Raw genomic sequence first — 288,358 nt, 5'->3', positions numbered from 1 at the left:
TCTATCAGGACTGCTAATTTAAAGGAAGCAATATCAAACCATGAGTGGTGGTATGACCCTGTTTCTCACCATGTGGATTGGAGAGCAGAGAAGTCAGGAGAGGGAGGGTAGGAGGAGAAAGAGAGAGAGAGAGAAAGAGAGAGAGAGAGAGAAACAAACTAAGATACAGAGAGAAAGGAACGAGGACGACTCATACAGACCTGTAGAGATGAGAAATGGACAGAGTATAGATGGTTTCCTAGGCCGTCATCCTAACCCGTTCCCAGGGCCACTGGGGTCCATGTTATTGTATCTTAATAATAAATGATGGCTTTTTGCTTATACTTGGTTGGGTCCACTTGAATTCATTTCTGTTATATGTAAGTAAAGGAGTCCTAAGTAGGACTAAAGCCTTCTCTGAACCACTGTCTAATGCTAACCCTCAGCTTGTATCAGAATCCTTACAGAAAAGACGTCTGCATTTGTATAGAACCATGGTTGAAACAGACCCCTTTGCCTTGCTAGTTGGGTGAAAAATATAATTACGTAGACTTATATCTTACTTGTATGTGTGTGCTTCTGTGTACTTACGATGTTATATTTTTGCTGCAAAAATGCTTATCCCTCTTGAAGAACATAGTCATCTGACAAATATTTGAGTACCTAGTATGTGCCAAGCCCAGGTTAGAGAAATGACAGGTGCCTTCTATCAGGTGGTGAGCATTTTATCATCTGTCCTTTCCTGGGCATGATAATCTGATTAACATCCATGTTAATTGCATGCTTCAAAATTTAAATATGTTATATTAATTAGAATACATAATCAAAAATACTTATTATGATTGCTGATTCTATGGTAGCAAATAACTGGAGGGATAGCAGAGTTTGGACTTCAGAGTCAGCTGCTCTGAGACTGTAATGTTGTTTCCTAATTATCTTGTTTCTCTACAATGTTATAATGTTTCCTTGATTATCTCGCCTGCTGGGAAACTCTCAGCTAAATTTGCACATCAGTCATGGTAACTATTTCATTTCATTATTTTATTCCTTTTCTACTAGAGTCCCATTTTCTTTTTATGATACCTGACCACCATTTAAATTTCTTTTAATGAGACTGTGTTCTCAAGTCTACGCATTTTCATTTTTAAGTTGACTCCAATATATTTTTGAGAAGGCGGGGCACAGTTTATTTGGAACTATGACCAGTCAAGTTTGGTCCCATCTGGGTTGCTCCTTGGGATGGAGACCATATTAACTCAGGAGTAAAGTTATGATGTAGCCAGGTTTCCTGTCACATGGACCAGGGAAGAGAGAAGAGAGTCAAGATGGAGAGAAAGGGGGAGAGAGGATGCAGGAGAGGGAGCAAGCCAGAGTGAGAGAAGATACAAGTAGGCATGCAGAAAAACAGAGAGGCAAAGTGGAGACTATAATGCTAAACTGGGCTTTCAACACTCACATTCATGCTTTAATTTATTCCCCAGAGATGTACTGGGGACTTTGAAGGAAGTGTGCTGAGTCCTGAATATGAGGGCTGGAGTTGGCTCTCAGTTTTCACATCATTACTACAGGATCATTATTTAAAGCCTTCTTTAGCTGAATCATATTTAGTATTGTGGACCCAGGATGTTTTTTTTTTGTTGTTGTTGTTGTTGTTTTGATTCCAGATTAGTTTTTGATGGGACTTCTGGCTTTATTTCTGATCTATGTTGCTGGATTCCACTTTTCACCTTCTGGCCTAATTAATGCCCAAGCAGCCTCTCTCAGCTTTCATAAGCCCTTGGTATTTACTGCACATGCCAAAGTCAGCGTAACTCAGTATTAGGCCCATACTCCATGATTCTTCTCACCAAGGTCAACGGCAAGTCATGAGCTAGGGATGAGCACTAGATATGGACAGCTGGCACTGCATACGTGCTGGCAATTTGGAGTGAAAATCCAGCTGCCTATCCCTTAAGCTCTTTCACATTTTAACAATGGAATGTTTACTGGCAGGGGAAGTGAGGCCTGAACAGAAAGAAAGCATGGAAGATAGGAAAGAAAACCACCCAATCTTCATTACTAAAATTATAGCGTTATTACTTCTCTCTGCTAGATGCTCTAATAAGTCAATTATGTGCTGATCTGGAGAGATGTTTCTTCACTTTGTGGCTGTAAATGTATTTCAAGAGTTCCAAAAAGTATGCATATCAGTTCAGAGTCCAAAGAGTGATTACCATGTATGGCATTTAAGCAACATACAAACACACACACACACCCTCTCTGTTGTGAAATTTTCTTCCACTTCAATAACCTTTTCTCCTATTTATAAGTTTGCATTTTATACCCTCTCAAATCTAAGAATACATTGTAAATATTGTTTTGGAAAGCTGAAAGGAAAAAATTGACTAAATGCTTCTATTGTATAGAATTGAATACAATTAAAATGCTTACACATATACAATAGCAAGTAAAGACTAACCATTTGGCTCAATTATATAGTCCACATTTTGAAAATGTGCTTTAACTCCAAATTTGTATTATAAAAACTGAGAATAAACATCATATGGTACTGATTAGAATACCAGAATTCAAAGAAGCCTTTCTTAATGCTCAGTAAACACAATAGATTAATTTAGATACGAATGCCCAGGGAATCACTTATCAGAATTCAGCCTGGTTACAGTAGGTGCTACACTGGAAGAAGGCATATGTTCAATGACTTAGGTGAAGTATTCCATTTACAGGGAATATGATCACTCTGTTTCTTTCATCTCCAGAGAGGCTCTGATCCATTCACAAGATTGTTTGGAATCATGTTCTTCAAATTCAAATGCTTAAGCAATGGTGGCAAGGAGTAGGGGGCAGGGTGGGGTAACTTTCATCGAAGCGAAACTTTTTTTTTCCCAACTGTGCTCAATTCCACCTGGTCACCAGGCTGTTGATAACATTTTTCTCTCAAAGGCATATAAACAACAGAGAAATGGCAAAGATAAGGCATGTTTAAGTAGGTAATGCACCACAGAAGAGCTCATTGGCATATACATTTTTTTCTAATCATAAATATTATATTCATCATTACAAAATATAGATCATCTTGGCTTGTCCTCCTAAAAGTGAATGTCCTACAACTGATCATGGTAACAGCAGGGAGGGTTTTTAATCCTCCTCCTCCTCCTCCTCCTCCTGCTCCTGCTCCTCTTTGTCATTATCATCCTTACCATCCATATCACAGTCATCAAGTTTTTTATGTGCCAGCCAAAAATTTAAGATTTTACTTTCAGCAGCTCATTTAATCCTCACACAGACCTATAAGGTAGATATCATTTTTATTATTCCCCTTTTACAGGTGAACAGACTAAGTCTCAGAACTGCTAAACACATACCACTAAAGTTCAAATTCTGCTGGTTATTTGCTATTATAGAATTAGCAATTACAAGTGTTCTTGATTTGATATTCTTCTTAATGTAACACATTTAAGATTTGAATCATGCAATAAATATTTGTTAGACTGAAGGGTAACCCTCTTCCAATGTGGAACATGAAAGAGATATCCTAATGTGATTTTTTTCTTTATTAGAGAAGTTGTGGGTTTACAGAACAGTCATGCACAAAATCATGTACAGTATTCCTAATGAGATTTTATAGATCCTCATACCCTTACCTGGCTAGTCACATAGCAGCTATCTTTATATCATCATGACTCCAGCTTTACAAATTTTTAAAAGTGGTACAAAGAAACCAGAGCAGAAGATTAAAAGGCTTCTCTTATTGCCCAAACTTTGTTACTATGGTAAGTGGTAGAGCCAATCTTCCCACCAACACATCAGAAAGGCAGAATGATGCAAAGGTTGAGATGTGGATTCTGGAGTCAGGCTTTCCAGACTCTTCCAGACTCTAGCTGCCCCACTTGCTGCCCGTATGCAACCTGTATATTTGCCACCTGTATACTTGGTGTGCTGGTCTATCCTTGCATTCATTTTACAAATTTCAAAAGCTGGAGCCATGATTATATAAAATTAGCTATGGTACTTGACTAATGATGCAGATGGAAATGAATCTTCAAAGTGCAGTAGGGCATCTCTTACAGGCTTTCCATTCCCTTGAAGGAAGTTTTTCACTTCAACCTAGTCAATGTTTACTGTTGGTTGATACCCTGAGTTTTCTTTGGTATCTGGAAAAAATGCCAACTCAAGAACACTTAAAGTTGCTAAACCTGTATTAGCAATTGACCCAACTGGGTGGGTAGTAGAATTTGGGCATAATTTATGAGTCCTTAGGGACAAAAGTGATGTCAGGTAGAGAGGGAGTAAAACTGGCATGGAGGGATGCAAAGCCTTTTGGTTAACTATCCATTGTAAATCCAAGAAAGGAGAAAGCATGACTTTCATAGCAACCACGAAGATCAATTTGGTGTGGATCATGTTAACCTGAAAACCAAGTACCTGGTACTGGCTTCACAAACTGAGATTATGGGGAGGCGCTATGTCATGTTGGTGACGGGGTCTGTCATCTCCAAATGGCAAAGAGTTAATAAGGTCATACCAAGCCACCCATCTTAAGGATTGCTGCAATTGGAACAGCATTTGGAAAGCATTTACTGCTTAGCAGCAGCAGTGGCAGAGAATAATGGCCATCTTGGTAAATGCCCAAGCTTTTCTTCCAAGGGACTCAAATATTCTATTTATACATAGATAACACACAGATCTCAAATCTCTCTACTGTAAACATTCACCCTTAGGCTTGTGTTAAAATAACACTTGGTCTTTTAAAAAAATGTTCCCTTAGAAGCCACATTGTCACAGCTACTCACGTTTCCTCTGATTATATCCCGTGTTGGGCATTCCTGTTAGTATAGTTGCTTAAGAATCAAGGCTGTAGACATCACACTCCCACACTCCCACATGCCTCCTTCCATCTCTACTCCATTGTCAGGTAAGTGTAACCTGAGATTACCACTTGAGTATGGGGCATCTTTAATTTTAAGGAACTATGGGATACTAAAGACTGAACTAGGTTGTGATTTATATTCATACCCCAAGAAGGAGGGAAAGGGATTATTACTAAGTACATACCATGTTCCAAGGCCTATACCAGGCATTGTGTATGTGTGTGTACTTTACATATATTCCATATACATTCATGATATATAGATATATATATATATATTCTTTGTTTATCCCATATAGTCCATCCTTACAATTGCTCAGCCAATAACCTTGTGTCATTCTTGATGCCTAGCCTTCTCTCACACCCCACATTGGACTCATCGGCAAAAGCCTTACCTTCATAATATACCTGGAATCTGACCACATGTCATGACCTCTGCAACCACTACTCTGGTCCAACCATCACCTTCTCTCACCTGGATTGGTGCACTGGCCTCATAATTGATCTTTCTGCTTCCACTCTTGATTCACAAAGTTCTATTCTAAAGAAAGCTTCCAGATGGATGCTTTGAAAACATAAGTTAAGTCATGTTGCTTTTGTACTGAAAACCTTCCAGGGGCTTCCATCTTAATCCATGATCTGTGCCTCCTTACCCCTTTCCCTCCATCCCCATTACCTCTCTGACTTCATCACCTGCTCTTCTCCCTGCCTTCTAGAAGAAGATGTGAGCATTCTGTTTTTGAATCTTATGTATATGGAAGAATAGATTAGGTAGTCTTTTGTGTCTGACTCCATTCTTTCAACATTATAGTAATTAAGACAATGTGTTACTGGCTTGGGATTAGATAAGTAGATCAATAGAACAAAAGTGAAGGCCTGGAATTGGGCCCGCATGTACATGGAAACTTGATATACGAAAGAATTGGCCTGGGAGATCAATGAGGAAATGGGCCATCTATTCAATAACTGATACTGGGATGAAAAGCTCCCCAGGAAAAAAGGACTCAAAGGCAAAGGAAAACTAAAACTTTGAGGAGGAATTATAGGAGAATAGCTCTACAATCTCTGGGTAGGGGGGATTCTTTAAACAAGATGAGAAATGTACGAACATTAAAGGAAAGAACAATAAATGTAAACATATTAAAAGTAAGTATGTCTGTTCAATTAATAGACCATTACAAGTAAAAGACAAGCCTCAAATAAGGAGGAGATATTCACAGTACATGTAACTGGCAAAGGATTAATATCCAGAATATAGACAAATATCCTACAAATCAACAAGAAAGAAAAAGCAGGCATTTCACAGGAAGAGCTATACGAGTGAAAAGACCCTTAACCCCACTAATAATCTGGGGATGCTAATTAAGGATCCGAGATGGCATGTTATGCCTACCAGATAAATAAAAATCAAAATGTCTGACAAAGCCAATTACTGCTAGAATGAATGTGGAGAACCAAACGCTTCTTGAAGCAAGAATATAAAACAGCATGGTAACCCATTGACTGGAGAATGGATGAGAAAATTATAGTATATTAATAAATTAGGGTCAGGCATAAATGCTATCTTCCTAATCAATGCTTCTATTTAAATAAAGTATGGTAATACAGTATATTAATAAGAGCAGTGAAAATGAATGAAGTACCGATATAAGTGTCAACAATGAGTGACTCTGCTAAACATAATATTGAGTAAAAATGCAAGTCACCAAAGAATGCATACAGTATAATCCTACTTATATAATGTCTAAAAACATGTAAAATGTTGTTTAATAATGGATGCAAGATTTAGTAAAAATGTACAACAAAGTAAGGGAATGATGAACACAAAATTCAGGATAGTAGTTCTCTCTGGGTATGGGGTAGGGTTCCAAGGAATCAGGCACAGACACTTGGGGAACCTTAGAGGTTTGAGTAATATTCTGTTTCTTAAACTGGGTTGGAGCTACATGGAAATATTTTATTGTTCTTCAAGCTGTGTACATTATATGTCTATGATGTCCTACTATTACTGCGCTGTCCAATATGGTAGTCACTAGACATATGTGGCTATTTAAATTAAAATTATTTAAAATAAAATTGGAAAAGTCAATTCCTTATCATACTGCTCAATAACCATTTGTAGCTATTGGCTACTACACTGGACAGTACAGATATTGTACAGCACAGTTCTAGATAATTTTATCTCCTTAGAGTTGAGATATTGTTTTATTTGCTTTCTACGAAGATCAAGGAATTTAATAGTTTACTGCAAAAAAAGTTTCATAATTCTAAAAAACAGTTTCATAATTCTGTCAGTAACAGCAGTGGTAGATGAGGCAGCTTTATTTCTGATAGATTTTGTTGATCCTCTTGGTTAAAGGAAATGCCGTTAACAAATTTGTCAGGCTTAATACTTTCAGTTCACTTAATTCAACAAGTGCCAGCATGAGCTTGGTTAGGCTTTGGCTTAAGGAGGTCAAAGACTGAATGCATATATGCTCAGCCTTTGCTGCCAACAAGGGTGCAAACAAAATTCCATCTACCAAAAACATTCATTCTATGAAGATTTCCAAAACTATATGTCCTCCAAAGTGGGGATTGATCTTCTAGAATGAGACCCATGGTATTACAGAGGCAGAAGGTCTTTGCCTGCTGCCCACCTACTTTCTAGGTCCTCCCCCAAAGCAGGTGTTGTTAGAGAAGATTGGATTCTAGTACTCTAGTGTGTGTTTGATCCTGTGTAACAGAGCGTCAGATACATTGGTGTTCTTCTCTGTTTCTCTTGCCTCCGTGGAGCAGAAGCTGGCACTGGGGTCTGGTTCCCTTCCTTTCTCTTCTATCACACATGCACTTGGAGGTTCTAAACTGTAGACTCGATTCCTAATGCAGCTGCCATAAGGGTGCTAAAAGTTTGAAAGTGGGGGCTCATTTTAGGGACAGGATGAGCCTTCCCTTCCACCCTTGAGTCTAAGCCATGGTCTCCTGACCATTTATATTGAAGTTGCAGGCACAGGTTCATTAAAAATTAATGATGCCTTTTATCCCTTGCTATTGTCCATTGTGGACATAGTGCCTGTGGGGATTTTAAGGGGGAAGTATGGGGCTGAGCAAAGATAAGATTCAGGTGATGCTTTTTCCTTTAGTCAAAATTCCATTTAATGGAACTCAAAGACCCATCATTATCCCCAACAGATACTAGGAGGGGATTCACCATTCAGAGTTGAACAGGGAGTTAGAGAAGTAGCAACTGTAAGCCTGCTTTTAGCGGTAGGATGGCTCTACTAAGAGCCAACATCCATCGTTCAACAGGGTGTTTCCTTACTGATTGGTGGTCATCATCCAATCAACATCACGGGTGGCTTGGCAGGAAGTATCAACTTACTTTTGATCTTCATTCAGGGCACTTTGAACATGCCTTTCCATCCTGGCGATGTTAAGTCTCAAAGCCACGAGTGCTTTCCATGGTCTACACTCTTGAATTTGGAGAAGAACTCATCTTTAAAAACACAATTTTAACACCTAACATTTACTTCTGAAGAAGACTTGTTTCATTTGATTGCTCTAATAACATGGTTTGTTGTCGTAAAAGTAATGAGGGCCCCTAAATTCATCATAGATGTTCATGGCACTTGCAAGATTTATTGCAAAATAATTTTTCATTTACCAACCAAAGTAATTATAATTCCAGCCTCAACAAAAAGGTCTGCCTTCCTACATTTTACTAATGAGTCTCGGTTTGGGTTTTATTTAGTCATTCATTCATTTATCAAGTCATTCATTTGGGAGTGTTCATTGTGAACTCATTGGTTTCAAATCTGTGCATTATGGACACTCTGGAACCCTAAGTGCTATTGCAAAAGAGTCCTTTAATCCCTCTGCTCACCAAACATTGGCTGCATGCAGAATCAATAATATGTTTCCCATGTACATGGATGGCTACTTTCAAATGTCTGCAGATGTGATTAATAAAATACTAGGTCATTTTTAAATGTTTTAGAGACTAAAGTTATTTTTGTCCTAGGGAAAATATTTTCTCACTCAACAAATCATAGACACGTAAGTCAAATTATATGGTGGGTTGGAGGGTTTTCTGATCGCACAAAGGGTTTCTGAAATACATAAGGGTTGGGAAATCCTGGTCTGAGTCATGCAGAGTTGGGTCCCCTTACATTGTGAATCAATGTCCTTAAGAGGAGTGTTCAAATGATGGAGCCACAGGAGCCACAGCTGAGCAGTGAAAATATTGGGATATTGCTAAAGTAGAACCTGGAACTGATAACTAGGTTGTTAACAGAGGAAAACAAACAAAGCATTTTCCTAGCCAAAGAAAAATCGCTTTGCTAATTGAAAGTGATCGTCTCCTTCTTTCTAAAACAAAACCACTAATACCACAATCGCCTCCCAAACATGAGGAAATAAAAGCCCCCAGAGGGGGCATGATGGGAAGTCACAGGATCCCAGGTCTCTCACCCACACATTCCTTGTCCTGCTGTGGACGTCCCTAGGTGTCTCTGGGTGGGAGCAGTGCCCAGCTAACCCACCACTCGGCATCCTTCAAATAATCCTTCACCTCAGCTTAGGCCACTCATCTGCCTGGGATTCAAGCTGTAGGAAGATGGGCAGTCACCTACAATGCTTCCAGGGGCTGAGTGTGCAATGTGCCAAATATCTCCGCAGTCCAGTGAAACAGCCAACATTATCTGTTCTTCTACAGTAAACTGCAATTGACGTCGGGGAGAAGGGGGCAGGGGAGGCTAAAATTGGAGAAGCACCCAGGCTTCAGTCCTAAGAACTAGAAATAAGATACAACCACTAGTTCACTTCTAATGATTTTTTTTCATAGAGAAATTGAAAAAGCAGTTAAGACTATTATCTGACACATCTTTTGCTTAAAGTTTTACAGCAGGGACAGATGATTTTCCAGAAAAAAAAATAAATTTCTTCTGTAAAGTAAGTTTCTTTAGCTCAGTCCCACATCCACAGTTTGCATCTCAAATTTCAGCACATCCATTTGCAAAATGCAAGTTCTTAGTAATAGCTGGGAAAGAGGAGGGTGAATCAGAGTATCTTCGTGGCTGGGTAAGTCAAAGAGACAATGAAAATCTGTGCTTAATCAGCAGGATCAGCTTTCTGTGTAAGAAAACACACCTTGATGAGTGGTGGAAGATTGGAGAGAAGCGGCAGGAGAGTACGGGGGAAAGACTAAAAATACAGTACCTTCTATTGTCTACCTGAGTTTAGATGGACATTTTATATGGCTAGCTTATCATGCTTCCAAATCAGTTAAATCATGGCCAGCTTCAGCTCCCAGCCTACAATCCACACATGAGAAGTACCCAATAAATATTTACTAACAGCATCTGACCAATTCAAGACCAATTTAGACGACTTCTGTCTGTTTGCCAGTCTACTTCTACTTGATTTCTGCTCTATGAACGTCTCTGGTTAGGCTAAAGACCGAGATTATAGTCAGAGTTCCTCTAAAACTTGCTCAATTGGCTCTGGTATTATGGTCCGAAAATAGTATTTTTCTAAAGGGAAATGTACCACAAAGAGTTGTGTATGTGTGTGTTTTCCTCATATCTCATATAAAAGCATTAAGAAAAATAAGTTGTGTTCATTTTAAAATTCCTTTATTGTATGCATTTGCTCTAAAGTAGTAAAAAAATAGGGTTGTATTTTTTACCTATGCCTCATAATAATATTTTACTGCCTATGATTGCAAAAGGAGGTCTACAAAAGGCTGCTGCGGTGCAGACCGCAAATGTGTGCGCGCACGGAGTTCCCAGCCAAAAGCCCACGTGGCCTATCTGCATCACTTCACATGGGTCCGGGCCATGTTTTCCGAGCTTGCCAAAACCTGTATCCTCCGCATCAGCTGGGATTAGCTGAACTTCATCCTTTCAGACAAGGTGAATGGAGGGGTGAGCATGTGGTGTGAACTGGAACAGGAGAACAAGTTCAGTGAATTTCAAATGGAAGGTGTCTCAGCAGGAAACAATGAAATTTATTTAGAACTGACATCAGAAAACTTATGTTGAGCCTTGGAAAGTGCCCGGTATGCTAGCGCTCTGAAAACCCAGCTCCAGTTGACAGAGGAGCACTTCTCCTGCCTCACCGTCTCTGTATCAAGCACTCGTTGCATTGTGACCCATGACATTCCCATAAAGGTTATTTCAGGAAACTGCGGAAGGATTTACAAGAACCTACAATCTGTACTTATTTACCAGTGTTGAAGGCTGTGAAGAGGGTTATGGAGAAAATGAAAAACATCAGCCATAGCCTTATTGTTGAAGCGAACCTAAGTGGAGAACTGAACTTGAAAATAGAAATGGAATTGGAGTGGGTTACAACTCATTTTAAAGATCTTGGAAATCTTCCATTAGCCTCTGAAAATGCCTCCCAAGGTAGAACCCCAGAACAAATGACATATTAGGAAGCTCCTATAGTTTCTTGCTGGACAAAAGTAAATGCTACAAAGGCCCTGTGCAATATTGTGATTCCAGTTTGATTTGCTTCATGAAGATGTTTCCCTTCAGTTTTTCATTCTGGCATTGTCATAACACTACCTTACCGGATTTGGAAGCTCAAACATCTTGGTTCTAGTGGGAAGAGACACATGTTCCACGTTAGTGGTCTATGGCCTCTGAGTAGCACAAGTCATGCACACTTTACTTATTTCTTCCTTTATATTTTAACTAGAAATTGAATTACTGAAATACAGTTGGATCAACAATATTACTTCTTTTTTCTCACATCTGCTGTGTTTTGCCTTTAATACACTGAAAAAAGCTAGGCCTTCTTTATGCAGACTTCAAATTTCAGTTTCTCATTGAAGTTGTGCAAATCTCAGTAATTGAGAACTGGTGGGGTAATCAGAATTTTTAAGTCTGAGGAGCAGGGGACACCAACTGAGTGTGTTGTTGTAGCACACAGTTTTGCTCCAGAAGGTGTGGCCCCTTCCCTTGTGCTGATCCCATAACAAAAAGGACGGCCCTGCGTGTGGATGCATTTTGAGCTCCCTTCTACTGCTCCTCTGTTTCACCCTGGGACCAGCTTTGGTCTTAGGTAATAATTCCTGCTCTCCCTGTGTACTGGATCTGTCATTCTGGAAAAAGTAGCAGCATATTTTTCTTTAGAGACACCACTTAGCACAGAAAAACAAAACTTCTAAGCTGGCATCCACATTAACAATGAAACCATATTTCTGTGTAGTTATCAAAGCAGGTTCAGGTACCAATGAATATGAATTCACATTCTTTCTATATCATGTTCTACCATCTTTCCTCTTACAATTAAATCTTACATGTCTAATAGAGGTGGATCTTATAAACATTATTTTAACTCCACATTACAAACTTGAGACTTGAAAGCACTTGCTTGGGATACGATGCAGAAATGGGATCAGCAAAAGTGAAAAACTCCTTTATGGCTTATTCATGCTATTTGGAAAACCAGTGACTCGTCTGTGGTTTAATTATGTTAGTTTAAATGGGGTGTAATATTTCATTAAATTAACATTTTTAAAGAGGATATAATTTTATTTATTTAAAGCCTCTTTCCCCTCTTCAGCTTGTAACAAAATTTATTCCAGCTGCAGATATAAAACTTGAAAATCATGATGCAAAATGAAACGGCATCTGAAAATCATATTATAAAACATATTTCCTGTTAAACCCATGACCTGTACCAATCTGGTAAACTGATTATTTCTGATTATTTAAATGGGGATTTTAGATGTATAAAGAAGATAAAATATTGATTTTCCTGGAAGTTAATAGTAAAGCAGCATACTTGCTCATCTGTATTACAGAGTGTCCTTTGGTTTCCTTTCTTCAGGAATTTAGCATGAACACTTGTGGTTCCGTTATTGGCATGTCAGCTTTCATGGAGTGTTCCCAGGAGGGCAGGCTTGGGCAGGGCCTGTCTGGACCAGAACGTCACAACATTCCCAGATTATGCAGTCTGGTGCGTTACTATGTAGATTAGATTAAGTAACTTGCCTAGGGTCACACTGTGGCAGGGGTGGGATCAGAACTACAGAATTCTGCCTCTGATATAGAATCCTTTTCCTTTTCCCTCACACTTCCCTCTGCTGAGTGACCCTAATTAATCTTTTGAATGAGAAATGAATAATAGATTTCAAAGTTGGCATTCACCAATCATTTTATGAGTTGAGAAAGAGTATCTTACTTTTTTAATCTGCTATGGTAAAGTAGATTTAAATGCAATTTTTTAAATGTCATGAAACCAGATGTAATTTCCCCTAGCTCTTTAGAGAATGTACGATGATTCGATTTTGATGATTTTATGGCTCTCTCAAGATTTTCTCTCTGAGTAGAGTGTGACTAGTTAAAACAGCCTTATCTGGGAGCTAAGAAGCTGAATCTGTTTCCAACTGGTCACCAACTTACTGTTGAGTGTTGACAGGTCCTCTACCTCTCTGCATCTCAGAGGTCCGTAAAATGAGGGTCATTCTTACCTCCCATGATGGAGGGAGCAAATAGAAAACTGAAAACTTACAGCTACACACAGTGCCATTTTACTGAACAATATACCCAAGTAAAATTGTGTTAGGCCAAAGAGTAGCAATTTATTCCATTTAGAGGAACAGATATAATTTGAAAATTTCAAGACTAACATTCTCAAAGTATTTAGATCTCTTTTAAATAGCTTTCTGGATTTTAGAGAAAACTTGTGCTGGCTGTGATCACTTAATCTGGTGAGCACTGTGGTGTGTGGTGTTCCCTCCTACGTGCCGGGGCACATAAAATATACAATGGCCAGCCGGGCTTTTGCCCCGTGCCCATGTGTTTCTTTGGTATTCACGTCTTAAGATAAACTTTGGAACCAATCCTGGATTGAGGCAGGGAGGATTAAGAATTCCTAATCCAGGAGTTTGGTGGCCTTGTCATCCTCCTACCCACCATTCCTTGGTCTAGCCAGGGACTGATCACCTGCCACTTCCTCCCAGCTGAGTTTACGGTGGTGCCCCCCCTGTGTTTGCACTGGTATTCTCGGGGGTTTGGAGTTTGGTCTCCGCATTAGTGTCTGGGGCTGGGTTTCTGGTACCCTCTGCCAGGCAGTGAAGACATCTGATCACATCCACGCCCCTAATATATATCGCCAAATTGGCAGTGCATTGTGTTTGAAGGGCTGCAATTCTGTACTTCTTCTGTGAAGTCTGATGGAGTGGTGTAAAAGGAAACTTGGGAGTCTGTGGATTTTCAGAGCTTCTAAGAACAGTTGCTGAACTAGTAGATAAGAATCATTTGTAATAACTGGTGTTACCTCAAGATTATTGGAGAAATAAATTAACCCACTTAGACAGTGCTGGTGGGAGTGTAGACTGATGTTACTTTTCTGGAGTACAGTGTGGTATTCTATATGGACAGCCTTAAAAATGTGTGTGCCCTTTGACCTAGTACATCTGCTTATAGGAAGTTACTCAAAGATGTAAAGTATTCTAGCACTGTTATCCTGAAAGGCTAAAAGTACCCTTACTGAATACATAGGGGATTGGTTAGGTAATGTATGTGTGGTTTGAAGCAATATTTTATACTCTAAAATTAATGTTACACACAAAATATGTTCTGGTATGATAAAATGTTTGTAATTTATAGTTAAGTGGGAAAAGCAGGCTAGAGAATGGTATGTACAGTATGATCTGATCTAGGGGAGTAATAATGTATATGTATATGTCCGATAGAAAAAGATTGGGAGGATAGACACCAACATTTAAACCTGAGTACTTCTTGATGGATTTTATTTCAACTTTTGTACATTTAAGTATTTCCTAAAAAATCTTATAATGAGCTTTGTTAAAAAATTATTTTTAAAGGAAAAAAATGGTCTATATATTCTCCTAGAAGCTGGCAGTCTTGTTTACTTCTATTACTGAAGCCATCTTAATTCTTCCCATTATAGATCATTCCCATAATAGATCAACACATAACAGAAATCTGAAAATTTTGGGAGAGGCATCTTATTTCCTCCTCCTAACTTTTAAATTCAGCTTTGTGATATGTAAGTACAAATTATAAACGGTGGTTCTCAAACGTCAGAATGTATAAGAATCACTTGGAAAGGTTATTAAAACATAGATTCTTTTGCCCACCCAGAGATCAGACTCAGAAAGGGTCGCCTGAGCGTTGGGATTTCTAACAAGTTCTCAGGTGATGCTGCTGCTACTGGTCTGCAGACAACACCTTGAGTTGCCCTGCTCCAAGGGCCTGGATGAGTTAATGGGGCCACCCAAAACACCTGATATGCTCCTAGAGGATTGCACATGGGATTAAGTAATCCTTTCTAGTGAGGATGGATGTCAGGCTTTAGGCTTCTTAAGCTTTCAGCTCTAGCTGTACCAGAAATAGTATGTTCTGAGATCAGCTCCAGGTTGACAAGTGTGTTGTCATGGCTGATAACCCAACCCTACCAAATCTATTGTTAAGGCAGCCTAACTGAGAAGTATGTGTACTTTCCCTAACCTTGAGAGTTACTAGGTCAGAATCAAACTTGGAAGTATTCTAGTAGCCCTGTGCAAAAAGGAGAAAGCATTCAAATAGATCCAGTTACTTCGTACTATGGCAGCTTGAAATGCCACTATTTTATTTCACCATAACCCAAGGAGAATGGGTGAACGGGTCCCCTTGGGAAGCAAGATGGATTGAAAGTCAGATACCAGTCATGGAGTGAATTTCCAATGAACCCACATAAGTTCTTTTGCCCAACTGAGTTTTGTAGGAGCTCAACTTATGGAGCAAGCTTTCCACAAACCAAGAGACATGACTCAAAGGAAAAGAGGTAACATCTACACAGTGTGTCATTAAGATACATTCATGTCATCTGGAGTCCCCATGCTTTCAGTGCTCCATTTATTTGCTGCTCTGTCTAGAAGGCCAACTGAAATCACATTTAGAGGAATATACTACAATTCAATTAAAAATGTATTATGGACCTCTGGATCTGTCTGAGATGAAGTAAGCACACTCAGCCTATGTCTCCCACAGATTACAAATAAAAACCATGGACAGTACAATGGTGGCTAGGTGGCAGAATTCTCACCTGCCATGCCAGAGACCCAGGTTTGATTTCCAGAGCCTACCCACATGAAAAACAAGCAAACAAATAAACAAAAAACCCATGGACAGACCACATAAAGTCACTACCTGAGGATGGCAAAAAAAGTACATGAAAAGATGCTCAACATCATTAGTCATTTAAATGTGAATTAAAACCGTAATAGGATATTACTACACACCTATCAGAATGGCTTATTCAAAAAAACTGAACAGGGCAGGCCACAGTAGCTCGGCAGGCAGAGTTCTCGCCTGCCATGCCAGAGACATGGCTTTGTTTCCCAGTGCCTGCTCATGTAAACAAACAAACAAACAAACAAACAACTGAACAGTTCAAATTGCTGGTGAGGATGCAAGAATGCAGAGCACCTGGAACTCTCAGACATTACTGATGGGAATGCAAAATGGCACAGTTACTCTGGAAAACAGTTTTGCAGTTTCTTATCAAGTTAAACAGACTTCCAGGAAGATGGAAGAATAGGATAGGCTGAGTTCACCCCTGCTCCACAGAACAAGAGAAATGACAGAAAAATAACCTGGACAACAGTTCGAGGGTGTGAGTGACCAGAGAGGGTCTTCTACACTATATAGAGAGGGCCTGGATGGAAAAGCAGAGAAATTGGGATTGAGGCAGTGTGCAGGAATGTGCCTGCCATCAAAGCTAGCTTGGGAGATCAGCTCCCTCAGCTATTCAGACAGGAGCTCCTGTGGGGAACCTGGGAACCAACAGACTTGCTTTCCCTGTGCACAGAAACCATCCAGCTAATCCACAGGGCATACCGCTCCCCTTTCCATATGGAGGGCCTAAGCCCTGGGAGTGCATAGATAGAAAGGCGGGGACAAGGAAGGCAGCTGCATTGTGCCCCGTGCCCCACAACTGCATCATACCACACATCATATCCCACCCACATGCCCCTGAACCCCACCCAACCCACTCCCCCATGCTCCACCCTGCTTCCCAAGACTGTGCCCCATGCCCCTGTATGCCACCCTGTGCCCCCACACCACCAGCACCCCACTTCATGCCCCATCCTGCACCCTCACACCTAGCCCTGTGCCCAACAGAAAATCAGAAAGCATATGAAAAGGCAGGCATATATGGCCCAGTCAAATGACCAAATTAAGACACCAGAGGAGATACAGACTTTGGAACTTGTAATCATGTTCATACTTGTCTCCTAAATAAATTCAATGGGTTGGCTAATGACATAAAGGATATCAAAAAGACACTAGAAGAGCATAAAGAATGTGAAAGAATAAATAGAAAAACAGCAGATCTCACGGAGATGAAAGGTATTCTAGACCAAATTAAAAATATAACTAGAGACACCCACAGCAGATTTGAAGAGGCAGAAGAAAGAAAAAGTGAACTAGAGGGCAGGACAATTGAATTAATGTGTTGCTAGATTCGATTTGCTAGTATTTTGTTGAGAATTTTTGCATCTATATTCATTATGGAGATTGGCCTGTAGTTTTCCTTTCTTGTAGCATCTTTATCCAGTTTTGGTATTAGAGTGATTTTGCTTCATAAAATGAATGAATCTGAATGTACAAAAAAAACAACTGGACAAAAGATGGAAAAATTTGAATCAAATCTCAGGGAAATGATGGACAACATGTAGACCACAAATATAAGAATCTATACCATAAAAAAGCGGGATTTATAGCAGGCATGCATAGGTGGTTCAACATAAGAAAATCAATCACTGTAATATAGCACATTAAAAAATAGAAAGGGAAAAATCACATGATCATCTCAATTGGTGCTGAAAAAACATTCGACAAAATTAAGCATCCTTTTCTGATAAAAACACTTCAAAACATAGGAATTGAAGGAAATCTACTCAATATCACAAGAGGCATATATGAAAAGCCCATATGCAGCCTTGTCATCCGTGTCCCAGAAGGAGAAGCGTAATGGTTCTAGCAATGACCTAACTGAGGAGACAATTAAGGAAAACTGTCTAAAATTGAGTGTTGGTGATTGTACAACTAAGTGTGGATAGGAACTTTAAATGCAGTTAAGATGACAATTTTACCCAAATTGACTACAGATTTAACACAGTACCAATCAAAATTCTAAGGACTTGGAAAAGCTAGTTACCAAATTCATTGGATGGGAAAGAGACACCAAATAGCTTAAAGCATCCTAAAAAGAACAAAATGAGAGGATTAACATGTCCTGATTTTAAAACTTATTAGAAAGCTACAGTGGTCAAAAGAGCAGAGTACTGATTAAAAGACAGAAGTATTGAGCAATGGAATCTAATCAAAAGTGTGGAGATAGACCACCAAATCTGTGGTCAACTGATTTTCGACAAGGCCCCCAAATCCACTGAAATGGGAAAGGGAATACATAGAAGTGAAGGCACATCATTAGTAGGTTTATAACTAATATTGCTATATTGAAGGAGAACATGATTGAAAGGGGTTGTATAGAGCCATATAACCCCACTGATTAATACTAGAATTATAAATAAATTCTTGCATGAACTATTTCAAAGGTATGAATCTTGTACAAAGAGCCAAAAAATAGACCAGTACAAGGGGGAAACTACTATTGCATGCTATGACATATGGTTAACAGGAAGATTTCAATAGTATCACTGCAATACCAGGGGTAAATAATTGTGGGGGAGAAACAAGAGATAAAGAGAGGTTTGGATTTTCTATTTGATGAAGGTTTATCTGTTGTTTCTATCTTTGGAGCAATGAAAATTGTCTAAAATTGAGTGTTGATGATTGTACAACTAAGTGTGGATAATGTAAGACATGGATTATTTACTTTGGACATCATCCCTGATGCCCAATGGATAGAGGTGGTTGAAGGATACACTGACCAACAAGCAGAATGGCAAACTGTGGCATATACATATGATGGAAAATTTTGTGGCTACAGAAAGGAACAAAGTTGTGAGGCCTGCCTTGAGGTGAATGAACTTCAGGGACATTATATGGTGCAAAATAAGCCAGCAACAAAAGAACAAATATTGGATGGTCTCTCTTAGAAAATACTTATAAGAAAATTGGGGTCTACATTGTAAGATCTTAAAGCAGTTTCATTTAATCTGGAGCTGTAAATGTTACTTCTGGATTCTTAGAGGCTGTGCTATATATGTATAACCTGGTATTTCCCTGGAACTTTGGGTACCTGTGTGACACCTAAGACTCAGATTGGAGTTCTGAAGCTCTGAAAGTCAGCATTGCCACATATAACAACTGTTAAAGAAACTGAAAAAGAGGTCAGGCTTCAACTAAAGATAAAAATGAAGTAAAAAAAAAAAAGCTGATCTGGTTGGGATTAAGGTAAATCAGAATACAGGTTAAAGGATGATATTGTCTGTATTTTAGAACTTCACCTACTGTACGAGATCAAAGGAAGAGAGGTTTTTTTTTTCTTCCCCCAGATACCTAAATTTTATGTAGCACATAACCTAACAACATGTCTGGATAGTTCACTTAAACAACCCAAACACATGGTGCCCAGAATAGGAATGAGGGTTTGTAATTCTGTATAGCTTAAGGTAATACCTGGATACATCTCAGAATATGTTGGACAGTTAATTAAAACATACTGACAAAGTCCCTTGAAGGACTAGAGAAAAAACATGGAACTATTAAACTTTCTCACCAGGGAAACCCCTGATACTATCTCAAACATTAGGGACTCCCAAGTCAATAGGCCAAGCCTCAATCCTGAGCCTTGCTCTTATGAAACTTATTTCTGTAGCAGAGAAGCTAAGCCTACCTGTAGTTATGCCTAATAGTAACTTATGGAAAACCTCTTTTGTTGCTCAGATGTGGCCTGTTTTTCTCTAAGCCCAACTCTGCAAGTAAAATCATTACCCTCCCCCCTACATGGGACATGACATACAGGGGTGAAAGTGTCCCTGGCACCATGGGATTAACAATGAGTTCCTGACCATAAGAGGGAAAAGAAATGTACCAAAATAAGATATCAGTGGCTAAGAGAGCTCAAATAGAGTTGAGAGGCTATTCTGGAGGCTACTCTTATGCAAGCTTCAGCTAGATATTGCTAATTACCATGGTTTGCCAACCCCCAACCAACACCATTACTGTTAACCCTAAAGCACACCTAGAGCTCTATCTGAGAGTCTATAAAAGTTTCATGCACTAAGACTTTCCAGAAACCTACAACCTCCAGTGGGGTTCCTAGCTCAGATAAGTCCTGAAACCCAAAGGGCCCAGCCTCTCCAAGAATATCAACTAGTTCCATCCCGCTATCCTATACTGTCAACTCCCCTTTCCAACATGAAAAGGTTAGAAAGGGCATAGGCCATATACCTCTAAAGAGTGGGAGAGGATCAAAGGAGAAGGAGGAGTTATAACAGAGAAGGTAGGAGTTAACAAATGCATATGACTGCTGAGTCATTATATTGATATTTATTTTAGTCTCCAGTGTCTTGGGGCTGCTAGAAGGAAAAACCTGTAACTCATACCAAACTTTGAAATCTGTTCTATAACTAATTGTTACAATGTGCTTTGAAATTTATTGCTTTTTGTATATATGTTATATTTTACAACAAAAAATGTTTAAAAAGTTACACTTACCAAATGAACCAACAATCCTATTCACAAGGGCCAAAAAGTGGACACAACTCAAATGTCTTCCAATAGCTGAATAAATTAACAAACGATGATACAACCACACAATGGAATACTACTCAGCCATAAAAAAGAAAAACTAAGGATATGTAAACAACCTGAGTGACTTTCAAAAGAAAGCACTGTGCTCAGTGAAAAAAGCCAGTCTAAAAAGAGGCTACATACTGCATAATTCCATTTTTTTTGTATGCTGTATGGCAGGGGTCACGTTTCATTCTTTTTCCATGTGAGTATCCCGTTATTGCATCACTGTTTGTTGAATTTTTGTTTGTTTGGTTCTTTGTTGGCTTTCTTGTCTGTTTGTTTTGGGGAAGTGCATGGACCAGCAATCAAACCTGGGTCTCTCTCATGGCAGGTGAATATTCTACCACTGAACTACCCTTGTACCTCCTACATCCTATATAATCCCATTTTTACGACATTCTGAGAAAATCAAAACTATGTATATAGAGAACAGATCAGTGGTTGCCAGGGGAGAGGATAAAAAGGTGCTGAATAAGGGAAATCTGGGGGTTGAGGAAACTGTTTTTGTATCCTGACTATGATGGTGGTTACATGACTCCATTCACTTGTTAAAACTCACAAAAATTTACACTAAAAAAAAGTGAATTTTACTGTTTATAAATTAAAAATAAATAAAAACCAGTATACACTAAAGCTGAACATATGTATAGCTTAGGACCCAGCAGTTACACTCCTTAAGTTATATCCAATAGATATGCATACATCTGTTCAGTAAAAAAATGCATGAAAATAGTGATACTATTCCCCAACAGCCCAAATCCAAAAACTACCCAAGTGTCTATCAGCAATAGAATGGGTAAATAAAATTTGGTATAGTCATACAATGGAATGCACATGGGAATTAATGAACTGCAGCCACATACAACAACAACATGGACTAATTTCACAAACATAATGTTGAATTTAAGAACCCAAACACAAGTGCACATGATATATGATTTCATTGATGTGAAATTCAAAAGCAGGCAAAATCAATCTAAAGGGTTAGAAGTTGGAGTAGCATTTAATCTTGGTGGAACTGGAAGGGAAAGGGGGTCCTACTGGGGTGCTACTAATGCTGTATTTCTTGATCTGGGTGCTGTTGATATGGATGTGTTCAGTTTGTGAAAAAGCGTCAAGCTATAACCTTTTGATTAGTATACTTGCTTCCTGTATGTTATAATTCAATATAATGTCAACAGGCATAGATTTTTCTGCGAAGAGTTTCCACAGCTTTAATCGGTTTTGCAAAGGGGTTCCTGCCTCCCAAATAATTATGACCATTGAGTTAGAGAAGAAAAATCAGATCTTGGGTGGTGTTAGGATTGTGATTTGAGATGTCCTGTCCTATTTAGAAAAGTTGGTTGTCATCTGACATTCCCTACTCCTGACTATATATATATATATAAGAAGCCTGCTCTGGGTTTATGCAGGACAGAAGGGTTTCTCAGGACAAGGAACTTTCAGTGCCCACACCAATAAAATCCTAAGCAAACCAGAATGAGTTGTCACGCTAAGTAGAAGAGACACCTGCCCTGCTCTTTATAGAAAGGAGAAAATCCCCAAAGTCCTGTGTCAGAGTTTTGGGCCTACCCCTAGAGAAGTACCCGTCTGGGTTTGTGGGGGCAATGGGGTGGTATGCCATCAGTTTCTGTATCTGAAGAAAGCTGATGCAGGTCAGGGTAGCACTTAGAATGTCCCTGGTGTTCTGAGGGTGAGGGCGGCCATGGCCCCTGGCCTTTAATCAGCCTCCTTTCATCCTCCACGCTAAGTGCAGGAACTGCCTTTCCTGGGCCACTTCATCCAGCTGCAATTTCAGCAGCAGCTCCAGGACAAGGGATGAAATGAATGTCTTTCAGAGTCTTTGCTGATGGACCAGGTTCAGCCAAGACAATCCGTGTCTTTGAACCACGAGTTTTTAATACCCAGAGAGGAGGCACAAATGGCTCTCTACAGCCCTTGAGTGTTTCCAGTGTACAGTGGCTTTTCTTTCCAGGATTATGACTTTTGGTACAGATTGTTTATTGAGCAACGAGCACTTATGAGATTTCAGATCCACTATGCACACACACACAACCTCAATGAATCTTCTTAACAACCCTTGAATGTATCATCTGTTTTGTAGATGAGAATCTAAGATTGAGGGAGATGAAGTAAACATGCACAGAGAGTAAGTGGAGTCAAGATTTGAACAAAGTTCTTCCTGATGCCAGAATATAACTCAGATTTTATGACCAGTGTGGCCTTGGGAAATAAAATGTTCCATATTACAAAGATGGACTTGAGCTGGGCTTTTCAGTATAGTTTTTTTTTTCAGATCATTTGAGCAAAATATTCCCAAACACTGTTAAAATATATATATATATATATTTTAAAGGCAGAAGCTTGTGAGCCAGTGTTTGCAGTTGTGAAGAGTTCAATGTGTTTTCGGGGAAGAGGATATAAACCAGCCTGGGGGAAATACAAGGTAATGGTAAGAAAGACAAATGGAGCAGGAGGTCAGGCCCAGATTATGGGGGTGGGAAGAGGGGCTTGACCCCCAGATAAGGCATGTTGGCTTGAGGAGCCCTAAATTCCACTTAGGCATCAAGAGAGATGAAACCCAGATGAAATCACTTTTATCTTGATTTTCATTCTGCTGATGGAATGACTAAGCCTGTGCATCAGTGAATACACCAAGCGAATAGTCTCACCATGTATGTTGAGCTTCAACCCCTGGAATTGATAGACTTCTCTAGAAAGATTTGCCAAATTAGTGCTACGTAAATTCCCCCATATGTGGATTGACCTCGGACATCAGAACTTGGATTGTTTTTGTTGTTGTTGTTGGGGGGAGATGGATTGTTTTATAATACCATAATATGTTTTTCCTCAGTTCTCGATGTGTTTATCACCACTTTCTGTCCTTGAGGTAATTATAGAAACACAGTTATCTCGGCTACAATGCGAGCCGGCAGCTGATTTTATTACTGTATTTGCCTTTAATCTTGGAAATCAGCAATTTAGCTGATCCTTTCCAACATCATCTTCATGCTAGCCCCAAATTCTTAGAAATCCAACATATTTCTCAAGTGCTTTCATTCTAAAGGGCTCAGGCTGTTTTCTGGATTATTAATCCTCACAATATGTGCCAGAGGTACCCACTGTTAAATGTCAGTCCCATTTTATAGATGGAGGATTTGGGCAGCTTAACAAAAGACGTGTCAGCCTCAGCTTCAAAGAAGTAAAGATCCAGCCAGCCCGTGACCCTACACCTGCTGGTCCCCTGCAGCTGCTCTCTTTATTAAGGAATGTACTTTCTCTTGGTTCCACTCTGGTACTGGTTCTTCAGCTGGTTACTAGGCAACTTGAGCTCTCGTAGCCTGGCTGGTTCAAAATATCGAAGCATCAAAGTCCCAGAAAAATGAGTCAAAATCCTTTCATTGTACACATGTTAAATTTAGTTTAGTACCATGCCATTCCAGCTAGGATCAGCCAGGGGAAAACAAGAGGCTTTGAAGGGCTACCAAACACTGTGCATCTGATAGATTAAGTTTGGACTGATGATTCTTACAGGTGTCTCGGGGCACAGAAGGGGGTAAGTAAGAGGAAAAGAACAGGTTGTTTGCTCTACAGAGTTTAGAGCCCAAGGAATTCTATAATAAATACTTGTATCACATGGAAAGATGACATAAAAGGGATGATGAGGGGTCAGGATAGTGGAGAGAAATCATCTCATAGCCAAGGTCACTTGATGTTAGCTCTTCTGGGCCTTCCTGGTTTCAAAATGGGAAGGCAGAGAGGTGAAGGCAGAGGGAGCAAATTTCCCAACTTCCTATTTCCAAAGCATCAGAAGGAATTCCTCGTGAGAGTCAGTGAAGGAAAACAAGCTCTGTGCAGTCTCAATGTGTGGATCCACACTAACTTGGTTATTGTGAAGTGGGCTTTGTCCTTGAGAACGGAGGAGGATGCAAAAAGTGGTCCTTGGCTTTGCAAACAACAGCTGAGTCACAAACTGACAGCACTGTCCTTGGAGACTCTATTGAGAGACTTGGAAGATTAAGCCTGACCTTCCCATCCACGCACGACGGGTCTCAGGGAGCATTTTTACTCCACTGTGTTTAATGGGAGTCAGATGGGGAGGGGCATTCTGACCAGACCTAAAAAAGTGGAAAGGTCGCACCTTCCTAGTTTGTAAAAATTTCACCACTGTTCCTAAAGATGTATGGGACAATCGACCTCTGAGATGTATTTACCGCACAGCGCCCCCTCACCCCCTTCAGCCTCAGTGCCAGGCCAAACGACTTTGTCAAAATGAGTCCCTTAAACATGCTCTGCTTCCACGTGGCTCTGCTCAGGGTGGGCATACTAGCCAAGAGATATCATCCTGAAGTTGGTCAGCCAGCCCAAGGACTTGTGCATCACACCCAAAGTACCTGTGCTCACAAATGCCACTCTTTAGGTAGTGTGGACATTGGTAAATAGCTTCTGTTCTCTCAAGGAAGGGATGCTATCTTATTTTCATCTCTTAGGAGGTCTATACACCTTAAAAACTAAAGAAGTTTTGTAAACATTTGAAGAGAGTCATATCCTGATTCACAAACTGTATGATGGTTTCCTAGAAAACCTAACATGCTGAATGAAAAGTGTATTATCAGAACCAATAAGATAATTTAGTAAGGTGCTGGGTACCAGGAAAATATTTTAGAATTTAATTGATTTACTAGTAGAAATCAGATAGAAATGAAAGCGGAAACTCACACACATCCATTAACAATAGAGACAAATATTACAATACACATAAGAAAATAAATTAATATGGAAAGTACAAGACTTGTTTGAGAGAGATATGCATTATATTGAGGGACAAAGAACAAACCTGAATAAATGGAGAGATATACCATGTCCCTGAATGGAAATTAATATAATAAAAATACTAGTCATTTTCAAATAAATATGTAAATTTAATGCAATTTCAATTAGAAACCCAACCAAGCAGGGTTTCTTTAAAATCTATAAAATTATTTTTAACTGTATGTAAGAAAAGAATGCAAAAGGTGCCTAGAATGTTTTTGAAAAGACTGAAAATAAAGAGGTTATCCTACCAGCTATTAAAATTAAAGACTAATATATTCTAGAACCTTCTTTTCAGGGTCTGCCTCTGGGGAAGAACACAACTTTATGCAGTTATGATCAACCTGTAACTCAACAATATTTAGATGGAGACATTAGAAATTAGTTTCAGCACTGAGTGTTTATCCAAATAAAGGAATGTAAGAGAGGAGTGGGTTTAAGCTTTTTAAAGCTACAAATTATGGCTGATTCGGTTTTGGACAGGTTATGAATCCAGAAAGCAGTCCTGATGATCCATTTCCCATTGTCTTACACCTTTGGGCTTTGCTTTGAACACATTTGCCATTGTGACCTGGTCCTCCTCCTTGGCTGGATCGTTTGGCTTGGTTTTCATCCAGCACAACTCGTCCCTGTTCTGCTTGGCACTCCTCCCAGGGCTTTTTTTCTGGCTGGGCCACCTTTATGCTCCACTTGGCTTTGGCCCAAGACCCAGCACTTTTTCTCACTTGTTCCATCCTTGCAGGTAGCTCCAGAAATCCAGATTTAGTCATAGCCTCATTTCCAACTGAACTGCTCCCTCCCTGGAGAAGACTGTCTCTAATGTAGTATGACAAATGGCTACACTGTGGAGGCCGGGAACATGTCTTATTTATCAGCCACTCATCATGCTTTGAAGTCAAGCTGTCTGGGTCCCAATGCATGCTATACACTTTCTAGCCAAGTGACCTTGGGCAAGTTACTTTGTTTCTTTATGCCTCAGCTACCTTCTCCCTGCAGTGAAGAAGATAAGTACTCGCCTCATAGGACTGTTGTGAGGATAAAATAAAATAAAATATGTAAAATACCTGATTCATAATTGCCTGTCAATAAATATTAACCATAATTGGTTAACTATAACTATAACTATATAATATAACTATAACTATAACAATTAACTATAATTGATACAGAGTTTGTGCTCTGATAATAACACAGAGCCCAATACAAGTACAAGTAAATACACCCATGTAAAAATATCTGTGAAGAGTGAAAACAGAATGATTGTATACAAATGTGGGGTTCAGTCATTCAGTTGCTCATTTGCTTAACAAGCATTTACTAAACACTATAAATGTTAGGAACTGGATTAGGTTCTAGGGACAGTGAAGGACAAGGCTGTTTCTTCAATGATGCTTACTGTGCAGCAGGGTAAAGAGTGGTAGTAGGATGGCAAAAGAGGGACTTAATGAGCAACCTGTTGATGTTGACTTAAGGAATTGGCAAAATGTCCTGACTCCTTGAAGCCTTGGTCAGGAAGAGGATTCTAGCATCTGTCTCCTAAAGGAGCTCTGCTGTCATTCTGTTTGCTGAGTGATTAGTTTTTCTGTTCAGAAAGTACCACACTTGGGGAAGAAATAACCTGAAATCCAGCCTCAGCCATCTACTTTTGTAGCATATACTTGTGTGCCCCCACCCACTGGAAAACTTGAACTTTGAATGAGATGGGATGATCATTCTCTCTCTTAGCTGCCTGCCATGAATTCAACATGAACTGGCTGTAACACTGTCCCTCCCCAGGCTGTCTGTGACTCACCTCTCAGCACCCTGTGGATACCAACAGCCAGCGTTCTCCAAGGTGGTAGCATGGGGGCTGTGCTGGTTTGAAAGGATGTACATACCCTAGAAAAGCCATGTTTGAATCCTAATCCCATTTTGTAAAGACAGCTATTTCCTCTAATCCCTATTCAGTACTGTATGTTTGAAACTATAATTAGATCATCTCCCTGGAGTTGTGACTCAATCAAGAGTGGTTGTTAAGCTGAGTTAGGTGGAAATATGTCTCCACCCATTCGGGTGGGTCTTAATTAGTTTAGTGGAATCCTATAAAAGAGGAAACATTTGGAGAAAAGGAGATTTAGAGAGTAGAGAATGACATAGCTACAAGAAGCAGAGAGTCCACCAGCCAGTGACCTTCGGAGATGAAGAAGGAAAATGCTTCCCAGGGAGCTTCATGAAACAGGAAGCCAGGAGAGAAAGCTAGCAGATGACACCTTGCTCACTAGGTGCCCTTCCAGCTGAGAGAGAAGCCCTGACTGTGTTTGCCATGTGCTTTTCCACTTGAGAGAGAAAACCTGAACTTCATCAGCCTTCTTGAGTCAAGGTATCTTTCCCTGGATGCCTTAGATTGGACATTTCTGTAGACTTGCTTTAATTGGGACATTCCCATGGCCTAAAAACTGTTAACTTACAACTTATTAAATGCCCCTTTTTAAAAGCTGTTCTGTTTCTGGTATATTGCATTCCAGCAGCCAGCAAACTAAAACAGGGGCAAAGACACACCTCTGCTTTTGGACTTAAATGGTTTTCTTCTACTGCTTGCTTTGCCAGTGAGCTTTAAACCATGGATTCTGAATCACAGTGGCCCATGAGAACCACCTAGGAGGGCTTTAAAAAACCCATCAATTTTCCCCCTATGTGGGACATGACTCCTGGGGGTATAAATCACCCTGACAATGTGGGACAAGGCTCCCAGGGATGAGCCTGGCCCTGGCATTGTGGGAGTGAGAAAGTCTTCTTGACCAAAAGGGGAAAGAGAAAGGAAACAAAAGAAAGTTTCAGTAGCTGAGAGATTTCAAATAGAGCTGAGAGGTCATTCTGGAGGTTATTCTTGTCCTCATTATATAAGTATCTGTTCTAGTTTGCTAGCTTCTGGAGTGCAATATACCAGAAATGGAATGGCCTTTTAAAAAGGGGAATTTAATAGGTTACAAGTTTACAGTTCTAAGGCCATGAAATTGTCCCAGTTAAAGCAAGTCTATAGAAATGTCCAATCTAAGGCATCCAGGGAAAGATACCTTGATTCAAGAAGGCCAATGAAGTTCAGGGTTTCTCTCTCCAGTGGAAAGGCACATGGTGAACATGGTCATCTGCTAGTTTCCTCTCCTGGCCCCTTGCTTCATGAAGCACCACTAGAGGCATTCTCCTTCATCTCCAAATGTTGCTGGCTGGTGGACTCTGCTGCACGGCTCTCATCATTCTGTCATCCTTCTCTACTCTCTCAGAATCTCCAACTTTCTCCAAAATGTTTCCTCTTTTATAAGATTCCAGTAAACTAATCAAGACACCTGAATGGGTGGAGACACGTCTCCTTCTAATCAAGTTTAATACCCGCAACTGATTGAGCAACGTCTTCGTAGAGATAACCTAATCAAGTTTCCAGCCTACAGTACTGAATAGGGATTAAGAGAAACATTTGCTTCCACAAGATTGATTAGGATTAAAACATGGCTTTTCTAGGGTACATAAATCCTTCCAAACTGGCACAGTATCCCCTTTTTAGTTTTTAGTAGATTAGAAAAGCTAGAAGGAAATACCTGAAACTGTTGCAATGTAATCTGGTAGCCATGATTCTTGAAGACAATTGTATAAGAATATAGTTTTTACAGTGTGACCATGTGATTGTGAAAACTTGTGGCTGACACTCCCTTTAACCAGTGTATGGGCAGATGAGAAAAAACAGAAGGACAATAAATAAATAAATAATAGGAGGAAGATAAGGGGCATGGGATGTTTTGGGTGTTCTTTTTCATTTTTATTTTTATATGTATTTTCTGGAGTAATGAAAACATTCAAAAAGTGATTGTGGTGATGAATGCACAGCTATATGATGATACCGTGAGCTGCTGATGGTATATTTTGGACAATTACAGGGTATGTGCCTATATCTCGGTAAAATTGCATTAAAAAAAAAATCAATGCCAGGCTCCAGCCCTGGACCAGGTCAGATCAGCTCTGGGGTTGGGGCCCAGGCAGCCCTAATTTTAAAATCTCCCCAGATGGATTTAACGAGTAGAGCACCATTGCTTTGATCTCTCTCTGTCTCAATTCTCCTCATCTGTAGAAAAAGATGTTGGTATCTGATGAGTCCTGAGGTTCCTTGCTCTCTAACCTGCTAAAGAACTATAATCCTAAATTCTATTTCAAAAACTACCAGGCATATTGCCTTCCAGACTTTCTTCCATTGATGTAACTACTATAGGAAATATGTTAATTAACATATTTTCTTCCCTGTGGCATGTTTATAAAATCCCTGATGTCCGTCCCCCCCCCATTCACAAGTTTGGAAAGAAGTAAAGTGATTTTTTTTCCCTCCCTCTAAAGAAATTTTAAAAAGCCAAAAGAGGCAAAAAAAAAAAAATGATATAACTCAATGTTTACTGAATGGGAACAAAAGCACAATGGTCTTTCACATAATAGCTGAACTTGTATGCTCCACGGCATGAATTTCAATGCAATTCTGGCGTATAATCGCATCCCTTGAGCACTTACGTCTGAGTGTCATCACTTTAACTGGAGAGAGCAGGAGAGCCAGAGAGTTGAGCCAAACAGGTTGTTTTTGAAAAAGAACACTCCTGGGACTCTGAGAAATAGTGTACATCAGAATCCATGAAGTAAGCCTAGAATAGATTTGAGTGGGCAGATGAGCAAAGCAAAGGCCAGAAGGCTTTCCCCACAGGCCAGATGTGGAGGAGAGGAGGATCTGGGCATGGTTATCATCAAATGAGATGCTAAAATTCCCTGCTCGGTTTACTAAACAAAACCTTCGTTGGATGATATGCAGTAAATCTCCTTAGGGTAAAACTAAGTTGTGAGAATAATTTAGATTCACTGATCAGCAGTGGCCAAAGGGACTCTACTTGGTAAACACAGTTGAAAACTCTGCTAATCGAATAGGTCAGGGAACTCAGTTCATGGACTGCATGGGACATAAACTATATTGCTGACCTCCAGCAGCCAAGATATGATGTTTTCCAAAGCTGTCAGAAGAGAAGAAAAAAGATGATGGAATTAAGGTCTGCCAAAAGTCTGAGTTCATTGCTAAGATCAGATCCCAGAGGGGAAAAAGTCAAGGCTGGATAGAGGGTGCTATCCATGACAGAGAGAAGTAAGCAGATAGAGTGGGTCTACTCAGGTATGAATCAGAAGCCATGGGACAGAAAGCAACAATTAGGAAGCCAGACAAGAAGATTGGGCTTCAAATGTTGAAGGACTTATGAGACTATAAAGTGAGACAAAAACTTGCTCAGCATTCCAGCAACAAAAATGGAGTTTTTAGGAGAGATTTGAGAACCAGGGGCTTCTTGCTGGGGTCCTGGTTTGTCTGAGACATTCCTGATTTTTTAGAACTTTCAATTCTGCACCTGGGGAACTTCCCAGTTCCAGGAAAACTGGAAAGATTGGTCAACCTATTCCTGTATATTCCTGAGTCAAAAGAAGATGTTTTCTGAGTAAGAGGAATCCTGTTCAGGATATAAAAGGATCCGACTGACTCAAGGGGCATCCCAGAGAACTGCTAGGAAATCAAGAGAGCACCCTATAGCTACCATACCTGGTCATGGGTTCTTCAGCATAACCCTTCAATACTTGGGACTTCAGCTCCTCACAGCGAAATGATTGCTTGGAATCAGAGCAAGGATTTTCAAGCTTTCTCACCTTCCTCTTTTAAAAGCAGCATAACCCTTTCCTCAAGTGAAACCTTAACACAGAATGGAACGTACAAACCAGTTAAAGCAGAGTTTTTGGAATGAAACCAGGATGGGGGGGGGGCTATAAAACTGACCATATGGCTGGACACCAAACCATTCTGCACCCAGACAGCCCCTGAGGCATCTGGGTCAAACCTACGTTGCACTGAAGAACCCAATTTTAAAACCACCGAACTGGATGATCTTCTGGTTCTCTCTGGGTCTAAAATCCCATGATGCCCTGGCTATCTTCAACATCACTGCTGTTTTGTTTTTATTTTTTGGAACTGGACTAGATGTCCCTATTTTCAGAGCTCCTACCTCAATATATCTTGCCTCTGCCTCCAGCACACATACTACTCAGAACACAGTCTTGGGGACAAGCTTGGTTGTGTTTTGCTCCCTCTAAAAGTCAAACACTGTATAGAAAACATATTGAAGTGATTGTTTCTGGGTGGTGAGAATATGGTGACTTTTGCCATCTTGTGTGTGTATGTGTGCTTTTCTGTATTTTCTACAATTAAATGTATTACTTATTTGATCTTGTGCCAAACCCTAGGGCTTGGACATGCTTTGCCTTTGCCTACTACAATAGACCTCCTTCCTACCTCCCCCTACTTAGAGACTCCTTGTTTCTTGGGTCCTCCCTTTTGCCTTGCATTCCTGCTTTGACAATGCACATCTTCAGTTTCTCCTATTTTATTTTTCTACTCGGCATTTCTTCCCCCTACTTTGGCTCCCAATGTAAGTTTCATTATTAATGCGAATGTCCCTTGCTCCTAGGGAACTGATGCTTCCCTAAGACTCCACACTTTGTTTCCAGTGGGTCTCCCTCAAGAGCTAATTCTCTAACAGAAGTCATCTTCTCCCACTGCATATAGTTTAGCAATCTGCCTGTGCCTGCCCTCCACCCCAGCCTTAGGGGTCTATCTACTCCCAGTTCTGTTGGCCTCACAGGATGCATTTTCCTGTGAAGAGGATATTCTGATAAAGAGGAGCCTAGTTTTCAATTTTGATACCCTGGATGGTATACCCTTTGGTCTCCACGAGGGTGAAGACATTCCAACTGAGCCTCAAACCTTGCCAAGGGAAACATCCCTCCCTTTGCCATTTGCAATAAAGCTTTATGAGTACATATTGATCACCCCATGACCTTAAAAGGATCAGGACCACTCAGGAGGCATAATGAACCCTAGAAGAATCAGGTGATGGCTGCTAATAGGAATATCTTTGGTTGCTTTAAGGAGAAAGGATGCTTTTAACAAAAGCAAATCCTTTGCTGGGGTAGAAGCTCCCAAGGAACACTCCATGGTTCCATGGTCAAGCCAGTTTCAGCCATTCTTATCTTCAATCACCTAGTTTCTGAGTCATGCCTGACCTGTCTCTCCTGGCCTTTAGCTTCCAGAATTAACTTGTGACCTTGAATCATCGGATCTGATTCTGCCTTATGTCATTCTTCTGTTGCACTTCAAACTATCCAAACTTGCTATGTGCTGAGTCTTAAGAAAAGGTAGTGGTGGATATATTTGAGTCAGTATCATGTGACTTTCGACAAATTACCTAAATTCTCTAAACCTCACTTTTTCATCTGTAAAACAGGAGAGAAGACTTGCCTCCTAGGACTGTGGAGAAAATTAAATTATGATATTCATAAAACGTTTGATATGCTATCTGCCCCTTAAAGGATGATGATTATTATTTATAGAAAGTAGCATCGTTCACAAATCAGTCCTGGTTATTTGTCATTGGTCTGTGATGAAAAACTTAGGGTAATTGAACATTAGCATTTAGAAAATTTGTAGCAATCTGATATGCTATGACATCCAAATGGCATTTTTATTGTATTTTACAAAAAGATTAGTCTGCAACAGATTGGAAAACTTCTAAAAACTGGTCCTTTCCCCACAGGTCCTTTAAGGAGCACTGATACAGATGGGTCTGCTATAAGTCTGTTGAGTACCTTAGCATGTGTCTCCTGGAATGGCATTCTCAAGGTATTCAATGGCTTCTCTGTTTTCTGCTGACTGATTATCTTCATGGTATTGTTAATCTTGGAAAATCCTGCCATCATAGCATCACATTCATAAGGACCTCTCTCCCTTTTTTGCTTATCTGTTGATGTCTGTTAAGGAAACACAAATTAACATTAACATTTGTTCAAAACATAACTCAGAAAATCTGTTTCAAAAGCACGTGGGATGCATTCCAAAGCCAACTGGCATTTCTGATTTGTGTTACCCATGCCATTTCCCAAAGCTGTCAACGGATAATTAAAAGACAGAGGGGAAGATTTCATTCTTCCCATGTTAAGGTATAGTGGTTACAGCAGAAAGAGAGTGTGAACATTTTCAAAGGAGGAGAGGAGTACTTGATTAAATCTAAAGAAAACAATCAGTTCTAGATATATGCTGTGATCACTTTATCTACTAACTTCAGGACAAGAATGGCATTTGGAGCATAGTCTTTTTAAGGCATTGGCACTGGGCCATTCCTGAATTACACAGTCTTTATGGAGAGATTTAATGAGTGTATTTCTCATGCTTGCCTATGGACACAGGAGGGGCAATAATGCTAACTAGCCCCTTGAAGGTAGGTCGATGGCTGGAGAGAATGTCAGGCTGCAAAGTAATGGTAAATCCCATGAGGTTAGGGATCTCATATTATTTATAATTTTAATATGCCCCATGCCTAGAACAGGGCTTGGGGCAAACAATCAAATATTTGTTGAATGAATGAATGAATTTTAAAGTCGTTAAATCTAGAATCCCTCTGGAAACATGCTTCCATGCTTGATTCAGTCCAGGACACCCAGTCCTAAATAAAGGACAGAACAACAATTCAAATGCACAGCTATCTGACTCCAGAGTTCATGCTTGCTCTACACAGCATGCTGCAGAGATGACATCAGAAGCAAATGCCACACCCTTCACAATTGGGCTGGCCCTGGAATGTCCACTCTGGGCCACCCACTGCCTGAATCTCACCGGGGCTATGATAAGCCTCACTGTTCTACTCCTCTCTGAAGAGTGACATAGAATGGTGCTTCTTCAACTCATTACCAGGGAGATAAAATCGGACCCTTGGAATGTGGGTAAAGCAGGCCTCCTTCTCTCTCTATTAACCTCTAGGGAATGTATTCTGGCCTCATCTCGAAAAACCCAAGATGGCCCTTGGAGGTGCGAAAGGGGACATTACTTTAACAGATTGAAGTAGAAAGCCAAAGTGGAATCTGATTCTAAATATCCATTCTGGTCTCGTCTTTGTTTATTCTCCCTGCTCCAAAAGCCTTGTGGACTAAACTACCCTTGAGCATCCTTCACCTGAAATTCTGAATACATAAAAGAACTAACAACAGTAGTTAGTTTAAGTTAGCATGATAGAATTTTCTAAATAGGTTGACCTCCTTTCTTTAATCAGGCAAAAACATTTTTTAGATGAGCTCTGTATTGTGCCCTAAAGGGTCAAAGATTCAGATTTTGTAATATTGAGGGAGCAAACAACTCTCAGACTCATAAACTCAGAGTCCTCTGGTTTGTCATCAATAATTTAACTTGGTGGCTTTATAAAGGGGGACTTGGGACTTGAAGGGTTGTAAACATTGTGGCCAGGAGAAAAATAGGGATGGAGAATGGATTACAGTTGAAGGAAAATAAGAAGAAAGAAAGAATTGCATTTTCAGATCCATCTTCTACTAAGTGCTTCTCCCTGGACTAAGAGCTATGAGAGGTATGAAGAATGAATTTCCGTGTCTTCTTTAGGCAAAATTATGTCTTAAACCTAAGTAAATAATTAGATGTGAGTGTAAAATCAAGTGTAAAACCATTATAATCAGAGCAGGGAAAATGTGCTAGAGGTGATAGAGAAGAGGAGAAAGTGATGCTGACTACGCAGCTTGTAAAAAGGAAAGTGAAGACTTGCAAAGAGGGTTGAAAGTCAGAAGGAAGAGTTTGGATATGATCTAATGGACAATGGTGGGCTTGTATGAGAAAGAGTTCTGGCTGGGAGCAGAGGACATACTCAAATTAGGTCATTGAAGAGGGCTTACTTAAACGGACAATTTACATGTGTGGGCTGAGTTAAAGGAAGCCAACTAGGGATGGTGAAACAACCAGGGGCCAGCAATAGCAGGGAGCTGTCACCATCCATCCTAAGGCTGAAGGCACAAGATTTGAAAGCCATTACTGGACACTGGAAAGCTATAGTTCTAGGGAGAGTTACTCTGTAGGAACTGTGGCCTTCAATAGAAGAACAAAGCTACTACCAAATTTCTATTCAGCTGGGAGGGTCCTGGTGCAATAAATACCACAACTTCTCTCTCCTTCCCTATTCTGATCTGCTGTTGCCTCCACGGGCTCAGCAGTGGGAGCAACTCAAGTGGAAGCCAGATGTCAATGAAGCCTAATAGATGCAGTCTATCCGGATTAACCTCCAAAAACACAGAGGAGAAGGAAGGGTGGAGAGGGGATCTAGGGGACAAATTTGGAAAATTGAGAGCCAAGGGCCTTATGGATTCTTGATGAGAAGATGCTGGGAAGGAAATGAATTGCCAGACAGAACTGGAAAGTAGAAGGAGTGTGCCATCCTGGTGCAAGAGCAGGGATTAGATTATGAAAAGCCATATTCCTGGAGATTATGGACCTATTCAACATTACATAATCAAGGGCTCTGAAGTCTACAGTAAGATTGTTTTCAAAGTTCTTATGTAACAAAAGATTAATCATAGCATCCTTTTAAGTTTTAAGTGGAAATTATTTGTCATTCATTATTCACATTTCATTTTTCAGTCTTATCCTGTATCAATGCTACTTTGTAGCCATGACATTGAGAATTTCATTGATCTTCTTTGTGGTGCCCTATAACTAATTAGAAAAGCTTATTTTCTAATAATTTAACAGGAGCCTGTACAACTAGATTTGGCTAGTATTAAGTTAACAAATGACTTGATTTTGGTATATAATTTGGTCTTATCTTCAAGGCATTGCAAACTATAACAAAAATGGCTTTCCTTAAAATGCAAAAGATGAATGGTTACTCAATTGTTTCAGTCTCTTTAGTTGATTACATTTCTTGATGTCCTGGTAAAAAAGCAAACTAAACACAATGTTTTCCAAAGAGTCAATCTTATGATTACATTAAATTATCTCAGTTCCCTTTAAAAATTTTTCTCTGACAAGAGGACCTTTCCTTTGTGTTAATTGAATTCTCCCCTCTTCATATATAGCAATTTATTTAAGTTAGTTGACATGACTATTAAATATACTTAGATCTTGGGAATATAAAAATTGAATTAGATTTTCTTTCCAGAGGCACATATAGTAATTGCCCATCTGAAAAATAATAAGATCTTGTTTTCTTCATCCACATATATTTTGAATGTACTATTCATCATAATTGAAAAATGCATCTCTCTTTTTCCCTGTTCTCCTAAATTAATGTGAAATGTTGAATACAAATTATGATCATCTCCTTAGAATTAAAGGAGTTATTAAGAAGGCTATTACATAAATAGTTTCATGTGATTGTGACAATGAAAGCATTTACTCAAGAATAAAAAGAATTGACATTTATTTGCATCCTTGACATTTACACAGCCCTTTTATCCATGTCACTGGATACTTGCTACAACCAGGGAAGATAGACAAGGAAGGTGGTATTATCACCTATTTTACTGAAGGGAAAACTGGAGCTCAGAGAATTAGAGTAATTTGTCTAAGATTGCAGCGCTAGTAAGTGGGAGAGCTAGAACTTGAATATACATCTTCTAAATGTTAAATTAATATTGTGTCCCATAGATGCACAAGCCTGGAGATGAGCAAATGGGTTTATGATAGACCCACAAGCTCTGCTGATGGAGATTCCACGCATTTCTTCTCTGCCTGGTCCAGTATTTAGTCATTTGGCAAGAAGTCCCACCATTTCAGTATCCTAGATGCCTACCTGGCTGTCATGAAAGGAGATGGAAATAAACTAGTTTGGCATGTTTTAGAAAATAGAATTTATATTATTGAAGGAAACATTTAAATCCTATAAAGTAAAATAATCCTAACATTTTGGTCTTTGCAGACCTGTTCCTCTCTCTCTCTCTCCCTATTAGGTCACATGTTTTTAAAGTGGTGGGGAACATTGGAGTTGGATCAATACCAGAAAGCCTGGAGTTAATGAGAGAGAGAGGTAAAGACTTTTGGTTCTCTAGTTGGAAATATTAATCCTGTTCAACCCTTTTTTTTTTTTTTTAGCATTTCAAACTTCTCAGGATGCCCTTCTGGCTTTCTACTGCCTTTACTTTCCCCTTTGCTCATTTTCCTTGATTTTTCGTTCTCCTCTATTCCAATGTGGTATCCTGATATAGATTTAATCAGATTGATTTGGGTACAATTCCTGGAACTTCCTAGTAGGTTTTTTTTTTTTTTTTTTTGCCTTAAAATCTATTTTGCCTGAAAGTAATGCATACTGTTACTATTTATTTACACCCTCATTTGTGGAGCAATTTGTATGTTCACTGCTCTTTCTTGCATCTTATACCTTCCTTCTGGGGGTTATTTTCGTTCTTCGAGTACTATTCTTTCATTCTTTAGAAATTTTATTTTTCTCTTAATTCTTTTTTGAGGTCCCACTGTTAGTAAAAATTTTCAGTTCTATCTAGAAATATAGTTATTTCAATCTTGTTTTCTTCAGAACTTTACATATTTATGATTCTAGATTGACAACTTTATTCTTTCGGGTTTTTTTGAATAAGTCATTTCATTGTCTTCTTGTCCCATTATTATTGCTGAGAATTCAGCTGTCCATCTAATTGTTGTCACTCAGCTGAGCTCTCATCCAACAGTAAGTTATCAATAACAGTCATGTAAACAAGCCAACTTGGAAGTCTGGCACTGCTGATACTTCAGAAGGCCCAAGCCTCAGCTTCTACGTGAAACATTGAAGGATCACAAATGAGGATGTCTGGCTGAACCCACTCAAACTATCAAACCATGAGTGATATTAATAAGTTATAAGCAGTTGCTGACTATTTATTTCTATTTATCTATTTCAAGGACTTCCTTTGTCTTTAGTATTTATTTTCCTCTTTTTTGCATGGGCAGGCACTGGGAATCAAACCCGGGTCTCTGGCATGGTAGGCGAGAACTCTGCTACTGAGCCACCAGTGCACTGCTCTGTCTTTAGTGTTTTATAGTTTCGTTTTCACTCAAATGTATTTAGGTGCAGTCATCTTTTCATTTATTCTGCTTGAATTTCATTGAAATTTCTACTTCTGATGATTCACGTTTTTCATCAATTCTGATAAATCCTAGCCATTGCCTCTTTAAAATTTGTCTCTCCTGAAATCTGTTATTTATTTGAAACTCCTACTTGACACGTGTCAGTCTTCTCCCTCTATCCACCATGCTTCTTAACCTCTCTTTCATATTTTCAGATTCTTTGTCACTATATGTCAATATGTGCTATATTCTGGGTAATACTTCAAGTTCAGTAGTTACCTCATAGCATATCTACTATGATATTTAAATAGTTCACTGACTTCTAAATGTTAATTATTATACTAGTTACCAACTAGAAAATCTAGTTGGTTCTTTTTATGCCATTTATCTCTTACTCATTCTCTGTCTCTGCAATTGTTAGACATAATTAATGCATTTATTATAGGTCTGATAATTCTAATTCCTGAAGTGTTTGAGTATTTTATTCTTTTACTTATTGTCTTCCCTGCATCTTACTCATGGGGCCTTATTCTGTCATATCCTCTGTCATTTGTGTTTCTGATTTCCTATCCATTAGAACTTTAACTGAAGGAAAACCTTGAAGAAATTTTCTTTGACTAAGTGGATTAGCATGGTTGCCGTCATGGATACCTGGAGTCACCAACTTAGGGCCACTTTAAATAAATTTTTGGCTTGAGATTTTGGGACAATAGAGTGATTACTAATCAGGATCACAAGCCTACATGTGCTTTCCTTTGGTTACAATTTTGAGATTTTTTTTAGTTCTACTTAGTTGAGTTTTGGTAGGTATGTTCTCTTGTGTTCTCTCTCCTTTCATATGGCAGGCACACTGTGTGCCTTATATATAAGTTCTCCAAATATACCACCCACTTTTCTTAGGCTCTTGTTCTCCCCTCTTCCCAAGCTGCCATTATGAGTAAAGTTAAGAAACAAAAAAATGAAAGTTATAATCTCTGGGGATCAGAAGATGCCCTAGGGTAGTTGCTCTGTTTACCACTTAAATTTTACCCTGGATTCATGCCTTCTTGCAATGTGTCTCTGGGAATTTCTCTTAATTCATGGCCAGTTCAACTTTGCTTTTAACAGCATATATTTTAGCCATAAATTTTAGCTTTTTTGTAGTGAAAGGTTTTCAGCCTATTTCATCTTCTTTATTGCTTGAATTAGAAGGTGACACAATACCATCTACAAATATTAAGACTGGAAATCCTTCAATGTGGCTATTGTAGCAAATCTCCAAAGATAACTGCCAAATGAACCATTTATTTTGGAATTAACACCTTAGAGAAGTTCCCTCCCATCTCGAAATTGAGCTGGTCATGTGTAACCAGTAAAATGCAGCAGAAAAGAGACTGCAAGGCTGCTGAGGTTAGATCATACAAAGCCCTGTAGCTTCTTCCTTGTTCTCTATTGCTCATTGTTGGGACACATCGTCTCAGAACCCAGCTGCCATTCTGGAAGAAGCCCAAGACCCAGGGAAAGGCCATATGTAAGTTCTCTGGTTGACTATCCCAGCTGGGCTCCCATGCAACAGCTAGTATCCAGTTAGCAAGCCATTTTGGAAGGCTGGCTCAGTTGATCCTTCAAATTACTCAAGCCTAAGCATCCACATTAAGAGATCCCAGATAAGAATGGCTGGCTGAACCTACTGGACCATAAGAGATATTAATAAGTTGTCATTTTGAATAGGAAGTTTTTGTATTGCTTATTGCATAGCCATATAGTACCAGAACACAGCCAAGTCTGTTTGGATTGGGAGACATTTTATTTCTTTGAAGTGACTTTGCAAATCTATGCTTTGATATGCTATGATGATATTATAGGGCACTTTAATTTCTAAATTCCTAAAAGTGGAGCATCTAATTCTTATATGTATATATGATCTACACATATGAATTAACAATTCTGATGCAGGACCATCACAGAGATAATTAAATTAGACAATATTCACTCAAGATATTGATTATTTAAATGTGAATGAAATTTTTAAAAGATGATTATCTTAGAAGATAATATAGGAAAACATCTTCATGATCTTAGTATCAAGAAGTATTTATATAACAATCCAAAAATATAAAAAACTGTCAGAGGAAAGATTACTAAATTTTACTATATTAAAAACATGTGAAAGAAAGTGAAAAGTCACAAACGGAGAAAAGATCTTTGTGAAACATAACTGGCAAAGGATTTTTATAAAATAGTTTTGACACTACAATAAGGAAAAGGAAGCAATCTAATTGAACAGTGGTCAAAAAATGAACAGGTATTTCACAGATAAAACACAGTCAGTAAACATTTCAAAATACTTTTCAACCCCATTAGTAATCAGATAAATGCCAATAAAGTCAGGATGAGATGCTATTTAATATCCTCCAGCATGATAAAAATTAAGAAGTCTAAAAATGCCAAGTGTCGGTGAGGATATAAAGCACTAGGGACTGTTCTACATTGTGGTGACAGTGTAAATTGTTACAACACTTTAGGAAACAAATTGGCATTATTTAATATAACTGAAGTTGTGCATACCTTAGGACTCCATAAACTTTCTCTAAATATGCATCCTTGAGAAGCTTTTGCACATGTTGACCAGAAGAAATGTACAAGAATATTCTAGCAACAGCATTACTTATTGTAGCAAGAAAAATACCTGGAAACAACCCCAAAACACATTAGCAGTGGGATGGGATACATAAATTGCAGAATGCTCATAGAATGTAGCAATACAGCATGAAAGTGGATGAATTCTTACCAAGTGCAATAATATAACATTGACCAAACGAAGCAAAGCACAGAAGAATGCCAACAATTTCCTTCAATTTTTGTACAATGTGAAACATGAAAAACTAAACAATATTTGTGAGTGTATTTGTGTGTGTATGTGTATATGTTCCAAAAGCAAAACAAGAAAATGATAAGATAATCAGGACAGAAGTTAATTTGGAGGATGGAATAATGAATTAGTATTCAGGGGGCTAGGGAGGTGTTGGTGATTTTCTATGGATACATAGATATTTGCTTTATTATTATGTGTACCTTACATATATTCCACATCTGTATATTTTATAAATATATAAGATGTTATAATATGCAGTTTTCTAAAAGCATTGAATATATTGATGAACAGTAGAGGTGATCAGAAATAAAGCATAAGAAAGAAACTCTGAGAAATAAATCAAATCCTGATCTAGGGAATGAGTAACAGGAGCAAATGATGTAAAATATTCAGTGTCCGAATGAAGTTGGGGATGGCTCCATCAGTCTTTTAGAGTTGGATTTCATTCACCTTTCTCACATTGCAACCATACAGTCAGATTCCATTATTCACGTTTACCATGAAACCTTCCCAGGCAGCATGCAACCAGAAAGCTTATATACCGCTCAGGACAGCATGGGTTGCTTGGCTGTCAATAACTCCATTTTCATTCTAGTTTATACGTCAGTCTATTAGGTATTATAGAGCTAGTATGCCACATCCCTGATTAGTAATATATTTGGGGCACCGACAAGGTTAATTTTGTGAGCCTGCCAGCTAAGAACCAGAATTTAGACTGTGAAGAATACATAGGTGAATGCCAAAATTTTGAAACTTCTTGGGAGTCAGTAAGCTGATTTTCTCAGGTAGCACAATGACCTGGAACCCCACTTTTATGATATTACCTTTTCTTATCTTTATGTACAGATCATAAGTCTCTTAAGGGCAGAAATAATACCTTATATTCCTTTGTCTCATCCTTGGGGAAATACAGAGTCCTTTGCATATAGTAAATGTTCAATCAATATTTGCTGATTGGTTGACTGGCAGGACTGTGGCTTATGCATGTGCTATTCTGGTAACACTCATTTTATGCTTTACAACACGAAGAACAATGTCATCATAGAATAAAATGGATGGAATGCCACTACAACCATGAAGAGCTGGCTTACTTGCAAATGTAAAACTATTGCCAGGTTCAAGTTCAAATAATTCACTCTTTCCAAAATCAGCTTCTTTTTAGCCTTCTGAGAAACCAGGGCAACCTTCAAGAGACATTTCATAGGAAGGTAAACATGAATGAAGTCAGTGATAGAAGTTTTAAATCTGAGAATAGCCCTCCCCCACCACCACCCCCCGCCACTCCTCCAAAATAAATTTTCAGCAAGAGAATCATGGGAATGAAGGTGGCGTACAGGTAGTTTTCATGTCACTGACAGAACCAAATATAGGAGATTCTAAGGCAAGTGGTGCTGCAACAATCAATCATTGTTATTCATTATTGCCAACTTTACGATTGCAGCAAAGGAGTACCTTTCTAATATATTCAGGAGTGATTGCATTTGATTTATCATCCAAATTATTGTTTGATCACTTGATGTTTATGAAAAGAAATCCTACATTTCTCACATTAGCCAACAGGAAAGCAATCACTTGCTATGAATCATCACTGGAAATTAAAATTGATGGTGTCAAGCACTGTACACATTTGTGGTTTGTGAACATTGAACACAAATAACCAGAAGAGTTCCAGTCCTAAAAGGATTTTTCTGACTTCTGGAAATTTATTCACTAAATGCTCTCTGGACAGACATGTCTAGTTGTCTGCATGAACCTGGGAGGAAGAGTGATTTCACATTTAGACTACATGGCCTTAATATGAAGGGAGGGAGTTTGCAAAGCTTGCCTCTGCATGCTGGCATCTTTATGCATTTTATAAGATAAATAGAAGAGAAGCAAACTGGGTTTCTAGAAATGAGTGAGAATAAATACAGGGTGACATCAGCACTTTAGGAATCCTTGCTCTGTGGCCAAAGATGCCATCAAAAACAACTTTAAACTCATCAGTACTGCTGCTTGTAGTAGCCTGCACAAATCAACATGCAGGAGCTATGCTCTACTCCTTACCTCCCTTCTTTTCATTTCTGTCCCCCTAGAAATCTACCCAATCCAACAGAGTCAGCCCTATAATATGCCTTTCATTTCTGATACAACCACTGCAAGGAAATAAAGGACATTTGGGCTAGGGAGTCACCATTGAAGTAGAGAGCTACTGTGTACTTTGTAGTAGCAGCTCAGAGGTTGCAGATTTGAGACAGACTCTCTGCCTTATCCCTGAGGTATTATAAAAATTGGTATTATGGGTTGAACTGTGCCCCCACAAAAGATATGTTGAAGTCCTAACCCCTGGTACCTGCGAATATAACCTTAATTGGAAATAAGGTCTTTGCAGATATATTCAAGTCAAGATGACTTCATATTGAATTAGGGTGGGTCCAAATCCAATATGACTGGTGTCCTTTTAAGAAGAGGAAGATTCAGGGAGAAGAAGGCCGTGTGAAAATAGAGACAGAGTTTGGAATGATTCATCTACAAGGCAAGAAATGTTAAGGATTGCTGGCAAACACCAAAAGCTAGAAGAGGCAAGGAATTCCCCTAGAAGATTCTGAGGGAGCATGGCCCTGCCAACATTTTGATTTCAGACTTCTAGCCTCTAGAACTGTGAGACAATAATTTATATTCTTTAAAGCCATGCAGTTTGTGGTACTTTGTTACAGCACTCCTAGGAATGTAATAAACACAGAAATCACTAACCATTGATCTCAGGCCACATGCTTTAGTCAATGCCATAATGACCAAGCATCCTCATGTCAGAAGGACGTTCTCACCCTAAAACCGATTCTAACCTAGGCATTATAGGGACAAGAGGGTTTGTTTAAGGGAGTTGTCTCTCTCCTAAAATTCAGGAGGAACATTTTATAAAGTTGAAATAGGCTTTATTGATCTCTATGAGGAAGTATTCTCCAGCAACTAAATGTTTGGTAAAACAAGTTCTTGTCCTGTCTAATTAATTTCCCTCAAACTTCTACTTTGTGGTGGGTGTCCCTTCTTGAGTCCTGCTTGATCTTTTCCACTGGATGGAAGAGTGCCCATATTTGAGGAGGATCATTTCTCTGCAGCTAGACCCATATGCATTGACAAGGAGGGCTGATGCAGGTTATCAGTATACAAGACATCTTTCAACTCTTTCTTTGAGGAAATTGACTTTGAAACTCTTAATATGGGCTTTCCATTTGCCATTTTTTAATGCAGTACTCAATAGAATGGTGAGCAAACTGCCATTAAGAAAGAGGCATTTACTGCAATAAAATCAGAAACATAGTTATTGAAAATAGTTGTTATATAATAGGCTTTGAGTGACTTGAAAAATAACATCAATCACACATTTGATGAGGAAGAAGTCTGTTCCCTTGGGTAGTAAATATAGAAGGTATGACTTTCTCACTTAATAATCATGTGGCCTTGAGAATGTTGACTAACTTACATGAAGTTCAGATTCCTCACTGGAAAAAAATATGGATATTAATCATTGCTCTGCCTACCACATAGAGTAGTTATTTTGAAAACTGTAAAGCATTATGTATATGTTAGAGGTTGTTAGGCCTTATTGACATCAGTAAATGAGACTGACATTCATAAGGAATGTCTCTGTTTATATCTATTGAGAATTTTCTAACGTGTGTCGATGCTCATAACATGATAGGATCAGTCAGAATCTCCTCACTTCTCTGAAAATAAGAGTACAAAATGAGGGTGTCACAAGGCTTGATCAGTTGTAACCTGGTGAATTAGAAGCATTAGACTTCAGGATTCCATTGCATTGCAAACAAGACCTCTTCAAAGCTTGTGATGATGTCCTTGAATGTGGAATTGTCCAAGAAACAAAGACACAACATGAATTTTAACAGTCAATGGATGCTAAGAACTGAGATTACAGAGACTCAAACATGACCACAGCTATGATTTCATATGATTTTTAAGAGTATTCTATATAGAAGTATTTTACATAGCAGTACTATCATCTGTGTTTTACATATTAGGAAAATGAGGCTCAGAGGAATTAAATGACTTGCCCAAGGTCATATAACTGTTAAGTGTCAAAGGAGGAACTTGAATCAAGGATATCAGATTCACTGTTTCCTACTTTTGTTTCTATTGCATGCTATAGACTACTGAGACATTGAATGCGGTTTCCTTTTAAACAATCACAGTTCTTAATTTACTAAATCCCTAGCAAGTAATTTTTGACAGATCTTTTTTGTTAACTACATATATTGAAGCATATTTTTCTGCTTAGGCAGCTCTTCTGGATGCATGTTTAAAATTGCATGTAATCACCACCAGTGCTATTATGCTCATCATTATCACTGAATGTATGGGTATACAATGGTAGACAAAAGCAGATGCTCTCCCTGTCCTTTGCAACTCTCATTATCTAAGCAAGTAACCATACACAATGGTGATAAGTTCTGTGAATCAGCATTGCTGAGTGCTAAGAGAACCTATAATAGGAATAATTGATAAGAGTCATGGAGGTCAGGGAAGATCTTCTTAAGGAAATAACACTTGAGCAGAAATTTGAAAAATAAGCCAGTGTTGAACAGGCAAAGAAGATGTAGCATGACCACTCCATGGGATTAAGCTACATGGAAAGCAGAAGGGAATAAAAAAAGGCCAATATGGCTAGAGGGGAAGGAATGAGATGAGCATGGGATGAGAAGAGGGACAATATAGGCAGAAGCTAGACCATATGGAATCTTTAGGTCATGCTAAACAGTTTTCTTGTTCTACCCTGAGATTATTGGAAAGCCACAGTGTTAATCAGGGGGCTTGGACATAATCAGATTTTGATATTCAAATATCATGTTTGGCTGCCACGTAGAGTATGAGCTAGAGGAGGGCCAAGTGTATGTCTAGGTATTCTAGTTAAAGTGACTATTACAGCAGTCCAGGCAAGAGATAAGGATAGCTCAGCCAGGAGTAGTGGTTGACATGAAGAAAAGTGGATATATCTTGGAAATATTTGGGAGAGAAAATCCATAGGGCTTGGTGAGATAGTGGATATGGTGGGAGATGGACAGGGACTTTCAGAAATGATGCCTTGGCTCTTGGATGACACCACCAAAATAGGCATAGTAGACTAGGATCAGGATTTGGAAGAAGTATCACAAGCTTGCTTTCGATATGTGCACTTTGAGACATCCAACAGGAATGGCTTAGGAAGCAGCTGTATATATAGGTCTGGATAGAAATATAAATTTGCATGTCATCTGCATAAAAGGATAATGGAAGACATGGATGTGCATAATATTTTCTAAAAAAGTGTAGTGCAAGGAGAGAGGGCCTAGAACACAGCCTTAAGGAAATTCAACTTTTATAGGCCACGTAGAGGGGAATATGCCGCCGAACAGAAGAGAGGCAGATCAGGAGTATACTGTGTCACAGAGTCAGGGAGAAAAAGTGCTTCAAGAAGGAAGATGAGGCCAAGGACATTAAGTGCCATGGAAATGTCAAGTAAGATAAGGACAGGAAAATATCTTTTGGTTCTAGTTACAAGGAATTCATTGGCAGTCTTAGGGAGAGCTGTTTCTGTGGATCTACAGGGCTTGAATCCAAATTGAAGAGAGCTGAGAAGTAAAATGAGGCAAGACTAGATCCTTTCTAAATGCCCTCCAGCTTGAAAATAATAAAATCCTGTGATTTCATGCTGCTGTCCAGGTTCTCCTTTTGTCATAGGTTTCCCTACTCACCCTACTCCTGGTTGATAACATGACTGTTGTTGAAAAAGACTATTACTTTCAGCATCATTACAACCTCATAAACAAGTTTGGGACAACTCATTTTTTTCTATTTCTACATATATGTTTACTCTTGGAAAGAAGCTTGAACACAGAAAGGCATGTATGTTTTTTCCATATAGCACCAATTAAAGAAATATAATTCCAGGAATTGATTTTATTTTTGGGTCAGGACTGTGGGGGATAAAATCAGGTCTAGAGCTTCCATGTAAATGAATTTGGAAGTGAACAGAGTCAAAGCTGCAATCTAGAGATGTCTCAAACTATACCATATTGTTTTCTTTTAAATTGAATCCCTTGTTCTAGGCTTGGAGAGGTAAATAAACACATCCAAAGAACTGATTCTGTATGTAAGCAGAATGTTTGGGTGCTGTTGTATTTAATCTAAAGAGAGGTTCCTACACTCATCACTATTTGAAATAAATGTCTTAGTAGAATAGAGTTCTAATAAGAGCGTATAGACCTTTGCCACTCAAAGTGTGATCCGGGACCAGCAGCCTCAACCTCAGCTTGGAACTTGTTAGAAATGCAGAATCTCGGGCCCCACCCCAGATCTACTGGATAAGAATCAGCTTTCCAACCACCTCAGGTCATTTACATTTACATTAAAAGGTGAAAAGAACTTGCAATTTCTTTCTCAGAATCTACTTTTTTAAGAACATAGAATTCTTCCTTACTCTGCTATGATATTTAAGCTGATCCAAGGGCAGGTTAGTCATTTATGGACTAAAAATGAATCGTATTTTTCAGTTTTAGAATTAAGATCTGCCAAAGTGAATAACAAGGTATATTCCACTTACAAAAAACTAGTCTACTCACCCAGCTCATGGTAGGACATGCATTTTTAATTTCTCCTTACCAATAGCTGCTAATTGCTTGCATTGAACTCTCTACCTTTCCTCTTATTAAAAGAAACTAAGAAGAAGATTTGTAAATTTGATTTGAAACAGCAGGGTTGCCGGTTATGCTTTCATACTGGATTTATAAACTTTCACTATGTTCAGTCTCTATCACCAATTTCAGATGTGAACATCGACAATTTATTACATGACCCTTCCTGGTGATTAACAGCTGGAATGGGTAGATGAAACTCAACACCCAGTCTCACCCTTCCTTGCTCCATTTCTAACATGGATTCCTGTTCTAACCTTTAACCAGGGCAAAAAAAGATTGCTACTGCCCCCTGCTGGCCCCTTGTCTTTCTTCCTTCTCTAGAAATCTGCCTTGAAGAGGCTGTCCAAGGATTTTGAGCCCCTGAAGAAAGCTCAGTGGAAGGGGCTTTCCCTAGTAGAGAAGTAGAGCGATCCTTCGGGAACAGGCAGCTAAAATCAAACAAAAACGCTCAGGAAATGAGGAAGGCATAAAGCACTTATAAATTAAATTAGCGGTCCTCATGAACCTTTTACTGCACACGGGCTTCTCTATGCCAAGGAAATGTTCCCTCTTCTTCAGTACAAGACGACTCTTTTGCCTCCGGCTTCCACCGACAATGAGTGGACTACCTGCCCCCCTATTAAAATTTCAGCATTCCGGACCCAGTTCTCTATTCTAAATGCCCCCGATTTCCGTCTCCCATGCTTAGACCATATTTCCTTCTCTATCTGCTTCAAACTCCCGTCCCACCCTCCCACCGACAGACTCACATTTCCAGGAGCTCAAACCCCAGCCTGCCTCGCCCTCTCCGTCCCCCCGACCTCTGCTTTCTCTTTGTCGTCATCGCACCCCCTTCAGCACACCTTCTCTGAGGGGCAAGTCACTCTTTGCCTTGGACTAAACAACAGGCACGTCCCCTCCGCATGCCTCTCCCCGACCCCCGCCCCAGCCGACTGAAAAAGGAAACATGCGCACTTCAGAGCTAGAGCTGTCCGAGTGCTGAAATTTATAGGCTGGGTAAGATCACGTCTCCGTCTCTTTCTCTAACCCTCATTCCAGCACAGGATCTCAGCAATTTTCCCTTCTCCCCTCCACCCACTCCAGAGCGCAGAGTCCTTTCTTCTGCCTCATTTACAACTTCTTTTAAAAAGAGAACATTTTCTAGAGGAAAGGGCTTTGCCAAACAGAAAGGACATAAAACAAAAGCCACAGCACCTCGACTTCCAGCACGGCATTATTGCCAGCCCCCTTTGCATGGTGAAGCGATTAAGGTGGCAATATTTTTATTATTCAGGAAAAGCATCTGGGGGATTCATCAGTTCTGAGGCTTTGTCTTTCCTGGGTTAACTGATGGTCCCGAGTCTCAGTCTGACCTGACCATGATGCCCAGGACTGGCACTTTTTGTTTTTTCTTGGCAAACTGTACAAACCCAAACCTCTTTTTGATTTTCAAGGAAATTAGATTCCTGCCAGATTTTGAATCTGGACAATAGATAGATACTTTGTCCTAGCTTCTGTCTGGAATTATTTCTGGGATCTTTTCCACAAGCATCACAGGAACAGGAATGAACCGGCAGCTAGTGAACATTTTGACAGCCTTGTTTGCATTTTTCTTAGAGACAAACCACTTCAGGTAGGTGAAACGACTTCGCATGTTGATATTTTCCACATGAAAACTGTTTGAAAGAAAGCGTGTCGTGCAATTGTTATCCATTTTTTTTTCTATGCTTTGGACCACATTATTTTAATTTTATAGAGGAGAGGTAGATTTCCTTTGTTCATTTAAAAAAAAACTTAATTGTGGTGGGAGGGTGGTAAATTTTCACAAAAGCAAGTTTTATGATGCATATCCTCACTCTGTGCATTTTCAACACACATTTTCACAGCCAATGTGATATTAAGATAGTCTGATGAGTTGCATGCTCTTTACATTTCTATATAAGGGTGATTTTTTTTCTTTCAAATTCTTCTGGAAGTAATTTACAGGGATTACTGGCTGTAATGTTTTGTGTGTGGTGGGAGTGCTTGAAGTAATTTTCCAGGAGTTTGTTCATTTTATATAAAATATTTTTAGAAACCTGATTCTCAGCCAACTTGGGGAGATATTTCAGTAGCTGGAAGCGTACTATGAGGAATATGATCCAGGAATTTTCTTGAAACATCAAAAAAAATTAAATCTTTTTTACAACTGCATTAAACTTTTCAGTATATTTGGAAATTTATTGCCTACCAAAATTTAATTAATATGATATCTTTGTGTGTATGACTGAGAAATGGAGTATGCATAATTAAAACGAGTGAGAATTCATTATTTGCATGCCTGCATTTTCTACATAATTTAAAAATGATCAAATCAATTGATAGCTCAACACATCAGATTACTACAAGTGAAATAGACAAATTAATGACAGATGTTCTAAGACAGGATACAGACAGGAGATGCTCATACAACAAAGTGTGGGACTCTTCATTTAATTTTCACCAAATGTTATGGTGTTTTTTTCACAGAACCAAGAGAAATGGAACATATAGCAATAATGCTATGAGTACTGGGAAAACCCACTATTTTTCTTTTAGCTTCACACCACCTACCATGATTAAGAAAAATTGTAGGCTGGGTTTTATTAGAATCATAATCACCATCATCATCATCATCATCACCACCACCACCACCACTGCCACTATCATAATCAAATAATACTTGACCAATCAGATGAATCTGCATATGGAATGTGAGTATTTCTGGATAATAGTATCGATTTCTAACTCCTATCAAGTGTTTATAACATCTTTACACTTATTATTTAATGTCACTTATTTTAAAAACTAGCAAGAATGTGGTATTTTCTTTGTGATAGAATTTACAAGATTAAACAAACTACTGAAAACAAAGCTTGTAAAATGTATATTCTAGGGAAGAAATCAGGATTCAATCAACCACTATGTACTGTGAAACAATTTATTTTGCTACAAACCAAACATGTTCATTTTATAAGCCCTTTGTTATTTTTAATCGGAAAATAAGAATCTGAGACATTTTCCATCAACTTTCAGTGTTTTTTGATCATGCAAAGCACAAAATGATTTAGAAATGCTTTTTCATGAATATTTATTAGAGAGCTGGCAGTTTGAATGTTCATATGTAAAGAACAAATGATAAAATCATAGAAGCAACAGACATGCTCATTGTTGACCTATTTTAGAATAAAGTTAAATTTCTAAGTAAAGATGGTCTTTTAGACACCACATTGGAAATTATTAACAAGTGATAGCTGGAACTGATTCTAGCAGGTGAGAAAATAAGCAATGGAATAATTACAGTGTTTGTTTTGTTCTGTCCATTTTGTTACATATTTCTTATCAAAAGTAGAGGTCTTTTATTTAGGGCTGGAACAATTTTTTAAAATCATGGGAAAATGATTTTAAGACAACCACATATATTTTTATATCACTTCCCTGAAGACTCCAGAAAGAAATAGTTTTAATAATATATTCGTAAACTCTACAACCTAAAATTGTACACATTGTATCACCTTAAACATCTTATGGCTGAAGTTTAGAAACTGAGGAAACATGACTCACGATTTAAACTTCTCATCACTTAAAGTTTACATTAGACCATGTGTAAGTTCAAAAGCTGAACAAAGAGTTTAGATTGTCCTATTTTTCTTTTTACCAACATCAGATATATTTACCAAAATTAGATGTTAAATATTCTGTGAGCATTAATTCTCAGGACGACGAGAATGGACTTGTTACTAAAAGAGTTAATGATGTGTGTAGGACGGCCCTCTGCAAGGACCATGACTCCAGGTCTGGAAAACAACCTTCGCAGACCCTGTCTCCTTCAGACTTCTTGGACAAATTAATGGGACGGACATCAGGATACGATGCAAGAATCAGACCAAATTTTAAAGGTAGGTTCCACTTAAACTGATGTTAGGTCTTTTGGAAATCTAGATGTTTGAACAGTTTACTCTGAAAAACGTTTTCAGGGCTTTTTACTATAAAATGGAAATGACAAGTAGAGTATTCATTTCGTTTTGACATTCTTTTGGACTAGTCAGATTTAAATAGGTTAAATCTTACTTGTTGCTTGACACGTTTGAAAACTTTCCTTGATGTGTTCTATTCCACAAAGAAAACTAGCGCCAGCAGTTACAGCCACAGTCCCTAGTTTTTTTCTTAAGTGGCTTGGGGGCTGGGAATGAATACAAGGGCAAACAGTGGACTTGACTTGCAAGTATGTCTACCAGGACTCACTCAAAATTCAATGGCTACCTCCAAATCTCTAATTTTGGCTTTAAATAACTACATCCTAAGTGAAGTTTAAATCTCAACATAAAACATGCCATTTTACTTACTTTCAGGCCTCCCTCATTTTTAAGTTTGGTAAAAAGAGGCTCTAATTTGAAACAGCAGAACTTTTTTCATTTCCTCTTGTTTAAATGTTCTAATTATTTATTGAAATCATTAGCAAAGAAGATCATAGCACTATAAAGTATATTGACAAACATGGTAGATACTTTCCTTGTTCAATTAGAAGCAAACCAGAGTGTGGTGTTTTTCTTTATTTACCATTACAAAGATAAATTAATAGTCTATGGAAAGTATTTTTTATCTATTTGGTTTATTTTGATTCCGAAGGTTGTTCAGTAGAAAAAATTGTAATAGGAACCAATTATTAATGATTGGATTATTTTATGATGTTTTAATTTTTAAACATATTTTAAATGAAAATTACCTTTTATCTTCTAATTAAATTTAACAATGCACTATCAAGGGTTTGTAATATTTTATAAAAAGAGAAATCTGTAATATTCTAGATACTATGTAGTAATTCCTGCATTGCCTTGGTTTTGCTTATTCTCAATTTAACTGCATTGCTTTCCTTGAAGTTTGATTAATTTTTATTATTGGCAAATATAAGCATGAAAACTAAATTCTAAATTTATTTATTCTTTAAATGGTACACCTCTGAATATACCCAGCTACGGGCACAATTCATAAAGAAATAAGTCAGAATTTTAACAAGTGTTTTTGATTTATAGAGTACTAAGTTAAGAGCTCGATTTTCCTGAAAAAAATCTTCATCTTCATCTCATTTCATGTTAATTTTATGCTCAATGCTTTGAATGTCAATATTTGAAATACAATCCTGTAAGTAACAAGGTGAGAATCAGCTTTCCGTGGGACTGCTCATTCATACATTTATTCACTAGTCAGTTATTCAAAAAGTTTGAGTCTGGACTTTTTGCAAAACACTGACTATGCTAGGAACTTTGGAAAACTGAGAGATTAAACAGGTTTGAAGGATACCATCAAAAAGTAAGGTGAGGAGAGTAGATGCTATGTGAATACTTAGATAGACATAGTTAAGTACCATTAGGAAGTAGATACAATGCCACAGGATCCCAACAAACCAAGAGATAATGCACTGTTAAGCTATTTCAACCATGACCTGAAAGATGAGTAGGATTTGTATTTCCAGAGATGGAAATTTTTTTTGAGTTTATGAGCACCTTGTTAATAGAGGCTATCAATCAATTTTTTCTGGAAGGAATTTTTCAGAAGGGCAGAAAAGTGCGAAGGGTAATAAAAAACAAACACCCATGTTGCCATTGCTACTTTTAAGTGATCACATAGAATGAGCCATCATTTTTACAGCCAAGTTTTTCTTATTCTTCTGGGGATGTCACCCTTTGGAAATGAAATTGCTCATGGGTCTAAAGGATAAAAGTATGAGGAGAATGTCAGATTTGACAAAGCATGGCCGTGGTTCTGAGATTTAACCACTACTTAAAGATCTGAGTTTAGGATGTTTTAATGACTCATAAAATGGAAATTGGTGGCTATTGCTTAAGACTCTAACATTAGTGGATTGAATTTTGCCTCCCTCTCTTTTTAGCTCTCCACTTAAATGATTATTCCTACTCTTTCATAAACTTTATTTACCTAGATCATTGATAACAGATCAATGACCTGACATCTTACACAGTTATCTTTGCTCTGGGGAACTTGGCTTTTCCTGAACATAAAACATTTCTCTTCATTTTAGACTAAAATTATCCCTCCTTGGTGCTCCCATAGAACTTCATATATCTAATATGGTACTTTTGCATATTTATGTTTTATCAACCTACCCCCACACCCCATCTGAGAGGGCAGAGAGGTGCTTTATTATATAACTATTTCCAACACTTGGTTCAGTGCTCAATAATGTTTGTTGAATTGAATCATAGGCTGAATGGGCTTTCTTGCTAACATTTTTATTCCCGTATCCTTTGATGAGCATTGCTGCTTAGATTTAGTCATAATATAAGGCAAATGTCTTCATGTTTCCCAGGAACCATTTCTGTATCTCCATTGTGCTTAGCAGTAGGGCTGTTATTGAGTCTAGAGTTCAGGAACCATAGAATATCCAATTTAAAGGCAGAGAAGAACCAAGATTCCATTCTAGTATATTTAATCATGCTAAGTTATTTAGTTCTTATCAACTCTGCTGTTTTTTAACCCCATCAGGGAGACTAATCCAGCTGAGGAAAACCCCATATATATGCTTTAGTGAGATCACCAGGCTCCTGGTTTTTACCTTGACGCTAACTTTTCTTGCTGCCATTCAGACTTTGGGAAGGTACCAAATCTGCCTAGAGGATAATGGCGAATCTCCAGTTTTTCTTCCCGTAGAGACTCTCTTTTTTTGCCCTGGTGAAGGAAGAAACCATTAGAAGCCTCTAATCAGTCTAAGGCATGATTCAGAGGGAAAGTATGCTACAGTTCTTCTTGGGAGGAAGAACAGAGAGTGGAATTCATAGAGTGAAAACACTCTCTGATTATATAATGGTCTCTTTATGCAGAGGTGGGAATGGAAGGGGAACAAGAGATCACCCCCTGTAAGGCCCCCTCCTTCCAGAATGTCCTAATCTTTTCCAAAGTTATGTGTTTTCTTCAAGAGCCTACATTTATTTATTATCAATTTAAAATTTTACGAATCACATGGACCAGAACCTTCAGTGTAACAAAACCAGAACATTATTTTTCATAGGATTTTTATTATACTTATAAAAGTATGGAGCCTTTTGGGGATGCGTCAATGGACAAAATTATATTGGTTTCCAATTGAGATTAATACTCATTTTTTAAAGTAGAATGAACACTTTTAAAAAATGATAGCCCATTAAGATTAAATATTATATTCTGGATTTTTAGAAACCTGTCATACCTGACTCAGTAAACTATGGTACTATATTATTTATATGGCATTATCCTGCTCTCCCATACAAGACCCATTCTTCTCTGTTTCTCTCTTTCTCTTTCTCTCTCTGGCTATAGATACAAATCTATCTTATTGTTTGTTGCTTTATTAAACATTTGGGGATGATTTTGGCTAATTTTTTTTTGATTCAGCATGGTGAGTGAGTGGCAATCTTAGAAGTACTTACCTTCTAAACTTTAATGTTATCATTCTTTTTGAAAAAATAGCATCCATTACTTTTTCAAGTTGATAAGCAAAGCAAATTTTTTAACGGAACCAACATAAATCCCTTTCATAAATGTTTCCCCAAACAATAGTATTTTGATCAGTAATAAAAATCAACACTTATTGGGAATAAGCATAAAATGTTGTTCCAACCACATACAATTTCTTGCTTAAAGAGAACCCAAACTAAACTTGTCAGAAAGTGAAAAGAAAAGATAAAGATTTGGGGACTCACAAAGGATGCTCTGCAATTAGTAATACAAGCATGGAGTGTGCCCCCATCTCCATCAGGCTGCTATTGGAGAGAGTGTAGAACACCTCGGAGTGAGATTCTGCTTATGAGGAAGCAGATATAAATTTGAGTTTTAGTCCTCTCTTGAGCTATAAAAGATGGCATGAGGATTACTGGAAATGGTGTTATAGCGGAAAAAGTCATCCTTTACTCTAGAATGAGGAAATATAAGACCAGTGTTCTAGTTTTCTAGCTGCCAGAATGCAATATATCAGAAACAGAATGGCTTTTAAAAAGGGGAGTGTAATAAGTTGCTAGTTTACAGTTCTAAGGCTGAGAAAATGTCCCAATCAAAACAAGTCTATAGAAATGTCCAATCAAAGGCATCCGTCCAGGGAAAGATACCTTGGTTCAAGAAGGCCGATGAAGTTCACGGTTTCTCTCTCAAGTGGAAGGGCACATGGCAAACACAGTCTGAGTTTCTCTCTCATCTGGAAAGGCACATGGTGAACATGGTCAGGGTTCCTCTATCATCTGGAAGGGCGCATGGCGAACACGGCATCATCTGCTAGCTTTCTCTCCTGGCTTCCTGTTTCACGAAACTCCCCAGGAGTATTTTCCTTCTTCATCTCCAAAGGTTGCTGGCTGGTTGAACTCTGCTTCTTGTGGCTATGTCATTCTGCTCTGCTCTCTCTGAGTCTCCTTCATTCTCCAAAATGTTTGCTCTTTTATAGGACTCCAGTAACTTATCAAGACCCACCCAAATGGGTGGAGACATGTCGTCACCTAATCCAGTTTAACAACCACTCTTGATTAAATCACATCTCCAGGGATATGATCTGATTACAGTTTCAAACATATAGTATTGAATAGGGATTATTCTGCCTTTATGAAATGGGATTTACATTAAAACATGGCTTTTCTAGAGTCATACATCCTTTCAAACCAGCACAACCAGGAAAAGAGAGGAAAGTGCCGATCAGTGATAAACATTAGTGCCTCCAATTAACTAAAAAAGTTGTGGTTGGGAAACTTGAGGGACCAAATAGCGGTAACAGTGGCAAGCAAAGACAATCTCAGCTGAGCTGAAGAGAAAGAAACAGAGATAATAGGGAACTTTTGTAAAAGCAAGGAAGCTGGGAAAAACACCATGATACGCATAGCAGATGTTTACCAACATACTGATGAGGAATTTTATATAGCATGCAGAATTCAAAGGGGTGATTAGAAAATGTAACTACATCTAGAACAGTTAATTACAGAATTCCTGTAAATGCTCCCCCCCCCAAAAAAAAAAGCAGACGATGATGATGATGATGAAAATAATGGTGATTATTGTAAGAAAGAAGGCAGAAGAACCAGATTTGGTCATAAGAATAAAAATCAAGAGCCAAATGTGGGTCATTGAGATAAAGGGGATGATTTTCTAGAAGCCTTCTTATTAAACGTTAGCATGCTGTCATGCATTGGCATGGGAAAATAAATGCATATACATAATTTTTCTCTTTGGAAGGAATTTTCCAGCATACTTTCAAGGCATTAAATTGCATGTCTATTTTCTACCCCAATGGTCTCAGAACGATGCCATAATGGGCATATATACAGAAATGATTCAGACTTAGGATCTGTAATTGAGATCCATTCTTAGAAACTATAGGAAAAAATAGATTTTCTGATGTGCTGAAGCACCAGTGTATAAACAAAGTCATGAGTCAGAGTTGCCAATTGCGTTCCATGTATAAGAGCCATAGAGACCTGGGTCAGGTCTTGTCAAAATATAAATTTTCGAAATCCTCAGTTCAGATAAAAACACAAGCTATGTCCATTCATAATTATCTGGTTCTGAAACCATGGTAAATGTTGATTCTATGTCAACAGAGGAGCCTCTTTCCCCACTTGAGTGATTTGTTGAGTTTTCAGTTAGTTGATTTATCATGGTATTGTTCCTTCATTCTATCAGATATTCCATTGTCAGTATTATTGTATCTTGAAAATGTCACTTTAAACATTAAGCTTTTAAAGAAGCAAAATGAAATGCTCAAACCTGGGCAAAATGCATTAGTTCTGTTTCTCTCTGTTTGAAACAAAGCCTTCATCTATTTTAATGACATTTTCTTTGAAAATAAAATTAACTTAGAGTTACATCCTGAGTTTCATTCCAATATGAATAACTACATTTTATCAAGACATTCTTTGGGGGATAGGATCTATTCCAGATAATTCCAGGAGATAATTATTCATTCTGCTTCTTTGTGCATGTCATTATCTTTTTTTCTCTTTTCATGTCTGGAGACCTAAGGTTGAAAGTATGACACTAAAACATTTGCATGCAATATGGCTTCCTGCAATTCCCAAGAAGTTAACAGCTAAAGAGGTGTTTCAGATATAAGTAGAGATAGTTCCACATTCAAGAAACCAGAGGTCTTCGGGTCTTGCCCCCTGTACACTCTCACCCACAGCCAAGTGAAGCTCAAATTCGTCTCCTGTAGGGGGTGGCTTGAGCGCTTATGAACTTCTGTAGGAAGTGGCTTGAGCACAAATGTCCAGCAGAGACACATGGAAAGGGTGTTTCTCTCACTTAGTGTAATGTAGCCAGTGTGGCCATTTCTCTAATCACGCCAATGGAAATGGACATCAGATATTATATGAATCCTGAGAAAGAAGGGCATGACTTCAAGCATCGGAAGCATTAGACTTGAGTGCAGAAAATAGAAGAAACCATCAGGCACCTGAAAGAGGAAAACCATTTCACCTGAAAGATACAAAGGAGACTGGAAACTTTGGTTACCTCTGGGTAGAGGGACTGGATGGCATAGGGACGGGGCAGTAAAGAGAATTACTTTTCTCTACCTGCCTTTTGAATTTTTATCATGTACATGTATTTCCTGTTCAAAATGGGAATTATCTATTACTTACGGGTTACTTATGAAGAGGTAGAGTCCATGTCCCCTCTTGGGGAGCATGGTCCATGATAGCAGATTAGATTCAGTGTCACCTTTAGTGTAAGTGCAGCCACATATGTGGCCTGATTTCAAGAGTACCCAAAAAGTCTGCTTGACATTCCCTGCCACCACAAAATACTTCCCCAGCCCAGCTTGCTGCTATAATGGTTAAATTCACGGAACCTGTTGCTTCTTGTCCTTGTGTTAAAGTGTTTGTCTCATATTAAAACCATAAATCCTTTGGATAGAAAACACATTAAGCATAATCAGTCCTTTACTCCATAGTGTGAATGAGAGTATTTGGTTCTAGTCGGGAGTTGAGGGAGAACATGATGGCATTAAACAATTCAGAAAAAGAAAATAAGAGATAAAAGTAAATTCCAGGATTATGGAGAGGAAAGGCTGGGAGTAACAAAGGGAAATTTATATATGACAGTTTTATTCAGGGATGCTGTTGATGAAGATTTTGAAACATCCCAAATCCACTGGCTGCGCTACAATTTATTCTGGCTTTTTGTGAGTTGTAGGGACAACAACCAACACATGTGTTTATAATAGGCTCTTACTAGGGCCCACAAGGTGCTTGCCAGGGTTCAGAAATGATATCAAGAAGGGAACATCTAAAGCATTCTAATGCTCTCTGGCAAAGCATATTCCAATAAATTCATCAGTATGCCTTCCAGTCTGCGGCCACAGGGTAGTATAGTGGAAAGAGCCCTGGACTTGGATCCAGAAGACCAGGTTCATATACTGACACGGCTACTTTTGAGAGAAGGTTCCTTCACCTCTCCATGTCTCTGCCTTTACCACCTCCCCATGTGGGCTGTTCTGAGAGTCAAATGAGATCGTGTGTGTGAATGATTTGTTTTTAACCATGAGGATTATTACAAAAATTTGTATTATTATAACTATTCCTTCTATTCTTTTTGACAGCCAACACTTACTGTATATTGCCCACGCTTATCCAGCATAATGATTGGGTCTTCATAAGTTGTTTATTTCTCTTTAAGTGGAAAGAAATAAGTCAGAGAAAGTCTGGCATCTTAGAGTTATAATAAAATAACCAGAATGTGGATGCCATGTGTCTCAGATGCTTTTACGTTTATTCAATGGGAAATTTTCCAACCTGAAAATGCTATGTCATATTCTGACAAAGAGGGAGCCATTTGGAAAAGAAGTTATCTGTATACATGCAAATCCCTTCCCCAATTATCTTCTTGTACTTATTTTTATATGAATAAAGCTAAAGAGTCAACTTCACCTGGTCCTAGAAAGAAGGGACCTGAATTAAACTGAAGATAATATGACTGTCATTTCTGATGTATTTTCTTGTCCAGGTACTGCGGTTGCAGAGGTCAGTGCACAAAAGTGCTGAATTGATTTCTTATTTTAGAATAAGTATTTTAAAAAGAGCATTTGGACTCTATAACATGGCAAGTTAAGAGTACTTGAAATGGAAGTCCATAGTTTAGTCTTTGAGAAAGTATTGCATTGCTCCTTAGTGGATTCTGGTGACATTATATCCTTAATTTTCATTATTGCAAAGTTTAAGATTTTATCCCGAGTTCTATCAAGCTTGGTGTGCCTCCCCATCCTGAGGGGTGTTTCAGTCCATTTTGTTTATAATCTGAGATGTCAATTTTTAAAAAGGATAATGGCATAATTATCAGGGTATCTCGGTACCTAATGCCTGGATATTATAATGTGTCCAGTTGGGGTGGTCACTTTTAGAATGAGGAAAAACAGTCATTGGCTTGTCTTGGTGATGTTGAAAATTTTTTGGTGTTTGGTATCTGGAATACTGTCTTAAAAATGGAAACATAACTGATCAGGCCTTATAACAAAAAGGTCTTTGGAAGTGTTCTGGGCTCTCTCCTTGGAGGTCCTGACCATGGCATCCAGTGTTTGCGTACTGACCTCCTTCCTAAAAAGCTATTCTGGGCATATGTAACTGTCAGACACCTTTAGCCACTAAAGGAAGAGTATAAATGAAAAGCAAAATCTCTAAGTGGGATTCCTAACTGTGCAGGACATTTAAGAACAAAGTCACTAGGGTACCTATTGGAGTTTAGTCTGAGTAGCAAACCAACTGGGTCTACAAGAAAGAGAAGCTTGGACCCCACCCACCCCACCCCCATCAATCACGTCCTAGCTTATGTATTCACTCTCTCCCTTCTAAGCAGGAATATATCAAAGGGCAGCTCTGTTACATGAACACACTCACCCAAGAGTCAAATCAAGTATATGTCTGGATAGTCCTTGTTTTCTACTTTTGTCTGTTTTCTGAGTGAGGGGAGGATCATGTTTTGTTGCAGAAAAAAGCCATCTTTGTCCACGTGTTGTCAAAGCAATGAACTGGGTTTGTGGCAAGGAATTCCATATATGGGTACACAAAAAATTAACTGTAAATGTTTAAAATCTTTACATTTGAGCCTAAACACGTAGTTCATTTGTTCATTTCCTTAATAAATAATTAGTGAGCAGTTACTATGTGCCAGGTACCATATTAGGTGCTCAGTATACACACTGGTAATCAAAAATTTAAGCTTGCAAATGTCTGTTCTCATTACAACTATCTAACTTAAGTAAAACAAGAATAAACTATAGAAGTTGAATTCTGCAGCAATCCAAGATCTTTGCAGGAAAGAGATGGTACACTCCAACTGGGTGTGAGTAGGGTTTAGGAAAGCCAACTTCTAAAGGGAGAGTGCATTATTCTGGAACTATCAACAGTAGATCTAAGGAGACAAGGTGAGGCAGTAATTACCAGGACCTAGAGAACATGACCATGTAGAGGGGCTACCTAATAGGATCTGTGGAGTGATGTGGTCAATCTGTGCTTTCCTAGTAAGGAAGAACCCAGGAGATAAATATCCTGACTTCACTCCTCCTACCTTGCATTCATCTGTGGAATCCTCTCATTAGCTAAATCCATCTAGAAGTCAGGGGTTAAGGGAGCCCACTGACACAAACCCTGAAGTTCAGCCTCCAAAGGCACCAGGAAGAATGGAAAAGGGAAGAGAGTGCTCTGGAAGACCAACAGAAAGTGCACAAATCTCAATATATGAGCAAAGTCACCCCTCAACCTTCAGGTGGTTGAGTAGGTATCTCCAAAACTGACTGCAAGCTGAACAAGCTTTCCTTTATTAGTTTGGGGCAAGTGAGAAAAGCTATCATTTTGATACACTATCCTAGTGGATTTACACTACCCCTGGAGGCAGATAAGAGAGAGAAAGACAATGTGACACCGTAGTTCAACTATTGGACTGCTAAGTGTGAGTGTGAGTGAGTGAGTGAGAGAGAGAATATCTTCCTGCAGAATATATTGAGCAATTAATATCATTTCCTTTATGTCTGATTTAATATGTTTGCTAATATTGCTATGCCACCTTCCAGCCTCCCCATGCTGAGATGTGTTGTGGGCATAGATTTGAGTGCAAGACCTACTGCCAAGTCCCTTTGGGGCAGCTTTTCTGAGACACATTCTTGTCGTCTGGGAGAAGGAGGGTAAGAAGAAGAAAGATTAGGTGGAGGGTTAGAAGAGCATGAAGACCAAGAGCAGAGTAGTATATGTTTCGAGGAAATGGCAAGTCCCAAGAACACTTGCTTAAATCCACCCTTTGATTGATTTGATTACCATGGCAGAAATATGGCTACTTATTGTGATAATTCTGCTACACTAGGAAAACCTCAGAACCACTTTACCGCACAATTTTTCATTCACTTTTAAAATCTAAGTGTACATAGAAGAAAATACAGTCTGTCATCTTCTGATTTATTTACATTTAAATACTTCAAAATTCTGACTTCTAAGAACCACTCATGTCCAACAAGGCAGTCAAGACTTCTTTTTTTTTTTTTTAAGGTTTCTTTTATCAGGGTTTCTCTTAATAAAAGCATTCCTTGCCAAAAAATAAACCATTTAGAAAGTATTTAGAAACCAACGATCTTTTTATTTAGCTCTGAACCTCGAGGTCTCTGCAAAGTGAATGATCTACACATTTGGTGATCCACGCTTTAACAACTCAATTTAGATTATCTGATTCAGGATTATTTATAAATATACTATATAATGCGTATAATGGTATTCTTATATTCTAGCTTTTTCCGTTTGAATTAACTCTGTTTTTACTCCTTGAGCTCTGTATGTTTAATGCCAAATCAAAGGATTTAGGATTTAATTCAAAAACTAATTAGCAACCATGGGCTATGTTTAACAGGAAAACATCAGCACTACCACAGCAACAGCAGGGGTAAATAATGGGGGTAGGCACAAGCGTTAAGGGGAGGTTTAGATTTCCTACTTGGTGAGGGTGTGTTTCTTGGTTATCAGTCTCTTGGGAACAATGAATTTGTCTAAATTTGAGAGTGTTGATGGATTGTGGACTTTGGGCATTACACATGATGCCTAACGAATGCAGGTGGCTGAAGGATGCTGACTGAGAAGTAGATTAGCGAACGATGGTGTCTACATATGATTGAATATTATGCGGCTACAGAAAGGAATAAAGTCATGAAGCATGCAATGATGTGAATGAATCTGTGGGACATTGGGTGAGGCTAAATAAGCCAGAAAGAAAAGAACAATTATTGTATAGTTTTCTTTAGAGAATGCTTATAAGAAAACAGGGGCCTAGATTGTAAACTGTATTAGCAGACATATTTACTCTGGAGTGGTAATTACTATTTCTGGACTTGAGAGGTTGCTTTATATACTATAACCTGGTATTTAGAGATAAGAACGAAACCAATTAGGTAGGGATTAAGGTAATTCAGAACACAGGGTTAAGGAAGACAGTGTCTGTATTTTAGAACCACACCTATTCTTGAGACCAAAGGAAGAAAGGCTTATTTTGTCCGGAACCTAAATTTTCAGTAGCACATAATCCAACTCAACCTGCCTGGATAGATCATTTAAACAATTGAAACACAGGGAGCCCAGAATAAGAATAAGGCCCTTAATCCTATACAGTTTAATGTAATGCCTGGATACATCCTAGAATATAGTAAGCAGATAATCAAAAGCTATTGGCAAAGTCCCTTGAGGGATGAGAGAAAAAATACAGAACTATCAAATTTACCATCAGGGAATCCCCTGATACTGTGCCAAACACTAGGGACACCCAAATCAATAGGCCAAGCCCTTGATCTTGAGGCTTACTCTTGTGAAGCTTATGTAGATAGCGGAGAAGCTTAGCCTACCTATAGGCATGCCTAAGAGTTATTTCTGGAGGACCTCTTTTGTTGCTCAGATGTGGCCTCACTTTCTCTAAGCCCAACTCTGCAAGTGAAATCATTGCCCTCCCCTCTATGTGGGACATGACATCCAGGGGTGAAAGTCTACCTGGTGACATGGGAGATGACTCCCAGGGATTAGTCTGGCCCTGGAACCTTGGGATCAACAATTCCATCCTGACCAAAAAGGGGAAAGAAGTGTAACTAATAAAGTATCTGTGACTGAGAGTTCAAATAGAGTTGAGAGGATACTCTGGAGGTCACTCTTAACCAAGCTTCAGGTAGAAATTGCTACCTACCATAACTTGCCAACTGCCAACCAAAACCATTCCAGCCAATCCTAAAGAACACCTAGGTCAATATATAAGATTCCACAAAGGGTCCATATACTAGGGTAATTTTACAGAAACCTATAACCTCCAGATGGGTCTCTGGACCAGATAAATCCTGAAACCTAGAAGGCCCAGCCTCTCCAGAACATCAGCTAGTTCCATCTCCTTACCCCATATTACTGACAGCCCCTTCCAACATGAAAAAGTTAGAATGGCCATAGCCCAAATACCCCTAATGAATGGGATAGAAAGAGCAAAGGTGATGGTGGAGTTACACAGAGAAGGTAGGGTTACAAATGAATATGGTTGCTGAATCATTAAATTGATATTTCTTTTAGTCTCCAGTATCTTAGAGCAGTGAGAAGTACAAACCTAAAATTGTGGAATTGTAACCCACACCAAACTCTGAAATCTGTTCTACAACTAATTGTTGTGTTATGCTTTGAAATTCTTTTTTTTTTGAATATATGTTATTTATTGCAAAAAAGGAAAAAAAAAGTCAATGGTGATGATGAAAAAAATATTTATTCCTTCTAGCCTCCTATATTCTGGAGCAGCTAGAAGGAAAAATCTGAGAGGATCATATGGCGGCCCATGACAAACTCTGGATCTGTCCTGTAACTACTTGTTGAACAGTGCTCTGAAACTTATTGCTTTTTTCTTTTTTTGCTTTGTATATATGTTACAATATACAATAAAAAAGTTTAAAAACAAACAAACCTAGCAACCAACCAGAAGTGTTTCTCAAACACATGTTTTTCAGAACACATGGTTCAGAGTAACCTGAGGGTCCTATTAAAAAGGCACATACCTGGGCCCCCACACCTCTCCAGCACTATCTCTCCAGAATCTCTGGAAGATGGGACACTGGAAATTTTCATTTATACAAGTTCATTATTCCATGAGGTTTAAGAACTACAAGACTTGAATAAAAAGCTTTTTCTTCTGTATCTGAAGGATAATACTTTATAGTATTTTTTCCCAAGATACTATGTGACCATATTTGCCTTATCAATTGAAGGGAGAAAATCCTCACAAGAGAAAAAAAATCTAAACTGGGACTCATGAGGCCTGGCTTTAACTCCAGTTTTACCAGCTATGACCTTGAACATGCCACATAGCCTTTCTGGGATTCACTCTTGTCAGCTCTAAAATAAAAGACTTTGACAAGATATCAATGTCCCTTCCAATTTTGATAGTCCCTGATCCTGATATTCTAAGTTAATATCTTTGGGTATGTCCTTTTGTAAATTATTGATTCACTCACAGAAGAGCTTGGAAGCATTCAATCATTTTAGAAAATTGATCTCTCTGCCGAAAAATTATTAATTCTGTCCAGATTTCTTTTTGCAGTTGTTCATATCTTATTTTAATTCCCAGTATTTCAAAGATGATCATTGTTCTCTGAGAAGACCCTGGAAAATGTTTGAAGGGATTACTGAAAAATCAGTGATTTACTGTTTTAGTCTTGCTTTTGCTTGGGAGGGACAAAATTCATGTATGGAAGGACACAGCTGGGAAAAGGAGCTACCATTTTCCTTTAGTTCAGCATCTGGCAAAAGATGTTCCTCAAAACACTAGTACTATGAAATGTTCTCTGACATAAAGTCAAAAATGGAAAATAAATATGGGAAATTCTACAAAACATCCTCTGAGAGAGTCCCAATGTCCATTAGCATATTAAAAAGTTCTAAGAAAATCTGTAGTAAAAATAAACGAAAGAATAAATATTTAAAAACCTTTTTTACACAAGGAATTACCCCATATATAGATTCTTTGTAGTGACTAACATCCTGGGGAACTGGTGTTTTATGAAATGCACTTTGGGAAATGTGGTCTTAGGAAAACCCACGAATCTAAAAAAAAGGTTTTGCCATGGAAATAGATGATGATGACTACGATGATGATGAGAAACTTAAAAATCTATGAAGTATCATGACCTGCTAAAAAATTAATATTTATAACAGTGAGAAGTTCCCTGCATTCAGTAAATATGGCTTTCATTTCCATACATAGTCAACATTAGCATGTCAATGCCACCAGAGAATTATTTTACAAATGAGAATATTATTGCAGGCTACTTGTCTCCTACTTTATTTACATGAATAAATAAACAGTGGCATTTAGAAAAAACAAACATTGAAGAGAAAAGACATTAGTCAATACAGAGAAATACTTTAATCTGATAATCACCTTCTGCTTTAGTCTTTATGATTCTCTGTCACTAAGAGACAAATACATATTTAAACAAGTGACTTTTAACCTTGAATTAGAGACATTTGTTTAGCAGGATATGTCAAAGTTTCATGACTATATGAAGAAATTCCTTTTGGATTACCATTTTTTGGGGGCAGCTTTCCAAGACGGATATCTCATAGTTGTGCCATTTCCGTTGAGCTATTTGATGAGACTTTTCCCCATTGCTTTCTTAAAAATGAAATTTAAAAAAAATTTAGATTCACACTAAAAAATCCTTTTAAACTGAAATTATGCAATATTGATCTTAACTCGCACATATTTAAGATTAACTTCTTCATTTTATTAAGATTTATTCCAAGTGGCCTGCTTAAACGATTATACTTCATATACTTAGATTTATGACTTTCCAGGAAAAGTTATTAAGAATTGATCGTTTTCAGTGGAGGTAGATGCAGAAAGAGAAATGTCTTTGGAAAATCACTACATGTCTTGGGGAAAGGGTGTTTTCCACACATATATATTTTAAAACTTCTTTATTAGTAGTTTTTCTGCCATGCTTTCTCTGAGAATGTTTGTCAAGTAAGCAAGCATGACTTTTCTTTTTTCTTTTCTGTTTCTTACCACCGTCTTAGAGAACAAAATAAGGGGTGGGGAATTATTAAAGCTACCTTAGACTTATTCAATGGCTCATGATGCATCTCATTTATTTCATAAAGCAGACGAAGACACATTGGTGATGGAGCTCTTATACATTCTGCATCAAACTAGTGCTTTACTTGAAACACTGCTTCAGGGTGTCCAGACAGATGGTATTAGCATTGGTAGTATTCCACTGTACAAACCATAGACGATGGAATATAGATTTTTAAGGTTTTTTTTCCCAGTGATTGAGCGTTGGCAACTTTAGATATATTGGATCTTAAGGAGAAAATGAGTGAAGAGCAGCTATAAAGTTCCTCAGCATGCCTGTAGTTTGCTTACTCTGTCCTCAAATTTCATTTTGTATAGCCTGGGCACCCGACACAGATTCATTCTTATCATTTGCTTCTGGTTTCCATAGCTGCTTCTCCATCTCCAAGGGGCAGATGGTGGCATCAGATATTGGGGGACGGGAAGATGGTTTTGCTGAACTCTTAAGTCTAGAAGTTGCGGAATAAGAACCAGTGGATGGTTTTTTCTACAGAATTCTGAGATTCGCTTTCAAAATGAAGTATATGGTATCCTCCCAAAGTATTAAAAATTAAGAGAAAATCCTTCTGAAGTATTAAAAATTAAGAGAAAATCCCTGTTGGAAAGGAACTGTTACATTTGCACAGTACCATGCCCTGTGAATAAGACATACATCCTTACTGTATTATAAGAATGTATAATGTATTGATAATGTATTAAAGAATTGAAACAATGGCTGAATGACTGAATAAATGGAATAATGAATTTTTTAAATGACGAAATGAATGAACGAATGCTAGCTCCACATTTTCAGTTACCCTGCATAGGATTTTTCAGTCAGCCCTGGTAGCAAATTTCCCATTTTTTTCAGGAGGAATTTTTATAGATAAATCCTACTCTGTTCTCTCTAAAAGTTGAGGTCATGGTTTGCCGGCCACAAGGTTGCTATAAAATTCAGTAGCTATTTTCCCTGGAATAGCCTCATTTCATTTTCTGCAGTTATCAGTCACTCTGAGACTAGTGGCATACTTGACCTGATCCTTCCCAAACTAATTCTATGTTACCAGTCATATTTTCCCTAGCTCTCCAAAAACAGGAGGAATTACCCAGAGTTTGGGGTCCGCGCTTTTTTATTTACCCCAAGTACCTACATTTCCAGTACTCACATTTGTTTATTGTGCACATATGCCTCATTTAAGCATATCCTTTATTCAAGTCTTCTGAGCAAATATTCCCACTTAAAACTCAGTGGGTGGCTTCCTATCCACAGATTTCCTGATGCTAACCAAGTTTATACATGTGGAGAATTCATCAAACAGTATGAATTTGTGACTTGGGACAAATATCCCAAAGACCATTAAAGAAAAAAAAGCATTTCCTCAGCAAGAGGAGACAATTCCACATTTCTACTTGTCAGCCTGGCTCTGCAAATAGGAGAACTGCACATGCATTTTCTCATTCTCACCTACTTTTGAAGTCTAGGGCTTCCCGGTGAAAAGCCTTCCCCAAACACCCCTTAGATTGACTTCACGCAAGAGGCACCACTGTACAATGAACAGTAAAATTGCTTAGGTGAAGGTATCTTTATGGAGCTCAGTGGAAGCGGATTGCCTTGTGAGGCTTCCATGATTGGGTAATGAGTCCTTCACCCAGGGGGCTCTCTCTACCCTCCCCCCAGCACATTGAAAGAATGTAATAATTACATAAGATTTCAGAGCCATGTGTTAACAATATGGGCCAAATAAATTGTGCATATGTAGGATTTCTAGGGAGCAGGTATCCCCTCAGTGTTCAACTTTTCATATGAATACCAAAATACATTATTTGCTTCAGTGATAAAGCTAAGCAATTGCAAAAAATGGTGTCCATCAGTGTATCAGGCAGTATGCCATTTAAATCACAGAATGACACCTTTGAAAAAAGTTGTTGACTTCTTGAGGGGTGATGTGGCAGGTGCAAAGAAGGCAGAGAAATGTAAGTGTGGATAATAAATAGATCCTAAAGGAAAATTAAGATCAAAATAAACTCCTGTACTTTTTTTAGCTCATCCATAGTGCAGCTGCTCTGGGGTGTCTGATTGGCTAAATCTTTATCTGAATGCACAGGAAAAGCCATCTGAGCTGACACCCAAGGGAGTGCAGAGCTCAAAATATTAGTATCCTCCATGTTTTATGCCTCTCATGACTCTTGAAACTCTCCTGGGACTTTTAATTACTTTAATAAAAATTCCAAACACCTGCACATGACTTACAAGGGTCTTTATGGTTAAGGTTCTTGACGACATCTGTTTTAAAGGTTGGGTTTTTCAGAAGCAGATCCTGTATACAAGTGATTTATTAGTGATAAGCTCCCAGGGTAGATCTGTAACAGGGAGGAAATCAGGCAAGGAAGGGGGAAAGCCAAGCAGAGGTGTGATCTCAACCAAAGCAAGAGGGCTGGTTATGTCTGATCCCTTTGGGGAAGTCTGGATTGTAAGCAACACTCCAGAATTGTTCTAACTGGAAGCAAGGAAGCTGGGTTTTGGTACTTCTCCACCTATCATTGTTGATTAAGGAGTGCCCTCAGGGCTTATGTGGGTGGGGAAGGGGATGTAAATTCCCAAGGTACTTCCAGTTCTCATTTGGGCAAAATGAGCTCTAGTAACCCAAGGACAGTCCTCTGAGAGAGACCACAGGTGTTGGTTGTTGAAAGCAAAAGCACACAGATATGAGGGGGTGGGCATGGCACAAAATTGGTGAGTGAGGGCCAAGGAATTTGGGCAATGGCCCCACAAGTCTACTGTCTCCTCATCCTGCAGACCTCAGCTTCCATATCATTTCCTCTAGAAAGCCTCACTTAAAGTCCCAGGTCCGTCCTCCCCTACTGTTCAAGCTACAGTTGGAATACCATCTTGTGATTGGCTGCTTCTCTAACTCTTTCCCTCTTAGACCAAAGGAAGCTGGGAATTGTGTTTATTTCTTTCTCCATTGTACCTCCTACACCTCACAGTAGGTAGGCTGCCAATAAAGACTTATCTAGTGAATAGATGAATTTATAATACTGACCTTTAATCACAGAATCTGCATCGATGCTAAAGTTGGATGAGAGCAACTGAGCTAAAACAATAAATTAATGCCTGCTAATATCTGTGAGTCATTTCAAATGCATAAAGTACTTTCATATGTGTCATCTGATTTGACTTCTTACTGAATTTTCTTCAATGGAAAGCAGCTGCATTTTGATTTACCATTCTTTCTATTTAGGAGGAAGTAAAAAGTTATTTTGCAGCCATACAGGACTTAGGCCAACACTGCCCTTCCAGATACATGAAGCCTAGTCTGGAGACAAATGTAGGTCATTATAAAATGATGACGGGGACACATTCTCCACCAGCAATACTTTATTGAATGTATTTTTAACATAGCTGCTCCCCTTTCTATTCCAGGGTGAGCTTCGAAGCTCCAGGTTTTTGCATGCTTCCTGATTCTGAAGGAGCCTAATAAGGTTTAATGTTGCGTGAATAGATTCATACACAAATAGACATATATTGAGCATTTATTGTGTATATGACACTGTGCTGGGCACCAAGTAGAGGATAATTAAAAGGAAATTTACAAACTAACCAGCATTCTAACCTCTAGCATTATTATCTCACAACCTTCTACTCTACCACTACCTCAGCACCAAAATGCCACTTACAAAAACTATTTTCCCGGGCAGGCAACGGTGGCTCAGTGGCAGACTTCTCGCCTGCCATGCCAGAGACCTGAGTTGATTTCCCAGTGACTGCCCATATAAAAAACAAACAAACAAACAAACAAAAACTGATTTCCATGCCCAATACTGTACAGAGCTGAATGGTGACATCAGCTTTACTCAAATAGGTAATGCTACTACTAGTGTCTGCCATGTTTAATAAATAAAGCCAAAGGCCCCCAAGATCTATGCTTCAACAAGGAGGTGATGCTTGAATTGGGTCCTGGAAAATCAGTGTTTGATAAGTGGAAAAGGGAATTTCAGGTAGAGAACTAACCACATCTGGAAAGAACATGGCTAGCTTGGGAAATAACAAAAGATGAATATACCTAAAGGAAATAAAAAGGAGAAGTCATAGAGGATGAGGCTAGAGATGAAAGTTAGTAGGACCAGAGTGTGAAGAAGATTATTAAGGCATTAAGATATAACCATAAGTAATAGAGAAGCAACTGGGGCTTTTAAGCAGAGAAAGGGCACGATGATATTTGGTTTCTAAGAAGATAAATCAGGATGCTTTTAAAAGGATATTCTAGAAAGTGAGGATACCAGGGCACCATCATAAAGTTTGGGCTTAGGCAGTCACAATGACATTAGGAAGCAGGGAACAGATTCACAAGATACATCTGAGGTCAAAATGCACCAGTCGAAGTATGGAGGGTACAAAAGATCAAGGGTCCAAGTTGAGCAATTGAGCTGATGATGATTTCACTTACTCATTTAAAGAATACAAGAGGAAGAAGATTCTGGGAGAGGAAGATAAGTTCAACTTTGGACATGTTACATTTGAGATGACTGTTGAAAACCCAGATGGAAATGTCTAATCTTCTGTTGAAAATGTTGATCTAGAGCAAAGAAGAGATGCTGGGGCTAGAGACCTGGGAATGGTAGTCACTGGATCATGTCAGTTTTAAACAAGCTCATACAGTAAGAATGTATAAAATGAAGAGAGAAGAGAAGGAAGGGCAGAATCTCCATGAACATGAACATTGATGCAATAGGAAGAAGAGAAGGACTCAACAAGGGCTACTGAGAAAGAGTGGTCGGACAAGTTGGAGATGAACCACGAGAAGATACAATCATTGACACCAACGGAAAAGAAAGTTTGGAGGAAGAGAAAACCTACTGTGCCAAGTGCAGCAGGGATGGCGAGTAGAAAAAGCCAAAAGATGTGACAGGTTTGGCCAATGGGGAACTTTTCACCCCAGCAAGTACAATTTCTGAGAATAGTGGATCAAAAGTCCAGAGTGTATTGATAGTAGAATGATGGGAGTTGAGAGAGGGGGAGAAAGTGAGTGTATGGACTTCTAATTTAAAAGATTAGTGTCAATGAGACAGAGGGAGATTGAATATTAGCCTACAGAGTTTGAGGAAACAGGTTTTTGGATTTTGGGGTTTTTTTGTTGTTGTTCTGTTTTGTTTTTGTTTTGATTTAAAATGAGAATATTGTGTTTGTGTAATAAGGGAAAGGGAGATTGAAAATACAAAAGTGGTAGAGGATAGTTGATGGAACAGCATCCTGGAAGGGATAGAATGGAGCAATCTCCAAAGACTAGATACAGAGATTATCCTTGCACTGGAGAAGAATCATCATTTCCTTACTCTGACAGTAAGTTGTACGAGTGGAGGTGAAGGTAGTTGGAATAAGTTCTGTTTTCTTGGTAAAGCAGTGCTCTGTCATCTACCACTAGGGATCACTGCTGCCTGCATGGGCTGTTCTTGCATGCAGTCACCAAGAAGCTGAAAAAAAAAAAAACCCAGGCCCTTTCTGTTTCAATACCTGCCCCATTTATGCCATCAGTATGGACCCAGACTTTTAGGAAGCATTAATTAAATCTAATTACATCATAGAAACAGAGAGTTTCCTATTGAAAAAACCACCTTCACTTCTAAGTTGGCATACCGAGTAGGCAATTTTTAACTATATTTTAAACATATGACCCAGAAGATCAAGCCAGAAGGTATTTTATGCAATACTCAGACAAAAGACAGAGTGAAGTAAAGGTGCCTAGTCCCCAATTATCCAGTGGCTGTATTCTTGGCTGGTCCTTTATTCCTCATTGTATTCTGTCCATAATTTCACAGCATTTTAATTACCGGGCCCCAGAAATAGTTAATGATGATAAATTCATAGTTTCCATTAATTGAATCCTCAACTATGTGTTGAGCATTCTTCTAAGCACTTTGCATATTAACTCATTTAATCCTTCCAACAACCTCATAGAGTAGTTCATATCCATTATTACTATCCCTGTTTTCAGATGAAGAAACTGAGAACAGAAAGTTTACATGGTACATATTGTCATGTAGCTAGTAAGGGTGCAGCATTGGTTTTCAATCTCAGGCAGTCTGGAATGAGTCTGCCCATGTTACCATTAGTGAACTAGGAAAAGCCTAGAAGATTCGTCTTGTTGTATACCAAGTTCGTGAGTTAGACTTGTCTCCTTGCTTAATTACAGCCATGTGAGGGGCTTGGGAGGCTGATGGCCTGTGAGGGCCTTTGAGGAGTTTTGCCCCATGATCTTTTTATTATTCACAGCTTTGCATTCTCAGATTCGAGCATATTATTAATCCTCCATAAATATTTGATCAGTGACTGAATGAATGAGCAAAGCTGACTTTTCTCCAATCTCCCAGCAGCTTTCTGAATGGGATGTATTGGAACTAGCTTGTAGATCTGGGCTGGGAGGCAGCTGAAGAAAGGGGAAGGGATACAGGGACTGCTGCTTCATGGGTAATATGCTCTTGATTTTCTCTCTGACTTATGGTAATTTGCAGTCATTTTTCCATCTTCTTTCAGGATAAATTTATGACATGTTTAAACACATTCCAGGAAAATGCTGACTATGATATACCAAAAGTGTGCCGTTCCTTGTAACATTTTTCTACTCCTATAGTCGACTTCTTGGTGCTTTCCAGGCTCTGGGAATGTTTTCACTTAAGAATCACAATCATTTGGGCATAGTGGGAGAAAAACCTACATCTGATACATGAAGTCTACCATTTGATTATTTTTATGGTTGTTTTCCTACACATAGGAAGAGTCCAAGCTTTAACAGGGGATGGAGGGCTTTGAGGGCTGCTGTTTGGGTTAGCATTTCTTCAGAGCTTAAGAGATTTCTGTCTGAAATAGTGGATGTGGTGTTTTCTTAAGCAGAGGAAGCACTTGCTGTTTATGAATAAAGTCAAGTTGTACCTCCGTAGCAACATACAAATTAATCACGAAATATTTGGGAGAAACACTTATGGTGTGCTTAGTTTACAGAGACTTTGGGTACTTACAGAAGCAATAAGAGATAACTCCTGACCTGTAGCAATGCATCATCTTGCTGAACAAATGAAATAACATGCACATAAAATAAGTATGACACAAGTAAACTCTTGTCTATATAAATATGCAGCTAGATATGGAATTGTGCCATGGAGACCAGAAGTTATGAGTAGGGGATTTGATGATATCTGAAGTGTATTATGGGAGAGGTGGAAAATGAGCAAGGACTCAGAGTATGGGTGGACTTTACGAAGGCAATGTGTGCCTTATGATGCACCAGGCAATATGCTAAGTGTGTTACATGTGTGATCCCATTTATTCCCTACAGAAACAATAAGTTCTACTGTTGCCGATCCCCTTTTCTAGAACCAGAAACTAAGGTTCAGAATCTTTCTAGCAGACACAGCTGTGAGAAGCAGAGCAGGTGGTCAAACTCAGGCAGACTGGCACTGGAATCCACACATTCAACCACTGCACTGTTCATTGTGGTGATGTAGGCAGGCTGCCAGTGTTTGTGTTTGCAATGCACAGCATACATGACTGGAGGTGAACATTTAGAGGTGTATGCATCAGACCTAGCTAATCCCCAAAGAGAAGACCCTTTTAAGGAAGATGTCTGCCTTTTGACCAGGGAGATGTTCTACCTCCATTATTCGAGAATGTGGGTATGGGGGCCATTTCTCATCAAAGGACTTTCTTTCCAATAACACTGCTCTAGTGTGTCTGGTACAACATATAAAATTGAACCTTTTTGAAGCCTCAAAACATCTCGTGTCTAATGTTAGAGGATCATGGGGGCAACTCCATTCTGCTTCTTTAGAAAACCATCCAACTCTCATGTTTCTAAACTATAACCCTCTTAAGGTCCCTCAGGTGATGTCACTGCCCATCATCATAACCCCACAGGAGGAGATGGTGTCTAATGGGGGAGACCCGCATCTTGCACTTCAAATGTGAATTCAACTGCTGAATGAGAGGAGGCCACTTGGCTTCGTTACGCTCAGAGAGACAGCTCTGCTCAACTCAGGACCAGAGACACCATCACACTGACTTGAGGGGTAGAGATCTGTAACATCAAAATCCTGATGTAAGACATAGCTTCTCTATCACATCAAAAGTCTCTGACGATGCAAATTTGGGGATCTTTGAATTTGAGAGAATAGGCAATTGAAAGAGCAATAATGCAGGTTCAACCTTCAGTTGCTGATACACTTTGGTTAGTGATCTACACTTTACAAAATAGAGCTGTATTCCCCCACTAATGTAACCCTCATTAGCCTATGAAGAATATCTCTTACCCCTGCAAAGAATCTCTTCTCTCCTTTCACTTTCCCCATGCATAATTTATTGCCTCCTCTACTATCCTCCCTTAGAATGTTATTCATATTATCACATTATATTACAGTTAGTCTTATCCATATCTTTCTGCTACGACAGATTTTGGGTTTCTTGAGTGTAAGGGTCAATAGATTTTGATATTCTCAGATCCTTACAAACCACCACTGTCACTGCCTGTCCCCTATCCCCAAGCCCTTTCCACTTCAGCGCACGACTTGACTTTCAAATGCTAGCACTTGGATCTCTTTGCTTGAAGCATCTTTCCCTAACTCAAGGCAGGCTGGCCTCTTCTGAGCAGAACAGAAGTGAAGGTGAATTAATGCCCTCCCTAGGAGTACCCTCAACCAACGACAGAAGGGAGTTGATGTAAAATACCCCAGCTCTCTCATCCCTTGCGGGGAATAGCTTAGAGGAGTGTGTCTACACTGGTGTCCAGAGTTGCTAATGGGATAAAGCTTCAGTTGCCATCAGGAGATAACAGGCTTGCTAAAGCACTTTTCTTGGTTCCCTTCCCTACCCTGTCTCACTTCTCCACTTCCCAACTGCTAGAGCATTCACCTCCCTACTCAAATATTTTCACCTGAATTCTTGCCTCAATGGGAACCCAAAGTAAGCACCCAAATATACAGTAGGAGTCCAATAAGCATCCTTTTAATTGAACTGAATTAGAAAGATGTCTAGTGCACCATGAGCTAAGAGACATGGAAGTGCTCTGCTACATAAGCGCCAGGTGCAAAGCAGTCAAATGAGAGCACATGTAAAGGCAACAAGACCCCCATGATGTCAGGGCTTCCCTTTGCAAGGGGGAAGTGGTTGCCTTAGTTGTTAGTAGAGAGAATGCATGTCAGGAACTCTGGCTTCTATTTTTAGATTTCTTGCCAACACAGAAAACCTCTGTTTCCTAACAGTACAACGATGACCTTCCCACCCTTAGGAAAATGGTGCAGAATGCCTAATGAGGAAACAAGTCCCCATTTGTGGACGTCACAGAGGAGGGAAATGAAGGCTTAGGTACTGTTGCTGCTCAAGATCTCTGCGGACAGCAAAACAAATATGCTGGGTTGCCTCGCAGTGTGATGGCCTTAAAAAAGGTTTAACTCTCCAAGCTTCCAAAGCCCGACTCTGAACCTGATTTCTAAAGGGGTTTAATTTCTGCATATGTGTGTGACCCTCATGTTAAAAGATAATTTTCAAAAACAAAAAACAAGGTCCGTTTCTGACTCTCACACAGGTGTAAAATGAACATGTGTTAAAGATTATTTAGCTCATTAATCTATGAGAGAACCAGACAAGATGATAAAACCATTTCAAGAGAGAATTCGAAGAACAGACACATTTATGGGGCAGGAATATTGAAATGAATGAGTAAATGAAGGCGAAACTAGCTTCTTTCACAGTGCAGGAGGGAAGTCCATGGAACCCCTACAAGCCAGGACAGGTAAGAATTTGCATGTCTATAAACAAGAGATATGTTGCATTGCTATCAGTTATAGAGTTGTAAATTAACTCCCGTAGCATCACAGTCAGAGAACAAGAAGGATGTGCTACAGGCAATGCATACTTTTCCACTGAGGCACAATTTTTACCTATGTTCGTAATTGTTAGATTTAATAATGCAATCCTTCTTCAATAAGGAGAGGATCCGATTTTTCCCCCCTAGGGCTTATTTATGTTCTTAAATCAGGTCTTTTTCTTAACACTGTCAGAGCAGGTAAGAGTAATAAAATGCAGGACACGGTGCTTGAGAAAGTTTCATCTGATCATTAAATAAAGGGAAAATCTCAAGGTTTAAGAGGAAGACTCTTCCTTGATAAGGGAAGGAAATTGTAAGAGAAGAGAAATAGCTGGAATTTCACATGCATTATCTCATTCAGTCCTCACAATGAACCTGAGAGTTTGGTGAAGAGATTTATTTTTATATAGAGAAGGAAACTAGAACCCAGAGTGATGATCTAGTCTACACAGAGTAACACAAATAGTATATAACAGAGCCAGGATTTTAACCCAGTCTTTCTGGCTCCAAAGTTTATGATTTTTTCCCATTATACTATGCTGTATTGGTGAGAGGTGATGTCAGGAGGGTGGGAAATAGTCAAGAAGTTTCCCAACCCCCACCTCAAACAGGGTAGCTCAGGAGTGATTTCAAAGGAACATGTTGCAATGCTTTTCATTGGTCACTGTCATGATTTTGCCATAATTTTCTCATTCTGTTGAGTGCTGTGTAGAGACAACAAATAGAATTCGCTTTTGGTCTCCTAGGCTAAGATGAGACAATTGATTTAAATGACCCAGAAAAGAGTGGACTACCCTTTGAAGCTGAAGGGACAGAAAATGATTGATGGGATTAAAATGCCTTGTTCTGAAATGAAACAGAAAAGCAGATTTCTTGGCATCCTATTGGCATTTCCTTACAAAGAACTCTCATTCTGATCAATAGCCATGATTTAAATATATATTTAATATATATTTGGCACTATATTAAGTGTCAAAGAGATAAGTTACAGTGAATCTGATCCAAACCATGCCTTGCCTATAGACGATAAGACATTTGAAGAAATTGACTATAGAACAACATGGGAAGAGTTATGGGGATATGGAAATACCAAGAAAGATGGTATTTGGATGCAAAGAAACAGGGAGAAATTGATGGAGTTGGTATCATTTGAACTGAACTTTGAAGCATCAGAATTGAACATGGGTGTCTACGTGTGTGAAAGACATCCCCCGGCTCCTTTATTATATTCCCAAACACAGCACAATTTCTTTTTAAAAAATTACTAATGCAATAAACATCTATTTTCAATTTGTCAGGACCTAACAGGTTGATGAACTTGCTATTCATTTTGCAAAAGAGTAGAGGACTCTATTAACATGAGAGAAAGTTGTCTTTAATTCTATTTCTGTTAGTTCTTAAAATGAAAGGAAATGTCATTTGGGTTCATGAGAAATTCTCAGGTTTCTTCCATTAAAAACTAGTTCTAATTGGCATTTAAAATTGTCTTCTTCTAAGCCTAAATAGATCTTTATTTATCTTCTCCAGTCCCAAGATAGCAAGAACCCCATGTTTTCCAGCAAGTCTTCACCTGATGCTTTTTCATTATAACATAAATAGAAATATACGTAGACTACACTTACAAATTACTCCTGACCTGAAAGTTTCATTTAATCTCTGAGATCTTTAAAAATAGGAAGCGCCTTTTTTACCAGAAACAAAGGGCTCTAGATCTCCCAGAACATAAACCACTCACTTTAAGGTCACTATGATCCTGCAATGAACAAAAAAGCAGCAGTTCACTTATATTAGAAAGAGGCTTAGCAAAAATGCCCTCTCTGTGATGCTTGGCTGGACACACACTTTCTGTTTAGTCTGACATTTCTTGCAGAATGACTCAAGGGCTTTTCAGCAAATTGTTTTTGATTTGTCCCAAATGCCTGATTTTCTTATATTTAGCCCCACAGTCACCATCTAATTATAAAGGATGATTGGTAGAAAAACTATTTGTTAATTTAATCAATGACTGAAGACTTGTAAGTTGGAAATACTCAGCATTCAGCAAATGCCTGCAAAGAGGAACCAAATTTAATTTCCTTATGAACAAATTCAATAAAACCAAGGGTATAAATTCCATAATACTGCTATGATTTCACCCAAAGTATGTTTAAATGTTTTTTTTAAACTTTGTTCATTGAAATACATGAGAAAGATGACATTCTCAGAAATAATATGACAAAGAGAAATTTTAATATGACATTGGCCTTTGCTTGGAGAAGCAAAAGAATAATCTGAAGCTCATTTCATTAAGACATAAAATTTGATCCTGGTTGAATAGCCTTTCTATCCATCCTGTTACTTCTGGCTTCTTTTTTTAAAATTTAGTGGTTCTTAATCAGGGGTGATTTTTGTTCCCCTGGTGAGATTTGGCAATGCCTGGAGACATTTTTGGTTGTCACAACTGGGAGGGGTGCTACTAGCATCTACTGGGAAGAGCCCAGGGAGGTGGCTCAACACCCTACAGTGCACAGAATAGCCCCCTCATCCCAACAACAAAATGATCTGGCACAAAATGTCAATAATGTAGAGGCTGAGAAACCTTGTTTTAAACAAAGAAGCTAGCCGTGATTATCAAACCAGTACTGAATGTCTATACCTAACTCCTGGAAGCAAGAAGTTGTAAAAGGTGATTGGGTCCTGCCAAGAAGTTCTGTGCAGTTGAGAAAAAAACAAAGTATATGGAGAGAAGAGAAAGGAAATTGGATGAGATGGGAATCATTTCAGTAAATATTAGCACAGAGGATATTGCAAGATGCAGTTTTGTAGTCTCAAGACGTCAGTTTCCTCTGTACTAAAATGGGCTTGATTATATACCTCCTGTACAGGCATATTTTCACAATTCAATGAACCTGTAATAATGATTACTACCATTCTCACTATGATAAAGCAACCACAATTTATTGAGCAACTGTTATGTGCCAGCCATGGTGGCATGGACTTTTCATACACCTACACTAATTCCCACAGTTACCATCAAGGCGAGAATCATTATTCTCACTCTACAGTAGAATTAACAGGCTCAAATTGGTTTAAAGTCTACAGGTGGTGATAAACAGAGCTAGTGTTAAAGAAAAGACAAACTGTGGTTGCCATACTTTGTATATACTTTTGAGTAGTACGATCCAAAATCCAGATTTTCTCAGGACAGTCCTGGTTTATGCCTGGTGCTCCCGTGTAATTATTAATAGTGGCCCCTTTCACTCTTGAAAGTAATCCCCTAGTAGGAGATAGTGGTTCCTGTCTTACCCTTCTCTTTAAACCATAAAAATCCACTGCATGCAAAGAAAGGATTTCTTGAGCCAGGATTCTCAAGGTGCTCTTCCATGGACCTGAGCCATCTGCCATCTGTCCTTTCACTCATCCTTGTGCAAGAGCAGTTGATGCCTGGTAGACATTAGTAGGCAGGGCTTACAGAAGCTGCCATTTGGTTCTTGATACTTAAGCTGCCTTAGTATCATAAATACCTATCATAAATACTTAGTACCTATCATTAATACTTAGTAATATAATGCCATTCTTATTTATCTTACCTAATTAATTGTTTTGTCAGGCAATTTCCACTCTTTCCTCAAAATGGTTGTTCTAAAGCAAATGGTTTGCTGGGTGATCTCATTTAGCTGTGGGAAGAGGTGAATGCCCAGCTCCTTTTCTTCCCTGAATATTTTGCCTTTGCATAGACCTGGTTGGTGGCCACCAAACTGGAATGTAGTAGGACTGGATTAACCATTTTAACCATGTATTGGGCAAAAGGAACAATGATATAGAATTCATTCCTGGTGACTTTTCAAGAAGGTTAAAAATTTTCCATTATCATTTCTTCATTGTTCCAGAGTAGATGCCTCAAATCTCCCCTTACAAAAGGAATGTCACCAAGAAAAGCCCTTTCCTCCCCTTGCAATCCTCCCATCTTCCAGGGCTCTCTTTCATTGGTATCAAAGCACCACACAACCCAGAGAGCCATAATAAAAGAAAGCGCTTCCCTGTTCCCCCATTTCCCATGTTCAGACATCAAGGCTGTGACTCTTAACTCGACATGTTTTTGCCTTGCGGCCCCTGTGTAATTTATCCACCCCACTCCTGCCTGGCCCTTTATCTTTTGAGCTAATGGCTAGAACTTTCTGTTAGATGGAATCTTCTCATTCCAAAGGAAATTTAATCACTATAAATTGAACACATGTATTTAATATTCCATTTACATCCAAGAGCCCCACACTAAAGCAATTCTGGTACTCACAAGACATATTAAGTTATTTAAAAGGAAAAGTTGCAAAGTGAAAATGCCATTCTTATTGGTTTGAGACAAGAGAGAAAAAAAATAACTCTGCTCTCAAGTAGTCTTTCACTTTAAAATGATGTTGGAAAATGAATGAGGCCAAACTAAGCAATAGTGACTAGTTGTCTTGGAGTTTCACAGGATCCCCTCTTACTTCCTGTGCTTATTTTTTAATTGAATCCACTGTGAAGTGTTTTTAAAATATTTGTTTCTAGCTCTAAAAGCCTTGATCAATACAAAATACATATATGTACGATAAAATTTTCATTGCTGTGGCAGAAGTTGTAAAAAATGGTTCCAGGTTTTGACTATGCAAGATACAGAAGGCTCTTACCATTGATCTATTTGTTATGAGCAATGCCCAAGTTGTTTATATTAAATGTAATGACAGTCAAATATTTCAAGTTTTTTCCACATGATGGGTGGTGTCTGGCCCCATTTCACTTCCACATTACCTCCTACTAGCTCTTGTGATAACATGGTGGCCCAGGTTTGACAGTTTTCACTTGGGCCCACTCCAGTGTCCTCAAGGAAATCATTTCCCATCTATCCTTTCTGCTAAAGTGGACTTTGTTTATGCCACAGAGCACAGCAGCAAACTCACAGCAGTTAGTGTGACAAATGACACCTATGCTCCTCCATGTCCATGGCCAGCCTGTGCTTCCAGCCATGGAAAGACCATAGAATTTCAGAACAAATTCCCTTGTTCTCCAACCTCCTAATCTTAGAGTCCAGAGTAGGCTTGACAACCTATAACCCCCAGGTCAAATCTGGCCCCCTGCCAATTTTGATAAAGTTTCACTGGAGCACAGCCACACCCATTTGTTTACATATTTTTCACTACAAAGGCAGAACTGAGTAGTGGTGATAGAGATCTTGGACGCACACAGTACAAAATAATTGCTATCTGGCCCTTTACAGAAAAGAATTTTGCTGACCCCTGGTGTAGGGCTTAGTGTTTTTTTAAAAAAAAACTCAGTGTTTTTAAGAGAAATTTCCCTTTTTTAAATCTCAAGTGACTCATCCAGAAATGAATGCATCTGTTGAATAGCACTCCTGAGTTATTTCTCTAGATGAGAGGGCCATCATCTGGATTGAGTCTTAGACGAGTAGCTGAGAAAGGCTAAGCCAAACTTTCACAGTTCTTTGTTCCCCTTCCATTGTATCTCCTTCTCAGGCAAATCCCCTGTAGCCCCAATAAGGCATATTTCTCTTGGGCAGAACACAGGGCTTTATAATAGCCCTATGATGGCTTGTTTTTCTCATTTTTCCAGCATATTCATCATTTCATTATCATCTAAGATATTTGGTGCTCAATAAGAAATTGTTAGTTAAGTTAATAAACAAATAATGTACATCAGCATTTCCAAAACTCTTTTTTCAGGATGCTTGCCATCTTGGAAATGTGCTCCAAGAAAAGGGGGTCTATTTAGAAAAACAAAAAATATGTAGTCGAATAAATTTGGGAAATAATAAGATACTGCTTTCTCTCTCAGGAGCAGCATAATTCACAAGGGTACTTTAAAAGCTTTGAGGAAACCTACATTAAAGAGACCTGCTTAACTCTCTATTCAGCAGGGTTTTCCAAACTTGTTTGTCCTTAGAAGTTTTACTAATGGACTACAGTTAACATTTCAAAAGACACTTCATGAAAGACTAAAACAAAGTAGGAGTGATCTTGAACTTGAAAGGGAGAAGAACCAGTCTGCAGCAATAAAAGCCTTGGGGATCTTGGTAAAGTGCAGACCCTGATTCAGCAGTTCTGGGGTGGGGCCTGAGAGTCTGCATCTCTAACAAGCTCCCAGGTGGTGCTGGTGCTGCTGGTCCTTCTGCCACACTTTGCGAAGCAAAGGATACAATCCTCAGAGGCACTAGCCTTTATGATCCTATTGTCAGCTACAGCTAATCTCAGTAACTGATCCAAAAATGAAGATGTTAATGGGAAATAATTGGTCACTCTATTATCCTTTGCAAGTAGCATGACTAATTTTACATGGCTTCCTAAGACCACTGTCTTACGTCAGAGTTACTCAGAAAATGACATATAGCAACAAAGAGGATCAGTAAGGGATGTGGCTTATATTTTGTGTGGGGGATGAGGGAGGGGAGCTGTTCTTCCAAATACATTTAAAGTATTCCGAATCTATTTTTTCACTTCCATTTGTATTTTAATTGCATCCCTGAGTTATAACCAGACCTTTTTTTCTCATAAAAATAAGGGGAGGGGGAGGGAAGGAGGGAGGGAGAAGAGGGTAATATGAAAGACTAGATGACTATATGATTTTTATTAGATTCTCATCCAACTCACTTTGGAACATCAGCGAATTGCCAATACACCAATTAGATGAGGTTAACTGGTGTTAACTGTTTCTTTCTACAGTTTACAGAATACGTTCATTCACTGGTGATCACATCTAAGAATATGTCTTGTTAATCAGAACATCTCAGCAGATTACCGAGCTAAAACACAGATGAAAGGGTGTGCTGGCACAGATCAGGATAACTCTTAAAAGTGAAAAAGAAATCCCATCATTCAACCTAATGCTCTTGCAGGACTAGTCCTATATTCGGGTAGCTTCTATCATTAGGATAATGCTGTTGACCTCAGGCATTTTATTCCTGCAGCTAAGAAAAGGATCCCTAAAAGGCAATTTCTGCAGGCTTACAAAATCTGTAACCTTGGGCAAATTAATTAACCTTCTCTATGCCTCAGTTTCCTCATCTATAAAATGGGGGTCATGACAGCACCTAATTACAGGGCTATTGAGGAATGAAATAAATTAAGCCACTCTCTGGCACATAGGGAGGCTTTTCATGTATATCAGCTGTTATTACAATATGAGCTCATTATCCCAGAAACTTGCAGACCAATGGAAAAGCCTGTTACACTCGGGCTAGTGGGTAAGGAGGCGGAGAGGATGCCAAGTAAAGAAAGCAGTTAAGAAAGTTCAGGTTCTTGGAATCAGAATGATGAGAGCTTGAGTCTCAGCTTTTCTAATTACTTGCGGTGTGACTTAGGCAAGCCAGTTAACCTCTCTAGCCCACACTTTCCTAATCTGTAAACATTTACCGGAGCAGTAAAATAAGTCCTCTTTAGGGAGGATTATATTAAAAATTTTTTAATGTGCTTAGCACAGTGTTTCAAATGTGGTAGCTTAAAAATATTTTGAGTTGCAGCAATATACTCACCTTGTTGATTACTGGGAAAGATAAAAACAAATATTTGATTGCATGACCCAGCCTTCTAAATGCTTCCCAGCTGGTTGGGGAAGCCAGACAAATAGATAATGTACAATACAAGGCAACCTATATTAGACTTTTCAAATTCCTCCTGCTAAAATGACATATTCATTTCTCCAGTCTCTTTCCTCCATCACTCATTTTCTCTCTATCTTGCATATAAGAATTTGTGAAGGTTTTCCATCCTGAACTGTACAAGCTAAAAGGAGATATTTTCTTGTGGAGAGGAAAAAGAAAGCAAACACACACAATTTCTCATGGCTTGCCTCCACCTTTTCTAATTTATTTCTTGTTAGCAGAAAAATATATCTGTTAGAGAATAGAATTGCATGGGCAAGAGAGTTGTTTTTGGTTTGGTTTCGTCCTGGTTTGTTGATTAACCAAGAGAGAAAAAGCAAAATCAAGCAGAGTAGGAAGTGATCATGAAGAAGAACTCATCACTCATCGTGATAAGATGCTGACATGAGGGGGGCGGGGTGACCTAAAAAGACTTGGAGGATTTCACAAGACCTAAGCTGACCTGTTTTGGAAATGTGGTGTCAGTGATTATTTTTTCACTAACAACAGAAAAGTTAGTTACGTTGAAAACAAAGGTGGCATAACATACTTCTTTTACCAAAACTCCACGTTCTTGCCTGGGGACTTAAATTTTTGCTCTTTTAGCCTAAGTTTCCTTTCCTCATTATGAGAACCCAACATGGACTCACAAAGTTTTCAAGCTCAGTGTTCAAGTGTGCTGCCACAGCTTGTGTTTACACTACCAGCCTTTGAAAGAGGCCTCAAGCCAAACTCCTCTTCATTCAGATCTTGTCGGCTTGTGGATACAGAGCCACCTGGGATGTAGCTGGCACCGGGTACTAGGCCTTTATCTAGTGAAGAGAGACGATTTTCCACAGGGGAAAGCAATGAAAGAATAGGTGGTTTACAGCACTGTTTTTCATATCTCAGAAAGCAATAGGGAATGCTCTATGAAAGCAACAAACATACTCCCCCACCAGAACATGAAGTTAGGAACCATCACACAGAGATTTCCCTATTGAGGAAGGGCAAGAGGAAAGAAAGCTGGAGTCAGGCTAGTCCCTGGGTCTCCAGAGAGAAAAGCAGGCTCTTACGTTGTTCAAAACACATCCAGGACAAAATATCCCTTGCCTTACAACATATTTCCTGAGGCAACAATATGGACATTAAGTGGCATTTCTGGTTGTATTTATGTATTACCATAATTAATTTTCTTTGATTTTGCATTTCTGTACAACACTTTTCATCAGGGGTCAGAGGACCAATAGAAAGAACTGGGTAATTTCAGAGGTGTGAAGAGAATCAAAGTGGACCCACTTGATTTAAAGAGCGTCCCACAAAAGGAGGTGGATGCTCCTGACCCATCCACAATTCAAGGGGTTGCTTCATTTGACCCCATGGTCCAGTCTATCTCACCACCATGGGATGCACACTGTCGAGGTTTTCAACATTGATAACCCTAAGGTCACAAAAAGCCAACCCTCCAAGGCTATCTCAATAGCAACTTATGACAATGAATTCACTTTCAGTAGTCTTCAGCTTATATTTTCCAAACCTAAAACTCCTCAGGTTGCTTAACTGACAGTTGCTTAACTGTCATTTTCTGAAATACAAGTGGGAATATATCTACCACGCACCTCTGGGTAACGCTTTTCTTTGCAACCTCACTGTTGTTTTAATTTTATTTGCATCTCTAGCCATTTTCACAGATGTTGATGGAGCTGTATTTTTGCTTCAATGCCTATTGCAATATTCTTATTGCATTCTGCAGGTCCTCCAGTAAACGTTACTTGCAATATTTTTATCAACAGTTTTGGATCGGTCACAGAAACCACCATGGTAAGTGCAACAATGCCGCTGGCAAGAGAAAACCATGACTTAATTATGCCATGAACACAACCTGTCAAATTTTCTATTGTTCAACTTGCAGGGCCTCCTGTAAATGTTACCTGCAACATATTTATCAACAGCTTTGGGTCAATAGCAGAAACTACAATGGTGAGTGGGACTGAGCATTGAAGCCATCGTGTGAAGGAATGGGATGTGGAATCAAAAGAGCACTACTGTATATTTGTGGGACATTTACTGAGTGCCAATTTCCAACACCACTCACCTCTATGGAGCAAGTATTCATACTCTTTCATTTTAGAAAGTCATAAGTCAAGTGTTCATTATTTAAATTCAATAATCTTTTATCCATTATGTTACAGAAATTTTGGAAACATTTTATTTTGGTCAGTTTTAGGTAGAATTATCAGAAACAAGTATGGCATATAGGTAAGGATATTTAAAAATGAGCATTTTCAATGTCAATTTGACCCCATGGCCCAGTCTATCTCACTGCCATGGGATGTGGTGAGATATAAATTTCAAAGTTTGAGAGTTGTTTGTTACAGCCAGTCTTTTTTACATATGATGGAAGTTTAATGTAGTCAAACCACCCGATGACACCATACTTATTATATATGCCTAGGGATTGGCCTTACTATCATATCTATCTACACATACACACATGCATATATACACAGACACAGGTACATACATATACATGTGTATGATTTTGTTGGCAATAGGAATCCCAAGTTCACAGCAATTATACCACTGCCAAGACTTTTCCATAAAATAACATAAAATTAAAAACTCATCATAAATGAAAAAAATAAAAGAAATACAAATAAAAAAATTTAAAAAGCTCATCATAGAGTGTTATGCAAACAGGTTTCACATAAGTGAAAAATATTTCCTATCCTATAAAACTCACCAAGAGTCCTTATAAAGGTCACGGTGGTGGCGTTAGCTATAATACAGACTCTTAGGTCAGCAGTCTTACTCACAGTACTATGATACAGCATGGAGATTGCATTTTTGCTGACATATTTTCTTGGTCCTCATCTCATTTAAGTCCTAAGTCAATTATCTGGTTCTCATTTGCATGACTATGTAAAGTAAAGTCAAATAAATGGATGAGATAAAAATAAAATAGAGTTGAGTTTGACTAAATACTACGATGGCTGACATCCTAGAAATACTCAAGAAGCAAAATAATGAGCCTAATCCCATTGAGAGGGAGACAATAGTGTTCCCCCAGTTTTTGTGACATTGTCTTTTTTAGTCTATTAGGAGAGTGTTTAATAATCACTGTACTTTGTGGTGTCCTCAATGCTAGAAATAATTAATTTACCTTTTACCACTCCTTTTTACTAGCAAGAATAGACATAACACAATTCTGTTATCCATTTTAATAGTCCTCCGACAAAGCACTGCCCAGAAATGAGACTTCTGAACTTTTCTGGAATGTGGAACATTAAGAATTTTACCCTTGGCGGGCCGCGGTGGCTCAGCGGGCAAGAGTGCTTGCCTGCCATGCCGGAGGACCCCGGTTCGATTCCCGGCCCCAGCCCATGTAAAAAACAAACAAACAAACAAAATATAATAAAACAAGAAAATGTTTAAAGATGTTTCCCTTTCTTCCTCCCTTCCTTCCTTTCATCCTTCCTTCCTTCTCTCTGTCTTTCCTTCCCTTCCTCCCTCTCTCTTTAAAAAAAAAAAAAAAAAAAAAAGAATTTTACCCAAATAAGATCATTTTGATAGGGTTACTAAATGACTCACACAAAAAAGCTAAACATGGAAAGAATAATCCAACTTTGGGCTTGGCATTCAGTTTCTGTCTCTTCCCCTCTTGGTTTTATGTAATGTAGGAGACAAAACTTCCAGTATCCCAAATGACCGTCACCAGCTTTACACGATGGCATTCAATGACAATATTTGCACGGCCTAATGCTGATTGCATTAATTAGACTCCTAAGTGGCTTTGATTAAATCTCCTTATTGCATTTTACTCTCAATCAAAAATGTAAATATGCATCTTTTCAGTGTTTATTAATGCAAGAAAAAGCTAAATATTTAAGGAGATGAAAACAGAAGCTGTGGATATCCTTGTTTTCCTCTGTCTGTAACAGCTGCTGAAGACGTTTAATAAATGGGCTGCCTAGGTGCTTCCTGGCCACTTATTAAGGTGTCCTTTGTCGTGTTTCTCATTAGAAAATTTGGAAATTGTTGCTCGAGTATGATATTAGTGGCCTGTATTCTGCCATGTAAGATAGATTGGACTGCATGGTCAGAAGAATGGTGCGTGTTGTGCTTCTTTTATTTTATTTTATATCTTAGCTTTTGATGTAATGACAAATTTTATTTGGCTTTTAAAAGTATTTGTATTTTCTTCAATTATGGCTTTGGTGTGAAACCCAAGAAATTTTTTTTGAAATTCTATCATGCTTATGGTAAAGAGTAAATCCTCATTCCTCCTAGAGTAAGGAGAGGCAGACCTGTTCTATAAAGGGCCAGATAGTAAAGATTCAAGGTAAGGACCAGACGGTTTGTGTTGCAACTACTCAAGTCTGCCTTTTAGTGTGAAAACAGCCACAAACCAAATGTAACCAAATGGGTATGACTGGGCATCAATAAAACCTTATTTACAAAAACCGGTGTGAGAGGTTGGGGAAGGGAAGGCAAATTTGGTCCACAGGTCATAGGTTGCCAATCCCTGATCTACATCAATATTTAAAATGGAGATTGTTTAGATGCACAGAACAAAGTGAGAACTGCTCTACTGTGGAAGGGTCTTATCTGCCCAGTCGTGGGGTTCTAGTTGGGCCTGTGAGGCTACCTGACGCCCCTGCAGAATGGGATGTCACAGCCCAAGTTTCCTTCACCAAAACTTTGAGATTCCACTCTGTGTAAATTCAACCATACTTTCACAAAATGTCACACGGAAAAATTGGTCAAGAAATGAAACAGAACCAGGGTTTTCCTTGAACTGCCTTTAGTCTGAGTCAGAACATCAGCCCCTCAGCTTTTAGGTGGTTGTTGAGGACATGGGTTCATTCTATTTTCTGGGGATAGGAGTTTTTTACTTCCTCTACGTTTTCTGGAATGAATTTTTCCAAGATCGCCTCAGAAGTCAGAAAAATGCAGTTTGGGTTTCCAAACATGCTGATTTTCCTTTCTTCCCTCATACCCATTCTCACCTCCTGACCGGGATAGGATTATTGAAGGATTTAGTTTGGAGTGTTTGTTTCTAAAGAACTCAACAAGATATTTTTTTGGTGCTACCCAATATATACCTTTTACGATTGATGGAATCCCACTAAATCATTGTTGCTACTGCCTGCCTACAAATCTCGGCTCACTTACAGACCCAACACTGCCTCAAGCTCCTCTGACATATTAGTGTTGGAGATGCGGACTCACAGAATGTTATATTTGTGTTACTCTGAGGAATATTTTTATAGATCATTATGATAATATACATTATTTGAAAATATACATTTTTGTACTTTAAGAGATACATGGATCCATTAATAGTCATTGCTAGTTGCCCCTGTGTTAAGAGTATTCAGTGGAACAAATTTTGTGTGATTCCCCAAAGACTTAGAAGACCAGTAAGGGATGTATGATGAGCAGGTTATATTCTGGTTTGGGAGAATCAGTTCACCATTTCCTTTTCTTTTTTTTTTCACCCTTTATCTGCTGATGGCAAGTAAATTTACAGAATGGGAAAGAAGTGTGTTTGAAACCCCCTCTTTCCTGATGTAGAAGCATAGTTTGGGGATATTATCAATGCCAATTAAGGTCAAGGGTATGGCATTGCCATCAGCCTGCAGCTCTCCCCATAGGAAAACTGAGGCTGGATGCTTTTCAGGCCCTTCCAAATGACTGCCTGGAAGGATGTGAGTGGGAGTATCTGCTTTGGACCTATGGGTGCTAGAACCCTATTCATGCCACAGCAGCAGAGCCTGACCCTCTCCTCATTTAACACATGGGAGGGCAAGCTGAAAGAAAATGATTCCAGTGCCCCTAAACTCTGCCCCCCCAAATGTCAGTTCTATATCCTCTGCTGGTTGCTGCTGTAGGGTAAGGGGTTGTTTTTATCTCTGATGTGAAATCACAGTCCTGGGGAACTCAGGTAAGATGGCAGACAGCCCCCATGAGAACGTGGACTCAGCCATAACTATGAAAGGACATTATGGGCTCCCTTCACTCTACAGTTGCATCAACAAGTCATAAAGAATTGGTAACTTATCTGGGGTAGCAGGTAGCTACATTTCTTATTCTTGACTTTTTAAGGAAGGACCAAGAATCTACCACAAGCCTGGCATTTGTGTTAAACTCCTATACAAGAGGACCTCAGTCTCTAAATTAGCAATGCAACGCTAAAGTCTGACTTCACCATAAACAACCATCCCCAGAATTTCAAGCTCAAGGCTAACTTTCCATGTTAAAGGCCAGCACAGACTCAAGATGATGTAAAAATTACTGCAGTGTAGCCAGAGGTAAAGCCAAAGTGCCACAGAGGCACTGAGGGGAATCAACAAAGCATATCCTTGCCTTTGATAACAGCATAATGTAATTGGATTGACAAATCCAATTGGATTGTATATATATATACACACATACATATAAATTATAAGAGGGTAATGGTACAGTTTAATAGGAGTGCGTGTGAGACAAGTGGCAGTTTTCAGTACAAATGTTGGACAAAATTTACTAGAAACATAAAGAAACAATCTTTATGGAGTGGGCATAGTATTAGAAAGTACCAGAGAAAGTTGGAACATTAAAAATTTTTAATTTGATATGAAATAATAATATGGAATGTGGGTACTTGTATTACCTGTAGTTAGTAATATAATAAAGACTCTATGATAAACATAGTTTTGGGAAAAAAAGATATGTGTGTAGATATGTGTGTACATATGTGTGTGTACATACTATCTATCTATCTATATCTATATATATATATATACACATTTAAACATGTTTAATTTGAACTTTACCATTACCTAATCCAAAACTCAGATAGTCAATCACAGGGAAATAAATTTTAGTACAAGGAAATATGTCATTCATTCGCAATAGAATCTGTCCCTGAAGAGAGAAGACTGTGTAAAAGAAAATTCATTCTGCATTTGAGCATGTCTCTCAATATTTATTTATCCTTTAAAATTTCATTAAACCTAGAATCAAAGAGAAAGGTAATGAAAGACTAAAAAACAAAATAACTGTCCTCCTGTGGTTTGGAATATTGTGAGATAATAAACCTATCTGTAAATAAACAGACACAATACATAGATAAATTACAGTTGCCAATTTTACCCAGCATTGAAAATGATAGTGAACTGAAAGAATTACAGAGTCAAGGCTCCAAAATATCTTTACTTTGGGGGTGGGATTTGGGGGACTATCTATTTCTTTAGATATGTAGGTGCCTTTTTATACTCTTAAAGAGTCTAGGGATTGCTGTTGATTTCAGAATAATGTGTATTATCATAAACAAAATTATGGACAAATTATCAAGAATAAATATTTATAGCCAAAAACTCTAACAAAAGTCTCATTTCATATAAGTGCTGTCATGGTAGTATAAAGTATATCTTCTCCTTTAAGTCCTCCACTTATCCTTGCTTACAAATAAGAGGCTTAATTTGATTTAAATTAACTTAGACATTTAATGACTCTACTGTGATGTGATAGACTTAGTGTTCTTTTTAAAAAGTTCTAATATTGGCAGAATATTTCATTATTTTCTATATATGAAATTCAAAATGGAAAGCCAAGGAACACTGGAGAAGAACACTCATGGGAAACACTTTTTATAAAGATGCATATTAGCTGTGAACATCCATAATAGAGATGTTTTTCTTAAAGGTCAATTTTTTTCATACTGTGTAGCACTAATGTAATATTCTCAAAGACATCTCAATACACATTGTTAAATCCTTCTCAGGCTCAAGGGAGGAGCCCAACGATGCTCTCTTGGTGATTTAGCTGTCCAAATACTCCCCCATCTGGCTTTTCATGACCTCTCCCAACCCAGGATTACTTCACATGACTCGCAATGGTCCAAGATATTTGATCCATTTACCTCTCTTTTTCCAGCTGTCATTATTTCCCCTAATTAGAGTTCTCTATGTCTGGAATTGGCTGAGGGGATGGGGGTGGGGTAGATGGACATCAGACACTCAAAAGGCAGCATTTTTGTTCCAAGAAATCTTAAGAAAATCCCACAGTGGGTATATCCACTGCATACCTGCATGTAAATTGAATTATATTTTCAATAGCCCTTTCTTTAACTTTTCCATAAATCACAATTCCCACTCTTTACTCGCACAAAACTCCAAACCTTCCAGTAAATCAGGTTCCCATTGAGACAGTGAACTGGTAATCTCTTTCCAATAAAAACCTTCCAGTCCCTTTGGACAATTCCAGAAATGTATGATGGAAATTTTTTGAGGCTCTGCCATCCCTTTAGTCCACTCACTGAGGGAGTCACTGGGCAAACAGGATGGGATGGAAGTCTGGCTGGGCCCACAACAGTACTCTCTTGAGTCTATGAATTTGCTATGCAGGCCTAATATAATTCCGAATAAATTCCAGCTGATATATTTTCCAAGTCAGAAAATCCTTGTTATACAACGGAGAACCTTAGGATTATTTTATTTTAATATCACAGCCTTTTCAAATGGGGTAGATTTTGATAACTGATTTTCAATAGTTGGTAACACTTTGATTATTAGTTTTCATGAGGCCTACATTGGGCACCCTTCCCAAGAACTGCAAACTTCAAAATGCCGATGAGCCTGACCATCAGGATGGCTACATTTGAAATAAGCAATCGAGGGGATTTGGAAAGTTTAATAAATAGTAGAAGTAACTGAATTTAAAGCTCTTTTCCATACACTCTGCTCTTTACAACTTAGTTTTTTGTTTTGGTTTTTTTCCTTTTGGTCTTGAGGAAATTAACCAAACTGACAATCCTGAGGTACCTGGTAAGTGTACCTCAGGATCAACCATCCCAGTGATCAACCATCCCAGTTCCAGCTTGCTTGGGACTGAGGGGGTCCTCTGGATGTGGGCCTTTCAGGGTTAAGCTTTGAAAATGTCTCAGGCAAATCTGAACAAGTTGATCACAATTAAAGTAAGGTAAACAATTGCCTAAAATGTAGGTGCCAAAGAGTGGAGATGGAGCAAATGAGGGTGAAAAAGGTAAAGGAAAGTGAGTAAGAATGAATATCACTTTAAATGACCATGAGTGGCAGGAGTGGACAACTATTAGATCCAAGCCCTGGTGTTACTTGACTGGGAAATACAACTGAGACTTCTATGATGGTCCAGATTATCAAGCAAAGCAACAGTTTCATGAACCTGAATACCTCTGAGTATAAGTCTCCAGGAGAGCAGCCACTGCCCCAAGCTGAATCATTAGCACAGAAATTGCCAGACCAAATAGGAATATCAGTGGATGTACATGAGGCTCCCACAAGGGAGGAACATCTTGTCAGAAGGTGTTCAGATTAAGAAAACATGAAAAAGATCTCTTACTGATGAAGCATCAAATTAGCAAGTGTAGACACACTCATTGAAAGAAATGATACAATATTTAATTTCTAAATTAAGAAGCTTTAAGGGAATTATTTTGTCAACACAAAGCATCTTAATATTTATGTTGAAGAACTTTAAGAGCATTGCTCAATCATGTCACAGCTTTACAATAAGATTTCCATTCCCAAAATTACAGAGTGGGTTTCCTTCTGCCCAGATTCTCTGAGCCAAATGAGATGAGAGCATGTCATTTGATTTGGAAAATGAATCAGTTTTATTTAAACAATCTGTCTTCACAGAATAACTTCTCAATGGATTGTTACCTTTTACTATAGCAAAATCAGCTTGAATTAGTGTTAACTAGCCACAGGATGACTAGTTTAAACATAAAGAAAGTTCATCCATGTCAACCTGCTGCATTAATGCTCTGGTTTGGCTGAGTCTTCTATCTTTCTCCCTCTGTGTCCCCGCTCTCAACAGAACTGAGTGGTTTATTTGAACCAAGGTAGACACAACCTGGTTTACTCAGTACACCAATGCTGTACCAAAGTAGGTAGAAGGGTAAGGGAGAAATGCAGATGGGCCTCTTATGCCAGCATAGGTGATAAGTAACTCTTGTGCATGGCATTTCTGTAGGACTACCGAGTGAACATTTTTTTGAGACAACAGTGGAATGATTCGCGACTGGCATACAGTGAGTATCCTGATGATTCCTTGGACTTGGATCCGTCTATGCTGGACTCCATTTGGAAACCAGACTTGTTCTTTGCCAATGAGAAGGGTGCCAACTTCCATGATGTCACCACAGACAACAAACTGCTGCGGATTTCCAAAAATGGCAAAGTGCTCTACAGTATCAGGTAAGTCTCCATTGGCTGCCCCTGCTCACTTCTCCATTTCTCTGCTTGACTAGAGCTGCCTGATCCTGCAGCGCATGGGGGGATATGAATATTTGACCTTGTTGACTCCTGTTTATCATTTGAATCTTAAAATTGGTAGAGAGGCCCAGAAGTTTCCAGTGTCTCAGAAGTGTGATTCTCCACAAATAAAAATGTATTTTCAGGGTTAAAGAGACATTGTCTGTATTTTAGAACCTCATCTACTCTCTGAGACCAAAGGAAGAAATGTTTACTTTATCCAGAACTTAAACTTTCTGTAGCACAGAATCTAACTCAACCTGCCTGAATAGATCATTTAAACAATCCAAACACAGGGATCCCAGAATAAGAACGAGGGCCTTTAATCCTGTATAATTTAGTGTAATGCCTGGATAAATCCCAGAGTATAGTAAGCAGATAAAAAATTTTGGCAAAGTCCCTTGAGGGATGGGAGAAAAAATAGGAAACTATTAAACTTTACCAATGAGGAAACACCTGATACTGTGTCAAACATTAGGAATACCCCAAGCCCTTGATCTTGAGGCTTGCTCTTGTGAAGCTTATATACGTAGTGGAGAAGCTTAGCCTACCTAAAGGCATGCCTAAGAGTTACTTCTGGAGGACCTCTTTTATGGCTCCAATGTGGCCTCTCTGTTTCTAAGCCCAACTCTGCAAGTGAAATCATTGCCCTCCCGCTACGTGGGACATGACATCCAGGGGTGAAAGTCTCCCTGTGGGCATGGGAGATGACTCTCAGGGATGAGCCTAGCCCTGGTACTGTGGGATCAAGAATGCCATCCTGACCAAAAGGGGGAAAATAAATGTAACAAATAAGGTGTCAGTGGCTGAGAGAGTTCATATAATAGATGGATAGGCTACTCTGGAGGTCACTTTTATGTAAACTTCAGTTAGACCTTCTACTTATCACAGCTTGCCAGACCCCAACCAAAACCATTCCTACCAATCCTAAAGAACACCTAGGGCATTATATAAGATTCTACAAAGTTTCCATGCACCAGGGTAACTTTCCAGAATCTTACAACCTCCAGATGGGTCTCTGGACCAGATAAGTCCTGAAATGCAGAGGGGTCAGCCTCTCCAGAACATCAACTAGTTCCTGTATTGTCAACATCCCCTTCCAACATGAAAAAGTTAGAAAAGGCATAGCCCAAATGCCCCTAAAGAGTGGGAGAAAGATCAAAGGTAATGGCAGAGTTATACAGAGAAGGTAGGGTTTAACAGATGAGTATGATTACTGAATTATTGATACTGAAGTATCAATAATATGAATTATTGATACTTCTTCTAGTCTCCAGTATCTTAGAGGAGCCAGAAGTAAAGACCTAAAATTGTGGAATTGTAACCCATACCAAACTCTGAAACGTGTTCTACAACTAATTGTCACAATGTGCTTTGAAACTTACTACTTTTTTGTATGTATATTATTTTTCACAAAAAAAGGTGATTGTGATGATAAATGCACAGCTATATAATGATATTGTGAACCACTGTACCCTTTGGATTATTACATGGTATGTGAATATATATCAATAAAAAGTAATTAAAAAAAACATAGGAGTGTACAACACAATAAACCCAATGTAAACTGTGGCTTATAATTAATAGTATAATAATAATAGTAATAATATTGTTTCATCAATTGTAACAAATGTACCATACTAATGCCAAGTATTAATAATAGGGTAAATTGGGGTGGGAGTGGGGGTATATGAAAACTCTAGTTCTGCATGATTTTTCAGTAAATCTACAATTTCCCCCAATTTAAACCATAAAGATCCTCAAAAAGAAAAAAAAACAACAGGCAGAGGACTAGATTTGGTTCACCAGCCATAGTTTGCTGACCCCTGATATAGAGTATGTAAAAATAATTGCCACAGTACCTAAAACAGAGTAAGTGTTCAGTAAATGAAATCATGGTTATCAGTATTTTAAAGTCAACATCCTTTCTAAATAATAAGCTCTTTGAGGTCAAGATACTTGGAATTTGCCTCTTTTGTATCCCTATCCAAAGGAGAAGGGATGGTGTACTATTTTTGAGAGATACTTAGTTCAGTAAATACATAAATACATTTTAAATATTCTTTATATAATCTCTCCCTTTCTCTCCAAATTTTGTCACCAACTAGTGCCCTTGCAAATAAATAATTACCCACAAGTTGGCAGACTCACTGCCATCCCAACTTCATTTCTCAATTCTATATACAATTTGGCTCTGTATTGTGTATTCTATTCTTATACTAGTAACATTACGGCTTGCTGATAGCCAACAGCCCCAATGTCTCATAGAGTAAAAGAGGCAGTTCTTTTGTAAGAAGCAGGAAATTCATTGCTTGTTCAAAGAACCAGGAAACTTCCTCCATCATCCACTTTATTTTTAGGGAAATACAGAATATTCTACATTATGATGCTTTCTTGGTGGGGGGGCAGAAGGGGTGTATAAGATGCAGTATTGGGCATGACCTAACTTGTCGTGACCTGATGAAATGGGACATATGTAGAGCATGGCGCTGGGAAGCAGAGTTATAAAAAGCAGTGTGGGGTATCAGCTGTTCCAGCTAACCCTCCAGGCTTTGGATGGCATTTGCTCTAGTAAATACCTGGCGTCGTGCATGGTTGAAATAAAAAAAAAATTGTTTTGTTTTCTTTCTGTTCTACGAAGGTATTTCCATTCTGGAACCATGAAGAATATAAGGTTCCCTAAACTTAGATAGAAGAATCCCTAAACCTAGATAGAAGGTAAAGGGAATTTTACTGCAATTCTTCTATCTCTGGTTCCCAAGTGTAGAGTATTATAGGCTCTAAAAACCCCTAACTATTGTATTTGATTGGGTAAGATTTGTCCTGCAGCAGACTAGCTTAGAATTTTCCTTGACTGTGGATATTCTTTGAAATCAGAGAAAAGATACTTGGTGGAGGAGAACTGGGCATGCAATTTTAGGGCAACATAAGCCCTTAGCAGATTTGAACTGCAGAAATCCAATTATTTGCCTGTAAGCATTTCCAGTGAGCTAGACACTGTGCTGAGCTTAGAGATGAAGAGCTAAGTGAGATATGGTCCCTGCCCTGGAAGAGGTCCAGTCTAGAAAGGCAGATAGACATAAGATAAATCAAGTATTGGGAATAAATACAAAATGAAGTAAAGAAAAGTGGCTCTAACTTTGCAAATGAAATGTGTGGCCCAGATATTGTAATAACATGGAGGTCAGTGTCCACATTCCTGTTTATTTCAGTCACTGGACCCAATCTAACTAGAGGTCAAGTGGTAATTATTTTTTCATATAAGGCCAGCTACAGGGTCCAACTCAAGTTTAAGGCTAAATAACTAGGGTTTCTGGTATCTTAAAGGTGCTGGGAAGTCCCTGCTGAAGTTCCGTTAGGAGGAGATTTCCCTGCACGATCATGTTTACAATGCAAATATCCTTGGCAGAGGGAACTCATTAGTCTAAATTCATACCAGGCTGTAAAGAGTAGATAAGAGATTTAGTTCTGAGAGAAGGTTTGATGGCAGTGAATAATGGTGAGGAAGAGAATACTGGATGTTTGAGAGGAGAAATGGGATAGGAGGAAGAGGGTTGGGAAAGACACAAGGAAGGAACTAGAAGTAGCAAAGGAACTACAAAAGTAGCATTAAACTGCCCTAGATAGTTTAATGAGATATGGTCCCTGCCCTGGAAGGGCTCCAGTCTAGAAAGGCAGGTAGACATAAGATAATACCTAAGTATTGGTCCACATTAAAATAAAAAGTTCTGTGGCAGTGTTCTGCATTTGTATTTTCCTGAAACCTAAAACAAATGCTGGTAGCATTTCATCCAGGAAAGACCCCATGCTTTTATTAGCTTTGTAGGAGCAAGGATAGAATTAATTCTATGTGGAAACCAAAGCTCAAGGCTTTGAAGGCCAAACAAAACACAAAGAGAACTACGTAGTCTGTTGACTAAATAACAAGCCAAATCATATTTTCTAAAGTTTTAAATATCTCTTTCTAAAGAGGTGGGGGCCAAAAAAAGAGAGGGCAGTAGAACTCCATAAGTGTGCTCTTGATACAAACACTTGTGGTACCGTAGTAAAATTCAAGCAAATCTCTTAAATAGGAACCAAAGGTCTGTAGCTCAGTGGGAGCAAATTTTCTATCCATTGATGGAGGACACAGTCTTAGCAAATGAGAAAGCATTGAAATCTATTTCTGTTCTAATTTTTCTCTAAGATTTGCTTCTCTAATATACTTCATCTCACTCTTTTTTTTTTTATGTTTTTGGTCAGCCTGCCTCATTAATTTTCAGTCATCTCTGACCAAAGTATAAACAATATTACACATCTTTGTATATACCCTTCAGAGAGAGTCAAATTCTAAATTCCAGTTACATAAAGTAGCTTAAATCCATGGTGGAATGATAAGGTGTGCCCTGAGTCTTACAAATATTATTGTTCAAACAATATTTGTTGAATTGAATATAATGGATTGCAGTAGAAGTCAGGACACCATGGGATATGGCAGGCAAGATGGAAGAGAAACAAGGTGAGCATTCTGTGAGAGGAACAGCTTGTCTTACCTCTCTATGATTTCGCTGATACTTGTTTTCTCCCTTTAATTCCCATTGCTTCTGGGAATTTTCTGCCAGAACTCTGACTTTTATAGAAGCATAGGATGTTTTATTTTTTAATTTGAAGGTGTGCTATAGAATATCTAATCCAGCATTTTAGTGTTACAGATGAGGAAGTGACTTCTTCCAAAAGTTAGGTGAGCTAAAATAATGGAGCTCATGAATAGGAAAGCTAAGACAAGAATCAAAGTTCTTGACTTCTAATTCAGTACTTCAGCCTCCTACCCCAATTTAATTCCTCACTAACTCCAACCCAAGTCCAAAGACACAAGCAAATGCAGTTCTAAAGACATATAGTTTTGGAACCAACCTTTATGGGACTTATTTTTTCAAAGGCATGTTGGAGGAAGAAGGGAAGATTAAAGACGAGAAGATAACGTGTCTTCAAATTTTGCAGATGTTTGAAGACTGTTTAAATTAGCACAGTAACACAACTGGCTTTCAAACAGGAAACTCTAGTTGAGAGTTTTATATAACATATATAACTCATATAGTATATTTCCTTTCTGAAGAGTTTAATAGCACAGGGATCAAAGGGTTGAAGCGACGCATTAAAGTCGTTAGTCAACTCTGCCTTCAAGCAACTTGTTGATAGCCCATTCTGCTTTTAAAGACCTTCAAAAAAGATTTTATAATCTCTCAGAATCCTGTAATAAGTTATGCTCACATTGTACAGAAATTCTTCTTTATATGGCGTATGTCAACTTTGTTGCAACTCAAAGCATTTGCTTTTTCCTCCATTTGTTAACATTATAAACAATTAGCAACCATTTTTGGAAAGATGGAATTACCCCACTGTTTTTCTTTCATAATTTTTTGTCCCATTAGAATTAGGGCACATGCATATTTCCTCATCTACACTACTTTGCTGAATCAATTTTATGGTGTGTTCCACTTCAACACCAAGATCCTCTTTATCTCACAATTTCCAGAATGTTGTATGTTTGGGACCCTACCCTAAACCTTATGATATCGAATGCTGCCATCCTGGTTACTTCTAATATCACAGGCACAGGTTTCTAGCGTCAAATACTTTTGGGCTTGAAGTGGTGGCCCCAGCACTCACTGTGTGACCTAGAGGTTCAGAGAGGTAACAAATTCCCCTATTTTCTCACCTTTGAGGAAGAGATAATTTGATTGTGAGCATTAGAAGATGCTAATATATGCATAGACACTCAAAATGGACATTGCCATGTACTCTAAAGCTCTAGGTATTTTTCTGGAAATGTAATGATTATGCTTTCTGTTCTAGCCTGACTGAGATAGATCCCTACAAACTCCAGATTTTAAGATAGGACCAACCATTCTTTGAGTGTGACCCTATAGAGCAGAGGTTTTAAATCTGAGAGCAGGTTAAGAAAACTCCAGGGGGTCCTTGAACATCCCTAAATGTGATGTATATTTTGTGTATATGTGTATTTAAGTTCTTTTTTATTAGCTTGTTTAGAAAAATGGGTTCTTATTTTCTTAAGGAAGCGTACAACCTAAGGAAGTTAACAACTTTGCTTCTAGATTTATCTGTGTTTCAAGAATGGGTACACCTGAGGTGAAGTTAAGGAACTATTGTTTGCCTTTGCTGTCTTCTGGGGGCTTATACTACCCTCCAACTGCAGATAGTCCCCCAAGCCATAAGTAATTATGGGAATGCTCCCCAACAACAGCACCCCATATTGCCAAGGCATCTATCTGCCTCACCATCAACGTTTATCTAATCTGAAATTTATTCCTTTAAGACACTTTGTGGTAATTTGCTTATTAATACCTTTTGATTCAGTCCACAATTTCAGGACTGATGAAACTGATAATTTAATGTTCACCTTCCAGGAGTATTTGCATTGTAACTTGGGGATTGGCATGCCTTCTCCCTCCGATGATTAATTACAGGCACCACTGTGAGTAGGAGGATTGTAGATTTCTACACAGGCATCCAAAGGTGCTCCCCAAACAATGCTGTCTAATGACCAACTCTACCCACACAAATAAAAGGCCAGCTTTTCTCACATAGGCTCACTCTCTTGACTCATCCAATGTTCTGACGTAAGACCTTCAAAAGATTCTAGCTTTAGTTACAGAATGATTTTCACAGAACAGGGAAGAAGGACATTCTCTATTAGATGTCAAAACTGAAAATAAAATGTACAATGAAGTAAATGTTACCAATGGGGATGCTTTGATGAGCTTACTGCCAAAACACATAAACCCTATATTGTGTTAGAAGGCAGCTAGGAAAAGCTGAAACTTCTTTTCTCTAAGCATATTTGGACCATGTTTATCTTTATATCCTATAATCCAAGCAAAACTACATTATCATTTTCCAACTCTGTATCCAAATCCTCATTAGTTTTGTGACTTGACTTGATGCGGCAATTAATGACTGTAACATAAGCACCTACATAAGAATTAAGCAGAGAGGCATCAGAGAGATACTGGAAAATACCATGGAAACCACAATGATCCCATTCTTACAAGAGATGAACAAGATTGGAAGGATGGGAAGTGCTGGCACAAGCAGACACTGGTGGGTTCAGCAGGTGGGGCAGAAGGGGTAGTTTTGGATAGTGACCCTCAAAAAAGGTGTGGTTGAGGGTAGAAGCATGGTCTAGAAAGTGTGTTCTGTACATGAAAGATTCTCATGACATGCTGGAAAGACTCTTTTACACTCCTGATGGGGTTCAGAAATACACGTACACTAAGGAGCATAATATTGGCTCAAACACAACAGAGTGAGGATCTTACCCTTGTTTGAGGGAAAAGAGGAAATCATGAGGTGAAATGAAATACAAGTTTCTTATCTCCTATAGCAACCAGCATGACCACTTGTCCTTGACTGTTTAGCTGCTTATATTAGCAATAGCAGCCAGTAGGTTTCCCTCCTTTTGAAGGTAACTTTCCACTTCATTAACATTCAACATTCACTAGGGTTTGCTCTTCAGGCAATGGGCCAAGAATGGAATACCAATACCAAGAAGGTTGCTCGGCATCACTAGCACCACACTTCCTCCCATCATTTACCATATTCTCCAGGCTCATAGAACAACCTCTCCAGCCCCATCAGTTCAGCCTATAGGTCGCCATTCCTTTATCTGTAAAATGAGATTGTACCAGAAGAGTGGATGAAGACTGAGGCTCCTTCCAGCTTTATCATATTATTAGTCTGTAACTCCAAATTACCCCCCACCTCCTTCCCAAACCACAAATCTCTTTCCAGATGAGTAAATAAGAGTGGATCCTCATCCCTACAGGATTGGGAATCAGTAAGAGGAGATTCTGAATTTCAAGGTGCCGGTCTCAAATTACTTTGGGATCTTTGCACCCTTCTCTTCTAAACTGAATATCCAGCTCCTGAGAAAAGAATTCTGATTTTTGGAGTGGTGTGGGGAAGATCAGACAACCCAAAGTTTGTGTGGTGGACTTCAAACATTAAACTTAGAGTATACAGAATGACAAATACTCAATGTGGGTCAAAATGTCTGAATGCCTAATAGGAAATTTCCCAATTTCAAAACTAGATTATTTATTCCCTCTGATTCCATCAGCAGGGATATCTGTGAAATATCATTTCAGAACATATTCATGAATTATGGGTATATATATTTACTTAAACAATTACACAAACATGGTTGTCTGGGTCAATAACTGCTTGAATATGTAGGCTAAAGGAAATCATGTGGTAGATTTGAGCCAGCAGAGCTAAGGGGCTAGTCTGCTTTTACTCATTACCTAAAATTTCTTGTGGCAGGAAGCCAAAGGAAAGTCAGAAACCCTGGTGAGGCTACTCAACTTATGTTGGCATGGGGTCCACTTGATCCACAGTGCTGCTTTTGAAAAGCTCCCCAGATGGCAGTTATCCCAAAATAAAAGTGCGTAATATCACTATAGCTCTTATGAGAGACATGAATTACTTAAGTGTATTCTCATAGCATATAATCCAAAGGAAAGGCACTCCATTTTATAATGGGAAACATTTGTCCATCTGCAAAGCTCAGCAGTCTCTCCAAGTCTCTCCTTGTTTGTGGCATAAGGCTATAGCATCCGCTATTGAACAATCACTGAAAGACAGTTAAGAACATACATAATTACATGAAGTTCCACATGTGACATGCTCTCAGAGCAAGGCTATCCCCATATCCAATCAATTCGTTCTTTCAAAGGATAATAAAACTTTTATTTGATGGTTCAGTTTAGCAGGGATACCTTCCTACTTTGAGCAGTCAGATGAAGGATTGAAGGAAATAAGTGATCAAGGGGACTAAAGATAGAATGCTCTGAGGGGTGGGGCAGATGTCAGGTCTTGGATTTAAATCCAGTCTTACTAACTGGCCATCGGCAGTTATTTAGCCTTTCTTTGATTTGCAGTTTTTCTTAGTTTCAGATGCATTTTAAGTGTTCTATGAATGTCAATATTAATAATCACTCCTGAATTGGCTGTAGGATAAAGGGGTAAAGTAGAGGGAGATAGCTCTCCCCATTGTCCCTACCCCATGCTCATGGGACATTTCCTTATCCAGTTCCGGTAAGACCCAGGCTCCACTTATCCCCCAATTAAGTCCCAAACAGATGGCTATTCTCCTGGCCTTGGGTTTCTTCCTTTTGGACATCATAATGAGGTAATGTTAGCCCTCCCCTTTAGCTAACTGTTAAGAGTAGGCTGAGGAGTTGTGCTTGATTTCAAAGTGTTATCCCAACACAGTTGGCCCATCCTATCTGACCAGGACTTGATTCTCTCTTCAACTGATGCCATCAGGCACAGTGGCCAACAACTCTTCCTCGGAGTTACCACAACAGAAGTTTTAACGCAGCAAAATACCAGTTAAATGATACAATTTTGCTCTTAGCACGTACAGTTAGTTTGGCTTTCTTAAAACTAAACTTATAGTTCACAAGCATGCAGGCACTTGTTCTATTTTCCTTTTTGCCAAAGTAAAATAATCCCAAACAAACATTAAGAAAATTATGTGTATCACAATGCCTTTTTCTTTTTTTGCCTGAGTGCGACCATTAAATAGCTATGACCTTAGACATATAGAGACAATAGACAAGTCAGTTCCCATTACTTTAATTACAGGCTTAAAACATTTTATCTTTATGAATATTTGAGCATATAAATTATACTAGAAGTGAATTATTTTGAAAATTGAAACATAACAAAAATGCAGGTATTATTGATTATTTGAACTTTTGGAAATTTGAGCTCCTTTCTGGTAGTATTCAATTTAGCCCTTTACTACTCAACACCTTCACAACATTTTTGTTCAAGAAATATTAAGGCATTTGGAACAGTTTTAGCTGCAGATATATCAGTTCTCTCCAAGTTGAATCTAATCCATATTTGGACTTAATTAACATGGGCCAACCATATGTGTGCACATTTTCTGAAGGGACTAGACACAGATGGGAGCAGATATTATATTTTTTCCTTCCCAGCTAGTATTGTTCAATGCATATGGGTATTTTCTGTGATGTCTTTACAATGTTTGTTAAACATGAACTTCCTAGTCAGTTACTGGGATTTTAATCAGGTAAGAGGAGTAGAAGAGCTGATGTGCTAAGCAGTATGGCCATTCATCTCCAAGGTCAACAGGGAAAAATGGGGCCTTATGCTGTTTTGGAATTAATGGAGAGGTGGTAGTCTAACTTTCAGCCCAGGACCAATTTGGGGTTTATTTCCAGCCTTAGACAAGATTGAAAAAAAAAAGATTTATCTCTGGAACCCCAGTCTCACTCTTCTGAGCCCTGTTGTCCATCCAGCTTCAATCTTCAGGATCCCTTGAGCCCTATTCCATACTCCCAATATCAGAGCCTACTCTTGGGAATGAGGATGAGGAATCAACTCATTCTCACAAAGGAGAAAATATTTAACAGTTCTTAAAGCACCAATCTTTCCATAGAATTTGCATCTTATTAGTCATGGGAACCTTTGAGGAAAGGTCTTTTAGTTGATTAGTAGCAGCTAAGGGTTGGATGGTATGTGGGCAATGATATGCACTGGAATCTTTCTGGAACTCCTAAAAGTGTATACTCCATGAATTTCTCAACCTTTGCTTAAATGGAAAGCCTTCCCTGGTATAGCCATATCTGTGCTTGCCAATGGACTAGGTGACTAGCCCAGAGATAGAGTGGGCAAGACCCCTCTATGCTTTATATGATAGATGAACTCAAAACAACCAATTCATTACAGAACTTTCAGAAATGATGAGTTTAAAATTTTCAATCCTTATCTACCTAACAAAACTTAGACCAATTATTTTTGTTCTATGTGAATCAAGTTCCTTGTGTGGGAGCCTTGGGTTTTGATGCAGAAGCATCCAATGATCAGTGCAAGGTATGCTTCCTTGATAGACCCAAAGTGTACTCTCAGGATCTACTTCAATAAGGATAGGTTATCTGGTCTTACCAAATCAATATGCATGCTTATTTAGGCCCCAAGGAAGCCTTTTATAGGATTCAGTTCAGGCATATCTGATTTACATTATCCAAAAGCATTCTCTAAGTGGGGTTTTGGACACAATTTTTAAAAATTGAAGAATAGATTCACAACTATTCGGATATATTCCATGAACTTATGTACACATATATGTATATACGTGTATGTAATTATAACATTAAACTGTGATCTCCTTCAATAGAGAAACAGTCTTATTTCAAATTTCTGATGCATGTTTGTAATCATCTCCCTTGTCTCACTACCACTAGTCCACTCACACAGCAGCCTACTGGGGCTAAATCTCCTGCCCTGGTTCCCAGTGGGAAATAATACTTCTCAAAGAGAGTGCTACTGCTAAAGAAAAATAGCAGACCTCTTTCTCAAATCTTTCCTATTTCCCTTTCAAAACCTTCTACTTTTAGTCTGTCAAATGGACAGTAATTGAAATGATCCCTTGGGACATGCTGAAGTAAGTGTGCTTCTTAAAATATGTTATAGGACACCAGCCTAAGTATCACTTGGGCTGCTTATCATGAGGGCCTGAGAATCTGGAGTCCTGCCAATGACCTCAAATGACCCTTATGCCCACCAGAGTTTGAAAACCTCTATGCTAAATGATGTCTTGATCAGACAACCAGCTTGGCCGGGATTTTAATCCACTGACTCCCTAATTTTTTCCTCCCTCTCCTGAGGTGTGGGTTGTATTAATGATGCACTTTTAGCTTACATTCCAACTTTCCCCCAGTCTGACTTCACTTAAGGTCTAGCTGGGTTAAGATGGCACTCTTGTTCAATACTTGATGCATCCTGTCAAATCTCCCTGACATTAGAATGTCATACTGTTAAGAAATATCAAGATCCAACCAGGGGGAAGATTCAACTGGCGTACATTGTAGAGAAAGGCTGTCATTAATTCACGGGGAAAGAGTAACTTGTGTTCTAAGATGTCAGAGTGAGAAAGCCCTGTGGGGGTAACAAATATCTCATTCTCATATCTTACCTGCCTAGATTACCAGAAAGTTCCTAGTTTCAGAAGCATTATCACTTACACTTAAGGCTTTCATCATCTTTGAGGGCAAATTCGCCTATTCAGGAAATCCTTCAAGCTGGTACCTTTCACTTACAGTTTGGAATCATGGAAATTTAGAGCAGGTCAGGGGTGCAGTGTGGGTGAAGGATGAGACCCAGAGGTTTTGTCAAGGTTGAACAACTCTATGGATTAGATGGATCCACACACCCCCTCCTTGCCAAAGTCCCTTGATCCCAGTCAATGATATTTTCCTTCTACCAGGCTGTCTGGAGAGGCTGGAGTTGTTTCTTCCTTTCATCTGATCTGATTTTTAAAAAGACAATTCTGGATACCTGAAGGAAACTAAAAGAGGTGACCCAGAGCAGGTACAAGGCAACTGAGTTGCCAACTCAAGGATGAAAAATTGGTACCAGATTATTTTATTAAGGAGGAAATGTGGTAGAGTGGGAAACAACATATGGACCTTGAGGTCAGATAAAGCTGGGTTCAAACCTAACTCCTGTCACTTACTAGTTTTGGAACTTTAGGTAAATGGCTTAGCTTCTCTGAGCTGCAATTTGCTTACCTGAAAAATGGAGATAACACTATCTGCCTTGTGTGATGGTTCTTAAGACTGTAAAATAATGAGAGCGATTGACCCACATCAGGGGCTCAGAGAATTATGATTATTAATACTATCATCATCCTCACCATCACCATCATTATTAGCATTTTCACTTTAATCTTTATTTTTCCTTATTGAATATTTTAACCCCAAAGAAACATCAGAGGTGCTGTCAACTCTGGTGTATCTGAACACCACTGAGTGCCTGCAGTATTCGGCACCGTGTGTGCTAAGCCTGGTTCCCAACAGAGGAACAGCAGCAATATACCCATGATTACTTTGCTCCTTTTGAAAAACAGAGAAGTATCCCCTTGCCCTTTCTCTCTGAACAAGACAGATTATTGTAGCCATTAGAATTAACTCTCAAAATAGCAAGTTGGCATTCTTTGCTTTAGGCAAGCAGATCACTCATTAACTTTTGTATTTCTGCCTGAAAATTTGTTTTCCCTTCAAATAGCAGTTTTTGTTCCTTAAAAATATTTCATTGAATATAGACTCCCAATTCTAATACTGAATTCCTGAGGAACAACTAGTTGCGTTATGAGTCAAGGAGCCCCTTGTCTGCTGTTGTAATAAATGATTAATTTACATCCTTCTAACAACATGAGAGCAAACCTGGCCCTGGACTCAGCTGCCTAACCAAGGCCCAAACCTAAGTGGACCAAGTTGCCTGGCTTTCCGACAGCTTGAGTTGCTGTATTTCTGGTGGGAATCTGTTAGCCACTTACATAGGGAATCAGGCAAGCTTTCCTGCCTCATTTAGCAGTCTTGTAATTTAGAAACACCTTACGGGTTCTGGTGACCAGCCTCCTCCCTTCCAAATCTTTCCTCCTTTCCCAGTTCAGCAGTATAAAAGCCTGAAGTTCTTCCACAGAGCTTTAACCTTTGCTTTAGGACACTCATTCATTCATTGTTCAGCAAATAGTTATTGAATACCTACTCTGTGCCAGGCAACGTTTCAGATGGCAAAAAAGACAGGGTTCTAGCCTTCATGGATCTTGTATTGTGGAAGGGGAGAAAGATTATAAACACATTTTAAAATTATGAAAATATAATACTGGATGAAAAAACTATAAATGGAACTGAAATAGTTTACAATGTCTACATTTATCAGTCATTTATATTTTAAGCAAGAGGTGAATCCAAGAGCTGGTTTTAATAGCAAGGCGAATAGAATAGGAGATTAGGAAGGAGGAGAAAGAGAGGAACTGGGAGATTTTAGAGGACTGATTTCCTGTGGTTTGTTTTATTCTTTTGCCTTTAAAATCGAAATGTTTGCTCAACCCTTTACTTCTCAGTTAAAAAAGCAGGGCTTCTGTAAGGGAAATGTCTGAGTCTCCAGGCAAGTTTGAAAGAGCTGGTTTTTCAATTAAAATACTTAGTGGAGAGCAGAGTAAAGGAGATAAAAGTTGTATACATTTTAGTAAATCGTTGTACGCATTACCTTAACTGGTGCAATTTCTGCCTCTCTGTACTGTCAAGTCTTTTTTTTTTCCAAAATTCAATCTTTTAAAATCAGAAATAGCTTTTTTAAAACATAATATAAATGTAGTGTGGTTACATGCAGAATTTCTCAACTGGGAAGAGGGCACAAGGGAATGTTCTGGGTGATAGGAATGTTCTACATTTGCATCTAGGTACTTGTTACCCACGTGACTACAGATGTAAAATGTCATCAAACTGTCACTTAAGATGCTTACATTTTTATTATATTTGATATACACTTTAATGAAAAAAATAGAAGAGGAAAAAAATAAGCAAAGGGCAAGCCTGGATTTTAGGCCTCTGGATGTATGGTAATCTAGATGTCATAAGTTATGAGCTGTGGGAACATGCAGGGACTTACGTATTCGATCTTTATAATTTCTTCCCACTTGCCCAGCTGATAATATGATTTAACAGACTCTAGTGTTAACTCTCCTCCTTGTTATTGGCATGTTTTGATGCAAAACCTATCAAGAAAATAAATTAGGAAGAAAGAAAATACCCACTGAATTCTCAGCTGAGACAAGATTCAGGGATAGTTTTGTACTTGCTGGAAATTTCTCATTGGGGTCTTCCATATGGTTAATAGTTTTGACCCCAATAATTCTGTGTACCTGTAAAATTGTTAAATCTGCCACAAAGGCAGAAATAATTGTGCCAGGGCTCTTCTCCTTGAATAAATGTGAAAAACTCACTTCTCAAAATAATAAAATTCAACAAGCCTATGATTAAAAATGTTAACGTTGGGGTGTTTCTGATAGCAAACAATATACAGTTGTGTTCTATGGTGTATGTGCTTTTAAATTTCATTCATTTCCAATATTGTTATTTTCCAATTTCTTGAACCAATAGGCTGATAAAGAATAAACTTCAAAATGATGATGATATTTCTATATTTTCTAGTTTTGATTCACTTAAGTTATACACCTGCCCTCTGGTTATTTTTGTGTAATGAAAATATTTTCTCTTTAAGAAATGGTAAAAAAAATAGATTCTCATTGTGTTCATGGCAGTTTTAAACCCACCAATCCTTTTGAGATTTTATTCCCCTTTATTAAAGTGCCAGATTTTTTTTATTACTGGAGATTTTCACTTTTTTTAATACTCTGCCCTTACTTTAAAGAGTTCATGGCATTAATCTCAATAAAATTGTATTTTCAAAAAAATAAAGTCTCCATTCTGGGAAACACACACCAATGCATGCACATATACACATGCAGATATACTTATAAATGTACTCTACAACTGACATTTAAAAAACTGCTCTTGAGTCTAAAATATTATTTTTAAGTCAGTGTTTTGGAACTAAAAACCATTTTTTAATTTTAGAAACATGGTGTTTGGGTTCTCAGAATGGCCTGCAGAAGCTAATTTATTTAGCAATGAAGGTAAAATACTGTCTATGATAAATTTCCAGAAATAATATGATAATGATAAAAAATCACTGACTAAAAAGGCATTTTATAATTTTACCTTTCAGCTATTACTTGAAGAAAGGCATATTTAATTATACGAATATGGGAGAGCTGATGAATATTTTACGGACAGTTTCAAATAACCTGTACTTGTCGATACAGATAATGCAGAAAAAATAAAGACTAAAAACAAAATACTAATAATCACAAAACCCAAAATATCTACTCTTAATATATCAGTGTGTTTATTTCCAAGATTTAGAAAATGCGTTTTAGATATTTGAGCTCACACTGCACTTAGTTTTGTGTCTTGCTTTTCTCACTTATTGTATTTAGACAATCTTGAAGAGGGCAGCATTCATTCTTTGTCTAAACTCACTTCAAAACCTAGACCTTTCTTTTCTTTAAAATGGGTGTGTGCCATTAAGCCTACTCTTTATCAGCCACAATTTGTGTTCTGGTTTGGCATGTATAGAACGAGTAAAATGAAGCAGTGAGAAGAAAAAGAAGGGAACCAGGAGGAGGACAGGGAAATTGGCCTGACAGCAAGGGAGAGTTTAGGCATCACTGTGGGAGTCAGAAGGGTCTTAGGATATAATAAATGTTTAAGACACAACAAACAGAATTTGGAGCAGTGGGCTTTAGAATAGCAGAGATTCTGGTATCAGAGTTAACAGGGAATAAGCATCATCTGATCCTATCTCATCATTTTAATTGGTGAGGGAACAAATGTTTAGTGAGTTTGAGGTCTTGCTTAGTGGACAGAGAAAGTCTAAGTCAGCATTGGAAAGGGAATCCAGATCTGCTCAATCTCAATCCTGATATCCTTCCTTTAATGTCTGAGGCATAGAAAAATTGAAGAGCAAGAGGTGTGCACCATTCCCTGAAGGGTTAAAAAGAAAAAAATAAATAAATAAGGAAATGGTGGGGAAAAGATAGTGACTCTATAGTATCTGGATAGAAGACTTGCCCCTAACTGGCTGGAGGTCAGAACATTTAAGAGGGAAAGGGGGCAGAGTAGCTCCCCTCAGGTGCAGAGAGTTAAAGACCATATACAAACTATTACTGTTAAATGTTTTTTTATTCTAGCTCAAAGGATACTTATTCCAGAATTGTCAAAATCCCAGAATGAATGCTATAATATATTGTTAACCCATCCAAGAAGATTAGCAAATAAAGAGATTATGGAGTTAAGCATTTACCTATTTGAAGGAAGGAAAACTAATGCTTATCAAATCAGTCATGCTTACCACATCATTTATTGTCCTTAAAGCAAAGTCCACCTATCCAGGATATAATTCTAAAACAGCACAAACCTTATGTCTTTTGGATATCAGTGTACAGAAGAGTCCATTGTTCTGTTACACCATTTCTCAGTGGTTTTACTGATTCTAGAATCAAAGTAAGGCCAACATAATGGGGAGGAAGGTGGAGCCTGGAAGGTGGGAAATAGTAAGGAAATGTGGTGAAATTCTACAATAATTTTAAAACTTTATGATCACTTGATATTGTCCATATTTTAAAACTTCAACTTCTGTGTGAGTCTAAAGGGAGAGATGTTTATTTCATGCAAAATTTATATTTTGGCTAGCACATTACTTAATTTAACTTGTATTGTCAGTTTAGTTGAACATCATAAGTACATGGAAACTTGAACAGGGCGTGAGATTTTGTTGGTTTGTCCAAGTTAGTATGATGCCCCGATGTATCCCAGAGCAATGTGGGCAGGGAATAAAGAAGTATTTGCAAAGTCCCCTTGAGGGATTGGGGAGAAAGGAGGAAATATTCAACTTCCCTATTTGGAGAATTTCCAATATTATTGGAAGCAGTGGGGACAACCAAATCAATAGGCTGACCCCTTGATCTTGGGGTTCACCCCTATGAAACTTATTCCTGCAAAGGATAGGCTAAACATACTTAAAACTATGCCTAAGAGTCACTCCTAGAGAGCCTCTTTCGTTGCTCAGATGTGGCCTCGCTCTCTAAGCCAACTCGTCAGGTAAAATCACTGCCCCCTACCCCAAGTGGGACATGACTCCCAGGGGTGTAAATCTCCCTGGCAACCTGGGACAGAACTCCTGGGATGAGCTGGGACCCAGCACCAAGGGATTGAGAAAGCCTTCTTAAGCAAAAGGGGGAGGAGAGAAATGAGACAAAATAAAGTTTCAGTGGCTGAGAGATTTCAAACAGAGTTGAGAGCTTATCCCGGAGGTTATTCTTATGCATTATATAGATATCCCTTTTTAGTTTATGGTGTATTGGAGTGACTGGAGGGAAGTACCTGAACCTGTTGAGTTGTGTTCCAGTAGCCTTGATTCTTGAAGACGATTGTATATAGATATAACTTTTACAACGTGACTGATAGACTGTGAAAACACTGTCCTTTTATCCAGGGTATGAACATGTGAGTTAAAAAGTATGGATTAAAAATAAATAAATTATAGGAGGGATAAGGGGTAAAATAAATTGGTAGATGGAAATACTACTGGTCAAAGAGAGGGAGAGGTAAGGGATATGGGATATGTGAGGTTTTTTCTTTTTATTTCTTTTTCTGGAGTGATGCAAATGTTCTTTTAAAGATGATCATGGTGATCAATACACACTATGTGATGATACTGTGAGCCATTGATTGTATACCATGTATGAACTGTGCATGTGTGAAGATTTGTCAATAAAAATAGTTTTAAAAAGAGATAGATAAGGGTAAGAGAAAGTGAGAGGCTGTTTTTAAACAAACAAACAAAAACTTAGTGATCACTGTTCATGTGAAAAACAGAAAGGCTTGCCCTGAGTGACAGCTTAGATTTCATTATTTGAATCAATGTCACTTTAATGCCAAATGTTTTTTTTTGTTTATTTGTTTCTCAAGACTCAGGACTCACAGATTGAAAACCATTGTGTTTTTTTTTTTCTTTGCTAAGACTCACCCTAACCTTATCCTGTCCCATGGACTTGAAGAATTTTCCAATGGATGTCCAAACCTGTACCATGCAGCTGGAGAGTTGTAAGTTACCACTGTTGAAACACTATCTGCTTGTGTTAACCAATGATCTGGTTCTCTGAGTGTGGCATTAAGGAGAAAAGACCCATTAGACTCATTCTGTACCTACTTACCAACCCCAAAAGTTCTAATGGAAAGTCAAGCAAAAGGGCTTACATGCATCTCATATCAGAAGCTCATCATCGATAGAGCACAGACAACCTCAGAAAGTAAAATGTCAAATAACATGCCTGATTTAGTAAGCTTTCCTTTGAAAATAAAAATGCCTCTCAGGAAAATAAAGATTATTATCCTTCAATCCCTATAATGATTCACTGTATAATCAGAAAATTCTATTTCTTCCCATCCCATGCCCATATACACCAGCATTCCCAAAGGAATTTTGGCAGGAAGGGATAATTGCCTTGAGAACAAGACACAGGGGTCCTGAGCCAGAGGGGAATTTGAGAATGAGGGACATGAGATGGGATAAGAGATATCTCCCTTGGATGTTCAATGGATACTCAAAGGCATAGGGAAGCAAGTAGAGAGGAATGTCACCTACTTTGTCCCCTTTGTGCCCTAGCCCTGATGCTACTGAAGGCTTTGACACATGCCATAAATTGCTAATGCCTCCAAGGTAATGGAATTTTCAGTCAAGAGACATGAAATTTTTTCTGGCTTGCTCTGTCAGTTTCTTGGTTTGTAAAATGCAGAGAATAATAAGTGTTCCTGACCTACAGGGATGTTAGTAGACTTAATGAGGCAAGGGCAAGGAAATTCTTTTAACTTCTTGGTTTAGAAGAATAATAAATGTAAAAAGACATCAACTATTATTTAAAAAGAGGCAGTGACAGGGTTTCCTTCTGATCATTTAAAACACTGTAGATTTCCCTGGAAACTTTCTACAGAAATAAACAAAATAATGAAACGCCTTTGTTTTAAGAAGTTGTAGGGAATATAATGAGAATTTCTGATTTACAAGAAGCTTTATGTATTCATTCCCCCCATAACCCTTTATCCTGAGAAGAAAAGTTGAGAAAAACATTCTTACATAATGTTTCCTTCTTTGTATCTTCTCTGCTGCCCCAAAATGTCCCCTGCCTCAACCCAACACATTTATTTTTTTTGTAAAACAGCAGCGATAGCTGTCAAGGGAAGCTCCATCAAGGCTTAAAAATCTCCAATTAGTAAATTTGCTTGGTCTTAGCAGGACCTGAAAATAATTAAGTTATTGAAATAAAGATGCGCTTACCATTAACTTCTGATGTGGGATTGGGAATTACTACCTAACTCCTTACTTTTCTACCTCAATGTTACCTCCTCCTCCCTGACCTCTTTACCTCTTCAGCCTGCCCCAGGCTGGGCCTTCAAGGTGGATGAAAAGGAATATTATGGTGGTGACCAGGGAGAAGTTAGCCAGATGAGGATGTGGGGTGTTTGGTTACATTGAGAATTTGTGGGAGGTGCCCATTCAAATGTTGCAGTGGAAGAGGTGGGGTTGTCCATTCTTTTTACAGAGCAACAATGCTGGTACAGGGGCCCCTTTTGTAATTCGTTGCTTTCCGTGTATTTATTTTTTGGCTTTGAATATTAAAGGTGGTTCAAAGAAGGAGGAAATTAGAGTCCAGTTAGTTTGCTATTGATTTCTGGATAGCTTTGGTGAGTCACCATATTGCAGTAAACAAGAATAAGAATTTTAAAACTTAATGAATATGCTGAGGTTATTGGCCAGCCAACACCTCTCATAATATTCCTTGTCCTTCTCATTTTAGAGTCCATATATTAAAAACAAAGGGGTAGGGGGAGAAATGATGCCTGAAAGAAGAGTAGCCTTCATTTCTGGGGTACAAGAAGATCTAGAAACACTTGAAAAATAATGACCTGGTTAGCAGGAGCTTGGAGATTAAGAGCTAACTTTGGTTTGCTAAACTGGTAACAATCTGACTTTGGATTGGTTCTGTATAACCTTACATAATAGATAATCTGTTTTCCTTCATTTTAATAGCCATGAGTGGGCCTATTTAGCTAGACACTGGCACAAATGAATATGATCATTGGCATATTCCACAACTTCCTCTCAGGTTACCTGCCCATACTATTACCTTCTCTAATTGAGGATTGAACTTAAGGACTTTTGACATAAGTATCCTAAAAGCGAAGCTAACAAAGTCTAGGAGATGGGTCAAGTTTGCAGTGGAAATGTTTTAGGCGGGTCCCTGATGAATTCATTCTCATTTAAAAAAGAATGCATTCATTTGAAATACTAAGATGGATGCCATCAATTGGGTTGTCTTATTGGATTGCTACCGACACAGCTCTTACAAAAAAAAACAATCTTCAAAGGATTTTTATGTTTGCTTGTTTTTTCTTCAGAAAGATTTAGTGAATAAGGAGGGCCGAAGAAAATAGACTTCATAGATTCCAATCTCTTATTATATAGAAAAAGTCACCCAGAAATAGCTTGCTGTCTTCAATTCCTTTGGCTCCAATGACATGTGCTTGACATGATGATTGCAGCTTTTATGAATACTGCTCTTGAATTGATTGAGCATGTGTCTGCTTTAAATGAGTTCCCTGTTTGTTTCTTTACATGGTAGATTTTCAAGCTTTTTTTGAAAGATGCACTCAATGTTTCACTTTGATTTGTTTACTCCAGTTGGGTACACAATGAATGACCTGATATTTGAGTGGTTAAGTGATGGTCCAGTGCAAGTTGCTGAAGGATTGACTCTGCCCCAGTTTATTTTGAAAGAAGAGAAGGAACTTGGCTACTGCACAAAGCACTACAACACTGGTAAGTTTTCTTTGAGTTGCTGAGCCCCAGTGTGCTCTCTCTGCAGCACATCCCCTCGCTTTAATTATGGAATTACCAAGCAAATGGAGCTACATGGCACAGACCTCAGCTTGGCTCAAAACCACCTCAACAGATAAGATGCCCATACTCTCCATGATAGGCTGGAGAGCACAATAGATCATTTAATTTCTTCAGAAAAAAACACAGAGAATTGGGGATCTTTTGCTAACCATCTGCTGTCAGTGAGTTGAGGAAAGATATAGGAGACCCTGTTAATGGTATGCATTCTGGCCCATTCCTGTCATCCACTCTTGACAGGAGCTCTCAGATGAATTTTCACTCTTTGCCTTAGTGGAAGAGAGGGATAATCATGTTTTTGTAAACCCAGAAATAGAGTAGTTGTCCTCTCTAGTCCTAAAAAGAATTTGGATGGAAATCAGCTGGCAGGGATTCAACTGGCTCCAAAGTCATACTGTATCAGTACTGCTGACAGATGCAAGGCTGGTGAGGGGCAGATTTGAGGTGGTATCAACAAATGGATATTTATTGGTGCCTTCCAATGAAGTTGGTGGCTTTTCCCTATGAACATCCTGGTCTTTGATACCACTCAAGCTGATCATGGAGATACAATCAAGACATGATGGTTTGTCCAGCAACTGCTCCAGGTCCCTTGCAGAGTAGAAAGATCCATGAACACTTTTTCCAGCAGTCAATAGATACTTCTTGTGAAGTGACTGAAACCTGATCCCAAGGTGTTCTTCCTGATCAAGAATAATCTGAGCCTGTCTCTTAAAATTTGTGTGAACTGAACTGAATTACCTTCTGGAGTTCTAATACTAAGCCAATTAAGAGAAATAAAAGTGGGAAGGGGCAAGACCATCTGGATCTTAATTGTATGTTAAAAAGTTATAATATATTTATGTGAACTCTATTTTATAGGCAAACTGATACTGTAAATAGTTTCTAGAAATATTACAAATGTCCTGAAGCAATCACTTCAAAGGCTAGGAAATTTTTATGACTATTACATACATGGCTTAAACATATATATTTTCTCTTGCTGTTGAACAAAGATAGATGCACCATTGACCAAATACTTTGGGAGACCTGTATAAACTTAACTACTTAGGAGGGAATGGTGTCAACTATTATATACATATAATATAGTATATGCTACATGTATATGACATGGATTATATGTTATATGCTATATATATCTATATTATAGCCCCCCAAATTTTAATATCTTATGTCTTCTGGTCAGGTTATGACAATCTTGCAAATTCCAATGGTCTAAAATAATCAAGCTACAACAAAAGCACAGATTTTTAAAGTTAAAAATGCTACACAGTTTTGATCCAGTGACTCTTTAAATCACTCATTCTCACTCTATCATTTCCATTACTGGTTGAGCTGATTATTTAGGGTATGTGTTTTGGCCAATCTTCTTCTAAATTCATCTGCACTACTCTGTTGTTGTTAAAGTGGGATGCTAGAATGGGGAAGATAAATGCATATTGGACTTTAAATGAACATTTCCTATAAATAATCATTTGCTGCTTCCAGGAAAGTTTACCTGCATCGAAGTCAAGTTTCACCTGGAACGTCAGATGGGATATTATTTGATCCAGATGTACATCCCCAGCCTGTTGATAGTCATTTTGTCCTGGGTCTCCTTTTGGATAAATATGGATGCAGCCCCAGCCCGGGTCGCACTGGGAATCACCACGGTTTTAACAATGACCACCCAGAGTTCGGGTTCCAGAGCATCTCTACCAAAGGTAAGGAATCTCCTTGCTTGACAACAAGTGAACTGAGAGGTTCACCAAAGGTCTTATGGGCTGGAGAATTCTGCGAGGACAGAAATGCTTGCCATCCAGCTGCACTGCTGGAGATGCAAATGCATAGAGAGAACAAAGAGCTGAGTTTGAGACAATAAGTGCTCTGAGGGAACTGGTGATCCTCAAAATTAGATCACAGGGAAAGAGCAGTCAGGGTGGAAAGAGAAGAGGAATGCTTGTGACTAAGGAATTCTGTTTTAAAAGCCCTCACAAGCTATGACCTCGTGTTGTTTATAAACCATGAAACTTATGGGAATTGGAATAAGACTGATGTGATTTACACTGTATTGTCAAGTGTTTATTGGGGACACTATCATGATTCATGTGCTCTGTGAAATCATTTACAGTAATCAAAGCTGGAATGAAGCTCCTGGAAATGTATGTAGGAAATCCATAGCAATGAGTATATATGAGAAATTAGTGTGCGATGTTACAGCATAGCAATCAGATATATGAATCTTTGTTATGCCCTAATTTTCTCTAATGGTTGGATATGTTACTATTTTGAGTGACAATTACCTGGAGAAGGAGTGGTGGAGTCAAACAAGAGGTCAAAAATTCCTGGAAATGTGGCAGTTTGACAGAGAAATGTGAGGTGGACATTTAGGGACACACAAACATTTTGCAGCATCTCAAACAGTGATTCACAAGTAGCTGCCCTCTCCAAGTTAATGCAGGGCAGGCCCCCTGGGTTTGTAATTATTGCTTAAAGCAAGTAATGATCGGTATCCTGCTTGTGAAATGCCCCAGCACCCCAGAAGTGTGCCTATGTGCACTTCTCTACTTGACCAATTACACTGAGTCATTGGCTTCAATTTTCCTGGAGTGTGTATTCAATTTAGCATTCAATGTACAGTGTCTCATATTGGATGAACAGCCTTTCTGAAATCCAGTTCCAGAAAATAATTGAAATGCAACCCCATATCTTTGCTGGCTTAAGTTTATGTTTGGTTTTGATGCATTTGATATGATGAGAAATGTTAGATCATGTCATCCCACATCATCTCCTAGGTTTGGTAGGAGGTCTATGTGGAGGACATCTGTAGGTACAATGGAGATAGACTATTCTAAATACAGGAGCAATGGTTACCCAAATTCATTGAATCCCATGCTGCCAAAGATAACTATTAGGTTTTGTATGTGAATAGTATAAGGAAGCTGTCTCCAATACTTTAAAAACTTTTTTCTAGAGTCACAAATGGCATGATGTCCCTGTGTATTATTCCTATTGGAATAGAGATGTCAGAAATAGTAACAGCACTTTTTTCAGCTATATAATCATATCAATGGTATCCAATAGAAATCTAAACCACCCTGTGTTGTCTCTCAAACAGGTCCACTTGCTTTTTCCTCATTATTTATTAGTCATTACCATGTCATTAGACCCCTGGATGCACAAACATGTATTTTACAATTTAATACATAGCTAAAGTATTGGTGACAAATATTAAAAAAATAATTTCAAAACAGAAGACATTTAGCCTCCAACCACTCATTTCTATTAAAAGAGCAGCTATTTATTTTCACAGGAGGAGCTAGAAATTTTATATATTTGTTATTCATTCTTATTAACTATTATGATTCTAAATTAATGATCAAAACTATTATTGAATAAATGCTCAGTGATCTTTGTAGGTAGAGTCAATCAGGAACTTGGATAAGTCAAAAGACTGTAATAAAAAATCATTTTATATTTGGTTTTGAACTCATAGTGGTTATCCTTTTGCCACCAGCAGGTTTATCTTCCTACGTGTAATTTTCTTAGGCTATTATTAAACGTGGTTGGCTTTCAATTGACCATGGGGAGATGTGACTCATATGGATGATGATGAGAAGCCAAAATGGGATAATAAGTGAGTCATGGAAAATAAAGACTTGACCATGTAATAAAGAAAATAAAGACTTATATATGCACATACATATAAATACTCATTAAATTTATAAACATAATAATCCCTGAGCAGACACTCCACTGTGCTGATTGCACAGTTGTTCCAGAGCTTATGGCAACATCCTGTACAGAACAGGTATGAGCCCTGTACATTAAGAGTAAAACATGCTTGTACAGAAAATATAAAAAACACAAAAAAATTCATTAAAGTCTACCATGCAATAAATAACTTAAGATTTTTGTGTATTTCCTTCCAGTCTTTTTTCTAGGTACATTTGTGGGCAAATCCACACATACAAACACAGAAAATCGAGATCAAACTTTTATACAGTTCTATATTATGTTCCATTTCCCATGGCATTAAATATCTAGCATTTAATGTAATACCAGATACATTCCAGAGTATTTGGGGCAGACAATTAGAAACTATTGGCAAAGTTCCTTGAGGGACTGGAGAAAAAAATATGGAACTATTAAACATTCCCTTCCTGAGAAATCTCTGATTCTCTCTCCAATATTAGGGACACCCAAGTTAATAGGCCAAGCTCTTGATCGTGAGGCTTGTTCTTATGAAACTTATTTCTGTAATGGAGAAGCTAAGCCTACCTATAATAATGCCAAACAGTTACTTCCAAAGAACCTCTTTTGTTGCTCATATGTGGCCTCTCTCTCTCTAAGCCCAACTCTGCAAGGGAAATCACTACCCTCCCACTCCTCCTACATGGGACATGATGTCCAGGGATGTAGTCCTCCCTGGCAAAGTGGGACGTGGCTCCCAGGGATGAGCCTATCCCTGGCGCCGTGGGATTGACAATGTCTACCTGAACAAAAGGGGGAAAAGAAAGGTTAACAAAATAAGGTATCAGTGACTGAGAGATTTCAAATAGAGTCGAAAGGCTATTCTGGAGGTTACTCTTATGCAAGTTTCAGCTAGATATTGCTAATTGTCATGGTATGCCAAGCCCCAACCAACAGTATTCCTGAAAACCCTAAAGAATATTCAGGGCTCTATCTGAGACTCTATAAAAATTTCACTCACTAAGTTTATTTCTCAGAAACCTATAACCCCTAGATGGTTTCTAGGCCAGATAAGCCCTAAAACCCAGTTACCAATCTCTCCAAAAGCATCAACCAGTTACAACCCCCTTCCCCATAAGGTCGACACCCCTTTTCAACGTGAAGAAATTAGAATGGTCACTGCCCAAATATCCATAAAGAGTGTGAGAAAGATCAAAGAAGGAGGAGTTGTATCAGAGAAGATAGGATTTAACAAATGAGTACAACTACTGAATCAGTCTATTGATATTGGTGTTTTTGGTCTATAGTGTCTTAGAGTAGCTAGAGGGAAACACCTGAAATGGTAGAACTGTAACCCATACCATACTTTGAAATTTACTCTAAAACTAAATTGTTAAAATCTACTTTGAAATGTAACATTTTGTATATATGTTATATTTCACAATAAAAAATGTTAAAAGATGAACTGTAATCCCAATGGAAAAAAATCTAGCTGAAAATAATAAAAAATAACTGTATTAATCATAATTTATTTTACCATCTTGGATAAAATTAGGGTTTTTTCTTTTGTAAGTAGGACCATTATTAATATAGTTGCATAAGTATTTGTGTTCTACTGTGTTCTAGGAGACAAAGGTATAGTTTAAAAAATGTTTCAATTGTTAATGGGAAAAAAGATAGAAGGACCTGAGGATGATTAGAGTGAGGGAAGAAATATCAATGAGAAGATGCTCAGTGGGATTTATGTTACAAACAACAGGATCTTGGCTTTTTCCCTTGTGTTAACTTTAACACCTAGAACGGTACCTGGTTTAGACTAGATGGCCAATCAATCCTCACTGAATGGATAAATTTTTTAAAAAATGAATGAACAGCCGTGTTCTCTCATGTAGATAATAGACTTAAGGTAGAATCTATTGGTAAAAGTTTTACAGTGGAATATTAGAGTTTTAATTTATTGAAGAATTGCAGAGTAATATGAGATGTATTATCAAGGAATAGAATTTCTCTAAAGGATTATGTCCCCCTTTCCAGAAGTTTCAAGAAGACTTTGGGAAGTTAAGAATATGTCCATGACAAGCATAAACTTTGAAAGAAGGCAGGCCTGGATCTAAGGCTTTGCGCCTTCACACCACTCAACCTCTCTAAGCATCAGTTCCCTCGCTTTTAAAACGAGAATAATATTAACTACCTCTTTCAAAATTTAAATGAGAATAAGATGAGGCACCATTTATATGAATTTCTTAGCCCAGCTTTTTTACATGCTAGGCACACAATTCATTTTGGTCATTTTCATTGTTGTTATCTAGCCATAATATAATAGAAAGGATTTCGCCATCAGATGGGAGGTTATAAGATTGCTGAAGGACCTTATGAATGGAAGAGGCCAGGTTCTTTGGACAGCCCATTACTTGGTGATAATCCTGCTGCCAATGAGATGAGCCAGAGGTTTATCATATGCATGTGTGTATATGTATATGTATGCATGTGTGTACATGGGTGTGTGTTTTTCATTGGTAGGCAATTTTCTGAATGTGTTAATCTCCAGAGAGTGTAAACAAGCAATGGCTCTGTTTTTTCAATCACAGATGTTAAACAACGTCAATTGGCTCTGCCTTTCCCAGCCCTGGAGGACACTACAGGCAGATTCCTAGCCATAGTATACTATTACATTATATACCCAAAATGCACCAACATGTGTTTTATAATTTAATAGACAGCTAAGAAACTGATGACAAATACTTTAGGCCAGCCCATTAACAGATTTTGTAAAAATCATCTAGTCCGAAACAAAACTTCAGTCTTATACCCAAATCAATGTTTGTCCCCTCCCTTATACTCAACTCAGCCCTGATCTTTGGTGTGAAGATGTGCAGTGGGATGGGGTCCATGTTCTGTTTCATCACAGTTCTTCCCTTGCTTTCCCACTTCTTTTCCCCACTGTTGAATAGTGGGGGTGAAGGGGAAGGAAGAAGAAAAGTTTTATGTGACTAACACTGATGACACTATTGGTATGTTTTCTAACAGCAAGCCTCCAAATGCTAGCTCTCTGATGACTTGGATTTGTGAGACTTTGGATGATTCCATTAGGTCCTACATACTACACCATTCTTGTATGAAACATGTACTCTGGCTGATGCTCACAATCTCCTCTTAGCTATCACCTCCTTGTAGCATATCCCATACAACTTCTTACTCCTGGGGTCCCCTAATTCAAGTAGGTAGCTCTATTGGTTGACATGTTTTTAAGATAGTTCATGTTTGGCTATCTTCCACAATACTTATTTGGTTCACCAAGAACTCATGCTTTCTTACCTTGTTAAATGGTAGAAATGTAACTTAGCCAGCTGCTAACCCTTTATCCTCATCCCAGCTATCCCTATAGCCTTCAGAATCTATCCATTCAAGAAACAGGAATCAATGTTGATGTTTTCATACAAAACCCAAACTACTGAGGAGACATGACAGGTTCTACTAAGAACTCCTTCACATTCTGATCCAGGGGCATTTTGTTGAAATTTCAACAGCTCAGCATGTATATGGCATTTGAAGGAGATGCCAGTCTCTTTTCTTACCAGGAAAGGGATGAACCACGTTCTCCACATCTGTAGGAGAGGAGGGAAAATGCCACATCATTATCAATACCCACAAATTCTATTACCTCAATTAACTCTTTCCAAATGTATGGTCTTCTGTAACTGGTATAAAAGTTCCTGAACAGGATTTGCTTTGCTCTACAAAGTCTTGCATCCTGTATACATATGTATAGAGTCCCCCTTCAGAATGTGGCTTTAGTAAAAAATCTGAGGTACAAAGAGTACCCCATTCCCACACTGTTACACTTGCCAATAAACATACTTAATTTTAGAGTTTTATACCTATGAAAGTACAGACTACATCGATTTTTTTTTTAAATTTTTTTATTAATCAAAAAAAAGAAAAGAAATTAACACAACATTTAGAAATCATTCCATTCTACAAATGCACTCAGTAATTCTTAGTATCATCACATAGATGTATGATCATCATTTCTTAGTACATTTGCATCGATTTAGGAAAAGAACTAGCAAAACAGCAGAAAAAAATATAGAATGTTAATATAGAGAAGAGAATTAAAATAATAATACTAATAATATATATATATATAAAAAGGAAAAAGAAAAAAAACAAAAACAAAAGATACAAACACACAAACAAAAAACCATATTTCAGGTGCAGCTTCATTCAGTGTTCCAACATAGTTACATTACACTTAGGTATTATTGTGCTGTCCATTTTTGAGTTTTTGTATCTAGTCCTGTTGCACAGTCTGTATCCCTTCAGCTCCAATTACCCATTATCTTACCCTGTTTCTAACTCCTGCTGGTCTCTGTTACCAATGATATATTCCAAGCTGATTCTCAAATGTCGGTTCACATCAGTGGAACCTTACAGTATTTGTCCTTTAGTTTTGGGCTAGACTCACTCAGCATAATGTTCTCTAGGTCCATCCATGTTATTACATGCTTCATAAGTTTAGTCTGTCTTAAAGCTGCATAATATTCCATCATAGGTATACGCCACAGTTTGTTTAGCCACTCGTCTGTTGATGAACATTTTGGCTGTTTCCATCTCTTTGCAATTGTAGATAATGCTGCTATAAACACTGGTGTGCAAATGTCCGTCTGTGTCTTTGCCCTTAAGTGCCTTGAGTAGATACCTAGCAGTGGTATTGCTGGGTCGTAATCCATTCTGCCATTCTATGTCTTTTGATTGGGAAATTCAGTCCATTAACTTTTAGTATTATTACTGTTTGGATAATATTTTCCTCTACCATTTTGGCTTTTGTATTATATATATCATATCTGATTTTCCTTCTTTCTACACTTTACTCCATACCTCTCTCTTCTGTCTTTTCATATCTGACTCTAGTGCTCCCTTTAGTATTTCTTGCAGAGCTGGTCTCTTGGTCACAAATTCTCTCAGTGACTTTTTGTCTATAAATGTTTTAATTTCTCCTTCATTTTTGAAGGACAATTTTGCTGGATATAGGAGTCTTGGTTGGCAGTTTTTCTCTTTTAGTAATTTAAATATATCATCCCACTCTCTTCTAGCTTCCATGGTTTCTGCTGAGAAATCTACACATAGTCTTATTGGGTTTCCTTTGTATGTGACAGATTGTTTTTCTCTTGCTGCTTTCAAGATCCTCTCTTTCTCTTTGACCTCTGACATTCTAACTAGTAAGTGTCTTGGAGAACGCCTATTTGGGTCTATTCTCTTTGGGGTGCGCTGCACTTCTTGGATCTGTAAATTTAGGTCTTTCATAAGAGTTGGGAAATTTTCAGTGATAATTTCTTCCATTAGTTTTTCTCCTCCTTTTCCCTTCTCTTCTCCTTCTGGGACACCCACAACACGTATATTTGTGCGCTTCATATTGTCATTCAGTTCCCTGATCCCCTGCTCAAGTTTTTCCATTCTTTTCCCTATAGTTTCTGTTTCTTTTTGGAATTCAGATGTTCCATCCTCCAGTTCACTAATTGTAGCTTCTGTCTCTTTAGATCTACCATTGTAGGTATCCATTGTTTTTTCCATTTTTTCTTCTTTGTCCTTCACTCCCATAAGTTCTGTGATTTGTTTTTTCAGATTTTCTATTTCTTCTTTTTGTTCAGCCCATATCTTCTTCATGTCCTCCCTCAATTTATTGATTTGGTTTTTGAAGAATTTTTCCATTTCTGTTCGTATATTCAGCATTAGTTGTCTCAGCTCCTGTATCTCATTTGAACTATTGGTTTGTTCCTTTGACTGGGCCATATCTTCAATTTTCCGAGCGTCATCCATTATTTTCTGCTGGTGTCTGGGCATTTGATCAGATTTCCCTGGGTGTGGGACCCAGCTGGTTGAAAGCTTTTTCTGTGAAATCTCTGGGCTCTGTTTTTCTTTTCCTGCCCAGTAGGTGGCGCTCGTCTGTCTGCACGGGAGTCGGCCCGGGAAACCGCGCGTGGAGGTGGGGGTTGCTGGCCGCCGCGGCTTGGGGGAGTGCCGGTCCTAATTGTCCAGCTGGCCCGAAACGCCAAGCGTGACGGGAGGGCCCCGCTATCCAACGTTCCCAGTCAGACCGGGGAGCCACGTGCGTGGAGGGGACCCCAGTCGCCAGCCGCCCCGGCCGGGAAAACGCGCGCCCCTCAGGTAGCTCACCGCAGCAGATTCTCCCTGCCCGTTCAGCTGTTCCAGAATGGGGTACGCTGTCTTTTTGGTCTCTGTCGTGACTCCGGGAGCTGTTTCGTATTGTTTCTGTTTCTTTAGTTGCTTTTCTGGAGGAGGAACTAAGACCCGCGCGTCTTACTAAGCTGCCATCTTCTCCGGAAGTCCTACATCGATTTTTGTCTACCTTTACATATCTGCCACTCAGCAGATGCCTCTCTCATGGGAGGTGCTCAGTGAATAGTTGGTTGATAAATGAATGAACAGTGTTGAAAAGACTTGTAGTCAAGTGATATTCCAGGTGTAAGTTATTTGATGCTGATTCATTCATACATTTATTCGTCTAAAATTTATTGAGTATCTTCTTTGTAGTAGGGGATGGGGAAATCAAAGATAAATAAAACACAGTCTCTACCCTCAAGGGCTTGTAATTTGGTAGGACAGAGAGAGACATTTAGAGTGGTGATTATTAAACAATATGAACTAAAAGGACAGTCCAAAAGGATTCCAAAACTATTAAATGGAGGAGCGAGGTAGGAAAGGAGGGAAAGAAGGAACAGTATTAGGAAAATGTCCTGAAGGAGGGGCCCTGAGCTGAATCTATGAAGGAGATTAAGTAGGTGAAGTAGGAGAAGCTGTAAAGGTCCTTCCAGGCAGTGAGGACCTCCTACTCAAAATATTTTGGCTACACACATAAAATAAACCTTTCCAAAAGATAACCTGGGCAGGTTTCCAACATACTTCACAAATTCTAAGCACATTTTAAGTAAGAGACTTGTGTTCATAGCTTCCAAGTTAATTTCCTGCTTTCCTGCCAAGTAAGCTTTTTGTTTTGGTTTGTTCTGTTGGTTTTTTTTGTTTTTAGAAGTTCAATCCTTCTCCTCAATACAGGAGAAATTAAACACCATCAGGCTATCTGTTCCACAGATACCTACCCATTTGCAGCTAATAAATTCATTTTTAAATCTACATCTCTGCCAGCTTCCAAGAAGCTGTTTCACTGCCTTTTGCTCTAACAGTATGGAGCATGAAACCTCTAGTGGCAGACTAAAGGTTGGGTGTATTGTTGTCTTTCCCACCCACAGGAAAATATCAGGATGGATTGAATGAAAGGCTGTGAGACACCAGGCAAGCTTTGAATGTGGTCAAATGGGGTTAAACAATTATTTTCATTTACTCTGTGTTTGTTATTATAGCTGAATAATTTACAGTCACTCCTATGTTTATCTTGAGTTCTCCTTTGTGGCTGCTACCCAGAGACCGTAGAGATGAGAGCAAGCATTGGTAGGGGACAGCTGGAATGACCCAGGTATGCAGCTGGCTCTGACAGCTCTCAGGTCCAAGGATCCAGAAGCGTTATCTTTAGCCATGATTAGCCAGGATGCCCTATTTCCTATATAAGGAAAGCACCCCTTACTTTTGGCCATCTGGTCAACTAAGGCCAGCTGGACCATTTCAAGCAACTGCCAAACCCAGAATAGCTTGAAATTTAAAACAAGAGAGGCTATGAACCCACCATGTTTGGTCTTGGTTTATTCCCCACCAGAATGCTTCTATTTAGAGACTGCAGTAAGAGAAACTATGAAAGCAGGAAGACTGATACTGAGGAGGAGCTTTGAAATAAGGATTTGTTTGTATACAAGATATGTCTGTTTTAGCTATAACATATAAAGATGATCGTTCCTTGAATCAGGTACATCCCCAGCTAATTGGAGTAACTTTCTTAGGTCACATTGGTATTTCTGAAAGAGGTTGGGAATAATTTTATGTTGTACATAATTAAGGTTTTATAAAGTTCTTGGATAAAAGATTGAAACAGAAGAAAGTCAGGCTTTGGCAGATTGGTCTGCAGAACTGCTTCCTTAAGTCAGATGTCTGCATATGTGGGAGACTTCATAAACTTTCCTTTCTGACATTTCCCAAGCTGCAGCACACTGAGCAGTCATTGTTGTAGTGAGTGTGTGATAAAAATATGCAGAGAGATGACGTATGTGAATTCTCTGGGGACAGAGCTGGAGCACTACTGGCACTTTAGCTCAAGAATGTTTTTGGCAGCCTTTGCAGGGAAGCTGACAGTGGGAGAAACAACCTAGGCTAAGCTTCTGCTCAAGTCCCAGTGAGGATCATAAATCCTTCTGGGGATAGCATTTTGAGGTTCAGGATTAGTTTGGACTCTTTTCCCATTTCACTAAAATAGGCAACTGTGACTGGGTCATACAGCCTAACTGGCTTCAGTCCTTACAAATGCCACAGAATGAGGACAAAATGACCTATTATGGAGCATAAAATACAGCGTTACGCACTATGTTACAGGCTCAGTGTATAAACAAGAAGAAACCAAACTTCTGTCCTTAAGAAGACTGGCATATACATAAAATACAAAAACTAACTCAGTGCAGTAAGGGCAATGGCATAGAGTTCTTACAAAAAGAGCTGCAATAATTCCCCTTCCTGTATTCATACCTTGGGTGATACCTTCCCACCACCCCCAATGACTGTAAACTTGGCCATGTGACTAGCCTTGGTCAATGGGGCAATGGCATATGTGACATAAGCAGAAACTTGAGAAATGCTTTCATATTAGAGCTAGCTCTCTCGCTGTTCTTGGGATCCTATGACCACAGCCATGTGAATAAGCCCAGGCTAGCTTGATGAATGATGAAAGATGAATGGCCCAGTTATCACCCTTGCTCTGGTGATGACAGCCAGTCAGCCCGCAGGCAAGTGAATCCACTGACTGCAACGGACTGCAAACAGATGTTAAACCCAGCCAGTACCATGTGGAGCAGAGGTATGCCATTCCAGGTGAGTCCAGCCCAAACTGCTGACCCACAGAATTGTAAGCAAATAAACAGCTGTTGTTTTAAGCCACAAAATTTAGGGGTAATTTGTTATACAGCAAAAGCTAATTGATAACAATAGTGTTGGAGTTGGGTACAAAGGGCTATGGTGCTTAAATGAGGATCCTTGTCCCAATCTGAAAACTTTCTGGAAGGAGGGATGTGAGGAAGCAGCACCTGAAATAAATAATATTCTACACATTTAATGTGGCAAGATTCTTCCTAACTTTCAAACACTCTTAAAGTCTTGCAACTTACAAGTAACTTTCTCAAGTACTTTGGAAAATTTTCTTTACAGCCTTCCACAAGAAGCATGTAAACCAAATTAAGAGATTGTTGAGTACCTGCCTGTTTTTATAAAACATCTGTAATGGACCAGAAATCAGCAGGATACTAAAGACAAACATATCGATTTGAGTGCTTACTAACAATTGGGCCGGCTTTCATTTTTTATTTTATTTTATTTTAAAATGCAATTTTATTGGGATATATTCACTCACCATAAAAACCATCCTAAGTATACAATCTATGGCTCACAGTATCATCACATAGTTGTGCATTCATCACCATGATCAATTTTAGAACATTTCCATTACTCCAGAAAAAGAAAAAAAAGAAAAAAGAAAACCCCAAACATCCTGTTTTCGTTTGCTAAAGCTGCTGCAATGCAATATACCAGAAATGGAATGGATTTTATAAAGGGAATTTATTACATTACAAGTTTATAGTTCTAAGGAGAAAAATGTCCAAACTAAGGCATCCAGGAAAAGATACCTTGACTCAATAAAGGCCATTGTCTGTCACATGGAAAGGCATGTGGCTGGTGGCTACTGGTTCCTGGTATACCTGGTTCCATAGCTTCCAGCTTCTGATGCCAGTGGTTTCCTCTCTAAGTGTCTGTGGGCCTTCATTTAGCTCCTTTGGGACACAACTCTGGGTTTTGGCTTACTTAGCATCTCATGGGAAGGCACATGGTGACATCTGCTGGGCTCTGCCCATGTCTAGGTATCTGTTCTCTCTGTTGGCACTCCAAGCATCTCCAAACATTTGTGTCTCTGTTAGCTCAGTAGCAACTCTTCTCCAAGTGTCTGCATCTGAGGTTTCTCCAAAATGTTTCCCCTTTTAAAGGACTCTAGTAAATGAATCAAGACCCATCTTGAATGGGTGGGGTCACATCTCCATCTAAGCAAAAGGCCACACCCACAGTTGAATATTTCACATCTCCATGGAAATAATCTAACCAGAAGGTCACACCTACAACTAGTTGTGTCACATCTCCATGGAAATAATCCAATCAAAGTTTCCCACCCTAAACAATAGGTCTGGCCCCACAAGATTGGGTCAGGCTTAAAACATAGCTTTTCTGGGGTACATAATAGTTTCAAACTGGCACATAGCCCATACCCCTTATCTCCCACTTTTATTATTTTTTTAATATCAGTACTTTTAATATGCCTATTTCCTCAGAGAATTATATGTTTATAAGTATACACTGATGCACTGTAATGCATGTATACATGTAAAGGCATTATATCTAGGAATTAAAATAGAAATGTTATGGCCTAGGAAATATTAGTAAGTTCTCAGCTGATATATTAGTTTTCTATTGCTTGATAACAAGCTTTGTGGCTTAAAATAACACCTATTTATTAGCTCACAGTTCTGTAGGTCAGAGGTCTCTTGTGGCATGACTGGGTTCTCTGCTCAGGGTCTCATAAGGTTCAAATGAAGATGTCAGCTGGGCTGAGTTCTTAATTGGAGGATCTAGGGAAGAATCTGCTTCCAAGAACATACTTGTTGATGGCAGAATTCATCTCCTTACAGCTGTACAGCTGAAATCCCCATTTCCTTGCTGGCTATTAGCTAAGGGTCACTCTTACTCCTAGAGGGTGCCCACATTCATTGCCAAGTGGGACCCTTCATCTTCAAGTCAGTGATGGTACATTGAATCCCTCTTGTACTTCAGATATATAACTTGCTCTAGACCCAGATTTAAAGTGCTCATGTAATTAAGTCAAGCCCACCCAATAATCTCCCTATCTATGTTCAATTTATCTGGAAACTTAATTACGTTTGTAAAATATATTTACAGTTGCTCCTAGATTAGCATTTGATTGGCTGGCAGATCCATGAGGGCAGGGATCTTTATCAGGTTTGCTCCCTAATGCCCCAGGATGGCACCTATCCCATAGAAGTTCAAGAAATATTTGCTGAATGAATGAATGAATGCATACACCTCTAAAGTTAGTCACTGAGAAAACCCCACCTAGCCTTTCTCTAGGAGACAGAGCAAATAAAAGGGAACTCATATAGCCAGGGGCTCATCTGAACTAATCTGGCTATTCTTTACCATAAAGAAATCTGGCAGCCTACAGTATGTAACTCTAACATAGAATTTTTATAAAGTTCCACTTTTCTTAATGAGCATATCAAATGATGTTAGATTCACTTTTCTTTTATAGAGTAATCTACCCAAGGAAATAATAACAAAACAGAAATGATTTAGATGAGAAGGCATCCAGCCAGGCTATTTTAACCTTAGCTTTGCTTCCTCAGCACCATTGCCACCGATTTGGAGGGTTCTCAGTATGCCAATGCAACTGTCCATTTTCCCTTCTTGTCCCTCCAATTTGTTTGGCCATTAAAGACCATCTGTACATTTGAACACAAAGATTGCTTTGGACTGTATCTAAGACTTTAAAAGCCACAAACTCCAGTCTAGAACAAACTATCTGATGTGCCAAAAGCAAACCATTATCATCCCTCACAAAAAAATGGGGAACTCCAGTTTGCATCCCAAAAAATGACTATGCCTCAATGAAACTGGAATGTCAAAATATCTTCTAATATTTTGATCTCATAAAATCTTAGACGTCTGTGTTGTTATCAGAAGGGGCCTCACAGATCCTGTTAGGAAGGTTTAGTGGTTTCCTATTCTTCAAGAACCACTTGAAGTGGATGCCACTTCTTGCATGAAGCACCCTCTGGATCTCCACCAGATATAAATGGCCTCCCTATTATCCTTGCCTCCATAGCACTTTGTGTCTAATATTATTCCTTGCATTCAGACTTGGGACATTTAGTGATCAGGGCTCATGTGTTACTTGCTCTAATATACTGCAAACTCCTTTTAGAGAGGGTCATGTCTTGTTCAATTCTGCATAACCCACAATGACTTACACAGATGAGGCCATCAGTAGCTTTTTTTGAAGAACTGTAAGGGAGACATTTGTCCACTTGTTCCTGATATTTTGTGATCAGGGTAAGATTTAGTGCTGGTGTTTAATTGGCCTGATAAGGAAGCATCTCTAAACCACGGGGTCCCAACTTGTTGCACATTAGAATCAGCTGAGAGGTTTTTAAGCTTTCCCTGGACCCCACCACTGAAAAATTAAATCAAACCACCTGGGGTTCCCAGGTGATTCTAATGGGTATCCAGAGTTGGAACCGCGGCTCTAAATTTTATTGTCATCTGGGGTAGTGTTCTTTCATTGTGTTTACTATGTACCAGCATATTATATTTATTTGAAACATCACAACAGCACTAAAAAAAAAATACCCCATTTTATAGATCAGGATACTAAGGCACAGAAGGGTTAAGTAACAAGTCCGTGCAGAGCTAGGCCTTGAAGCAGCAGTAGACCTTGAACCCAGGCAGGCTGGAACCAGGTTGGTGTGATGCCTATACCATACCACTTTCAGAGATAAGTTGAGTTCTTTCTACATATCTGGCACTGTGCTAACTCCCTCCATAGATGATCTCACAGCAAACGTAGGAGGGAGGAACTACTTTATATTGCAAAATTTATAGGTGGGGAAACCAAAACTTAAACAGGTTAAGAAATTTGCCTGCAGTTATGTACCTTGCAAGTGAAGAACCAAGATTCAAACCACCAGTCAATGCAAATCCTCCCAGAGGGAGAACTAAGAATTTTAAGTTTTGTCACATTGTCCACACCATGCTAATTATAGGTAGATGCTCATGACAGTTTGGAGACTAAGTTCTTTTCCAGTATCTGCAATCCCTAGGTCTTTTTGGCTGTGCATAGTGCATGCACTGTCTATTACAAGCAGTTGGATGTCTTCGTTCATGATTAGGGTAAAGAGGCAATGCTTGCCTAATTGCCCTTTCTCTTTCATATTAAGAATAATTATAGTAATGGCCCCTGAGGCTTCCCTACATGTGATTGCCAAATACATTCCTCCTCAGCAGACTTTCTAAAGTAACCCAATTGCTGTTTACTACTTCTATCATCTGTAGCCACTTTCATCAACTCTCAACATGTATAATTGTGTTAAGAGTCCAACTAGGAAAGTATAAGACATTATCATCTTGTGGCATCTAAAAAGTTGAAAAAAAGCAGACTGGATGACCATCAACAATAAAATGGTTAAATAAATTGTGGCCTTTTCATACAATGAAATATTAGATGGCAATAAAAATGGAGGAAGAGCAGTCCTACATAACAAAGATGAATCTCTTAAATCTAATGTTGAGGGAAAGTTACCAAGCACAAAAGAATATGGGCTGTATGACTTTATGCTTTTTAACATTTCTTAAACTGGTTGGCACCAGTAACAAACAATAGAGAATAGTCACTTTATAGAGTTTCCTCTTCCTCATTTTTCAGAATAAAAATAACAAATGCTGATATTGGTTGTAAGTGCTTTTCAGTCACATACTCTTTAAATCTCTCAACCATTATATGAAATAAATATTGGTTCCATTTTCTATATAAGAAAATGCAGGCTCAAAGTTCTACAATTAGTATTTGCCAAAGCAAGAATTCAAACTTAATTGAAACCTAAATCCTATTCCTTTCTCACTGTGCTATTCTCATCATTTTATAATCATTGGGTGTCCCTTTAATCTTTAAAATGGATGTCCTTTATGCCCATTGCAGTTTATATGACTGAGGGCTGGTTGATGGGACTGGATGGTTTTGGTAAGCTAGTCAGTTCTGACTTTTCCCTGGACCAGACCCACCCTTAATCTTGCTTCCCACTGTTGTTTCCTGCTCACTCCCTGAGCAAGTCTTTCTCATGAAAAGGGAAATAAACAGCTCTATCATTGCAGAGATTTTGAAGGTACATGTTATTAAACAGAAATTGATACCTAATGTCTTACCCTATGTACCCCTAACTTTAAAAGTCCAAAAGAAAGGAATTAACATTTTGCATTTGCTTCAAATGGAAGTCCATTCCCCTTTGCCCTTAAATTTTTTTGGGGGGGACGGTGTGCACGGTCCAGGAATTGAACCTGGGTCTCCCACATGAAAGGTGAGCATTCTACCACTGAACCACCCTGTTCAAGTTTGCTAGCTGCTGGAATGCAACACACCAGAGACAGATTGGCTTTCTTAGGGGATTTATTTAGTTAACATATAGTCTTCAGAAAAAAACCTAACTTTCGACTGAGGTTCTTTCTTACGTGGGAATGCACAGGGCGATCTCTGCTGGCCTTCTCTCCAGGCCTCTGGGTTCCAACATCTTTCCCTGGGGTGATTCCTTTCTGCATCTCCAAAGGCCTGGGCTGAGCTGCAAGTGCTGAGATGAGGTATGCTGAGCTGCTTGGGCTGTGCTACCTTGAGCTCTCTCATTTAAGCACCAGCCAATTAAATCAAACATCATTCATTACAGCAGGCACGCCTCTTAGCCGACTGCAGATGTAATCAACAACAGATGAGGTTCACGTACCATTGGCTTATGTCCATAGCAACAGAACTAGGTACCTTCACCTGGCCAAGTTGATAACTGAATCTAACTACCACACACCCATGCACCATGCCCTTATATTTTATTATTGGTTCCAAATCACATGTGTGGATTTCTCTTATTGCCGAACTCCACAGAAGGTATGCTCTGTAAATATGGAAATAACATGGGTTATATGAAGTCTAATATAATTTCCATAGGCAAGATTAGGTAATGGTCATATATACACTTCTCTTACTCCAAGTGTGGTGGGGGATCCCAGATTGATAGTCCAGGCTATAAATTCAACCCAAGATGTAGTAATTTCAGTCATGTCAAGGGATTACTGAGTAAGCCTGCTGGGGATGTCTGTTTACATGAGAGGAAAGACAACTCCTTTTACTCATTCATTCAATTCATTTGATAATTACAGAGTATCCTGGACTCCAAGACACACCTTTTCCTATTTTTACATCTCTGAGTTGGAGTTGCAGCTTAAAATTGAAGGCCAATTAGAATTGAATTGGAAGTGTTTTTCTTTTCTAGTAGTGTGTAAAATAATGGTGTGCCTTACAATCACTGGCATCTTAGATTTAGTGAACCTCTATACTGAATGTCTTCTAGAGGCAGCCACTGTACTTGGCATTGGGCATAGAGAAATTAGTGGAATAGACTTGCCCCAAGCCCACAGAGTTCAGACCCCACTGCAGAAACAAAGGCTGAACACATAATTGGCAGATAATGCTTCCTAAGAAGTAACTCTGGGTATCACAGGAACATGCAACAAGAAAACAGGTGTTTGTCCCAGAGTGAGAGAAAGCTTTTCCCAAGGAAGTGAAGTTTGAATAAAAAGTGCCTAGGTAAATGTGGCAGGGGATGATCTGAGAGGAGGAAACAGCTTGTCTACAGGATTTGAGTTTGGAATGAGTCTGAAAACTTCAGGGAATTAGAAAGACAGAATGGCTAGAATGTAGAACAAAAGGGGAAGTGGCAGAGACAAAGGCAAACCTGGGTCACACAGGGCCCTATAAGGCCATGGTGAGGAATTTGAGCTTCTCTTCATGGGGATGTAACATGATCCAATTCACTTTTTAAAAGGGAAATAATGACCACTGTCTGGAGTAAGATTTGAAAGAGGCCAATGTGGATGCTGTGAAATTAATTGGAAACTACAGCAATAACAAAGGAGAGATGGCTTAGAAAGGGTAATGGCTGTGGGAATAGAGAGAAATGGATGGATTTGACATAAATTTTGGAGGTAGAATTGATGGGTCATAGTCATTGATAATACATAAGGAATTGGTGGAGGCGAACATGGAGTCAAAGTCAACTACTCTTAGGAAAACTTATCCTAAGGGAAGAACAAATGAGGGCCCACAGGCTGGAACTAAAGACAATACCTCAGGGTTGGAAAAAATAGATATTTTGAGCGCAGTCTGGTGTCTAACTCAGACATGAGTACTAGGAAAGGAAGGCTGTGAGGAACAATGGAAAGCACCCCCCACAAACACTGGGAAAACAGGAAGTCATTGATGTGTAGCTTATGTATCAAAGGATACTACACTGGGGGCTGAAGCATAGTTCCCTATTCAGGGCTACTGTTGGAGCACAGTGGATTGAGTAGTGTCCATCTGAACCAGAGAAGTAGTGGGAGAGGCCATCACCTATGGTTGATATCAGTAGGAAACAGTGACTGCAGCCCCAGTTTTATGATACCACCAACCTGAGCCTCACGGCCATCCACCATCCTTGGCAGGAAACCCTGCCCATGGGTTTTTAATTGGAGTGGTTAGACCATTTACATTTAATGTGATTATCGATATGGCTGGGTTTAAATCTACCATCTTGCTTTTATTTGTCCCATCTGTTCTTTGTTGCCTTTTTCTATTTTTCCTATCTTCTTTTGGATATAGTACATATTATTGTTATATTTTATATCCTTTGTTGGCTTATTACCCATAACTCATTTTGTGTTATTTTTATGGTTACTTTAGGATTTATAGTATATTTCTTTAGTTTATCACATTCTACCTTCAACTAATATTGTCACTTCTCATACAGGAAAAGAGCCTTACAAAAACAACTTTCATTTCTCTTCTCTCACCTTCTGGGCTATTTTTGTCATATATTTTATTGCTACATATATCATAAGCCCTATAATTCATTATTACTTTTGTCTAAATAGTCAATTATCTTTTGGATGATTCTAATAATTTGAAAACTAACTTGTATATTCACCCATGTAGTTACCATTTCCAGTGTACTTCATTATTTGGGTAGACCCATAATTTTATCTGGTATTATTTTTCTTTTGCTGGCAAGACTTCCTTTAACATCTCTTGTAGTGAAAGTCTGCTGGTGATGAATGCTTCCAGCTTTCATATGTCTAAAAAGTCTTTTATTTCGCATGTTTCAGAAAGATGTTTTTAATTATAAAATTCTAGATTGACTTTTTTCTCCCAGTTAGTACTTTAAAGAAGTTTCTCCACTGTCTTCTCACTTCTACTTTCTGATGGGAAATTTGTCATCTTTCTTCCTGTACACATACTGTGTCTTTTTTCTCTGGTTATTTTAATGATTCTCTTTGTATCCCTGGTTTTGAACAATTTTATTATAATGTACCTCAATGTAGTTTTCTTCATGTTTCTTGTGCTTTCAGTTCATTGAACATTTTAGATTTGTGGATTTATAGTTTTCATAAAATTTTAGAAAACTGCCCATTATTTTTTCAAATAATTTTTCTGTAGCCCTCTGTCTCCTCTCCTTCAACAATTTAAATTATATGTATATTAGTAGGCCACTTGATGTTTTTCCATGGCTCACTAAACCTTGCCTCTGTCCTTTTATTTCTTTGGTCTTTTTTTTTTCTCTGCATGGTTCATTTCAGATAATTTCTGTTGTCATATTTTAAAGTTCATTAATTTTTTTCTTCTGCAACATATAATCTGTTTTTAATCCGAATCCAGTGTATTTTTCATTTCAGACACTATAGTTTCCCTCTCTAGAAATTTGATTTAGATTTTTTTTATATTACCCATGTCTCCTTTTAACATGTTCAGTCTTTTCTCTAGAACACACAGAATACAGTTGTAATGATTGTTTTATTGTCCTTATCTGCTAAGTCTAATATTTATGTTCATTTTGAGTTGATTTCAATTGTTTGGTTCTTTACTTAATAAAAATATTTTCTTGCTTCTTTGCATGCTTGGAAAAATTTTTATTAGATGCCAGGCACTGTGAATTTTACCTTATTGGGTACTGGATTTTTATGTCATTATTATTATTTCTATAAAAATGACTGAACTGTTCTGGGACACAGTTAAGTTACATGGAAACAGTTTGATCCTTTAGTATTGCTATTAAGATTTGTTAGGCAGGCTCAGAGCAGCATTTTATTCAGGCAAGACCCTTCTGTGTACTCTGTTTAATGCCTTATGAATGGCCATGTTTTCCAATCTGGCTTTTGGGAACAAGTACTATTTTCAGCAACATGGGAACTCCATGTACTGTTCCCTCTAATTCTTTTTGGTTTTTCTTTCCCTGGCCTCAGTTACTTTCCTCATGTGCATGCCGGTATTAGTACTTAGCTATGTGTGCCAGGGTATCCTCTTGAGACCTCTGGAGTGCTCACTCTCTCTCTCTGCAGTTCTCTTCTTTCTGGTATTCTGTTGAGTGAACTCTGGGTATTATGGAATTCCTAACCCTCAGCTCTATCTCTTCAATTCTTGGCATTTGTTGGGCTCTGCTTAGGTTCCTCCTCCCTGCATCATGGCTTGGAAACTCTCTTAAGGCAGGAAACTGGAACAAATAGAAGGGCTGTCCTTGTGTGTTTCCCATCTCTCAGGGATTCCTGTACTTTTTAGCCTGATAGCTAATGCCTTGAAAACCACCTTTTTTCGTACATTTTGTCCAGATTTTTTGGTTGATTCAGGAGGAAGATAAATCTCATCCCCATTACTCCATCTTGACCTTAAGTCATTGCCATGTTTTTGAATCCTTGATTAATTTTTAAAAATTTACATGGTATGTAAATAAATTGAATGTGAAAATTTAAATAATTGAAATAAGATCAGAACTAGCATTAGCTTACAAAAGCTAAGAGTACACTAGTTTTAATCAAAGACTGAATTTATTAAATATATAGTCTATGAACTCTAAGACTGATAACAAATATTTTGTAAAGGAATTAATAATTGGTATGTATGAGCATGGATATTAGTTTCCTAATGGGAAAATCAGTTTTATTCTACAAAATGTTTCATCAGAAGATAGTTTTAAAGCAGTATGTTCTGACATAATTAAGCTTATAATAAGCTGATTATTCTTAATTCCTTATTTAATAACACCCTGAAATGCTTTGGAGGGTGGAGGGGGCCTTATATCCCATCCAGCCACTCCTCTTCACATGTTAATTTCATTTAGAGGCTCCCATTTGGCCACACATGAACTCACTAAATCTCATGGATATTCGCTTTAATCAGGTTCGATTCAATTCAATAAATATTCAAGGTACACCTACTATGTTAGGCATTAAATAGGTCAAAAACATAGTAAGATAGTCCCTGTCCTTGAGGAATTTCTGCTCAAATACGAGTCAGCAAATGTTTGCTGCAAAGGACCAAATAGTAAATATTTTAGGCTTGCAAGCCATAAGGCTTCTGTAGCAGCTACTCAACTCTGCAGTTGCTTAGTCATAACAAAGGCAGCCATAGACAGTACATAAACGAATGAGTGTGGCTGTATTCCGATAAAACTCTGGATCTAATAGGAAGAATCAGAAAAGTACAAACATAGACTAACATATGTGTCACAAAACTGACCAGAAATAAATACTATGGGATGTCAAAAAAGGGAGATTCATATCTTAAATACATAGTTTATAAAAATAATGAATGATTTAACAGAGGTGGCAATATTTGAGTTGATATATTAAGATTAGATAGAATTAGGATAAGCAGAAAAGATGGGAAGACTTGAAATAAATCACAGAAATGAGTAAGCACTGCAGATTTTCGGGAAGAATTCAATAGTCCTGTTTAGCTATAATGTTGATTCTATTTAGCTATAATGTTGATTCTATTTAGGAGTGAAGTAGAAAAATCAGGAAATATAAGATCTTTGGACCCCCCCAAATAGAAATATCTTCCTTCTGTAGACCTGCCAAGTCTCCTCTCTTTGATCTTTTATCACATTCTACCTATATTAGATTTACTTTTGCACTTCTTTTTGTTCTTCTGTTAGACTATCCTCACCTCTAGGGCAGCGATTATCTATCGTTCGTCTTAACCCCCCACCATTTTTAGCACAGAAGTAGAACCCAGCAGCAGAGCAAAAATATTTGCTATTATTTGTGGGGTTATTAAAGAAAACTATCCATTCCAGCCCAAACTATTTGGACTCACCAAATAGACACAGTAGCCCTGCAGAAACAGCTTAAAGACTAGCTGACTGAAAAGGAGGGGAAATGTTCACTTGTCATATAGTAGCATCTTTATTTTATTTGTCACCAAGGGTTTTGTTAAGAGATCTTGCAGGATGAATGCCAATGTCCATGCAATTGTATATGGGTTAATTCCTTTAATTCCCATCATATAGATCTGTCCATAATCTGTAGCCACTTGAAATCCAGCTTCTAAGTTGCAATTCTCCACAGTCTATTTCAAGGGGAAAATCCATGTGGATAAGTACTGGGGTATTATTTTTTAATCAAAAGGTTAATTAAATGAATTAATCTTTATGTTTGAAGACATTTTTGTATGGAATTGGGAATAAATAATTTAAATAGGCTAAAATCAAACCAGTGTAATATTAAAATGAATAATAAAGCTTAGGGAATGAGTAAAAAGCTTATGTGTTCTGTTAATTATGCAGCAGCAGACAAAATTGCCTATGGCAAGTTTAACCTGAGAAGACAGGGAAACTGATAAAAGATTCTCAAAACCTCCTAGAATAGCTCCTATTTCCGTAGAAATTATTTTGTAAAATGTATAGTGTTTCATAAGGACATAGTTTCTGAGCAGTTCTTCAAAGAAAAACACAAAGCAGTTAGCATTTAAATGAGCCTTCTGAGTTACAAGGAGAGTAACTAACTGCAGAAGTACAAATTAGCTTTGTCATGTCCACTGAGAAAAGGAAGATAGACAGCAAAAATAGAACCTGACCACACATGAATGGCCGAGAGGGGGGGAGGTCCAGAACCATTTAATAACGATTTTCTAGAAGCAAGTAGTGACACCAGACACCAGCAGGGTCTGTTTATGTAACACCTGTGTGTCTGGGAGAATACGTAGGCAGTAGTTTATGAGGAGGAACATTCGTTTGTTAGTAAATATCACCAAATAAGCAAATAAGTTGAGGGAAATATGAGGGCCAAAGTCTGTGTCACTATTCAGGAAAAAAATGGATTGTATAATGAGGATATAATGTATACTCTGAAATATGAGACAACAAGGCAAATTTCTGCCATGGTCTTGAAGTGCCGTCAGAGAACTGTTAATTTGGTCTTTCTGTGACTTTAAGTAGGTCATGCAAAATGCAGTCTCATGTTCTCTCTCCTAGAAATGACTCCTAGGGAGGAGTTGTGAGTGCATGTATCTCATCCCACAATCATGGAGGCCAAACACTGCAGTTGGAATTGACAGCAAAAACATTCTTCCCCTAGTGCCTACAAAGAATCACTGCTCCTGCTCTTTCCTGGCCTTACTGAGATGGGGTTAAAGAAAATGCACACATAATGATAGGGATATATCAAAGGGACACAGGAGCCAATTGAAAAACTTCCTGGTAGCCAAAGTTGGAACAATCAGAACACCAAAATAAAACAGTATTTGATCATAACCTAATGATAAGATAAATATCCACGAGTCCATTCTGATATAAATACATGATTGGATATATAACTGGGGAGAATAGACAAATCTCCTCTGATAAAGAATTCCAAATGACGTAAGTAGATATTTTGCTCTCAAGGAGATGGAGCATAATCTCCCACTTCTGAGGTGTGGGCAGTGCAGAGTGGCTTCATTCCAGAGAGTACGGTATGCAAGGGGGGGGGGTAGTAGCTTTATATTGGGGGCACTTGAGAGGCACTGACTCAACCAGATGGTCACGGTTCACGCCAACAGCGCTCAATCTTGTTGAGTGTATATACCCTTGCTATGATGTGATGAGAAGGTCGCTTTACCTCTGTGGCCTTCCTCTCAAAACCTATAATTTCAGTTTCATCATGAGAAAATTATCAAATTCCAATTTAGGGGCATTATACAAAGGGCCTACCCAGTCTCATTAAAACTGTCAAGGTCATCAAAACCACAAAAAGCCTCAGAATCTATTTCCTTAATCTATTAAGGAAATGTCATGACTAAATGTAATGTGATGTCCTGGAAGGGATTCTTAGACAACAACAACAAAAAACATTAGGTAAAAATTAATGTAGTATCAATATTGGTTTATAAAGTGTGAACAAATATACCACACAAATATAAGATGTTAACATTAGGGAAAACTGGATATGGGGTATACGGAAACTCTCTGTACTATCTTTGTAACTTTTCTAGGAATCTAAAAGTATTCTAACATTAAAAATTCATTTTTAAAAGTGACTATATATATATATATGTACATATTTTAAAGCAATTGAAATGTCCCACAGAATCTAAAAATTGGTGTGTGCTTGGGCATCCAAAATGAACTGGAAGGCTGAACAAGACTTGGGGAATCTTTTGCTCACTAAATAAGCGACTTGATTTTTTCTAGTCTCTCTCCCATTCTTCCTCGTCTCTTATCCACACAGGGTAGAAATCATGGTTGTGGACAGTGTCAGGATATTCATGTTGTATAATCCCAGTCATCTGGAAAGGATCTGCTCTTTCTTTCTTTCTGTCCCAACTCCAGAGTCCCAGAGGAAAGGATGGCTCACCTTGGAACAGGAGTCTACCTCTGTTGCTATGAGCTGTGACAGAGAACAGGGTCAGGAAAAGGGACTCATTAGCCCAGCTTAAGTCACCTGTTCACCCCAGACCAACCAATTGCCATCAAGGAAGTAGAGTCACATCATGTACATGGGTGTCCAGAGTCTCCCCTCTGGATGGTGGGGAGCTATGGGAGAGATGGGGAAGGGAGGAGAAGGAGCTTCTCCCAGGATGGAGGCAGTGGGGGAGCTTGGAGCAGCTGCCACCCAATAAAGGTGCAGAAATAACCATGGGGAACCTAAGATTGGGGGGAAAGCAGACTAAACATAAGACAAGTATTTAGTGCTTCTTAAAATGTACAAGTCCCAAATCCCTTATGCATACTTCCGAAATCCCAAAAGTTCTAAAAACCAAAGGATTTTCCATACCTCATTTGGCAGAAAAAGCTGTCCTGAACTGATGGGAAGCTGATTATAGTCTCTACATATCCCATTTAGTGTGACTATTCATGCTGCTTGCCAAAGAAATACTAATGTGTTTGATTACAGGGTCTTCCCCAAGCCCCACTAGGAATAATGTGTAATAAATTGTATGTGTTACAGTTTTGCCCTAATAAAATTTTTAAAACTCTAATTTATAGCACATAATTACTCCCACAGGTTTCATAAAGGGATACATATATAATAGTACATGTATAGAAGTACATAAATGTCCATTTGTATATAGCTCTTAGAACAAGTGCCACAAAAATAAAAACTATACAAGAAAAAGAAAAAAAACTTTAAAATATTGAAAAGAAAACACACAATATGTAGCCTAGTTTTGGGATGAAAGGCTAACTCTAATAACAATAATACCTTATTTTAACATATGTTTACAGGCTTCAACTCTTGTATCTTCTTTATTTTTTTAATCATCCAAACAAGTCTCGGACATAAGCAAGGCAAATATTATTACTGCTTTTAACAGATAAGGAAGCAGATGCTTAGAGAAGGTTTTTCTAGAGAAGTAGGGTCTTGGTCCTGGTCTCTCAGCCCCTACCATCATGCCCTTGAACTTGGCCATCCTGCATCTCAGGAATTGGCATTTTCAACATGTGCATAAAACATAAAGTTACTTAACATGTGACATCTTTGATGTTTGGAGGGCTACAAAAGGAAAGGTTTGTCAAGGATCCTTGGAGTCGGTGGTGGTGGTAAGGTGCAGACCATAGAAGAAATTGCACAATATAGCCTTAAAGCCTATAATTCTAACTTTTGCCATATCTTCAAAGAAACCCGATATTTACACACTTTTCCTTGTCTTTTCTAACATCTTTCATTTGAAACAGATTTTGAACTTCCTTTATTAACTAGATGAAGGCCAAGTTTCACAATATTATAGTATCTTGTTAAAATAAACATGTAGCCATTTACTGATAAGGATTTTTGTTCTTTCTACATATAATGGTAATAATGAAATATTGTTTGTATCCTACTATAAACCAGTGATTTCCATTCCTTTTGAGTTTGAGGAGCTTCCTTTTAATAGCAAAATATACTATGCTTCCCCAGATGAAATGTTTAGAATCCACAGTAGCCACTGTTCTTAATGATTATATTTGCCTCTTCTTGAACTTTATATAAGTGGATACTGATAGTATGTATTATTTTATGACTGGCTTCTTTTACTCAACCTAATATCTGCAGGATGTAGCCATATTATTTGAATAGCAATTTGTTCCTCTTTGTTGTTGTTCTCGTTGATGGGCATTATTGCCAGGTTTTAGGTGATTATGTATAAATCTGCTGTGAAAATTTGGTATGAACTTTTGAAGGACATATGCACTCATTTCTCTTGAGAATATATGCATGTAGAATTGTTGGGCCATAGGGTATAAATATGCTTGGTTTCAGCAGATATAATTTTCCCAAGTGGCTGAAACAATTTATACTCCCCCAGCAATGTATGAAAGTTCCAGTTGCTCTCCATCCTTGTCAATCCAGTCTTTTTAATTCTAGTCATTTGGATGGTGTTTAGTGGTAGCTCACAGTTGTTTTATCTTACATGTCCCTGACAGTTAATCATATTTAATTAACTGTGATTTAATTAATCATTTTAATCATATAGGCCATTTACCTATATTCTTTTCTGAAATGCTTGTTCAAGTTTTTGCCCATTATTTTATTATCCAAGCTTAATTAGCTATTTTAACTATTATTTTAGTACTCGACATTGAGTTCTACATGATTTTAGTTAACCAGTCTAAATGAAGTTTGTCATGGGTAATGATTTTTGCCTTTTGAGAAGTTCTCTGTGGTGTTTTCAAAAGCAGGGACACCAAAATGACCATTTTTTAAAGAGTGGAATTCTATGTGGTGGGATTCCTATCCTGTATACATTATCAAAAGTCAGATGAAATTCCACAGTTCAGTGGTTCGGAGCATAGACTGAAGCCGAGATGCCTGGGTTCAAGTTATATGATGTTGTTGGTATTCCTGAGCCTCAGATACGTAATCTATAGAATGGGGATCATGGCCTCATAATGTTGTGGAGATCATTGGAGTTAACATATATACAGCACTTAAAGTGATGCCTGGCACATAGCAAACCCTCCATAAGCACAGGCTATAGATAACATTACTTGGGGTGCCAGATTAGTCCCTCATTGTGTCTGTTTAATCAAGACATAGTTAGAACATTGCCCAACAAACTGGGGAAGCATTCATATGTCAATCTGGACCACTCTGACAAAGCGGGAGATGAGACAGGCATCTCTAGGACTAGCTGGGTGGAATGACCACTGAAATGATCTGAAGCCTGTTGTAAATGTTCTCTCTGGTCCATTTGGCTTTGAGGACCCAGCATATGCGTAATAGCTCCATTAATGTATGAGTTAGGAGGGCCCAGACCAAATTATAAATATTCATGACCTATAAATTGTTCAAGCTGTCTCTGGGTGAGAGGTAAAAGATTTAGGAGATAAAAAGCAGCTCCCCTTCCAGCCAGCCTGAGACACAGGAGCACTGTGATAAAATGGGGACTTGGGTTCCACAAAGAGTCATTTTGTAAAATTCACAATACATTCTCTCATAAAGGTTATGTATTCAAGGGCATCCAAGTGGTCAGAGAAAGCCAGTCAAATGTGACAGGGAAAGAAATTGCCTAAGTAAGAGAACCTTATCTCTGCCAGTAACTTAAAGGGGGGCTACAGGCTTTTCCTTTCATTAAGTCCAGCTGCCTGGACTGGGTGCCAGGCAGTTCTTCTGCTAATGAGAATCTGTTCTTCCTGATACTAGAAGAAGTGAGTCTTCATCTCTACCATTTTGCATGTGTCTGTGGCACATCAGAAACAATTTTTCATGCAAGTGGTATTGTAAGGCACAACCAGGTATTATAATACACAACCCAGCCTCTCAGCCATTTGATGCAATGAGGACAGAGGACAGTGCTGACTGCCTATCCTCCCTCTGCTGACTCAGATTCAGAAGAGAATCACATTCTTTATCTTTCAATACCACCAAGATATTTGTTTCCCATAAATACTCACATAAGAGTGAGATTATTTGTATTTGGTCATGATTTTTTTTGCACAATTTGAGTTATGGCTACATAGATTTCTTGCTATTATATGTCAGTCAAACAGATAGGTATTTTTTTAGCTTAGGTTTATTTTTATTTATTTATTATTATTATTATTTTCCATGGGCAGGCTCTGTTACTTAGGTTTATTTTTTAACTTCCTATTCCATGGCTTTTAGGAAAATGACTCTTGAGAATTATTAGGCTCAAAGAAAAGACAGCCCTGGGGTCCTTTTTCATATTCTACTGCCCTAGTATAAATGGCAGAATTCTAAAAACCTGACACCCCCATTAAAAAGAAAAAGATTCCACATTATATTTCCCCAGAACCTGTGAATTGAAGAGATATTATTCCCACGACTGGGCTGTTATGTGGCACAGTTGACCCTAAAATATGGAGATCATCCAGGTGGACCAAATCTAATCCATGAGCCCTTAAAATCTGGCTCGTGGTGGAAGAGGAAGTCAGAAATTTGAAGCATAAGGATGATTCAACTCTGGCTTGAGGTGGAGGAAATCACATGAGAAGGAATGTAGATAGATTCAAGGAGCTGAGAGAGGCTCTTTGCTGACAACCAACAAGAAAACAAGTACCTCAGACCTCAAACTGCAAGAAACTGAATTCTGCCAATAATGAGAATGAGCTTGGAAGAGGATGCAAAGCACCAGATGAGAACATAGCTGGCCAATACCTTGACTTGGGCCTTGTGAGAAAATTTAGCCATGCCTTTGCCAGACGTCTGACCTACAGAAGTGAGTTACTAAAGGTATCTGGTTTTAAGCTACTAAGTTTGTGGCAATATATCATGCAGCGACAGAAAAGCAGCACACATAATTTCTTCACTGCACCCTTTTAAAGGGCTGAACAATAGCTGAGGATATGGTAGGGAAAATTAAATGGCCCAAGGAACACCCAGGAATTAGCTCAGGTTATTAGAGATCATGGGGCCATCTCATCAGGAAGAGGCTCCAAAGGACACCATTTTGTTAGTAATTATGACAATACAATTGGGGCATGGAAAAAAGAATATTGAGTCAATAGTGGAAGCATGAGAGTACATGAGATGTTGGGCTTGGCTATCATTTTTCCTCAAATTTGATACCAGGAATGTCATTTTGTTTTTTGTACTTCTCTTTCTTTCTTGGCTTAAAGGGTCTTACTCATTCCTGTACCACTTTGGTCAAGGTCAGGTGTGCCATGGCAGCCCCATCAATAAAATGGGAACATGCTGATATTATGCATTATAGTCACAATATATAGGGGTCACAAGATGTTAGAAAAGTGGAAGGTGGGAAGTGGTGATAAAATATTAAATAATTGTCAGTGTTATAGGGCAGTATAAAAGGTGGATTTAGGAATCGTGGAAGAGATGTAATAGGAGGAGAGATGGGAGACTAGGTCCCAGGTGTGCTCAACACACAGGACTAAAACAGAAACCACCAGAGAGAGAAATCCACTCTTCCATCCCCTGCAGCTCCTGGAAACAACTCCCAGGCCCTTTGCTCTGGATGGAGCACCCCCACTGGGCACTGCTTCCCCTGGTGTGCCACACTCTAGCTGGATTTTCTCTACACTTCTTACCTTCTTTTCTTTTCTCCTTCTGGGCTAGCAGGAGGGCCCTTCCAGTTTTTAAGACCAGTTTTATTTCCAGAGAAATCCCTTATTGTAGTACCCAAATTCCATTCTTCTTTCCATTTCCCAGGGCTCTCTCCTCACCAGAGCTTACTTCTTTTGCTCTTTTTGGTGGAAAATGAATTTAGATAGACTACTGGGATAGCCAAAGAAATAGGGTGGAATTCATTTTGGAATTGGAAGACTGAGAATCATAGATTTTCATAAAACTATGAGGCAATCCAGTATTTGAAATATCCCTCTTTCAAAGACTATTCTAAGCTTCCTAAATAATAGAGAATTCTTTATGGAGAAAAATGTGTTAATAGTCTTCTCATTCAAATGAAGTAAAGAAGTATGGCATTCCTGTCAGCCTAAATCACAAAAGGAAAAAAATATATGAAAAACCAGAGAATCAAATGAAGGTAACTTATTTTATTTTCCTAACTTTACAGTGTTTTTTGCTGATAAGATTTTAGAGGACATACTTTATTTTACCATTTTAATTAGCATGCTTAAAAAAAGGGCAGAAGTCTCCTTGGTCTGCCAAACAATAAATCTTATTTCCTACCTGAGTGGTTCTAAATTTTTTAAAGTACTGCTCTATCCTTAAACATTCTTACTAGCCAAATTAAATGCTGATTTGAGGGAAAGGAACTAACAGGAAAAGATAATTCAGTTCAGTATTGGCTTTTGGCTTTATCATTTGATAAAAGCAATTTTTATCCTTTCTTATCCTCTCCCTCTCAAGTGCTAACCTCTAGTGCTAATCACAGCACTTTAATGGGTATTGTAAATAGGGTTCACTGTTCGATCTCCCAACCATATTAATGCTTAAGCCTTCATCTTTGTGTGAAGAAGAATCTTGATGGTGGTATCAAAATCTTTCTTATATGGGAATTAATGGAAAATATTGATTTTTATACTGGTATGATTTCTGTGATCCATATTATGGTGTAGGCAGGTAAAGGAGAACAGCAAACTCCTTATTTGCTGTGCCCAAGACTTGATTTCTGAATCTGAGTAGACAAAAGATGTTTAGAGGCTGAAAGTTGTTTATTTTCCTTGATTTGAGCCATAGACCCACTTTACTTACAGATCAAAGTACACAATAATATTCTTCCTTTTCTTACATTAGCAAAAGGTGAACATCTAGTTGATACTTTTTCCCTCCTCCATTGATGATGGCTCTACTTGCTTTGCATTCTTACTGGATTATATTTCCCAGTCTCTTCCTCTGGGATGGGAGTTAAGATTATTTATTTAGCAATAGAAAACCAAGAAAAAAATATGGAGAAATGACAGGGAACTCTATTTTTGAGCCATAAACACTGGATACAAATTTGTACAAATGGCAGAGCCATTTTTCAATGCAAAATTCTTCAAACACGGCTCCAAACAAAGCACAGCTCTCTGTTCATTTTGGCAACCCTTTGTAATTAACCTAAAAGAAAGACTAGTACAAGAACACCACTGCTTTTGGAACAGTGTCCACCTGGGGCTTGCTGGATTTAGTGTACTATTAGATGGCTGGTCTTCCCACAGGGTGAAACAGATGTGCTTCTAGATAAAATTATAAAGCTTTTATCTGTTGGGTTAATTAAAACTGCCCATTTGTTTGACTATTGCCATGCCCATGAGTTTAGAAATAGCACAAATCTAGTCTATGCAGAAATATTTCCTCTATCCTGCAACATGGCCTTAAGAGTACACAACTTGAGCTATTACTTTGGAATAAATGGCAACAGCTAGACAGTGCTTCAGAAGACCACGATTAAATGATCAGGGAGAGGGGGGTGCATGGGTAGTTCAGTGGCTAGAATGCCTGCCTTCCATGTGGGAGACCAGAATTCCATTCCCAGACCATGCACCCAAAAAGAAAAAAAAATGCTTAGGGACGGAAGCTCCAGTAACATACAAATAAAAATAGGCCAATTCAATTGTGTGCTTAGAATGTGCCAAGCACTGCTCTAAAAGTGATTTTTATATATTAGGCTATTTAATGCTTTAAACAACCCTACACGGTGAGGGTAGCATCATTATAGATGAAGAAACTCAGGCCTACAGAGATTAACTATCTAGACTTAGATTGTGTGGCCAGCAGGTGGTAGAGACAGGATCAGAACTTAGACAGGAAGAATTGAAGTCATGGGCTTCACAACTCTGTTCTAGTATTAACATTATATATTATACTCTATAATGATAATGATACCAACTTGTATTGACTGCTTACTGGGCACTGTTCTGAATTGTTTATGTGTATTAACTCATTTAAATCCTTACAACAACATATGAGGATTCTTGCTAGCCCACTTAACAAGTTTATAAACTGAGGTGAGAAGTTCAGTAAATTTCAGTCATCAGAAAGGTAGTATGGCAGGGCTGGAATATGAATTCCAAAGTCTTATTCCAGAAGCTGTCTTTTAACCATAGCCTCTCCTTGTGTCACTAAGTAACTAATCTGAACCTCCCCTGGAAAAGAAGACCAAAAGGTAAACTCGGTGACAATTAACATGAGGCAGGGCAAGATGGTGGCTTACTGAGGTGTGTAATTTAATTCAGCCTCCAGAACAGCTAGTAAATAGCCAGGAACAGTACAGAACAACTGCTGGGGGAACATCAGTGACTGTACAGACAGTACACACCAGTCTGGACCAGGCAGAACAGCTGAGACCACACATAGAACTATAAGTCCCCTAAACCACGGAGGCCAGTGACCCTCCCTGGCCAGCACAGCAGCCTGGTTCCCTGAGGGGAAAGGAAACAGACTTGACTATCAGCAAGGAGTTGGGCTTAGCTCCACCAAGCTCCAATTGCAGAATTAATTAATAAATTCTAACTACTGAAAATAGGTCCCAGCACAGATAAACCTGGACTAAGTACTAAAGGTACTAGGAGTTTTTGCCCTAGCAGAGAGGGGTGGGGAAGACAGAAAAAAAAAAAACAGAGGCTTTTTTAATTGGACAGCACAAAATACTGGAAAAGGGTAAGACCCCAAGAAAAGGGGTCACATAGAGCCTGGAGATACATAGAGCCATGAACCAACTTAAGTTCTTGATTGACAAACTGGAAGAGGAAGGGTCCAGCTATGAAAAGGCTTTTTTTTTTTTTGCTTTTTTTTCTGTTTCTTAACAGCTCATTACATAGAACTGGAAGCACTCTCAGGCTCCAGTACTGCCCCAGGCATGGGCAGAATTATGCTTGTCTTAGAGACAAAGTAACTAGTCAGGTGAAAGGAGTTAATTCCCTAAAAGGTGTATCTTCCCCAAGAGAAAGGTGGGGCCCAGCTCAAGTGGAATCCCTTCTTCAAGGAATTCAGTCCCCAGGGCCTGGAAAACTGAAGCAATTAAAGTCAACCTACAACTTCACCTCTTTCTCAACCACACCCCCAGCAGGGAGGCTCTGCTGAAGTTAAAGACACCACATCACTTTACAATGGTGGGAAGCTGGGGGCAGATAAGCACCACATACTGGGCAAGATAGAAAAAGCGCAACATCTAGAGGCTTCATAGGAAAGTCTGACAACCTGCTGGGTCTCAACCTCAGGGAAAACTGATGCTGACTACTGTTTCCTCCTGAGACATGGGCTTGTCTGGTCTGGGAAAATCTTATGGGGGTCCATAATATCTGGGGAGACCCTCCTCAAAAAAAAAGCTCCATATAGGCAGGGCAAGAAACAGAAAAACAAAAACTGAAAAATTCTGATCAGCATATGCTAGAGTTCTAAAATAAGTTGAACTGAATTTCAAAGAACAGATAGAGAACAAAGTCACCCAGCAAGAAAATCTTGGGTAAAAGAGTGAAAACAACCTTCAGAATAAACTAATTAAGGAAAGCAAATGCCTAGATGCCAGCAAAAAATGACAGGTCATACTAGGTATTATGGTCAGGTTCATGTGTCAACTTGGCCAAGTGGTGTTACCTGTTTGTCTGGTTGGGCAAGGGCTGGCCTGTCTTTTGCTATCAGGACATTTCATAGAATTAAGGTACGAGCACCTGGCACAGCTGATTCCATTTGTAATGGAGTGTCTTCTTTATTGAGTGACACTTAATCTAATCACTGGAAGCCTTTTAAGGAGAATTCAGAAGAGACAGGTTCTCTTTCCTGCTTTGGCTGGTGAGCCTCTCCTGTGGAGTTTGTCCAGACCCTCCATCAGAATTGTCAGCTTCACAGCCTGCCCTGCAGATTTTGGACTCTACATTCCCACAGTTATGGGAGACACTTATAAATTTTATATTTATGAATATTTCCTGTTGATTCTGTTTCTCTAGAGAACCCTAGCTAATGCACTAGGAAAACTGAAGATATGACCCAGTCAAAGGAACAAACCAACACTTCCTATGAGATACAGGAGTTGAAACAACTAATTCAGGATGTTTAAACAGACATAGAAATCTCATCAGAAATCAAATCAACAAATTGAGGGAGGATATAAAGAAGACACTGGGCAAACAAAAATAAGAACTCAAAAGTTTGAAAAAACAAATCACAGAACCTATGGGAATGAAAGCCACAATAGAAGAGATGAAATAAAAAACAATAGAAACCTACAACAACAGATTTGAAGAGGGAGAAGAAAGGATTAGGGAACTACAGGACTTGACATCTGAAATCCAACACAGAAGAAAATGTAGGGAAAAGAACAGAAAAATATGAGCAGTGTCTCAGGGACTTGAATTACAACATGAAGCACACAGATATATGTGTGGTGGATGTCCCAGAAGGATAAGAGAAGGGAAAAGGAGGAGAAAGACTAATGGAGGAAATAATCACTGAAAATTTCCCATCTCTTATGAAAGACAAAAAATTACAGATTCAAGAAGTACAGCATATCCCAAACAGAATAGATTCAAACAGACATACTCCAAGACACTTACTAACCAGATTGTCAAATGTCAATGAGAAAGAGAGACTTTTGATAGCAGCAAGAGAAAAGCAATCCATCACATACAAGGGAAGCCCAATATGATTATGTGTGGATTTCACACCAGAAACCATGCAGGCAAGAAGGCAGTGGTATGATGTATTTAAGATTCTAAAAGAGAAAAACTGCCAATCAAGAATTCTATATCCAGTAAAATTGTCTTTCAAAAATGAGGGGGAGAAAAAAAATGAGGGGGAGATTAATATATTTTCAAACAATCACTGAGAGAACTTGTGATTAAGAGACAGGCTCTGCAAGAAATACTAAAGGGAGCACTACAGGCAGATAGGAAAAGGCAGGACAGAGAGATCTGGAGAAGAGTGTAGAAATGAAGACTATCAGTAAAAGTAAAAAGATAAAAAAAGACAGATATGACATATAAAATCCAAAAGACAAAATGGTAGAAGAAAGTACTGCCTTTAGCATAATAACATTAAATATTAATGGATCAAATTCCCCAATCAAAAGACATAGACTGGCAGAATGGATTAAAAAACAGGACCCATCCATATTCTGTCTACAGGAGAGACATTTTAGACCCAAGGAGAAAATAGGTTGAAAGCGAAAGATTGGTAAAAGATCTTTCATGCAAACGATAATCAGAAAAGAGCAGGAGAAGCTATACTAATATTCAAAAAATTAGACTTCAAATGTAAAACAATAAAGAGACAAAGAATGACACTATATACTAACAATAGGAACAAGTCAACACGAAGACGTAACAATCATAAATATTTATGCACTGAGCCAGAGTGCTCCAAAGTACATGAGGTAAACACTGACAACAGAGAAGGGAGAAATAGACCCCTCTACCACAATAGTAAAGATTTCAATTCCCCACTCTCATCAATGGATAGAACATCTAGACAGAAGATCAATAAAGAAAAAAGAGAATTTGAATAATATGATAAATGCACTAGACTTTATAGACATTTACAGAACATTACACCCCACAACAGCAGGATACATGTTTTTCTCAAGTGCTCATGGATCATTCTCAAGGATAGACCATATCCTTGGTCACAAAGCAAGTCATAATAAATTTTAAAAGGTTGAAATCATACAGAACACTTTCTCGGATCATAATGGAATGAAGTTGGAAATCAATAACGGGCAGAGGGCCAGAAAATTCACAAAAATATGGAGGCTAAACAACACACTCTTCAACAACCAGTGGGTCAAGGGAAAAATTATAAGAGAAATCAGTAAATATCTGGAAGCAAATAAAAATGAAAACAACATATCAAAATTTATGGGATTTAGCAAAGGCAGTGTTAAGAGGGAAATTTATCATCCAAAATGCCTATATTAAAAAAGAAGAAAGAGCAAAAATGGAGGAACTAACTGTTCACTTTGAAGAACTAGAGAAAGAACAGCAAACTGGATGCAAAGCAAACAAAAGGAAAGAAATAATGACGATTAGAGCAGAAATAAATGAAACTGAGAACATGAAAACAATCAAGGAAACTAACAAAACCAGAAGTTGTTCTTTGAGAAAATCAATAAAATCGGTGGACCCTTAGCTAGGTTGGCAAAAAAAGAGAATGGAAATAAATAAAATTAGAAATTGAAGAGAAGACATAACCACTGCCCCTGCAGAAATAAAGGAGGTAATGAGAGAATTCTATGAGTAAATATATGCTAATAAACCAGACAATGTAGATGAAATGACAATTTCCTAGAAAGGCATGAACAACTAACGTTGACTCAGGACGACATAGACGACCTCAACAAACCAATCACAAGTAAAGAGGTTGAATCAGTCATAAAGAAGCTCCCACAAAAGAAAAGTCCAGGACCAGATGGCTTCACATACGAATTCCACCAAGCATTCTAGAAAGAATTAGTACCAATCCTGCTCAACCTCATAAAAAAAAAATTGAAGAGGAGAAAAAGCTACTTAACTCATTTTATGAAGCCAACATCACACTAATACAAAGGCCAGACAAAGATACAAGGAAAGAAATTTACAGACCAATCTCTCTAGTGAAATATAGGTGCAAAATTCCTCAAGAAAATACCTACAAATTGAATCCAGCAGCACATTAAAAGAATTCTACACCATGACCAAGTGGGATTTATTCCAGGTATGCAAGGATGGTTCAACATAAGAAAATCAATTAATGTAATACACCACCATATCAACAAATCAGAGCAGAAAAACCACATAATCATCTCGATGCATGCAGAAAAGGCATTTGACAAAATTCAACATCCTTTTTTGATGAAAACACTTCAAAGGATAGGAATAGAAGGGAACTTCCTCAATATGATAAAGGGAATATAAGACCAATCTCTCTAATGAATTAACAGCTAACATCATCCTCAATGGGAAAAGACTGAAAGCTTTCCCTCTAAGATCAGGAACAAGACAAGGATGCCCACTGTCACCACTGTTATTCAACACTGGGCTAGAGGTTCTAGCCAGAGCAATTAGACAAGACAAAGAAAGAAAAAGCATTCAAATTGGAGAGGAAGAAGTAAAACTTTCACTGTTTGCAGATGACATGATACTATATGTCAAAAATCCCAAAAAATCTACAGCAAAGTACTAGAACTAATAAATTAGTACAGCAAAGTGGCAGGGTACAAGAGCAACACCCCAAAATCAGTAGTGTTCCTATACACTAGTAATGAGCAATCTGAAGAGGAAATCAAGAAAAATATTCCATTTCCACAACAACCAAAAGAACCAAATATTTAGGAATAAGTTTAACTAAGGATGCAAAAGACCTATACACACAGAATACAAACAGGAAACTACAAGAATTTGCTAAAAGAAACCATGTGTTCTAGTTCGCTAGCTGTCAGAAATTCAGGGTTTCTCTTTCAAGTGGAAAGGCACATGGTGGACACAGTCAGGGTTTCTCTCTCATCTGGAAAGGTACATAGCAAACACGGTCAGGGTTTCTCTCTTATCTGGAAAGGTACATGGCAAACCCAGTCAAGGTTTCTCTCTTGGCTGGAAGGGCACATGGCGAACATGGCATCATCTGCTAACTTGCTCTCCAGCTCCCTAGGAGACATTTTCCTTTTTCATCTCCAATGGTCGCTGGCTGCTGAACACTCTGCTTCATGGTTCTGCAGTGTTCTCTGTTGTGGCTTTCTTGTGGCTCTGACATTCTTCTCTGCTCTCTCTAAAATCTCCAGCTTTTTCCAAAATGTTTCCTTTTTTTATAGGATTCCAGCAAACTACTCAAGACTGATGTAGAATGGATGGAGACATGCCTCCATCTAATCAAGTTTAATACCCACAACTGATTGAGTCACATCTCTATGGTGATAACCTAATCAAGTTTCCAACCTATAGTGCTGAATAGGGATTAGAAGAAACTATTGTTCCCACTAGGATTGATTAGGATTAAAATATGCCTTTGCTAGGGTACATAAATCCTTCCAAACTGGCACACCATGGAATATCAAATGGAAGGACATACCGTGCTCATGGATTGGAAGACTAAATACAGTTAAGATGTCAATTCCACCCAAATTGATTTACAGATTCAATGCAATATCAATTAAAATCATAACAACTTACTTTGCAGAAATAGAAAAACCAATAACAAAATTTATTTGGAAGGGAAGGGTGCCCTGAATAGCTAAAAATATATTGAGAAAGAAAAATGAAGTGGGAAGTCTCATACTACCTGACTTTAAAGCATATTATGAAATGACAGTGGTCAAAACAACATGGTATTGGCATAAAGATAGGTTTACTGACCAATGGAATTGAATAGAGTGTTCAGAAATAGACCCTCTTGTCTACAGACAATTGATCTTTGATAAGGTGGTCAAGCCAATCTACCTGGGACAGAGCAGCCTCTTCAATAAATGGTGCTTGGAGAATAGATATTCATATGCAAAAGAATGAATGAGGATCCATATCTCACACCCTATATATAAATTAACTGAAAATGGATCAAAGACCTAAACATTAGAGTTAAAGCAATAACACTTTTAGAAGAAAATGTAGGGAAATATCTTATAAAACTTGTAATAAGATGCAGTTTCCTAGCTCTTACACCCAAAGCATGAACAGTGAAGAAAGAAATAGATAAATGGGAACTCCTCAAAATTAAACACTTTTGTGCATCAAAGAACTTTGTCAAGAAAGCAAAAAGGCAGCCTACACAATGGGAGAGAATATTTGGAAACCACATATCAGATAAAGGTTTAGAATCTAGAATATATAGATTATTCAACTCAACAACAAAAAGACAAAAAACTCAATTTAAAAATGGGCAAAAGACATGAACAGACACTTCTCAGAAGAGGAAATACAAATGGCTAAAAGACACATGAAAAGATGCTCAACTTCACTGGCTCTTAGGGGAATGCGAATCAAAAAATCTGACAATCTGACAGCCACTAGAATGGCCATTATCAAAAAAAAAAAAAAAAAACCAGAAAACGACAAATGCAGAAGAGGCTGTGGTGAAAGAGGCACACTTATCCACTATTGATGGGAATGTAAAATGGTACAACTGCTATGGACGGCAGTTTAGCACTTCCTCAGGAAGCTAAGTATAGAACTGTCATATGATCCAGCAATCCCATTACCAGGTACATATTCAGAGGAACCAAAGGCAAGGACATAAATGGACATTTGCACACCGTTATTTATAGCAGCATTATTTAAGATTGCAAGAGATGGAAACAGCCCAAATGTCCATCAACAGATGAGAGGCTAAACAAACTATGGCATATACATACGATGGAATATCACACAGCTGTAAGACAGAATAAAGTCATGAAGCACATTACAATGTGGATGAACCTTGAGGACATTATGCTGACTAAAATTAGCCAGAAACAAAAGGACAAATACTATACGGTCTCACTAATATGAACTAACATTAATGAGTGAACTTGGAGAATTGATGCTAAGAACACAGGTTATCAGGAGATAGAAATAGGGTAGAGATTGGGTAATTGGTGCTGAAGGAATACAGACTGTGCAACAGAACTGCTTGTAAAAATTCAGAAATGGACAACACAATACTACCTGATTGTAGCACTGTAATATAAGTATACCGAATGAAGCTGAATGTGAGTATGATTGACGGGAAGGGCTGGGGGCACATATGAAAGCAGAAGGAAATATAGAGGATAAAGACTGAGAAGGTATAATTTAGGAATGCCTAGAGTAGACAATGATGGTGATTAAATGTACAAATAAAAAAAAGTTTTTGCAAGAGGGAGAACAAATGAATGTCCACATTGCAGGGTGCTGAATATAGATGGTAGATGGGAAAAAGTACAATCAATGCAAATTAGGGTCTATAGTCAATAGTAACATTGCAACATGCTTCCACTGAATGTAACAAAGGCAGTATGCCAAAACTAAATGTCAACAAGCGGGGGTGGGGGGGGAATGGGAGAGAGGTATGGATTCTTTATGGAAGAAAAGGAAATGTCTGCATATAGATTATGGTGGTGAAGGCATATCTATACACTTACATTGGATTGTACGATGTGTGAATGAAACTGTTTAAAAAGGAGGGCAGGGTGGTGGTTCCGCAGGAGGCTAGGGGTGGGGTTGCCATATGATCCAGAAACCCCGTTACTCAGTATGTACTTGGAGAAACTGAGTGTGGGGACACAAATGGACATTTGCACATGGGTGTTTCAGTCAGTAGTGTTAGTGATCCACCATGGATAGAGGTGCCTAAAGGTACAATGACTGAGGAATAGAAGAGGGAACTATGGTGTATACATACAAGGGACTACTGAGAAGTGGCAAGAAGGAATGAAGTTGTGAGACATGAAACTAGGTGTATGAACCTTTAGGACTGTATGATGAATGAAATGTCAGGAACAAAAAGACAAATATTATCATGCCTCAATCATCATGGACTAACTATAATATAAAAACTTGGTGAACTGAAGTCGAGAACATGGGTGATCAGGTTGGGGCCTATTGTAAAGGGTCCTAAATTATCAGCTCTTACAGTAGTCACATATATTCAGGAGTTGTAACTGCTATTTTTAAATTCTAAGATACTGAGCTGTTTGTTTATAATCTGGTCATTTCCAGAAACTTTGGGTATTTATGTGACACCTGAGACTCAGAGCTAGAGTCCTGAAGCTACGAAAGTCAGCAGTACCCCATACAAGAACTGTTTAAAAAGTTGAAAAAGTGATCAGGCTTAGAGTAGAGATATGAATGAAGCTAATCTGGATAGGATTAAGGTATATCAGAAGACTGGGTACAGGATGATCTCATTCATATTTTAAAACTACAACTTCTGCGTGAGACCAATGGGAGAGATGTTTATTTGGTACAAAATTTATATTTTGAATAGTGTATTTTCTAATTTAACTTGTATGGTCAGTTTAATTGAACAAGTACACAGAACCTTGAATAGGGTGTGAGATCTTGTTGATTTGTCCAGGTTGGTTTGCAGATTGGGGAGAAAGGGGAAATATTCAACTTCCCAATTTGGAGAATTTCTGATATTCTTGCTAGCAGTGGGGACAACCAAATTAATAGGCCAAGCCCTTGAACTTGGGGCTTGCCTGTATGAAACTTATTCCTGCAAAGGAAAGTCTAGGCATACTTAAAATTAGGAGTAAGAGTCACCCCCAGAGAACTTTTGTTGCTCATGTGTGGCCTCTCTCTCTCTAAGCTAACTTGGCAGGTGAACTCACTGCCTGTCCCGCTACATGGGTCATGATTCCTAGGGGTGTAAATCTCCCTGACAACATGGGACATAATTCTCATGATGAGCTGGGGCCTGGCATCAAAGGATTGAGAAAGTCTTCTTGACCAAAATGGGGAAGAGAGAAATGAGACAAAATAAAGTTTCAGTGGCTGAGAGATTTCAAACAGAGTTGAGAGGTTATCCTGGAAGTTATTCTTATGCATTATATAGATATCCCTTTTTATATTATGGTGTGTTGGAGTGGCTGGAGGGAAATACCTGTAACTGCTGAGCTGTGTTCCAGTAACCTTGATTTCTGAAGATGATTGTATAAAGATACAACTTTTACAATATAACTGTATGATTGTGAAAACTTTGTGTCTGATGTTCCTTTTATCCAGGGTATGGACAGATGAGTAAAAAAAATATGGATAAATAAATAATAGGGGGATAAAGGATAAAATAAATTGGCTAGATGGAAATACTAGTGGTCAATGAGAGAGAGGGGTAAGGCGTATGGAATGTATGAGTTTTCTTTTTTTTGTTTTTATTTCTTTTTCTAGAGTGATGCAAATGTTCTAAAAAATGATCATGGTGGTGAATACATAACTATGTGATGATATTGTGAGCCATTGATTGTACACAATGTATGAAATGTATGTGTGTGAAGATTTCTCAATAAAAATACTAAAAAATAAAAAGCAATTAAAAATAAATTTTAAAAAAAGGTAAACTTGACTTGGAAAGTCAGATTCAGTTTCAGACTAGTCCAGAGGGTTCAGAAGAAAATAACTGGGATGTGCAGGTGGACTTGTGACAGAGAGGGCTGAGGATGAGGTAGTCCAGAGGGGAAGGGTTAACAAAAAATGAGGAGGAGCCCACTTGCAATAACCTCACTGCTCTGCCTAGGCAAGCATGATCCTTTGATACTGTTGAAAATATGAAGTGACTTTTGACTCTGGGCTTCAACTTCACCCCCACCCCCACCCCCACCATCTGTGTCCCTGGACCTTGTAAAAGACAGTGACAGCCACCTTCCGGCTAGGTTTTCACAACGGCAAAAACCTGAGTAAGTCAGGCAAAATAGGTCAACATTCCCCTTCATTTTAGTTGTAGAGTCTGTCAAGGGGAAGCATGAACAGATGCTGGATATGGCACAGAAGGATCCGAAAGTGTCTAATTAAACTCAAAGAAAAAGGCAAGGACAGACAAGAAGGTGATGTTCAGGGCTCACCTTAGCCCCAGGAAAATTCAGAAATCAAGGGCCAATTTGAATGCCAAAATTACGCGTGTGCCAAAACATCCTTCCCAAACACATCTTCCTTCAATTGTGGGGTTGAGAGATGCTAAAGATATTATTCCTGGTTAATATCAATAATAATTATACTACTTTATATTTGTATGGCATGTCGAATTTACAAATGACTTTTTTCTCCTCTGTATTACTTGATTTCCTGAACAGCCCTAAGAACTAGCAGAACTAATTCTCTCTGGCAAAGAATTAAGGGCCCAAGTGCCATGCCAGTACCTGACAGAGCCAGAGTTGGAATCTAGTTCTCGTGACTTCTGTTACTAGGATACATGAGGCTGAACAGGACAATTTGGAGGGAGGGGGAAATTAGCCAGTGGAGGGGATCGTGCCACAAGTTTGGAGATTGGTATTAAGAAAAAGTGAATGGAAAGCTAAGGACAAATACTATTAATTTAACCTAAGGTAAAGATGGATAGAGGTGTTTAGTGGTGTAGAAGAAGGAGGGCTCACATTTACCTGGTCAGATCGTAGAAGCATACTGAAAAGTGGTGACCTTTGAGACAGGTAGAATTTTCTGAGGCAGAAAAGGAAGGGAAAGAATTTCAAGGGGGAGGAGACAGAGTGAATGGATGTAAAGAGGCAGAAATCAAGGGCATGGGTGAAGAACAATGAACTACCTAGTTCAATTGTAGCACTGTATATATGAAAGGAAATAGCAGAAGACAAAGCTGTAAAGGTTGGGGGTAATATCATAGATGCCTTTGATGCCAAGTGGTATAGTTTGGCCTTAATTCATTAGGCTTCAGAGAGTCAAAAATAATTTGTAAACATGCAAAGTAACACAATGTCTGCCTCCTGGGTTTGGGGTGAGATTTCAATGAAATTTTGATGCCAAAGTGCTTTGTAAAAATATGATTTAAGGAGTTAATTTAATTACATTCTTTCATTTAACGAGTATTTACTGAGGGCTTAGTATGCATTAGGCATGGTCTGGGCATTTGGCATTCATAAATGCATAAGACTTGTCACAATGTCTAGAGAAGCTCATGGTCTAGTGAAGAAAATGAACATTTAAATAATTACAATTAAGTACTCTGAGGGAAGCATATATATGTTGCTGTGAAAGTACAGAAGGGTGATTTAATGAACTCTTCTTAGAAGAGTCACAGGGGAAATATTTGAACTGAATCTTGAATAATCATAGAACTAAACATAAGAGCTAAAATTATTAAACTTCTTGAAGAAAACAGGTGAAAATCTTTGAGATATTGGGTTAGAAAAAGTTCTTTACGATGGATCACAAACAAAACACAAACCATAAAAGAAAATTATAAAATGGACTTTATTAAATTAACTTGAAAGTTGAGAATATAAAAAGCAAGTCATAGATCAGGAGGAAATATTTCTAAGATATATATCTGAAGAGAATGCTTATGTCCAAAACATAAAAAGAGGTTTTGCAATTCAATAATAAGAGAAACAATCCAATAAAACAATGGGCAAAAAATTTTCAATACTCTACAGAAGATATGCAAATAGCCAATAAGTACAAGAAAAGATGCTCAACTTCATCACTCTTTAGGGCAATGCAAATTAAAACCACAATGAGCTACCATAATAAACCCACTAGAATGGGGATAATTAAGAAGACTGATTATAACAAATGTTGGTGACAATATGGAGCAACTGAAATGCTCATGCACTGCTAATAGAAATGCAAAATGTTAAAGCCCATTTGAAAATAATAAGTCAGCATATTACAAAATTAAAAATACACTTATCATATAACCCAAAAATCCTTCCCCTGGGTATTTTCCCAAGAGAAATTAAGAGGTATCCAGACTTGTAGATGAGTGTTCACAGTAGCATTGCTCATAATATTAAAAAACTGAACACAACCCAAACATTCATCAGTGGTTGAATGGATAAGCATGCTGTAATATATTATACTATGAACTACTTCCCAGAAAAAGGGAATGAAATAGTAATACACATAACACCACAGATGAATCCTAAAAGCATGCTAAGTCAAAGAAGTCAAACTGAAAAATTATGATTCTCTTGGTATGAAGCTCTAGAAAAGGCAAAACTGGAGTGACAGAAATCAGATGAATGGTTTTGGGGACTGAGATTGATTGCAAAAGAGTGTGAGTAAACATTTTGGATGATGGAAATGTTCTATATCTTAATTTTGGTTGTGGTTATATGACTGTATACAAGTGCCAAAATATATCAAACTATCCACTTGGATGAATTTTATTGTATTAATTTCATAATTGACTTAATTTATTAATGTATTAATTTTTCTAGCTCAATAAAGCTGGAAAGACAAAGAGAAATAAAGCTAACTAGCGACATTCTGGGAAGTTGGATCAATAACCTCAGCTTTTTTTAACCTTTTTTAAATTGTGAAATATATATCAAAGAAAAGAAAGAAAAAGCAATAATTTCAAAGTACACTTAACAAGTAGTAACAGAACAGATTTTATAGCTTGTTATGGGTTACTTAGTTTTTTAATCTTGCTAAATCCCATAAAAAAAAAACCAGATGGAACAATTAGGATAGCAAAACCCAAATCCCACAGACCTCTACAAGAAAACAAGATGGCAGGACATCCCATGAATACCAGTCATGTTGGATTAAGGCCCACCCTACTTCAGTTTGCTTTCATTTTAACTAATATCTTCAAAGTCCCTAATTCCAAAGAAGGTCACATTTGCAGGATGGAGATTAGGACATGAACATTTATTTTGGGGGACCACAATTCAAGACAAAAAAAAAAATAATGTATTAAGAGACACAGGAGCTGTAAAGAAGAAAATTGAAATTAATAAGAAATAAAAATAAAAGTAAGAGATAACTATCGACAGATAGACAAGTGATAGACGCAGAAGATGGGTAAAGATAACCTATGATGGTGGAATGGGAGTCTCCAAGGAAGAAGCCAAAGCAATAGAGCAAAACACATACTCTTCGAGGAAGCTTTCTGAAATGAAAGATAGTAACTAAAAATACTTGAAACTACATATGGAAAGGACATACTGCATACTTGAGAAGACCCAGAACAGTCAATATAAAGTCAAAAAACTATCAGACTTAAAGGAAAAATACAAAAGCTTGGAGAATATAAGCAAAAGACCAAGTGACTTATGAGAAAAAAAAATAAGTCATATGGCCATCAAATATTTCAGCAGCAATAGTTTATATCCCAAGACAATACAGTAAAATATTTTAAAAATCAAGTATTAGCCAATTAATATTCCCACATAAAACCCACAAACTGTTATAAATATGAGAACTCAACAAATATTGAGCCTGTCCTGAGGAACCAAGCAGATAAGGAGTGTCAGCCCACCCAAAAAACTGGAGAGAAAGTAATATAAGGACTGGCAGTGAGCATTAAATATATGTTTATCTGTAGAACTAAAATTAAATGATGATAATAAAGGTGACTATAGTATGTAATGGCTTCATGCTCTTACAATGTGGATACAGCACAGCTAACAAAAACCGGAGAACCCGAAGATGCATAAAAAAGGGACTTCTGATTTCCTGTCAGGTCTGTAAAGAGCTTGGAAGTTATCATTCCCATACCCACAAGACAAAAGCTGCAAAACTGAAAATCAACAACTCTTCTGAGACCCTCAGAGAATTGAGGTCACAGGGCAAACTGCCACCCCCAAAACTGTGGAAACAGGCAAGTACAGAAAATCACAACTTAGCTGGAGCAGAAACTTCCTCTGGACCCAGCAGCAGGCAGGAATACTTAAAGGATAATTGACAAATTGCTGGAGACTGGGAATGGCCTATCTTGAGAGATTAAAAATTCCTTGATTCCTGGTGCCTACCCATGCAAAAAAACAAAAAAACCCTAAAACTTCCGGGAGGCCCAGCTTTCAGGATCCCCCACCCCCACCCCCTTCTGTGAGCTCCACGTTCTCACTGTGAAGATCAGAGGAAGAAACCTCCTCTTGTTCCTGCAAAGGAACCATTTTGAAGTACAGCCTGAGAGCTTTCTGCTTCCCTTTAAAAAGGCCTGCCCTAAAGGGAAACTATTTTATGGGACCCTGTGCAATGTGGGGGAAGGAAAATACCAAACCCCAGCCCCGCTGCCTTCCTGACTCTTCTAAGGGGTGAAATAAAAAGTATATTAAGTTCACTAACTGCCTTCTAATTAAAAAGATATTTAAACACCTTAAAATAAATTCTATTTTTAATGCCGAGCACTTAAAATCACTTTCTAAAGTAAATAAAGTCCAAGACACAGTATGTTATCTTTCTCCCTGATGTTTAAGTTGTCTCTGACCTGCCTAACCTCACTCTAGGCATACGTTTCTGTCTAGGTCTTCTTGCCTGTCCTCATCAGTAGTATATGGACTTTGATCACTTACTCTAAAATGTGGATGCAGATGTAAAAAGTGATTTTCTAAAAGGTGACCTTTAAAACTCATTGTTTTCTTGAATTAGTCAGTTGACAAAAACGGAATGACTGGTCAATGTAAAATTCTAGATAATCCAAATAAAATACCAAGTTACAGTTCAATATGAAAAATAATATTCCAGCATGGGTAAGGTGGCATTGCATATGTTAAAGTATAATAGGAATATCTGAGTCTCTGGATTACCACAGGATTGTTGTACTAATCACCTTCAAGAACTAATATATCATTGGTGCAAGGAAAACAAAATCTAAACATGCCATAATTACTACAGGGAAATCTCTGATGAAATAATATTATATATAATAAACGACAATTTTGAAAGCTTCCTTAAACTGTGTTTTAATCATGTTTGTCTCCATTAAGCCTCCAAGTTAATTAAACAGGCAAGGCAGCTTGAGACGAAGAAATTGATTTTCTACATAGGACACTCTCAACAGAGTAGCAGACATAAGAGGATCAATTTTTCTTCATGGCGTGCAAATTAAGCTGTGTTCAGAAAAAAAAAACAAAATCTCTGTTTCCTTGTTTCTTTCTGTTCTTTTGTTCTTTAGGGACATGTTAATCAAGTAAATATGGCAGGAAGGGAAAATACATCTGAATGTTCCTTCTACCTTTCACCTTTGGGAAAGCAAAGAAATTTCCTGTCTCATTAGAGAGAGCCTCTAACCACTCATTCCCGCCTCCTCCATAATGGAGCCTGGGCACTGAGACCTAATGAGTGGATCACAGCTCCTTTCTACCCACTGAGAACTTCTACTAGCCATCTATTCAGCATGTGCCAAAAAGCAGCAGCAGCAGAAGAAAATGGGGCTTAAGGATTGCATTTTTTTTTATTTTAATAAAGTTAGTCTACTCCTTTGCCTTCCTTTTCATCACACTCTCCCGATCTCTACCCGATTGCCCCCAAATGTGCTAGGGTCTCATTTGCATTTGCATACCAAAAGGAGAATCAAGAAGACCCACATTTGTGTTTGTACAGACAGAGAAGGCTTAGCTGTGGCATTCCAAGGTAGAATTCTTTGATGTGATGTTTTATTGTTTTAAGGGTTTCACAAAGTTTTATTTATAATCTAGAATAAATGAATGAAGGGCTGTCTGCTACAATGCTTAACTAAAAATCAAAAGATTATCCTTTAGTGAATTTTGATGCTGAGAAGGTTGTTTTTATATAGAAGGTGGAGGAAAGGATTTTTCCTATCCCCTTTGCTTATTGTCTACACAATGGCCTGAATAAAGCTTTCTATATTCCAGAAGTTGTGTCAAAGTTCAATTACCATAGAGTAGTATTCAAAGTACTGCATGTCATCTCCGAGATAATTTTGTGCAAACATGAATATATTCTTCTCCTATTGAAATTTAATAACACCAAGACCTTAGTCATTGATGAAAATGGTACTATTGTTTCATGAGGGAAGAATTAGCCAATAAATGAAGTTCAAATATGAGCTTTTAAGTAATATCAGAAAACTTTGTTTCCCACACTTTGTAATTCCAAACCTGTGTACAGGGAACAATGTACTTTTTTAGATGTAAGGCTCAGAGTTGGGTGGGATTTCAAAGTAAAATTGTGTGTGTGTATCCCTACAATAGCCTAGCTCCACATTACTGTATTCAAATATCCCACAGTAATAGCAGGTCCTTGGATCTTAAAGTGCCAAAAAACAAACCTATCTTAGAACATGTAACACTATCTTTGTTTAGTGTGCCTTCCCAAGGCTCAGACATCCAGCGCTGCTTCCCTTGCCTGAGCAGAAATCGAACCAGGGTATTACTGGTTTTATTGCTGCTGGTCAGAGAGTCATCCTGGCTTCCTTGGGGTAGGAGAAGAACACTGCTCAGTTATCCCTCTTTGAGTTTTCTCTCTGCATATAGTTAGCGTGTGGGCCTGTTTTCTATCACTAATACATTTTCATTCTTTGAAATCAGCATCCATCTCTGGTGCACTTATATTTAGACTCAGTACCCTCAGCATGATGGGGACTGAAATGCTTTGGGTTGAAGGACACGGCTTTGGTGGAAACAAAAGCTTTCATGATACCCTAGATTTGCAGGGTATTGCCAATGAATTTGATGTGCTCTCTACACTGAGAACAAATGAATTGGATATGTTCTCTACACTGAGCAGGAATTCTCTAAAGCTGGAAGTCCATGTTTGAGTATATCACAGAATCTTGATGTTTCATTCAGGAAATAAGGAGAGGCTGGGTAAAATTAAACCAGGAGAGATCAGAGCCAAGTTGGGTTATATGGAGTAGGGTGCTGATAGTAGCCTGCCAAGTTTCTCTATTCCCTCCCAGCACTAGATTCCTGTTCTCCCTCCTGTACTCTGGCAAGGACACCTGGAGTGGCCACCCCTGATTAACTACTGTAGAAGTAGAAAAGCAATGGTCAGGTCAGATTCTTACCTGAAGTCTCTGTTTTTCCTGGTGAAAATGATCTAAACTGGGGGCTCCTGCACAAACAACACCCCACTTGACTCTTTGATGGCCACAGATCCCTGGAGGAATCTGAAGTCTGCTCCTGTAGCTGCACTTTTGCATTTCTTCCACTCTTAGAATCAGTCCAGAAGGAGAACTGATTCTAAGGGTATTTATTTTCAGCTCCTAGGATATTTTCTTAATTGCTACCCTCTGTGTCCTCCCATAGTACTTTTGGGCTATGTTTATAGTAGGCTTGGTTGCTTGCATTTGGACACTGTTGTTTTCTAAAAAACCCCCCTCCCCACCAATATAATAGAACCTCACTATCATAACTGGTGTCTATGTCATGGATCCATCTGTATTGTAATGTGACTCTCTGCACATTTATTTTGTAATTATACAAAGACTTTTGTTTTCCAGCACAGATTGCTTCTTCCACTCAGGAGCCTGGCTCCTCAAAGTGTGGTCCATGGACCAGCAGCAACAATGCCACTTGGAAGCTTGTGAGAAACGCTTCATCTCAGGCCCTGCCCCAGACCTGCTGCATCACAATCTTCAATTTAATAACATCCCCAATTGATTAGTATGCATGTTACAATTTCAGACACTGGACTAGAGCAGTAGTTCTCAAAGCTGGTTGACCATTAGTCATTTGGAACATTAAAAAAAAAAATACCAAAGACTGGGTCTGTCAAGTTCAACATATCATTCTAAGGATGGGTGAAATTTGTATTTTTTTTGTTGTACATATTTTATTTTCTATGTTAGGCTGGAAGATCCCCGAGGGCCAATTCCACATCTTCTATTTTGTATGTGTGTCCTCCAACTTGCCCTAAGCCCAGTGCTTAGCCCATGGTGACTGCTCAAGTCCATGTTTCTCGTACTAAAGGAGAAGAGAGATGGCTGAGGTTCATGTTCCGGCTCTGAAAGCTGGGACCTCTGTGACCTTGGGCAGAATGCTGAGCTTCTTGGGAAGTCAATCTCTTTGTCAAATTTGAAGGACTTCCTTCTCGAACAGTCAATCAACAAATATTTATGAGCATCTACTCTGTTCCAGGCAATGTTCCAGTTACTGTGCATACAGTGGTAAATGACCAAGAAAGAAAAAGCCCCCATCCTTAAAGAACTTATATTAAAATGAGAGTAATGAATAACAATCAAGCAAATAAAAATACAAAATAGAAACTTAAGTAGTATGAAATACCAAAAAGAACAATAAAGCACAGTCAAGTGTTGGAGAGTAATACATTGTGAGTTAGGAGTAAGGAGGAGTAAGTCAGCTGGTTGGTCAGGAAATACCTCTTTTGAGAGGGGACATTTGAGCAGAGGCCTGGATGACATGAGGCCTGGATGACATGAGCCAGGCAAAGATCTAGAGGGAACTCCTTCCTTCTAAGCAGAGGGCCTACAACAATGAAAGCTCTGAGGCAGGAATGAGCTAGGAGTGGCCAAGGACTAGACCAAGAGCAAGGGTAGCTGCAGCAGTCTGTAGTAAGGCTTAAATGGTCAGGTAGATTTATTTAAGTCCTGAAACTATCAAAGTTTTAGTGCACTTATGGGAGATGTAAGTTACCTGTGGGCAAAATATATCCAATACTGGCGACGGCAGAAAAGTAATAGAAAACCAAAGCTTTGTCATCATTGGCTCAACTTCACTACTTCTCAAGATAGTAATATTTTACTTTGGAACCTGCAGGAATGTATGCTCCCAAACACATCCAGAGATAAATAATATTTACTGCTCCAATTAGTGCCTTGAGTTCATTAGATTTACTCTTGCTCACATGTGTGATGAAAAGGTCCATTTAGGCATTCCCCTGCCTCCCTCCCTCTTTCCCTTTGATCATTGTTTTCTCAAAATAGCTCTGAGAACTTCTCAGAAAACCAGGATTAGGAGCAAGGCTAGCTACCTGGACCTGGCATCTGGGGTACTGGTACAGAACTCTGTTCAAGTCTCAGTTTGTAGCCGAGGAACTGAGCAGCATTATTTTGTCAGTGTCTTGCTTCTTGAATCACCTTTTATTTTTTTCAGGTATTGTGCTGGTTTGAAAGGATGTATGTCCCTAGAAAAGCCATGTTTTAATCTAAATCCCATTTCATAAAGGCAGAATAATCCCTATTCAATACTGTATGTTTGAATCTGTAATTAGATCATCTCCGTGGAGATGTAACCCAATCAAGAGTGGTTGTTAAGCTGGATTGGGGGAAATGTGTCTCCACCCATTTGGGTGGGTCTTGATTAGTTTCTGGAGTCCTATAAAAGAGGGAGCATTTTGGAGAATGAGAGAGATTCGGAGAGAGCAGAGAACGCTGCAGCACCAAGAAGCACAGAGTTCACGAGCCAGTGACTTTTGGAGATGAAGAAGGAAAATGCCTCCTGGGGAGCTTCATGAAACAGGAAGCCAGGAGAGAAAGCTAGCAGATGACGCCGTGTTCGCCATGTGCCCTTCCAGCTAAGAGAGAAGTCCTGACTGTGTTTGCCATGTGCCTTCCCACTTGAGAGAGAAACCCTGAACTTCATCGGCCTTCTTAAACCAAGGTATCTTTCCCTGGATGGACGCCTTTGATTGGACATTTCTATAGACTTGTTTTAATTGGGACATTTTCTCAGCCTTAGAAATGTAAACTAGCAACTTATTAAATCCCCCTTTTTAAAAGCCATTCTGTTTCTGGTATATTGCATTCTGGCAGCTAGCAAACTAGAACAGGTGTCATGAGTTTATTTCTACAGTTCAGCTACTAGTGTCCATTTACAGTTCAGAGATTTATGTCCCAATTATAGGAATCTTAATTGCAAAACCTTGAAGTTAGAATGTAAGTCCCCAAAGGAACAATGCTTGATGATGATGATGATGATAATGATGATTAAAGTATCTATGATAGGCCTCCTCTTTTTCATGTGCCATGGGGCTCTAGCAGTATAGCTTAAATATTTATAAGAATAACAGCAATAACACAAGGTAAACTTAATACCATTTCATCTCTAATCCAAGTGAATGTGTTGTTAAATTTGATACCAACAATCTCCTTTTGTGTTATGTACCATCATCTTCATTCCCAGGAAACTGAGTCACATAGAGATTGGGAAAGTTGTCCAAAGAAATGACTGAATCAGGCCTCAAACCCCAGCCATTCTGGTTCCAAAGCCTCAGTTCATAGTCATATCACTTGCATCCCTGACAAACACTTACTTATCTTACAAAATTCAGCTCAAGTATCTACTCTCTATAAAGCTTTCCTTTATCTCCCTTTCATCAGATATTGATACTACAGTAAAGACTAAATATTTACCATTGTGACTGCCTATTCTGTGTCAGGTTCTGTGCTTAGTGCTTTACTCATATAACCTTTATAAAGTTAGGCTGCCTCCTGGCCAGGCAATAAGATGATTTTACTCAAAGTCCTACACTCTAAAATTAAATTGTAGTTTTAGTCTTTATTGAATGCACTCTAAATAAATGCCATAGGGGCTGTCACTATTTTAGGCAGCAGCCCACCTTTTCATAGCTTCACAGTAAAGCTCCTTAAAAAAAATACACCAAAGGAGAAATTGAATTCTTAACACACAGTGACACTTCCTAAAGTCCTTCTTTCCCTGCCTTTTCTTCCCTCCAAGCACCCTCCCACTTTTCGCCATGCTATAAAACAATGCATGGGAGCTGCCTCCAATCTCATTTCTTTCAAAACTCTTAAAACTCTCTCCCCAAAACCTATCTCATGCTGACTCTCTCTCCGTCTTTCTCTTTCTCCCTCTCCCCCTCCCCCTTTTCATCTCTCTCTCTCCCTCTCTCTTTCTTTCCTCTTCCAAATTCAGTTTTTCTCTCTAGAGTAGCTTTCTACCCTTTCCAGTACACTTAATCTTTTTGTCTTAGGTTGGTTTCACCTTGGCAGTTCTATGTATTCACTAAGGCAAAAGTTTAACCAATTGACTTCACCACAGAGGCAGCGGCACTAGCAACAAGGAAACTTCTTCTAAGAAGAAAAGGAGAAAAGAAGACAATGGCCTTCTATATGTTTATATTTTGCCCTTGTCTTACACATTTTCTCAATTTATCATCACCACTCAGAGATGACTTTACATTTTTGCCACTTTCAGATGAAAAAAGTGAGGATCAGAAAGGGCTAACTCATTTACTCAAGGGGATAGGGTAAATTAGATCCAGAATTTAAACACTGGCTGAGTAAACAAATGCCCTTGAGTTCAACCAGACTGGACATTGTATGCATTGCCTTCAACCTTCCTCAAGGACTCCCTATGTCCTCTAGAACCAGAGTCAGCAAACTTCATGGGCCATGGGCCAAATCCAGCCCATCATCTGTTTTTGTAAATAAAGTTTTATTGGACCACAACCAGGCCTGTTTATTTATGTATTGTCTATGGCTGCATTTGTGCTGCAACAACAGAGTTGAGTAGTTGTGACAAAAGACCATATGGCCCCCAAAGCCTGAAATATTTACTGTTTGGCCCTTTACAGAAAAGCTTGCTGACTCATGCTCTGGAAGACCCTCATAGCACCTCTTACAGTTACCTGGAAACAGGCCAACCCACCAAAAGTCAATTTGCAGACTGTTTACCATATTTACTATCCATAATTACCAGTCCATCAAAAATGTGTTTGTCTTAGCTATTTTTGTGATTTAGAGAAATTTCTGTTCAGGAAAATAGTTTAACAGCTTTTGAATCTTTCTGCAAAGTTTTAGTTTCTGGGTTTTCGTTTTGTCTTCCTAATTAATATGTTCAGTTTTTCATTGCCCTTACTTCCAGCTGTGTTAGTTGGAGGGTTCTGGGGCAGAGAGAGTGGACCCTGAGCCTGGGGAAGGCATAGAGGATACTCAAGTCAGAGTACAGCCTCGGCTGCAATCAGGGAACAGGGCAAGCCTGGGACACAGAAGGAAGAGACCAAGAACAGAGAGATTGGAGACCCTAAGGTTGGGACAGAGTATAACAGACCAGAACCCTGGAATCCCAGCTCCTCACAGCCTTATTGGCCTTACCATTCCATCCAATACAAGTTTTGAGCCCAGCAACTGGAAAATGATAGTATTACCAAGCCACATAGCCATGGGGAAGACTTCAGGTAGAGCAGCTTAGCGTCAATGTCTATCAGACAGCAAAGTAGAGTTGTTTTACAGGTTATTGGATATATGAGTGTGGAGTTAATACAAGGTCTTATCTAGAGAGGAAAATTTTACGGTCTGAAATACAGTCCATGTCATTTGTTTGTTTCCTTTTCCAGACTTTAAATTCTTTGATGGCAGGATCCTGTCTCATTCATCATTTTATCTCTAGACTTCAGCATGGCATCAGTAACATAATAGATAATACTGTCCTTTATTTATGTTTAAAGATGCTATAAATGAATGAAGAATGAATGAATGAATGAATGGAAAGATACTTCCATAAGGCCAATTTATTCACTTTAAGAAAGGAACATTTTCTTTCTATGGAAGGGAGACCATCTCAAATTGTTCCATTTGCCTTTAATGGTAATCAGGAAGCATACATGTTCAAGTAGGAATCAAGGCAAAGGATCAAAAATGACCTTCAGACTTGACAGCATGCTGCATTTTCCATCATTTTAATTGTATGAAGAGATAATAAACACATTGACAGTTCTAGTTCTTTATATGTTATTCTTGATATAAGAGGATGACTCATATTGATCAGAGTTGTCAATTTCTGGCAAGATCTGTGATCAGAGAAGCTTAATTCCAAAAAAAAAAGGGCAGGAATATTCATCCATCTAGGATAAACTCTATAGTTGACAAACTATGTGGCGAGAAAAATAATTAATTCTAGGAAGCAGATACCTTTATTAAAACAATTTAAAAACAGAAAAAAAAATGTCAGTATCATCCACATTCTAAGAATTAAGTATGTTTTCACAGATTGCTAATAATTTGTGAGCTAAATAGTCTCAAGCCTATGATTTATTAAAACATGCAAATGTCCAAATAAATTAATGCTAATATAAATATATTATCACTTTTAATTTCCATATCATATTTGAGAAAGGGAGTGAATCTGTTAGGTGGATACAACTGAAGAACCAGGACACCTGGGATTTATTACTGTTAACTATAGTCCATATTTTACATTAGGCGTATGTTTTTCCCATACACCACCCTATTATTAATACCTTGCAATAGTGTCAAACATTTATTATAATTCATGAAAGTGCATTCTTATATTTGTACTTTTAACCACAGTCCATCATCCATAACAGGGATCACTGTATTATACAGTCCCATGTTTTATCTTCTAACTTTCCTTCCAGTAACATGCATGGCACAAAACTTCCCCTTCAACCACATTCACAAACATAATTCAAGTCTGTAAATTACACTCACAATAATGTGCTACCATCACCACTATCCATTTCCAATCAAGCTAAATAGAAATTCTGCACGAATTAAGCATCAGCTCCCCATTCTCTATCCCCATTCTATCTCCTGGTAACCTACATCTTAGATTCTAATTCTATGAGCTTGCTTATTATAATTAGTTCCTATCAATGAGCTCATACAATATTTGTCCTTTTGTGTGTGGCCTATTTCACTCAAAATAATGTCCTCAAGGTTCATCCATGTTGTTGCATGCATCAGGACTCCTTACAGCTGAATAATATTCCATTGTATGTATATACAAATTTTGTTTATCCATTTTCATTGGTTGATGGATACTGGAATTGCTTCCATCTTTTGGCAATTACGAATAATGCCTCTGTGAACATCAGCATGCAAATGTCTGTGTCCCTGCTTTCAGTTCTTCTGGGTTTATACCTTGTAGTGGGACTGCTGAATCACATGGCAATTCTATACTTAGCTTCCCGAGGAACCACCAGACTGTCTTCCACAGATGCTGCACCATTTTACATTCCCACCAGAAGTGAATGAATGAGTATTCATTCCTATTTCTCCACATCTTCTCTGACACTTGTTGCTTTCTGTTTTTTTTTTTGTTGTTGTTGTTCATTTGTTTGTTTAAATAGTGGCCATTTTAGTAGGTGTGAAATGATGCCTCACTGTAATTTTGATTTGCATTTCCCTCATAGCTGGTGAAATTGAGCATTTTTTTCATGTGTTCTTTAGCTATTTGTATTTCCTTTCTGGAGAAACATCTATTCACGTCTTTTGCCCGTTTTTAAATTGGGTGTGTTTGTCTTTTTATTGTTGAGTTGCAGGATTTCTTTATATATTCTGGCATTAAACCCTTATTGGATATGTGGTTTCCAAATATTTCCTCCCATTGAGTAAATGACCTTTTTACTTTCTTGACAAAGTCCTTTGAAGCACAAACGTTTTTAATTTTTAGATGGTCCCATTTATCTATTTTTGAGGGGTGTAAACTCTAAGAAACCATTGCCTACCACAAGATCTTGAAGACGTTTCCCTACATTTTCTTATAAGATCTTATAAGATCATTCTTTTGCATATGGTTATCCAGTTCTCCAAACACCATTTGTTGAAGAGACTACTCTGTCCCAGTTATGTGGACTTGGCAGCCTTGTCAAATGTCATATAATTTATCACATTAAATTCCAGAATGAGATTGTTTGCAGAGGACCTGTAGTATACCTTGAAAGAGTAAAGAATTCAAATCCATTTTAGTCTATTCCAGAACCTAGTGTATGAAAGAAAAACTTCTAACAATATGGATGTAAAAATGCAATGTGGCAAACAATTAAGCAAGGCATTAAAAAAAATAATGTGCTGTGACTGAGTGGTATTTATTCAAAAACACAATGATAATTTACTATAAGAAAATCTATTACTTTAAAATTTCATACTAATTTACCTAAGAGGAAATTCATATTGTTATCTACATGCTGAAAAGTTAGCATTGATGAGAGGCTGTTTTATATATATAACCTGATATTTAGAGATAAGAATGAAGCCGAACAGGTTGGGATTAAAATAATTCAGAACATAGGTGTTAGGAAGACAGTGTCTATATTTTAGAACCACATATACTCTTTTTTTAAAAATTTTTTTTATTAATCAAAAAAAGAAAAGAAATTAACACAACATTTAGAAATCATTCCATTCTACACATGCACTCAGTAATTCTTAGTATCATCAAATAGATGTATGATCATCATTTCTTAGTACATTTGCATCGATTTAGGAAAAGAACTAGCAAAACAGCAGAAAAAGATATAGAATGTTAATATAGAGAAGAGAATTAAAATAATAATACTAATAAAAAATATATATATATAAAAAAGGAAAAAGAAAAAAAACAAAAACAAAAGATACAAACAAACAAACAAAAAACTATATTTCAGGTGCAGCTTCATTCAGTGTTCCAACATAGTTACATTACACTTAGGTATTATTGTGCTGTCCATTTTTGAGTTTTTGTATCTAGTCCTGTTGCACAGTCTGTATCCCTTCAGCTCCAATTACCCATTATCTTACCCTGTTTCTAACTCCTGCTGGTCTCTGTTACCAATGATATATTCCAAGCTGATTCTCGAATGTCAGTTCACATCAGTGGGACCATACAGTATTTGTCCTTTAGTTTTTGGCTAGACTCACTCAGCATAATGTTCTCTAGGTCCATCCATGTTATTACATGCTTCATAAGTTTAGTCTGTCTTAAAGCTGCATAATATTCCATCATAGGTATACGCCACAGTTTGTTTAGCCACTCGTCTGTTGATGGACATTTTGGCTGTTTCCATCTCTTTGCAATTGTAGATAATGCTGCTATAAACACTGGTGTGCAAATGTCCGTCTGTGTCTTTGCCCTTAAGTCCTTTGAGTAGATACCTAGCAGTGGTATTGCTGGGTCGTAATCCATTCTGCCAGTCTATGTCTTTTGATTGGGAAATTCAGTCCATTAACTTTTAGTGTTAATACTGTTTGGATAATATTTTCCTCTACCATTTTGGCTTTTGTATTATATATATCATATCTGATTTTCCTTCTTTCTACACTTTACTCCATACCTCTCTCTTCTGTCTTTTCGTATCTGATTCTAGTGCTCCCTTTAGTATTTCTTGCAGAGCTGGTCTCTTGGTCACAAATTCTCTCAGTGACTTTTTGTCTATAAATGTTTTAATTTCTCCTTCATTTTTGAAAGACAATTTTGCTGGATATAGAAGTCTTGGTTGGCAGTTTTTCTCTTTTAGTAATTTAAATATATCATCCCACTGTCTTCTAGCTTCCATGGTTTCTGCTGAGAAATCTACACATAGTCTTATTGGGTTTCCCTTGTATGTGACAGATTGTTTTTCTCTTGCTGCTTTCAAGATCCTCTCTTTCTCTTTGACCTCTGACATTCTAACTAGTAAGTGTCTTGGAGAACGCCTATTTGGGTCTATTCTCTTTGGGGTGCGCTGCACTTCTTGGATCTGTAAATTTAGGTCTTTCATAAGAGTTGGGAAATTTTCAGTGATAATTTCTTCCATTAGTTTTTCTCCTCCTTTTCCCTTCTCTTCTCCTTCTGGGACACCCACAACACGTATATTTGTGCGCTTCATATTGTCATTCAGTTCCCTGATACCCTGCTCAAGTTTTTCCATTCTTTTCCCTATAGTTTCTGTTTCTTTTTGGAATTCAGATGTTCCATCCTCCAGTTCACTAATTGTAGCTTCTGTCTCTTTAGATCTACCATTGTAGGTATCCATTGTTTTTTCCATTTTTTCTTCTTTGTCCTTCACTCCCATAAGTTCTGTGATTTGTTTTTTCAGATTTTCTATTTCTTCTTTTTGTTCAGCCCATGTCTTCTTCATGTCCTCCTTCAATTTGTTGATTTGGTTTTTGAAGAGTTTTTCCATTTCTGTTCGTATATTCAGCATTAGTTGTCTCAGCTCCTGTATCTCATTTGAACTATTGGTTTGTTCCTTTGACTGGGCCATATCTTCAATTTTCCGAGCGTCATCCATTATTTTCTGCTGGTGTCTGGGCATTTGATCAGATTTCCCTGGGTGTGGGACCCGGCTGGTTGAAAGGTTTTTCTGTGAAATCTCTGGGCTCTGTTTTTCTTTTCCTGCCCAGTAGGTGGCGCTCGTGGCGCTCATCTGTCTGTGGGTCCCACCAGTAAAAGATGCTGTGGCTCCTTTCACTTGCCAATCCGAATCTCGCAGTCAGCCTGGGAAACCGCGCGTGGAGTGGGGGTCGCCGGCCACCGCGGCTTGGGGGAGTGCCGGTCCAAATTGCCCAGCTGGCCCCAGACGCCAAGCGTGACGGGAGGGCCCCGCTATCCAACGTTCCCAGTCAGACCGGGGAGCCACGTGCGTGGAGGGGACCCCAGTCGCCAGCCGCCCCAGCCGGGAAAACGCGCGCCCCTCGGGTATCTCACCGCAGCGGATTCTCCCTGCCCGTTCAGCCGTTCCAGAATGGGGTACGCTGTCTTTTTGGTCTCTGTCATGGCTCCGGGAGCTGTTTCGTATTGTTTCTGTTTCTTTAGTTGCTGTTCTGGAGGAGGAACTAAGACCCGTGCGTCTCACTAAGCTGCCATCTTCTCCGGAACCACATATACTCTTTGAGACCAAAGGAAGTAAAGTTTATTTGATCCGGAACTGAAATTTTCTGTACTGCATAATCTATTTCAACCTATCTGTATAGCTCATTTGAAAAATTGAAACACAAGAAGCACAGAATAAGAAAGAGGTCCTGTAATCCTGTATAGATTATTGTAATGCCTGGAAACATCCTAGAGTATATTAAGCAGATAATCAAAAAGTATTGGCAAAATACCCTGAGGGAAGGGAGAAAGAATATGGAACAATTAAACCTTACCATCAGGAAATCCCCTGATACTGTGTCAAACTTTAGGGATACCCAAATCAATAGGCCTTGCCCTCAATCATGAGGCTTACTCTTGTGAAGCTTATGTAGGTAGCAGAGAAGCTTAGACTACTTATAGGCATGCCTAAGAGTTACTTCTGGATGTGGCCTGAGTCTCTCTAAGCCCAACTCTGCAAGTGAAATCATTGCCCTCCCCCTACATGGGACATGACATCCAGGGGTGAAAGTCTTCCTGGCGACGTAGGAGAGGACTCCCAGGGATGAATCCAGACCTGGCACTGTGGGATCAACAATTCCATCCTGACCAAATGGGGGAAAAGAAGTGTAATTAATAAAGTATCAATGGCAGAGAGAGTTCAAATAGTTGAGAGGCTACTCTGGAGGTTGTTTTTACGCAAGCTTCAGTTAGACATTGCTACCTATCATAACCTGCCAACCCCCAACCAGAACCATCCCAGCCAATCCTAAAGAATACCTAGGGCAATATATAAGATTCCACAAGGGTTCCACGCACTAGAGTAACTTGCCAGAAACCTACAACCTCCAGATGGGTCCCTGGTCCACATAAGTCCTGATACCTAGCCCATCCTGTCCAAAACATCAGATAGTTTCATCTCTCTACCTCATATTAGTGACAGACCCTTCCAATAGCAAAAATTTAAACTTGCCATAGCCCCAACAACCCCAAAGAGAGGTATGGAAAGATCAAAGGTGATGGAGTTATACAGAGAAGATAGGACTTAACAAAAGTCGCATTTTAGAGAAGTAAAAACCTAAAATTGTGAAATTGTAACCCCTGTCAAAGTCTGAAATATGTTCTACAACTAATTGTGGTGCTGTGCTTTGAAATTTATAGCTTTTTTGTATATATGTTATTGTTCACAAAAAAAGAAGGAAAAAAGTCAATTGGGATGACAAAAAAGTATTTAAGCCCTCTAGCCTCTTATATTCTGGAGCAGCTAGAAGGAAAAATATGAGAGGATTGTATGGTAGCCCTTGACAAACTCTGGGATCTATCCTGTAACCACTTGTTGAAGAGTGCTTTGGAAACTATTGCTTTTTCATTTCTTTGCTTTGTATATATGTTATACTATACAATAAAAAAAAAGTTTTAAAACAGCATTGAAAGAAATGTCTTTATTTCTTCTAAGAAAATGGTATACTTAGATTGCTAATCTCTTTTGGGGTCAGTTTCAGTAAATTACATTCTTCCAGAAAATTGTCCATTTCACCCAGGTTTTCAAATATATATGTAACATTGAATAAAGTAATTTGTTATGAGTCTTTTAATTTTCTTTTTCGGTATCTTTACCTATTATCATTTCTTATTTTATATGGTTATATTTTCTCTTTCTTTTTTGATTAGGCTAGCTAGCAGTTTATTTTGTTGTTAATTAAAAGAGCCATTTTTAAATTGTATTTCTATTTCCAACTAATTTCCTTTTTTCTAACCATAAATTCTTGTTTTTATCTTTACTAATGTCTTCCTTCTGTTTTCCTGTAGTCATTTTGTTATTCACTGATAAGAATGTTGAACAGTATAAATCTTCTGAGTACTGCTCTTGATATGTCCTGTAAATTGTGATAATATTGTTGTTGTTATTAGTTTTTAGACACTATATAATTTCAGTTTATATTTCCTCTTTGATTCAAGGATTTTAAAAATTCTTTTTTTCTCAGAAAGTGAGGACTTTTTAATCTTATTTTTGTTGTTTGATTTCTCGTTTTATCATATTATAATGAGAAAATATCTGCTGTATTATTTCTAATTTTCAAAATTCATTAAGATTGTCTTTTCAGTCTAATACAGGGTTGACTTTTGTGAATATCCCATGGATACTTGCAAATAAGGCATATTCTTTGTTTACAGAGTGAAAAAAATATCAATTAGATCTTCCTCATTAATTATGTCATTTAGGTCTCAGTTTACTGGTTATTTTCTTGGTGATGTCTTTTCAAACCACGCACACCCTAAGTCCAGAAAAACTCCTTTCCCCTCTGCTTCTCCTGTACTTCCTAATATTTTAACAATTCTTGCACTGTATAATAATTGCTTATTTACATCATCCAGATACTCAAACTCCTTGAAAAAGGGGACCATACCTTGTACACTGTTTTATCCTCAGGAACTGACAGCTCTTGGCACATAGAAAGTCTTTGAAATCATTTTTTGAATTAATGGATGAATACTTCCATAACTTTTTTTCCTTTAGAATTTCTCTTAGAGAACTAGGCCAGAGAGAGGGAGAGAGACACAGGGAAGAAAATATGAAGCACAGATGGGAGGAGAATGGCAGTGGGAAGCACTTCCAAACAAGTCCTATCGTTTCCATCCAGACATTGATGGCCTCCCATGTTTGTGCCCAGATGTGGGTCAGGAGCACACCATTAGCCCAAGTACACCAGGAAGAATAGCAAACTGGCCAGTGTTCATCACGAGCACTTTCTACCTCCCTACTCCTGAACCCTGCCCCTCATGAGACCACTAATCTCAGATGATTGCTGTTTCCAATTCTCAAAACCCTCCTCAGTCCTTCTTTCCCTTTTGCAATAAAAATTCCAGTTAAATAGACCAATCTCAGTTGAGTACTGGTTTTGTTAAAGTAAGTTGCAGTGAGTTGTGACTGACCCTATGAACTTAATTTTTCAGGACACATGCTCATCCCCAAATGGGAGCCTGTATTCTAAATACACCTTGAGTTCCTTGCTACTTATCTCTTCTGGCTTTCCCCTTCACTTTCACACCTAATTATGCTCTGGAATGCATAATTTGAAGCAGACAGCCATATAACAACCTTATCCTTTCCCTTTCTTTTCTTCATCTGAAAAATGAGGAAACTTGATTAGCTAAATTTCCTAAAAGGCCACCTCAGCTTTAAAATTCTATGATGCTGTTTTATCATCCAGCCTTTGCAAACAACTCTAAGAAACTCCAGTCACCATTGGAGAATTAGTGAGGATGAGCAAGGCCATTAAATTCATAGTAAATCCTCAAATGTGGGGGGATTTTTACTTAGTCCATCTTTGACCATCCACAGCACTGAGGTATGGCACAAATAATCTTCACAGTGAATAATGTAAAAATCTGTTATCAATAATCAAAAAATCATAAAAGAATGGGGAAGGGTATCATCCAGTCCAAACCCTTTCCTGCGGCATAAATTCCCTGAAAGAGGTGTTGTAGGAAGAATTCTAATAAATCAAATGTTCCAATTAAATGGTGAGTGCCAAAACACTAAGAGAACTAATGTTGAAAATTATTCAAGGAGTAAAACTGGAGTGAATACATGATGTGATGGATGTCACAGTAGGTAAAAAGGCTGGACCAAGAATCCAGTTCCAGGCCTGGTTTTGCTCTTAGATAGTTGCTTGACACTGGGCCAATCTCTCAATCTCACTGACCTCAGAATTTGCACAACTGTAGTTTGTGGTGATAGAATGAGTTATACATTAAAATATGTCTGCAAAACCAGGGTACCCTACACAGAGTACATAATGATAACACTCCTGGTGACAATGTACTTCAGAATGCTAGAGAAACTTAGTATTGCATAAGCTGAGTATTTTACTAACGTTACCCATACACGAAATGCCTTCAATATTACTTTTATGAGTCATAGCATTAGATAAACCTCAGCAAAAGCTTGTGAAAAAGAACAAATCCAATTAAGAATTATAAAAGTACAAATGAGCCTCTAAGATAGCATCCAAGAGAATATAAGGTTTATGTCCTGTTTATCTAAAATTCCATGAGAATAATTTTGTCCAGTTTTCTGAAAATGAACAGTTCTGGATTTAAAGTCAAACCTGAGCTATTTCAGGCTACCGGGTAATTTTAAAACAAGAATCATAGCAGGAAAATTAGCCCCTCACTGATAGGATTGATTTCAAATACAGCAGTTGCCCCAATCTCTTAAATGCTTCTATCCAGGAAGAAGTCACATGAGACTGACTCCCACATTTAACTTTAATGAAGATCTTAAAATTGGATGAAACTATTAATCTAACTAATTTGCAGTACTCAAAGCATTGACTTTAATGGCAGGAGGGTTGCACATGAGGTCAACTTCATCATGATGATGAAAGTTAACATGTTTGAACACTTACAACTTAGACCCAGTTCTAAACACAATCCACTTAGTATTTCACATGCATCTCAATCTTTACAGCAAACCTATGAAGTGGGCTTCATTATTACCCCATTTTCCAGCTAAGACATCTAAGGCACAGAGTGATTAAATATCTTGTCCAAAGATACCGCTAGGAAGAGACATGGAAGAATTGGGACCCTCAAAGCCTAACACGGGTTCTTACGGGTCGGAACACTGCTCCACCCCGCACTAATAGAATGCATGGCCATCATCCATTTGCTTATTTAACTACATCTCTAGAAAACAGGTTTCCGAAAGGTAGGAACCAAATCTTAACTATCTCTGAGTACCTCCCATCATCTCATAAGCTGGGGACAGTCTACCATGGTTTGTTGACAGACTGCTGAAAATCTTCAATTCATTTTGGGTATACATTGGCAACAAGAATTTAAATGGGAATTTGTTTATTTAAGTGATTCAAGAATAAACCCTTACAATGAAATATTTGGGAGTTATGAATGATTCCATTTTACTTTCTCTGTTGATCAAATGACAGAGAAAATTTATTAATTCAGACTATTTTTAGGTAACTTTTCACTTGAATTATAATCTATGATTAGAGAAGAAGTTCAGCAACTTTTTTCTGTAATGGGCCAGAGAGTAAGTATTTTAGGCTTTCCAGGCTGGAAGGTATCTTGCAACTACTCTGCTTTGCCTTTGTAAGTAAAGAAGAGAGAGCCAAAGAAAATATGTAAATCAATGTGTGTGACTGTGTTCTGATTCAATTTTCTTTACAAAAGCAGTCAGTGGGCCAGATTTAGCCCAAGTGCAGTAGTTTGCCATCCCTGGACTATAGCACAGGTAAATTGATTTTGAGTATCTCCTTCACAGGAGGAGGCCCACATGAATTAATAGATTAAAAAGGAATATATTATGGTTCTTGTTCTATTATACTGATTAATTATTTCCCAGCTATCTTGCCTATTATTTTTTTTAACTGAATCCTCTTCTTTTGAAAGGACAAAAAAAAACCCATTAAATTTTACCAAAGTCTGCATTTATCAGGCCCAAAGAAAGGAACTTATCTCTCTTTGCTAAAGACACTATATATTAGGTATCTACTGCTACATAACAAATTACTCCTAGAATATAGCAGCTTAAAACGGCATTTTTGTCTCACAGTTTTTATGGGTCAGGAAGCTGTGCCCTCTGTCTCAGGATCTCTCACAAGGCTGAAATCAAGGTATAGACCGGAGTTGTACTCTCTTATGAAAGTTCACTTAGAGAAGAATCTGCTTCCTTGCTCATTCATGGGGTCATTGGCAGGATTCAGTTCTTTGTGGGCTGCTGGAGAGAGAGGGCCTCAGTTTCTCACTGGCTGTTGGTTGAATGCCACCTTCAAGTCTTTGCCAGGAAGCCCTCTCCATCAAGGCAAGTACATAAGAAGAGCCAGAGAGAGAATGCCAGGAAGCAAGATATTAGAAGCCAGATGGAAGACCAAGCAAGATATAAGGTCTTTTATAACCTAATCACAGAAGTGACATGCCATCACTTTTGTCATGTATTTGTTAGAAGCAAGTCACCAGATTCAGCCCACGTTCAGGGGGAGCGGTTACATAAGGACAAGAATGCCAGGAAGTAGAAATTGTTGGATGTCATTTTAGAAGGCTACCTTCCACACATTATTAAAACTAAATCACAGTGGCCTTTTAGTGTAATGCTGTTAACGTGTTTAATTGATAGCCTGTCAACAGGAGCAAGTAGTACCTTCAGCACAAATACAGTCTTATTATAGCTCAAAATGTAACCATAGCTCCATTTCTCTAAGGAACTTCGTATCTAGCATAGAATCTTTACATGCTGTCTCTGCAAATAAGGTGCTCTCTTTATTTCCCTGACCCTAGGAGAGTTGGCATATGCTGAACAACTCTTGTATAGTATCAGATAGGAAATACTAGTTTCTGTTATGCTTAAACCATCTTAATTTCTTAAATTGAAAACTAGCTCTGCAGAGCAAAAAGGGAAGTGATGAGTGTTAAATTATATGGGCACTAGAGATCCCAAATTTATTTGATACTTACTTCTCCAAATTGACTATATGAGCCGTGTCAATGTTCTATTGATACGGATGTGCAAATCAGTCAAATCTAGGGCTTTTGTCACTAAGATTGGAATTTTCAAGAGAACATGTTGTTGTTTGTCATCCTGGTTCTAAATGGCCCATGCGGTGCACATCATTTTTGCATCAAGCTTCCCTAGTTTGGGTAATTTGTTTCAGGCAGCTGAACCCCTTTGCATAGTCTACTGCAGGCCCTGTAACAAGTATTTGGATGATGCTGGTAGTTTATTTGGGAGGTAGCCTCAGGCAGTGCAAGTAAGAGTGTGTGGAGTGTAAACAGGGAAGGGCGGAAAGCCGATAAAGTATATTGGTGAGGATAACGGGGATTCCATCCTGCTCGGGACCCTCAGCCTTGTACCCACTAAGGAACAGGCCATCTGAGCTCTTTATCTACTAACTCCCATCTCTCCATGGTTGAGGGCTGCCCCTGGAGGAATCTAGGCTGCCTTGTATGCCCATTGAGCAAGTTATTAAGGTGCCAGAGAGATCTCTTAGGCAGAAAAAGCAGAGCGATTCAGGGGTTTGGCATGAGGAGCTAACAGTATGCTTGAGAGTCGCCCACTGAAGCTACAGGTAAACTCAGTGCATCCGCTACAAATATAGTCTTACACATGTCACTTTTGTTCATCAACACAATTTGTTTCTAATCAAGGAACTAACCATTCTAATCAAGTTCTGCTTGGCACACAGAGGTGCTCAAAGACTACGCACTATTGGATGACATTGAAGGTGGTAAGAAGGCAAAGCAGAGGCCCGTAGGCTGCTACTGGCACTCATAGCTCTGATCACCTTGAGAGTGGGATCCCCATTCTGCTATTGACTTGGTTTCCTCATTCATCACTTCCTCTTTCCTTTGAGTCACATAATCTTAGTGTAGCAAAAACCTTAGAGATGATCAGTCCAACCTTTTTATATCTTCAAGAAGGAACCCAAGACCCAGAGAGATGAAGTGATGTGACCAAGTTTGCTGAATTGGCAATTTCAAAGCCAAAACCTACATCTTTATCTTCTCACCACTCTCTCCATCACAGTCCTGCTGTCTCTGCTTCATTTATATAATCCTACAGGATTGATTTCCAACGAGAGACTGAGATTGACCAAAACTGTTTGAAGCAGATATATGCAATTGATGTGCTCAAGGAGCTCAACAGAAATCTTTTGCATTACAATTTATCTTTTAAGCAGTCTATACACTTTCATTTTGAAAAATAGTAATGACTCCCATTTTTTTCTTCAAAGAGCATTTCATTCAAGAGGCACCAAGAGGTTGCTTTTGTTTTGTTTTGTTTTAATTACTAACAGACTCCTGCAGGCTAGTATCTATTGCAAATAAGTATCTAATTATTAGTGGATGAATTGTGCCTTTCTTTTTGTGGTGAGAAGAAAACATGGAGCTGAGGTGCATCCAAATGCTGCTTAGCTATGGGAAATGGACGCAGTAGAGGCTTGCCTTTTGTAATTTATGGTAACAAAAAGTGAGACCACCAGCTCAGCCAGCAGCTTTTGTACTACATTAATTTGCAACCTCTGATTGACCTGTAGCTCCTTTTCTTGTTTTCTCCTTCCCACATGGTATCTGGAGCATGGTGGGGGCCTGGAAGTTTTCCATTTCCATTTCATTTTGGATGTTGGGAAACAGTAGGTAACTGATTAGCTTCAAGAGCTTTAGATTAACACACACCAGGCTTAGGTCCCCAGGGTCCCTTGCCAAGAGGGGAACGGTTTTGTCAAGTTGGCTCCCATGGAGACCTCCTCTCTAACTTGGAGCCTCCACTGTGAGCTCACATTGAAGTTCAGAGCTGACTTGAAACCAGGCCCCTGGCCAGAAGCTGAGTGTAAAAGCTTCTTAGCCACTACTGAGAATGCAGCCACCATGCAAGTGAAATTGTTATTTCTTGAAAACACTCATTTGTGAAACACTCTTTGGCCCTCCACCAAAGGAACCCTTGGCCTCATCTCCAGGATGCAACATCCCAGGGGCCAAAGGCTTCAGGTGTATTGTGGGAAGCTCAGTACCTGAAGAAGCATCTAGGTACTCTGGAGTTATTACAGGATTCTAGGCGTTCTTGGGGAAATGACTTCTCCACCACTGTGGGTTGAACTGGGCTTCTAAGACTGCCACTATCTTGGAGCCCCAAATCACCCTTGCCCCATGTATCCACTGGTCATCTCAGAAATTGGCTGGCATTAAGAGTACATCATCTGTGATTGCTCTGGACTGATCAAGGGCCTGCACATACTCACTTATCACAGGCCCACTCACTTACTCTGATAAAGTTCTGAGGTCCAGAAATGGTTGATGAGGGTAAGAGGTTTGGGCCACATTACCTTCTGAAACTGGCCTCCTTATCCTACCTCTAGTAGCATATCAGACTTAGAAATCATATGCCAACATGTCCATTCCAGAGAGAGGGGACTCAGCTCTTTCATGCTCCTATCCCATCAAGCGTCCTGTCCAGGGGCATGAGATGGAAAGCAGGAAGAGAAAAACTATGTCACTACTAACAATCCCTCCCCACCATTCCAAGGCCTTTCACACAGTCCTAGTCCAAAGAATGGGATTGGATTGTTTTTTATTAAGTTTTTCTCTCCTTTCCTTGCTCTCGAGTATGAAATTTGAACCTGGAAGGGTAAATAAAGAAATGGAAACAGCATGCAAGAAGGATAAGCACTAATTGCTGACTAGGAAAGCAAAGCATCCTGTGGTTACCTCCCATCTTTGAGCATTTTATTTTTCATAGTATCTCTATGGCTGCAGGGCTGCTATTTCTTATCCACCCACCCCACTTCTTGAACTTTCTCACCTCTCCTTCACCCCAGATATTGTCATCTGGTGAAAAAACGATCTGTGATTAATTTTCCTGATTCATTCCCCACACCTGCCCCCAGAAAGGGAAGTTTCCATGGGGATCAGTGAGCCATAAAAGCAGAGAATATGGAGTCAAGTTGAATTAGATGTGAATCTCAGCTCAACCACTCTTCTGCAATGTGATCTTTTTTTTTTTTTTTTTTGCTATGTGATCTTGGTAAACTTAATGAGCCATTCTTAACTCAGCCTTCTTATTCTTATAATGGCGATACCTTATGGAATTGTGTTGTTTCAAGCTTTTTGTTGATAGTGGTGGTGGTAGTGGTTTGGTTTTGTTTCCTTAACAGCATATCTCAGTCTCCCTGACATTAAAGGAATGCTCTCTACAAAGAGGTTCCATTTTATGTGAACCTAGATTATGTGAATTTGAAATAGGGCAATATAAAAAATACTAATAAAGTCTTAATACATGCACAGAACATGAAATACAACAGATTCTACTCTACATTTATTCCTCTGGAGAAAATCGGCTTGAATTATGCAAGTTATGATTTATGCAACGTCTTTAGGAGCCCATGCCTTGCAAACCAATGCAACTCTTATTTACTGAGTGGCTACAATATGCCAAATCCATGTTAGGCTTTACCTATAGCATCTTATTCAATCCTCCAGTGACCTATGAGACTGAAATCACTGGGCCTTTCCTTCACTATGAAGAAACTGAGGTTCCAGAAGGTTAAGTAATGTCCCCAAATTCATTGGTCATTCAGCTAGGATTCAATCGAATCTCTCTCTCCTCTCTCTCTCTCTCTCTCTCACACACACACACACACTACACAGACATCTATTAAGGGAGCATCATGCTATCATTCTTCCCAAAGCCTGTGGTTGTCATTCCAATACTAAGCTAACCCAATTGGCTCTTTTATTCTTTGGGACTTTTCTTCCCAAATTGTTTTCAGCAATTTGCTCCTGACCCCTACTCCTTCCTCATGCCTGCCCTTATTTGAGAAGCAGTACACTTCACTTGTTTCTGATGATGCAGTCACAGGAAGTAGGCTGTGGTGGGAATTAGCATTCCCGTCCATCAGCTGAGGAAGTGGTGATGATGGAGCGGGCACAAGCACAGGGAAGAAGCCGGCCCTAGTCCTGCTTCTTCCCCTTCTTCCAGATGCCATCCCCTCCTTACCTTGGCTCCCCCAGATGCCTACATTTGCAGGAGGCTGAGACTTCAGGGAGTCTTTCTGCAGGGTGTCCCTATGGTTTCTCCAATGGTGGCTGTCACCTGGGATCCTTGTGTATTCTGAGGCTGGCAGTCCAACCCTTCTTTTACCTCTCTACCCACTAACCCCCCACAGCAAGATTTGGCAAGCGACTTTCAACAGTTTGATGACCACCATAATGGAGAAAAACTTGGTAATCCTTGGAAATAACATCAGCCAACTAGGCCTGTGCACTACCCAATACACAACAAACTGGTTCCTGGAGGTTGTCCTGGCCCTGTTCTGAGGCAAATTTTGTGATCAAAGGGTACCATTTATAACTAGTTGGTTCCTGCAGCTATCAGGCTTGGAGGGAAGCACTACCATCCTTTGGCTATTTCTGCAAACAGAGTCTTCATTGGAGATGCGTTTCCCCAACTACTCTGCCCCATAACCTAACACGGATATCTGACATGGAGAGAAAATGGGGTAGAGGCAGTGACACTAGGATGAAAATGGTAAATGGAGCTACCACTATCCTTCTCTGCTAAGGAAATCTGATTTGTCCAGCATTAAATAGCAGGTGAGAACTCATTAATTATACAATAAAAATGACAACTTAATAGTGAAATTGTAAAGATGAAATTGTACAGGACCACTGGTCTTTGGCACCAGGTTTAATTCAACTGCCTGTATATTTTCTGACATTATTTTTACAGTGACTGAATGGAGGTAAGAGACAAAACAGAGAATCAAAGCCAGAATTCTCATTTCCTTCTCTGTTGATTACTAACTAAGTGAGATTTAGACATACATTTAATAAACTTATTTTTCTCCTCCATAAAATGAGATTGGATAGAATGGTAGTGTACCTTCCCAAAAGATGTGTCTTCATAGCAGACAATAAAATATGAGTCAAGTGGAGCTACCAAAGGCTTCTGTTCTAAGTAGCACAACTCAGGCTACTCTGACCAATAGGTATCCTTCCATTTCAACAGCTGCAACAACCAGGATTAATTAAAAACTTTACACTTCAAATAGATAAAATGAAACTATACTATACAGAGCAAAAAACTGCTATTATGGTTTAACAATGGTTTTGAGGCATAGTTTTGGAATAATTGAACATTGACTCAAGCAGATGGGTATGAGAGATCATTCCACTTAAAGAAAGAAAAGTATCTGAGTATTTTAAGATTACTCTATGAATTCCACTTTGTTTCTTTTCTATTAAAAATACTATTTAGATGATCATCATCATTTGGGATTTTCTGCACTGTAGGTAATTCCTCTTCAGATGCCTTCAGAAGCAATCCTTGAGTTATGGGAAATTTTCCAGCTCTGTGGGATTAGCCTAGGGCTTGGGAATGTGGATATTGCACATGGAAGTGAATTTTCCATGAGGGAGTCTGGCGATCCTTGTGCAATGATAGCCTGTTCTGTGCTGGGGATAAATATCAGGTAGAAAGTGGCCTGACCCATGAACAACTGGCTTCATGACCCAGAAAACAGTAAAGTCTGTGAACATACTCCAAACAAATTGTGGGGCTAAAGTAAATACATTTATGGCTTGATTTTCCTTGCTCTCGAGGAAATGATTGAACTGATGATGCAATTAATTTTTAAAAAATGACTGAAGAAAACTTATTAATGTTTTCAAAAAATTCCAAGATAGTATTTAAAAGAAAATTAAAGGGAAATAGCTTTAATCTAAAGATTGCTGACATGATGCCAAAACAGCCAAGCAATGTACTAAATTCTACCATCTAGTTGATTTATTCAAACTACAGATGAAATTTTATCCAGAGCCACAAAGACCAAAAACTCTTGACTGAATTTATACTTTCCCACCCAATATGTTAGTATACCACATGAGAAAGTCATGAGAACAAGTGTTCCTCTTTCACTCAGTGAAAATAAATTGAGAAATCTGAATATTATCATCTATCAGCTCTACGAAACCGGAACTAAATTCTATGTTCCTTTTAATGGTCTTTTGTTGTTGTTGTTGTTATTGTAGCTGTCTTTCCATATAAAACAGTGATTGTGAAAGAAATTTGAATTTATATACTGCTTTCATAATTTGTCGGTCAACAGAAAATTATAGGGTACTTACTACATGCCCCCAAAATTCATACTCCGTGATAGGGATACAAAAGAAATTACTGGTTCTTTATCTCTCAAGTATCCCATCCTTTAGTTAGGTGAATAAAAGCAGCATGCCTGAAGCAAGCACTAAACTGGATGATCCTGATTGGAAGCACATTAAAATTCTAAAGACAGAGGATATCTCTGTGGGTTACAATAGTCAGAAATGGTACCATCCTGAAGACGGAATCTGGGTTGTTCCTTAAGGAATAATTTGGAAATAAATAAACAAGTAGGGAAAAGACTGAAAGAACTTTTATACTGGGTGTTTTAGTTTGCTAATGCTGCCAGAATGCAATACACCAGAAATGGACTGGCTTTTATAAGGGGGACTTATTTAGTTGCAAATGTAAAGTACTTTGGAAGAAAGGCAGCTGGCTTTCCTCTGGCCTTCTCTGTCACGTGGGAAGCCCTACAGTGATATCTGCTGGCCTTTCCTCCCAGCTTCTGGGTTCAAATGGCTGTCCTTGGGGTGATTCCTTTCTGCATCTCCAAAATTCTGGGTCTATACTGGTTCTAAGCTCTGAGCTGAGTTGTACTGAGCCATGCTGGGCTCTGCGAGCTGTGCTGAGCTGCTTCTCTCTCTTCTGACTTCTCCTTTTAAGCAGTACTCATTGCAGAAGGCACTCCCCTTAGCCAGCCACATATGTACTCAGCCACAGACAAAATTTACATGCTCATGATTTAAGTCCACAGCAACGCAACAACTGGGCACCATCACCTAGCCAAGTTGACACCTAATCCTAACTACCACACCAGGAGAAAGAGCAAAGTTTCTCAACTTCAGCACTGTTGATATTTGGGGCCAGATAATCCTTTGCTGTGGAGGTTGTCCCGTACATTGTAGGAGGTTTAGTAGCAACCCTGGCCTCTACCCACTAGATGCTAGTAGTACACCCTCCTCCCTCCAACTGTGACAACCAAAAATATCTCCAGACACTGACAAATATCCCCTAGGATGGGGGACAGGATTACCCCTGTAATTTTGCCAGTAGTGCAGACAAAGACATCAGTGGGAATGGACTTGTCTTTCTTGGGGGGTAAGCAGAATTATTATTATTATTATTATTATTATTATTAACATGGGCAGGCACCAGGAATCGAACCTGGGTCCTCTGGCACGGCAGGCAAGCGTTCTTGCTTGCTAAGCCACCGTGGCCCGCCCAAGCAGAATTGTTTTTTAAAAGCACAAGGTACATGGTAGGAAAAAGTGGAAATAAGATTAACTAGGATGGACACAGGCTGTGTGAGATCCTGACTATCAGACCTTGCAATAGGGAGCCACAGGAGTTCTTAAGCAATGTGTTACAAAATTAAGTTAGTGTTTTGAATTTAATCTTGCAGAAATATAAGGATAAAGTGTCATAAGGCAGAATTGAATGCAAGAGGATCAGTTAGGAAATTGTTATAATAACCAGGTATAAGTGTTAATGGTCAGAGTTGTAGTGATGTTTTCAGAATGGAGAGAAAAGGCAAACCCGAGGGTGGTTTGAAGAAAGAAATATTGAGTTTGCATAAAAGATTGAGTGTAAGAGATAAAAGCAAGGGAAAACCCCAATGGTGAAGCCAGGGTTTCTGATGAGAAAGATTCAGATGAGCTGGATAGGAAGGAGGGGACATTGAATGAGTTTGATTTTGCAAATTCTACCTGTAGGATTTTGGAATTAGCATAGGAATGCTGGTGTGAGGTCAGGGCAGAGGGACAGATTTGGGAGCTGTAGAAACACAAAACCGTGAAATCTCTGTGACTTAATACAATAAACATGTATTGCTCACTGACACACTCCACTGTGAGGTGGGTGGCCCTTGGGCATTTAAGGATTTATGCTTCTTCCATCTTATGGCACCACCATCTTTAACAGGTGGCCTCCAGGGTGACTGCAGAAGGGATAAATACTCAGGAACTCATGGGAAATTTTAGAGGCCCTGAAGGGAATCTACAACTTCTGCCTACATTCTGTTGGGGACCCAACTGAACTGGTGAATCTAGTTTACTGGTGTCCTGGAAAGAGGAACTGGAGTTCATGAGAACTTGGCCAATCTCTGCTATGGGACCCAGCTACACACTCATCCAGAAATAAGAAGAAAGCTGTAGGAGTGAATGAGTTTATTGAATGAAAATCTGTCAAGGGACAAAGCAAAAGATTCAGAGATGTTGTCAGAGAGTGTGGAAGAGAACCAGCCCTATGTAGAATTAAAGGTGATAACAGGAGAAATAAATTCCCAGGAGGCAGGGAAATGCTTACTTTTGCTAAGATTCTTGCTTTTGGTGACAAAGAGCATAAGGATTATTAGAAAAGGATTTATACATCTACACCCCACCTCAAACTCTCAATGGGCAGTCTAAAACCCCAAACTCCTCAGCCTGGTTTTCAAAGCCCTGTCTGCATTGGCCCAGCCAGCCTGTCCATACCCACCAAGCATTTGGATGCTACCCATCCAGCTGGTCACACTGGCTTGTTCATCATCCCCAGAAACCATTCTGCTCTCTCCCATCCTCATGGTTGTGCTTTTTAGCGTCTTTCACCCATCAAAGTCCTGGCTTTTCTCAAGCCCTCGGTCAAATGCCACACCACCCAGGAATGAAGGCTCTTCTGATTTTCCCTGTCAACATCCACCTCTCCTTGCCCCATATTGCACCACCTTTTTGGTCCTTCCTCTACTTCAGCACAATGAACCATCCATCTTGTTCATTATATTTCATGTGACTTTCCCCTCGGTACATTGCAGATTTATTAAGCACCAAAGCAGGGCCAGTGGGCTGTACAACCCCAGGATTCACCAAACGACATCACAGTTTATTTTAGGGGACAAATGTTTATTGTAAAGGGCTATATACTAAATATTTTAGGCTTCGAGGGCCATTCGGTCTGTTACAGCTATTCAACTCTGCCCTTTTAGTGCAAAAGCAGCCATGGACAATATATAAATGAATGGATATAACTGTGTTCCCATAAAACTTTATTTACAAAAACCATTGGTGGTGGGCGAATTTGACCTGAGGTCATAATTTGCTGCCCCCAGGTCTTTGTGAATAACACTCACTGGAGCACTGCCATGAAGAATGGGGCCCAGAGTGTAAAACTGGAAGTCCTAAGAAGAACCTATGTGCATCTTCGTTACTCTTTTGTCTCCCGCCCCATCTTCCCGAAGGACCCAGTACAGAGCCTTCCACATATTAGGCCCGCAAATGTTTGTTTTTGTTTTTGTGAGTCAAGTATGCCTGCAAAGATACCAACTCATTGAATCCTGACAGCATTTGGAGTACTTAATTACCTTTGAAAACTAGTTTGCAAGTTTGTATTAAAGTAGTTCAGGAAGGGATCATGTAAGCCCAAGAATCAAAAAGAATGTGATGGGGGAAGATGTGAGCTAAAAACATCTGAGGATTAGCAGCCAGCGAGAGAGAATCTGACATCAGACCTGTGTAAAAGCAACAAAAAGGCATCTTAATCTTGATAGACCAGCACTGAGGGAAACCACATAATAGATGTCTCATGACAACCTCTAAATCCGTGTGAATAACGCATTCAATGCTGGCACATCAGTGCTAGAAAGATGTTCGTGTTTTGGAGGAAACTCAGAGACCAATCAAAATGATTAAGACACTGAAAGAGTTCATTTATGAGCAGCTATGAAAGAAGCCAAATACATGTTCAGCCTACTGATGGCCAAAGGAGATGAGGAAAAAGTTTATAAATTACTGAACACTATAAACACCAGGAAGGGGAGGAGTGACTGGTCAGCTCTATTGGATTTAATTCTCACTATAGACATATCTCAGGCATTGACAATTTTTGCCCATTATTGGGTCTTAAAACATTTATGGGCCATCTGAATAATATATAATTGGGAATGCTGTAATTGGTAATGTTCTATTATTACAGAAGAAGATTTCTCCAGAAGAGCAAATACAAAACAAGCTATGTTTTTTTTTAAGGAAAGAAAGAAACATTCCAGAAAATCTAGGTGTGCTGAGAAAATAAAAATGTGTTGAGCTAATAGTCATTCTTAAGAGTATCAAATATATGTGATTGTGGGTAATGTTATACAGTATAGAGTTGTTGAAATTGAAATTAAAGCATACAGATGGAAAGATGGCCAGATGTTTTCTTCCTTCCTCATTTGCTTCCTCCCTCTCTCTCTCCTCCCTCCCTTCCTTCTTTCATTCAATCGTCCATTCACTCATCCATCCATGCCCCAGATCTAAGGTCAGCCTACTAATTGCCAGGTCCTGTGTTGATGATGCAAAAAGTAATATTACACAGGGCCTGTACCCCCTGTCCCCCATGAAGCTCACAGTCTAGTGGTGGGGTCAGGGAAGCTGGGACAAAGAAGCAAACAGACAGGCTCAATACAGAAGGATAAGGAAGCAAAGAACAGTGACTCCTAAACTAGATGGGAGTAAGGGGGAGGGTTACAGACGCTTTCCAGAGGAGTTGGCATCTGAACCAAGCCATGAAAGATTCTAAGGAGTTTACTAATCAGAAAGAATGAGGATAAGCATCCAGGGAGAAAGAGCAACATACTTAAGGGGCTGGAGATGACAAAGTGCTAGACCAACTTGAGACTGGCACGTAGTTCAGATTACCTGAGACAAATCATGTAAGGCAGGTGGTGATCTTAAAAATAATTGGAACGCATTAGGACTGTGGGCAATTTTTATTTTCCTTGTTAATTGTTCTTCCTCTTCTGAAATTTCTCCATTAACAAAATCACACTTTTATACAGCCAAATAATTGCCAATATTTATGTAGCATTTACTATGTGCCAGACACTATTCTAAGCACTTTATATATATTAAGTGACTTTATCCACATAACAGCTCTATGAAGTAGGTACTATTATTGTCCCTATTTTACACATGAGGAACTGAGGCTGAGGGAAGCGAAACAACTTGGCAAAGTTATAGAGACAGAAAATGGCAAAGCAGGGTTTCTTTCTTGGGCTGTCGCTCCAAAGTCCCTGCTCTTAACCCCTTTCTATGCACTGCTTCTTTTCTTTGTCAATAGCCCATTCTCATGCCATATACTCCTTATGATGTACATGTAATCCCAGTCTAGAAATCAATATAACAAGCAATCAGATATAATCAAATAATTTGGGGTAACAATGTTCATAGCAGCAAAATTTATAGTAGCCAAAAATAACCTAAATTATCCTACCTTGTGAAATGATTCATTATGGTATGTATCATTATGCAAGCCTTAGAAATGACAATTTAGAAGAAGGTTGAATGACATGGAAAATTCTCACTGTACAGGTCAAAAATAGAATGTAAGATACAAACTGTGTGATCCTAGTAGAGTGTTTCTGTCCAAAAAGGAAATCCACTTGTCAGACTTAGTTTGAATCTTGGCTCTGCCACTTACTAGCTTTGTGACCTTGGTTAAATTATTAACCCCTCTGTACCCTAGTTTCCTCATCAGAAAACGGGTGTAATATAATTGTTGTAAGGGTTAAAAAATCAACACAGGGGGTGCAAGGGTAGTTCAGTGATAGAATTCTCGCCTGCCATGTGGGAGACCTGGGTTTGATTCCTGGTCCATGCACGTCCCCAAAAAACAAACAAACAAAAAATTCAACAAATGGTGCTGCAAAAAAGGGATACTCACATGGAAAAATAATGAAATATGACCCTGCCATACAGCATACAAAAAAAAATCCATACATGTAAAGTGCTTAAAATACTGGGTGGCACATTGTTAGCACTCAGTAGTGTCAGCTATCATCACTGAGAATTTTTATTTCCTTCTTTATGCTTCTTATTACTTTCTATTTTTATAAACTGCATGCATTACTTCTGTAATAAGAAAAAATAGGAAACCCTCTTTCAAAATTAGAATTGGATAGTACACATTCAGCTGGCAGTTTGGTAAGCGTCCACTGTAAACTGGGATCCAAGATGATACAACTTGGTCCAGTTTTTTCCCTCTTATATTTGGAAAAACAATTGTAAATTGAGTGAGATGAGGAGCATTTTACACTTCAAATAAAAATATTTGCTTTCAGAATCTGTTCATCAAATTATGAGACTACTAAACACTCAACCACGCACTGAAGGGTCATAAAAGTTTCCCTTTTAACCAGATACCTCCATACCAGCTTGAGCCCTGATGTTTTAATTTGGTTGAGTACTTTTGAACTGTGACAGTTTAAAACTGTATTTTTTTAAACTCTTTTTTATTGTATAGTATAACATATATACAAAGCAAAGAAATAAAAAAGCAATAGTTTTCAAAGCACCCGTCAACAAAAAAACTGTATTTTAAATACAGTTAAATCTTATATTTTTAATGGAGTAGGATCTTCTGATCCTAGTTGACATGAAACAAATTAGAATTTGATTTTTTGAAGGCTCAAGGCCACAAAAAGTTCATCTAAGTTTTGGAATTATCTTAATTCTGTTGGTTTTTTAACGTTAGGGGAAAATAGAAGGAAATGAACAGTTTTAAGAAGAGTATCCACTCTATTTTACCTCAAAGTTTTGTTTTTATTTCTCTTTCTTTTTTAGTTAGGAAAATTATTGTAGTCCTCTTTGGAGCCACTCTCAGGAATGAAGTTGTTTGAGCAGGTGGACTATCTTAAAGAGATGGAAAAAGGGCCCCATGGCAGGGGGTCATGTAATTTTCAGTGCTTTGCCAGAAGCTTCAAAGTGGGATCTTTTATTCCTTAAACACTTTCTCAAGGAAAAATCATCAGCCGAGAAGAGAGGTCTTTCTGCTGCTTAGATCATTAGGAATTCGACTTCCCTGCACATTTTCATGGCCATCTCGCTCTCTCTTTCCAGGTCTCCTATGTCAAAGCTATTGATATCTGGATGGCAGTGTGCCTTCTGTTTGTGTTTGCTGCCTTACTGGAATATGCAGCAGTGAACTTTGTCTCCAGGCAACACAAGGAGTTCCTGAGGCTCCGAAGAAGACAGAAGAGGCAGAACAAGGTACAGTCGACCCTCCATGCAGACAAAGTCAGGTGAAGCTTGAGGTGGTTCACCAAGCAATGCAACCCAGGAAATAGGAAAACTCACTATGAGCAAGAAGCTAAGGGATTTTTTAAATTATGATTAGTCTCACTATACCCAATCACTGCTTAGGTTAGTCCTTTAAAATTTGAGTAAGTTTGTCAGATTTAACAAAGCACAATTTAGTAAAATTTGGATTTCAGATAGACAAATATCTTTTTAGTATAAAAATGCCCCAAATATTATATAGGACATACTTATACTGAAAAATTATTCCTTGCTAATCTGAAATTCACATTTAACTGGATGCCCATTATTTTATCAGGCAATCTTAATTGGGGATATGCACTCAATTTGAAAAAGTGATATTAGAATTCTGGTTGTTTTGAATATTGAAAATATGTGTGTTTATTTGTGCATGTGATTTTGCATGTGCACCAAACTGATTTGATTACCTTTTTTTCACCAATTGCTCTGGCTTTATATAAATATTGTAAAACACCTGTAGACTGCAACTTTATAAATCCAATTAGACTGAGCTTGTCTCGAACTTAAACTTTAATGCAAAACCCCAAACTTTGCACTCTCCAGGGTTTTGAGGTTTGAAATGCACAGCTCAAGATCTCCAGTTCAGTGGTTCTCAAACTTGGGTGCACATTAGAATCGCCTTGGGATCTTTTAAAAATCCCAGGTCCAGGCCATATCCTTCACCAATTAAATCACAAGCTCAGGGTGGGACACAAGCATCAGTATTTCTGAAGCTCCAAGTGATGCCAGTGTGCAGGCAACTTTGCAAACCGCTGTTCTCTGGTTTACAGCCCCATCTCATATAGGATATCAGAAAGCTTGCACCTATTTTCAGTACTAAACTTTAGGAGAGATACATGCTCTTTGATATGGAGAATGCTAACACCTGTAACAATATTACTAGAGAATATACGTATTCATTCATTCAACAAACATTTATTAAGCACCTACTATACTAAGCTAGGGAATTCTGGAAATAGAGTGGTGAGTGAGTGACAAGTAATAGTAAATGAGGTTGGAGAAATAAACAATTTCAGGTTCTTATAGGACTTTGAAGACCAGAATAAAGGACTGAATTTTATGCTAACTGATGGGAATCCACTGAATGCTTTCACTGTGGCAAATACCACTTAAGCTATTAAGTGGAGGATAGTCCATAGGATCAAAAGTATCAGCAAATCAGTTAGGAGGCTATTACAGAAACAGAGGAAAGAGTTCGTGGTGGCTTAGACTATGGTACTGGCCACGGAGATGGAGGGAAGTGCACAGATTCAGGATTCATTCATTCATTCCACAAATATTTATTTGCTTCTTAATATGTGCCTGGCACTGATCTTGATCGTTGGAATATATTGTTGAATGAGAAAGACAATACAATTCCTTGATGGAACTTATATTCTAGTGGTTATGCCTGGAGGTAAAATCAATAAAACCAATAGGTCTTGCAGATGTATTTAGTGTAGGTAGGTGAGAAAGAGAGAGGAAACACGTATGACTCAGATTTTTGGCTTAAGCACCTGGGTGGGTGGTATTACCATTTAGTGATATAGGGACCATTGGGGCAAAAGCAGATTTGGGGTGGGACTCAAGAGCTTTATTTTTATTTTTAACTTTTTTTATTGTATAGTATAACATATATAAAGCAAAGAAATAAAAAAGCAATAGTTTTCAAAGTACTCTTCAAAAAGTGGTTACAGGATAGATCCCAGAGTTTGTCATGGGCTACCATACGATCCTCTCATATTTTTCCTTCTAGCTGATCCAGAATATAGGAGTCTAGAGGGCTTAAACACTTTTTTATCATCACAATTGACTATTTTTTTCCTTCTTTTTTCATGAACAATAACATATACACAAAAAAAGCTATAAATTTCCAAGCACAGCACCACAATTAGTTGTAGAACATATTTCAGACTTTGAGATGGGTTACAATTTCCCAATTTTAGGTTTTTACTTCTAGTTGCTTTAAAATACTGGAGACTAAGAGATATCAGTTTAATGATTCAACATTCCTATTCACTTGTTAAGTCCTGTCTTCTATGTATAATTCCACCATCATCTTTGATCTTTCCATACCTCTCATTGGGGTTGTTTGGGCTATGGAAATTCTAAATTTTTGATATTGGAAGGGTCTGTCGCTGATATGGGGTGGGGAGATGGAACTATCTGATGTTCTGGACAGGCTGGGCTAGGTGTCAGGACTTATCTGGACCAGGGACCCATTTGGAGGTTGTAGATTTCCGGCAAGTTACTCTAGTGCATGGAACCCTTGTGGAATCTTATAAATAGCCTTATGTATTCTTTAGGATTGGCTGGAATGGTCCTGGTTGGGGGTTGGCAGGCTTACGTAACAGCAACCTCCAGAGTAGCCTCTCGACTCTATTTGAACTCTCTCTGCCACCAATACTTTATTAATTACACTTCTTTTCCCCCATTTGGTCAGGATGGAATTGTTCATCCTATGGTGCCAGGTCTGGATTCAGCCCTGGGTGTCCTCTCCCATGTCGCCAGGGAGACTTTCACCCCTGGATGTCATATCCCACGCAGGAAGGAGGGCAATGATTTCACTTGTAGAGTCAGGCTCAGAGAGACTGAGGCCACATCTGAGCAACAACAGAGGTCCTCCAGAAGTAACTTCAAGAGCTATATTTTGATGCTGTTAAGATTTGTATAAGTAATTTGAAAGATATATGTGCTCAAGAGAGAGAAAATCTGGAAACATATTGGGAATGACCAGCAAACAGATAGTGCTTAAAACCACAAAACTGAGACAGTATAAATAAAAAGCCCTGAGAATGGAGCACTCCACCATTTAGAAAGCCTGTCTAGAGTGGATTGATCAGTAAAAGGAATAAAGAGAATGGAGACATGTTTTAAATACTACTTGCAATAGCTGTTGCTGTGTGTGTATAGCATAGAAAATAGTATGAAAGAAAATGAATTAATGGGAGGAATCTTTTCAGGATGGAAGACAAAAGATGATGTTTACCAATGATAATGCTTTAGGGAAAAGGGAGAAATTAATGCTCCAGTGAAGGAAGGGCATAATTTCAGGAACAAACACTTTGAGAAAGTGAAAAGAATAGTATCCATAGGAAAAGAACAGGGTTGGCTTTAGATGCGAGTAGATACTTCATCCATTTAGATAATAGGTGAAACTATTGCCAATAAGCACAAAGGGGTTATGAAGCTATGAAGTGGCAGAGCAGGTTATGAAGCTATGAAGTGGCAGAGCAGGTTTTGAAGTCAAACAATCTGTTTCCAGAGTCTGTGCACTTCATTCATAGTAGAGTGCCTAAGGGTGCTGGTCAATTGGGAGGTTTGATGAAGGTAAAATGTAGGAATTCCTAAGTGCTCCTATCTTTTCAATGAAGCATGTCAGCTGAAAGGTAAGGTGGAAGGAAGGAATATACAAAGTTTGAAAAGGGAGGAGCAAGTATTAAATAGTAGTCTTGGAGAATGAGAAAGCAATTGCTCCAAAGAGAGAGACAGGGTCAGGATGCTAGAGCAGCAGGGGTGCCCATCTGAAATTTGTGGTAATGAGTTTAAATTGTGAACAATCAGCAGGTGTGTGTTTCCCCCAGCAACACTCAAAGCTCAGGTTCAGGTTCTGAGGGGACAGGTACTTGGGTTTAACTACAAGCGAAGTTTTGCCAAGTGAATGGAAAAAGAGGTGGTGTTGGGGAAGTCAAGGACATACTCAGTGGCCATCTTCCAGCCCTTGCCTACCCCCCTCCTTTTCCCCTCTTACTTGTTTGTGTGCAGGTGTTTATATTTCCAGTCTTGATTGCGTGTATGCATATGTTTGATATGTTTCTCTTTTGCAAGAGACCACAGGCTGGGGCGAAGTGGGGGTGGTGGTGGTTAAATCTTAAGCAGCCCCAGCTGCTTGCCAGGGCACAAAGGTACTCATTGGTAGACCCCCCTCTACATGGAGTGTATGAAAGCACAGCACTCAGTCAGTGTAGGTGTCCCTCCTCTCTGATGCAAAGAAAGGCAGGTGAAGCTGCCATCCAATGACCTTCACCTGAGCCGTTGGCCTCCCCAGGGGACCAACCAAGGTGGGATCTGTTCCCCTGCTTTTGTGGACCCTTTGAGCTGTGCAAGCAATAAACCACTCATTGGCTGGGAGTCTCTGTTGTGACTGAGCCTGTGTTTCCACAACATACCGCATATCAACTGGCTTCCCAAGTGGGGGAGGAGAGACAAGGAGAAGATTACAGAAGAGTTGGAGGAAGAGAGAAAGGAAAGAAGTATGGAGGGGAAAAAAGGAGGAACGGAAAGGAAAAGTAAAGGAAAGAAGGGAAGGGAAGGAAGGAAAGAAGGAAGGAGGGGAGTAAGGAAGGAAGGAATGGAGAGAAAGGGAGTTAAAGGTGCTTGCAAGGGAGTGTTTGTAGTTAGGAATCAGGGACTCTAAAGTGGATAAAGAGAGGAGAGAACATGAAGACACTATTCATTGATTGGTCATCTCACTGAAGTCAATGAAATTCTGAAGTAGCAATAGTAAAGTAAGTGAGCAGGAAGGCCATGAGCCAGTTATCAGAGAGAGAGAGAGAGAGAGAGAGAGAGAGAGAGAGAGAGAGAGAGAATGATGCTCAAAATCAAGATTCACAGGAAGTAAAGACAAGGATAAGGGTGTGACCATATGAGTATATGACTAAGGTTGGGTGGAAGAAAAATTATTGACAGCAAGTCAGTCCAGGAATTGGGAGGCCAAGGGTATGTGGATATTGAAGACTATCTCCCCAGGAAAGGTGATGTTAATTAGAGTGTTGACTTGGTAATGAAATAGGTTCTAAAGTCATCAACTAAGAAAGGAGTGCAATTGGGGGCTGGTAGATGACAGGAGCGATAAAGGAAATCAAAGATGGAGTATAATGACCTGAGTTTTGGAGGCTCCAAAGGAATTGGGTTTAATGAAGAGGTTTAAGGAATTCAGGATTGCAATGGGGAGCAAGAAGGGCATCTGAGATGGCTGATGGTGAAAGGCATTAAAGAGAGACTCCTAAAAGAGGCCAGTTGGCAGCTATGCTCATTACTTTGTTTTCTTTTTAAAAAATATTTATTGAGAAATGCAAGTTTATGTGTTTTGCATGGAGCAATTCCTGAGTTTGATTGTGCATCTCAGAAATCATTATTCAGAATTTAATATACAAAGTTTAATTACCATGATGAAGACTTGAGGACGAGGTAAGGAGCAAAACACATCATGCTTGACCTCTGCGGTCAAGGCTTCTAATTATCATTGACGACTGAATTTTGAAAAAAAAAAAAAAGAGGAAGAGGCAGTTCCAATTATTTGTCCCTTAGGAAATAGCATCTCCCTCTCTCTCTCTCTCCAGAAGCACTTTTCAAACTTTTTGAGTCCAAATCATGGTAAGAAAATAAAAAAGTAATGAGCTAACTGTGCTGGTTTGAAAGGATGTATGACCCCTAGAAAAGCCATGTTTTAATCTAAATCCCATTTCATAAAGGCAGGATAATCCCTATTCAATACTGTATGTTTGAAACTGTAATCAGATCATCTCCCTGGAGATGTGATTTAATCAAGAGTGGTTGTTAAGCTGGATTAGGTGACAACATGTCTCCTCCCATTTGGGTGGGTCTTGATTAAGTTTCTGGAGTCCTATAAAAGAGGAAATATTTTGGAGAATGAAAGAGATTTCTGAGAGAGCAGAGAATGACATAGCCATGAGAAGCAGAGTCCATCAGTCAGAGACCTTTGGAGATAAAGAAGGAAATCATGAAACAGGAAGCCAGGAGAAGAAGCTAGCAGATGATGCTGTGCTCACCATATGCCCTTCCAGATGAGCGGGAAACCGTGCCTGTGTTCACCATGTGTCTTTCCAGATAACAGAGAAACTTTGACTGTGTTCACTATGTGCCCTTCCACTTGAGAGAGAAACCCTGAACTTCATCGGCCTTCTTGAACCAAGGTATCTTTTCCTAGATGCCTTAGATTGGACATTTCTATAGACTTGTTTTAATTGGGACATTTTCTCAGCCTTAGAACTGTAAACTAGCAACTTTTAAATTCCCCTTTTAAAAAGCCATTCTGTTTCTGGTGTATTGCATTCCAGCAACTTGCAAACTAGAACACTAACCTTTATTGAGGACTTACTATATTGAGGCACTTTACTTAAAGTAATTTATTTAATCCCCACAACTGTTTGATTAGCGTGATCATACAACTGGGTTTATCTGGGAAAATCCTGGTTTATGTCTACTTTTTTTGATGACTTGGGTGATTTAGCATTTGTTCTGGATTATTTGTTTTTAACAAAATGTTATTACTAAAAGTTGCATTAAAATAAGTTGAAATGGGTTTGGCTGACCTCCACTGTGTACATCTGGCTCTGTCATCATGTCTTCTCCTGATGTGGGGTATACATGTGTAGTGAACAAGTTCTCACTTTGACACATAAAATCTAAAGCATAACCATTGTTGCCCAGGTTCTTTTCTTGCCCCTTTCTACATGCAATGTAATAGCTAACACTCCTTTTCTGGGAAAGCTTGTGGGGAGCTTGCTGATAAAATGAAGTATTCTTGGACTCAACAGGCTGGGGACAGGCAACACTTTTGATCCTTTTGGTCTCTAGCAAAAAGATTCTCTTGGTCTCTGGAAGTTATGGGACATTGCTGTCCTTGCTGGCCACATGGGGTACCAGCCTTGGTCCATGGCATGGCCCATAAAATCCATGAGGCTGGTAGGGTCTGTGGAAAAATCATAGGTTCAGCAAACAAGGAACAGAGGAAATAGAGAGGTTGAGCAGTCTTGCTGTTGAGCATCTGAATGCTCATGATTAATTTTGTCATTTTTTGCATGTATGTGCATTTATAAATCTGTAATAATCTATTTCGCTTGTGTTGTACATTATAATAGCTATCATCATAGAATTGTAATGTCTGTTTGTGCCCTTATCCACTATCAAAATCATCCTTGTTTGAATAAATTAAGTGGTCATCCTGCCAACAATGAAGGTAGTGATTATCCATGTTTTACAGATGAGGAAATCAAAGCGAAGAGAGGTTAAGCAAAATGCTCAAAGCCACACATGGAGGCAGTAGGCTTTGGAGACCCTGACATTAGCCACTGAAAAACCTGCCCCTCAAAGGTTATACTGTCATTTTACATAATGACCTATGTATTAGTTTGTTAAGCTGCTGGAATGCAATATACCAGAAAAGGAACAACTTTTAAAAAAGGAATTTCATAAGTTATAAGTTTACAGTTCTAAGGAAGGGAAAATGTCCAACAAGAACTTAACCTGCACTCAAGAAAGGCTGATGTGATCTGGAACACCTCTGTAAGTTGGGGTGGCCGGCATCTGCTGGTCTTTGTTCCTGGTTCATTGCATTCAGCTTCTGATGCCAGTAGTTTCCTTTCTAAGTGTCTGTGGGCCTTCACTTGTTCCCCTGGGACACAACATTGGGTTCAGGCTTGCTTAGCATCTCAAGGGAAGGCACATGGCAAAGTCTTCTGGGCTCTACCCAAGTCTAGGCATCTTCTCTCTCCATGGGCACTCCAAGCATTGCCAAACATCCATAACTCTGAAGTAACTGTTTTCCAAATGTCTGCACCTGAGGTTTCTTCAAAATGTTGTCCCTTTTAAAGGACTCTAGTAAACTAATCAAGACCCACCTTGAATGGGTGCAGTCACATCTTCATCTAACAAAAAGGCCACATCTACAATTGGGTGTGTCACATCTCTGTGGAGATAATCTAATCAAAGGTTTCCACCCTACAATACTGAATCAGGATTAAAAGAAACAGCTACCCCCACAAGACTGGATCAGGATTATAATATGGCTTTTCTGGGGCACATAACAACTTTAAACAAGCACAACCCAGTACAACATATACACCCACATTAACACACATTCAAAATAAATATTTCTAATGTACTCTGACATTTTCTACTCTTTTTTTTAATGCTGCTCATCAGGGTTGAATTAGGATAAATGAGGTTTGTCACACATGTTCAGGGACAGACCCTGCTTTCATTTAAAATTGTGATAGTTTGTTCACCATGGAGCTTTTGCATTAATTTTGACCTTTTTTAAAAAAAGATTGCAATAAGAATATTCTTTATCTTGATTACTGGGTTTTCTGGAACCCCCTTAAATTTGCATCCGAGGCCTCATTCACCTTACCCTAGTCTCAACCCAGCTTGTCATAAACCACTAAATTAATTTTCACAGACCCTAATAGGTTGTGACATGTGTTCATAAAAACACCCTTTAAAAATGTTTAATACTCCCAAGGCCAAAAATAACTCTTGAATTTCCCTCTGGGAAACTGACCTCCACAACACGATACAGGTTGATTCTTTGAAAGGTATAAGAAAAACTAAGAGCAGATCATTTCCCAAAGAGACGTTAACATTAAGATTTATTCAAGGAAGATACTTACTGAGAGCACACCTGAGATTACATTTACATGCATGAGATGAGCACCTTGTGTTTACTGAATACTCAAGTAATGAAATGGGGTCACTTTCTAGGAGGGACCATGCAATTTGTGACTGGGTGTATTTGCTTTGATTATCTTCTGTGTTTCACAAAGCTGCTGCTGTCAGTTTTATCAAAGCAAAATTTCTCAAAAAGGATCAAACCCAGATCTTTGCTGGCTGGCAGAACTTGCAAATCCCTGTGGTTTTGCCAAGCCCAGTCAATCAGAAGTTGATGTCCAAGGTCATATTGTAAAACACTATTTTTATGTCATCTTCTCAGTTCCAATAAGAAGTAGTGACACCATGTGGTGGTTATAACTCCCCCACAAGAACGTTAAAGTCTCACCTTCATTTTTCAAATGTTTTCTTTTTATTTCTGGCTGCACCACACCTCATTCTGGCAGTGTGCCTGATTCCAGATATTTCTAGTTACCCAGCTAGCCGTCACTTTTTGAGTTTTTTTGTTTGTTTTTTTAGTGACTAAACAGACATTGTGGCTGCTTGAGAAAGTAGTTACAACTTTTAGGCCAACTTATGACAAGCTTCCTCTTTAAAGGAATGATGTTAACACACAGTTTACACTGTTTCACATTCCCTAGAAGGAAACATGGGGCCTTTTAATCTGATTAGACAATAGGGTGAGAATGTGAGGCCCTGATAAAATTGTCTCAGATGATAGGAACTTGAGAAAGTAAGAATTCAGGCCTCATTTTTTTGCATGAATTTCTCTCCCTCCACCTTTACCCACCCATCCTTGAAGACTTAGCTAAAATGCTAACTCCTCAAAAAGATCATTTCCTGAACCCATATACTGAAATTATCCCACTTTTTCAAGCAACCAGAGTGCCTAATTTGTTCCTTTTTGTGTCATGTGGCACTTTTTTTTTTTACCTATTTGTTGTACTTATTCTATGGAGGAATGTAAGATTTAAATGGTACTGAGAGATAGTATTTCAGACATTTTACCTAGAAATGCCTGAATCCTGCTCATCACAAGTGATCCTTCCATTTAGCTTTTGGAGGGAAATAAATGTACAAGGACAATGAACTACTTTATTTTTATTCAGACATTAGCCCTATGCCCCAAGGCAATGCCTCAGGGAGGAAAACAACTTAGAAGATGCTTTTTCCTCTCCACTAGGTAGGCCCAGAAGCCCTGCACTATGTCCACCCCAAAGTTCTTAGAGAGTCTTAGATCTTCTAGACACCAGGCCCTACTGGTGAAGGCCTTAGAGGGTCTTAGATCTTTTAGACACCAGGCCCTACTGGTGAAGGCCTCAGAGGGTCTTAGATTTTCTAGACACCAGGCCCTACTGGTGAAGGCCTCAGAGGGTCTTAGATCTTTTAGACACCAGGCCCTACTGGTGAAGGCCTCAGAGGGTCTTAGATATTCTAGACATCAGGCCCTACTGGTGAAGGCCTTAGAGGGTCTTAGATCTTTTAGACACCAGGCCCTACTGGTGAAGGCCTCAGAGGATCTTAGATCTTCTAGACACCAGGCCCTACTGGTGAAGGCCTGAAGATAAGGACCCCAAAAAATGGTAACTGGGGAATAGCCCATTTAAATCCATGGGGCTCCACCTCCAGAAAGTAAAGTCCAATCAATGATTCATAATCTTCCCAGACAGACAAACACTCCTTCACCTTTGGGGTAAAATGTCTTTCCTTGACTTCCAGGCAACCAAGATTGTGGCTTAAGATGCTCTAGGGTTCCATTCTCCCACAGAATCTTTAAACAACTAGCAAAAATTGGCAGAGTCATCTTCCTTGAATCTCCAGAAAACACTTAAAGGGCTGCAGTAACAGGGTGAGACTGAGTCAAGAAAAAGCAACTTTTAAAAATGCAGCTCATGGTGCCCTTGCTGGCCCCTCTGCTACCCCCTCCCCTGTGTGGTGTGGAGCCAGCATGTGTTCCCATTATGGGTCCCTAACCCTGTTCAGGAAGGAGTAGAATAACCCCTATACACATGCTATGGTGTATGTTGATGCCAACCTGTAAGGTAAGGACTGAACATTCATCTCTGGCTCACTGTCCCAGAACTTGTCCTGCAGGCAGAAGCATCTTGCCCATAGCTAAAGCAGTGTAAGAAACAAATAAAGCATCATGGGGCAAAGGATTACCAGCTTTAAGATATACAATACAGTAGGGAAAGTCTATTTCATAGGGAGTAGCTGAGGCATTCAAATTCCTGTAAAAGAGTGAATTCCTGAGGTGATGAGCACAATCCTGGGTCAAAGATGGAGAGGATCATGCACTTTCACCTTAGACTGATCTTCTTGATAGGAGGGCTAAACTCTGAAGGAGACCATGATCCAACACAGAGCCAATTTGTAAACACTGTGAAAGGTGCTTTTTACATTTGTTTTTATTAGCTCTTGACACTGAAGGAAATTTCTGCTAGATATCACTAGCTAGATACAAACTTGAGGAACACACAGCTAGAGACTAAATCCCAGAGTTAAACATTAAAATATTAAAATGAAATATTAAAATGTACAGTATTTAAAAAAAATTACAAGGCAAAGAAACAGGAAATGATGGTCCATCCAAAAGAACAAGATAAAACTGCAGAAACCTTTTATAAAGAATATCAGATTTTGTACAACCAGACAAAGACTTAAAAAATCATTTTCAGTGTGCTCAAAAAGCTAAAGGAAAACATGGAGAAAGAACTAAAGGATATCAGGAAAATGTTTAAATGAACAATATGAGAGTCTCAATAAAGAGCTAGAAATTCAAAAAAGGAACCAAACAGAAATACTGAAGTTGAAGATGACAAAAACTGAAATAAAAAATTCCCTAGAGGGTTTTTACAGAAGATTAGAGGTATAAGAAGAAAGAATCAGTCAACTCAAAGATAATACAATTAAAAGGATTCAGACTGAGGAGCAGAACAAAAAATATAATGAAAAAGGAGACCTGTGGGACACCATCAAATGTACCAATATACATATTATTGGAGTCCCAGAAGGAGAAGAAAGAGAAAGGGGCAGAATAAATATTTAAATAAATAATGATAGAAATCCCCAAATTTAACAAAAGACATGAATATACACATTCAAGAATCCCAAAAAACCCCAAACAGGATAAACTCAAAGAGAACCACACCCAGACATAATATAGTCAAACTGTCCAAAGCCAAGGAGAGAGTTCTGAAAGTTGCAAGGGAATAGTAATGGGCTATGTACAGGGGAGACCCAGTAAGAGTAAGTGTTAATTTCTCATCAGAAACCATGAAGACAAGGAGGCAGTGGGACGAGGTTTTAAAAGTGCCCAAAGAAAACAAGTGCCAACCAAGAATTTTCTATCTGGCAAGGCTGTCTTTCAAAACTGAGGGTAAGAGTAAGATAAATCTCAATAAATCTTATCTATAGTAGGGCAGAATAGAGTGATGATAAAGCTGTAAGTAGTTAACAAAAAAGTATTTCATTTTAGCTAGAGGGAAAGATGTTTGGTATTTTGTGGGTGGCATAGTGACCTTGTATTTGTCTGTGCTGAGACAAAATTATGACATGACCTTGTTTTGTTTCACTTTATCATGGTCACTTTATCACTATCTGAGGTTGGGATTCTGTGAGATTGCTTGAACTTTTGGAGTTCTGGTTTTCTTCTCCCTTAAACAAGGGGGCTGACCTATCAATGTTCAAATTGAGGCTCTAAAATTTATTGATTCTGTGACCTTGGGAGGATACTAAAAAAAATATCTCTGTGCCTTACTTTCCTCATCTGTAAAATGGGGCTAATAATAGTACTCACTTTGCAAGATTGTTGTGAAAATAAAATAAGATAACCTGGGCAAAGCTTGTAAACTAGGACCTGATTCATGATAAGCTCTATGCTAAATGATTGCTCATTTTAGTATCCAGTTTTTCCACCATAGATGCACAGCCAACTGTAAGTCATAAAGCTTTTTCTCAGTTTATTTGAGAAAATATTCTACAAATCAAAATCAAATATCTTATCAGAATACAGGGCAAAGAATGATATTATCTGTATTTTAGGACATTAGTTAATGTATGAGACCAAAGGAAGAGAGGTTTATTTTGTCCAAAACCTAAATTTTCTGAAGCACACAATCTCACTTAAGCTGTCTGGCCAGTTCAATTAAACAACCTAAACACATGGAGCCTAGAATTGGGAATGAGGTCTTGCAGTTCTGAATAGCTTAATGTAATACCTGGATACATTCCAGAATACATTGAGAAGATAATTAAAAAGTACTGGCAAAGTCCCTCAAGGGACTGGAGAAAAAATATGGAATGACTAAACTTTTCCACCTAGGGAAATCCCTGATAATCTCCCAAACATTAGGGGCCCCCAATTTAATAGGGCAAGCCCTTGATCTTGAGACTTTCTCTTATGAAACTTACATCTGTTATGGAGAAGGTAAGTGTCATGGTCGGGTTCATATCTCAACTTGGCCAAATGGTGGTACCTGTTTGTCTGGTTGGGCAAGTGCTGGCCTGTCTGTTGCAATGAGGACATTTCATAGAATTAAATCATGGTCATATCAGCTGCATCTACAGCTGATTCCATTTGTAATCAGCCAAGAGGAGTGTCTTCTGCAATGAGTGATGCTTAATCTAATCACTGGAAGCCTTTTAAGGAGGATTCAGAAGAAACAGGCTCTTCTTCCTGCTTCGGCCAGTGAGCCTCTCCTGTGGAGTTTGTCCAGACCCTCCATCAGAATCGTCAGCTCCACAGCCTGCCCTGTGGATTTTGGACTCCACAGTTATGTGAGACACTTCTATAAATTTTATATCTGCAAGTGTTTCCTATTGATTCTGTTTCTCTGGAGAACCTAATACAACTTGGTACCAGGAGTGGTTCTTAAGAAACAGAATCTTAAAAATGGGTTTTTATGAATGGTTTTCTACTCTGACTGGACTCAAAGGCACTAAAGACTCTGATTCCCATAATCAGAATGACACTCCCAATCCATGGAGTGAGTTGGCAAAAGAGATAGTCAAAATATCACCATTTAATTCTCCTAATGCTTCGCTTGTACGAAGCCAGGCTCTGGGGGATAATGTTTTTGACACCTTTACAGAGTTTTGTGGAAATAAGAGGTATAGAGATGTTGGCTTGTTGCTGTTAGATACACTGAATACATTAAAGAGTAAAAGGGATGGTTTTAAGGCTTCAAACAAGAAGCTTAAGTGCCGCCTGACAGATGTAGATGTTTCTATGAGTATCCTGAAGGAAAATCTTGTTTCCTATAGCCATAGACTTGAGATCTCTGAAAATCAGACTCAGAATCTTATTGTTAGAGTAGCAACTTTACAATATAAACTGAAATATCAATGTTGCATGGTGTCTGCCGTTAAAGTGAGGGCACTGATTGGAAAGGAGTGGGACCCTGAAAAATGGGATGGTACATTATACTCCAAAAGAACTGTGTGAGTTTTCCAATTTATATAGACAGAAATCAGGGGAATATGTGTGGCAATGGATTTTAAGGGTGTGGGATAATGGTGGGAGGAATATAAGGCTGGATCAGGCTGAATTTATTGATATGGGCCCTCTAAGCAGAGATTCTTCATTCAATGTTATAGCTCGAGGGGTTAGAAAACGTATTAATAGTTTGTTTGGATGATTGGTTGAAACATGGATCAAAAGGTGGCTGACATTACCTGAGGTTGAAATGCCAGAACTGCCCTGGTATAATGTAGATGAGGGGATCCAGAGGCTTAGAGAGATTGGAATGTTAGAGTGGATTTATCATGCAAAGCCTGCTCTTACACCCCAGGAATGTCTGGAGGATGCACCTTTTACCAGAACAGTGAGAAATAAATTTGTGAGACTAGCACCATCATCCCTGAAGAGCTCTGTGGTTGCACTTCTCAGCAGGTCAGATATTACTGTAAGAACTGCTGCCACTGAGCTGGAATCCTTAAACCCAGTGGAGATGACTGGATCCAGAGGTGGCAGAAGCCAGGTGGCAGCACTTAGTCGCCAAAGACAGGCTAGACATGGCTATTATAATAGACAGCAAACTCAAAGCAGGCGTCAAAATTATATGACTTGTGGCATTGGCTAGTAAATCATGTGGTACATAGAAATACAATAGAAGGGCAGTCTACTAAATTCTTGTTGGAGCTGTATGAACAAAAGAGTTCTAGGTCAAGTGAACAGAAGTCCAACCTGAATTACAAAAAGACAGAGTCACAGCCCCTTAATCAATTTCCAAACTTGAGACAGTTTACAGATCCAGAGCCCCTTGAATGAAGGGAAGGCCAGGTCCCTTTGGGGGAGAATCCTGTTACACTGCCTCAAATTTATACTGTTAATTTTCCTCCAAGCCTTCCCCAAGGAGACTGATGGTCTTTTACCAGGGTAACTGTGCACTGGGGAAAAGGAAATGATCAGATAGATATTTTGGGGATTATTAGGCATTGGTTCAGAAGGCACATTAATTCCAGGAGACCCAAAACATCACTCTGGTCCACCGGTCAGAGTTGGGACTTATGGAGGCCAGGTGCTCAATGGAGTTTTAGCTCAGGTCCTTCTCACAGCGGGTCCAGTGGGCCCTTGGACCCACTCTGTAGTTATTTCCCCAGTTCCAGAACGTATAATTGGAATAGACATACTGAATCTATTCAGCAACTGGCAGAATCCCCACATTGGCTCTCTAACTCATGCAGTAAGGGCTATTATGGTGGGAAAGGCCAAGTGGAAGCCACTAGAACTGCCTCTACCTAGCAAAATAGCAAATCAGAAGCAATACCAGATTCCTGGAGGGATTACAGAGATTACTGCCACTCTTAAGGACTTGAAGGATGCAGGGGTGGTGATTCCTACCACATCCCCATTCAACTTTCTTATTTGGCCTGTGAAGAAAACAGATGGGTCTTGGAGGATGACAGTGGATTATCATAAGCTCAACCAGGTGGTAACTCCAATTGTAGCTGCTGTTCCAGATGTGGTATCATTGCTTGAGCAAATCAATACATCCCCTGGTACCTGGTATGCAGCTATTGATCTGGCAAATGCTTTTTTTTTCAATAGCTGTTAGTAAGGACCACCAGAAACAGTTTGCTTTCAGCTGGCAAGGTCAGCAATATACTTTCACTGTCCTACCTCAGGGGTATATCAACTCTCCAGCCCTATGTCATAATCTTTTCCTCGGGGACCTTGATCGTTTCTCACTCCCACAAGACATCACACTGGTCCATTATATTGATGATATCATGCTGTTTGGACCTAGTGAGAAAGAAGTAGCAACTACTCTAGACTTACTGGTATGGCATTTGCATGTCAGAGGATGGGAGATAAATCCAACAAAAATACAGGGGCCTTCTACCTCTGTGAAATTTCTAGGTGTCCAATGGTGTAGGGCATATTGAGATATCCCTTCTAAGGTGAAGGACAAGTTGCTACATCTGGCTGCTCCTATGACTGAAAAAGAGGCACAATGCCTAGTTGGTCTCTTTGGATTTTGGTGACAACATATTCCTCATTTGGGTGTGCTACTCTGGCCCATTTATCAAGTGACCAGAAAAGCTGCTAATTTTGAGTGGGGTCCTGAACAAGAGGAGGCCCTGCGACAGGTCCAGGCTGCTGTACAAGCTGCTCTGCCACTTGGGCCATATGATCAGCAGATCCAGTGGTGCTGGAAGTGTCAGTGGCAAATAGAGATTCTGTGTGGAGCCTTTGGCAGGCCCCTATAGGAGAATCACAATGCAGACCCTTAGGATTTTGGAACAAAGCCTTCCCATCCACTGCAGATAACCACTCTCCTTTTGAGAAACAGCTTTTGGCCTGCTATTGGGCCTCAGTAGAGACTGAATGCTTAACCATGGGCCACCAAGTTACCATGAAACCTGAATTGCCTATCATGAGCTGGGTGTTGTCTGACCCACCAAGCCATAAAGTTGGGCATGCACAGCAGCACTCTATTGTAAAATTGAAATGGTATATAGGAGATAGAGCCAGAGCAGGTCCTGAAGCCATAAGTAAGTTACATGAAGAAGTGGCCCAAATGCCCATGGTCTCCACTCCTGCCACATTACCTTCTCTTTCCCAGACCAGAGGTATGGCCTCTTGGGGAGTCCCTTACAGTGAATTGACTTTGGAAGAGAAAACTTGGGCCTGGTTTGCAGATGGTTCAGCACGATATGTAGGTACTACCTGAAAGTGGACAGCTGCAGCACTACAACCGCTTTCTTGGGTGTCCTTGAAGGACAGTAGTGAGGGGAAATCCTCCCAGTGGGCAGAACTTCGAGCAGTGCATCTGGTTGTTCATTTTGCTTGGAAGGAGAACTGGGCAGAGGTGCGTTTGTATACTGACTCATGGGCTGTTGCTAATGGTTTTGCTACATGGTCAGGGACTTGGAAAGACCATAATTGGAAAATTGGTGACAAAGAGGTCTGGGGAAGAAGTATGTGGATAGACCTTTCTGAGTGGGCTGAAAACATGAACATATTTGTGTCCCATGTGAATGTGCACCAGAGGGTGACTTCACAGAGGAAGGTTTTAATAATCAAGTGGATAAGATGACCCGTTTTGTGGATACCATTCAGCCCCTTTCCCCAGTAACTCCTGTCATTGCCCAATGGGCTCATGAACATAGTGATCATGGTGGTAGGGATGGAGGTTATGCATGGGCTCAGCAACATGGACTTCCACTCACCAAGGCTAACTTGGCTACAGCCACTACTGAGTGCCCAATCTGCCAACAGCAGAGACCCACACTCAGCCCCTGATATGGCACCATTCCCTGAGGTGACCAGCAAGCTACATGGTGGCAGATTGATTACACTGGGCCACTCCCTTCATGGAAGTGGCAGCTATTTGTTCTAAATGGAATAGACACATACTCTGGATATGGGTTTGCTATTCCTGCATGCAATGCTTCTGCAAAAACTACCATCCATGGGCTTACAGAATGCCTTATCCATCATCATGGTATTCCATGCAGCATTGCTTCTGATCAAGGAACACATTTCACAGCAAATGAAATGTGGGAATCGGCACATGCTCATGGAATTCTCTGGTCTTACCATGTTCCCCATCATCCAGAAGCAGCTAGATTGATAGAACAGTAAAATGGCCTTTTGAAAACTCAATTATGGTGCCAACTAGGTGGCAATACCTTGAAGGGCTGGGGTAATGTTCTCCAGGGAGCTGTATATGCTCTGAATCAGCATCTGCTGTATGGTGCTGTTTCTCCCATAGCCAGGATCCATGGATCCAGGAACCAAGGGGTGGAAATGGGAGTGGTACCACTCACTATTACCCCTAGTGATCCACTAGGAAAATTTTTGCTTCCTGTCCCTGCAGCCCTGAGCTCTGCTGGTCTACAGGTTTTAGTTCCAAAAGGGGTAGTGCTTCCACTGAGAGAAACAACAGTGATTCCATTGAACTGGAATCTAAGACTTCCACCTGGTTACTTTGGGCTACTCATGTCCTGGATCAACAACCAAGAAGGGGATTACATTATTGGCTTGGATGATTGACCCTGACTATCAGGGGGAAATAAGACTGCAACTACACAATGGAGGTAAAGAGGAGTTTTCTTAGAATATACGAGCTCTCCTAGGGTGTCTTTTAGTACTACTATGCCCTGTGATTAAAATCAATGGAAAACTGCAACTACCCAATCCCGGCAGGACTACCAATGGCTCTGAAACTTCAGGAATGAAGGTTTGGGTCACCCCACCAGGCAAAGAACCATGGCCAGCTGAACTGCTTGCTGAGGGTAATGGGAACATGGACTGGGTAGTGGAAGAAGGTAGTGATAAATATTAACTATGACCACGTGATCAGTTACAGAAATGAGGAGTGTAATGCTGTTTTGTTCATTTTATACTATTTAAGTTGTAAGATATCAAGTTTAAGAATGAATATTACCCAAGGACTTGCACCCTATTCTGGAGAGATTTAATGTGTTTCCAGTTATATGCAGGACAGGTGAGTATTGTAAGGTGAAAGAAAAAAATGTGTGTTTTATTTAGAAATTAGGTATGGTTTAAGGTGACATGTATAGCTACCAAGTTGACAGGTGGTCGAGTGTCATGGACAGGTTCATGTGTCAACTTCGCCAAGTGGTGGTACCTGTTTGTCTGGTTGGGGAAGTACTGGCCTATCTGTTGCAACGAGGACATTTCATAGAATTAAATCATGGTCACAGCAGCTGCATCTACAGCTGGTTCCATTTGTAATCAGCCAAGAGGCATGTGTTCTGCAATGAGTGGTGCTTAATCTAATCACTGGAAGCCTTTTAAGGAAGATTCAGAAGAGACAGACTCTTCTTCCTGATTCGGCTGGCAAACCTCTCCTGTGGAGTTCGTCCAGACCCTCCATCAGAATCGTCAGCTTCACAGCCTGCCCTATGGATTTTGGACTCTGCGTTCCAAAGTGTCTCTGCGTTACGTGAGACACTTCTATAAATTTTGTATTTGCGAGTGTTTCCTATTGATTCTGTTTCTCTAGAGAACCCTAACTAATACAGTAAGCCTACCTATAACAATGCTTTATTTATTTTCAGAGAACCTCTTTCGTTGCTCAGATGTGGCCTCTCTCCTCTCTAAGCCCAATTCTGCAAGGGAAATAATTGTCCTCCCCCCCCTATATGGGACACAACATCCGGGGGTGTCAGTCTCCTTAGCAACGTGGAACATGGCTCCCAGGGAAAAGCGTGGCCTGGCACCATGGGATCAATAATGCCTACCTGACCAAAAGAGGGAAAAGAAAGGTTAACAAAATAAGGTGTAAGTGCCTAAGAGATTTCAAATAGAATCAAGAGGCTATTCTGGAGGGTACTTTTCACGCAAGCTTCAGCTAGATATTGCTAATTGCCATGGTATGCCAAGCTCCAACCAGCACTATTCCTGAAAACCTTAAAGAACACTCAAGGGCTGTATGTGAGACTCTATTGAAGTTTCACTCACTAAGTTTATTTCTCAGAAACCTATAACCTTCAGATGGTTCCCAGGCCAGATAAGCCCTGAAACCCAGAGCTACCAGTCTCTCCAAGAGCACCAACCACTTGCATCCCCCTGTCCCATAATGTTGGCACCCCTTTTAACATGAAGAATTTAGAATGGTCATTGCCCAACTATCCCTAAAGAGTGGGAGAAGGATCAAAGGAGAAGGAGGAGTTGTATTGCAGAAGATAGGATTTAACAATGATCATGCCTAATAAATCATTATATTGATATTTCTTTTTAGTCTCCAGTGTCTTAGCACGGCTAGAAGGAAACCCCTGAAATGGATGAACTGTAACCCATACCATACTTTTAAATTTATTCTAAAACTACTTTTTAAAATGTACTTTGAAATTTATTGCTTTTTTTATATGTTATATTTCACAATGAAAAATGTTAAAAAGTTAGAATGTCTTATAATAGCTACAATGGCTCATATACATCCCCTCCCCCATAGTTCTATTCCTCTTGTCTTTCTTCCACAAAAGGAAGTTAGATTGCATTGGAAAATGTGGCCTCTGTACATGTATTTTTATAATCATAGCAATAAAATGAGTTTATACTTTTATTTTGCAGTGTCTAAAAAAGAGAGAAGTGGAAAGAATTTGGGGCAAGTTAACTTCTTGCATTTTGCCTCTAACTAATACCAGCAGTGACTAAACAAAAATGTGTGGTCACCTTCCCCAAACCTGGAGAACCAATTAGGAACCCAATTAGAATGTAAACTGACTTCGAAAGAAAGTGTGTAGAAATACAGATATCACTACATCTAAACAAACAAACGAAGCAAATGAAGAACCCATTGAACTATAATTAGAGTAGAGTCAACCTTCGAGAATCATGTTTACGCTCTCTCCCCTTTTTTTCTCTTCCTCTCCAAAAGCTTAAAGCAGGATTTTCAACCAGGTGATATTGTCACTCCCTCCCCCAAGGACATTTAGAAATGTTAACACATATTTTTGGTTGTTACAACTGGGGGAGGGGAGTTGCTACTGGCAATCTAGTGGGTAAAGGCCAGGGATGCTGCTAAACATCCTATAATGCCCAGCACAGCCCTCCACAATGCAGACTTACCTGGCCAAATGTTAATAGTGCCAAGGTGGAGAAACCTTGGCTTAGAGTATTGTCAGACTACACTTTTCAATATGAAACAATCTTGTTTTCGGTTTCTTGTACGTAAATTATGTCTCCCCTACAAACATTATATGTCCACAGTGTGAGTACAGTTCTTTCTATTCTGCTAACCTTTAGTAAGAGTGAATGTGTGCATGATTCATGTTATAGTGAGGCCCATTGAGTGATGGATAGTTTTGTTTCCTTTCCATTATCAAAAGGCAAATTCTATTCAGCAGCCTATTTTTGAAAATTTGATTTATTTATTCAAACGTACGCAATTGAGTATGAAGGAAAGCTCCATCTGATTGGCTTCAATCATGTGGATCCAGACACTACATGTGCTAAGAAAACAGATCTATGATGCTATGCATAGCTTCATGCATGAAGTAAGGCAGGACCCACATCTGGGAAATATTAGGTTCAGCCTCTGAATTAATATTGAGATTCTGTGAGAAAGAAATTAAGTTTTTTTACACACCTATTTAGGCAATGCTCAGTGGTGTGATGAACTTATTTTTAGGATTGACACCTGAATTTATACGGTTCAATAGGCATACACAAGGCTGTGTTAAAAGAAAAGGAAGGCAGTAGAACAATGTTAAACAAAGAGAAAAATGGTTTAATCTATTCTAGAAGGAATCCCGTAGGAACGTTTTGGTTGGATTTGTTACCAAAACCGTGAAATGAATAAAAGGATCCTAACTAGACTAATAATGAGCACAGGAATTAGGAAAAACCAGTAACAAGTACACTTGTCCAGGTACAGGTCTCAACAAACAGTTCAGAGGCTGGCAGTAGTGTTCAGTCCACACCTTGAGAGTCCTGAATTAGACCAAGGGTTCTCAAACTCTGGTGCACACCAGAATCATCTGGAGGTCTATGTAAAACCTCCAGGCCAAGAGACCAAGAGGTTCTGATGCAGTAGGTCAGAGTGGAGCTTGTGATTTCACTTTTCTAGCAAGTGCCAATTGTCAGATGAGGCTGTTGCTGCTGGTCCAGAGAACCCTATTTCAAGTAGTGAGTGTCTAGAGGACCCCTAAAATTCCTTTCAAAATAATGACACTACGATTACTTTAAGACCATCTCCTCTTGAATAGAGTCTGTTGCCTCAGGAGAAAATTAAGAATGTGCCCATAGTCAAGCGAAGGCCATTAACCCAAATGATTCCGTGTTAGAAAACCCGCCACTGAAAGATGAGGAAACAGAAAATAAAATAATTTGTAAAAGACTTTTTTAGACTCAAAAGCCCTATTGGCCTCCTTTTCCTTGTCCTAGGAAGAGAAACTCCATGATCGTAGCTCTTAATTTTATTCTTTTTTCAAGTACAGTGCAGTGACATGCCATGTGTTCTCTTTTATCCATATTCTGCCATGCTTGCACAAGGTGTTTAAAGAAGATTTACAGATCATTAACCAAAGGAACAACTGCTTCCTTAAACTTACAGTCAAAGAGCTTGTAACTGTGTGGAAGGCATATGTTGTTTGGTTTTATTGTGTGGTTTTTTGTTGTTTCTTTGTCTTAAAGGTTGAGAGGCACATAATAAGAGTTGGGTCTGGCAAAGTACTGGGGACATGGGACGATGGGGCTAGAGAGGAGGGCCTTGGTTTCTCATAAAGTAGGAGCCACCTACTTTGTTTGTTTGTTTTGCATGCGCAGGCACTGGGAATCGAACCCAGGTCTCCAGCATGGCAGGTGAGAACTCTGCCTGCTGAGCCATTGTGGCCCACCAGATCTAAAAGTTTTAAAGATGACAGAATGCTATAATTAGGGTTATCTAAAGAAATCTCACTCACTATTGAGGGAGCCAAATTGGAATGAGACACAAGAGTCAGAAAATGCTGTGTTAACATTTCTATTTAAACACACTCTTTATTGTATATTTAGTCTACGCTTATCTGACAGCTCCTCTCTAGAGGCATGGATCATTATAAGTACATGTTAGTTCGCCTTTGTGTAATTGTACTGGAATGAGCTTTCTGAATCCGGGACACATACTGTGACCTTAGTTAAACAAGTGTAATGGTTTTGTGCTTTGAATTATTTTCAATAATAAATGCTTCCTATTTTCACTGGAACAAGTCACAACCAGCTTGGTGATTTAAAACAAGACACATTTATTATCTTACAGTTCTGGAGAGCAGAAGCCCAAAATGGGTCTCACTGTGCTAAACTCAAGGTGTTGGCAGAACTGTGTTCTTTCTGGAGGCTCTAGGAGAGAATCTATTCCATTGCATCTTCCAGTTTCTAGAGGCTGCCTACATTTCCCCAGTCATGGCTCCCTTCCTCCATCTTCATAGCCAATAATGTTGCATCTCTCTGGTCTTCTTTCTTGTAGTCATGTCTCCTTCTGACCATAGCTGGGAAAGGGTCTCCACTTCTAAAGACTCCTGTGATTACAGTAGTCCCATCTAGATAATCCAGAGCACTCTTCTCATCTAAAGATCCTTCATTTAATCACATCTTCAAACTACCTTTTGCCATAGAAGGTAACATAGTCATAGGTTCTGGGATTAGGATGATGACATCTTTGGGGGCCAGCATTCTACTTCCCCTCTCCACACACCAGTGGTTTCCTGTGGCCCTGTCTGAGAGGTCACTGTAGCCTGTTCCACCCACATGCAGGGCAGGCCAGAAGTGCCAGTAGATGAATGCCCCATGAGTGGCTCTTAACCAGTGAGGGGTGAGATGGTAGCCAAATGCCCAACTTCCTCACCCCTCAGTTAGGTCAAGTGTGACTCTCTGAGGATCAAGACCCATTTGTTCTCAATAGTGGCCCATTGATCACTCGTATTCATTATTCACTTTCTACTTTTCCCTGTCTTGCTTCTCCTTTTCCTCACTGAGCTTCCCAATATCAACTCCAAAATAAACTATTTATATACAAATCCTTGTCTCAGGGCTGCTTTGGAGGGAACAAAAGCAACTTAGGGTGCAGTACCTCCTGGGCCAGGAGCTCACTGACCATCCTGGTCTCATTTCACCCCATCCTCTGTCTCCTCACTGAATAACAGACAATACCCATTCTTCCCAAATTGTGGAAACAGAAGGCTAAGAATCTAGAAGGACTGGTGAGTGGCATCCCTGAGGGAAGAATAATGGTTTCATCACATTGCAGATAAACAACTGCATTCTATCCATTCAACTTTGCTGTTGGCATTGCTAAAATATTTTTGTGCTACTGGGTTCCCAAGCAACTTGACAGGTTTTATAATAAAATTCTATTTCTTTATGTCCCTGAAATCAAGTTTTCAGCTCCAATAATATCTTAGAGAAACTATGATGACAGATATCCTAAACCTTTTCCTATTCCTGTCTAGGTCTTAATTGCTATGGATTCTTCATGGTGACCTAGGTTATAATTATTTCAGCCTAACTGGATGCTCATAAAAAGATCAAACTGAACGAGAGAGAAGTCGGGGGCTTCACTGACATTACATTATAGAGAGATGTGCGTTTGACTAATAACAGTATTACTTTGTCTTCTATCAGTGTTATTCTCTTTGGTAACCAGTTCATTTGGGGACTAAATGTTTAAGTGATGCTGAAATTATTTCACAACTGATTGATGAGTTATCAACAGAAGGAATTGTAACCATCTAGAAAATAAATGATCTTGGTGCTGTGCAGGTGTAGGTATAAGGAAATGGCCCCTGTCCTCTCAGTTTTCAATCTAAGCTGCTGGACAACTCTATAATTTATTTTTCAACAAATATTTGTTGAATGCTTGCTATGTAGAGCTGTGTATTAAATAAAGGTGCATGAGGATATACAAACTTCTTGAAACCTGTTTTCATGAAGTTTTAAAGGTCAATTGGAGAAAAATTGTGCAAAATATTTCTAATATGGGGCAGAGAATGTTAAGAACCATAAGAGAGTGGTGGCAATTCCTAGGAAGGGAGAGTATTTCTAGCTGATGAAGAGGGGCTATGCTCAAGGAGGAAGTGGCATTTGTAAACTCATTTCATCTTGGAGTGTTAACTGTAAATTATTCTAAATGCATCTTGTTATTGTGAATAAATAAAACAAAGATGGTTGAACCAAATTATTAAAGAGAAAATGAGAACTATACTCTTTAAGGTGGCCTTCAAAGTTTACCAGAAAATGGCCCCATTCTACCTTGCTGATATAGCTACCTCTCATTTAGATCAGGTGAATTTGGAGAGTTTCCCAAACACACTGAGGCATTAAAGGTGCAAGTGAGAGTCAGTGACTTGGAAGTCTCCTTTGTTCTAAGGCAGTGGTTTCCAAACAGGCATGATTTTTGCCACCCAATGTCTGGAGAGATTTTTGTTTGTCACAATTTGGGGGAGTGGGTTGCCACTGGATAAAGGTCAGGGATGCTGCTAAAAATCCCACAATGCATGAGACAGCCCCACACCAAAGAATCATCCAGCCCCAGATGTCAATATTGCCAAGGCTGAGAACCCTGATCTAAAAGACAAATATATGCTAAGCACATAGAGTACAAGGGTATTTGGTGGGGGGGGGGGGAGTTTAGCTTCATGAGTGCAACCTGCTTATGAATAAAGATATCACTCCTGTCAGGAGTAATTAATTAGAGCTAGTATAACCCAAAAGACCATATAGGTGGGAGAGCCTTTTAATTAGGAATTTCCTCTTCTGTGAGTTCCTTCACTCTATATAAACTTCTTCTATTTACACATTCGTAAAGAAGGCATCTAAACTATGGCTCTTTGCATTGGTAACAGGGGCATGAATTTCAAGAAATTGACATAGGGTAAACATTAGGTAAAGTTATTCAATGTTCCCACTTCATCTCACTCTCTCTGACACAGGATTTATTCAAGGGCAAAAAATGTCCCACCAGAAATGAAGTCTGGTATTTTCTAGAGCCAAGGTCACCTCCCAGAGCAGAGCTCTTAATCCTGGCTACACATTAGAGTCATCTGGGGAATTCTTTTTTGGGGGTGGTGGGGGTGGGGGGGTGTATGGTTCGGGAATTGAACCTGGTCTCCCACATGGAAGGGGAGTATTCTACCACTGAACCACCCGTGCACCCTGGGGAGCTCTTTTAAAATCCCCATGTCCAGGTCCCACCCCAGACCAATTAGATCAGAATCTTTTGGGTTGAGAGCCCAGGCTTCTTGGGTTTTTAAGGCTTTCCAGGTGATTCCAATGTGCAGCCAAATTTGAGATCTATTTCTTTGGAACCTTGCTACTCAAAGTGGCATCTGTTGACCAGCAACATCAGCATCACTTAGAATCTTATTAGAAACACAGATGCTCACACCCCACCCCAGACGTGCTGAATCAAAATCTGCATTTTATATATATATATATATATATATATATATATATATATATATATATATGTATAACAGCATCCCAAGGGAATTGACAAACACATTGATGTTTGAGAGGCAATGCTCTAGAATATAATGCAAACAGTCCATTTTTAAATATGTATATTTCAATATGCAGTCTAAAACAAGATGCACTATCAAGACATGGAAAATGCCCCAAAGCTCTAAATAAAATTATTGTTTGTTAAAAAATGCTAAGCTCATCACAATGGATGCTTACATATTTTAGTAAATTTTATTTCTTTTTAATTACTAAAGGTCTCAATCACATTGAATAATTTAATCTTATGTTGCTTGTTGTTAGAGAAGAATAGGACTAGCTATGCAGTAGCCCAGGATTATCATCCTGGTACTGGAAGCCCAATGTAAGCCCCCTTGCCAATTACCTTTTCCTTATCTCTGAGAAGGTGCCCTCTCAGCTCCACGTCATATTCAGAAGGAGGGGACCACCTGAAATGCCATGTAACAGAATCCATGCAGAGGAAGTGGCTTCATGTTAGTTAGCAGGATTGAACTGTGCACACATATATCACAGTAAAATGATAGCTCTAAATAGTCACAGGACTTTATTCTGAAAAGAACAAAATATTTCAAATGATGGTAGTTCAGCAGAGGATATCTCCACCAGGAGTTTACAAGGTTTGCTAAATGTCCTACAATCAGTTCCTGGCTGCCAGGTCTTCGATGCCTTAGCTCATCATAGAACCAGGGAATGCTTTTCCATGCTTCCTGCCTTTTAAGACAGATTGATGAGAGGGAAAAAAAAAACTACAAAAATCCATCATAAAGCTAGCCTTGTTCATCTTAGGCAAGTCTTCTGTCAAAATATTCATTATAGAAAACTTTTATGGAAAATTCTGCTAAGTTAATTTCTGTCCCTTTAAAATATATATATATATTTTTTTTTCTTCAAATACACACAAATAAGGAGACCATAGAGAAGCATGACATAGTGAAATGAGCTTCCAGCCAGGAGTCCTGCTGGCTGAATTTAAATCCTGGCCCACGTTGTATTTGTTGGGTGGTTTAGAGCCATGTTCTAACTTCTCTGGGTCTCAGTTTCTTCATCTGGAAAAAGGGTCTAAGAAAATCCTTCTTAGCAAGAATGGTGTCTTGAACCAATATTCATCAAATATTTCCTTTCTCTTCCTTAAAGGAAGCTGGGATTTGAACTGTGGGTAGAAGTCTGAATTTTAATTTAGCAGGCAAACAAAAGTCAAAGGGCAACAGTAGACAGAAGGAAGAGCACATGGAAAGGTCCAGAGCAATGGAAAAGTATGGGCTACTGAGGGAGCAGAGTGGCTAAATCTTAGGATATGTCATGAGAAATGGTGGAAAATGAAACTCCAACAATTAAAGACCCTTGGAGTCTTGCCAAGGGTGTCTGGATTTATTTTTTTCCCTCTCATGATTCCCTACCCCCACCCCCCACGCCTGGCATGGGCAGGCATGGGGAATCGAAACCTGGATCTCCAGCAAGGCAGGTGAGAATTCTGCCACTGAACCACCGTCGCACCACCTGGGGGTCTGGATTTTTATCCTGGAGGCAGTCTGTCCATTAATGGAAAAGCAGTAAAGTGAATTCAGAATCCTTGACCACTGGACCTTATTTCTTGTAGCAGAGGGTTTCTTCACCCTGAGAAGCTAAACTAGCATATTCCATTCATGTAAAAGATGCTCAATCAATATTTGCTGAAAGTATAGTGACAGCAATGACGCCAATAAAGACCATTTAATGCCATCCTTTTCAAATATGGGATGTGATTTACTTGTGGGTCATGAAATCAGTTCAGTAGCTCACTACTACAATTTTGGAAAAATAAAAATTAAGATAAAGAATAGAAAATATCAGTATGCCTCCCTGGCTTTGGAAAATATAATGACTATTTTGTAAAATCTTTTGTTTCAATTAGATACATTTATGTGTAGGAGAGTGTGTGGATGTGTGGGATCAAGTTGGTAATGTAAACTGTTTCCTACTTTGGGTCATGGTAAAAAAATTTTGAAAGCAAAAAAAAAAAAAAAAAAGAAAAAAGTCAGTACTTTCAGGTTGGAGCAGGCCAGGTAAGCAAGGTCACCTGAGCTTCTCAGATATGCTCAAGAGTAGTATGAGGCAGTCACAGATCCAAGAGTTGTGGGCCTTACTTCGTTGCTACGATGACAGGGGTAGGAGCTATACCTCACACTAATTACTGGTCCTCAGTAAGACACACTGTGCCTCTCACCATTGTCTGAGCAGCCCCAAACCCCACTCACCTGAGGACTGTGATGCCTGTGCCCCAGTGGGCTTATCACTCAGTGTCCTGGGCCTGGTAGTGTCGAGGCTGAGTCATCTCATCTTGGCACAACAACTGCTTTACAAAGAGGCACACAATGTGGGGTGAAGGGAATCAAAGACACTGACCTAGGAGTTAAATCCATTTTTGATGAAAATATATCTTCTTATACCCATGTAAGGTTTTCTCTTTACCCCTGATTCTACTACACTGACATCTTTGAAAATGAAAGGGAGGTGGACTCCCCATTATATGCCAAGTTCTGTGCTGTGCTCTGTCTTGTACACTTCCTTAACTCCAAACTCAAGTGGTCAAAAATTAGATCAAGTGATAGCCGGTGTTATTTCACATTGTCACCAATCACTCTTCTCTCTGTTTACTGCATTCAACCTTCCTTCTGGGCCCACAGAGAAGTTTCTATCTGAAATCTTAAACCTGGTAAGCACAGTAATGAAGCAGACAGAAGGGAAGATCTTAGAAATACATTGTAGACACTCGACCAAAAAAAAGCAAACAAATTCATTTTGTTCATCATTTCCCATTTCCTGATATTTTTTTGTTTTTGTTTTGCAAGAGTCTACAAGAAGAATTTAGAGTTTACAAGAAGCTCTAGCTAAAGTGCTAGTGAACAGGGAAGGTAGAAGAAAGCTAGGGTGCAGATGGCCTGCAAAACTAAATAATAAACCTGAAGAATGGAGCAGAGATTGTGTCGCCAGTTGGACCTGCCTGCTTTGAACGTCTTTGGGAGAAACAATAAGAAAGTTGATTCTGATGGTTTACAGTGCTCATCTGCCTTTAGTAACTGCTAATTTTAAACAGGAACCTACAATCTACATTCATTAGAGAAAAGCTAGCTTACCAGGATCATTCAAATACAGAAGGAAATAAGGTTGGCCGGAGAAAGCAGGTTTAAGTTTTTCACCTGGAGAAAACATGCTTGGCCTGCAGCTGTGCAAAGAAAGGAGGTGATGGCCCACAGGTGTGCCTTTCCTTGGGCTATATCTCACTGCTTCTCTGCTTGAAACTTCCTACCACATCTCCAAGTCACACCTGGGTGAATTTATCATGACGTTAACCTGACTCTATCAAGCTAGTGAGAAGGTGCCAAGGGCAAGACCAAACACAGATCTGATTATATTGATTGAGTTTTCAGTTCTTGAGTTTATCGACCTCCTTCCCCCCACCCCAACCAACCCAGATAAACAAAGAACTCACTCAACGTTCACTGCCTGTTTGAGGAACACTGACTCCTCTTCCTCCGAGCAAATTTCAGCCAAAACTGAGCAGTGGGAGCAAAGATTGGAAAGGAAGAAGTGGCTGTTTGGAAGGTTAATATTATCATTTGGAGCATATACATTGGCAAAGCTGGATATAATAAAGAAAGGCCTACACAAACATGGTTTGCTGACCTTTAAAAATACACCCATTCAGTGTGTCCTTTTTTCTGCTTTGCAAGAGTTGCTTAATGTGAGGTTACACAATACTATTTGGGAATTTTGATTTAATATATTAGGATCACCTTCAAAATTATAACAGCAGCAAGAGACTTGGGGCTTAATTGAAAATCTCAGAAATGATGAAATACAATATTTTGCAAGTCAAAGATAACTGAAAAAGACACCTGAACTTAGCTACTGCCATGCAGTTGATTGTATTAGAGTAGGGTTTCTCAAAACTGGATCAGAATGACCAGAAGCTTCTAGGAGGTAAAGGGGGGTCTTGGCAGGGCATAGCTTGCTGAGTACATTTTTGCTGCATTTGGGTCTGCAACTGCACTGTGGTTTGCACTCCTAAACTTCTTAGCAATTTCCATACAGATTTAGGTCTCCACGGTTGGAAGGCACATTAATAATCATCTATTGCCATAACCCACATGTTGCATCAGTATCCAACATCTCCATCCAGTGCCTAAACACTTGAATATCTCGAGCAGTGGGGAATCCATTACCTCTCAAGGTGGCATGTTCCATGTTCAGTCATGGAGTTGTTAAAAGTTCTTCCTCCCATGGAGTTTAATTCTGTCTGCCTGTAAAAATGAACAACTGTTTCTGATTAGCTCCCTCAGAGCCATTAATGCAAATGCAAGGCTGTCCTCATAAGAGCCCTTCACTCATCAGAAAACTCCTGTCATATGGTACTAGGCTCATTTCTTCTCAAGGCCAGCTCCTCTAGTTCCTTCTATCGTTCTTCAAGTGGTGTGCTTTCAGAAAAATTCACCACCCTGGAAGGGTTCTTTTGTTCATCACTCTGCTTTTGGGCTTTCTTGTTTGTATCTCATGGTCCTAACCCTTTTTCTAACCAATGACCCAAGAGCAGCAGTTTACAAGCTAGGATGACAATGAGATCTTTCGTTCAATAATTTGAAAGAAAGAGTCTCTGAGACTCATTAGATGGTAGTAAGGACTTGAATTGAAAAGATTCCCATAAAGTTGCTGCTGGGGTGGCCCAGTTGGAACATGTGTAAGTAAAGAAAGCTGAAATGAGAGAAGCAAAGATGGAGAACAGTGTACCTCAGAGACTGGGAATCATCTCAGTTCCTGACTTGCTCACTGGAGGTCTTAGGCTGAGTAGTCCTGCTTACATTATCGCCAACATACACCATCATTTACTGAGCACATACTATTTTCCAGACACTGATTTAAGCCTTTTATCTGCATTATCTCACTTAATCCTCAAAAACCCCGTAAGGAAGGTGTCATTATCTTCATTTTACTACTGAGGAGACAGTCATATAGAAGTGACTTACCCAGCACATGCTGGTTAGTGACAGAGCCAGGATTTGAACCCAGGAGATCTAGCTCCAGAGCCCAGGCTGCTCACCTCTACAAGATTTTGGTTCCCAAATCCTTGGAGATTATCCTACAAAAATTTTCTTACAGTAATTCCTTACAGCAACTCCCCATATAGTTAAACTACCATAAGTGGATTTCTGTCATTTGTAACAAATCTTTTCTGATTAAGACACAACAAGATGAAAAGATACCAACTCCCAGGCAAATGGGACAGATGAGTGCATTTGAGCTGCTCTGTACTTCAACTAAAAAGCAGGCTAAGTTAACAAAATAAGGCTGCCTTTCTATGGGTTGCTTTTCTGTAACCTATCTGTAAGTTTCATGTAGATCTTTCAGAGACAGTGCATTCTATGGTATTATTACAGAAACAATGCCATCTAATTTTCCTTTAATTACTCTAGCATAATATCCCCCCTTCCATATTATCCTGGGGCCTGTGCATTCCTTTGCCATACAGATATTACATTATATTGTAATAATTTATCTATATCAGGGTTTCTCATTCTCAGCACTATTGACATTTGAGGCTAGATAATTCATTCTTTGTCGTGGAGCACTGCCCTGGGTATTGTAGTCTCGTTAGTAGCATTTATGGCCTCTACCCACCAAATGCCTGTAGCACCCCACAGCCAGGTTGTGACAAGCAACAATGTCTTGAGACATTGCCCTATGTCCCCTGGTGGGGGGCAGGGAGGCCAAATCACCCTGGTTGAGAACCACTGGTCTATGTGTTCTAGATCCCCTCCCCCATTCATACAGATCTTCAAGGGCAGAACTTTGTTTTTTTTTATCCTTGTTTCTTTCCAATGCTTGGTACATTATGATGCTTATTAACTCCTAATTAAAGAAAACTATGGTAACTTGTATTAAAATGGTGTTTTGTAGTTAAAAATCCGGAGTACCAGTATACCTCTACCTGTTTGGATTTACTCAGGAAAACAGAGACGCTAAAAGTACCCTTGGACTAGGGGTTTAATACAGGAATTAGGGTTTATATGAACATGGGAGTAACTAGGGGAGTGAAAGTCTTTAAGGTTCTAGTCAGAAGATAGGACTTCAACTTGAAGCTCTGAGTGAAAAAGCAGTTGTTCATAGATGTTCTAGTTTGCTAGCTGCCAGAATGCAATATACCAGAAATAGAATGGCTTTTAAAAAGGGGAACTTAATGTTGCTAGTTTATAGTTCTAAGGCCGAGAAAATGTCCCAATTAAAACAAAACTATAGAAATGTCCAATCATAGGCATCCATCCAGGGAAAGATACCTTGGTTCAAGAAGGCCGATAAACTTCAGGGTTTTCTCTCTCAAGTGAGAAGGCATATGGTGAACCTGCATCATCTGCTAGCTTCTTCTCCTGGCTTCCGGTTTCATGAAGCTCCCTGGGAGACATTTTCCTTCTTCATCTCCAAAGGTCGCTGGCTCATGGACTCTCTGCTTCATGGTGCTACAGCATTCTCTGCTCTCTCTGAATTTCTCTCTGAAATGTTTCCTCTTTTATAGGACTCCAGTAAACCAATCAAGACCCACCCAAATGGGTGGAGACATGTTGTCACCTAATCCAGTTTAGCAACCACTCTTGACTAAATCACATCATCCAGGGAGATGATCCAATCACAGTTTCAAACATACAGTATTGAACAGGGATTATTCTACTTTTATGAAATGGGATTTTGATTAAAACATGGCTTTTCTAGGGGCCATACATCCTTTCAAACCAGCACAATAGGGAAATGTGAAAAGCTGCCATGTCCAGATGTCAAAGTGGTATCATAAAGTGGGAGCCCACAGAAAGGTCTGGAATACTACCAGGTCTTAAGAAGCAGTTTCATTTGACCTATGTGGACTCCCCAAAATAATGTTCTCCACTTGCCTTTCACCTATGCAATCTCCTGAGTTCCTCTCACTGGCGGCAAACTCTAACCTGGAAACAATCAGGAAGGGAATGCTGGGAAATATAGTTATAAGCTTCAGGCAGGCACATCTACAGTAGTGGTGGTGCCAAATTGACAAGAGATAATTCCACAGAGAACCACTTTGATACCAAGTGTGTTCCCCTGGCCAAGCTATATTATAAGCTTAAAATGATATATTTTCAGTTTTGTATGATTTTCTACTTACTTTAATACCAGACTGAAAGGAAATCAGGAGAAGGGTGTGTAGATGCCCTTAAAAGAACAAATGATTTGATGGTTTGTGTTTTGCTACAACTATCAGGTACTAAAGCATTTTGGAAAGAATCAGATCCTTTCACTGATGAAATTTCATTTTGAGCTCACCTGGATTGAGGGAAGTGTGATAATGTCCTGGAGAATTTGGCAGTCAAGTTTATCCAAAATAGAAAGCAAGTAAATGTTTGGTGTGATTTGTCATCGCTACTATTTTTACTGTTGTTTGTTACGTTGTTTATAGTTTGGCATGGGTTCATCCCGATCACCTGCAAATCTTCATCTGTCCCCTCCAGTTTGTGCTGGCTAGACACAGTCTCAATGCTCACTTTTCACCCGGAACAGATGGCAAACAATGTTATTAATCTAGCAGCTCATACTTTAAATGGAAGATGTTCACCTTTATACTTCTTAGAATTCAGTGTAGTCTGAGCACTCTACCTAGACTGGAATTGACAGAGACTACAAGGCAAAAATTTCAATATGCAAGGCATTGCTTCCTGCTTCAGAAATCAAGACATCAGAACCATGTTGCTGGTTTGTAATCTACTCTCTAAGAGTAGCTTAGACATTATGTCTCTGACATTAAGAAAAAACATTTCTACTTTATAGAGTTTGAGCAAAAAGTCAAACAACTATTTTTAAACAGTTACTTCCAGGCCATTAAAAATGTGGTGTGGTCCAAGGTAGAGTGAAGTAGATATCTCACTTTGAAAAATTAGATTCAAAATATACATTCAAAAGGCTTACACTCCAGAGACCCTATGGTTCATGAGTCTAAAATGTTTACTATCTGGTCCACTGCAGAAAATGTTTGCTAATCCCTGCGCTAGAGGAGAGCAGCAGCAGGAATTGGGGTCCAAGAGGTAAAAGGGACATTACAAGGACATGTCTTTTACTTGGAGTGAAATGATGACTCACTTTTTTTTCTGGTAACAGTATTTATTTATTTTTGAACTTTTTATATTGTATAATATAACATATATACAAAGCAAAGAAAGAAAAAAGCAAAAGTTTTTAAAGCACTCTTCAACAAGTAGTTACAGGACAAATCCCACAGTTTGTCATGGGGTATGATACCATCATGTCAGATTTTTCCTTCTAGCTGCTCCAGAACATTGGAGGCTAGATGGAATACATATTTTTTTTATCATCACAACAAACTTTTTTTAATTTTTTGTGAAAAATAACATCTATACAAAAAATTAATGCATTTCAAAGTATATTGCAACAATTAGTTGTAGAACAGATTTCAGAGTTTGGCATGGGTTACAATTCCACAATTTTAGGTTTTTACTTCTAGCAGCTCTAAGATCCTGGAGGTGAAAAGAAATATCGATGTAATGATTCAGCAACCATACTCGTTTATTAAACCCTACCATCTCTGTATAAATCCATCATCACCTTTGATCTTACTCCCACTCTTTAGGGCTATTTGGGTTATGCCCATTATAACTTTTTTCGATGTTAGAAGGGGCTGTCAATAATATGGGGTAGGGAGATGGAACTATCTGATGTTGTAGAGAAGCTGGGCCCTCTAGGTTTCAGGACTTATCTGGTCCAGGGACCCATCTGGAGGTTGTAGGTTTCTGGAAAGTTACCCTAGTGCATGGAACCTTTTTAGAATCTTATATATTGCCCTAGGTCTTCTTTAGGATTGGCTGGAATGGTTTTCATTGGGGTTTGACAAGTTACGGTAGGTAGCAATGTCTAACTGAAACTTGCTTAAGAGTGACTTCCAGAATAGCCTCTCAACTCCATTTGAACTCTCTCAGCCACTGATACCTTATTTGCTACACTTCTCTTCCCCCTTTGGTCAGGATGACATTGTTGATCTCCCTCCCATATCACCAGGGAGACTTTCATCCCTGGATGTCATGTCCCACGTAGGGGGGAGGGCAATGATTTCACTTTACCGAGTTGGGGTAGAGAGACTGAGGCCACATCTGAGCCACAAAAGAGGTCCTCCAGAAGTAACACAGGCATACCTATCAGCAGGCTAAGCTTCTCCACTATACACATAAGCTTCACAAGAGCAAGGCTCAAGATCAAAGGCTTGGCCTATTGATTTTGGTGTCCCTAATGTTACACAGTATCATGGGTTTCCCTGGTAGTAAAGTTTAATAGTTCCATATTTTTTCTCCATCCATCAAGGGACTTTGCCAATACTTTTTGATTATCTGCTTAATATATTCTAGGATGTATCCAGGCATTATATTAACAAGATTAAAGGACCTCATTCTTATTCTGGGCTCCCTGTATTTTATTTGTTTAAATGGGTTATCCAGACAGGTTGAGTTAGATTATGTACAACAGAAAATTTAGGTTCTGGACAAAATAAACCTTCTTCTCTTGGCCTCAAAGAGTAGGTGAGGTTCTAAAATATAGACAATAACTTCCTTACTCCTGTGTTCTGAACTACCTCAATCCTGACCTGATTGGCTTCATTCTTATCTCTAAATATCAGGTTATACATATATAAAGCAGCTTCTCAAAATCCAGAAATAATAATTACCACTCTGGACTAAATGTGACTGCTATAAGACCTTACAATCTAGGCCCCTTTTTTTTCTTATAAGCATTTTCTATAAGAAAACTGCTCTTTTGTTTCTGGCTTACTTTACCTCACCAACTGTCACACAGGTTCATTCACCATGTTGCATGCCTCACAACTTCATTCCTTTTTTGTAGCCGCACAACATTCAATCATATGTATATACCATCATTCGCCAATCTACTATTCAGTCGCTGCATCCTTCAGCCACCTGCATTCATTAGGCATCATATATAATGCCCAAAGTCCATAGTCCATCAACATTCTCGATTTTCAATAATTTCATTGTTCACAAGAGAAAGATAACCCATACACACACCCTTACCAAATAGGAAATCTAAACCCCCCCTTAACTCTTGCCCCTCCCCCCATTATTTACCCCTGGTATTGCTGTGGTATTGCTGATGTTTACCTGTTAAACATAACATAACACAATAGCAATTTTCCCCCGTACCCTGTACTTAAACACTCTTTGTACAAGATTCATACCATTGTAGTAGTTCATGCAAGAACTTATTTATATTTGTAGTGTTAATCAGTGGGACACATAGGTCTACACAACCCCTTTCAATCTTGTTCACCTTCAATATGGTAATATTACTTATAGACCCACTAGTGAACCACCTTCACTTCTATCTATTCCCTTACATTTGAGTTCAACCTCATTAGCTAACTGTTCACCCATCTCTAGCTTCTATGTATCTCTAAGTCCCCTATATTCTGTATTATAAGCCTCTGATTTTACCTTTACCATGGTCATAAAAGTGGAGTCATACAGTATCTATACCTTTGTGTCTGACTTATTTCACTCAGCATTATGTCCTCAAGGCTCATCCATCTTGTCATGTGCTCCAGGATGTCACTGATGACTCACATTTTAACAGGATCACTCTAGTTGGTGTGTTGAGATAGACATTATTGATGGGAAGAGGGGGCTATAGATAAAGGGAGACTAGTCAAAAGACTAGAAGACTATTGTAATAGTTCTGGTGGGAATTATTCTGATGAGTCACCATTGAGTGATTCAGACCAATGTGTAGTATTGGAGGTGGCAGGAAGTGATTAGATTCTGGTTTGAAGATTGAGATGATTGGATATCCTGATACTGGATATGCTGCATAGCCCCACATAGCTGCAAAGGAAGCTGAAAATGCAATCTATCCATGTGCATACATATGCCCAGCTCAAACAGTTATCCTCAAGTGGGGATGATTTTGTTCCCCAGCACACATTTGGCAATGTCTGGAGACATTTTTAGTTGTCACAAAGAAAGATTTATGTTGTCATAACTGGGGTAAGGAGTGTATGTATGTGTGTGGGGGGGGGCGGGTAGGGGGATGTGGGTGCTGCTAGCATGTAGTGGGTAGAGGCCAGGAAAGTTGCTAAACATCTTATAGGGCAAAGCTCAGCCCGCAATAAAGAATGATCAAGTTCCAAATGTCAATAGTGTTGAAGTTGAGAAACCCTGAGCTAAAAGGATATTCACTACTGAAAGAAGGAAAGAACATTTCTTGTAGATAACTAGGAGTCTTATCCCAACCCAATTTTCTATGTCCCCACTCCCGCAAAACATTTGTAGGTTTACAGCAACATCAGTTTCGGGAACACCTGCTCATACCATAGCTGAGCTCTGCTGGGCTACCTTTTTGTCCACAAATTTTCCCCCTGATATTAGGGATGAGCTTTATCATGAGTCAGAGGCCCTGTGGGCATTTTTTAAAAATTCAGAGTCTTGTAAAAATAACATGTGGGAGTGAGGCAATGAAGGAGATTGTGTTATGATAGCTAAATGATGCACAGCACTACAATGTAGATATTAACTTGTTTCAAGAGGTCTGTGAAGAGAGTGTTCGATTAATTAGAATTACAAGACTTAAAACTGATGTTTAGTGATAACCAAAAATTTTAGGATTTTTTTACTTTCTTCCCCAAGCTTAAATAGATGGCATATGAATTCAAATACCCTTAACGTTATGCAAATATTCTTTTGTCTTTAGCTGTGGTTAATACTGATAAGATCTAATTTATTTAGTGAAATATTTGCATATATCTAACACATACTTGATTTCCATTTACCTACCCTTATTATTTTGATATGTGAATAGATGAATACATGAACATTTATTTTTGTCCTGGAGTGTCTGCCTATTCAATTAATTTTCTTTGCAAAGATGTATGCATTTCTTTCTAAGATTGTTAATAAGGTGGATCTAACATATTATTTTTTACACTATCTGGGCTGCTCACTAGCTTAGCACTGGGCCAAAAAAATGCAAAGTGTTTCACATGTAGACCACAATACCTTAGTTGTGGAGTGACATTGTTGAGTTTAGGTTTGCCCTATTTTGATATAAGTCCAATATACAAAAAATAAGCAATATAATATATAGGCAAAAAGGTGATTTTTTTTCCTACCATTCACTTAAGAATACTTGCTTTATATGTATGCAATGTAGAAAGTTTCAGCCAAGTACTGTATTATACTGGGGACATCAAGATATATAAGACCGGGTCCCTGCATTTGAAGGTTACATAAAAGAGGCAGACAAGTAAACAGCTGATTTTAATATGATATGGTAGGTACTGTTATGGAGGCAGGTCACAGGAGCAGAGGAAGGACCTATGGCTCAGGCTCAGAGGTCCAGAAAAGGCATCCTAAATAGAATGATGGTGAGTGGATTCTTGAAGGACATGCAGGGACTCTCCAGGTGAAGAGAGGCAAGGGGTATTCTTTGCAAAAGGAAGTCAAAGGGTCACAATACCCTAGGTATAGGCAGAATCTGGGAGATCATGAAAGTCAAACAAAGGGGCTTGAGCATGGTCATTAAGGAGATGAGAAACCATTGAAAGGCATTAGGCCTGGGAATGAAAGCAGTGGGCCAATGATATCAATTCTACTACAGGGGAAGGCAGAGCTGGCTAGATAATGTATGGGGCCCAGTGTAAAATGAAAATGTGGGTCCCTTGTTCAAACATATTACAAAAATATTATAAACCAAACATGGGCTCTTCTAAGTTCAGGGCCCTGGGCAGTTGCACAGTTGGTACACCTATAAAGACAGGCTTGGTGAATGGTATCAGGGCTGGGGTAAGAAGAAGACATTAAGATCCTTGTTCGAAAGCTGTTCTCTTCCTGTTTGGACAGAAACATCTTAAACATATCAACAAGCTAGAAAACAACCTCAAGGCAACATACTAGCTGGCGTTATAGTCCTACACTCATAAACTCAGAAAATGGCCAAATTTCCAATCTCTTCATTTTAAAAATGAGGAAATGGAAGAGCAAAAGAAGTTGATGGACTGTTCCAAACTCACACATCTAGGAGGAAATAAAAATGAGTATTCAATTCAAGCCCTCTGATTCCAGCCCAGTGTTTTTCCTTTGTCCTCTGTGACATCAAGTTCTTGAGTCTAGAGTGAGAGGAATGGGATTCAAGGTATTTGGGGAAGATCAATCAAGAGGTACAGAAGAGACTGCAATTAGCAAAGAAAGGGAGATCAACTAGGGGATAATCGCTGTCTCCTCCCCTACCCCATGGGCATTACTTTTCTGAGCCCTTACTCAGAATCCAAAGGATCATTCCAAGTACAATTATTGAGTTAATATTAAGGGCCAGGGATTTTATTAGGGAACGGACTACAGAGATGATTTTGATACAATCCCAGAAGCTCACCTCTGATAATTGAAGACAATAGTGGAAATCAACTATCAAAGTCCAAACCACCTATTCTTCGATATGATTGGAAAGTAAAATTGAAAAAATAAAAATAGAAAGGAAAATTGGAAACAAATACTAAATTCTGATAGGCATATATACAATCTTTTTCCAATTAGGGGCATCATGGATAATTTGCACATTGTCCTATATATCTCAGCAGTATCACCATTGATAACCTCAACAATGCTGGAAAGAAATTTCAGGCTTATCTGAACTCCAATAAACCTCTGCACGCCTCTCAAGAATATCACTCATGTCATGCTCTGATTAGTTCTCTATACCCTCCAAAAAAAAAGGTCTCCAAAGTTTTAAGGGTGGATTTTATTCATCATTGTGCTTCCAGAGTCAAGCCCAGTGCTTATTTATTTAGTGTTACTATGGACTGGTTGATAGAGAAAATGGCTTGAGAGATGGATTCAATGACTTTGAGCACCCTCCAATAGAGAGCCTCGGTGTGGAGAAGCTTTCAAAATACATCTAGGTAAGAGAAGCGGGGCCTGCTGTGTTCAAGAGGTACTTCTCCCCATTTCACCCTTCTTCCATTCCTCTATTAGATCCAATTTCTTTCTTTTAAGAAAATAAGGAAAAAGTGGGTATTAGGTCCTCTACCTAGATTTAATTTTTATAGCTATCACCACACAAGGTTTTACCCCCCACTGATAATTTTAAATTGACATAACTGAACTACCTCACAGGACAAAGGGTCTTGCTTCTCTACCTAGGGCTGTTTTTTAATTTGTATTCTTTCACAGAGTTTTCACCTTTCTCTAAGCCTTCTAAATAATATTTACTTGGAAATATTATTGTTTTCCTTTTTTTCAGTTTAGGGTATATTGTCCGAAAATTGTATACAGTTATGCGCATGCTCTGCTCTATGGAATGTAGATATTATAGAAAAGATTGAGTGTAAATCACTTTATATGGACCAAATCATAAATTAAGTGAGCTTGGATTTACTGGCTATTGGAGGACCTTTCTATAAAGTGAAGAAAAAAAGTCTACCAGGAAATCAACAAGGATTTATTCAACATGTATTAGATGCTCAGTCCTGAATCAATTTCAAGGCGATCACTCTGTAATGTATCTGTTTTGCCTGGTTCAAATATTTCTTTTGAAAGAAAGCACCTCTGTGTTTGATTTTATAATACAGAAGAGACTGGCTGATGAGTAAATGTGAATCTCTGAAATGGTGCCCCTAAGAATATCATCAGGTATAGCACTGGTTTCCTGAGGCTCCATCATTACTGAGATGAACTGAAGATGTTTATTTTCAAAACAGGAGGCACATGCCCTAACAACTATCACATTATATTACTGTGTTGATAGTTTTTTTGATTATGCAATTCCTGTAAGAAGGTGAATTCCGAAGCCTTAGGCAGTGATGCTGTATTTCAATTGGCCAAAGGAAGACACTGGCAGCTCATTGTAGGGAAAGTCACTAGCCAGTCTACCTAGCATGACTTATACAACAGTTTTCACCAGCACTGTATTTAATTCTGCATTTTTACTCCCACTTTTTTAAGCTGAAAATCCAATAAACATTAAATCAGGAACACATCCAATCCCATCTGTTTGTAATATCTATTTCCTTATTTCATGGCAGAACACTAGGTTTGGATAAGTAGCTTTTGAAAGTGTAAAATTTGGGGGTAAAATTTACTCAAAGATTCTTGTCCCAGTTATTGTGCATAGAAAAACCACCTTAACTTAATGGCATGAACCAACCACCATTATATTATGCTCATAGAGTATGTGGGGGGATGACATGTCTGTTACCAGACTGCCTACACGTGGCCTTTTCATGTGGCTCAGCTGCCTCACAATATGACAGCCTCAGGGCGGTCACACTTCTTACATGGTGGCTCAGGACAATTGCACTAGTGAACAAGGCAGAAGCTGTTGTCTCTTTACATGCCCTAGCCTTGAAAGTCACAAAGTGTCATTTCTGCTGCATTTAATTGGTTACAGCAAGTCACTAGCCTAGATTCAAAGGGAAAGGTCATAGACCCTACCCCACCTTTCAGTAGGAGGATTTTACACTGAAGAAAACACATTTGGGGGAGATGTTGTGGCCATCTTTATCAAATACATTCCGCCAAAGTCCACTCTCTTTCTGCAACAATTCACATCTATCCTGCATGTGAAATATACCTACCCCCTCCCCTGAGACCTCCAATATTAAAAGTATACCAGCAAGAATAGAAATCTATTTTTTTTTCTCTGTTGGTAATTTATTTTCTTTTTTGGACAAGTAAAAATAACTTAGGACCTTTAAAATGGTTTCTTGGGTAAAAGAATTGAAATGTAGCTCAAAATCCAGGATCTTGTCATCTGAGTCAGATCCAGGTATCACTGAGGCTCATTGCGTGCAGTTCTTTAGGAACAGTGCCTTGAGATGATTTCTTTCAATACAAAAACCTGATAACTAAAGAGACAAGGTATCTGACCCACCTATCCAAAGACAACATTGGGATATGCATAGGATAACTGCTACAGACTCCCCATATGCAAGGGAAAAAAAAGGGGGAAACAAGTGGCACACAGCAGTCACTGTAAGTTTAAACAGTAAGTTTAAAATCTGACCAGGCCCATGCTGGGCTTTGGTTCTGCTATTTGAGTCATCTTTCTCCATAAGACATAGTACCTGTTTGTAGCCTATTTCCTGCCAATAACGTTAGGGGTACAAAGATCTCTTTTCAATTTATACTGTCTCTGACTTTTTCAGTCCAAGTGAATTTATAATTCACTTCATTAGACAAAAGCCATTCATACAACTCTCTTTTTTGATAAGTCCTTCTTTAACTTAGGCTCCCTATGAGGCTGCTATGGTCCAACATCCTTAAGATTCTTAGAAGCCTGCTGTTTAAAGGAGAGGATTTGCAGTACTTGCTCTTAAGATCTTTAAAAGGCCTATCGTCTGCCTGAAAGAGTTTAAGAAGCTCCATTTTATATATTTCTGAGGTCCTAAGAAATAATCTTTCAGTTGCACCCTGGATTTGCTCTTTTCCCTGATGACCATTCTTAATTGATGACCCTTTGCAGAATGAAAAGACTTATTCTGGATCCTTTCCATTCCCTCTAACTTCTACTCGAACACTTACTAGCTTGTTCTCTAGTTCTTTTGTGTTTGTGTCCTCTCATTTTGTATTGGTAGCTAGACACCAAGCAGCATTGTCAGTACTCTGCCTAGAAATCTCCTTCACTAGATCCTCAGGTTTATTAGGTACATTTTCTATTTTCCCTGTTACCACAGAAAACAGCTCTAGTAAACTTCCCAACCTCCTCTGGCTTTCAATAACAATTGTCTCCCTGTCCTTCCAGACTTCCAATAGTCTTCTTGAGGCCCTTCCAGCTTCTGCCCACTGCCTGGTCTCAAAGACAATGTCACAACATTTAGGTTCTTGTTACAGCACCAGTTATCTATGAATGCATAATAAATAACCTCAAATCTTAGTGGCTTAACACATGGATTCTGTTAATCAAGAATTGTGGAAGATCCCCACTGGGCAGTTCTGTGGGGGTCTTTCTTCTGGTTATAGTTAGAAAGCTGGGGGCCTGGCCAGGCATCTTCCTCTCTTCATGAAGACTCAGGGCTTCTCCATTTAATCTCTCCACATGGGCTAGTTTGGGTTCTTTTCAGCTTGGTGGTCTCAGAGCAGACAGACAGCTGACAATGGGAGCTCATTCCAAACACAAGTTCCAGCAAACCAGGTTGAATTTTATGGACTAGTCTCAGAAATCACTTAGGATCATTTCTGCAGTATTCTATCGATTACAAACTAGTCACAAGCCCACCTAGATGCAAGCGGAGGGAAGACAGACTCCATATCTCAATGAGAAGAATGTCAAAGATAAACCATAGAAAAAAGCACGTGAAAGGGAGATATTGGTGCTGTCATCTTTGACAAGCACAGAGTAACACAGGCCCTGACTTCTACTTAGCAGATGGAAGTGTGCAGAGGAAAAAGAAATGGGAACTGCTTCTCTTATCTTAGCCTTGCCAACTTGCCACTAAGGCATGCACAGGCCAATTTGAGAGAACCCCTGCAGGAAGAATTTAGGGGATCCCATCATAAGACCCAAATAATGTCAACTCCATAAATCTTATTCTGGAATATTCAGCTAACCTGAAGAATGATTCTTACAATTTCATTTTATCCTCAACATCAAAATAAGGATTGAATCTAAGGAGTGAGAATTCTAAATCCAAAATTATTTGCAATTATTACTATATGTGGCAAGAACTCAAAGAGTATGTAAAAGAAGAATTTTAGTGTCTTGGCTAATGGATGGATTTTGGCATAAGTCACTTTCAGGATTATGTCTAGCAAACACTTTCAGAGTGGAAAATATTGCCAGTCATGCATCAGTATGAAACTTAGTCTATACTTCCAGGTGTGTCATGGCCTCTAAATTCCAGACCTCTCATGAAATCACCTATCCCCACATCTTCATTTCAATTTTTCACAGGCACCTCAATCACAACCTGATCTAACCCTAGCCAAATATGATCATTTGTAAAAGTCTTTTTTCTCATTGAATGGTACTATCATCCATCCAGTGGTTCAAGTTGGAAGTTATCCTTGACATCACCTACTCCACAAGCCCCCACTTCTACTCCATCTCTTAAGGCCTGCTGATTGCCCCTCCTACAAATGTCTCAAGTTGGTATACTGCTTGCCACCTATTCCACCACCCCTTGGTCCAAATCACTATCATCTCTCACCTGGATCATTGCTGTTACCTCCTAACTAGTCTTCTGGATCCTAACTTTGCTTTCCTCTGGCTAGTCGTCCACACTGCAACCAAAGTTATTTATTTCAATATGCTAATCTGATAATGCCATGCAATCCCCATTAAAAGTCTGCAATGGTTTCCCTACATTCTTAAAATAAAGCTCCAAATAAGCACTGTGGTTTACAAGGGGCTATATGATCTCATCCTTGATCATTTCTGAAACCTTATCTCACCCCATTCTTCCCCAAATTCCATGAGACATCCTTCCATACCACAACTGCACCAAACCCTCCCATCTCAGACATCTTGCAACCCTGTCTTCACCTCCTTAACTCCTCTCATTTATCAGATCACAAATGATGAGGTTCTTTTATCTGCCAGATATATCAGAACCCCCTTTTATAAACTCTCCCAGCACCCTATAATTTTCCTTCAAAGCCTTTATCATAGTAATTATATATTTATGTGCTTATTTGAATCATATGTATAGACCTCAAGGTTGCAAACTATTTGAAGGCAAGAATCTGATCTACTTAGCTCACCACTGGACCCCCAGCACCTGGTGCTATGCCTGGAATCTCTTCAGGCCTTTTCTGACCACTCAATCTAAAACACCCACCACTCTGCCTCTCACATCCCTGAAGTCTCTTACCTTGATTGTTTTTCTTCAAAGTTCTCATCACTATCTATGTGTGCGTGAGTGTGTATATATGTAAGTGTGTATAAGTATACGCGGGTGTCTCTGTGTATACATATGTATATAAGTGTGTGTGTGTATATATGTACATATATATATAAGTGCATGTGGGTGTCTGTACATGAATGTACATATACATAGATGCATGTATATATATGTGTATATATATACACATGTATATGTATATAATGTATATACTTGCATGTGTGTGTGTATATATACACACACAGATGCATATATGTGTACATGTATAAGGGTGTGTATGTAATTTGTTTACTTGTTACCATCCATTTTTCCCACCAGATTGTAAACTCCATAAAAGCAGAAACTTTGCCTTGTCTGCTGCTGTAGCCCCACTACATATCTGGCACATAATAGGCACTTAATAAATATTTGTTGAATATATGAATAAATGAACAGCAGATGCTCAATAAATGAATACCAGTAGTACCTTCTTCAAAAATCAGTGAGAATGATACAGTATCCTGTACTGAAAAGAGTTTTGTTTTTCTTTTGAAAAAATTGCCTTTAACAATCTCCCCAAAATGACACTTTGACAGTTTTAATCTATCTCACCACATTATTAAGCAACAAGGGATTATATTGGGTTCATCTTATTTCAACTTTGTTGTTCTTCAAAGTTTGATCAGACTCTTCATCTGTAATCTGGAATGGAAGCTAGCTGGTATTTAATAGGGATAAATTCATAAAAATCAAATACTTCTAGAGCTGTGAAGCAAAATGATAAAGTTTTAGAATCAGACAGGCCTAGATTTAAATCCCAGCTTCAACATCTATTAGCAATGCAACTAATTTCATTGCTAATAGATTAGGAACATCTATCAGCAATATAATTAATGGGAAACCATAAAACTTCTCTGAGCTTCAGTTTTCCCAGGAAACATGTGACATGCAGGGTTGGTTTAGTGACAGAATTGGTGGTTGTTTTAAGCACATGATATATAATCATAATAAAAAATGATATTTATTTATCATTATTCTCAAGCCCCCATTATGTGGATGAGGAAATTGAGGTCCCAAGAAATGAAGACTTTCTCAAGACCATCTCCTTAGCCCAAGTCCAGGTGATATAAATCACCAAGGCTGCAAATAAGCATCAGCCAGCCATCATGTGCTCTGGGGACTTTTTGCATGGTCTGGGAATCAAACCCCAGTCTCCCACATGGAAGGCAAGCATTTCACCACTGAGTCACCAGTGCACCCCTTCTGGGGACTTTTTGGGTCAAAACTCACTGTGTTTGAATTCACACTGTTCCTAAGGAGGGCTAGAGATTCCATTATGTACCTTGTGTTGATTGAGGCTCACTACAACCTTCAGTTCCAACTGAGCAATTTCTTATATCAAATTAAGAGATACTCAAATCAATCAAAGAATCTGGGTGAGAAATGTGATGGAAAGCATTTTCCCCTGCCTGTTTTAAAAAGTTCTTTTATTTTCTCCTTTATAGAAGGCAGAGAAAAATCAGAAATATGGGCTCAGAAATATGGGGTCATTTATTAAGTGCCATGTTCTTTAATTATATTGAAATCATTTACTTCTAATAAATGATTCACTACAGTGAAATTCCGATGACCTTTAGATCCAATTTCACATCAGACAAGTAATTCCAAGGACAAGAATGAGAAATCAGGGTGGAAAGACTTACAATCAGTAAAATTGATGCAAAAAATAAATACAATTAGATAATAAGTCTCAAAGAAATTGCATAGTACCATTGCAGTGCTTCATACAGCAGACAGGATTTAGGGAGATTCTATCAAAGTGGGATATAGAAATTGGAAGTATTGAAACTTTGACTTTATGGTTAATCTTTCCATGGGTATTTAACTAAACAGTGGATTACAAAGCAGAGTAAAAGCTAGAAATGTGTACTGCTCAAAGTTACTAAAGATGGTGGATCAGCAGCAACAGTTAACTAATTGGATTCCTAGCTAACCAGAAGAAATGAAGAATAAATGCCTAAAATTCTTTCCTTGCTGGAAGACGTAACTGTCTTTCTCTGTGAATATTTTCTACTAAGATATGCCTATGGATTGTTCTTTATTTTTGCTTCAGTTTATTCATGACTCAAATTCATCTCCATTTTGCTCTCATATAGGAATCTTGCCATATTACCATAACATTTTATTCTGAATCTGCTATAAAGGTAATTAGTGATTCATTATAACACAGAAAATTCAAATCGGGTGCAATTATGTTTTCTGAATCAAAACCATACCCTCTGATGTGTATAATTTAAGGTTCTACATTTTAAAGACATTAAATGAGTCATAATGGTAAATAAGAAGACCCTTAAACTAACATTTATATCTCCTGCATACAGAAAAATTAAATGGATAATTTCTACCTAGGACAGATTTATTTTTGTGGTGGAGAATTTTAAAGAATTGATATAATTAGCCATATCTCTACTTAGAAGCATAATTTGAAATATTGTTGAATGAATGAGGAAATATTTTCAAGCACAGGGAAAACTCTCTTAAAATTCCCTTTTATTCATCTTTCAACAAATGTTTATTAAGTATATACTGTTTGTGTAGCAATGTATAACATAATGATATCCTAACCTAGCATCATTCTATTCTAGCGCTGGTAGTTAATTGAATGAGGCGATCTTTTAGGGGAAAGTATCTGGAAAAGACTAGAAGTTAAATGAATGAGTTTCTTTTGTTTTATGTGGGAAAAAAGAGGTTACTAGCTAATTACCTTTTCTATCTCTATGGGGCCCAAAGAATTTAAAAGAAATAATCTTATCTCATTCAGGCAGTGAACTGTAAGCTTTTTCATGAGTTTCTAAATGTTTATAGAGGTGAGAAGAGCAATTTGCAAGACTCTTAAGATATGGAAAGAAAAAACAGCACAGTAAACTTAGGAAGATAAAAGGAAATTTATTTTGAAGGGTTGTTTCTAGTTGAAAAGTAATTTTAGACTTAATAACATAGAATAGGTCCAGCATTTTAAAGCTAGACATTAGAGCTCAATCAGACCACTAGTTTCCAATTGTTTGCATTAGAGTCACTGGATTTTTAAAAATAGAGATCATAAGAGATTGTGATTCATTTGGTCTGGAAGGGGGTGAGAGGGACTTTTACATACATTTGTAAAAGTCCTCCAGTAGCCAAAGTTGAAACCCGGAGATCTAGTCCAGTCCCTACATTTTTGGCATGAGGTCTTCAAGGCCTTAGAAGAATAAGGAGTTGGTCCAAGGTCAACACAGCTTATAACTCTTGAAGCCTAGAACCCAAATATCCAAATTCTCATTCTGGAACTCTCTTTAACCAACTGGTGCCATCTTGGCTTCACTCACATACTGATTGGACTCTAAATACTAGCAGTTAGGAAGTCCAAAACTGCCTATAACCTATGTGACAAGAACCTTGGCTAATACAGGAAGCATCCAGGTCATGAGCCTCGTATAAGTGTAAAAAATAGCAGAATCTAATGGTGATATTCTGAGTATCTCTTTGGACAACTCACCCCGTGGACTGTCAGCGCCATCCTAATTATTGGAAACAGAGTCATTAGTGCCTCTGAGTCTAGTCAGAGTAGAAAACCAATTGTACAAACCCATTTTTAAGGTTCTGTTTCTCAAGAACCACTCTTGGTAACAAGCTGTGTTAGGATTCTTTAGAGAAATAGAACCAACAGGAGAGATCTGTAAATATGAGATTTATAAAGGTGTCTCACGCAACTGCTGGAATGGAAGAGTCCCAGATCCATAGGGTAGGCTGTGAAGCTGGCAGTTCTGATGAAGAGTCTAGATGAACTTCACAGGAGAGGCTCACTGGCTGAAGAAGTAGTCTCTCTGTTCTTCCTTAAAAGCCTTCAATTGATCAAATTATCTCATTGTGGGAGACACACCTTAGTTGACTGCAGATGTAATCAGCCACAGATGCAATCAACTGACTGATGATTTAATACACCAGCCTTCAGGTTTATCAACCAGTCACGAAATATCCTTGCACCAACGTATGCCCAGATAACTGGGCATACTCATTCGGCCAAATTGATACCAGAACCTAACCATCACACTTTCTTTCTTGCCAAGCACTGAATAAGTCTTGGGATGGTTACAATGACACTGCAATTATTCATATATCTGTTCATTTTGAAATACTTCCCTTATTTGAAACTTCTGCATTCACAAAATACATTATTCACTGTTTGAGGCAAATTTACTATTTGAATCTGAGTTCAACTTAAGTCTTCATTATTGAGCTGATATAGCTGAGCACATGGAAGTACTTGGATGTCAGGTCAGGTTTTCTCTGCCAAATTCATTATATGATAATAGGCTGACCTCTTTCACCAGTGACTAATGGCTCCATGTGAATAGGGCCCTTGCCTAACGTCATCAACTGTCTCCCCAGCACTTAGCACAGTGCTTGCCATAGAGTAAACACTCAACGTTTAATTGCTGAATGAAATATCCTTTATTACATTTTGTTAAGAAATGAGACAAAGTGTCTTGAACCAACTTGTATTGGACAATCCCATATAAATAAAAGTATTGAAAAGATGTCTTTATAAAGTAGTGGTTTTATACTCACTTTATTATAAGAGCTTTGGCTTGATTTTCATGATAAAAGTAGGCTGAATGAAGGTTGTAATTCATACAATTTCTTGGTTGCACTAGGTGCATTCATTAATAAGAATGATTATTGCATCAAGTAAATAAGCTTTCGGTTTTCTAGCCTGATTTTACTAAAAATCAGATCTGCATACTTAAGAGTGGTATGGAATGTTTGGCAACTATTCACACTGGCTATCTCTCCAGCTCAAGTTCCCCTGAGTTGTTGCCAGGTTGCCAAGCAATGTTTAGCCATGTTTATGGCTGGCCCCGCAAAAGCCACTCTGTTAAAGGGGACAATGTGGATAAACCAAAAAAACCCCAAGGACTCTGCTGGACGCTTCTTTCGCTTTTCAGGCTGCATGCACCTCTCAGAGAGTGAAGTGGCACCTGGGTACTAATCTAGCGAAGCCAACTATGGGGAAACCAATCTGTCCTCCTTTCAGATCCTATAGTTATCCATCAGAGCATATATACTATAATCTAACCACTCTGAAGTCCTGGTGCTTATCTTTAAACCACATGCTCTCTCACTCCCCATTTTTCACATGATAGAGTGTAATGAACTGAAATAGCTCTTCTCCCCTTCCGTACCTCTCCAGGGATCTGTTGATCTTGCAAGACTCATTACCACACATAAGATATAATTTGTTGTTACCATATCATTCATATTACATTAAAAGTCCTTCATTCGGTATACCTTTTCTTTGTGGCTGGAGGCACTGCTGAAGTAAATAAAAATTAAGACCAAGTTTTTTCTGTGTTTTGGGAAACATAAATAATTACTTATTTGTCAAGAGAAAAAATGCAATGCCTCTGATGACTCAAACGGGTTGCATAGTATTGTGGGAGGCAGTACTCTGGTTGTAACATCTATGGCTATTTAGAACTCAGTTTTTATGAAGCAAGTAATTTCAATCCCATCCTTTCGATCCAACCATTTTGACTCCCTCTTCTGTCCCAATCATGTACCCAGATCCAATACATTTGTCTCAACTAAAGCTAATTTCTCTTTACCCCAAGGAAGAGACAGAATTTATCATATTTTTATCTAATTCATGTAGAAATAGCTTTGAAAATTAACACCAAATATCACTAACATCAGCTAAAATCACATTTTAATATGTTAGAGATTGACACAGGGAGCCCAGAAACAAGTAGGGCCTTGAATGCTGTATAGCTTAATGCAATGCCTGCATACATCCCAGAGTATATTAAGCAGATAATCAAAAAGTATTTGCAAAGTCCCTTGAGGGATGGCAGAAAAAATAAGGAACTAATATACTTTACTACTGGAGAAACCCCTGATACTGTGTCAAACATTAGGAATACCCAAATCAATAGGCCAAGACTCTGATCTTGAGCCTTGCTCTTGTGAAGCTTATGTACATAGCAGAGAAGCTTGGCTTAGCTATAGTATGCCTAAAAGTTACTTCCAGAGGACCACTTTTGTTGCTCAAATGTGGCCTTTCTCTCTCTCTAAGCCTAACTCTGCAAGGGTAATCATTGCCCTTCCCCCTATGTGGGACATGACAATCAGGGGTGAAAGTCTCCCTGACAGCATGGAAGATGACTCCCAGGGATGAACCTGGCCCTGGAATCATGGGGTCAACAATGCCATCCTGATCAAAAGGGGGGAAAGAAGTGTAATAAATAAGGTATCAGTGGCCAAGGGAGTTCAAATAGAGTTGAGAGGCTACTCTGAAGGTCACTCTTATGCAAACTTCAGTTAGACATTGCTACCTATCATAGCTTGCCAAACCCCAAACAAAACCATTCCTGCCAATCCTAAAGAATACCTAGGGCATTACAGAAGATTCTACAAAGGTTCCATGCACTAGGGTAACTTTCCAGAAACCTACAACCTACAGATGGGTCCCTGGATCAGATAAGTCCTGAAATGCAGAGGGGCCAGCCTCTCCAGAACATCAACTAGTTCCATTCCCCATCCCGTATTACTGACAGCCCCTTCCAACATGAAAAAGTTAGAATGGGCATAGCCCAAATACCCCTAAAAAGTGGGAAAAGATCAAAGATGATGGTGGAGTTATACAGAAGAGGTAGGATTTAACAAATGAGTATGATTGCTGAATCATTATCTTGATATTCCTTTTAGTCTCCCATATCTTAGAGCAGCTAGAAGTAAAAACCTAAAATTGTGGAATTGTAACCCATACCAAACTCTGAAATCTGTTCTATAACTAATTGTTGTGCTGTGCTTTAAAATGTATTGCTTTTTCTATATATATGTTTTATTTCACAAAAAAGAGAAAAAAGTTGATTGTGATGATAAATGCACAACTATATATTGATACTGTGAACTGCTGATTGTATATTTTGGATGATTACATGGTAAATGAATATATAATATATATCAATTTTTTAAAAAGTTTATAGGTTAGAGTTTGATAACTAGGCAAAGAATCAATGTTGAAAATTGACAGAGGCCTCAGTGCCATCCTTGCCGACTCAGTTGGGCTTCTGATCCACTCCCCCTCCTGGATGAGCCAAGGATTAGGCCAAATTCCCTGAGCAATGCGCACCTGCCAGCCTGGGGCCACATCACCCCACGAGGAGCATGGTCTCCAGGAGGGCAGAGCTGGGTGCAAACGCCTGCCCTACCCATGCCGAGCCAGGACTTGGAAAAGGTATGTGTGGAGCCAGCTGATTGGTGTCCAGGAGTGGGCTGTGGACCCAGGCCCTGTGGGCACCGCTGGGGGGCAGGCATGGGGGTGGGCCCTGGGGCAAAGTGCATCTCCTGCAGCCCCTGCCACCTAAGGCCTGGAGCCTCCGCAGTTCATAACAGAAGACCAGCTGGTATGTGAATATATATCAAGAAAAAAAATTGACAGTAGAAAAATTAGTCATGGTGAAAATATTCAATACCACATAATGAATATTTTATCTCTACTACATCACTGAGATGAACTAAAGAACTGGAAGGAAAAACAAGTATACATTTAAGGATTCAATCTTAGATCTACACATGAGCCACACTTAGCAACTGACCCTCTCTTAAAGCCTCTCTTAAAGCCAATGTTAATGAAAGGAATTTTGCTGTGAATGGGCCACATAACTAGAAATGTCTAGCTCAGGGCCAGGCACATAGTAGGGGCTCAGTAAATTATTTTTTTTAATTAATGAATGAGTACTTGAGCAAATGATCCTTTTCACAGATGCATCATATAATATTTGGAATTTGGAGAACTAGCTTTAAAATGCTCTATTCAAATCTATGGATTAATAAATGGATTATGGGAAAATCAGTGCTGATTTTCTAAGTGTTTTCTATCTATTAATTAATTAAAATGACCACAAAGTCATCATTCTTACCCTTAATTTCTTAGCATGAAAAGTTAATGAACTCACAGGGTGCTCAGAATAAGAACGAGAGCCTTTAAACCTGTATAGCTTAATGTAATGTCTGGATACATCCCAGAGTATATTAAGCAGATAATCAAAAAGGATTGGGAAAGTCCCTTGAGAGATGGGAGAAAAATTACGGAATTTTAAACTTTACACTGGGGAAACCCTGGATACTATGCCAAGTATTATGGACACCCAAATCAATAGGCCAAGCCCTTGATCTTGAGGCTTGCTCTTGTGAAGCTTATGTATATAGTTGAGAAGCTTAGTATACTATATAACCTACTATATAGGTATGACTGAGTTACTTCCAAGAGGACCTCTTTTGTTGCTCAGATGTGGCCTTTCTCTCTCTAAGCCCAACTCTGCAAGTGAAACTATTGTCTTTCCCTGTACGTGGGACATGACGTCCAGGGATATGCCTAAGAGTTACCTCTGGAAGACCTTTTTTGTTGCTCAGATGTCACCTTTCTCTCTTTAAGTCCAACTCTGCAAGTGAAATCACTGCCTTCCCCCTATGTGGGACACGACATCCAGGGATGAAAGTCTCCCTGGTGGCAGGAAAGATGACTCCCTGGGATGAGCCTGGCCCTGGCACTGTGGGATCAACATTGCCATCCTGACATAAAGCAAGAAAAGAAGTATAACAAATAAGGTATCAGTGGCTAAGAGAATTCAAACAGAGTTGAGAGGCTTACCCTGGAGGTCACTCTTACGCATGCTTCAGTTAGACATTGCTACCCATCATAACTTGCCAAACCCCAGCCAAGACCATTCCTGCCAATCCTAAAAAATTCCTAGGGCATTACATATGATCTTTTTGAAAATATATAGCCTCCAGATGGGTCCCTGGACAAGATGAGTCTTGAAATGCAGAGGGGCCAGCCTTTTCAGAACATTAACTAGTTCCATCCCCCTATCCCATATTATCAACAGCCCCTTCCAATAGAAAAAAGTTAGAATGGGAATAGCCCAAATAGCACTAAAGTGTGAAAGATCAAAGGTGATGGTAGAATTATATAGAGAAGGTTGGGTTGAACAAATGAGTATGAGTGCTAATCATTATATTGATATTTCTTTTAGCCTCCAGTACCTTAGAGCAGCTAGAAATAAAAGTTTAAAAGTGTGGAATTGTAACCCATACTAAATTCTGAAAACTGTTCTACAACTAATTGTTGCCATGTACCTTGAAATGCATTGCTTTTATGCATATATGTTATTTAAAGAGAAGGAGGAGTATAACAGAGAAGATAGGATTTAACAAATGAATATGACTGCTGAGTCATGATATTGATATTTCTGTTGGTCTCCAGCATCTTGGAGCAGCTAGAAGTAAAAACGAAAAGTCGTGGAACTATAACCCACACCAAACTTTAAAATCTGTTCTACAACTACTTGTTAAAATGTACTTAGAAATTTATTGCTTTTTTGTATATATGTTATTTTACAATAAAAAAGTTAAAAATAGCAACAATAAATCTATCACATGTTAAATTTAAAAAAACAGTTAATGAATTATGAATTATATCTGTTCCATGAATAACTGGGTTGAATCTGAAAGAGAAAATCCCATTTCAAAAGCCTCCTGCTCTGCCAGTTAACTATAATTTATCCTTTTACTTCAGAATAATTTGAAGCATCTTCCATCTGACTTGACTGATAACCAATCTGTGCTTCCTCTGTCTCTATTCTCCCAGGAAGAAGATGTGACTCGTGAAAGTCGTTTTAATTTCAGCGGCTATGGGATGGGTCACTGCCTCCAAGTGAAAGATGGAACAGCTGTCAAGACCACACCCACCAACCCGCTCCCACAACCCCCAAAAGATGCAGATGCCATCAAGAAGAAGTTTGTGGACCGGGCAAAAAGAATTGATACAATATCGCGAGCTGCCTTCCCATTGGCCTTCCTCATCTTCAACATCTTTTACTGGATCACATACAAGATCATTCGGCATGAAGATGTTCACAAGAAATAGGTGTGCCCTACAGAACCCTGGGACCTTCCTGCCCAAGTGTTGTGCTTGTAAATACATAGTAAAAATGTCTTTATATCACTTTGACAGAGGAGAAGATTGGGGAGGGGTGGTGAGGGAGGGAAGATCATGGGGGTGGGTTTCCTGGCATCTACATGAAGAAAGAGAAATTATCTGGGCCATGAAGGAAAATGTTTGCGAAAATCAATGTGTTGCAGAATCATGTGAGCATAATTCCCTTCCATAGTCTTTAACACTGTTCCTTCAGATAGATGATGCTTCAATAAGACATGATATGCGGAGTCAAGTTCTTGAGGGCTATTTGCTTTTTGGTCTGCGTTAGCTTGATTTTCACTATTTCTGGTACTGAAAAGTTAGCTTAAGAAAGCTACAAAATGAAAATGCTTACCATATGACAAGAGTGACTAGCCTATAGTGAGTCAAGGACCAAACTTTTTCAGGAATATGCTGCCTTGTTTTTAAAACAAGCCTCCTGAGGTATATTCTTTACAATGTCTGTAATTAGTGTTTCATCTGAGAAATCCTTTTGTGGGTCATAAATTATTTCTACTTATCCAGAAAGCAACAGCAACAACAAAAAAAACACCAATCACAAAGAACAGATTTCTACTTGATTATCTCTGTAGGTGTGCATTTTAATATTATTTTTTTTTCCTAGGAGAAATGTTGGAATTTAAGTTGTATATGTGTAATCAAATTGATAGTATATCCTCTTAAAAATAATTGCCCCTTTTTTTTTCAGATCCAGGTTAGCACACTATTTTTATTTATTTATTTTTTGGCTATATTTGCCTGTGACTTTAAGCAACCCATGTAACTTAACTATTGCATCCCCTCACAGTATTTATGCAGGTGGTGTGTCCTGAATGGTGTACTTCCTATTAGCTTGAATTCCCATTTCTGCTCTCATTGTACATATAACCACTAGTTCTAATGTCAACAGACCCCTGATTTCTACTGTCAATCCAAGTGTCTATTGTTTTAAATACCCTTGACTAACTTAAAGAATTTTGAAATTGTACTGTGATTTTCATAACCTGTTGCCTTTTTGGTACCAGAGCTACATGGTTTGAATCCTGGCTACGTGTTTTAAGTAAGAAAAAAAAAAGACGTATTTTTGCTTACTCAGATAAAAAGACAACCTGTAAAAATATAATGAAATAATTAAATTTTACATGTGCTGTAAAAGGGGTTATTTTAAAAAGTATTTGTTCAATTTCAATAAAGCTAAGTGTGCCACAGAACATCTCTAGCATCTTTCCATTCTTGCACTAAAATAAAAATAATTTAGATGATAATGGTAACTTGGATTTTTGTATCTGGTCTTTCTCATAAGCTTGATGCAATTATATAGCTGTTATATTATTGGTGCTGGTAATATTCCTATGAAAAACAAAGAAATATGTTGTTCTCATTGTAGAAATATGGAAATGGAGGCACAGAAGTATTAGTTGCCATTGTGAGCAGAATCTAAAACTGGCTACTTCAGATGAGACATAAAAGTATTCCAAGAGCAGTAGGAAATTATAAAATCATGAAGTGAAAAAAAAAATTAAAAGACCAACCCATCTCATTCTGATTTTTTCAAGAATGAAGTTTCAAGATGAAAAAGTCTGAGAACCTCAATGAAGTAGAGCTAATCCAGCTTGACCTTTGTAGATTTTCCTTAACCAAAGATATCTTTCATAATATTCTCATGAAGATGCAGATTCATAAATCAATATTTATGGCCATTTAAAATGGGGAGGCATTGTACAGAGTGACTAAAAACACAAATTTTGGAGATCACACTGCCATCTATCAACAGTGTGCTCTTGGATGTTACCTGACTCATTCTGTTTCATATAGTTTGAAGAGGACTAACATAAAAATGCAGGTAAAGTCATTGGTGTCCACAATATAGGAAAGTCTCAATAACTAATAGATAATAATAAAATAATGATTGTTATGAGTAGATTGACTATTCACTGGACAGAAAGCTTACAATGTCTAGTCTTGGCGATTTTAATGCCATGCTTTTTGCAATATTCCTAAAACACTATTTCTGTCTTATTGCTCATTGGTTCCAAACAAATAATTTCTCTATAATGTTACTGGAAATTTTGTTTAGGCTGTTTTTCTTTTGTGACAGTATTTGAAGGAAAATAGTTCAAGAGTAAAATCATGGCTCTGAGAAAGAGACCTTATTACTTATTTTCATTAGATCAGAAGTTTCTGGAAGAAAGTGGCTGTGTTTTCATGGGTTCTCTGCAATGCCTGCCAAAGCTCAGATGCTCAGTGAATATTAACACCATCTCTAAGCAAGAGTTACTGAAGGAGGGTATGCTGTGCTTGTTGACAAGGGTATGCAAGTTTTTCCCAACCCAGAAATGCCATGAGGTAACCAACTACTGCCTCTGTTTTTCAAATAGTGGCTTACTGGGGGATTTGTCCTTTAAACATTATTCAATTCTGACCACTTGGTTTTAAGAATACATCGGGATGACTTAAGGCTGAAGATTCTTTATGGCATTCTTAAACACCTCAGTCCTAAGCAGATTCTGCAAACTAGACTGGCTGTGGTGTTTTTTAAAATCCTTCCAAACAGTGCCAGCATTAAGCTACTCTTTTATGCCACTATATAGAACTGCCAAATTCTGAGAGCAAAATTTCCAATAAAGATTAAATGAATATCATTTTACATTTCACTTACTCCATTAATATCAAACAAGAAGGCTCTAACCAAAACACAGCACAGAATTTCATATCACTTGATTCACAGCTTTTGTAAAGAAAGAAAAATCCATTCAGAATTTGTTTTAGGATTTATGCATTTTCTAGTTTAAGCATGAAACCAATTTGTGGGCTGAATATCAATCATTCATCTGGCAAATATTCTTTTTTAAATCTTACAACCTAAGTTTTAAATTTTTTCTTATTTTTACCAATTTGAGTTTATTTTTTTCTTATGTTAAATTAGAATGACTCAAGGGATATATATTCTTCATAGATCACAAAGTAGAATAATAACTAAAGATAGCACCATAAACCTCATATTCATATACTGCTTTCAACATATCAACATGTTTTAATGTCTACATCAGCATTCAATTCTAATGACAATAATCCAAGTGGTCAGATGCAAAGTACCAATACCTATTCTTTGACCAATAAACAGAAGTTAATGAATTAAGTGCCTTGTCCAATATCACCTATCATATTAAAGGCTGAATGACTAGCACAGTTTGTTTCCTAACTCCTCAGGCTATATCCTTTCTCTATACTCATACTGTTTAGGAAAATAAAAGCCTGGAAGGAATAAAAGTCATGGTACCACTGACCCATCCTCATGGACGAATAAGTTGGTAAAGTAAGGCTCATATTAGAATATTTCTGTTGAAAATGCCTAAGAGAAATAGCTCAAAATCTTGTATACAGTATTAAGAACATCTTCAAAGAGTTGATATCTTGTGCACCTGAATGGCCAAAAACAGTATTGAGGTTGAGAAAAAAAATAAACCGAATTAGATTCATAACACATTTACTTCCATTTCTGAAGGCAGGAAAACAACTTTTGTTTTGTCACACATGCCTTCACATAAGAAAAGATGCAATATATTCTTACTCTGGTGCAAATGCATTTGGTGAAAATAGCAAGTAATCTCTTCCCCCAAACTGAGGGCAGTGTGTATTAGATGTTTTTAGATGATAAACCAGCATTTACAAAGTAATTTTCACTTTGACACAAAAGATTAATTTTGGTATAAAAGATTCATAAATAGGTGACTGTGAAGCATGCACCACATTGGCCTTCTCAAAAAAGATGGAATCCAGAGGGCAAAGATATCCTTCCCATGCAAAAATCAGGACTAACCAAAACTCCATCAAAGTCAAGGGATACTCATTTTTCAAGCTGCCCCTGCCTTCTGATGAGAAAGATTTAGTGGAGGGGTACGGAGGAAGTGAGAGGAGGTAAAATGAAGATAGCAGCCAGAAAGTTCCTTTTAAGACAAAAATCAGATCATATCACTCTACTTTAAACTTCCATGGCTTCCTATCTTACTTAGTGATAAAGACTGAGTTCTTACCATGACCATATGTTCTGACCTTCCTTCATACCACACTCTCTCATCTCCTCTCCTTCCAGGTATACTGGGCACTCTACTTGTCTTCAAATACACCAAGCCTACTTCTATTCCAGGGCCTTTGCACCTTCTGTTTCTTCTGTCTGAGGTCCTCTTTCCCTTGAATAGGAATAGACAAATTTTTTCTAGAAAGGGCCAGATAGTACTGATAGTAAATGTTTTAGGCTTTGCAGGCCATATGGCCTCTGCCACAACTACTGTTGTAGCACAAAAAGCAGTTGCAGACCACGTGCAAGCAAATGTGTGTGGCTGTGTTCCACTAAAACTTTATTTATAAAATCAGGAGGCAGGCTGGATTTGGCTCATGGGCAGTATTTTGATGAGTCCAGCTCAGATACATATAGGGCTTACTTACTCATTTAATTCATGCTTCTGCTTAAATGTCTTATCAGAGAAGCTCTCTCAAACCACCCTATATAACCTACTGCCCCCCAATCATTACACCCTATTTCTCATTCCTGTCTTATATTTTTAATGGAATTTGTTATTTTCAGATAAATGATGCTTGTACTTGTTTATTGCCACACACATACACATGTACTTGTAGGGAGGCTCCATGTGAATAAATAGAAACTTTGATTTATTGTTATATTCCCAGGGCCTAGTTCCATGCCTGACACTTAGCAGGTATTCAATCACTATAGTATTTGTTCAAGGAATAATTGAATGGTTAATATTTATTAGGTAATTAATTGAATGTCTGCATGGGAGGCTCAGAAATAAAACTAAGGAACATAATATTACCTAGTTGGAGAATAAATGCTGCCAAAACTTAAGCAACTTTGTGTTGCAGGTCTTCTCACTGCCTGTGGTATGCTATTGTTCAATACGACTCCCAAGAGGGGATTGGAATAGGGAAAATATGCTCAACTCTGTTGACATGGAAACAACTTCTTGTCAAGGAGCATCCCAAAGGACTTGTGCTCCTTGAAACACAATTCTTTTGGGAAATATGTCATGCATTCTCTTAAACATCTTCCAACTCTGCTTCTGTGACCCCTGTTCTAGAAACAGAATATCTGGAAATGGTAAGGTCAGGATTTTCTGGATATTACCCATACCAAAAGGGGAATTATTTTCCATCTGTTTTTCACTTTTTAACAACCCCCCCATGAAGATGCTGCAAACAGGTATATAATCTCAGAAGAAAAATGGTTTCATGAACATTTTTACAAAATTTGCTTTAACTCTCTGTGTGCTCCACTATCCCTGAAGTTGGTGAAGTATATGAAAAGATGAAGACTTGGACTAAAGACAAGGCCATTTTGTTGTTTTTCTGTGTGTTTTTCTTGTAAATTCCCCTTTTGTGGACTGTCTATCAATTTGGTGAACTCTGTTCAAACTCTGAGTGAGGAGTTTCCTTTCTTTCGCAGACAGTTTCTTCTTCTAGGAAGGCTGCCTTCTACCAAATCCCTATGGTTTCCCTATGGCATTACTCAGAGGTCTGGATGGGATCCTCAAATTTCAACAATTCCATATGCTTTCTAACTTCTAGTACTTTATTCTTGAATGGCTTTCTAGATAGACCTTATTCGGGTTTTTATGTGTCCAACAACTTCTCAAGCAGTCCAGCCTGTATATAATCTAAATTTTCTATTCTGAAATCACAGAAAAATCAGTCCCTAGTTTACTATTTTAATTGAGAAGGTAGAGATGGAGGCTTCTTTTTATCCCCATGCATAGTACATTAAATATAGTACATGCTTGGAAAAAGTGCTAGTTTACAGAAAACAGGGTTCCAATACAAGCTCCTCCAGGGATACTGGCGGAGTAATTCAATTTCTCTGAAACTAAGTTTTCTCATTGTATCATTGCATCTTATTTTGGGGCACTGAGGTTCTGCCTGGACTGGGTTGGGCTAGTTTCTCATTGACTTTTATCAGAGGATGAGGGAGTTCTAAAAGGCTCATGGGAGAGCTCTTCAATTCCAGACATATTTCTCCTTACCCTCATTGTGTAAGAGCAACTCAGTTTCCCCTTGATAGTTAGGGTCAATTACCCCAGCTAGTAGAGTGAACCCCCAACTCTTTGCCAGAAGGTTCCCTGGCATGAGGTGCCCAAAGTGCTAGGTAGTAGTATGAACTTCTAATTCAGTGAAATCCTTGTGTTACCTGGTGAGCAAAGGTGTCAACATGAGGTTTTCTGCCTAAATACTTGTTCTAGTTTACTAGCTGCCAGAATACAATATACCAGACATGGAATGGCTTTCCAAAGGGGAATTTAATAAGTTGCTAAGGCTAAGAAAATGTCCCAATTAAACAAGTCTATAGAAATGTCCAATCTAAGGCATCCAGGGAAAGATACCTTGGTTCAAGAAGGCTGATGAAGTTCAGGGTTTCTCTCTCAAGTGCAAGGGCACATGGCGAACAGTCACAGTTTCTCTCTCAGCTGGAAAGCACATGGTGAACATGGTCAGGGTTCCTCTCTCATCTGGAAGGGCACATGGTAGACACAGCATCATCTGCTAGCTTTTTCTCCTGGCTTCCGGTTTCATGAAGCTTCTCAGGAGGCGTTTCCTTCTTCATCTCCAAAGGTCACTGGCTAGTGGGCTCTCTGCTGCTCGTGGCTATGTCATTCTGCTCTGCTCTCTCCGAATCTCTCATTCCCCAAAATGTTTCCTCTTTTATAGGACTTCAAAAACTAATCAAGACCCACCCAAATGGGTAGAGACATGTCGTCACCTAATCCAGCTTAACAACCACTCTTGATTAAATCACACCTCCAGGGAGATGATCTGATTACAGTTTCAAACATACAGTATTGAGGGATTATTCTGCCTTTATGAAATGGGATTTTGATTAAAACATGGCTTTTCAATGGGACATACATCCTTTCAAACCAGCACAATACTCTTTTTTTTTTTTATACATGGGCAGGCACCAGAAAGTGAACCCAGGTCTTTGGCATGACAGGCAAGAACTCTGCCACTGAGCCACCATTGCCCATCCTGAATACTCTCTTTTAAAAAAATATTTTTTATTGAGAAATATTCACACACATACAGTCCAACCATATTATACAATCAATGGCTCACAATATCATCACATAATTGTGTATTTTTATCATGACCATTTTTTTATCATTTGCATCACTCCAGAAAAAGAAATAAAAAGGATAAAAAAAGAACTCATATATCCCATACCCCTTAACCCTCCCTCTCATTGGCCCACAGTATTTCAATCTACCCAATTTTTACCCTTGATCGCCCCCTATTATTTATTTTTTTATCCTTATTTTTTTAATCATCTGCCAATACCCTGGATAAAAGAAGGATCAAACATAAGGTTTTCACAATCACAAAGTCACATTGTAAAAGCTATATAGTTACAGAGCCCTCTTCAAGAATCAAGGCTACTAGAACACAGTTCAACAGTTTCAGGTACTTCCTTCTAGTCACTCCAATACACCATAAACTAAGAAGAGATATCTATATAATGCATAAGAATAACCTTCAGGATAACTTCTTGACTCTGTTTGAAATCTTTCAGCCACTGAAACTTTATTTTGTCTCATTTTTCTCTTATCCCTTTTGGTCAAGAAGACTTTCTCATTCCCATGATGCCACATCCTGGCTCATCCCTGAGAATCAGGTCCCACATTGCCAGGGAGATTTACACCCCAGGGAGTCAAGTCCCATGTTGGTGGAGAGAGCAGTGAGTTTACCTGCCAAGTTGGCTTAGAGAGAGAGGCCACATCTGAGCAACAAAAGAGGTTCTCTGGGGCTGTCACTTAGGCATAATTATCATTAGGCTTAGCTTCTCTTTTGCAGAAATAAATTTCACAGGGGCAAGCCCCAAGATTGAGAACTCAGCCTATTGAATTGGTTGTCACCACTGTTTGCAAGAATATCAGGAATTCCCCAGATGGGGAAGTTGAATATTTCCTTCTTTCTCCCCAGACCCCCAAGGGGACTTTGCAAATACTTTTTTATGCTCTGCCCAAATTACTCTGGGATATAGCGGGGAATCACACTAACCTGTACAAACCAAGAATCTCTCACGCCCTATTGAAGATTCCATGTAATTATGGTGTTCAAGTAAACTGACTGTACAATTTAAATTAAATAATGTGCTACCCAAAACATACATTTTGCACCAAATAAACATATCTCCTCTTGGTCTCATACAGAGATTGAAGTTTGAAAAATGGGCCATATCATCCTTTACCTAGTATTCTGATTTACCTTCATTCTATCCAGATCAGCTTTATTCATATCCCTAAACAAAGACTGATCACTTTTTCAGCATTTTTAATAGTTGCTGAATGGGGAAATGATGACTTTCACAACCTCAGTGCTCTAACTGTGAGTCTCAGGTGTCACATTAAATACCTGAAATTTCAGGGAAGGACCAGGTCATATACAAGTAGCTCAATATCTCAGAATTTAGAAATATCAGTTACAACTCCTAAATATACATGACGGCCAAAGAGCCCATAACCTAGGAACCCTTACAAAAGATCCCAACTTGATAACCCATGTTCTTGACTTCAATTCTCCAAGTCTGTATATTAAAGTTAGTCCATACAAATAAGGCATGATGATATTTGTCTTTCTGTTTCTGACATTTCATTCATCATATTGTCCTTAAGGTTCATTCACCTAGTTGCATGCCTCACAACTTCATTCCTTCTTGCAGACACTCAGTAGTCTGTTGTACGTAAACACCACAGTTACCCCTTCCATTCCTCAGTCGCTGTACCCTTAAGCCACCTCCATCCATCGTGGATCATGAACACTGTCACCATAAACACCAGCATGTCCCCACTCTCAGTTCCTCCAGGTATATACCTAGCAATGGGGCTGCAAGATCATAGGGCAACTCCACCCCTAGCCTGCTGTAGAACCATCACACTGCCCTCCAGAGGGGCTGCACCTCTCAGCTTCCCTCCCAACAGCAGATAGGTGGATTCTTTCTCCACATTATCTCTAGCACTTGTTTCTCTCTGATCATTTTTAAACAATTTTCTTCACACATCATACAATCCAAGCTAAGTACAGAGACATGCCTTCACCACCATCATTTATACAAAGATATTTCCTTTTCTTCTGCAAATAATCCATATGCCTCCCCCATTTCCCTGCTTGTTGACATTTAGTTTTGGTATAATGCCTTTGTTACATTCTGTGGAAGCATATTACAATGTTACTGTTGACTACAGACCCCGGCCCACATTGACTGTACTCCCTCCTGTATACCATCCATTTTCAACACCTTGCAATGTTGACATTCATTTGCTCTCCTTCAAGCAAAAACGTTTTTATATTTGTACATATAATCACCCTCATCGTCTACTCTAGGCATTTCCAAGTTACATCATCTCAATCTATCCACTTTCTATCTGGTTTCATATGTGCCCCCAGCCCTTCTCCCTCAACCATACCCACATTTAACTTCATTCAGTGTACTTATATTATTGTACTATTTATTTCTGAATTTTTACTATCAGTCCTGTTGCACAATCTGTATTCCTTCAGCAGCAAATGTCCAATTTGTACCCTCTTTCTGTCTTCTGATAACCTGTGCTAACTTTAACTCTCAAAGCTCACTAATTAATATTAGTTCATATTATGAGACCATACAGTATTTGTCCTTTTGTTTCTGGCTAATTTCACCAAGCATAATGTCCTCAACATTCATTCATGTTGTTAATATGCTTCATGACTTTATTCTGTCTTACAGGTGTGTAATATTCCATTGTTTGTGTATACCACAGCTTGTTTAGCCACTCATCCATTGATGGACATTTGGGCTGTTTCCATCTCTTAGCAATTGTAAATAATGCTGCTATAAACATTGGTTGCAAATGTACGTTTGTGTCTTTGCCTTCAATTCCTCTGAATATATACCTAGTAATGATTGCTGGATCATATGGCAATTCTATACTTGGCTTCCTGAGGAACCGCCAAATTGCATTCCAGAGCAGTTATACCATTTTACATTCCCACCAACAGTGGCTAAGTGTGTCTCTTTCTCCACATCCTCACCAACACTTGTTGTTTTCTGTGTTTTTGATAATGGCCATTGTACTGGGTGTCAGATGATATTTCAGTGTGGTTTTGATTTGCATTTCCCTAATAGCCAGTGAAGTAGAGCATCTTTTCATGTGTCTTTTAGTCATTTGTACTTTCTCTTCTGAGAAGTGAGTGTTCATGTCTTTTTTTTTTTTTTTAAAGGAAAGACAGAGAGAAGGAAGGAAGGATAGAAGGAAGGAAGGAAGGAAGAAAGGGAAACATTTTTTAAACATTTTCTTGTTTTATTGTATTCTGTTTCTCCGTTTTTGTTACATGGGCTGGGGCCGGGAATCGAACCGAGGTCCTCCGGCATAGCAGGCAAGCACTTTGCCCGCTGAGCCACCGCGGCCCGCCCTGTTCATGTCTTTTGCCTGCTTTTTTGTTTGTTTGTTTTTTTGTCTTTTTGCATGGGCAAGCACCGGGAATCTTTTGCCTGTTTTTTGTATTGGGTTGTTGGTCTTTTTGCTGTTGAGTTGAAGAATCTCTTTGTATATCCTGGATACTAAACCCTTATCTGACATGTGGCTTCCAAATATTTTCTCCCTTTGTGTAGGCTGCCATTTCTACTCTCCTGACAAAGTTCTTTGATGCACAAAGTGTTTAATTTTGAGGTGATCCCAACATTAGATCCCTATTTCTTTTTTCAATGCTGGTGCTTTGGGTGTAAGGTCTAGGAAACCACCTCCTATTACAAGATTTTAAGATATTTCCCTAAATTTTCTTCTAACAGTTTTATGATCTTAACTGTAATGCTTTGGTCTTTGATCCATTTTGAGTTAATTTTTATATAGGATGTGAGATATGGATCCTCTTTCATTCTTTTGCATATGGCTATCCAGTTCCTTAAACACCATTTACTGAAGAGGCTGTTCTGTCCCAGGTGGGTTGGCTTGACCTCCTTATCAAAGATCAATTGTCCATAGGTGAGAGGATCTATTTCTGAACATTCAATTTTATTCCATTGGTCAGTGTTATCTATCTTTATGCCAGTACCATGCTGTTTGGACCACTGTAGATTCATAATATGCTTTAAAGTCAGGTAGTGTGAGACCTCCCACTTGATATTTCTTTCTCAAGATATTTTTACCTATTCAGGACACTCTGCCCTTCCAAATAAATTCTGTTGTTGTTTTTTCCATTTCTGCAAAGTAAGTTGAGATTTTAATTGGTATTGCACTGAATCTATAAGTCATTTTGTGTAGAATTGATATGTTAACTATATTTAGTCTTTCAATCCATGAACACAGTATGCCCTTTCATTTATTTAGGTCTTCCATGATTTCTTTTAGCAATTTTCTGGGTATTGGTTTTTTGTATCCTTAGTTAAATTTATTCCTAAATATTTTATTCTTTTGGTTGCTATTGTAAGTGGAATTTTTTTCTTGATTTCCTCCTCAGATTGCTCATCACTAGTGTATAGGAACACTACTGATTTTGGGGTGTTGATCTTGTACCCTACCACTTAGTTCTAGTAGGTTTGCTGTAGATTTTTGAGGATTTTCGACATATAGTATCACGTCATCTGCAAACAGTGAGAAATTTCTTCTTCCTCTCCAATTTGGATGCCTTTTATTTCTTTTTCTTGTTTAATTGCTATGGCTAGAACTTCCAACACAATGTTGAATAACAATGGTGACAGTGGGCATCCTTGTCTCTTCTTGATCTTAGAGGGAAAGCTTTCACTCTTTCCCCATCGAGGATGTTGTTAGCTGCGGGTTTTTCATACATGCCTGCTATAGTTCGCTAGCTGCCAGAATATTATATGCCAGAAACAGAATGGCTTTTAAAAAGAGGAATTTATTAAGTTACAAGTTTACAGTTTAAGGCCATGAAAGTGTCCAAATTAAAGCAAGACTATAAAAACATCCAATCTAAGGCATCTAGGGAAAGATACCTTAGTTCAAAAAGGCCAATGACATTCAGAGTTTCTCTCTCAGCTGGGAAGGCACAGGTGAGATCTCCCAGCTTTCTCTTTAACGGCTTCCCTGGGGCTCTGTTTGTTCTGTTGGCACTGTCTGTTCTGACAGCTTTGGTTGCTCTGAGCTTTTTCCAAAATGATTCCCTCTTAAAGGGCTCCAGGAAGGAACCCCACACTGAATGGGTGGAGACACATCTCCATGGAAACCATCTAATCAAAAGTTAACACCCGGGCAGGCTGCAGTGGCTCAGCAGGCAGAGTTCTCACCTGTCATGCCAGAGACCCAGGTTCAATATCCGGTATCTGTCCATGTGAAAAAAAAAAGAAAGAAAAAACTTAACACCCACAGTTGGGTGGGTCACATCTCCATGGGAGCAATCAAAAACACTGCACCCAACCATATTGAATGAGGATTAAAGTACATGGCTTTTCTGGGGTACACAACAGATTCAAACCAGCACAATTCCCTTCATCATGTTGAGGAAATTCTCTTCTATTCCTATCCTTTGAACTGTTTTTATCAAGAAGAGATGCTGAATTTTGTCAAATGCCTTTTCTGCAGCAATCGAGATGATCATGTGGTTTTTCTGCTTTGACTTATTGAAATGCTGTATCACATTAATTGATTTTCTTGTGTTGAACCAGCCTTGCATTGCACACTTGGAATAAATCCCACTTGGTCATGGTGTGCAATTCTTTTAATGTGCTGCTGATTCAATTTGCAAGTATTTTTTGAAGATTTTTGCATCTATGTAAATTGAAGAGATTGGTCTGCAATTTTCTTTTCTTGTAGTATCTTTGTCTGGCTCTGGTTTTACGGTGATGTTGGTGTCACAGAAAGAGTTAAATAGCTTTCCCTCCTCTTCAATTTTTTTGAAAAGTTTGAGCTAGACTGGTACTAATTCTTCTCTGAATGCTTGGTATAATTCACATGTGAAGCCATCTGGTCCTGGATTTTTCTTTTTGGGGAGCTTCTTGGTGACTGATTCAATCTCTTTACTTGTGATTAGATTGTTGAGGTCATCTATTTCTTCTAGAGTTGATGTTGGTTATTCGTGCCTTTCTAGGAAGTTGTTCATTTCATCTACATTGTCTAATTTATTCACATATAGTTGCTCATAGAATCCTCTCATTACTTCCTTTATTTCTGTGGGTCCAGTTGTTATGTTCCCTCTTTCATTTCTGATTTTATTTGTTTGCATCCTCTATCTCTGCCTTCTTTTTTTTTGTCAGCCTAGCTAAGGGTCCATTGATTTTATCGATTTTCTCAAAGAACCAATTTCTAGTTTTGTTGATTTTCACAATTGTTTTCATATTCTCAATTTTATTTATTTCTGCTCTAATTGTCATTATTTCTTTCCTTTTGTTTGCTTTGGTGTTGATTTGGTTTTGTTTGCTGTCCTTTCTCTAGCTCTTTCAAGTGAACACTTAATTTCTTGATTTATGCTTTCTTTTTTTTTTTTTGCATGCTGTATGGTGGGGGTTACATTTCATTCTTTTTCCATGTGACTATCTCATTATTGCAGCACCATTTGTTGAATATTTTTTGGCGGGGGTAAGTGCATGGGCTGGGAATTGAACCTGGTCTTCTGCATGGCAGGTGAAGATTCTACCCCTGAACTACCCTTGTACTCCCATCTTTCTTCTTTTTTAATATAGGCATTTAAGGCAATAAATTTCCCTCTCAGCATGGACTTTGCTGCATCCATAATTTTTTTTTGACATGGGCAGGCTCTGGGAATCGAACCCAGGTCTCCAGAATGGCAGACAAGAACTCTGCCACTGAGCCACTATTGCCCGCCCCCATAAATTTTGATATGTTGTTTTTTCATTTGCCTTGATATATTTACTGATTTCTCTTGTAATATTTTCCTTGACCCACTGGTTGTTTAAGAGTGTTTTGTTTAGCCTCCATATATTTGTGAATTTTCTGACCCTCTTCTTGTTATTGATTTCCAACTTCATTCCACTATGATCTCAGAACGTGTCTTCTATAATTTTAATCTTTTTAAATTTATTGAGACTTTCCTTGTGACCCAGTATATGGTCTATCCTTGAGAACAATCCACGAGCACTTGAGAAAAATGCGTACCCTGCTGTTGTGGGGTGTAATGCTCTGTAAATGTGTTAAGTCTAGGTCACTTATTGTATTATTCAAAATCTCTGTTTCCTTATTGATCTTCTGTCTAGATGCTCTATCCATTGATGAGAGCAGGGAGTTGAAGTCTCCAACTATTATGGTAGAGATGTCTATTTCTCCCTTCAGTGTTGTCAGTGTTTGCCTCATGTATTTTGAAGCACACTGGCTCAGTGCATAAATATTTATGATTGTTGTGTTGTCTTGTTGAATTGTTCCTTTTATTAATACATAGCGTCCTTCTTTACCTCTTTTAATTGTTTTACATTTGAAGTCTAATTTGTTGGATATTAGTATAGCTACCCATGCTCTTTTCTGATTGTCGTTTGCATGAAATACATTTTCATAACTTTTCACTTGCAACCTACTTTTGTCCTCGGGTCTAAAGTGAGTCTCCAGTAGACAGCACAGAGATGGGTACTGTCTTTTTTTTAAAATCCATTCTGGCAGTCTATGTCTTTTGATTCAGGAATTCAATCCATTAACATTTAATGTTATTACTGTAAAGGCAGTACTTTCTCCTACCATTTTGTCTTTTGGATTTTATATGTCATATCTGGTTTTTTTTTCTTCTTACCTATATTGATAGTCTTCATTTTTACACTCTTCTCCAGACCTCACTCTCCTGCCTTTTCCTATCTGCCCTTAGTGCTCCCTTTAGTATTTCTTGTACACCTGGTCTCTTAGTCACAAATTCTCTCAGTGATTGTTTGCCTGAAAATATTTTAATCTTCCCCTTATTTTTGAAAGACAGTTTTGCTGGGTATAGAATTCTTGATTGGCAGTTTCTCTTTCAGAATCCTAAATATATCATACCACTGCCTTCTCACCTCCATGGTTTCTGCTGAGAAATCCACACATAGTCTTATCGAGCTACCCTGTTTGTGATGGATTGCTTTTCTCTTGCTGCTTTCAGAATTTTCTATTTGTCTTTGACATTTGACAATATGATTAGTAAGTGTCTTGGAGTATGTCTATTCAGATCTATTTTGTTTGGGGTATGCTACACTTCTTGAAACTGTAATTTTATGTCTTTCATAAGAAATGGGAAATTTTCCTCCATTATTCTTTCTCCTCCTTCTCCATTCTCTTCTCCTTTTGTGACACGTATATACATGTGCTTCATGTTGTCACTAAATTCCCTGAAGCCCTGCTCCTATTTTTACATTCTTTTTCCTATGTTTTCTTTTGTGTGTTGGGTTTCAGATGTCCAGTCCTCTAGTTTACCAATCCTTTCTTCTGCCTCTTCAAATCTATTGTTGTAGGTTTCCACTGTGGGTTTCTTTTTTTTTTTTTCATCTCTTCTATTGTGCCTTTCATTCCCATAAGTTCTGCAATTTCTTCTTTCAAACTTTGAGTTCTTTCTTATCTTTGCCCAATGTCTTCTTTATATCCTCCCTCAACTCGCTGATTTGATTTTTGATGAGATTTTCCATGTTTGTTTGAATATCCTGAAACAGTTGTTTCAACTCCTGTATCTCACTTGAAGTGTTAGTTTGTTCCTTTGACTTGGCCATATCTTCAATTTTCCTAGTATGACATTATTTTTACTGGCATGTAAGCATTTTAATTCCTTAACTAGTTTATTCTAGAGGTTGTTTTCACTCTTTTATCTAGGGTTTTCTTGCCAGATGTCTTTGTTCTCTATCTGGTCTCTGACATTCAGTTCAACTTATTCTAGGCCTTTAGCATAGGTTCATTTTAACTGATCAGAATTTTTCAGTTTTTGTTTTTCTGTTTCTTGCCCTGCCTATATGGAGCCTTTTTTTGAGGGAGGTCTCCTCAGATATTATGGACCCCAGTCAGATTTTCCCAGACCAGACAAGCCCATGTCTCAGGAGGAAAGAGAAGTCAGCATCAGTTTTCCCTGAGAGTGAGACCCAGCAAGTTGTCAGACTTTCCTATGAAGACTCTAGATGCTATGCTTTTTCTATCTTACCCAGTAAGTGGTGCTTGTCTGCCCACAGCTTCCCACCAGCTTAACGTGATATGGTGTCTTTAATTTCAGCAGACTCTTCCTGTCAGGGGCATGGTTGAGGCAGGGTGAGGTAGCATGGGGGCTTTGATTGCTTCTGTTTTCCAACCTCTGGGTCCTGAATTCCTTGAAGAAGGGATTCCTCACCCTCCTTTTCTTGTGAAAGATATGCCCATTAGGGCATTAACTCCTTTCACCTGACTGGTAACTCTGCCCCTCAGACATGCCTCAGTTCCACCCCTGCCTGGGGCAGAGCTGGTACCTGACAGTGCTTGCAGTTCTATCTAATGAGCTGTTAAGGAGTAAAAAAAAAAAAAGTAAAAGGCTTTTCAGAGCTGGACTCCCAGTCCTCAGGTTGTCAATCAAGAGCTTGAGTTGGTGCGTGGCTCTATGTATCTCCAGGCTCTATGTGCCCCCTTTTCTTGGGGTCCAACCCTTTTCCTGTATTTTGTGCTATCCAACTCAAAAAACTCCCTCTCTTTTTCCCCCTTTTTTCCATCAGCACTTCCTTCTCTCTGCTAGGGCAAAAACTCCTAGTTCCTTTAGTGCTTATCCCAGGTTTATCTGTGCTAGGGGCCTGTTCTCAGTAGTGAGAATTTGTTAACTAATTACACAACTGAAACTTGGTTGAGCTAAGCCCTTGTTACTAGTAAAGTCTGATTCTTTCCCCCTCGGGAAACCAGTCTGCTGTGCCCATGGGGGAGGGGTACCAGCCTCTGCAGCTTGGGTACTTAGATTTCTTTGTGAGATCTGAGTCTTTCCACCCATTCCAGACTGGTGTAGTTTGTGTGTCTGGTCACTGGTGATGTTCCCCAGTGTTGTTCTGTACCATTCCTGGCTGCTCTGCAGGATGAACTAAACCCCATACCTCACTATGCCACCATCTTGCCCCACCTCCTCTAAATACTCTTAAAGCAAAATTTCAAAAGGATAAAATCATGATTCCCAAATATAAAATTAACACATCAAAAGTTGCATTTAGTTAGTTGATGAAAAGCCTAATAAAATCTTAAAATCAGTCCAAAGAGCCTTTGAGAAGCCAGGTATCTATGAATAATGATAGGATAAGTTTCCTGGGTTAGATACAAAACTAGTTGATGTCCAACAGGATCATAAACAGTAACCTTTGGAGTTGTCTGTTCCTCTGGACAGAAATTATTTGCATCTCTACAGGACAAAATTCTACAAGTTCACCTCTGCCCAGCACTACCCCAAAAGAGCAACTTGTAATCTTTGTGTTTTTTGAGGGTTTTTTTTTTTTTTGGTGCTTATTTCTGAGTTTCACATAATTTTTCTGACAGGCAATTACAACTCAAATTTAATGCTTAACTATCTTCTGACTATTAATATTATACCTTAACAGGATCAAGACCCAGAAAGGTTAAATGGTACACCCCATATCACACAGCATGTTCATGTACCTTTGGGCTTAGGTTCCAAACCCCCTAAATTCTTTCCTTTTCTAACTACTCTGTTAGCTTTTCCCCAGATATCCTAGGTAGAGAAAGTTAGAAAGGGCAGTTTTTCTCCTTTGTCTCCATGTGATTGTTTGCCATCTCTTCTGGAAGGCAGGTGGAAAGGTGTGGTTTGTGGAGTTAGATCTGAGTTCAAATTTCCCCTCTGACTCTCATTTGCAGGAAGTCCTTGGACAACAGTTTAATGCTCTGGGACTGAGTTGCATGGAAAAATATAATATCTACCGTCTATAATTGTAGGTGAGAGTTAAATTGATTAATTGATTGCCCATTGTCACTTAATGGTTACTGAATAAATATTATTTGGAGCCTCTAGCCAAGGAATGGAATCGTTCCTGTGTGGTCTATTATAACTATTGTCATTTTTAAATCATCATCCAAACATTAAAAAGGCTGGTTGAAAATGAAAAGACCACATCTGGAGACAGTCTGGCTAAAAGGGTCAACAGGGTTATTATTGTTTCACTTTCCCCTCATACAGAAAGCATTTAAAATGGTTTTCCTGATTTAAATGCTACAAAGGGTTAAGCTGGCATAACTGGGACCAGTGGGAAGAAGTTATTTGAAGGACTTTTGCCTTATATAACTAACAGTGCTGTAGCATGAGTTTTCATATTAATTCTGCCAAATCATCCTGTGAGCACGAGGATGGTGGCCTTGGACAAGTTTCTCTTGCAGCTTCAGTTTCTTTACCTGAAAAATGGAGAATGGTTTTCCAGCAGAGAGCCTGGCATGGAGGAGACCTTCAGTGTGTGTTACCACCATCATCATCACCATAATCTCTATAACCACCATCATCTCCATAACCACCACCACAATATATTATAGATAAGGCAACTGAAAGACTGGCCCAATGTCACAGATGTGGGACTGGCCATCAGGTACTAACTGTGTAACTCAAGGCAATGTCCATAAAATGGAGATGATGATATTTGCCCCACCTGCTCACCTTTCAAACTTGCTGTGCAAATGAAATGAAACCACAAATGTCAAAGTTATCTGAAAAACATTTCATGGATGAGCAAACTGGGGTGCAGGGAAGTTCAGTTACTTGCCAAGGGTCCACAGCTCATAAATGTCATTACCAAGATTCAAACTGGGCAGTCTGTCCTCAGAATCTATGCTCTTAGTCCCTACATTATATTGCTTCTCCAATGAAAGAAATAATCATAGTGGAATAGATGCTATTATCCTCCCCATCCATCATTAAACTCCCATTCAAGACTCCTGTATAGCATTTCGTATATTTCTTTATTATGGCTCTTATCATATCATTTAAATTATTCATTTCTTTATCCATTTCCGCCACCAGCCTATGAGATTTTCAAGACCACTGTGTCTAATATTTCATAGCCTTCCTGGTACCTGGCACTTATAAGATACATATAGACTCAGCCAAATATAGCTTTGTGGGTAAACATGCAAGTGACATTGCCTGGCATCAAATTTTAGTTCTGCCACTTACCAGCTGTGAGCCTCTTGGCAAAGGTTCCAAACTCTATGTGCCTCAGAATTCTGATGTGTAAAATAGTACCTATTTAAGCAAATTATTACAGTTAGTGCATGTTAAGTGCTTGGAATAGTCACTGGCACATAGTAAGGGTTTAATAAACATTATTAGCATTAATTTTAGGCAATATACACAATTGATATTTGTTAAATAAATAATGAGTGTTAGAAAGCAGCTTACATTCAAGCTGTTAACATTATAAAATATTTTCACATCAGCTCTTTCTCTGTGCATAGTCCTTTTAGAGTGTCAATGTAAATTCTATTTAACAGAGAGAAAGGCTGTAGAAGCCAAGGGAGAAAATGGAAAAAAAGCTTCCCTTCCCCCTCAGGTAGAAAAAAAATTAAACAAGGCATAAAGAAGCAGCATTATTTCTAAGAGGCCATGTTAGGAAAATGGAATTGCTTTTCTGAAAGAAAGTAGAAGATTAACACCTGGAGGGTCTAAAATGTAATTAAAGTATTGATCTCAGGAAAGCCTTGCATACTTCTTTCCTTTATTTCCTTTCCTTCCTTCCTTCTTTTTTTTTTCCTTTTTTCACTCTGCAGTATCATTAGAATGGGCTTACAGGTCAGGGTCTTCAGACTGCAAAAGATCTGAACGTCACATATCAAGGCATGCAAAAATGTCCTATTAATGAGAGCTGGGAGTCACCTCTCAAGATAACACACAATACATGCAGGCATTGGTTCTCTTTTATCAGGCCAGTTTCTTAATGGCTTTGGATTCTGGCAACAGTACCTTGCAAATCAGCTCCCTAAGAAGGCACTGTGTCCTAGCTCAATTCAGCCTGTGTGTTGACTGCTGGGACCAGACCTCAGGACTGACAACAAATTGAAGCTGATTTTACATCTTTCCTCTCTAACTTCACTGAGGAAATGACTTTCTTTTTCTGATTCCAGGTATATACAAGCTTCTTTTCCTCCCAATCAGTTCAGAATTCTGCAATGACAGTCACCTTTCTGAGTTGATTGGACAAACACACAACCAACCATACTGGCTGGGTGGCTCTGGTGGCTGCCACACCCAATGAAAACCTTGAGGCTGATAACTGGGGGACTCTGGAATTTTAAGAATCAGTTTAGCAAGGGCTCATTATGAATATTGTAGCTGGGACAGAAAGGGGGAGAAGGCAAGTTGGAAATGTATTTGAGGGCTTTGGGGGACCTCTTATTCTATGGTTACATTTTTATTAAATCACTCAGTCAAAACTCTTAGCATCTCACATGCTGCTTCATAAAGCTTTGCAAGCTGGACTGGAAATGAGAAATCATACAGGAGAGGAAAGCAGGGATGAAAATACCAACTTGCAAGCCTAGTTAAGGTTCTTGAGGTATATCCTGTAGATAATGAGATACCATACAAGGTTTAAAGCAGGGGAATAAGATCAAATTTTGCATTTCAGAACATAATTTGGTTACAGAGTACAGGGGATATCAGAGGGTGATAAAAGAAAAGGGATCTCTAAAGTTCTGAATTTTAATATTTTCATTGAAACCTAGCAAGATCCATCTACAGTTTAATGCAATTTGAGCAGAGGAGAAGAACCTCCAGCATGGACAAAGACAGAAGAAAAGCCCTTAGAAACTTGGCTAAGCATTTTTACTAGTTACTGGAAACCTGGTTAAACATTTTTACTAGTTAAAATTCAGCAAAATCCATGTCACCAGCTAAAATTTCAGCTACATCTCATTTCCAATCACAGCTGGGAATTAAGCAGGATATGTGAAACAATAAAGTAGACTGCACCATGGTTAAAGAACAACAGCTTTTGTATTGGATGGACCTGGGCTTGTCTCAAAAATGCCACTTTTTGTTCTTTTCTGTTCCTGTTCCTTTAATGTGCTACTTAGTTTTTATTGTTCTCAGTTTCCCTATCTGTAATGGCAATAATGACAGCAACATCCAATATGCAAGGTCACTGTGAGATTCATGCATGGAAAGTTTTGGGACCCATATCAAAGGGTTTGTGGCAGGGATTCTGTCTCCCCAGCTGGGTTGTTTCTTTTGCATGGAGGGAGCTTTCAGCTGATTGAGCTATCTTGTTGTGGGGGGACACGTCTTAGTTGATTACAGATATAATCAGTCATAGATACAATCAACTGACTGATAGTTTAATACAGCCTTCTGGTTTATTAACCAGCCACAAAATATCCTTGCAGCAATGATCATGCCAGTGCATGCCTGACCAGACAACTGAGCATCATCACTTGGCCAAGTTGACACCAGAACCTAACCATCACTATAGTCTTGAAGAAGGAAAGAGGAAAGGTTGAAACCTGTAGATATAGGGTGCAGATCTGGGCTGAGAGTGTGACAAATTCCTTACCTGGATCTTACAGCATTTGGATCCTCCATTTATATGACCATATGGGCAGCCAAATAGGACCATGTTATATTCTACCTGCACAGATGTGTATTACAGTCATGCTGATAACCTAGTAGAGCTTTGGGAACTGACAAGTGAAATTAGCCCACATGAAGACAACTTTAAAGAAATAATTGAGAAATTTTTTTATTTCGTTAACTTACTGATTCCTCAGAATCAGACTGAAGACTGCCAAGTGGAACAGTCCATCAAAATATGGTTTGGTAGACTCCACAATAATTCCCTGACTTCTGACCTGGACACTGGGGAGTCAGAGTTGAACCAAAAGAACAGGGGACTGGAGTTATAAGTTTGGATTCCAGTCCAGTGTGACTAAACCTTTCCACACTTCATTTTCTTCAACTGCCTAATGGAGACAATAATAGCTACTTGTCCTTCTCTATAAAGCCTCTGTAAAGGTTGAAGTTTGAAAAGCGTAAAAGGACTGTACAGATGTGTGCCTATATATAAAAAGAGGTTTCACTAAGTTTTAAACTGTAGCCATGAAAAGCCCTTTCTTCATTCTGTAGTGGCTTCCTTCATGAAGAACAAAAAGGTTCAAAGGCTAAATTACAAAGAATTGTGTCACATTGTCATAGTACATTGTGTGAAGCAATAAATAATGGGGCTGAAGCTGATTCACAAATATAATGGGATTAAGGCCCTGCAAAGCAGAGCACTTGATTCCTATGTCAGTAACAAGAGGCAGGAAAGTGAGCCTTCAAGGTTTCAATCAAGGAAGAAGTGGCAGAATCCAAATGACTAAGGCAGAAGGGAATGATGGCTTGGGCATGGGGGACTTCCATGGTATATTAGTTAGGATAATGCTAGCTGTTGTAACAGATAAGCCCCCAAATCTCAGAGTTTCAACACAACAGAAGTTTATCATTCACTCATCCAAAGTCCAAATGGGTGTTTCAGATCTGCAGATAGCTCTCCTTTCTTCCAGTAGTGACTTAGGGCCCAGGCACCATCTCCAGGTGAATCCTCTGCAGCTGGCTGGAGTGCAGAAAAACCAGGGAAAAGAAGGAACACCTTCTTCTAACTACTTGGGCCTGCAGATGACACAAATCACCTCACTCACATTTCTGTGGCAAGAACTTGTCACATGAACCCCTAGATACCAGGGGGAACAGGAAATGTAGTTCCTCATTTGCTGGAAATGCAGTAATATTGTGAAAGGCGAGCCCAAATCTTTGGGGAACTGGTAGCCATTTCTGCCTTACCTGGTGTCATAGTTTGCTTGAGCTGCCATCATACATACCACAAACTGGTTGTTGCATATCGACAGGAATTTATTGATTCAAGAGCTTTGAGGCTAGAAGACTTGCTTCCTCTGGGAATTGGCTGCATTCTGGTGCTGACTTGCAGGGCATCCTTGTAGTTCCTTGGCTTGTATTTCTGCTTCCCATCACATGGGGATGTCCTCTCCTTTCTCTTCCAGGTTCCCACAGAATTCCAGTTTCCCCTGTAGTCTTCTTCTTATAAGAAGGCCTCAAGTCGTCCAGATTAATACCCACCCTCAATTAGTTGAGCCTTACCTTAACTTAAAATAACATCCTCAAGGGATCCAATTTACAGTGGATTCATACTCACAGGAATGTGGATTAAGATTGATGAAACATATGATCAGTGTACATAATTCAGTCTCCTACAGTAGAGAGAATGCAGAGCTCTACTGTTTTGCCTCACTTCCTTCAGCCAGCATTTCTAGGCAATACACTTATCAAAGGTTTTCATACCTGGAAATATTACCAATAAAACAAACAACATTGCTGAGTGTGGTAGTTTGGAGGTTGTATGTACCCCAGAAAGGACCATGTTCTTTTAATCCATTCATGTGAGTGAAGACCTATTTTGGGTAGGACATTTTGATTGGGTTATTTCAATTGAGATATGACCCACCCCATTTAGGGTGGATCTTGGTCATCTTACTGGAGTCCTTTATAAGAGATTAAAATGCAAAAAGAAGTTAAGAGATGAAATTGAGAGAAGCACACAGGAAAACACATAGAAGCTGAGAAAGTAAGAAGCTACAGACAAGAGCAGCCAGAAGCTGGAAGCAATGAAACCTGAGAGAGAAGGAACAGCAGATGTTGCCACATGCCTGGCCATGTGATAGAGGAATGCAGATTGCCAGCAGCCTTTCTTCAGAGAAGGTATCATCCTGTTGATGCCTTAATTTGGAAATTTTCACAGCCTAAGAACTATAAATTGCAAGTTAACAAATTCTCATTGTAAAGCCAACCCATTTCTAGTATACTGCAATTTGTCAGCTTTAGCAAACCAAAACACTGGGAAAGTCATTTCTGTTTATTCTTGAATCAAATAAATAGCACTTTAAGGTTTTATATCAGAGATCAGAACCTTATGTGAGGGCATCATAGAAAACAGGCTTTGAAGCTAAAGCAAACCAAGTCTAATCCCTGCTCCAGCCCAAACAACGAGAGACTTTGGAAAATTTATTTAACTCTGAAAACTCAGTGTGTTCATCAGTAGCATATGCTCAATAATAAGATCCTGAAAGGATTTTGTGAAGACTCACTGAGATGACATGGAAAGTGCTTGGCCCATAAAAGGTACTCACAAAATAGTGCTCTCACAGCATTTACTACAATTTGAGCACAACATCCCTTATGGCTCAGCAATTCCATACCCAGGTATACACCCAATGCATGCATATGTTCACCAAAAGACAAGTACCAGAATGTTCATAGCAGCACAACTCAAAAAGACTAAAACCCAGACTATACACATGTACACCAAGAGACGAATGGATAAATACATTGGGGCATATTCTTGTGTAAATTACTATATGTCAATGAAAATGAACAAACTACAGCTACATGCAACAATGTGGATGGATCTCACAAACACAATATTGAGCAAAAGATACAAAAGAATACCTACTGTGTGATGCCATTTAAATAAGATTCCAAAAAGATAAAATCAATCTAAGCCATGAGAAGACACAATGATGGTTAACCCTTGGAAAGGGCTACTGAATGGGAATGGGCATGAGAGTGGCTTGTGAGATGGTGGTAATGTTCTCATAATATGGGGGTACTCGTTTCAGAGGTTGCTAAGTTTGTGAAAATTCATTAAGCTGTACACTTACTTCAACAAAAATCTTTAAAACAAACAAAATAAATAGTGTTCCTTCCCCCTGAGAGATCCCTCAAAATACTTAAATATTGCTCATGAATGCTGCCAACCTATGAAAGGGAAAGAAAAGAGGATAAAAAGAGTAGGAGGGGAAAAATTTTAAAGTAAGCCATAAAAAGGAAGATGATAGTTAGGACACAGAATAAGGCTTCAGGAAACCAATAGCCAGAGACATCTACCACTTATCTAAATCAGATCATTTTCTGACATACACCCCAAATCCCTGCTAATTGCAAAAAAGTCCAGGACACTTTTCCATGTTGACCCTGGCATTCTTTCTGGACTAAGCGTTAGTGCTGCTAAAAATACAAGTCTTCCCTATGGGCAATCCTCTACATGTCTTCCAGATTATAATGTGTCTTTGTATTCCATATGCCATCCTGTCACTTCTGTCACTGTGATTCCTCTTTTCTTTTGGTATGCTGCAGAGTTAGGGGCATGAGGGGGAGGAGAGGGCCCTTTCTTACCAACTCCAATCCTTGCAATCTCTTTCACTTATTCCATTTACCAGTTAGTGTTTCCAATATCCTGATCAGACAGAAATAATTCTCTGCTAATAACACCCTCAGATAGTCTAGTTTTCCAAAGACAAGCACATAATAAATTTAGCCAACATTCACTAGGCTTTCAAATATTGAATGAGGAGTGCTTCTATCATCATAAAATACATGTCATGCATAGTTATTACACAATAACAAAGGGTCACTAATATTACAATATCAGAAGTTATTGATCAACACACTTGGTTTCAGTTTATAAATGTTAACATTTATAGGAACCTTGAGAGAAGACCTTCCCATTTAATCTTGGAAGAAACTTGAGACCAAGTGAGTGGAAGAATTTGCTTTAACTCATAAAGATAGTTTTGGGAGAGCCAAAACTAAAACTCAGATTTTGGGCTCCTAATCCAGGATTCTTTTCACAATCCCATACCTTTGAAAGGTTTCTGTTTCTCTTCACATCTATTTGAAGAATAGAATCATAGAATGTGAAATGAACATGATTCCAGCATTCTCCATTTCTAATTTCCATCATAAGCCCCCAGGTCTGATCCTACATAAGTACCTTTGCCTTTGCCTAAAACAAATGTATTGGAATAATGCTGTTAGGAAGTTCCAAGATGTATCAGTTAATTTTGAGTTCCTCAGTTATCTCAGTTTTTTGTTTCACCTTTTTAAAAAATATTTTTTAACTTAGAGAAAATGTACAAGAATAGTATAAATAACCTCCATATAATTATAACCAGACTTATCAAATATTAATATTTTGCCACACTTGCTTCTCTCTTCTTCTTCCCTCTTTCCTCTCTCTCTCTCTTTCTGACACACATGCATGCACACACACACGCACACACACACACCACACACCACACACACACACACACACACACACACATGCTGTTTCAATTGACTCCTATTTACCCCATTGGTGAGGGAGTGATTCCTCCTCTAGGGTTATGAGGATAGTCAAACATATAACACCTGATGGTGGACAGATGAAATGCACAGCAGTTTATCAATCACATATACTCACCTCCTGGAGAAAGAGGGCAATGTACACTACAGAGGCCCACACAGAGGCTGATGTCAAGAATAGAGGGAACAACCAGGGGCTGTAGGAGGCAGGCATCGTAGTAACAAGAGTATGGGTGCATCCTGGTTCCCAGGAGAGGATGTGATTGGCTCGTCTGAATAATCCCACAGGCCTGTAGGGAACTACAACCCTCTACTCAGGGATAAGCAGGAACTGAGCCTGATCCTTTTCATAAGGAGGGTTGATTGGGTAAGGGACCTTATCCATGGAGATGAATGGGAAGGAGAACTTGTGATTAGGGCACTAAAGACCCTCCAGTTTCCCCCAAATATTGAGGCAGCACACAACATTGGGCCTTAATTTTAGGCTTTACTCCACAAACAAATATTATATTGTTATTAATTTTTCTAAATTATTGGAGAGTAGATTGCATAAATGAAGCCATTTTACCTCATAATACTTTAGTGTATATTTCCTAAGAACAAGAATATCTTCTTGCAGAACCATAACACAGTTTTCACATACAAGAAAATCATTATTGTTACAATATTTCTATCTATTCTGCAATCCATCTTCCAATTTTGTCAATTGTCCAAAGAATGTCCTTTAGTGCATTTCCCCCATCCAGGATTGGATCCAGTCCAAGATAACATATGTTGTTTGATTTTCATGCCTCTTTACTCTTCCTCAATTTAGAACAGTTCTTTGGTCTTTCTTTAACTTCATGACATTGATGATTTTTAAAAATACAGGGTATTTTTGTAATAGAATGTGTGATGGTTAGGTTCCAGTGTCAATTTGGCCAGGGGATGGTGCCCTGTTGTCTGGTCAGGCAAACACTGATCAAACCCTTACTGCAAGGATAGTTCATAGCTGATTGATAACCAGAAGGCTGGTATAGTAAATCATCAGTCAGTTGACTGCATCTGTGGCTGATTACATCTAGGTCCAACTAAGGATGTGCCTTCCACAAATGAGAGAATCCAATCAGTTGGATTTGATCCAACTAGTTGAAGACTTTTAAGGGAGAAAGAGAATTTCACTGCTTCTTCCTCCAGCCAGCCTCAGCTGTGGAGTTCATTGAGACCCTTCATCAGAGTTGCCAGTCTCATTGCCTGCCCTATGGATTTTGGATTCTTGCATCCCCCCCAGTTGTGTGAAACACTTTTATAAATCTCACATTTACAGATATATCCCATTGGTTCTGTTTCTCTAGAGAATGCTGACTAATAAAACTTAGTAATGGGAATGGTTCTTGAGAAACAGAATCTTAAAAATGTTTTTTTCAAATTGGTTTTCTACTCTGATTAGATTCAAAGGGACTAATGATTCTAGTCCCAATAATCAAGAAGGCATGGACAGTCTACGGTATGAGTTGGCAATACAGATACACAAAATATCACCATTTGATTCTCTCAATTATACTCTTATACAAGGAAAGGATCTGGATGACAATGTTTTTGACAACCTAACAGAGCTTTGTGAAATTAAGATTATAATGATGTTAACTGGTTGTTCTTAGATAAGCTGGATAGTTATAAGAGAAAGGGATGAGCTGAAGGCTTCAAATTTGCAACTTAAATGCCACATAAAAGACATGAAAGTTTCTGTGTGCCCTGAAAGAAAATCTTATTTCTTGTTGTCGCAGACTTAACATCTCTGAAAACCAGACACAAAGCCTCATTGTGCAAGTGGCAGATGTACAACGTAAACTAAATTCTCAACCTTGCAGGGTGTCTGCTCTTAAAGTAAGGGCTTTGATTGGAAAAGAATGGGATCCTCAAACTTGGGATGGGGACAAATGGATTGATAATGATGGCAGCAGGGAGATGGAAATCCTGGATGCTGTGGAGTCTTTGCTAGATAGACCTGTAATGGTCTGTCCTAAGGAAACAGCCATTCAATCTTCAGCCTGCGTTGAGGAAACAGTTTTCCAGTCTCCAGTCTTCCCTGAGGAGTATGCTATCCAAGTTCCACCTAAGAGATTAATCCCTCAGTGCCTGCTAAACCTATAACCAGCTCCCCTCATTCCTTTGTCTGGAGCGATTAATCCTGTTTTCCCAGATGAAACTGCAATGGAATGCCCTGAGGTTATTAGCTTAAAAGACATTTCTAATTCTTTTCATGACCCACCCCCCACCAACCCTCTTGTCTACAAGACCTAGAGCTAGACTAAAGTCCCAAGAGACCCTGAAAGGTGAGGTACCAAGTATGACCCATGAGGAGGTAAGCTTTACTCCAAAAGAACTATATGAGTTTTCAAATTTGTATGGATAGAAATCAGAGGAATATGTGTGGGAATAGATATTAAGGGTACGGGATAATGGTGGAAGGAATAAAGTTGGGTCAGGCTGAATTTATTGATATGGGCCCATTAAGGAGAGATTCTGCATTCCATGTTGTAGCTCGAGGGGTTAGAAATGGCATTAACAGTTTGTTTGGGTGGTTGGCTGAAACACCAATCAAAAGGTGGCTGACATTACCTGAGGTTGAAATGCCAGAACTACCCTAGTATAATGTAGATGAGGCGATCCAGAGGCTTAGAAAGATGGGAATTTTAGAGTGGATTTATCATGGAAGACCTGCTCACACACCCCAGGAAAGTCTAGAGGACACAGCTTTTAACAGGACATTGAGGAATAAACTTGTGAGACTAATTCCATCTTCCCTGAAGGGCACTGTAGTTGCCCTTGTCTGTAGATCAAAGAAGGGGAACTAATGTCACTGAGCTGGAATCCTTAAACACAATGGGGATGAGCAGATCTTGAATTGGCAGAAGTCATGTGGTGACAGTTAATCACCATAGACAAGGTGGGTGTGGCTACCATAATGGACAGCAGACTCAAGGCAGCAGTCCAAATAATCTGACTCGCAAAGACTTATGGCATTGGTTAGTAAATCATGGGGTACCTAGAAGTAAAACAGATGGGCAATCTACTAAATTCTTGTTTGAGCTGTATAAGCAGAAGAGTTCTATATCAAGTGAACAGAAGTCTAACTTGAACTACAAAAACAAAGAATCATGGCCCCATAATCAATTCCCAGACTTGAGACAGTTTATAGATCCTGAGCCCTTGAATGAGGGAAGGCCAGGTACTCTTTGGAAAGGGTCATGTTATACTGCCAAAAATTTACACTTTTTAACCTTCCTCCCAGCCTTCCCTAAGGAGACATATGGCCTTTTACCATGGTAATTGTGCACTGGGGAAAGAAAATTATCAGATATTTCATGAATTACTACACACTGGCTCCAAAGTGATGTTAATTCCAGGTGACCCAAAACGTAACTCTAGGTTGTACCAGTTAGAGCAGGGGCTTATGAGGTCAGGTGATTGATGGACTTTTAGCTCATGTCTATCTCACAGTGGGTCCACTGGGTTCCCAGCCCCATTCTGTGGTCATTTTCCCAACTCCAGAATGCATAATTGGAATCAACATACTCAGCAACTGGCAGAATCCCTGCATTTGTTCCCTGACTCATGAAGTGAGTACTATTATCAAAGGAAAGTCCAGTGGAAGCCACTAGAACTGCACTTACCTAGCAAAATAGTGAATCAGAAGCAAAGCCATATTCTTGGAGGGATTGTAGAGATCAGTGCCACTCTTAAGGACCTGAAAGATGCAGGGGTGGTGATTCCTACCACATCCTCATTCAATTATCCTAATTTGGCCTGCACAAAAAAGAAATGGGTCTTGTAGGATGACAGCAAATTATTGGAAACTTAACCAGGTGGTGACACCAATTGCAGCTACTGTTCCAGATCTGGTATCATTGCTTGAGCAAACCAACACATCACCTGGTACCTGGTATGCAGCTACTGATCTGGAAAATGTTTTTTTCTCAATAGCTGTCAGTAAGGACCACCAGAAACAGTTTGCTTTCAGCTGGCAAGGTTAGCAGTATACCTTCACTGTCCTACCTCAAGGGTATATCAACTCTTCAGCCCTATGTCATAATCTTGTCCTCAGGTAACTTGATCATTTCTCCCTCCCACAAGACATCACACTGGCCCATTATATTGATGATATCATGTTGATTGGACCTAGTGAGCAAGAAGTAGCAACTAGTCTAGACTTATTGGTAAGGCAGTTGTGTGTCAGAGGACGGGAAAAAAAATACAACAAAAATACAGGGGCCTTCCACCTCAGTGAAATTTCTAGGTGTCCAGTGGTGTGGGAAATGTCAAGATAGCCCTTCTAGGGTGAAGGATAAGCTGTAGCATCTGGCCTCTCCTACAAAAAAAAAAAAAAAAAAAAAAAAAAAACCAGGTACAACACCTAATTGGCCTCTCTGGATTTTGGTGACAACATATTCCTCATTTGGGTGTGCTACTTTGGCCTATTTACTGAGTGACCAGAAAAGCTGTTAGTTTTGAGTGGGGACTGGAACAAGAGGAGGCTTTGCAACAGGTTCAGGCTGCTGTGCAAGGTGCTCTGACACTTGGGCCACATGATACAGCAGATCCAATGGTGCTGGAAGTGTCAGTGGCAAATAGAGATTCTGTTTGGAGCCTTTGGCAGGCCCCTATAGGAGAATCACAATGCAAACCCATAGGATTTTGGAGTAAAGCCTTACCATCCTCTGCATATAACTACTCTCCTTTTGAGAAACAGCTTTTAGCCTGCTGCTGGGTCTTAGCAGAGACTGAACACTTAACCATGGGCCACCAAGTTACCATGAGGCTTGAGTTGCCTATCATGAGCTGGATGTTGTCTGACCACCAAGCTATAAAGTCGGACATGCACAGCAGCAGTCCATCATAAAATGGAAATTGTATATAAGATTAGGACTCAGACAGGGCCTCAAGGCACAAGTAAGTTACATGAAGAACTGGCCCAAGTGTCCATAGCCCCCACTCCTGCCACATTACTTTCTCTTTCCCAGACCATAGCCATGGCTTCCTAGGGAGTTCCTAACAATCAGTTGACTGGGGAAGAAAATTCAGGCCTGGTTCACAGATGGTTCTGCATAATAATGCAAGTACAACCTGGAAGTGCACAGCTGTAGCACTAAAGCCCCTTTTTGGGATGTCCCTGAAGGAGAGTGGAGAGGGACATTCCTCCCAGTGGGTAGAACTTTGAGCAGTGCATCTAGTTGTTCATTTTGCTTGGAAGGAGAACTGGCAGGAGGTACATTTGTATACCGACTAATGGGCTGTTGCTAATGGTCTGGCTGGATGGTCAGAGACTTGGATGGCACATGATTGGAAAACTGGTGACAAAGAGGTCTGGGAAACAAGTATGTGAATAGGTCTTTCTGAGTGGGAAAAGAACATGAAGATATTTGTGTCCCAAGTGAATGCTCACCAGAGAGCAATTTCAGCAGATGAATGTTTGAATAATCAAGTGGATAAGATGACCCATCCTGCAGACAGAAGTCATCCTCTTTCCCTAGCCACTCCTATCATTGCCGAATGGGCTCCTGAACAAAGTGGGCATGGTGGTAGGGATGGAAATTATGCATGGACTCAGAAACATGGACTTACACTCACCAAGGCCAACCTGGCTACAGCCACTGCCAGCAGTAGAGATCCATACTCAGTCCCTGATATAGCACCATTCCCTGAGGTGATCAGCCTGCTACCTGATGGCAGGTTGATTACACTGGACCACTTCTATCACAGAAGAGGCTGAGATGTGTTCTAACTGGATTAGACACATACCCTGAGTATAGGTTTGCCTTCGCTGCATACAATGCTTCTGCCAAAACTATCATCTGTGGACCTATGGAATACCATATCCACTGTCATGGTATTCTACACAGCATTGTTTCTTATCAAGGAACCCACCTCACAGTGAATGAAGTATGGGAATGGGCACAAGCTCATTGAATTCTCTGGTCTAACTATGTTCTCCATCATCTAGAGGCAGCTGGGTTAATAGAATGGTGGAAGAACCTTTTGAAGACCCAATTATGGTGCCAACTAGGTGCACCTAGGCGGGGTGCAGGGCTGGGGTAGTGTTCTCCAGGGGGCTGTGTATGCTCTGAATCAGTATCCACTCTATGGTGCTGTTTCTTCCATGGTCCAGGATTCATGGGGTCCAGGAATCAAGGGATGGAAATGGGAATGGCAACACCACTATCATCCCTAGTGATCTACTAGAAAATTTTTTGCTTCCTGTCACTGCAACCTTAAGCTCCGCTGGTCTACAGGTCTTAGTTCCAAAAGGAGGAGTACTCCTACCAGGAAACACAACAATGTTTCCATTGAACTGGAAGTTAAGATTGCCACCTGGCTACTTTGGGCTTCTCATGCCTGTGAATCAACAGACAAGTAAGGGGATTACTGTTCTAACTGGGGTGATTGATCCTGACTATCAAGGGGAAATAGCACTGCAACTATACAATGGAGGTAAAGAAGAGTTTTTTCTGGAATAGAGAAGATCCCCTAGGGGGTCTCTTAGTACTACCATACCCAGTGATTAAAGTCAATGGAAAACTGCAACAGCCCAATCCAGGCAGGACTACCAATGGCCCAGAAACTTTAGGAACCAAGGTTTTGGTTGCCCCACCAGGCAAAGAACCATGGCCAACTAAAATGTTTGTTGAGTGCAAAGGGAATGTGGAATGGGTACTGGAAGATGGTCGTGATAAAAATGAACTACTACTCTACTACATTTCTGTGACCAGTTACAAAAACGAGGACTATGATTGTATGAATATTTCCTCCTGTATGAATATTTTGTTAGGATTACATTTGTATTTGTACATAAGGCAAATATCTTGTTTTCTTATTATATGACATAAGTTGTATTGTTTATGTTATAGTATTTAAGTTATAGGATATCAAATTTAAGAGTGAATGTTACTGAAAAACTTGCATCCTATTCTGGAGAGATTTGGTGCATTTCTGGTTATATACAGGACAGTTGAGTATTGTTAGGTGAAACATATGTCTGTTATTGTGTTTTATTTAGAAAATAAGTATGGTTTAAGATGATGTGTATAGATGCCAAATTGACAAGGGGTGGGACTTGGTTAGGTTGGTGGTGATGGTTAGGTTTCAGTATCAACTTGGCCAGCTGATGGTTCCAAGCTGTCTGGTCAGACAAACACTGGCCTAACCATTACTTCAAAGATAATGCATGGCTGGTTGATAACCAGAAGGCTGGTTTATTAAACCATCAATCAGTTGATTGTATCTGCAGCTGATTACATCTATGCTCAATTAAGGTTGGGCCTTTCGCAAACAAGAAAATCCGATCAGTTGGATTTGGTCCAACCAGTTGAAGACTTAAAGGAGTAGAGAGAATTTTCACTGCTTCTTCAACCAGCCAGCCTCTCCTGTGGACTTTGTCAAGACCCTTCATTGGAGGTGCTGGCATCACGGCCCACCCTATGGGTTTTGGACTCTTGCATCCCTATGGTTGTGTGAGACACTTTTATAAATCTCCCATTTATAAATATCTCCTATTGGTTCTGTTTCTATAGAGAACCCAAATTCAGAATGTTTCCTAATTTAGGTTGTATCAGTTAATTTTTGCTGTATAACAAACCACCCCCAAACTTAGTGGCTTATAACAAACATTTAACACAACAAAAATGTATCATTTCTTACTTTGGTAGGTCAGTTAGATTGATCTTCTCATTTGGGCCAGCTGGGCTGAGGCTGGATGATCTAGGATGATATCACTCACATATCTGACAGTTGGTTGAATATTAGCTGGGGTGATAAGGATACTTAGCCATGTGCCTGCCTCCAATCATCTAGTAAAGTAACCTTGGCTCATTCATTTGGTGGTGGTTACAGAGTTCCCAAGCTCAGCAAGATAGCAAGCCCCAGTGAACAAACACTTCCCAAGGCTTTGTTTGCATCATGTTTCTTAATGTTTCATTGGTCAAAGAAAGACAAAAGGCCAGCCCAGAGTCTGGTGGGAGGGCACTCTCATAGATCGTGGATAGGATTAGAATAAATTGTGACCATTTTTACAATCTAACATAGCAGCTAAAAGCAGGGGATAAACTATTTATTCACATAAGAAATAATATGCTATTCATGGAAGAAATAAGGAGAAAAGGCATAAGCCTCCAAAGAAGGAATGTTTGAACACTTATATTTATAGCCTTGAAAGAATCTGAAATCAAGACACCAATGCCAGTGAGGGAAAAGGGTTTACAACACAAGCTGACCAATAAAGGGTTTGTCACCTCTGCTTTTTTTATTGGTCAAAAGGGGTCAAATCTAAAAGCCTATATGTAAATGAACTATCATGCTCTCTCTGAAGCTGTAATCCAACTAACCCACATAGCTGAATGATAAGAGAATTGTGTGCAGAGTAATAGTTCCCTGTTATAAGAAAAAAAATGAGAAGAGAATGATGATGGAGGAAAATTGATGATCTGCCTCCCTGTTGTAGTGATGAGAGGGAGTAGTGGAACCACAGCAAAGAGAACCTATACCACCTTTAAAGGCAGTAGCTGCTCTTTCATTACTACTGAGTGCTGCTACGCAACAATGAATACCTTGGGCTGCCAGATCTGTCATTTTTTCAAGAAAACATGGAAATTTAGGCTTGAATGTGAAATATCCAAATCTCTAAATGTTGGCTTAAGTATTTTTAAGAGTACATTCACAGGCTGAATTAGGTCAAAGGGTCATGAATTTGCAAACTTGGCTTTAGACTTCTCCAACGCAAAATTAAAAAATTCAAACTATAAGAAGAGAAAGGACTAAAAAAATTGAATTAATCTGAGAGCTCAAGCCAGTCCCCTTAGAAACATAATACCTCTCTTAGCCCACGACATCTAAAATATAACTTCATTTATGCTCTATACCTTTAAGATATAGCATTATAATCATAAAGAGCATAATAATTAAAATTTATAATACTGGCATATACAGATATTTATGAAGTAATGGAAAACTGACAAAGATGAGATCCCCACACCATTTCTATAATCAAAAGGCTGAATTTATTTCTGAAGTAAAGGAGAGTTTTGTTCATCAGATAGTCTCTGAGCAAAGCAAACTGCTGATTTGGGGGGTGGGTTTGTTTGGGGGTTATGTTGGTTACAGCGACAGGAGTGGCAGGCCTTAGGAGTGTCTGCCAGAGTGAGTTGGCAGACCATCAGCTGACTGTCAAAGTGTGAGGCTGTCACTGGCTGGCTGGCTGCCAGAGCAATCCATGATGATCAGACAGCTTTAGAACCTGCTCTGGTTTGCTTATTACTATGGCTTAGATAATGGTCTTTCATTCCCTAGGAATGTGTTTTTTTTTTAAAATACATTCTCAGAACTAACTGTGTAGAACTAATGGGGGTACTGCAAAGGTCTCACATGGGGAGAGTTACTATTTCACAGTGGGCTCTGATCTTACTACCTCATGGGGTGTGGCTCCTTTGTGAGATCATGCACATGCAAGTACAACTTCAGGGCCACTTCTCATATCAACCTAAGATGAGCTCTGTCCATGAAGACAGTCGGATCTTGTGCCGTGGAGAGAGAGGGTTAATACAATGAAAAGAAGTAAAAAAACAGTAGCTCATCAAGGGCGTAGGCATTCTGAACGCCCCCAAACTAGGGACAAAAAGAAGAATGAGAAAAGGCGTGGGATACTGAAGAAGAAGAGAAGAGGGAAGAAAAAAAGAAACCAACGTAAAGGTAGTCTCATATCTTATACAATTATGTTTAGAATCAAGAATAGACTTATTCAGACAACTGGATAAACTCAATTTTTTTAATATACTCCTATGAAAGAGTACCTGACTCCTAGGACTGACCTTTTCCCTTTCAATTGCACATCCCTAGCTTTAAGTAAAATAGGACATGAAGTATCTCTTAGGAAATATGAAGCTGAGGTTAGGTCTCATGTGAAATCCCCCTCTCTTGATTTCTCATGTAAAAAGTGTCATAGACAGCCTTAAGAAAGTAGGTTCCCAAAGAGGGCCACAGGGGTAGGTGACAGGAGAGGGAAGAACCTTGCTAGGGGTGCAGTACCAAATGATGATGCCACATTTCCATTCAGTCTACCCTTCTACCTTCAGTCCACCTATATACCTTTGAAGTGGGAAATATATCTCCACTTCCATCAAATTGAATGACTTTTAAGATACATGAGAAAATATGAGTTATTTCTCACAATCGTTCATTCAGCCATCCCTTCCTCAAACAAACACCAAGCACTTACTAAAGGCAGAGGATTCAGAGCGAAATAGT

At 38.8% G+C, this 288,358-nt stretch overlaps 1 protein-coding gene, 1 long non-coding RNA gene and 1 pseudogene across 3 annotated transcripts in view; all 3 read left to right on the top strand.

Annotated features, from left to right (window-relative positions):
- Positions 1 to 10,662: 10,662 nt before the first annotated feature.
- On the top strand, positions 10,663 to 11,388 carry LOC143671441 (checkpoint protein HUS1 pseudogene; annotated as a pseudogene).
- Positions 11,389 to 49,359: 37,971 nt separating this feature from the next.
- GLRA2 (glycine receptor alpha 2) lies at positions 49,360 to 251,965 on the top strand. 2 transcript variants are annotated; one of them, XM_077145093.1, is made up of 9 exons: positions 49,360 to 49,427; positions 51,578 to 51,711; positions 86,238 to 86,305; positions 94,325 to 94,548; positions 113,068 to 113,150; positions 115,786 to 115,923; positions 117,490 to 117,704; positions 197,072 to 197,221; positions 251,687 to 251,965. In XM_077145093.1, the coding sequence occupies exons 1-9, from the start codon at positions 49,360 to 49,362 to the stop codon at positions 251,963 to 251,965; spliced, it is 1,359 nt and encodes a 452-aa protein (XP_077001208.1). The 2 variants fall into 2 exon arrangements, with proteins under 2 accessions (XP_077001208.1, XP_077001207.1); XM_077145092.1 differs by lacking the exon at positions 86,238 to 86,305 and adding an exon at positions 86,079 to 86,146.
- Positions 251,966 to 287,277: 35,312 nt separating this feature from the next.
- Positions 287,278 to 288,358, top strand: part of LOC143670659 (uncharacterized) — a 2,699-nt gene continuing 1,618 nt past the window's right edge. Inside the window, exon 1 of the long non-coding RNA XR_013169424.1 lies at positions 287,278 to 287,803. This is a non-coding gene — a long non-coding RNA (uncharacterized LOC143670659). The remainder of the gene's footprint in view (positions 287,804 to 288,358) is intronic.

The sequence above is a fragment of the Tamandua tetradactyla genome, chromosome X, assembly GCF_023851605.1.
Source record: "Tamandua tetradactyla isolate mTamTet1 chromosome X, mTamTet1.pri, whole genome shotgun sequence".
NCBI classification, from domain to species: Eukaryota; Metazoa; Chordata; class Mammalia; order Pilosa; family Myrmecophagidae; genus Tamandua; species Tamandua tetradactyla.
This window is presented reverse-complemented; position numbering and strand designations above follow the sequence as displayed.

Coding starts and splice junctions, on each gene's coding strand:
- GLRA2 (XM_077145093.1), top strand. CDS start 49,360: ATGAACCGGCAGCTAGTGAACATTTTGACAGCCTTGTTTGCATTTTTC. Junction 113,151..115,785: donor TACCATGCAGCTGGAGAGTT/GTAAGTTACCAC, acceptor TGTTTACTCCAG/TTGGGTACACAATGAATGAC. Junction 117,705..197,071: donor CCAGAGCATCTCTACCAAAG/GTAAGGAATCTC, acceptor CTCTCTTTCCAG/GTCTCCTATGTCAAAGCTAT.